Source organism: Bubalus bubalis, chromosome 2 (assembly GCF_019923935.1).
Source record: "Bubalus bubalis isolate 160015118507 breed Murrah chromosome 2, NDDB_SH_1, whole genome shotgun sequence".
Lineage (NCBI taxonomy): Eukaryota > Metazoa > Chordata > Mammalia > Artiodactyla > Bovidae > Bubalus > Bubalus bubalis.
In genome coordinates, this window is record NC_059158.1 from 83,486,343 (window position 1) to 83,751,294 (window position 264,952).

Consider the following 264,952-nt stretch of genomic DNA (forward strand, 5'->3'; position numbering starts at 1 on the left):
CCTTTCCCAATTTAGAACCAATCCATTATTTCATATCCAGTTCTAACTGTTGCTTCTTGACTTGCATACAGATTTCTCAGGAGACAGGTAAGGTGGTCTGGTATTCCCATCTCTTGAAGAATTTTCCACAGTTTATTGTGATCCACACAGTCAAAGGGTTTGGCATAATCAATAAAGCAGAAGTAAATGTTTTTCTGGAACTCTCTTGCTTTTTGTATGATCCAACGGGTATTGACAATTTGATCTCCGGTTCCTCTGCCTTTTCTAAATCCAGCTTGAACATCTGGAAGTTCACAGTTCATGTACTGTTGAAGCCTGGCTTGGAGAATTTGAGCATTACTTTGCTGGTGTGTGAGATGAGAGCAATTGTGCAGTCATTTGAACATTCTTTGGCATTGCCTTTCTTTGGGATTGGAATGAAAACTGACTTTTTCCAGTCCTGTGGCCACTGCTGAGTTTTCCAGATTTGCTGGCATATTGAATGCGGCACTTTAACAGGACAACGTTTAAACTTAACTTATACTGCAAGAGTGGGGTATGTCTAGTAAAAACTGTTTTTTTGTTTGTTTAGTTGCTAGGTCATGTCCTACTTCTGTGACCCCATGGACTGTAGCTCACCTGCCTCCTCTGTCCATGGAATTTTCCAGGCTAGAATGCTGGAGTGAGTTGCCATTTCCTTCTCCAGGGGATCTTCCTGACACAGAGATCAAATCCATGTCTCCTGCATTGGCAGACAGCTTCTTTACCACTGAGCCACCAGGGAAACCTTTGAGTAGAAATTAGACAGCTATAAATTTATCAGAGGGCACCAAATTCTGATAAATTTATCAGAATTACACAATAAAATTCAGTTACATATTTAATTTAAAAATAAGCTGGGAGAGAATAATTCTTTCATTTCCACTTTGCCTCATCAATGCTTCCATAATTTAAATAACTTTTATAAAGGCAGTCATGGATATTTGATGAAAATACATTTGAATGAGTGCGAGACAGAAACAAAAAAGATTATGAAGGATCTGTTTCTTTATTTGTCTACCATGGGTCATGGCCTTCTCTTGGATGTCAAATGCTCTGAGTCAATATAGTATTTATACAGAAAATCAATAGCATCTTCTAATAAGAGGCTATTATACTGCTATGTTATTCACATTACATTTGTGAAAAAGATTCTCTAATATTGTGAAGTGCTTTTTACAGTGATGATTATGAGTTTTCTCATCCATAAAAAGAAGGTAATAATATTAACCACACTATGTTTTTAAGACTCTTAAATAATGTCTTTGAGATCCCATGGACTGTAGCCTACAGGCTCCTCCGTGCATGGAATTCTCCAGACAAGAATATTGGAGTGGGTAAGCCATTCCCTTCTCCAGGGGATCTTCCTGACCCAGGGATGGATCTTTCCAACCCATGGGTGAAATCCAAGTCTCCTGCATTGCAGGCAGATTCTTTACCATCTGAGCCACCAAGGAAGCCCAAATAATGCCTGAGTGATGTGAATGAAGTTGCTCAGTCGTGTCCAAGTCTTTGCAACCCCATGGACTGTAGCCTACCAGGCTTCTCAGTCCATGGAATCTTCCAAGCAAGATTACTGGAGTGGGCTGCCATTTCCTTCTCCAAAATATTCCTTTGAGCCCCTTTTTTTGGGGGGGAGGGTGGGGAGGCAAGAATACTGGAGTGGGTTGCCATTCCCTTCTCCAGGAGATCTTCCCGACCCAGGGATTGAACCCCTTGTAGGTTCTCCCGCCTTGTAGGACCGTCTGAGCCACTTTGTGGCTTAATGTAGTGCCTGGAACCTGGTAAGTCTTAAATATATGCTAATTAGTTGCTATTGTTTTCTTGGCTTCTCTGTAGAAGATACATGATGAGATTGTTTGAAGAAATCCAAAAGACTGATTAAAAAGTGACAGCAAACAAGCCAACTTGGAAGATTTAAATAATCTTTTTAGAGTTCTGTCCTCTCCAGTGCTGGCTGGCACTATCACGTTCATTACGCATTCGTATCATTCCGGGTTGCATCAGAGCTGTGTGTTTCTACAAGCAAGTCTTTCAAGTGCCAAACCCGAGTTCCCTGAAGGTAGCCACAATCCTTGAGCACAGAGATGGTCAAGGAGGACAAATCTGAATTTTTAAATAGAGTCACAGCTGTGACTCACAAAATTAGTTAAACTTAATAGAAATGTCTTAACTGAAAAGTCTCCATTATTTTTTCCAGGTTTCTAAATATGATAAGACAGTGCTAGCCAAGAAGTAAAACTTTTATAAAAATGGGTTTGCTTTCATTCCTTAAAATTTTCACCTTGGGTATCATTGTATGCAACCTGAGTCAGAAACTAATATATACAGGCTACTGCCTGTCTTAGCCTCAAGTTCATGTCAATCTTTAAGGAAGAAAATATTTACAGACTCTACATGACTAGTTTTTAATACCTTGCGGTAAAGAAAATCTGAATTTTTGCCTTTTGAGGGTCATGTTATAGAATAGCTTGCTTAGGTAGCAGTCAATGGCAATCCAAAGATGAGAAGGAAAATGGCAATTGTTAACACTGGCAGAGACATTGAGATGAGGAAACACCCAGAGAGTGTGAGATTTAAAAACATTCTGGAGCACATCAATTTCTATTTTAAGGCATTTTAAAGAGTACTTTCATTTAATTTCAACCAAGACTTACATAGCAATGAAAACTCAGAAATGATGAAATTCTGAATTTTGTCTCACCACTTCTAAACATTAGTGTATACAGGTAAGAAGGGCATCATTTTATTCTCTCTCAAAAAGCCTGCTTTGAAAAGCCAGCAATTTCCCTTTGTTCCTTCTTGCTATGCTAAATTGCTTCAGTTGTGTCTGACGCATTGCAATGCTATGGACTGTAGACTGCCAGGCTCCTCTGTCCATGGGATTTTCAAGGCAAGAATACTGGAGTGGATTGCCATTTTCTTCTCCAGGGGGTCTTCCCAACCTAGGGATCGAACTCTCATCTCTTATGTCTCCTGTATTGGCAGGTGGGTTCTTTATCACTAGTGCCACTTGGGAAGTCCTTGTCCCCTCTTAGTTATGTGTAAAATGTTCAAGACTGTCTCCTGAATATTCGCTCAGTTATATATTCTTAAATTATCATTTATTAAAGGAAGTTGGTCTTTTATGTGATACACACGTCCTACCATTGAATGCAAAGTTTATAGTTTTGACAATGCTCTGTTCTGTTTTCTAAACACTCTTCTAGACTGGGTCCATGTTGTCTCTCCAATTAAGAGTTTATTCCAATCGCCACACATTAGGCTAAGCTGCTTCCACAATGAGGAATACTTTTGCATTTGTATTTCAAATTAACGTCTATCCAGGCCTCCCTCCTTAGCAAAACATTCTACAGATTTCTTCCAACTCTGAACTTCAGGAGCACTTGCTTTCTGAGCCACTTGTTTGCACACAGGAACATATTTGTGTGGGCATCCCAGGTAGCTCAATGGTAAAGAACCTACCTGCCGATGTAGGAGACACAGGTTTGATCCCTGAGTCAGGAAGATCCCCTGGAGTAGGCAATGTCAAGTCACTCCAGTATTCTTGCCTGGAAAATTCTCTGGACAGAAGAGCCTGGCTGGCTACACAGTCCATGGGGTCACAAAGAGTCAGATAAAACCAAGAACTGAGCATGTACACATTCGTATGTTTCTGTACTGCTGTTGTTTCCTGTGTATACCTCTAACTACACCCAGGAAAGGGAGCAAGCTGCTAGAAGGCAGAAAACCTTGTTTTATTATTATTTGTTTTCACTTTGCCAATTCAATAAATGTATGATGGACCTTATGCACATCTAACTCTGAGCTAAGCACTGGGGATATTGACATCCTTAAGAATTTCTATGTGTAGTCAGGAATTTCACAATTACTCAGTATATCCCCCAATTTTTGTCTCAGTAGAGACAAATGAAGGGCAATAAAAGTTTTTGTTGTTGTTGTTGTTTGTTTTTAAATTGCTTACCTCAAAGTTTCCCATATTTTGAGGTGTAGTTTATACTTGGGTTGGAAGGGCAGGGTGGGAGTGGATCAGAAGACTAGGAAACCAGTATCTGTAATGGGTATACTAGTGATTATGCAGCTCAGCCTATATAAAATCCTCTACTATTGTTAAAGACCAAATAACAGAACTGTCACAGAATTATTGAACTCCATAAATTGCCTTATTTGTATACTTCTTTTAACCTCTCCTTTGAGCAGGATTTTATTAATGTAATCAATGCTCAATGATTAGTTAGTTAGTTCAATGTCGGACTCTTTGTGACCCCTTGGACCGCAGCATGCCAGGCCTCCCTGTTCATCATCAACTCCCAGAGCCTACTCAAACTCATGTCCATCAGTCAGTGATGCCATCCAACCACCTCATTCTCTGTTGTCCCCTTCTCCTCCTGCCTTCACTCTTTCCCAGCATCAGGGTCTTTTCCAATGAGTCAGTTCTTCGCATCAGGTGGCCAAAGTACTGGAGTTTCAGCTTCATCATGAGTGCTTCCAATGAATATTCAGGACTGATTTCCTTTAGGATGGACTAGTTGGATCTCCTTGCAGTCCAAGGGACTCTCAAGAGTCTTCTCCAAAGCCACAGTTCAAAAGCATCAATTCTTCAGTGCTCAGCTTTCTTTATAGTCCAACTCTCACATCATACATGACTACTGGAAAACCATAGCTTTGATTAGATGGACTTTTGTTGGCAAAGTAATGTCTCTGCTTTTTAATATGCTGTCTAGGTTGGTCGTAGCTTTTCTTCCAAGGAGCAAGCATCTTTTAATTTCATGGCTGCGGTCACCATCTGCAGTGATTTTGGAGCCCAAGAAAATAAAATCTGTTACTCTTTCCATTGTTTCTCCATTTATTTGCCACGAAGTGATGGAACTGATGCCATGATCTTAGTTTTCTGAATATTGAGTTTTAAGACAGCTTTTTCACTCTTCTCTTTCACTTTTATCAAGAGACGTTTTAGTTCCTCTTCGCTTTCTGCATTAAGGGTGGTTTCATCTGCGTATCTGAGGTTATTGATATTTCTCCCAGCAATCTTGATTCCAGCTTGTGCTTCAATCAGCCCACCATTTCGCATATGTACTCTGCATAAATGTTAAATAAGCAGGGTGACAATATACAGCCTTGACATACTCCTTTCCCAATTTAGAACCAATCCATCATTCCATGTCCAGTTCTAACTGTTGCTTCTTGACTTGCATACAGATTTCTCAGGAGACAGGTAAGGTGATCTGGTACTCCCATCTCTTGAAGAATTTTCCACAGTTTGCTGTGATCTACACAGGCAAAGTGTTTGGCACAGTCAATAAAGCAGAAGTAAATGTTTTTCTGGAACTCTCTTGCTTTTTGTATGATCCAACTGGTGTTGACAATTTGATCTCTGGTTCCTCTGCCTTCTCTAAATCCAGCTTGAACATCTGGAAGTTCACAGTTCATGTACTGTTGAAGCCTGGCTTGGAGAATTTTGAGCATTACTTTGCTGGTGTGTGAGATGAGTGCAATTGTGTGGTCATTTGAACATGCTTTGGCATTGCCTTTCTTTGGGATCAGAATGAAAACTGACCTTTTCCAGTCCTGTGGCCACTGCTGAGTTTTCCAGATTTGTTGGCATATTGAGTGCAGCACTTCCACAGCATCATCTTTCAGGATTTGAAATAGCTCAACTGGAATTCCGTCACCTCCATTAGCTCTGTTAGTAGTGATGCTTCCTAAGGCCCACTTGACTTTGCAGTCCAGGATGCATTCTGGCTCTAGGTGAGTGATCACACCATTGTGGTTATCTAGGTCATGAAGATCTTTTTTGTATACTTCTGTGTATTCCTGCCACCTGTTCTTAATATCTTCTGCTTCTGTTAGGTCCATACCATTTCTGTCCTTTATTGAGCCCATCTTTGCATGAAATGTTCTCTTGGTATCTCTAATTTTCTTGAAGAGATCTCTAGTCTTTCCCATTCCATTGTTTTCCTCTATTGCTTTGCACTGATCACTGAGGAGGCTTTCTTGTCTCTCCTTGTCTTTCTTGTCTCTCACAGAATTCTTTGGAATTCTGTATGGGTATATTTGGAATTCAAATGGGTATATCTTTCCTTTTCTCCTTTGCTGTTAGCTTCTCTTTTCTCAGCTATTTGTAAACCCTCTTCAGACAACCATTTTGCCTTTTTGCTTTATTTTTCTTGGGGATGGTCTTGATCACTGGCTCCTGTATAATGTCACAAACCTACGCCCATAGTTCTTCAGGAACTCTGTCTATCAGATCTAATCCACTGAATCTATTTCTCACTTTCACTGTTTAATCATAAGGGATTTGATTTAGGTCATACCTGAATGGTCTTGTGGTTTTCCTTACTTTCTTCAATTTCAGTCTTGATTTGGCAATAAGAGTTCATGATCTGAGCCACAGTCAGCTCCTGGTCTTGTTTTTGTCGACTGTATAGAGTTTCTCCATTTCTGGCTGCAAAGAATATAATCAATCTGATTTTGGTATTGACCATCTGGTAATGTCCATGTGTAGAGTCTTCTCTTGTGTTGTTGGAAGAGGGTGTTTGCTATGACCAGTGTGTTCTCTTGGCAAAACTCTGTTAGACTTTGCCCTGCTTCATTTTGTACTCCAAGGCCAAATTTGCCTGTCACTCCAGGTATTTCTTGACATCCTATTTTTGCATTCCAGTCCCCTATGATGAAAATGAGAACTCTTTTGGGTGTTAGTTTTTCAAGGTCTTATAGGTCTTCATAGAACCATTGAATTTCTGCTTCTTCAGCATTACTGGTTGGGTCATAGACTTGGATTATTGTGATATTGAATGGTTTGCCTTGGAAATGAACAGAGATCATTCTGTCATTTTTGAGGTTGCACCCAAGTATTGCATTTTGAACTCTTTTGTTGACTATGATGGCTACTCCATTTCTTCTAAGGGATTCTTGCCCACAGTAGTAGATATAATGGTCATGTGAATTAAATTCACCCATTCCAGTCCATTTTAGTTTACTGATTCCTAAAATGTCAATGTTCACTCTTGCCATCTCCTTTTTGACCACTTCTAATTTACAGAATCTTGGAGGCCACAAACAAAACCTTGTGAGCACCAGGACCCAGGAGAAGGGAGCATGACCCCACAAGAGACTGGCCCAGACTTGCCTGTGAGTGTCAGGAGTCTCCGGCAGAGGTGTGGGTTGGCAGTGGCCTGTGTAGGGTTGGGGGCATTGAGTGCGGCAGTGGGTGCATGGGACTTATTGAAGGAGGTTGCCATTATTCTCATACCTTCACCATAGTTTGGTCTCAGGTCAAAGAACAGGGAGGGAATAGAGCCCTGCCCATCAACAGAAAATTGGATTAAAGATTAACTGAGCATGGCCGCACCCATCAGAATAAGACCCAGTTTCCCCCACAGTCAGTCTCTCCATTCAGGAAGCTTCCATAAGCCTCTTATCCTTATTCATCAGAGAGTAGACAGAATGAAAACCACAATCACAGAAAACTAATCAAACTGATCATATGGATAACAGCCTTGTCTAACTCAATGAAACTATGAGCCATGTCATGTAGGGCCACCCAAGAAGAGTTCTGACAAAGCATGGTCCACTGGAGAAGGGAATGGCAAACCACTTCAGTAAAGGCAAAAAGATAGGACACTGAAAGATGAACTCCCCAGGTCTGTAGGTGCCCAATATGCTATTGTAGAAGAGTGGAGAAATAACTCCAGAAAGAATGAAGAGGTGGAGCCAAAGCAAAAACAATGCCCAATTGTGGGTGTGACTGGTGATGGAAGTGAGATCCAATGCTGTAAAGAGCAATATTGCATAGGAACCTGGAATGTTAGGTCTGTGAATCAAGGCTGATGATAAATTAAACATTTTAAATTTATATTTAAATATTGTCTATGCCCCTTAAACTGGGAGTTTGAAAATGGAATCTTAATCTCTTGGAGAGTCAAAATGGGGATTTCCTTTAGGAAATCCTTTAGGAATTATGTCAAGATTATGTGGGAATCTTGATATTATTTATTGGTATAAAGTTGAGCGCTGAAGAATTGATGCTTTTGAACTGTGCTGTTGGAGAAGACTCTTGAGAGTCCCTTGGACTGCAAGGAGGTCCAACCAGTCCATCCTAAAGGAGATCAGCCCTGGGTGTTCATTGGAAGGACTGATGCTAAAGCTGAAACTCCAATACTCTTTCCACCTCATGTGAAGAGTTGACTCATTGGAACAGACCCTGATGCTGGGAGGGATTGGGTGCAGGAGGAGAAGGGGTGACAGAGGATGAGATGGCTGGATGGCATCACTGACTCCATGGACATGAGTTTGAGTAAACTTTGTGAGTTGGTGATGGACAGGGAGGCCTAACGTGCTGTGATTCATAGGGTTGCAAAGAGTCGGACATGACTGAGTGACTGAACTGAACTGAAATCATTATTGTGGGCTTCCCAAGTGGTTCAGTGGTAAAGAATCCACCTGCCAATGTAGGAGACACAGATCCAATTCTTGAATTGGGAAGATCCTCTGGAGAAGGAAATGGCAACCCTCAACCCACTCCAGTATTCTTGCCTGGAAAATCTCATGGACAGAGGAGCCTAATGGGCTACAGTCCATGGGGCTGCAATAAACAACAACAAAATCATTATTGTAGGTGTTTATCAAATATTGCTTGTATAATTTGTTTAGGTTTGGATATTAATTTTGTTAATATAGTTTTATTAAATATCTCAATAGCAAATGTAAATAAGTGTAAGTAAATACTAAATATGTAATGCTAAATAGTAAATATATAATACTTAAATGTATAAATAACATGAAATGTACAAATTAAACACAATATATAATGCTAAATAATAATTAACATTAAAATAGTTATCATATTCTCACTATCCAGCTGTTGTTTTAACAGCTTCTCAGTCTCTCCACATTTAGTAACCAAAATCCCCTGAATGTAGTAGATACTTATCATTTCTTATTTAGGAGCTTTAGTAAATTTGAGTTAAGATCACTATAGGGAAATATTGTTCATCTAAATGTGCTCTCTACCTATATGACAAAGAGGAACCCTTTCTTAAGGGATTTCAAAATATCCAGCTGATTTTGAGATAGATTTTAATGTTTAAATCATTTTATTTGTATATTGCACTCTTCTTATAAAATAATACTTTTGGCTAATGCCATCCTGGCATGACTATTTTTTATAAGAGAAATTTTAAGGCCCTTCTATTTTTACTTCATTTTGTTATTTTTACAGTGATTTTAATATTATTAGTTAGAATAATCTTAATGTAATGGTTTTTTCTGTGGTCATGTATGGATGTGAGAGTTGGACTGTGAAGAAGGCTGAGCACCGAAAAATTGATGCTTTTGAACTGTGGTGTTGGAGAAGACTCTTGAGAGTCCCTTGGACTGCAAGGAGATCCAATCAGTCCATTCTGAAGGAGATCAGCCCTGGGATTTCTTTGGAAGGACTGATGCTAAAGCTGAAACTCCAGTACTTTGGCCACCTCATGCGAAGAGCTGACTCATTGGAAAAGACTCTGATGCTGGGAGGGATTGGGGGCAGGAGGAGAAGGGGACGACAGAGGATGAGATGGCTGGATGGCATCACCGACTCGATGGACATGAGTCTGGGTGAACTCCGGGAGTTTGTGATGGACAGGGAGGCCTGGCGTGCTGTGATGCATGGGTTCGCAAAGAGTTGTACACAACTGAGCGACTGAACTGAACTGAGAGCTATATGATACTACATTATTCTTAGTTTTTCATAGCTAAGGTTTCACTATAACTAAAAATTACTTTAATCATTGACTAGACATATTCAGAAACATGCTTAGAGGAATAGCTGCGATTCAGTTCTGTTTAACAGTGAGGACCATATACTCTTGTTTTAGAAAAAAAAAGAAACTCTGATTTTTAAATGTGAGCTCTTTTCAAATTCTAAGAGAATAAATTAATTCAGAATTTGGTTACTAGAGTCAAGAGATTAGAAAGTTTCCATTTTAAATGATTTGGTTATTTTCAATTTTTATAAAATTATGTTTATGACATATTGTTATTGTTTTTCTAAAACATTCTACTATAGAACTTAATTCTTTGGAAGAGTTGTCTGTAAACCTTTAATTGTTCAGATTCTATTCCTTCATCAGTGTATAGTTAACTGTATACCCTTTGAAAAGAATTATGGAATTCCCTGGCAGTCCAGTGGTTAGCAATCCACTGTAGGGGGCAAACGCTTCATGCCTGGTTAGGGGACTAAGATTCTGCATGCATGGCATGGGCAAAAAAAAGAAAGAAATTAAGATACCTCTGTGGGTAAGGTTTCTGGATAAAACACAGGACACCCAGTTAAATCTAAAATTCAAATGGACAACAAATGATTATTTAGTATAATTAAATATTACATTGGACATACTTATGCCAAAAATTACCTATTGTTCATCTGAAATTCAAATTTAACTGGACATCTGGTGAAATCTGACTACCCTATGTCTCAGTTTTCTAATAAATGTAATGAATGGTTTGAGTAGACAATCTCCAAAGACTTCCTCAGATTTAACATTGTGTGATCCCTGTTTATTACAGTTAGACTTTAAAAAATATTTATTCATAATTCAAACCTTGCAACATAGGGTATCATACTAATTTATCACCATCTTATTGATGAACAAACTTACAAAATTACTTTCTAAATTTTCCTTCAGATATGGGATTACAAACACCGACTAATAAATCTATGATAATTATAAAATTACTAGCTTCACTGAATTGACTTGACTTTAAAGTGTGAATGGAAGGATTATATCCAAAACTACCATTCCTGTGTTTCACCAACTTATTCTTAAATTCCTCAACCTCCTCTAACATTCGGGGGAAAGAGAAAAGGTGAGATATTTCAGAATTAATTGGAAGGAAGCTCTTGGGTGTTGAAATAGTAACGATAGCAATAGCTCAGCCTGTTCTATAGCATTAACAGATTGCAAAATTTGTAATATGCATAAGAATCATGCCTGGAGCTATGAGGCAACACTTAATCCAAATCAAAATATATATAGAGAAAAGTAGCTTTACATTTGCCAGGTGTAAAACTATGTTTTAGTGATATTCCAAATAAAAGGTCACTGATTATCATAAATAGTTCCTATATATCAGGGAATGAAGAGGTTAAAACTGATACGGTTGTACACAATCTTCATTAGCATCCTCAGAAAGAACATCTTAATCCCATTTTTATGTTTTTATCACCAAAATAACTGTATTTATTTAAAACATTCCCAGATCTCTGTATGAGAATATTTGTTCCTTTCTGAGCAAAGTCATCACTTTATTTAAACAGAAAATCATAAATACCTAGAAAATATATATTATTACCCCTGAAATTTACACAATAGCTCCTGTAACTATGTCATCATATAAAAACATACCAAATAAGAAAACCACTTTGTTCAAGTAGTCTTATTTTCTACCTACTCATCTTGCAATGTCTGATAACACTATACCTTCAACACTGACCTAGAGTTCAGAGATGGGAAAAGATGTTCAACATGCTATTTACCTAATAACATTAATTTGCTGTGGTAGTACTTTTTTAAAGTGCTATACTTGCAGCAAAGTAGCCGTAGTGTCAATAAAAAATTTAAAAATAGAAAATTTAAATAAATAAAATAAATAATATATAAAAAAAAATAAAATAAATAAAAAAATTTAAAAATAGAAACCAGAAGAGGTAATTTTTGTTCCTAGTCATGCCATTTCACTCGTACTGCAGTTTTGGGCAAGTCACTTGCTGCAGTTTCCAGAACTGCTAAGTGGGGATAGCAGTGTCTGTCTCTGCAAATTCTTGAAAGGCTTGACCCAGTCTCGGTAAACAAAAATGTTTCACATGGTGTTATAGTGCAAAGTCTTTTTATTAATCATCCACCTATAAAAATTCAATAGTTCTTGACAGTAAGTTTGATTGCTCAGCACAGAGACAAAAAGAACTTAGAGATCATGGAATATTTATAGACTCATTATAGAGATAAGGAAATTGAAAATTCCCTAGTTGAGTCACTTGATTAAGATCATCAAAAGCACAAAAAGCCAGAAGTCTCAGCTTGGAGCAGGAAGACTTCTGCTTCATAAAGGGAGCCTTAACCAAGACACAGGTGACTCCCATTTGCAACATTCTTTAAGAAAAGGATCTTCATTACCTTCCCTGGATGCTGATTTTATCTTCACTGCTGGTTTTTCTCTACCAGGAACAGTAACTCTCCTCTTGTCACCCTGATAGTGAATAGCCAGGCCAGGGACGTGAACTCAAATCTGCCTGGCTCCAGAGCCTGGGCCACTGTGGTAGTTAGTTAATCACACACATGCTCACTCAGCCTCCCAAGAGAAAAGGCAGAGAAGGGGGTGGCAAGCCCTGCCAGAAGGAAATGTGCTGAGACTTGTTAGATTTTTAGGCCTGGAAAGCCAGAGTCAGTGGCTGCCTGGTTCAAAGTTGTGTATTTTGATACATGGAAACTGACAAGCAGTTAAGAGTTTACCAAGCTCTTTAAGATTTATAAAAGGAGAAGTGTAGTTCCCAGTTATAGTTGCAATTTAATAGGCAATATTAAAATGCTAAACACCGAGATTTTAATTGTATTATATCAAATAGATACTATTTGAATTGATTTTTCATCCTTAGCCTTTTGTTAAAAGAGAGGAAATAATCATTATTTGAATGGCTTTTAAATTTTAAATCACAAGGATATTTTTTAACACCACTGGTACTTTAATGACCTAAAAGGGAATATTCTCTTCCAATGAGTAAGAAAATTTACTGCCAATCAGCAACAGATTACATAATAACCGAAATTCACTTTGACAAAAGGGCATCTTAAAAAGTGAAGGAGAGAGTTGGTTTTAGACAACATGGTGCTGACCTATCTAAATCTGTAGCTTAAAATTTGGATTGGTACTGAAAAGTTGGCCCTCCTGCATGTTCATTGTACTAAATATTTTATACATCCACATGCCCATGCTTGTTTCTCCAGGCCTTATCTTTATCCTAGAAAGTATGCATATTAATTAGAAAGTCTATGCCTAGAAATGTTTCTGATGACATAGACATATAGTGCCATTTATAAGAGACATGTAATTGCAATAAACAGGAGGCATATATTACAGTAACACTTGAAAACATGAATAGTTATATTACCACTTCATTTAAGTATGTCATTTATATCACATTATAAATTTCATGAGCATTCTTTACATATAAAAATAGCTATGATTACCATGGTTATCAAAATCTATATAGTAAAGCTTTTAATTAAATTTAACTGACAAACACTCATGAAGCAATTTCAATGAACAAAATGAATCCTGTAAGTTTTGCAAAGATGGGCTTGATAAAGGACAGCAATGGTATGGACCTAACAAAAGCAGAAGATATTTAGAAGAGGTGACAAGAATACACAGAAGAACTGTACAAAAAAGATCTTCACGACCCAGATATCATGATGGTGTGATCACTCACCTAGAGCCAGACATCCTGGAATGTGAAGTCAAGTGGGCCTTAGAAAGCATCACTACGAACAAAGCTAGTGGAGGTGATGGAATTCCAGTTGAGCTACTTCAAATCCTGAAAAATGATGCTGTGAAAGTGCTGCACTCAATATGCCAGCACATTTGGAAAACTCAGCAGTGGCCACAGGACTGGAAAAGGTCAGTTTTCATTCCAATCCCAAAGAAAGGCAATGCCAAAGAATGCTCAAACTACCGCACAATTGCACTCATCTCACACGCTAGTAAAGTAATGCTCAAAATTCTCCAAGCCAGGCTTCAGCAATATGTCAGCAATGAACTTCCAGATGTTCAAGCTGGTTTTAGAAAAGGCAGAGGATCAGATCAGATCAGATCGGTCACTCAGTCGTGTCCACCCTTATGGCAGAAAGTGAAGAGGAACTCAAAAGCCTCTTGATGAAAGTGAAAGTGGAGAGTGAAAAAGTTGGCTTAAAGCTCAACATTCAGAAAATGAAGATCATGGCATCCGGTCCCATCACTTCATGGGAATAGATGGGGAAACAGTGGAAACAATGTCAGACTTTATTTTTCGGGGCTCGAAAATCACTACAGATGGTGACTGCAGCCATGAAATTAAAATACGCTTACTCCTTGGAAGGAAAGTTATGACCAACCTAGATAGCATATTGAAAAGCAGAGACATTACTTTGCCAACAAAGGTTCGTCTAGTCAAGGCTATGGTTTTTCCTGTGGTCATGTATGGATGTGAGAGTTGGACTGTGAAAAAGGCTGAGCGCTGAAGAATTGATGCTTTTGAAGTGTGGTGTTGGAGAAGACTCTTGAGAGTCCCTTGGACTGCAAGGAGATCCAACCTGTCCATTCTGAAGGAGATCAGCCCTGGGATTTCTTTGGAGGGAATGATGCTAAAGCTGAAACTCCAGTACTTTGGCCACCTCATGCAAAGAGTTGACTCATTGGAAAAGACTCTGGTGCTGGGAGGGATTGGGGGCAAGAGAAGAAGGGGACGACAGAGGATGAGATGGCTGGATGGCATCACTGACTCGATGGACGTGAGTCTGAGTGAACTCCGGGAGTTGGTGATGGACAGGGAGGCCTGGTGTGCTGTGGTTCATGGGGTCGCAGAGTCAGACACGACTGAGCAACTGATATTCCAGAAAAATATCTATTTCTGCTTTATTGACTATGCTAAAGCCTTTGACTGTGTGGATCACAAGAAACTGTGGAAAATTCTGAAAGAGATGGGAATACCAAACCACCTGATCTGCCTCTTGAGAAATTTGTATGCAAGTCAGGAAGCAACAGTTATAACTGGACATGGAAGAACATACTGGTTCCAAATAGGAAAAGGAGTACATCAAGGTTGTATATTGTCACCATGCTTATTTAACTTATATGCAGAGTACATCATGAGAAATGCTGGGCTGCAAGAAGCACAAGCTGGAATCAAGATTGCTGGGAGAAATATCAATCAGTTCAGATATGCAGATGACACCATCCTTATGGCAGAAAGTGAAGAGGAACTCAAAAGCCTCTTGATGAAGGTGAAAGAGGAGAGTGAAAAAGTTGGCTTAAAACTCAACAATCAGAAAACAAAGATCATGGCATCTGGTCCCATCACTTCATGGGAAATAGATGGGGAAACAGTGTCAGACTTTATTTTTTTGTGTTTCAAATTCACTGCAGATGCTGACTGCAGCCATGAAATTAAAAGACGCTTACTCCTTGGAAAGAAAGTTATGACCAACATAGATAGCATATTGAAAAGCAGAGACATTACTTTGCCAACAAAGGTTCGTCTAGTCAAGGCTATGGTTTTTCTTGTGGTCATGTATGGATGTGAGAGTTGGACTGTGAAGAAGGCTGAACGCCGAAGAATTGATGCTTTTGAAGTGTGGTATTGGAGAAGACTCTTGAGAGTCCCTTGGACTGCAAGGAGATCCAACCAATCCATTCTGAAGGAGATCAGCCCTGGGATTTCTTTGGAAGGAATGATGCTAAAGCTGAAACTCCAGTACTTTGGCCACCTCATGCGAAGAGTTGACTCATTGGAAAAGACCCTGATGCTTGGAAGGACTGGGGGCTGGAGGAGAAGGGAACGACAGAGGATGAGATGGCTGGATGGCATCACTGACCTGATGGACGTGAGTCTGAGTGAACTCTGGCAGTCGGTGATGGACAGGGAGGCCTGGTGTTCTGAATTCATGGGGTTGCAAAGAGTCGGACACGACTGAGCGACTGAACTGCTACTGCTGCTGCTGCTAAGTCGCTTCATTCATGTCCGACTCTGTCCGACCCCAGAAACGGCAGCCACCAGGCTCCCCTGTCCCTTGTATTCTCCAGGCAAGAACACTGGAGTGGGTTTCCATTTCCTTCTCCAATGCATGAAAGTGAAAAGTGAAAGTGAAGGCGCTCAGTCCTGTCTGACTCTTTGAGACCCCATGGAGTGCAGCCTACCAGGGTCCTCCGTCCATGGGATTTTCCAGGCAAGAGTACTGGAGTCGGTTACCATTGCCTTCTCTGAGCGATTGAACTGAACTGAGAATTTCTCTCTAGCTAGTATTTTGAAATTACTTCCATGCAGAGAATAAATCTTCTCTAATAGAACAAACTCAACTTTTATCTGTTCCTTTTTAAATAATCCACTAGACCCTTTGAATTGGAAAGACCTTCCCTGACTTGAGGTCCCACTCACCTCTTACAAGTAACCTAGAAGTGGAGTTTTTAAGGATTCCCTTACTCCTTAATAGGGCGTTCCCGGTAGCGCAGCTGGTAAAGAATCTGCCTGCAATGCAGGAGACCTGGGTTGGATTCCTGGGTCAGAAAGATCCACTGGAGAGGGATAGGCTACCTATTCCAATATTCCTGGGCTTCCCTTGTGGCTCAGCTGGTAAAGAATCTGCCCGCAATGGGGGAGACCTGGGTTCGATCTCCGGGTTGGGAAGATCCCCTAGAGAAGGGGATGGCTACCCACTTCAGTATTCTGGCCTGGAGAATTCCATGGAAAGAGTTCCATTCCTTTCATTTCTAAAAAGCAACAGTAAATAATGAAACATTTCAAATAAAGTTTCTGTGAGAAACATAAACACAAATAAAAAACACCTGCCATTTATTCTGGAATGTGAAAACTGACTGCTTGTAATAGCACTTTATTTGAATAAGTCATACTGTCACAGTGACCTTTACTGATATACTATTTCCCAATATAAAGCATCAATCCTGCTGCTTAAAAGATCTTTTTTTGTGTGCAAGACCTGCAGATCCATCAGGTAACAAAATAATGATTTGCTATCTGTATAGTCCATGGGGTTGCAGAGAGTTGGACATGACTGAATGACTTTCATTTTCACTTTACTCCTTAATTCATTCCACAAATACATGCAGAGAACTTCCCATGTTCTGGGCTGTTCTTTCAGGACATAGAATAAGAGATGTCCCCCTAAACACTCTAATTGTGTTCTTCTGTAAATGAATAACTGAAACAAAGTGTCATGGGGCCTGGCCCCACCTTGCAGAATCTAAAGGGGACTAACCATGACTGGATCAAGAGGTCAAAGGAGATTTCCAAATAGAAATTGAGCAGAATGTTGGAAACTTGGACAATTTTGCAGTAGTTCATCACAACGAGAGGAAAGGATGCGGGGAGTAGGAATAATTTCCCACTATTATATATAAAGACTTATAGCAACTTTATTTACTATTTTGCTAATGAACTATGTAACCAGCAGACTATAGGGGGAACAGTTTAGTGCCTACCATATGAGAACACCAAGTCTAGCCTATTAGGGATTCTGAAAATGGTCAACTATATCTAAGATAGGCTAAGTCATACTGGATAACAAATTGCTCCAATATTTTAGAAGCTTAAGCCAAAACAAGTTTATTTCTTGCTTTATGCAGATTCTGTTGTAGGTCCTGGGCTATCCAGGGCAGCTGTGCTCAGGGTAATTAATAGGGCATCCCAGGGTCCTTCAGTCCTGTGCCACTTCCATCTTATTATAACCTTCCGTGATTGCAGCAGCAACGGAAGGGAACCTAGAGAACCAAGCGCTAGCCTGTCAATGAGTCTACCAGGAAATGAAACATTACATGTCTGTTCACATTTACTTACAAGTTACATCACCATACCTAATTTCAGTGGGGTGGAGAGTATAATCCTCCCCTATACCTAAACCCAGAAAGAGGACAGGAAAAATTGGTAAGCACTCAAAATGCCTTCAGCAGTCATGAAATGTTATGGTAATGTTTTATGGTTCAGATTAGATTAATGGAGTTTACTGCTGCTGCTGCTAAGTTGCTTCAGTCGTGTCCAACTCTGTGCGACCCCATAGACGGCAGCCCACTAGGCTCCTCTGTCCCTGGGATTCTCCAAGCAAGAATACTGGAGTGGGTTGCCATTTCCTTCTCCAATGCATGAAAGTGAAAAGTGAAAGTGAAGTCGCTCAGTCATGTCTGAGTTTTAGCAACCCCATGGACTGCAGCCTACCAGGCTCCTCCATCCATGGGCTTTTCCAGGCAAGAATACTGGAGAGGGTTGCCATTGCCTTCTCCGAAGGTTGAAACTAACTAAAGTTTATTCTTCATCTAGCGATTGAAAGTTACATATCTGATTCATAAAACTGTTTAACCTGTGTCATTTAAAGACTAAAATTCAGATGGATTTAAATGGAGTGATTTGATTATTAATATCAAAGAAAATATTGAAAAGCAAATTTTTCTGGTATGGTTCTGATATTGTAATCCACATAAGCTACTTTTTTCTCCTTTTTATACTCAGAGATAAACTGAAAGACATATATCACTCACAGGAGGGAATAAATATTAAATTAATGCCTCTCCATAGAGACAAAAGGCTACTACTAGATATTTAGTATGTTACTTAGTTTCAGCAATCTTTGTATCAATCACTGTAGTTTCAGCTACAATGGGTATATAACTGAGAGTACATTTAGTCAAGCAGTGGTTCTAAGTATCAACCTAATTTTTGCCACCTTCCAAATGTTATTGTGTCAATAGGGTGAAATGGCTACAGATGTACTACACGATGCTAATACCACAGTACAGGCCTCATTTACGACCTTCTTTCACTTAACCTCTCTACTACAGTTGATGGAAATACTTTAAACTGTAAAGTTACTTTCTTAATTAATTCACATTATTTTTCGGAATGCAAACTTTCTTTCGGGCCCATCAGAAATGGCTTGCGCCTTACAAAACCTGGCAGGCACATATAATAGCACACAGAATTTACCAATACTTGTTTGTCAGGTGTAAAGAATCCGGTAAAGAGCATGCACGTGGGAACTAAAACGTATACACAAGTACACGGTTGTGCCTGTGTGAGTCCTTTCTTCCCGTAAAACTTTCAAGAGGTGAATAAAACCTTCATTCGATTGTTAGTTTATAGATCGTTATTAGACATAATATTGTCTGGTCCTCATGTCACAGCTGTTAAAAGCTTAAAAATAAAAAAAAAAGAAGGGAAAAAAATGCCTCTGAAGACAGGACAAGCTTAAACCTGCCACCAATTAGAAAGATCACAGTGTCACAGGTATGCTTTTAACAGGACAGCAACCTCAGAGGTCAAGTTGGGGGGAGGGGAAGAAAGCGCCCTGGACGGAGGTCAGAGCAGGGAGGGCAAGCTGCAGGCCCCAGTCTGAGGGTTTCTCCCGGTACTTCCGCAGCGCCCAGGTCCTCCGCTCCGGTCCTCGCAAGGGGGTACGCTCCCTTCCTCCCCACCTGTCCGGCTGGGCTTCCCGAAGCGATGCCCTAGCGGTGGGAGTGAGAACACGCCGCGCGGGAGCCTCCTTTCGGTTCGGCTCCCCCAGCTGGACCCCGAAAGCCCGGGGGAAGGAAACTACTATTCAGTGCTCTCCCATCCCCGCCCCGTTCCTCTCTCCGGCTCGCTGCCTGTCTCGCTTTGATGCCGCCGAGCCCCATCGCCACTTCTGGGCGGCCGTCAGGCGGAGGCGGCTGCGAGCTCCCGGGCTCCAGGGACGGAGATGGGGCAGGGTGAGTGAGCCGGCCCGGCGAGAGGCTCCGCACCGCCCCGCACCCGCCCACGGGCAGAAGAGGCGCTGTCTGGCCCGCCCGCGCGGGGCAGAGTCTGGGAGAGGCTTGCCGCTCTCCGCTTCCTCCCAGTCCCGTCTGGCAGCCGAACGCGAGAGCGCCGGCCGAGGGAGGGAAGAGTGGGAGAGGAAGCCGCGGGAGAGAACAGGGAGCCACTGTGTCCTTTTGAAAAGAAAGTAGGAACCCTCGGTGGGGAAAAAACAAAGGCGCCCTCCCAACTTTTCTTCGCGGAAAGTTTTCCCAGGGCGTTTTGTTTGTGCGAACTCGGCCGGCGGAGCCCGGGATCGCGCTGCCGGCGTGGCGGCTGTGCCTCTGCGCCTCGCCCCGCTCCTCCTCCTTCCAGCCTGGGCAGCTCCGCTCCCTCCCCGAGAGGCACCAAATGGCTACCCAGTAACCTCGCGGGGCGGGGGCTGCAGCGCCGCCTCCTGCCGCCACCGCTCCGGGCGGCCGCTAGACCCGGCGGCGGCGCTGCCCGCGGGCGGGGAGCCGGGCCCGCAGGTGGAAGCGCACCCTGGAGGCGGGCGGGCGGGTCCCGGGCTGGGGGCGGCTCGGGCGGGCTCTTGTGCGGCCAGCCCCGCTTGGGCCTGGGGTAAACGTGCGTCCCGCCCTGACCCGCCGGCCTCTCCCACTCCAGCAGTGACGCGCCGCCTCGAAGCCAGAGCCCGCGCAGCGCCCCGCAAGGCGATGGACGGCCGAGCCCCGCGCGTGCAAGACGCTCCGGCGGCGCTCCCGCCGGCCACACCCGCAGGGTAAGCTTCGAGCGCCGCGCCGCCGCTCACCCGGGAGGTCGAGAGCTGCCGGGCCTTCACCCGTCACCTGGCTGGCAGCTCGCCGCCCCGTCGGCGGCCGAATTCACGGGACACGCGGCCGACGGGGCTGCTTCCTCCCGGCCTCTTCGGAGGCCGCCCCAGGGTGGGGGCTCGGTAGCTTTTGATTGCTTTCCTACCCGGGCTGCTCTGAGTTGCTAAAGGGCAGCTGAATGCCAAGAATTGGGTAAGGACTCCGGGAGCAAAAACGGTTAACAAAGGGCTCCTTGTTGGGGCTCTGGGAGACCGGCGGACAGTACCTGTGAGTGAGCTCCTGAGAAAGGGAAAAAAGTTTCCTTGGCCGAGGGCTGAGGCTCAGCAGGTGAGCCGTGTCAAGGTGACTGTAAGGAAGAGGTTTTCTGCGAGCGGGTGGAGGGCGACAGGACGGTGTGCCAGCTGTCAGCCCACAATGACAGTTCCGGGACCCGGCCGGGTGCGCGCCTCTGATTGGGGGTATGTATGTGCCTGTGGCCAATTGCCAGTGCCAAAGCCTAGCGCAGAGTCAGACCGCAGACACGGTACATTTCTTTGTACCCTCACATGTTTAGGAGAGATTGGAATGGAAGGGGCTGTCACATGGTGAGTTAATATTCAGTGGAGCACGTCTTCCTGCCAGATATGCTAATAATCACCTTGCTAAGCGTTTGGGTAAACAGTAATGAGAACAGGTAGTTCTGCAAGAGGTGGGGAGAACCTCAGAATAACCTTCGTCTTGGTAAACAGTGAAGGCTTAACATGGGCGCTAGTTGAACTTCTGAAGTGGGAAATCCCTTTGGGAAAGTGTAACATTTTCCTTCAAATGTTCCCCCAATTCAGTTTCTTTTCCGATAGTTAATCGGAACACACCGGTGCTCTCAAGAGACCATGAACATTCAGAAAAGAATAGGGAAGGAAAAGTCTGTTTTATAGCTAATGAATGAGAGTTGTACAGTTTTCTTGATTTGAGAGTAGAAAAATCATTTTTACCCCGGAACATGACACACGTTTCCTTAGAAGCAAGTCACAGCATGTTTATTCATCAGAGACCATTCGAACATTGGCAGTTGTCTAGAGGAAACATGGAAAAGTCTCAAAGCAGCATGACTAATATAAAAGATATTTAGTATAATGCTTACGTAGAGGAAACATGCAGTGTATGAATTAATTCTTTTTCTTCCAATTAGTTATCTTCTCCCCTCTGCAAACAGCTGTATTTCTGTTGACTTCTGTTGCTATTCTTTACCCAGTTTTTTCATTATTTAGATATGATCATATATATTATCACATTAGGATGTATGGGGAAAGAAGTACCTTGGCAGGAAGATATTAATCATAAAAGCATGAACGTCTAAAGGCAGCTGCGGGAAGACTGAAATGTATTCAGGTTACCTCAAAATAAAATAGTATTAAATTGGTGAATTTGGAAGTGGATTAGATTAAGGTACTATTTGGGCTTCCTCCATGGCTCAGTGGTAAAGAATCTGCCTGCAATGTAGGAGACAGGAGTGGAGGGTTGGATCCCTGACTGGGGAAGCTCCCCTGGATGAGGAAATGGCAACTCACTCCAATATTCTTGCCTGGAAAATCCCAGGGACAGAGGAGCTTGGCGGGCTACTGTCCATAGGGTTGCAGAGAGTCTGACATTACTGAGCACACACACAGATACTATTCAAAAAAAAAGAAAGAACCCAGCATATGCATGTACACAAAATAACACTAGTATACTTTTATGGGTGTTCAGAAGTTAAATAATTCTGTGAGTAAAATAGGCGAGGTCAGATGCCTCTGACATAAAGGAAATGAGAAGAGCTTTCTAATGATAAGCATGACTGTAGTAGGACACTTCAGATTTTACTTTTGAGGATTTAAAGGTTAAACTGAAATTCTGTGCTACAAAAAATGTATAAAATTGCTTTATCTAATTTCTCAAATATGAAGAAAATACATTTTAGAAAATTTGTCCTGCCCTCTCCAAATTTAAAAAGAAATAAGTTGAAAAATGCTTCAACATCTAAAATAGCATCCCCTCCCCCATATCATTTTACTCTGTATTATTTGGAGACGTTAACACTATTTGAAAGGTATAAATGTTAACAAAAAAAATTACTTCTCTGCTTTCACTTGTCTATCTTGTCCCTGGGTGTATTCCAAGTGCCTGTTATATAGTATTTGTTGAATATTCATTATTCAATATTACTTTTGTTCTTTTTCTCAAAACCCCAGTACATTAAAAAGGTTTTAATTCTGAGGGGAAAAAAGGAATTATCAAAGAGATGAACAATTCTTTGGGAAGTGGTAGGGCCAATCTATATGTTATAATAAAATGTTAGGTTTGGAAAGTACATTCTTTACTAATCATGATTCATGACTCCAATAACTTATGAGGCCTAGCTTAGTCCTTATTCTTGAATATTGCTGCTCTAAAGAACGCTTCTGTATGTACTTTTCCAAGTTTTAGATCCTTGTAACATGTCATTTTAAAGAAATTTAATGCAACTCCTTATTTTACAAATGAGAATCTGAAGCACAGAGACAGTGATTTTCGAAGGCCTAGAGCAAATTAATGGCAAAACCTGAAGGAAAACCCAGGGTGTTAGTCGCCTAGTTCATTGCATTAATTGCTTTTAATCTTTTTCAGATCACAATATGATAACATTTCAGCTGGATACATTATCTTTAGAGCGACTAGTGCTGGTTATTTTACTTGCCAAAGTAGATAGATATTTTTAACTCTTTGAAATTTAAATGTCAAAAGTTGACCTTGCTTTGAGGGACCTTATTGGTGTTTTGATTCTGAAACAAATTTTCAGGCATGGCATATTTGCATATTTCTTTATTGTCTTGCAGCATTGGAACTATGGAGCTAACTGAAGGCATAGTAAAAAAAAACTAAGAAGAAATGATTTAGCAGCTGCTTCCTTTAGTTTTTATTTGGAGGCTTTGGTTCGAAAGTTTTACTTTTGATTGTCTAAACAAGTCTTGTTAGCTAACATGTATTGACTACTTAGAAGCTGAATGCCTTTAGCAAAGGTTTCAACATAATCACCTGGGTATCTTTAAAATAGGTACACATGCTCTCACACTCCTACCTGTCCTAATTTTAATTGGTCTAGGAGGGGAGGAGGACATGGGGAATTTTAAAATACTGCTAGGTGATTCTAATATGCATCCAGATCTGAGAATCACTGATAAAGCAGGTATCACCAGCTGAGATACAGATGAAGCCATAAATGGAATGGAGGCTGCTGTTAATCATTTTTAGCGAACTCAAGACCCTAGAGTTCAGCTTTCTTTTTACCTTTTGAAAGATTCCATTTAGATGCTCTATAGTATTGTTTAATTTTTATTTTATATTTTTACTTTTTGAGGAAATATATTAACTCCATTTTATGATTTTGGAACTGGGGCTCAGATAACTTAATTAACATATGCAAGGCTATACAATGCTAAGATATGCAAGAGTAATAAAAACAAGGTCTGATCCCCAAAACTATGCTCTTCATCCCTAGGCCTGTTATCCAGAATGTTTGCTACCATGGGTGATACTGAATGGATTATTTAAAGTGGCCTTATGCATACGTTGTCTTGATTCTTTTTAAAATTATGTTTGTAGTATCTTTAAAAAAACAAAATCCTACAAAATTGAATGCATATGAAAAAAACCCAAAGCCTACCATTTAAAAGGAACTTAAATTTTTGGTTTATATCTTTAAAGTCATATTTAACATTTTCATGTGTTTGGGATGATTTATCTCATAATAAATTGGCACCTTTCTTTTTGTCAGATGACAGATATGTCATAGCTGTACTTATTTTTGCTCTTAGGCAGCAATTAAATTTATTATAGCATAGTTTCAAATGTAGGATTTTTGACCAAGTAAGAAAAATAAGTGTTTATTAAGACACTGCTAGACATTTTCTTCAAAGTCTATAATTTTCTCTGAATGTATTAGAGGGTAATTTAATACTGTTATCACTTAAACTAATTATTGAAATGCCAGTTGTATTTATATAATAGATTTCAAGCTTCAGGTTATTGAGACAACTGCTCTAATGCAATTAATTAGTCAAAACGTGTGAGCCCTTATTTTATATAAAATACATTTTTCTGGGCACGGGGAGACTGGCTCCTGATCTAAAGAGTTTTACAAAAAAAACTATTTGTAACTATGCAGGAAAAAAAATAGAGTGTTGTTAGTGTAGAAGTGGTACTTTGATATTAACTTTAAAAGCATATACTTAGGATTTAAAATATAATGTCATGGTTCATTGGTCAGCAAACTTTGTTCAGAAGGTTGAATTCTGTTTGTATTATGTTTTCCTCCTTTTTTTTTTTTTATTGTGGTGTAATATACACAAAATTTACCATCTTAACCATTTTTAAGTGTACAGTTCAGTATTGGGTACATTCATATTGTTGTGCAACTGTTATCAGCGTCTGTCTCCAGAACTCTTTTCATCTTGCATAATAGAAACTCTGTACCCTTTGAACACTAACTCCCTATTTCTCCTCTCCCCACCACTCCTGACATCTGCTCTTCCGCTATCTCCATGATTTTGGACTACTCTGATTACCTCGCATCAGTGGAATCAGTCTTTTGTCTTTTTGTGACTGACTTAGTTCACTTATTATAGTATCCTCAAGATTCATCTATGTTGTATCAAATATCAGAATTTCCTTCCTTTTTGAGACTGAATAGCAATCTACTTTTATGCATTTATTTATCGATGGACACGGGTTGCTCCCCATGTTTTAGCTACTGTGACTATTGCTGTTAGGAACATGAGTATTTAGCTATCTCTTTGGGACCCTGCTTTCAGTTCTTCTGAAGCAGAATTACTAGATCTTATCGTCATCCTGGGCTTCCCAGGTGGCGCTAGTGGTAAAGAACCCTGCTGCCAATGCAGGAGACAAAAGTGACGCAGATTCGATCTCTGGATTGGGAAGATCCCCTGGAGAAGGGCATGGCAACCCACTCCAGTATTCTTGCCTGGAGAATCACATGGACAGAGGAGCCTGGTAGGCTACTGGCTATTGGTTCTCAAAGAGCCAGACACGATTGAAGCGACTTAACACAGCACACACAGCACGGTCATCCTATTTTTAATTTTTTCGAGGACAGCTTTACTGTTTTCCATAGCAGCTATACCATATTGCATTTCCCAGAACAGAGCACAAGGCTTTTGGTTTTTCTTCATCCTTGCCAACACTTATTATTTTATTTTTTTGAAAGCATCCATTCTGTTACGTGTGAGATGGTATCTCGTTGTAGTTTTGATTTGCTTTTCTCTAATGATGTTGAGCATCATATCACATGCTTATTGGCCATTTGTATACCTTCTCTTGAGAAATGTCTATTAAAGCTTTTGCCTATGTTTCATTTGATTTGCTTTTTCTGGCTGTTGAGTTTTAGGAATTCTCGTCATATTTCAGATAGTAATCCCTTATCCTCTACCTGTCTTTGTAAGGCGTTATTGGCACACACCCATACCCACTTATTTGCATATTGTTTATGGCTGCTTTCATATTATAGCTGAGTAGTCCAGGCAGAGATATTATGATCTGTAAGCTAAAAATATTAGCCCCTGTCCATGTACAGAAAAAGTTTGCTGATCCCACGGGCCAACTTATGAAATTGGTAAATGAAGTAGTGGTGATTCCAAATTTATTTACTTGGGAGGGAGGCATGTAAGTATTGAACTTATAAATTAGAACAAAATGATATTTGTTTGCATAAAGCAAGATAATTCTTATAGTAAGCATTTATATTCAATGGTGATCAGTGGTTGTGTTTCCTCCTGCCCCTGCCAAGTGAAAACTTAGGCTTGGCCCGTTGGCAAGCAATGTGGAAATTATAACATTAATGTGATATCAGAATATATTTTAAAGAAAAGTTCTACACTTCTGTGCTGGAGATTCTGTCATGAAAAATGACTGATGTATGATAGTGTTTCTGCAATATGGTATAGCTGCTATGGAAAACAGTAAAGCTGTCCTTGAAAAAATTAAAAATAGGATGACCATGCTGTGTGTGCTGTGTTAAGTCGCTTCAATCGTGTCTGGCTCTTTGAGAACCAATAGCCATAGGTTATGGCTATCATAAACAGTTTCTAAACATAGGTGTTTAGAAACAAACGTGCCTACGAGAAGCTTGACCAAAGGTATACTTAATTCCTATCTAGTTTTTTTCAGCCTATACCTATTTTCAGTTAAGCAAACTGTCTTTATAATAGTGTTTCATATCCTGCAGCTTTTAGTGCTCTAACATTAGAGTGACAGTTATTAGAAGACCTTTTTTTTTTAATGACTTTGCTAAATTTTTTCCCATCTGTTATAGTAAAAACAAACTAAAAGTATGGGAGAAAGAAGTTTCCCATGGCTATTTATAAAGGGCCAAATGTCTTCAGTTTTGATACAAACTTCATATCTGAGGAATGAATCCCTTGGAAAAGATTCTCTAAGACTGACTAGTCTTTAGAAATATGCTAGAGTGAGCTTGTTCCCCCCACCCCATACTTTAAGTTCACACTGCTGCTTATAAATTTAAATAAGTTGAAACTATTTATTGACTCTGGACATTAAAAAAAAAAAAAAAGACTGTAGAAGGGAGTCCCTGGTAGTCTAGTGGTTAGGATTCAAAACTTACACTGCAGAGGCCTGAGTTCAATCCCTGATCCTGTGTGCCACACCATACAGTCAAAATACAAAAAAAAAAATAATTAAGAACAATCTCACTTCAGATGAGCATGTATACTTAGGAGTGGAATTGCTAAGTCAGAAGAGTATGCATGTATATTCATCTTTTATAGACAATCATTTTTCCAAAGTGATTCCACCAATTTATACTTCCCATCAGCAACATGCGAGAGTTCTAGTTGTTCCACAGTTTTGCTAAGAATTAGTAATGGTCAGTCTTTTCCACTTTAGTTTTTCTGTCAAGTATGTAAAAATACTGCATTCTGTAATATCTCAATAAAGCTGGGGGCGGGGAATGGAAAAAAAATGCTGTGGAGTTGAATTGTGGAGTAGTTTGACCAAGAAATGCTTTAAATGGGATGCTCATCTCATCATCACAACAGCAAAGAATGCAGACAGGAGAAACAGTTTAAGCTCAACTCGTAGAAAGCCAAAAACTAAGAATTATTTGCAACTTTTACTGTATTTTAAATAGCTACACGTCTTTACAAAAGTTACAATTTCCAAGTTTCACAGGGAACAAATGAAGATATTTAGGTATCCTATATGGAGCAGTATCGTGATGTGCCTTTTCATGCTGTGTAGCTCAGACTGATAGCTCAGACAGAGTCAGGCTTTCAGGAATTTGGTGGGAGGGAAACACAGTACATTACAGAACTGAGTCATTTTCTTAACCTCTACTCTCTAGAAAAAAAAAAAAGGTAGCCTCATTATGGCTTTCAGGTATGTGGTTGTGACATGGTGAGGATGGATGGAGGTGCTAGGTGAGCAGGGTGAAGAATGATGTCTGAATTCCTGTTCTTTCCTATAGGTACTCATGTACCCTTCCTACTGAATGCCCTCCTCCACTGAAAGCAGAGCTTTAGAGACAATGTAAATAAATAATTACTTTTTGAAAAAGAGTATGGGTTAATTGGACAGGGGTTTTCCTTGGTTGCCTCAGGCTTGGAGAAAATTGCTTTGGATGGAATTAAAAGTGAAAATGCCATCCATATTGGATGGGATTTGATTTTTTTAAAATAGCTCAGTTGGTAAAGAATCTGCCTGCAATGCAGGAGACCCTGGTTAGATTCCTGGCTTGGGAAGATCCGCTGGGGAAGGGATAGGCTACCCACTCCAGTATTCTTGGGCTTCCCTTGTGGCTCAGCTGGTAAAGAATCCACCTGCAATGTGGGAGACCTGGGTTTGATCCCTGGGTTGGAAAGATTCCCCTGGAGAAGGGAAAGGCTACCCACTCCAGTATTCTGGTTTGGAGAATTCCATGGACTGTATAGTCCATGGGGTCACAAAGAGTTGAATACGACTGAGCGAGTTTCACTTTCAAAATGGTTCAGAGTTGAGCCTCTGCAGTGGGATCAGAAAAGAACCTGAGATACAACACTTTGGGTTCAAAATGTGGATCTGCTTTTAAAATAATGATTTTGATTTTCTCATGTAGGGAGTAACTTGATTTAAATAGGGTTGAATACCAAGGGAATCACAGTATGTTTTTTAAACAATAATATCAGTGGAAAAATGCATTGTTTCTCAATGTAATTAATTTGAGAGATTAAAACTACTTTGTATACGTTTTGGTGTATTTTTTAAAATTACACCATTTTACTTTGTAGTGATGCAATTGCTGCTTTTATACTTAACACCAATATTCATTTGTAAGGAAATAGAGTTAAGATGCTCAAATCTGGGTGGGCCATTTATCACCCGTCCTTGACTTTCATCTCTGTAACCTGTACACCTGCTATTACAAGCACATTCACACATGCTATTGTGTCTGGAGAAATGGAAGTGAAGAAGTATTAGAATAACCCCAAGGGGAACAGCCAGAGTTTTAACAGCTGCTATAGTTGTGTATATCAGTTCAGTTGCCCTGGGAAAGCAGGAAATTGAGTTGCTAAATCCGAAAATGGCTACCACTTGGCCTTTCCCACGTCTGATGGATGTGCTGTAGTTTCTAGATCAATTGAGTTCACAGTGGTCAAGATAAATATAAAGCCATTGAATTGCTTTTCTTTGTGCTCACGTGGTCGCACGTTACACACGAAGTGGAAGTGGCCTAGAGAGGAGCAGTCTCCTCCTCCTTTTTGTCAGGTATCCCAGCTCCAGGACAGTCAGGAAATAGACAGGGTCCCTGTCTTATAGGACAACCTCTGTGTTTTGAGGTCTGAGCAGCTCTCGTTATTCTTGGGTGTGCATGGTTCTGTTTGTTACTGGCTGCAGGACTACTGAGTAAAGTGTCCTACCTCCCTCTCTCTCGTTTCTACGTAAGGTGCTCATTCCCAGAAAGCAGTTAGATGCTTTACCTTAAAACAGAATTTTTTTGCTGTGTTTCAAAAGAGCAAAGCTGAAAGTGGCAAAGAATGTTGGCGGGTGGAGAGAAACTACTTTTTACACGTTTGTCTTTTGATACCAGGCTACCAGTCGTCTTTCCTCAGTTTTCTCTTTCTCTAAAACAGGAGAAGTTTGACTGACTCTATTACCAGTGAACGTTCCCCTGCCCGCAGAAGAGTTAGGTGTGACTTCATCTGAAAAAATATATATATTTAATTTAACACTAGATCTCAAAGGGGAAATAATACTGATTTTTTCCCCCCTTACATATAATTAGGACAAATTTTGTATCTAGAACTTATTCCAACCTATAGTTTACTCTAGTTTTTAATACATTTTTGATATACAGTCTGATCTGAAAGGAGCAGTGTCCAAGAGTAGTTCATATAGTCTGTTCATCTGTTGTGATCCTGTATGTATGTGGAAATACATAGGAAATTCACTCTTAGATGATGTTAAGAAAACGTAGTCCTGAAGTTTGAACTGGTAACTTTGTGAAGCCTAGGAATGTGTTTTCAGCTAATTTAGTAGTTGTAAGTGATATAGCCTAGAATGAATGCATTTAGAGGCATTTTTAGAGTTTCCTAATTAAATTTAGGATTATGTATGCGTGTGTGTGTGTGTGTGTGTTGCACACCAAATATTTTGGACTTTTATTTTTGTGTGACTCACAGTTATTTAGGACACTAAGCAGATTATTCAAGCTCAACTTGGTGGCAATTCTGAAAGTTATCTGAAGGTGTTGAATGAATATTTGCTGTAATTTTTGTATTCTCCCAGGTATTAAGCATAACACAAGTTGAAGTTGGCAGTGTAGATATTTGAATGTCCTGGATTTGGGGAATTCACATTTTCCTTATATCACTGTAAAATCTAGGCAAGGTAAAGAGATCAAATTTCTGGAACTCCCCAGAAAATTGTAATGGTTTGGACACAAAAGCATCCCAAGTGCCATTGATGTTAAAGGACCAACCAAAGGACCATCCAGAAATGACGGGCTATACTGAAGGCACATTCACTATAGGAGGGAGTTGTACAGCGGTAGCTGTTTTTATCATCGACATCTTTACCACCTACCAGTCTTCACAGGGGATATCATAAAATTTCCTGTCAAGAAACAATTTTTAAAAATTCTGGCACTTGGCCATTTTGCTTTACTAGGTAAAGGCATTTCAGAATGCTGTGCTGTCAAACCCAGTCAGAGCCTTTGTTCATTGTGATGAGTGCGCATCCTGGCCTGTGATCTGTGTGACTGGGGAGGGTGTGTCTCAGGGCTGAACTTTGCACACTTTATCTCTCTGGCCCCTGGAGTATTTCCTCAGGATGATACTCACCAGTGCAGCCCTGAGTCAGGGACTCTTGTGAAGGGGGATGGAGAATATGCAAGAAAAGGAGAGGAGCCTTGAGGAGTTGAGAATGGAGGCTTTTTTCTTCCTTGAATCCTGGAAACCCAGTTTAAGATTAACACTGCCAACAAGAAACAGTTTTCACTGATGTATGTATTTAAAATTCTAAAACTGGGGACTTCCCTGGAGGTTTAGTGGTGGGACTTCGTGCTTCTACTACAGGGGGTGTGGGTTTGATCCCTGGTTGGGGAGCTAAGATTCTGCATGCCCTGCAGCACAACTAAAAAGGAAAACAAGTCTAAAATTGGCTATGTCAGTGCAGAAACAATGTTCAAAGTATTTATTTTTAAAATAAAGTGGGGAAAATGGTAATATCTGTATGTAATTTGATTTTTTATATTTAAATACATTAAGTGTATTTCAGTTGTATATTGAGCCCTTAAGTGATCTGCTTATGTTTTTACACTTCTGTTTCATGAAAAGTGAAATTTCATGGTTTGTGAAGGGGAGAATTTTCTTGACATTTTTCCTTCTTTGGTTAGCCAAATAGATGCGTGCTGAGTTAGGTGGAAATGTAGAGGTAATTACAATTTTCTTTGGGGAGGTAGGTGAAGAAAGGAACAGGAAAATAGGCAAAATATATTCAGTGATGGAAAAATGAAGAGCAGAACAGTCTCTGATGGCAGAAGAGGAGGCAGTGGTGCAAAATTGCTAGACTACGCAGGCGCTAAACTAGCAGATTGAGGCTTGTAGTCTTGACTCTCTTACATTCAGTTGGTAACTCTGGTACTATTAATTTGTGAAACACTTCTGTGATCTTAGGTTATTAGAAAGCATTTTCTGCCCCAAAATGTATATATAACATCTTCAGAAATACCCTGTATGTTTTGTGGGAGGAGAGATTCCATGAATGTTAATTAATGGCTATGCCAGTGACAGTTATTCTCTACAGTGTTATTTATAGGTCACATCACTTTATTGCTTATTTTTATAATAGGCAATATATTCAATGGCACAGAATTCAAAAGAGAAAAATGATGAAACAGTGAGAGATTCTCCCTATACACCGTTCACCCAGGCTTTCTCCCTAGAGGCAACCGTGTTATGGTTCTTACAAACCCTTGTGGGATACTCTACACCAGTGCTGTCCAATGGGAATATAATATGAGCCACAAATACAATTTTAAATCTAGGAGCTAGATTTAAAAACTCAATTTAAATGATATATTGCATGATGTAGTGGTTAACATGTTTCTAGTTCCACAGAACAGTAAAGTTGTCTTTAATAGAAAAAAATATTTTACATTGTCAGATTTGAAATATAGATAAGCTATGCAAAATTTGAATTTTAGTTTCTTAGTCACATCAGTCACCTCTCTAGTGCTGAAAAGCCCTATGTGGCTGGTGTGTACTCCATTGGACAGAGCATCTCCTTACAGTCAGGAGGAAATGGGTGTGTGTGTGCACATTGTTTCTTACCCTTTTATATTCTATTTTATTACATAAAGGGCTTTATTGTTTTCTCCATAACTGCATGTTATGTCTTTGTAGGGATGACCATAATTTATACAACCAGTCCCTTAATGATGGATACTTGAATTTATTTCTCCCTCTCCTGCCCTTTTACTGTTATTAAGTGATTATTAACTTTTAATAAGCATCCTTTAATCAGGGTACAATTTCCTGTACTAATATCCTTTCCTGGTATGTTTGGTTAAATTAACTAGATTGTGAAACCCTAAAAAGCAGAAACCGTATTCTTTTTTTCTTTTTAATTTTTCATCTTCAGTGAATTTCTACATATGTGAACTTGTAATCACAAACCAGATCAAAATATAGAATATTTCTAGGAGCATAGAGTCCTCTATCTTGCTCTCTCCTCATTACTCTGACTTCCAGCACAATAGATTAGTTTTGCTTATTTGTAAACTTCATATAAATGGAATCAAATAATTCTTTTGTGTCTGGCTTAGCATTATGTCTGTTAGATTCATCTACATACTTTTGTTGGTAGTAATTCTTTTTTTTTCATTGCCGTGTAATATTCCATCATGTAAGTATATATTTTTATTGTTATGTTTATAGACATTTGGACCTTTTACAGTTTTTAGCTCTTATAAGCAAGGCTTCTGTGAACAATTTTGTACCAGTCTTTTCATTGGCATAAGGATTTGCTTTGGCTAAATAACTTGGAGTTAACCTCATCTCTCTCCGCATACATGCATGTGTGTGCATGCACACACACACGATTCTTAATTCCATGTGGTTCTTAACACATACTAGATGATCACTAAATGATTAAAGATACATTACTAACTAGTCATGTACTGTGAGGTTAGTTGAATCTTACTAAAAATATTGAACAATAGTTCCTTATAGATGCTATTATTCTTATATGAGATATAAAACATAGTATTTTACCCAGGCTATACACATTTCTTTTCTCTTGTTCCCCTTTTTTAAACCTTATTTTAAAAACTGAGGTATAGTTGATTTACAATGTTACATAAGTTTCAGGTGTACAGCTTAGTGATTTCAATTTTTAAAGGTTAGAGTACTGGAGTGGGGTGCCATTGCCTTTTCCTATATTCCATTTATAGTTATTATAAAATACTGGCTATATTCTCTGTTAGACAACATATCCCTGTAGCTTATTTATTTTACACTTAGTAAAATACTAAGTGTATTATTTTATTCTTTGTACCTTTTAATTGCCTACCCCTATCTTGTCCCTCCTCTTCATTTTCTGCACTGGTAATTACTGTTTGTTTTCTATATTTGTGAGTCTGTTTCTTTTTTTTTGTTATAGGGACTAGTTTGTTCTATTTTTTAGATTTCACCTGTTAGTGATATCATTCAGTGTTTGTCTTTGTCTGACTTACTTCACTAAGCCTAATAGCCTCAAGTCCATCCATGTTGTTGCAGATAGCAAACTTTCGTTCTTATAAAGTTTATAACTGAGTAATATTCCATTCTGTGTGTGTGTGTGTGTATGCCACATCTTTATCCATTCATCTGTTGATGCACACTTGGGTTGCTTTCATATCTTAGCAACTGTATATAATGCTGCTATAAACATTGGGGTGCATATATCTTTTCAAGTTAATGCTTTCCTTTTCTTTGGATATATACCCAAGAGTGAAATTGATGGATCATATGGTAATCCTGTATTTAGTTTTTTGAGGAACCTCCATACTGTTTTACATAGTGGCTGCACCAGTTTATATTACCACCAACAGGGTACAAGGGTCCCCTTTCTCTACATCCTCACAAACATTTGTTGTTTATGGGCTTTTTGATGCCAGCCATTCTGGCAGGTGATATCTTATTGTGGCTTTGATTTCCATTTCTCTGATTAATGATGTTGAGCATCTTTTCTTATGCCTGTTGGCCATCTGTGTATCATTTTTGGAAAAGTGTCTGTTCAGGTCTCCTGCCCATTTAACTGGTTTTTTTTTTTTTTTTAATGTTGAGTTGTATGAATTCTTTATATATTTTGGATATTAACTTTTTATTGGTTATATCATTGTCAAATATTTTCTCCTCATTCGGTAGGTTGTCTTTTTGTTTTGTAAATGGTTTCCTTTGTGAAACCATGTTCTTAAATATTGTTCTTGTATGTATTGCTGGGTTTAACTTAATGCATGAACATACCTAGATACATAATAAGTTATTGGTTGGATGGGTGTTATTTAAATTATTTGTGTGAACCTGGGCAAGAGATCAGTGTTGGGGATACGGATCAGCAAATTACTTGTCTACTTGTTACTTGTGGTATAAGCTTAGTTACACAAAAACTGAGTAGTTAACATTCATCTTCTTATTTGAAACTGTCCAATGATATTTTTCTTTGAAATATGGTTGATGTACAATGCTAAGTAAGTTACAAGTGTACAATATAGTTAACATTCATTTTTGTAGCCATTAACCAACAAATTGTTGCTAAGACCCTATCAAATAGCCTCACATGTAAAAGTGCTATTGTAAATCTCTCAGTATTCTACTATAAAACTCTATTCTTTGTTTGAGATTCTCTTTTAGCATTAATCCCTGCAGTAGTATTTATGAAAGAAATATACATTTCATTAGTAGTTCAAGTGAAAATTCTGAGTAATGACACTTCCATCACAAACTTCCAGGAAAGAATAACTCTGGCCTTCATGGGTAGTGTTGTTTAACAGGACATAAGTGCTGTATTATTATTTGCAGCTTAAATAGTCCTATTTGAATAATGATAGCAGAGTAACATTTGATTTACAGAATAATTTATAGGTTTGAGAGTAAAACAAGTAGTCATTAATTATATGATTAATTAGTACATAAGAATTCTTCTCATTTGTGTCAACACCCTGAAATCTAAACTGACAAGAGCTTTACTATTTTGATCCAGTTCCTTCTATCAGTAGAAGAAATTAGTATTTTGATGTGAACAGTAATTACAGAAGAGTAAGATTAAAAAAAAAAAAGAGGGTATATTTTCCAGCTCATGAAAGAAGAGGTTGAAAATTTAGACGTGTCATAACGAAAGAAATTATATTGTCAGATAGGCACTTAGGAAAGAAAAATGAGTATGAGTGTTCCTCCTAGTGTTTTTGAGAGTTACACTTCAAAATGGGTCTAAAACTGTGAATATTATAATGGCAAACAAGTTCATTCTTATTTTTTTCTTAAGAATGCTTTCACCAACAAGTTGGCATTTTACACTGTTCCAAAGTAAGATAAAATTCTTAAGCCAGAATTGATCTAAAAAAAAAAAAAACCCTCTAAAGAAGTAATCATTTAATTCATGGGCAGGTGAGAGGTCATTCTGTAAAGCATTCTAAGCAAGTCTGATCCTCTCCATGTAACTCAGCAGCCTACCTTACTGTTGTCTGACACGGCAAATGAGTACATTTAATTTGGCTCTCTGGCGTTTAACAACATTTGGTTTTGGTTTCAAATAAAACTGGTCCAGCCAGAAGTCAGAATAAGCACTTGGCAGGCAGCTATTACAGAGGGCAGTTGGAGGCAGTAGGCCTAGAACCAAATCTCTGCTCTGCCACTCACTGGCTTAGGCACTTTCTCTTTTGTCACAGGTGTTTCCCAGGTGGCTGGGTGGTAAAGAATCCACCTGGCAGTGCAGGAGACTGAGGAGTCATTGCAGTTCCATCCCTGGGTCGGGAAGATCCCCTGGAAGAAGAAATGGCAAGCTACTCTAGTATGCTTGCCTGGAAAATCCCAGGGACAGGAACCTGACGGCTACAATCCATGGCCTCTCAAAGAGTTGCACACAAATGAGAAAGCACACACACTCCTCTCACCTGGCCTTGGCTTCCTCCCTGGGGGAGGAAGTGACAGCCCAGAATGAAAGTACGAAAGTAACACCACACGCCAGGCGTTGTGTTTATGTTTGTTAACTTTTAAATATTATCTACTTTGTTGGTACTCAGCCTTTGTAATGCTGGCATCATTACTACACTAACTGGAAACCACAGAACAAGGAGTCAGGCCCTATTTTTATTTTCCTCTCCCCGGAAGTGGGCAATGGGTTGGTTTTCTTCCTAAGTATACTGTGAAAGTCCCCATGCCAGATGCAGGGAAGTTGTTCTTGGAACACTGAATACAGAATTGGTACTGATCTGGATGAAAATCACATTCCCTTTTAAAGGAGAAAAATGCCCTGAGATTTGGAATATGCTACCAAGGTGATTGCAATTGTTTGTTTCTCTGCTTCACCATTTGGGAAGTGCCTACCTTTTAATATTTCACTTTTCTCCTGTGTAAGATGAGAGTAACCCTAACTGCATTTCTCTGATTTTGTTAGAACTGATATGTAGTGACTGAAAGTTTTCCATTGTAGTATCATACATTAGATCATCAGTATTCAAAAGAGGGAGTTGAGGTATGATACACCATTCTAATCATAAGCTATCATGTTTTGAAGAGAACTTTGTTGTTTTTACACATAAATTATAATAAGATCTTTCACCTCCAGTAAACAAGAAAGTTTAGTCCAGTTCAGTTGCTCAGTCATGTCTGACTCTCTGCGACCCCATGGACTGCAGCATGCTAGGCTTCCCTGTCCTTCACCAACTCCCAGAGCTTGCTCAAACTCATGTCCATTGAGCTGGTGATGCCATCCAACCATCTCATTCTCTGTCATCCCCTCTCCTCCCACCTTCAGTCTTTCCCAGCATCAGAGTCTTTTCCAAGGAGTCAGTACTTTGCATCAGGTGGCCAAAGTATTGGAGTTTCAGCTTCAGCATCAGTTCTTCCAATGAATATTCAGGACTGATTTCCTTTAGGATTGGCTGGTTTGATCTTGCATCTTCTCCAACACCACAGTTCAAAAGCATTAATTCTTCAGTGCTCAGCCTTCTCTGTGGTTCAATTCTCACATCCATACATGACTACTGGAAAAACCATAGTCTTGACAAAATGGACCTTTGTCATTAAAGTAATGTCTCTGCTTTTTAAATATGCTATCTAGGTTGGTCATAATTTTCTTCCAAGGAGCAAGCATCTTTTAATTTCATGGCTTCAGTCACCATCTGCAGTAATTTTGGAGCCCCCCAAAATAAAGTCTGTCACTGTTTCCATTGTTTCCCCATTTATTTGCCATGAAGTAATAGGACCAGATGCCATGATTTTAGTTTTCTGAATGTTGAATTTTAAACCAACTTTTTACTCTCCTCTTTCACTTTCATCAAGAGGCTCTTTAGTTCTTATTTGCTTTCTGCCATAATGGTGATGTTAAGAAAATTTACTTGACTCAAAAGTATAATGAATCATTATATTTTACCACAAATGCTGTAGAATGAAGTGACAATTTAGAAACTAACTTTAGTTATTGATAAGAGGGATCTCCAGGTGCTGACTCCTTCACCCTCAACGATGCTATGACTGTATTATTTAGTACAGAGGAGGCAAGTGGGCAGCATTTGTCTAGATTATGTTGGACATAATCTGGTTGTACTTCTTTAAGTTCTGGTGGCAACATGATGACATAGTCTGAAAATTAACCCAGTATACCCTTGACTAAAAGTCTGTTGTCGAGAAAATAGTTAAACTAGCCTTATTCATTTTCCTGGATTCACTTTTTATGTTGTTGCCGTTGTTCAGTTGCTCAGTCATATCTGACTCTTTGTGACCCCATGGACCGCAGCACGCCAGGCTTTCCTGTCCTTCACCATCTCCCGGATATTATATAGGAATATTTTCTCTGTTCTTGGAGGTGAGTTTTGATGTCAAAGAAGAAAGACTAATTCAAAATTTCTTTGCCTAATTAAGATCCATTTTCCCTTAATTGTTGTTGTTGTTCAGTTGCTAAGTTGTGTCCAACTCTTTGCAACCCCACAGACTGTAGCATGCTAGGCTCCTCTGTCCTCCACTGTCTCCTAGAGTTTGCTCAAATTCATGTCTGTTGAATTGGTGATGCTATCTAACCATCTCATTCTCTGCTGTCCCTTTCTCCTCTGATTGCCTTCAATCTTTCCCAGCAGCAGGGTCTTTTCCAAGGAGTGGACACTTTGAATTAGGTGGCTAAAGTATTGGTGCTTCAGCATTAGTCCTTCCAATGAATATTCAGCGTTGATTTCATTTAGAATTAACTGGTTTGACCTCCTTGCAGACCAAGGGACTCTCAACAGTCTTATCCAGCATTACAATTTGAAAGCATCAATTGATGCTTTCCAAGTAAACTTGATAAATTTAATGAAAAAATTCAGGCAGAATAAATTATACCCATGTACAGACTCTGTACTTGGAAAGTTTCTTGAGCACTAAGGTGTTCCTGGTAAATATACTTTTTAAAAATATGGAGTGTGTTTGCTTTACAATGTTGTTAGTTTCTGTTGCACATTGACGTGAACCAGCTATATGTATACATATATCCCCTCCGTCTTGGATCTCCTTCCCCCTGTGTTTTACAAGATAGTATGTAAAATCACATGGAGCCTTATTAAATGCTTCAAAGATTGAATGAATATTTGTAAATTCCTTCAAATTTCTACTAAGTGAAAGGATCCGGGTCACAGTTTTTTAAGAACAGAGGATGATGGCTTGAGTGACTCGGATCATACAAGCAAAAAGCGTTTACGGAACACTGTTCACCAGGTTTGTGTTAAATCCATGGCATGTACTACTGCATTTAACAGTCAACAACCATTCTATAAAGCCGATGTAGTTGTTATCCAGGTTGTGCAGAAGAGGAAGCTGAGGGTCCTGTCTGGGGTCACATGGCTAGGCAGTGGCCGATCTCAGAGTGGGATGCATTGTTTTGACCACTTTGCATTCTGTTTCCCTCCCTCCTCAACTGCTAGGGGTGGCAAAGCCAATATAATAACTAATAATAGGAGTGACGTAAACTGCGATTAAACTTTTTTTGGTATTTTGCTTTATTTTATTCTGGTTATTAAATGATATGCTTATCACAGAATATTTGAAAGCAATTAGACTATATGTAAAGAAAAATAATCATTATCTAGACCAACTGGAGATAACCACTGTTACATGTTTACATTTTAGCATTCCCCAAGCTACTTTCTGAATAAGACATGGTAACATGTTTTCTGTCAAAACAACTTATATGGTCAAATAATTTTGGGAAAGTGAGAGTGAAAGTGAAAGATGCTCAGTCATGTCCTACTCTTTGCAACCCCAAGAATTCTCTAGGCCAGAATACTGGAATGGGTAGCCTTACCCTTCTGCAGTGGATCTTCCCAACTCAAGAATCGAATTGGGGTCTCCTGCCTTGCAGGCGGATTCTTTACCAACTGAGCTATCAGGGAGGTCCCAATTTTGGGAAAGTCTGGGTTAAACAAAATGAAACTGTTTTCTTCCCTAAAGGTCTTCTTGGAAACTTTACTATGCTAATATGTGCAATGGGCTTCCAAAATGGAAACATGGAAAAGAACATTTTTCAAATTTATAAGAAGAACACTAATTTGTATCTTAAAATGAGTGTTGTCTCAAATAAAATTTAGATAAAATGCATCCTTCTAGGCTCTTAAATAAACATCTAAGTTTTTAACTACAAATACTATTTTTCTTTTCCTTTTCTTCAGGATTGTATTATAGGTTATTCTGGCTATTTAAAACTCATTTAAAGATGCCTTTTGAAATAGTTATATAACAAACCATATGTGGGTCTCTGTGTGTGTTTGCATTTCTTTTAAAAAAAATCTTTCATCTGTGGTTAAACATTTGGACCGTTTCCCATGAAATCATTAATAGGGTCTGAGTTTCAGATTTGGGTAAATGTGATTCCAGAGCTGAAAGACTGCAGAGTCTTTAGCAGTGAGGAAACCAGCCTAGCTAGAAACTGTGAAAACCATTATAAGTTTCAAAGAAATCTGTGTGGGATGGCCCTGTGACTTGCTCTCTGAGAGAGACATGCCAGAGGAAGAACATTCTTAGGGGGAATAGGAGTAGTCAGTTATTAGAATGGGCTGGGAATTTAGGTGTCTCTGTGTATAATTAGTCACTTAGTTTGGAAGAATGCATTTCTTCACATGCAGCCTGTGTGGTCCCCAGGCTAGGCTTGATCTCCCAGAAGCCTGGACACATGGGGAGTTTGGGTTAGTAAATCTTCCCTGGGTCAAGGAGGGTGAGAGGGCTGGGAGTCCCAGGCTCTGTTGAGGGGTGATAAAACTGGGCTTGGCTTTTTAGAAGGCTGGTTTTAAACTTGGATTAACTGGGGAGATTTGAGTTTGAAGTTCTTTAATAGATAACTCATTTTAACAACAACAAGGAAAAGAAATCTCCCTGAAAGAATCAACAGTTCATTTTTTTCCCCCCATTCAACAGTCACTTATTGAAGGTTAATGATGTGTCAGGCATTGGGCTGGGCATTGGCAGCTAATTATATTGAAAATATACAGTACATGGAAATTATATTCATGGAATAGAATTACTTTGGCTGGCATGAAAATGTGATTCAATCTTATTAAAAATACACATCTTTGAACAACCTCCAAGGCACAGTAAACAATACCTTCTCTGTTTTAAAATAAGTAAAGTCCAAATCTCTGAAATGCCAGTTACTCTGTAGTTTCAAATACTTTTTTTTTTTTTTTTTCTTTTTTGCCTTGGTTAACATTATGTCTGGTTCCTCAGATGAACCTTTCCTTGAATATAGAACTTATAAATGTAGATGTGCCCTCTCCCTCCCCACATGAAAATTCTCCTTGAAATTAGTTCTTCTCACTGGACTCTAGGAAGTTGTTAGCATTGACTTTCTTTGAACTGAGTGTCTAAACTGTCTTCCTCAGGCTGAGATTTTTAATGGCAAGACTGGAGAATGCTGCCCTCACTGGGGCAGTGGATTGCAAGGCCCGGTGAGGTGCCAAAGGGAAAATTCCTAAAGGGAATATCCAGCAGCCCAGGAGGCCTGAGGACCGTTGCTATGGCAGCAAGAGGTGGTTGGCTGTGGCCTGTTCCCTCCCCGCCTGGAGCTCCCAGCGGGGTGGTGGGGGTGTTCGGGGGGTACAGCTCAGCAGGCGCAGGGCAGAGCCACCAGTCTGACATCAGGCAACAGTGGAGGTTATTCTTCATCCTGCTGGGCTCCAGCCGTCACCTTTGTAGCCTTAAACTTGTGACTGATCTGTGTGAAGTGACAGTCAAGAAGAACTGGAAATAGTCTTGGCATTTCAGGACAATGTAGTATTGAATTCTGGCTCAGCCACTGAACACTTAGAACATTTTGGACAAATTGTCTCACCTCTTTGCTTCTGTTTTCTTTTGCTTTTTTCCATCTGCAAATGAAGATACCTATTTCATAGGCTCAAGCCTGAGGTTAACTGGAAGTATTTGTTTGTGAAATCATGAAATATTGACAGAATAATAAAGCTCATTGGCTGTGATTTAAATTTAACAATTAAATGTCTATAGTTAAATTATTAGAGATTTTGAACATTAGCCATATGAAAAGTTCACATGATTGGTTTAAGCTGGTGTCTCTTGGTTTCAAGTAAATTAGTATTTGACATTTGGGTAAGGATCATGGTTCCCAGATAAAAATCATGCTGTTTTGTAATTTGTTACTTCGTGGAATGTGGTTCTCTGTAAGCAGGCTTTCTTGTCCTTTACAATCATTGGAAAAGCCTCTACCTGGTAAGATGTGGAGATAGTGAGCACACAATATGTATATTGTCAATATTTGTTCCTTTTTTCCTCTAAAAAAGAAAATAACCAACTAACCAAATATGTTCTTTCACTGGGCTTTATTATTGGCAGTGTTTCCTGATGAAAAGAGCTTATCTTTGAGATTCCAAGGCAGTTCGCTCCTGTATAAGAAGACCAGGTTTTAATTTTTGGACCTTCCCTATCCATGGCTCGGGTTTCCCTCTTTTATCAGGAAGCTGCAGGAGCAGAAAACAGGCTGGCCACCTGGTACCAGGTGTTCACATACTGTAAACTATAAATAACCATTTATAGTTTATGTTAAAAATGATCTGTAAGATAGGAACCGTTTATGCATTGTTACAGATACCTGTCTTGAAGTGATTTGGTTGAACGGGTTATGCATTTCCTTCTAAGATTCTTGATGAGGTTAGTTCTCTTGACAGCACAAATTCTCTTAGGTGTGGAGCACAAGGTGACATCTGCATAAAGCTGTTCTTTCTCATCACGTGTGTTGGTGCCATCTTCATGTCCTGCCAGTTTCGTTTCCACATGATGTGTGTTCAGTCATGTCCAACTCTTTGTGACTCCACGGACTGTAGTCCACCAGGCTCCTCTGTCCGTGGGTTTTTCCAGGTGAGAATACTAGAGTGGGTTGACATTTCCTACTCCAGGGGATCTTCCTGAGCAAGGGACTGAGTGTCTTCCCAACCCAACAATCCAAGTGTCTTGATCTCTTGTGTTGGCAAGTAGATTGTTTACCACTGTGCCATACCCATTCAATTCAAAGGTGTCAATGCCATTTCTGAAGGAAGATAGATGATTACTTTGGTCATAAAGTGAATAGCTACATTGTTTTCTCACTACGGTATCCAAACCAGCTTCCCTCTGGTCATAAACTAGAAAATTGATGAGAACCCTCAAGGTCGTGAAGAAAGAAGGAATGATCATGGAAGAGGGTAGCACATTATAGTGTGTTCACATTTTGAACTGATGTGTTTTGTTAAAAGTGCAAGCATTCTTATTGAAACTGGCTGCTCTTTGAATGGTATGAACACTAGGTGCACATTACTAGTTTGTGATTTCAGAGAAATAGACATACTTAGTTTCATGACAGTAGTTATATATTTTATGGGGCTTCCCAGCTGGCTCAGTGGTAGAGAATCCAATGTGGTTGACAGTTTGGCATCTTTTCTGGTATCACTGAGTCTTCACTGCATTTTTTTAGTTTTCAATTTGATTTAAAAAAAAAAATCCTTTTCGGCCTTGTAAAACCTTGATGGTTTCCAGTCTCATGGGGGAAAATAATTATGATTATTTTAAATGTGTATTTCTTAGATCATTTGTGATGTTTGAGGAACTCTTAAAATGTTTAATTTTTATTCACTTTTCTCTTAAAATTCTACTTCATATGCTTTATCTCATTTATGTTTCTATATTCATCTTTCTCTTATTGATTTTGTGAAAGTCCTTAATATGTATTTTGCTCTTAATATGGAAAAAATATTGACTTTTGATTTCTTGTGTTCTAAATATTTCTGCAGTCTTAATCACTTATCATGCAGGTTTGTTTATGGAAACATATTTAGCATTCTAGTTTTTCATTATTTGAGAGACAATTCCATATGTTTTCCTTTGTCTTACTCAGAAATGCATGTACTTGCTTAGGAATGCATTACTGTATAAGTCTTAAAATTATTCCTTTATCTTAAACTTATGATAGATTAAATGTTTGACAGAAACAAACTGAAGTTAATCCTTTTGTGATATGAAGTAAGGTCTAAATTTTGAAAAATTGCCTCAACATTATCTATTGAACAATTGATCTTTTCCTACCAATTTGAAATGGCACATTTATTATATATATTTTTGCTTCAGTGTTTGTTAATGTGTTGTTTTGTTTTGTGTCTGTGTTCTGTGTTTCTCTTCCACTCTGTTGATTTTTCTGCTTTCCTATGGGTCTAAAATGTTTTATTTAAATGTGTTTAGGGGTCTCTTTAGTATGTTTTAATGATCTGGTAGGGTAAGTCATCATGGTTAGTTTTCTTTGTAGAAATTCTTCTGGCTGCTCTCAGGCATTTCTCTTTCCATGTTAAATTTAGAATTGGAAATGAGAATTGATTAGCAGCTTCAGTTTTTATGCAAATGTTTAGGGAATTGGTATTGCTATTCTATTGAATTTTCTCATTTGGGAACATGTCCCCAGCACTGTTCTCTTCCCTTGATGTCTACCTCTGTTAAGAACAGCAGAACTTACAGATTTTACCATTGGGAAGAAGTATGCCTTCCTAGATGCCCTCTGCCAATAACAAATCACCTTGAGAGCTACTGAATTAACCAAGTATCTACAACTAAGTAAATTAACTTTGTCATTACGGTACACTGCAGTGGTTTTCAAAGTGTAATCAGCAGTGTTAATATCAAGTGGGAACTAGATAGAAAAGCAAATTCTCAGACCTACTTAATCAGAAAGTCTGAGAGTGGGGCCCAACAGTCTTTTACTAAGCCCGCCAGGCGATTCTAACTAAAGGGAAAGATTGAGAACTGGTGTAATGGATGGAGCATAGCGCTGGAGTCATACAATTGACCCTTGAACAACACAGGTTTGAACTTTGGGGCTTCTTAAATGTGGGTATTTTTCACTAAATGCATGCTACAGTAATATGTGATCCTTTCTGGTTGAACCTATGGATAGATGCAGATTCCAGGATACAGAGAGCTGGTATAAAGTTACACTCAGATTTTCAACTTTGTGGAGGGTCAGTCTCCCTGTCCCCATGTTGTTCACGGGTCAACTGTAGTATAAATTCGCACTTTAGCCCTTTACTCCTTGGAAATATTGGGTACTTACATATTTTATATTTATATATCCTCATCTGTAATATGGGCTGTTATGAGAATTACATGTGAGTGTATGTATGTGTGTGTGTATATATATATAAAAGAATTATATCTACACCCATAAGCAAAGGGTATAGACGCTGAGTAGCTATTATTGTTATCAGATTGCCTTCTAGTACACAATATGAGTATTAGATAGTTGTGACATCTTGGGAAATGGAGAGAAAGGTCTGGAAAGCAAGGGGTGTTGCTGGTTTTGATGGGTTCTAGATAATGGGTGATGCCCAGAAAGGCATAAGAATTCCTAGTGTAGGACAGTGAGGGTTAACACTTTCGGTCTTGTTCAGGTTCGATGCCTTTTAAGTGAGAAAACACGATAGCCCTCTATTATTGAAATCCCTGAATTCCATCAGGAATTCATGGAACCCTGGAAAATGCAAAAAAAAAAAAAAAAAATGTTACTCAGTATATGGATGGGTTAGTTTATGCCAGAAATGTCTAGGTATTGGGCATGAAATAGTGATTAGGGTTTAGATATAGCTTGAGTGGTTCACAGTTGAATGGTGGAAATGCCTATTGGATGTGACACTGTCGGTAGCAAGGCTAGGAAGACAGGCACACGTGGATGGCTGTGAGAGCTCTGAGGCTTCCTGGAAGAAGTGACTCTTGAGCTGATCTTGAAAGACAAGTATATCCTCCTCCGGGAGAGGTATGTAGAAAATGCTGTAAAAACTCACCCAGTGACTAGTTCTGGTTGATGGCACCAGGGTTCTTAAAGTGAAGGTGACTTAAAGGATAGGTGGAAGTTGCCAAGCCAGAAAAAGGAGACGGTATTGTAAATGGAGACATACATACACCAGAATGCCCTGAATGTTGGGGACTGTGGAGTAGTCTGATGTGAGTAGAGCTTATGGGCTGGGCGGGGGCAGGTGAGGCTACAGACAAAGCTGAGCCCCGTTACGCAAGTTCCCCTAAGATTATGGTGGACTAAAACACATTTTGCTTTAGTACTTTGCCTTGTTTTTAGGTCTTCATCTTTTTTTTTTTTTTTTTGGTAACCTATACCATTACAATCATATCACCTAAGGAATTTAGGTTATGAGTTCAGAAAAGCATTTCTGTTTAAAGTTCATGTTATGTAGCGCAATTTTATTTTGTGTCCTGTTTGGCCTTTCTCAGTATTAAAGACATGACTTGTGGGTTCAAAAGTTGGTTAGTGAATTCCAACAAAGCCCCTTCCCCCCTTGGGTGGGGTCTAGAATTACTCTTGCTGCTTGAAGCGCCATTGCTAAGCATGCTGGCAACATCCACGTACCCGAGGCTTCCCCACCGAGCCTATGGATGTTTCTTATGCCTCACTGGAGTCATGCCTCGGAACTAGGCCATTTGACTGGGCCCTGAGTCCCTGGCTAGCTAATTTTTTACTCTTGGGGCCTGGATTTCTATGGCCTTTAATTAGCTGTGAGACTGCTATGAATCAGAGAGACCCACCAAGAGCCTTGACCGCATCCCCAACCTGACTTCCACACATACCACAAGTGTCTTGAGACCTGGGCTATTGTGTTTTATCTACCAACTGATAGCCCTTTATTATAGCATAGCTACCTTTTATAACCAATACTGAACCTAAGCCTAGCGACTCTGGGGGGTTAATTTTGACTTTTGGTCTCACAGGCTGGTCAGCCCTTCTCGCCCCCATACCCCTTAGCCCACTGTTTACTTTTATTCTGAGTGGAAGAAATGTATTTGTACATTATAAGAATTAGAAATTGCTGAATCTTGTGGCCTCTTACAATAAAATGTCCTTTTCCTTGATGTTCTTGTTTGAGCCTGGGCTATTTTGATAGCCCCTTTTAGCTCTGAGTTTTTACTTTACAGGATTTAATATAATTATAGGAATGTTTCCAAATCATGACGTATTTCTTATCAAGCTTCCCTTGCTGTCCCCCAAAAGGTCTTTCCTTGCTATACTGTAAAGGCCAGACTCTGTAGCAAACACTGGGAATGCATGGATGCCTGGTCTTAACTTTCCTTTCTAACTTCATCTCCCATCATCTCCCTCTATTCACATGCTTTTCAGACCTGGGGGTATCTCCTGAATACTGGGAAGTTTCAGTCTCCTTGCTTTGGTCAAGTGTTTTTTGTGTGGAATTCTACTGGCCCACCTCACTGCCCAGAGGAATCCACATATTTTTTTCAAGGCTCAATTGCAAATTCCACCTTCTCCTGGAAGTTTTTACAGATCCCCAAGCCAAATATATTTCTTTTTACTTTTTGCTTTCACGGTACTTTGATTCTAACTCTGTCAGAGCATGTATTATTGTGTTTTATTTTTGTTTTGTTTATAAGCTTGTTTCTCACTAAGTTGTAAGTTTCCTAAGGGTAAGATTTATTTATCATTTTATCCACAATAGCAGTGGTTCACATTATTTTGTTCACAGTGGGTTTTCAATTACTGCTTTGTCCATTAGGATTTTGGTGGTCTAAGAAACTACTTTTTGCGAAGAGCAATGTAGTGGAAGGATTTGTGTTTTTCTGATAGTTGCCTATTTATTCTAGCCTGTTCTTTCTCTCTTCTCCTTCTTACATGGCAGAAGAATCTGGGTGAATGCTTGAGATTCTAAAAGGAATAGTTTGGGAAGGAGCACTCCCTAGGGACCTTTAACTAATTAAAGTGATTGCAGTGCTTTCATTGAAAGTTGCTTGAAAATAAGTCATAATCCTTATCATTTATTGGTATGATTAAAACCAACTACTATGGCAACACTTTCACATACACTGGCTCACTTAGTCCTCCCAACAACCCTATGGGACTCATGTTTCATTCCTTTTTATACAGGAGGACACTCTGAAGCTCATAGTTTTCTTAACTGAGATGGAGGAAAGGATAGAACCATGTTTTCATGTCGTCTGATTCCAAAGCCTATATTCTCCATCACAGTGCTGTCCTGCTTTACCTGAACATTTGAATAGTGTATGTTTCTGACCCTGCCTACCTGTTGCAGAGATCAAATCAAGTTCAGCTTCAAGATCAGCTGGCAGTGGAAAAAGTAATTTCAGTGTGTACCCTTCCCCAAACTAGTGCTTATCAGCTTGTAGATGCTTAAGTTGACAACAAGGTAAATTAATTTATCAGAATCAATTATAAAGATGTTAAGTTAAAAATGTAAACATTAATTCAAAGACTTTTATATCATATAGAGTTGGTCAGTGGATAAACACAAAGAATTGATTTTTAGCTCTTCTTCCTTTGCTGTGTGATTAGAGGACTAGTAATCAGATCCTACTGGAGGGTGGTGGAAGATTTCAGAAGATGAGAATTTATACATTTTTCTAGAGTTCAGGGTGATACCTTCAAATGGAGAAGGAAAAGCTGTGAATTGAATTTTTTTTTGCATATATGTCTACCTAGTTTTTCTTTACCTGATGTATGGAAGTTCTGTTTTTTCGTTTGTTTTCTTTTCTTTTTTTCCTCTTTAATCAAATAGGATTTCCAATGAAGGATCATTTGTCCTAAGAACTTTTGAATCAAGTCATCATTGTGGGAAAAATAAATTAGCAAAAGTGATAACTTTTATTTTACTGACCATCAATATTTATGCAGTGAGATAAAAGTGAATGGGAAATTATTAGATTTATTTATTCAATAACTGTTGAGCACTTACTCTATTCAAAACTCTCTAATAGGACAGACCCAGTGATTTCTTCAGAGACCTCATAACTGATGATCAGTAGAGAATACTCTTTAACTTTACACATGACAGCAAGAGTAATGCACAAAAATTGATGAGCATTTATTAAGACCTTATTAGATGCTAAGGACTTCCCACGTGTTGCAGTGGTAAAGAATCTGCCTGACAATGCAGGAGACACGAGATGCAGGTTTGATTCCTGGGTTGGGAAGATCCCCTGGAGAAGGATATGGCAACCCACTCCAATATTCCTGCCTGGAAATCCCATGGACAGAGGAGCCTGGCAGGCTACAGTCCATGGGGTTGCAAAGAGTCCGACACAACTGAGCACACACACTATTAGGTGTTGGATCTTATGATAACTGTGTTAACTATGTTAGAGCATTTGTCTTTCTAACTTGTGTACGAGATACTATTATCTTTGTCCTTATTTATCAGATGAAAAAATAAAACAGAACAAAACCTGAGATAATGAGAGAGAAAGCAACTTCTCCAAGATCATCCTTGGTACTTTACTGCTATGATCCATCCTTTCAAAGTGTATGTGATTTTAGTATGTTTCATGTGAAAGACTTTCTTTAGAAATTACTTTTCCAAAACTTCTTGACAAACAATATTCTGCTGCCTGTTCTGACTTTGTCACATGAACTTGGGTCTGAAGATGTGCCATTTTCTTATTGAGTAACCTTGGGGAAGTTACTCTCAGAGCCCCTGTTCCCTTGCTCATAAAATGGCAATTAAAACATTTTCATGTATTTGTAAAGCACATGGTAGTAGATCCCTAAAAGCAGCTCCCATTTCTTTTCTGTTTTACTTTTCCATAAAATGACTCAATCACAAAACCATATAAAAAAGTAGTACTGAATTTTTTTTAGCTTGACCACTAATAATTTTCTTGTAAACAACATGAGTTCCAGCAGCCTAATAAGTTGTGAAGTTGGAAAGTAAACATTGAATTTAAAATTGGAAGTCTTGTGTTTTGTTTGCTATTTTGTTGTCCATTTCTTATTTTAAGAGGGATGGAAATGCTTTCAGTTGATAATTACCTCATGACTTTTACTACTTCTTCATATTTGAAAGAGCTACCAGTCAGGCAGCTCTGCAGTCAGGCAAAGAGAAATAATCCACACCCTCGATGTTCCATTTGGATGATGAGAGTCAGTTACATAATGGGAATAATGCTGTTTCTCTCTCAAGCTAAATAACCATGTGTGTGTGTGTGTGCGCGTGCGTGTGTAAGCTTGCACGTGTGTGGGCCTACTCTCACACAATCATGCTCAGTCATGTCTGACTCTTTGTGACCCCACGGACTGTAGCCCCCAGGCTTCTCTGTTCATGGAATTTTTGAAGTCAAGAATACCGGAGTGGTTTGCCATTTTCTACTCCAGGGGAATCTTCCTGACCCAGGGATCAAACCCACGTCCCTTGCATCTCCTGCCTTGGCAAGCAGATTCTTTAACACTGTGCCATGTGGGAAGCAACTGTGATTCTAGATAAAATCTTTCCTCATGGGTAAGCTTTTCGAGTGCCCAGTTTGACTTTACAATTTCGTAACATTTGGTTATCCCCATGAGGTCTTTGAAGGTACATGGTTGTTTATCCAGTGGTTAAAGTAAATGCATGACTAGAAAATCTTTGTTGTTGATTAAACAAAGATGTCATATGACAGTGTGGATTTTCTTGTTGGTATTGTGTTAAACTGTGCTGAAAAACTAGATTTAAAGTAGCAACTCACTACAGTGAAGATGTGTAATACTGTATTAATTTAATGTTTCTGCATCATTCTGTTTGATACACCTATATGAATCATAATTAAAAGTATGTCACTTTCTGGAAAAGTTGTTCAAAATAGCTTTTTTAAAATTTGGAACTTTGATTTTTGATCTTAAATATACTGAAAGAAGTTTATTTAAAGGAATCAATGTGAAATTTGGGGTGAGGTGAATAATCAAACCCTAATATATTTGAGTTTACATAAATGAACTTTTGAGAAGGAAATGGCAACCTACTCCAGTATTCTTGCTGGAGAATTCCATGGACAGAGGAGCTTGGTGGTGTGCAGTCCATGGGGTTGCAAAGAGTCAGACACAATTGAGTGACGAACACAGCAACAAATGAACTTTATTGAGTTACACCACATTTATGGACAAAATACAAAAAAGGACTATCTTGTTACACATCATTTTGCAACTGTGTAATTAAAGTTAATAACTTTTTAAAATAAGGTCTATTCTATTTTAAATCAGGGCCCTACTTTTTTTTTTAAACATAAAACCTAGCAAACAGTTATGAAGTGTTTCCTTATTATAAGCCAGGCATTGTACCAAGAGCTTAGCATGTGTTTTATTTTTGTAGCAACTCAGAGATGACTGCTAAGATGCTTGTTGAGCATCTGGAGGAATTCAGGCAGAGAAAGGCGAGACCTTGTCAAGATTAGAGACTTAGAAGTGGTGAGAGCAGCAGGGTGGACCCGTTCACATTCACTTCACCACTAGTCTACCAGGCTTCTCTAGTACTAGAAGAATGGTCCCTATTTGATGAAGGTTTTTTCCTGTGGAAATGAAATTTATCATTAATATTTTATTCTAGAATATCGATAAATACTAGATGTGAACCAAGTAGATTATGAAACTAGAGGACTACAGGGACAACGTATGCCTTACCCACTTCCCTACATTGGTCACAAATGCCTAGCACACAGTAGACCAGTTAATTCATTTTTTAAATGGAATCAGTTAAAATGAATATTTGTAGAATTGTGGTATGAAAAAAATTATACATGTATAATGATTTAAATTTTGTCTGTAAAGCAGGCATTAACCATAAAGGCATTCAGTGTCTTGTCTACTGATCTAGTTTCTTACATAATATAATGAATGTAAGAAATTCTATTGGTTTTCTTCTCTTTTATTTGTGGTGCTGGATGTTGGTGGAAGTAAGTCTCTAAATACCTCTAGTTGTGATGTCTTATGAAAATGCTACCACAGAGGATGATAAATTTATATTAATAGGTATGAGTAGATGTCTAGCATTTGACTTGGAAGATATAAATGAAAACTTTTCCCCCTGCATTTTTGCAGATTGCTGTTCAGATTCTTGATTTATTCTTAGCCTTAACTTGATGGCAGAAACTTGGACTTGCTTTTTGTCTGTGTCATTTTTTAAATTTGTAAATTTCATCCTTAATGTTTGATTTTTTTCTAGAATACCTCTTTTTTTATTTTCCAGAATATCTTTTTAAAATCAGTAGTCATAGAGGCAAGGAAATTGAGAGAGAAACTGGTGCAAATATTTGCATTGGGGTGTGGAACGTCTAACCCAATATAGACACTGGTCACACATGATGGATTTTAGCTCTCTAACAGTCACTGTTTATATATATTTCATTGAATCTAAAATGCTATCGAGTTTTAGGTTCACCTTTATTTTATATACTACTAAAAGAAAAAACTATCAATTAAACTAGTACACTGTTCTTAAGTTTTTCTTTTTTTTATTAAGGCATAATTGTATGGTAAAATTTACTTAGTTTAATGTTTATTGCTGCAAGTTTTGACAAACAAATGCAGTCTTAACATACCATCCCAACACTGTCAAAACTGAGCTATAGAAAAATTCCGTACACAATATATTTCCAATTAGTTTTTATATTTAACAATGTTGAAAGAGATTTTAAATAAATTTGACATATTTAATTATGTTGTTGTTCAGTCACTGAGTCATATCTGACTCTTTGTGACCCCATGGACTGCAGTACGCCTGGCCTCCCTGTCTCTCATGGTCTTCCGGAGCTTGCCCAAGTTCGTGTCCGTTGAGTTGGTGATGCTGTCCAATTATATCATCTGCTGCCACCCCTTCTCCTCCTGCCCTCAGTCTTTTCCAGTATCAGGGTCTTTTCCAGTGAATCGGCTTTTTGCATCTGGTGGCCAAAGTATTGGAGCTTCACCTTCAGCATCGGTGCTTCCAATGAATATGTTAGGGTTGATTTCCTTTAGCGTTGACTGGTTTGATCTCCTTGCTGTCCAAGGGACTCTCAAGAGTCTTCTCCAACACCACAGTTTGAAAGCATCAATTCTTTGGCACTCAGCCTTCTTTATATATGGTCCAACTCTCACATCCATACATGACTACTGGAAAGACCAAAGCTTTGACTCTGCAGATCTTTGTTGGCAAAGTGATGTCTCTGCTTTTTAATGTTGCTTTTCTTCTAAGAAGCAAGCATCTCTAATTTCACTTAAATTCTATTTCTTGGATATAAAAAATTTCAATTTAATTATTTTTTTTTGGTAATCATAAAAAGGAACATATAAATAAAATAAACATTTTTTCCCCCTTAAATTTCTTCATATTCTGAGTCTGATTCTATTTTTGGACTCAGAGTTGTCAGTGACTACTATTTCATTCAATCTCGTCCTCTGCAGTCAAGAGCATGGAGGATGATACGGCACTCCTGGAAATATGCTCTGTTGTTGGCTCTTGGGATTTTTCCTTCAAGTTGATTATATCCATTACATAAATTTTGGCTAACATTTTCTTATTTGACTAACTTCTAGGTTTTGTTTTTCTCTTGAGTGGACTGTCACTGAAAGTTAAGCAACTTCTGTGCAAAGTCAGTAGGAACTTTCTCACATATTGAGGCTTGAAGCCTTTGTGTTATTCTTTCAGTTCAGTTCAGTTGCTCAATCATGTCCAACTCTTTGTGACCCTATGGACTGCTGCACACCGGCCTCCCTGTCCATTGCCAACTCCCGGAGTTTACTCAAACTAACGTCCATTGAGTCAGTGATGCAGTCCAGCCATCTCATCCTCTGTCATCCCCTTCTCCTCCTGCCTTCAATCTTTACCAGCATCAGGGTCTTTTCAAATGAGTCAGTTCTTCCCATCAGGTGGCCAAAGTATTGGAGTTTCAGCTTCAGCATGAGTCCTTCCAATGAATATTCAGGACTGATCTCCTTTAGGATGGACTGGTTGGATCTCCCTGGAGTCCAAGGGACTCTCAAGCATCTTCTCCAACACTGCAGTTCAAAAGCATCAATTTTTCGGTGCTCAGCTTTCTTTATAGTCCAACTCTCACTTGTTAGATGCATAAAGTCATTGGTCTCATTAGCTGTTTCTTGCTTTCAAGTATCTTTGTCTTTTCCAAGAGCTCTGGTAGTTTCTTTACCTCCTGCTGTTTTATCTGGTTGGCATTATCAAATGAGTAGCTGCAAGAGTGCACATAATTCCTGGACGTTAATGACAACATGGATACCTAGGACCGCACGTGGATATCCTGCATCATGACTGTGACCTGGCCAACAGCGAGTGTCAGATGACATTGAGTGTTAGACACAACTAGGCTTCACACTTGTTAAAAAGTGAGGGAAAAGTGTGGATTAGCATTGACAAAATAGTGTTTTATGCCTACCACTACAGCTTATTATGCATGAGAAAATTGAGGTACACAGTGATTAGTTTCGGGTCATAGAACTCTGGGAGCAAAGCTGAAGCCAGACACTAGGTTTCCGTCTGCTAGTTTTAAGATCTTTTCATAATACCCCTGGGAGAGATGTTTTGATCTAACAGGAGTGATAGCAAGCCTATTGGCTTGGTGGTCGAACAGATGAGTTATTTGTATTCTGGTTCTGGGCTTACAAACCTGTGTCTTGGGAAGTTATCTGCATTCCTTGCCTCTCATTTTTTCTTATCCAAGAAATGAGATGATGATGATGATACTTCTTCCTTCAGAGAATTGTTACAATTAATGAATACTTGCATAAAAATATGACATACTCTTTTTTAGAATTGAAAAAATATTATTTTTTCTCCACACTTTTTTCCTTTGTATGAAATTAAACCTGTTGTCTCAAATGTATGGTAGATAACTCTAGAGGCTTTTAAGTTTCTCTATCATGTTGTGAAATTCTGTGGTCCTGGCGTGTAAGTGTTGGGGCATGACAAAAAAGTCCCACGAGTCTGATCATTGACATGAAACATATACTCGGTAGTTCCTTCCTCAAAGTCATGGGAGCTTCCTGATTCAATAAGTGACTCTAGCACAATACTGTCCAAATGTTTAAAGGATTCTATGTTGTTTTGCTCTTTGTATTTGTTTTGAAAAGTTAAACACAGTTATGTTTTAGAAGTTATAAAACACATTCAGATTTTCACCACCCAGAAATCATTTAACATTTTTTTCATAATATTTTACTATCTTTTTTTCAAAGACAGAAAGCATTATAGATAAAGCTAAAGTCCCCTTTAACCACCATTCCTGTTCTAGTCACCTTCGAGAAGTGACCAATACCACTTAATGTGTGTGTATTTCTGATCTAATTTTTGTACTTAGATAGGAGTAAGCAATATAGTGCTTTTATAATTAATTGGTAAAGCTTTTCATATATTTATTTTTCTTTATTTCTTTTCAAGTAATTTTTGTTTAGGATAGTTTTGGTTTTAAAGCTCCCATTGTCAACCACATTTCTGACATCTGAATTCTATTTAGGGAACTGAATAAAATCCAGCAGTAAGAATTTTGATAATTGGTGATTTGGAGAATAATCAATTTTTAAAATCTGTTCATGGCATAGATAACAATACAAAATTAGCTTCAATTTTGCTATCCAAAAAATCAAATATTTTGATTTTAGGTGTTTTCTTTAACTGCTTTAAAATTTTAGATTCTGTATTTTTCTATAAATATTTCTATGTTGGTACAATCTTCATCAGAATTTTAATTCTACATCATATTCAATTGTATTGTTGTGCCATTATTTAACTCTTGTTTGGCACATGATTTCTTATATAATTACTCATGTTATATAGCTTGAATTTTTAGAAATTAAGCTTTTTTAAAAAAACAAATTTTCCTGTTAAATGTTTGCTCTGGAAATATATATGACATTCTTATATTTTCAGAATACAACCAGTCCCCACCCCTAATTCAATTTTCATATCTCTTAAGAAAAAAGATCTTGAATTGAATACATCTCAAATATCAGCCAATGAAGCTATTCCATAGTCAAGCATCCAAAAATATGTTGATTTTCATTAGAAGTATAGGCAATAGAACTGACTTAAATGGGTTTCTTTTAATGTCCGAGTCCCTGGTGGCTCAGATGGTAAAGTGTCTGCCTACAATGTGGGAGACCTGGGTTCAATCCCTGGGTCAGAAAGATCTCCTGGAGAAGGAAATGGCAACCCACTCCAGTATTCTTGCCTGGAAAATCCCATGGATGGAGGAGCCTGGTAGGCTACAGTCCATGGGGTCACAAAGTCAGACACGACTGAGTGACTTCACTTTCATTTTCAATATTCCATTGTGTATATATATATACCACAAATTATCTATTCATCTATCAGTAGACATCTAGGTTGCTTCCATGTCCTAGCTATTGTAAGTAGTGCTGCTATGAACATTGGGGTTCAGTTCAGTTCAGTTGCTCAGTTGTGTCCGACACTTTGCAACCCCATGGACTGCAGCATGCCAGGGCTCCCTGATTATCACCAACTCCCGGAGTTTACTCAAACTCATGTCCACTGAGTCAGTGATGCCATTCAACCATCTCATCCTCTGTCATCCCCTTCTCCTCCTGCCTTCAATCTTTCCCAGCATCAGGGGCTTTTCAAATGAGTCAGCTCTTCACATCAGGTGGCCAAAGTATTGGAGTTTCAGCTTCAGCATGAGTCCTTCCAATGAATATTCAGGACTGATTTCCTTTAGAATGGACTGGTTTGATCTCTTTGGAGTCCAGGGGACTCTCAAGAGTCTTCTCCAACACCACAGTTCAAAAGCATCAATTCTTCTGCGCTCAGCTTTCTTTATACTCCAACTCTCACATCCATACATGACTACTGGGAAAACCATAGCTTTGACTAGACAGACTTTTGTCGGCAAAGTAATGTCTCTGCTTTTTAATATGCTGTCTAGGTTGGTCATAGCTTTTCTTCCAAGGAGCAAGCTTCTCTGAATTTCATGGCTGCAGTCACTATCTGCAGTGATTTTGGAGCCCCAAAATAAAGTCTGTTACTATTTCCACTGTTTCCCCATCTATTAGCCATGAAATGATGGGACCAGATGCCTTTTAAGCCAATTTTTTCACTCTCTTCTTTCACTTTCATCAAGGGGCTCTTTAGTTATTCTTCACTTTCTGCCATAAGGATGGTGTCATCTGCATATCTGAGGTTATTGATATTTCTCCTGGCAATCTTGATTCCAGCTTGTGCTTCTTCCAGTCCAGCATTTCTCATGATGTACTTTGCATATAAGTTAAATAAGCAGGGTGACAATATACAGCCTTGACATACTCCTTTTCCTATTTGGAACCAGTCTGTTGTTTCATGTCTAGTTCTAACTGTTGCTTCCTGACCTGCATGTAGGTTTCTTAAGAGGCAGGTCAGGTGGTCTGGTATTCCCATCTCTTTCAGAATTTTCCAGTTTGTTGTGATTCACTCAGTCAAAGGCTTTGGCATAGTGAATAAAGCAGAAGCAGATATTTTTTCTGGAACTCTTGCTTTTTCGATGATCCAACAGATGGCAAGAGTGAACACTGGGGTATATGTGTCTTTTCAGTTACGGTTTTCTCAGGGTTTATGCCCAGTCGTAGGATTGCTGGAACATATGGTAGATTTACTCCTAGCTTTTAAAGGGATCTCTATACTGTTCTCCATAGTGGATGTATCAGTTTACATTTCTACCAACAGAGCAAGAAGGTTTCCTTTTCTTCATACCCTCTCTAGCATTATTAATCTGAAGCCTGTTATTCAGACTGAAGTAAGTCCAAAAGGGAAAAAAAAATTTTGTCTATTAATGCATATATATGGAGTCTGGGAAAATGGTACTGATGTATCCACTTGCAGAGCAGGAATAGCGATGTAGACATAGAGAACAGACTTTGGACACAGCAGGGGAAGGAGAGGGTAGGACATATTGACAGAGCAGCATTGAAATAGACACATTATTATATGTAAAATAGACAGATAGCTAATAGGAAGTTGCTGTCTAACTCATGGAGCTTAACCCAGTGCTCCATGATGACCTAGAGGGGTGGAATGGGCTGGGGGGTTGGGGAGAGGTTCGAGAGAGAGGGGACATATGTATACTTATGGCTGGTTCACATTGTTGTGTGGAAGAAACCAACACAATATTGTAAAGCACTTATCCTCCAATTAAAAATAAATTAAAAAAGTTAAACTGGCAACACCCCCCCCAAAAGAAATACAGGTAATCAATCTTATGATTGGATGGTATGTCCTCTCTGTTATAAATTCATCAGTACATTACTGGGTAGGTTGATAATAAGTGACAGATCTCTGAAAGAGTTGCAAGTTTGTTTTGTCTCTATAGTCTTTAAAGCCCCAAGTATGAAATTTATTGATAAACTCCTTAGTAGCTAACTTAGAGACTAAATGTTATCTTGTCATTTCTTAATATTCCGAGAATTGACTATTTATTTTTGAAAGAACAATTCTATAATTTGGAGGTATTTTACATTTACTTTGGGCAACTAATCCTGTACAATTTTAGACCACAAAAATATTTTTATGTTAATCTTCTGATAATATAGGTGAAGACTAGGAATCCCTAGCATGACTTTTTAGAAACAAGAATTTTGTTGTCTAGGGAAATTTTATTATATAATGTAGAAATAATTCATCATCAAATTTGTTATGTAATAAGGAATATTTATTTCCTTTGTATGTGAATATGTATATTACATAGTTTATATGAATGTTATTAAACATACCTACCAGAGTATTAAAATATATAAACTGCATATATTTCTCAGCTTTGTGGTTTCTACAGAAATGTGGTAATAGATTGCTGAAGATTAATTGTTTTTTTGAAACTCACCATATAAATTTTATTCAGATCCAATGAATTGGATTGAATTGGATCATTCTATCTGATTGAAAGATCTTATTTATTTGGATCATTTATTATGATCCAAATAAACTTATTCTCTAAGTTAACAAAACACTGTTAGACAAAATGGGAATGTGAGCTACTTAACGTATTATGTTTTGAGGATGATAGTCCAGTGGTTAAAGAATCCTAAGTATGGTCTAGTGCTGTTCTCAAAGGAAGAAGGTACATTGAGAGGAGTGAATGTTGTAGGAAGTACCACATTGTTTAGTTATAAAAAGAAACATTGTTCTTTCTTTTTAAGACTGTGAGTGGGGGAGCAAAGCAGCTATTTCTGGTTGAAACAGTTTCACTTAGTGATAGCCTCTCTCAAAGACAGGGATATAGGAAACACTATAAAAATACTGCAGACTTTTCTCTGTATACTTAACACAAATTAAAAAAATAATGAGTAGCATTTTATTGTTTAAATGTAGTTGTACTTTTAAAATCCTTATAATTAAAGTACATAAATACTTTAAAGTATTTTACTAATCTCTGTGCTATGTGCTTAGGCGCTCAGTCATGTCCGACCCTTTGTGACCCCAGGGACTGTAGCCCTCCAGGCTCCTCTGTCCATAGGGATTCTCCAGGCAAGAATACTGGAGTTGCCATGCCCTCCTCCAGGGGATCTTCCCAACCCAAGGATCAAACCCATGTCTTCTGCATTGCAGGAAGGAATGTTAGTTAAACTTACTCTGGGCCTTGGGAAACTAAACTGAGAGCAAGAAAGTAAGTAAATATTATGAGATTGGAATAGCTAAAGCTTTTTTCACAGAGGTCAAGCATTTTTCTCAAAGGGTACTGACAGACTCTTGACTGAAACCTTATCAGGTCTTCTTTAACATTTATTCCTAACAGGTGATACTATTACATTTCAAAAGCAAAGGCAGATGCTAGAAGGAGTGATTTAGAATCGTGGAGATAGACTACTGCAAGTGACACGCTAACAGCAAGTGGTGGTGACTGAAAGAAAGAGGCAGAAAAGGCTGTTAGAACTAGATTCAATGACTTGGTGGACCTTACCATGAGGGCCTGTATATACTAGTGAAGCCCCCAAAGTGGTATGTAATCCAGCACGCGTAGAGCGCTGAAAATCGTGTTCACCCACTTAAAAGAGACCATAGGGCAGCAAACGAAGGTAAAATGTACTTTTTATATTTAAGAAGGTTAAAAATTAATTATAGACTGGGCCAGAAGAAAACCTAGTTTATTTCCATAAATATGAGTTGTACAGAGACATTATTTGACCCAAAGATATTATTTAAAGCTCAAACAAAGACTATTTATGGAAATAATCATCAAATTCTTCTAAGCTCTTAGGGTAACAAATGGGCATCCCAGATGGCTCAGTGGTAGAGTTCACCTGCCAATGCAGGAGATGTGAATTTGATTCCTGGGTGGGGAAGATCCCCCTGGAGGAGGATATTGCAACCCACCCTAGTATTCTTGCCTGGAGAATTCCATGGACAGAGGAGCCTGCTGGGCTACAGTCCATGGGGTCACGAAGACTTGGACACAACTGAACTGACTGAGTATGCATGCATGCATGCAAAATAAAATAAGAATATTTAATAAAATAATAATAGAATAAATGTGTATGTCACTAAGTAGAATTATTATAGGAATTCACAAATGGCTTAGTAGTATAAAGCTGTATCTCACACTAATAAATCAAGGGAAAATCATGTTCAGGGTTGCATAGTTTATAAGTGACAGCCCTAGGTGTTAAACTTAGTTTTGTGATGCAAAAGCTAGCCAGTCATTATCCTTTCCTGGGAAGTGATTTCTTATTCTTACAAATTGAAGTACTTATCCTAGGTTGTTGGAGGTTATCTACCTTGCTGTGTCTCCCAGTTTTATCTTTTCTCTAATACTAAAATAACTCCAAGGCAAGAGGCCACACACTCTTCTAAGCCAGTCAAGGTCCTTGACTTCGTACTTGGCCTTTCATCCTATGAATGTTGACTGAGTGCCTGCTCAGGACCAGCCACTGTGTTAGTATCTGGGGAGACAAAGGTCAATAACAGAGGGTTCCCGACTGGAAAAATTCCTGGTCTATCAATACTTCTGAATGCTGTAACAAACTGTTTTGTGGAGGATATAATTTTTTTCCTTTTAATGCTCATTTTTATTCTTTGTTAGAAAATATAATTTCATGGATTTGATATATTGTTAATTAAAATCAAAGAAGTTAAACTGAGTAAAATATACAAATAAAACATTAATATTACTCTAATGTGGTGAAAACCTTGAAAGGAAATAGATTGGGAAAGATTATATGGTATAACTGGGCAGCTCAGACAGAACAATGTCTTTATGGAACTGAAGTGCATGTCCTTATAACTTTTACTTTATAGTTGTATATAGTTATATATATACAGTTATACATAGTTATGTCCTCTAAAGAGATAAAGCATTGTCTAGTCCTTCTGTCACTGAATAGCTCTTCTCAAAAGATGATGGAAAATTAAGAACTTAGAAACCTAGAAATGGAGGGATATCGATTAAGCAATATGTGTATTAAGCTAATAAAAAACATTGTATTTAATAATGAAATATTAGCTCTGTCACTGAAACCAGGAATGAGTCATCATTACTGTATAACTTTTCCCCTGAAAGTTCTACAGAGTGCTGTTAGATCAAATATGGCAATGAGAGGTAAACAAATTTCAAAGGAGTGTACTTTTTCCCCTCCCCTTTTTCTTTATTCCTGCCCCTTTTTGGTAAGTAAGCTACCTAAGATAATCAAGGGGCAAAACATTTAAAGACAATGAAAAGTTTTAGAGAGTTGTCTGGACGTGAAAGTTAATATGCATATATCTGTTAAAACGGTTAAAATTCAAAACACTCACAACACCAAATACTGACAAAGATATTGAATGATAGGAACTCTCATTCATTGCTGGTGGGAATGCAAAATCATACAGCCACTTTGGTAGACAAGTGAGCAGTTTCTCACAAAACTAAACATACTCCTAACCATACAATTCAGTTATCATACTCCTTGGTATGTATGTGTTTCAAAATGAGCTGAAACCTTATATCCACACAAAAACCTTACATGATTGGTCATATCAGGTTTATTCATAAAGGCCAAAACTTGGAAGCAAACAAGATTTCTGTAAATAGGTGAATGGATTAACTGTAGTACGCTGCTGCTGCTGCTAAGTTGCTTCAGTCGTGTCTGACTCTGTGCAACCCCATAGATGGCAGCCCACTAGGCTCCCTCGTCCCTGGGATTCTCCAGGCAAGAACACTGGAGTGGGTTGCCATTTCCTTCTCCAGTGCATGAAAGTGAAAAGTGAAAGTGAAGTCGCTCAATCGTGTCCGACTCTTAGTGACCCCATGGACTGCAGCCCACCAGACTCCTCCATCCAGAAAAGCACAACATGAGATTTGCAAGTTAAGTTTCATGTGGGGCAAAATGAGGACTACAGCCCAGAAGACAGCATTTCAGATAGCTCTGAGAAACTGCTCCAAAGAGGCAGGGTGGAAGCTTAGTGTCTGTGTGATTTTGGTGAAGGGGGGATACATACAATCCAGCACATATTTTTTAGCAAGTTTCTGCTAGTCATGAGGAGCAGTCATCACCATGAAAGATTTTAGTGCTTTTCTAGATGTGAGGAGATACAAGAATTGGGCTCATAAAATTGGCTCTTGAGAGTATCTCACTGTCTGAAGACCTGTTCTGCCAGTTTTTCCCAGAGCGCTGCTGCTGCTGCTAAGTCGCCTCAGTCGTGTCCTACTCTGTGCGACCCCATAGAAGGCAGCCCACCAGGCTCCCCCATCCCTGCGATTCTCCAGGCAAGAACACTGGAGTGGGTTGCCATTTCCTTCTCCAGTGCATGAAAGTGAAACGTGAAAGTGAAGTTGCTCAGTCGTGTCCAACTCTTAGCGACCCCATGGACTGCAGCCTACCAGGCTCCTCCGTCCATGGGATTTTCCAGGCAAGAGTACTGGAGTGGGGGTGCCATCCCCTTTTCCGTTCCCAGAGCACAGAGTGCCTCGATTCTGCTCTCCACTCTGAGTTCCTTTCGGGACCCAGGGGTGTAGTGGGGAGGGGTTTGAAAATCAGTAGGTGCAAAAGCACATGGCTTAATCCTTGTAGAGGTAGATGGCAAGTGCCCGTGGCAAGTGCCAATTTGTAGAATTTGTAATTGACACCCATACAATGAAACTTTATTCATGGATGAAAATAAATGAGTTATCAAGCCATGAACAGACAGGTAGGAAACTTAAATGTATATTGCTAAGTGAAAAAAGCCAGTCCGAAATTATATACTGTGTTATTCCAACTACAAGACATTCTGAAAAAGGCAAAACAATGAAAACAGTAAAAAAGAAATCAACTGCTTGACATTTGGGACTGGGGAAGGGGGTGTGAATGAGTGGAGTCTGGGATATTTAGGGCAGTGAAGCTATTCTTTATGATACAGTAATGATGGACACATCACTACATTGTTTGAAACCCGCAGAACTATACAACATAAGTGGTGAATCCTAATGTAAACTATTGACTTTAATAATAATGTTTCAGTGTTGGTTCATCAGTTGTAACACATGAACCACACTAGTACAAGATATAAATAATAGGGGAATGTGGGAGAGGAGAGGGGCACAGGGTATATGAGAACTCTTTGTACTGTCTCATCAACTGTTCTAGAAGCCTAAAATGTTCTTTTAAAAAGTCTGTTAAAAATGTCATATGGAAAAATCTGCATCTTTGCCCCTTAGCCATTTTAGGGCATCATCATCTGCTTCCAAATCAGTGGAATCTCCAGGGAAAGGGTGAGTAGGGGATGACTCACTGGTGTGAGAAAGTATTAGAACTTCATTGATATGTAATTTTAAAAGAAACCAAAGTTAATTTTTAATTGATTTTTAAAACATGGTTAGGCACTGAGGACATGACTCAGTCTGTGGGTCAGAGACTGTATGTGTGGTGCTGAAGTTGCGCTGTGGGAAGAGACCGTGGGCTTTCTGTGCTGGGGGCAACCTTGGCCAGCCTCATGTGGCTCTTTTAACATATTGCAATTTAAGTATGGGGTTTTGGAGAGTGGGTTATTTTCTGAGTTCTTCAAAGAGGAAGGCACATATGGACAAATAGATGGACTCTCTCTTTCCCAAACCCCTATCCCACACCTTGATCTTTTCAGGAAAGGACTCTTTTGTGTATGGAAGTGGCACCTTGTTTTAGATGCTGTATTTTTTTGTGTTTGGTGTTTCTTAAAGTTCTTGGCAGAAACTTGTAGCAGTAGGAACTTAATTCAATTCTTTGAGGTCCCTTGAATGGTGGAGTGGATTTTCTGCAGCCTCAGTCAGAAATCTGTCTGCTAATAAAACTAAATGTACGTGGAGGTCAGGATCCCAGTAGTAGGTAGGGTGGGGGCGGTGTTTGGGGATGGCTTGCCACATGATTACTTTTCAGTATTGGTGATCATAATACTTGTCTCCTGATCCTTTGGACATTAACCCTCCCTCCTCCTTTGATTTCAGTTCAGTTCAGTTTCTCAGTCACATCCGACTCTTTGCGACTCCATGGACTGCAGCACACCAAGCCTCCCTGTCCATCACCAACTCCCAGAGTTTACTCAGCCTCATGTCCATTGAGTCAGTGATGCCATCCAACCATCTCATCCTCTGTCATCCAATTCTCCTCCTGTCTTCAATCTTTCCCAGCATCAGGGTCTTTTCAAATGAGTCAGCTCTTCCCATCAGGTGGCCAAAGTATTGGAGTTTCAGCTTCAACATCAGTCCTTCCAATGAATATTCAGGACTGATCTCCTTTAGGATGGACTGGTTGGATCTCCTTGCAGTCCAAGGGACTCTCAAGAGTCTTCTCCAACACCACAGTTCAAAAGCATCAATTCTTCGGTGCTCAGCTTTCTTTATAGTCCAAACCTCACATCTATACATGACTATTGGAAAAACCATAGCCTTGACTAGATGGACCTTTGTTGGAAAAGTAATGTCCCTGCTTTTTAATATGCTGTCTAAGTTGGTCATAACTTTCCTTCCAAGGAGCAAGAGTCTTAATTTCATGGCTGCAGTCACCATCTGCAGTGATTTTGGAGCCCCCCCCACTGCCCCCCGCCAAATAGTCTGCCACTGTTTCCACTGTTTCCCCATCTATTTCCCATGAAGTGATGGGACTGGATGCCATGATCTTAGTTTTCTGAATGTTGAGCTTTAAGCCAGCTTTTCACTCTCCTCTTTCACTTTCATCAAGAGGCTTTTTAGTTCCTCTTTACTTTCTCCCATAAGGGTGGTGTCATCTGCATATCTGAGGTTACTGATATTTCTCCCGGCAGTCTTGATTCCAGCTTGTGCTTCATCCAGCCCAGTGTTTCTCATGATGTACTCTGCATATAAGTTAAAAAGCAGGGTGACAATATACAGCCTTGATGTACTCCTTTTCCTATTTGGAACCAGTGTGTGTTCCATGTCCAGTTCTAACTGTTGCTTCTTGACCTGCATACAGATTTCTCAAGAGGCAGGTCAGGTGGTCTGGTATCCCTTCTCTTTCAGGATTTTCCACAGTTTATTGCCATCCACACAATCAAAGGCTTTGGCATAGTGAATAAAGCAGAAGTACATGATTTTCTGGAACTCTCTTGCTTTTTCGATGATCCAGTGGATGTTGGCAATTTGATCTCTGGTTCCTCTGCCTTTTCTAAAACCAGCTTGAACATCAGGAAGTTCACTGTTCATGTACTGTTGAAACCTGGGTTGGAGAATTTTGAGCACTACTTGACTAGTATGTGAGGTGAGTGCAATTTTGCGGTCATTTGAGCATTCTTTGGCATTGCCTTTCTTTGGGATTGGAATGAAAACTGACCTTTTCCAGTCCTGTGGCCACTGCTGAGTTTTCCAAATTTGCTGGCATATTGAGTGCAGCACTTTCACAGCATCATCTTTCAGGATTTGAAAGAGCTCAACTGGAATTCCATCACCTCCACTAGCTTTGTTCATAGTGATGCTTCCCAAGTTCCACTTGACTTCACATTCCAGGATGTCTGACTCTAGGTGTATGATCAAGCCATCATGATTATCTGCATCGTGAAGATCTTTTTTGTACAGTTCTTCTGTGTATACTTGCCACCTTGTTAATATCTTCTGCTTCTGTTAGGTCCATACAATTTCTGTCCTTTATTGAGTCCATCTTTGCATGAAATGTTCCCTTGGTATCTCTAATTTTCTTGAAGAGATCTCTAGTCTTTCCCATTCTGTTGTTTTCCTCTATTTCTTTGCACTGACCACTGAGGAAGGCTTTCTTATCTCTCCTTGCTATTCTTTGGAACTCTGCATTCAAATAGGTATATCTTTCCTTTTCTCCTTTGCTTTTTGCTTGTCTTCTTTTCACAGCTATTTGTAAGGCCTCCTCAGACAGCCATTTTGCTTTTTTGCATTTCTTTTATTTTTTCCTTTGATTTAAGATAAGGTTTGTCATAGGGAGGAGCTTCCCTGGTGGCTCAACTGTAGAGAATCTGCTTGCAGTGTGGGAGACACAGGTTCCATCCCTGGGTCAGGAAGATCCCCTGGGCAAGGAAATGGCAACCCACTCCAGTTTTCTTGCCTGGAGAAGCCCATGGACTGAGGATCCTGGTGGGCTACAGTCTGTGGAATCACCAAGAGTTGGACAGAATAGCGTCATAGTCCCCATGGGAACACCTCCCTACCCCCCGTTATAATGCAAGTTTTAATCCTTGATTGAAGTGACAATTTCTGTTCTTCAGAAAGGGAAAGATCATTTAGCACTGCTATGCTATCTGATTATTCTTTTGGTTTTGGACAGCATCTGTCATGTCTTCACTTAATCATTTCACTCTTTCCCTCTCTCCTTCCCTCCCTTTCCTTCCTGACTCCCTTATTTTAAGTTTGATATTTAAGTGTCATTCCCAACTTGATAGTAAAAGTAATTGGATGTTTCTTAGAGAATGGTACAGGCTTTTAAAAATAGTTGTATGTCAAAATATAGGTAATTAAAAGAATGAAACCTGTTAGCATTGAAATAAAACTATCTCAGAATTTCAATTTGTTTCACATTTTCTGTGGCCTACATCCCTGAACATCCACATGCTCTAACTTCCTCTGTTCCACCATCCAGTGGACCTTACTTGGAAAGTAAGTCAGTGTATTCGGGTGAATGGTGCCGAGGAAGCTGAGCATATACCCTCCCCTTGACTTCAGTAAGCCCCATCCCTTGCTTTTTCTTGCTGTGCTGGGCCAAGTGAATCAGTCTTTCCACATTTACATCACTCCTGTCTTCAGGTTTATTACTGGTGGGTGCTGCCGCATGTTTGCCTGTGTGAATTGTTAAAACTTAGCTTTCCATGTATTGGTACATGCTTGGTCTGGGTGCCTAATATTGGATATTCCTTTTTATTAGGTGATAAGTTACAGAATTATGGTGATTGTTTCCGATGTGCCAGGTACTGTGCCAAATGCTGTGAAGTCTATAAAAATGCAACTCTTTTACTTTCTTAAAGATTCTTAACTTTGATTTCCCCACAGATATGCTTTTCTTTTTTGTTATTTGCTAGCATCCATTTGTGAATGCTCATCTCCTGTTACTCAGGTGCTAACTCTGTATTTCCAGGTTCTAAGCTAAAATGAACTTCCACACTTACTTCAAGTATAATTACAAAGAATCAGGAAAAAACATTATGTTCTTTTTATTTTTACTTTTGAATGCTCAGACAAAGCATGATTCAGATGACTAGCAGAGTCTGTGGGAATTGATACTCTATTCCTTGGTGGCTCAGACAATGAAGAGTCTGCCTGCAGACTCAGACACAGTTTCGTGCAGGAAACCTGGGATCAATCCCTGGTTCAGGAAGATCCCCTGGGTAAGGGAATGGCTACCCACTCCAGAATTCTTGCTTGGAGAATTCCATGGACAGAGAAGCCTGGCAGGCTACAGTCCATGGGGTCGCAAAGAGTCGGACATGACTGAGCAATTAACACTTTCACTTTCACTAACCTCCCTTCAGTCTCTAGAGCCCATTGTTTTGCTAGAAATATATTGCATGCTCACAGATAATGGAAATAAATGTGTTATTTACTTGTTCAATTGCCTTCTCCTGACATGGATATTTTTACTTTAAAATGGAGTGGAGGAAGGAACGTGAAAAATTATGTCACAGTATGGATATAAATAAAGGCCATTCTATTAAACTTTATTTAACTTGTGTAGACATCACATTTATTGGGTGTCAAAGTTCTAGGAATTTTGACCCATGCACGGATTCATGAAAACACCACAGTCAGCACACAGAGCGATTCTTTCTAGAAAAACTCTTCTTTGTAGTTAGACCTTCCCCTGTCACTGACACCTGGTGACTGCTGATCTAGTCTGTCTCTAGGCTGGCTCTTTAAGAATGTCACACAAATGGAATCATAGCCTTTTGAGACTTTCTTCTTTCAGCATACTGCCTTTGAGATTCATCCAGTTTTTATATGTATCACTAGTTCTTTTCTATTGCTTAGTGTAGTATTACATAATATGGATATTCTATGGTGTGCTTTTTCATTCATCCATTGAATGCCATTTGGGTTGTTTCCAGTTATGAGTCATTTTAAATAGAACATTCATGTACAGGTTTTTTTGTAAACACTAGGTTTTCATTTGTCTCTCATCCAGGAGAGTGATTGCTGGGTCATACGATAAGTGTGTATTTAACTTCATGAGACATTTCCAAACCATTTTCCAGAGTGGCTGTAGCATTTTGCATTCCACCAACAATGCCTGAGACTTTTGTTTGTTCTGCATCCTCATCAGCACTTGTTATTGTCCGTATCTATTTTAGTCATTCTAATAGGTGTATAGTGATCTCATTTTGCTCATAATCTATATATCCCTAGTGGTGGTAGATGTTGAAGAACTTTTGTGTGCTTATTTGCCTTTTGCTGATCCTCTTTAGTGAAATGTCTATTTAAGTTGATTTTTTAAAAATTGGCTTGTTTTCTTATTGTTGAATATTCAGTTATTAATGTATTCTATATATAAGTTCTTTGTCTAATGTAAGTTGTGAATATTTTCTCCCAAACTGTAGTTTGTCCTTTCATTCTCTTAATGGTGTATTTTATAATTTCTTATTTCAATAAAGTCCAATTTGTCAGTATTTTTTCTTTTATGGATTGTTCCTTGGTGTCTTATCTAAAAACTTGTTTCCTAACTCCAGATCATGAAGATATTCTCCTGTATATATTTTGTGTGTGTAAGTCTTACAGATTCTCTTTTCTAATTAAAGCTATTTTTTATTTTGAGCTAAATTTTGCTAAAGGTATAAGGTTTTAGCATACATATGTCCAATTACTCAAAAATCATTTGTTGAAAGAGACTATCCGCTGTCTATTTAATTTTAACCTACGTCAAAAATGCTTTCTTCATGTTTGTGTGGCTTTCTTTCTAGACTTTCTGTTGTGTTTTGTCAGCCTGTGTGTCTGTCCATTTATCAGTGCTGCACTGTTTTTATTAATGTAGCTTTAGAGTAAGATTGAAATCAAAGAGCTCTCTCTTCTTTTTCAAAATTGTTTCTATTTTTACTGTTTTGTCTTACTGTGTATTTTATAATTAGCTTGTATATAGATACAAAAATTCTGCTAGAATTTTGACTGGAAGTGTGTTAAATATATGGATCAATTTGGGAGGAACTGACCTTTTTACTGTGTTTAGTCTTCTCATCCATGAACATTGTATGCCTCTTCATTTATTTAAGTCTTTTTTTATTTCTTTTATCAGTGTAATGTGGGTTTCAGAAAATAAATTCTGTGTGCATTTTGATGAAGATATTATACCCAAGTAGTTCATCTTTGTGGTATTAAAATTTTTTTCTTGGCTACTATGTAGAATTTTTTTTTTTTTTTATGAAAGGAAAATGTAAAAGGTATTTTCCTTCTAATTTCTGTGCATTAAGAGACCATTTTCCTGCTCCTGGACCCTGAACTACAGGGCTGGGTCTCTCTTTGCATCTGTTGTCTGCTTCTGAGTTTGGGGCTGTCTTAAATCCTGGCTGGGGTATACTGAAGGAGAGGTTAATTCACTGCCAGTTCAGTGGTACTTTGAATTCTGGTCATCTTCAGTCTGCTTATACCAGTTTACTCTGAGTCTTCAAAATTGTTTTTTCATACATCCTGTCCAAGATTTATAGTTGTACTCTGAGAGAGAGGGTAATGTGTGCTTACCTGATCTTTCCTGCAACTGGAAGAACTATCTCTTTTGCAGTGATTGTAGCTATCTTTTTAATCACATATCTAATTTTGTTTGTTATTAGGGAATCCACCGATGTGTTGAGATCTTGTAACATTTCTTCCTCATTTACTCCCTGTAGAAAAATTATGGTACTCTTTTCTTAACTCTGAATATCCAATGCCTATTTGTAGTCTTAAAGTATTTTTTGAAGTATTTTTAGTTTGAGTAATTGAAGTTGAACATGTGATGCCAAAGTGACATATTTATGACAATTTCCCTTAAAGGACAGTCATGAAAGATTATATTTGAGTTATTTAAGACTGATTAGGCTGGTAGCCTTGGCAAACTTTAGAGGGAATTAAAGAATTAATATTTAAAAAAACAAATCTGTGTTTATGAAACAAATCATGGAAACAAAGGAGGGGTCAGTTCTTTCACAGGGAAACAAAATACTCAGTGACTTTTTCAAAAGTGAGCAGAGTCCTCCATATTCCCTCCTGCTTTTCTTGGAAGAAAAGTGTACCTTAGTTCAAAAAATATAACTGAAATATCTTAAAGACTAGCTGACAAAATACTCAGTTATGCTCATTTTGATGAAGGATAAGCATCTGAAGGGAGGAATGGGTAGATGGTCTTGATGAAATAAAAGCGCATAGACTCTGGGATCAGAAATATCCCATACAGGATTTATATGGACATTTTATCTTTCAGGTGAGCTCATGAAGGTATTAGACTGATAAGAAGTTGCACAATAAAAAGTAATAGGCCAAGTAGTGATTATATGAGTTTCTTACTTCATGTTCCTGAGAACACTGACCATGTTATTTAGCATCTGTAGTCATCTAGGTCTCCTAAGGATGCAGAAAGCACACACTAAGTTAAATGGGTAATTTATTATAACACAAATGATTATTTATATTTAATATAATATCAAGAATTATTAACTAAGGTAGATGAGTAACTATAACATGTAAGGAAACACTGCCTAGTGTCCCTAGGGCAGGAGGAGAGTAACCAAGGATGAATAGACTCTCAAAGGGTTCAGACCTCCTTGAAGATGTGGATCAGGCCCAGAGAGCAGAGAAGCTTGCTGGGTTAGCCAGTCTAGAGATGCTCTGCAGTTTCTGGATGAGCAGTAGACCACCTTCCACAGTGTAGGCATAGAGCAGACGTGAGCTTGCCGTGGGAGTCTTAAGTGCTGGAAGTAAAAGGTGGCAGAAGTCCTTCCCAGTGTGTGAGATAATGGGAACCGGGGTGATGGGGCTGGTGAAGTTGAAGGGATGTAGAGGAGTCACTGCTCAGTATGACCTTCTGGGTCACAAGTAACTGTGTATGGGCCATGAAGGGCCTTGCCTAGGAAGTGAAGACACCAGTACTACAGGCAGAAGCCCTTCAGAGCATTTGGTATGTGAGGGCTCTCAGAAAGGTTATTTCTAGGAAGCAACAGCAAGATCATGGGGAATAGTGATGTATGCCCTGAGTGAGGCAAGGTCTACCAGATGTCCTTACCCAGCAGCGACAACTAGTAGACTCGGGTTAGGAATTCCAGGAAGCCCCTTATTTTTTAGTGTCCTAGTGCCCTTTCTATGAAAGCTTAACATCATATCTACTTTAAAGGAGGAGTGCTTAGAGGAATTTCATTGTTTATCTCAGGGCCTTCTTTGGAGCATTTGGGACCAAGAGGCAGTAAGTTGATAACTCACATATCATCTGTTCTAGGGGTTATACCAGCATATCAAATCTAGAGATTATGCAAAATGTGAACTTCGTACTCATTTTGCCTTGCATACAATTTCTTGTCTTCTGTAGGAACTATTTATAAAACTTATGAGAACTGAAATCTTAACAATGGTATATGAAAGACTTGCTGAACTTTGATCATAACATCCTTTAAATCTGCTGTAAGCTGTTTAGTTTTGCATCATCTGGTCTCAAGTTAATCATGGTGGTCTTGGAGAGGGTATTTTAGGTTGTAGTATAAGTGGAGAAGCTGCAGGTCCATCCCTCCCTCTCTGTTACCCCTTATCATCCCCCTCTTCTAGCTTGCCTAACAGATTTCAGCCAGCAGGGAGCCAACATTGCTTAGCTTGGTAATACCTGCACATGAAAGGACTTTCAGTTACATCAATACTTTACCTGTGACTGATGACATCACCTAAATTCCTAGAAGTAATGCTCTATTTTCCTTCTAGTCTTGTAAATAGCACTGAGTTTTAGAACCTTAATGTGTAGTACTAGATGTGAAAGGATTTCAATTAACTTTTTTCCATCAGACGGTTTTATTAACTAAACACCTTTCCTTCTTTTTGTAAGGCCAGCAACTTTACCTGTCATCACACAGATACCTGTCTCCTATAAAATTTTAGAAGATTGGTTGCCTGGGCAGAAGCCCAACCTTTTTCTTTTCTTTTTTTTTTTTTAAAGGTTTTTATTTAATTATAATTTTGTTAATGCTACTTTATTAAAAATATCCATTCTAGAAAGTAGAAGATATTAATAAGCAAAAGTAAGGTAAAGAGACATTCTCTTATCTAGAGATTATCTCCATTTACCCTTCAATATGCAGAATTTAAGATCTGTTTATGTCCACACACATTTGTTTTTATGCAAATAAAATGCTGTTTATGCTGGTTTATCAGTTGCTTTTTTTTTTCTGTTAATACTTTTAACTTTCCCATGTCAATACATTTTCATTTTCCATAATACCCAGTCCATTCTCACAATGGTTCAGTCACCTCTAAATCATTTATAGGTACTTTGTTCTAACTAGGACCTACTCTGGGACTTTGCCGTGCATCTGGTTATGTCCTGTAAACTTCTCCACTCATGACACTGACTTTTGAAAGAAGCAGGTCATTTGTCCAACAAAATATTGCACTTTCTGGATTTTTCTGTTGCTTCCTTGTGGTGGTGTAAGCTTGTTCTTAAATCCTGTATGGAAAAGTTAGATCTAGCCAATGTAGGTTGAAGTTAAATGGTTTTTGACTAAAATATATTTGTCATATGAAATCATAGCATGTCACATTAGGAAGCACAAGCTCAGGCTCACAATCCTAGAGAGAGTTAATTTAACTGGGAGATGATAATTGGGCAGTCTACCCACTCCAGATACAAGAAGGGTTTAGAAGATATTTGCATGGTAAATTTAATAAAATATAATCAATGGAAATGATTAGTAATAATGCCATGAAAAAAAATTAAGTGGCATTTAATTCATTTTAATTTGTTAGGCCCTAAGGGAATTGCATATTTTTATCAGAAGTAAAAAGTGTCATTTCCCTTTTGTAATGTCTTCTCTGTTGCCCTCTTTCTCTGTGTATATGTGTATAATGTGCATAATCCTCTTCTGTTGAAAACTTTTCGTGTATTTCAAAGTACTGTGTCACTTTTTAAAAAACAAAGTTCTCATTTTAGTATGTTATTATAAAGGAGTAACTTTAAAAGAAGCATCTAAGGTAGTTTCCCTTTCAGAATAAACATATTTGATTACTTGATATGTGGAAGCAACTTTCCCCTAGGGATGAAGATGAGAAGAGTCCTAGAAGGAAGTGGGCTTAGTGAAGACTGGTAACTGTGATAAGTATTCCTCACAATTCACTGTTGTTTGTATTGGCTCTTGCTGTTGGCATTGGCTTAGGAGGCTTAAAAATTCATATTCTTGGCTTTTCTAAACAATACCGGGTCTTCATTACTAGTCCTTATTGGGTGGGGAAGGGATTTGTGAGTTTACCAATGTCTTTCACTTTTATGTATAAATGGTATTGACTTAAGAAGAAAACACTCCAGCAACCCAAGGCAGGGAGGGTGGAGAAGGGGGGTGGAGTGAAAGGGGATGTCTTTGAACAATCATACTCTGCTTAGGGAGTTTAAATTCCCTTGTGATTCCTGAGGAGTTTAAGTACCTGCGCTGTGTATGTAACTGATCTCCACTTAGTCCTACTCTTTCTCTTCCCTTCATCTCTGACTGCATTGTTCAAGAGTGTGCACTGACTGAACAGTGGAATTTGCCATTTAGTATGAAATTTGCTGAGTCATCACCATACCTAAACTAAAGGGTCACTGAATGTCAGAATTCTAAGTATGGCATTGTACAATTTTTAAGGATGTCTGCATTTCCCTGATTTTTGTCTCTCCTGCCTACCTCACCTCATGCCCTCAAATCACCTGAAATGAATTTGCATACTTCTGAAAATTCTTACCAGGACTGTCCCCAGGTATAAGATACCTCTCAAATTCAAAGATATTCTCTCTACCCTTCACATGTAGCCTGTAGACAAGTGTACTTTTCTTTCTTTCTTTTTAATTTTAGTGAATCTTCTTTCTTTTTTATTTTTTTAAATTATGAAAGTATGATAACACATTTACAGGAGACTTGGAAAATATAGAACAAAGTTGTATATAGTTCCACTATATATTATAATTATTTTTTAAGTAGATAAAGATTTTTAGTTGAAGTTTCGATATAAAACTCTCAATACTTAATGAAATGAATAGACAGAAAAGTAGAAGGATGTAGTAGACCTGAGAGGTACTATGAACCAATTTAACATAATTAGGATTTATATAGTTTTCACACAACCAGTAGGATTCAAATTGTATTCAAGTTCCCATAGACTATAAACCAGGAGACACTGGAACATATCCAGGGACATAAAACAATGTGCAAAATTTTCATAGTCTAAAGGTATTGAAATCATACAGAGTCTGTTTCTTATCACTATAGAATTATGTTAGAAATCAATATCAATAGATATTTGAAAATAACCACATATTTTCAAGTGCAAGAAAGATTTTACCAAGAGAGATTTTGACTTAGCCATTGAAAGCCTCAATATAACTAAAAGACTGAAAAGACACAGAGGGTGATGGCAGAGAAGAAAGCATTTAAATGAGAAATTAATCTCAAAATGAGAAATTAATCTCAAAGCAACTTAAAGAAAACCCACATAGTTAGAAATTAAATGTCCACTTTTAAATGATGGGTATATCTTAGAAACCATAACAAGGAAAATTAGAAAATATTTGTAATGGAATAAAAATGAAAAGAGAATTTATCAGAATTTGTTGCATGTAGCTGATACTATGTTGTAAATAAAAAAAAATTTTTTAAGACAAAAATTAACATGTGATACAGTATTACTAACTAAAGTACAGATTTGGTTCAGATCTCACAGCACTTTATGTTAGTGTCCATTATTTGTTTTCATATCCTATTCAAGATTCCATATTGTATTTAGTTGCATTGAGCAACTTCAGTTGCAGTTTTCTTTTATCTGACATCTATGGAATTATTACTTAGGTATGCATAATTTAAGCCTTATAATGACATTAAGAATAGGTACTATAGGTGCTATGATAATCAGGATACACATGAGAAGGTTGTGTGTGGTTCTACTTCAGTTTTGAGGGACTTTTTCCTTTCAAAGAGATTGGCACATTAAAAAGGCAGACAACTCTTTTGCTTGATAGAGAGAGTCCTGCTGTTACTTTATTCAAATTTATTCTTTGTGTTCTAGGTATGTGTGACCTAGTGCTTGTAAATCGAATACCATGTAATTTGGGGAGGTCCTAACTATGGTTGAGTAATTAAATAATATTATTATATATAAATAACATATAGAAGCTGTTTTAACTATCTTGCAAACCTTTCATAACATGAATTTTAACACACACACACACACACACACACACTCACGCGCGCGCGCGCGCACACACACACACACACTCTTTGCCTTCCAATGCAGTCAGGAGTGAGGGTTGGATCCCTAGTTTGGGAGCTAAACTCCCACTTGCCTCCTGGCCAAAAAACCAAAACGTAAAACAGAAGCAGTGTTGTAAAAAATACAATAAAAACTTTGAAAATGGTCTGCATCCAAAAAAAAAAAGAAAAATCTTAAAAGAAAGACTCAAGAATGGGAGGAATTGAGAGAGTAGCACTGAATTATATGCATTACCATATGTAAAATAGATAGCTAATGGAAAATTGCTGTGTAACACAGGGAGCGCAACTGGGTGCTCTGTGACAACCTAGAAGGGTGCGATGGGGTGGGAGATAGGAGGGAGGTTCAAGAGGGACAGGATGTATGTCCCTCACCTATGTCCCAGACCTATGGCTGATTCATGTTGATGTATGGTAGAAACCACCACAACACTGTAAAGCAATTATCTTCCAATTAAAAATAAAAAACCCAAGCACACAAATCTTTAATTTGTAATTGAAAATTGCTTTTATAATAAATGAGCCTCAAGATTTTCATACTTTGCAATGCTTTGGAAAGGAAAATACTTCTGGTCTTACTGGTTTTTATGATAAGCAATATGATACTAATCTCAGCCTGCTATCCTGCTTATAAAATAGGCACTGATGCTTGCTTTTGAGTTGCTGAATGTTTCCTCATACAAATGTCTGTCTTATTCTGTGAAATACCAGGATTCCTTTTTTCTTTTTATTCCTCATCACATGTAGATCCATTAATATTGGAAGAGATTTTTTCACATAGAACTTAACATGAAAGCTGTAAAAACAAAAATCTGTCAAAGTACAAGACACTTCCTAGTCAATCACTAATGATTTGAGCTATAAGGATCTGATGCAAGAAGATGAATTAGCATAAAATATTAACATAAAAGTCTCTCATTTGTTTTTCTCTAGCGTTTTCCAGCAAAATGAAATATATGGCAAAATTACATACATGTGAAAATTCTTGAAATTAAGTCTTGTTAGCTAAAGTAGATCACATTTGTAAAAGGTTCAGTTTTGGTGGTTCTGGAGATCTAAGATGGTTTAAGTCCCTTCTTTCTTACTTTAATATTTTGAGGAAAAAGCCAAAACCTTTCCTGAAAAGGATTTATAAACCACTATTATGTAGGAGGGTTTTGTTCCAGCTGTAAAAAGAGTTCCATTTATTTCTACAATTTAAGTAGTGTGCAAGTCACCTTAGAAAGGGATAAACTGGGTATTTCAAGAGATTTCAATCATATTCTACTTAGAGGTACATCTGGCTTATTAGGGTAAACAAATATTTCTGCTTCTTGGTGGGGGTTTCTAGGAGCATATTATCTCTGGATTGTTTTTATAATTAAGGGGCAGAAGATAAATCGGTGATTCTTTTTACCCCAGGCTGAGTAGTGACACCTAATAGGAAATTCCATGGAGTTGTGTGGTGGGAATGCCCATGGGTGGGAACCGCGGGATGAGCTTCCCCTGGAATGTCTGCCCTGGGGAGAGGTCCTGGAGGAGGAGGCCATGGAAGGGGTTAACCCTGGGGTGGAGCAGCAAGGGGTCACTTAATCTGTCCAACTTTGCAGGCAGGAGTTTTTAAAGGGCTGGATCTTCACAGAGAAAGAGTACATGCTTAAAAGTGTTCTCTCCATATGAGCATTAGTTGAAAACTGGAGGCTTCAAAAATTTAAATGTTACTAGAAGTCTTATTGAGCCCTAAGAACATTTAAGTGACTTGAAATGGGAATTTCCACCCCCCTCATGACATAGTGCTTGTTAAGATACTTGACATATGTAATTTTAATACATAGTGTTTAGTTTTGTTTCTGTGTGGTTGTTGTTCACTCACTAAGTCGTGTCTGACTTTTTGCAATTCATGGACTTCAGCATGCCACACTTCACTGTCTTTCACTATCTCCCAGAGTTTGCTCAAATTCATGTCCATTGAATCAGTGATGCCATCCAACCATCTCATCCTCTGTTGCCCCCTTCTCCTGCCCTCAATCTTCCCCAGCATCATGGTTTTTTTGCCCAGTGAGTCAGCTCTTTGCATCAGGTGGCCAAAGTATTGGAGCTTCAGCTTCAATATCAGTCCTTCCAATGAGTACTCAGGGTTGATTTCCCTTAGGTTGACTGGTTTGATCTCCTTGCTGTCCAAGGGACTCCAAGAGTCTTCTCCAACACCACAGTTCAAAAGCATCAATTCTTTGGTGCTCGGCCTTCTTTATGGTCCAACTCTCACATCCATACATGACTACTAGAAAAACCATAGCTTTGACTAGACAGACCTTTGTTGGCAAAGTGATGTCTATGCTTTTTAGAATGCTGTCTAGTTTTGTCATAGCTTTCCTTCCAAGAAGCAAGTGTCTTCTAATTGCATGGCTGCATTTACCATCTGCAGTGATTTTGGAGCCCAGGAAGAGAAAATCTGTCACTGCTTCCACTTTTCCCCCATCTATTTGCCATGAAGTGATAGGACCATATGCTGTGATCTTAGCTTTTTCAATGTTGAGTTTTAAGCCAGCTTTTTCACTGTCCTCTTTCATCCTCATCAAGAAGCTCTTTAGTTCCTCTTTACTTTTTTTTGCCATTAGAGTGGTATCATCTGAAAAGAAGGAAAGGTAGTTGTTTTAAATAGAAAAGAAAAGGGAATGGTACTTTTGGAGTAGAAGGACCTGAGCTAGGCCTTCAGGTGTGGAAATACCATTTATCTGGTCTGATGGGTACTGTGCCTCTCCTATAGTCAGGAAGGTGGAGAAGCTGCCTTGGGAGTGTATCTGTGATCTAGGAGTCATAGTGACATCACTGTAAACAGCTCAGAAACCACTCTGGGCATGTTACCTTCATCCCAGGAAAAAAAAAAGTCCCATGCTTTGCTTTTTTTATATCCAGGAGATTAGTTACTGGACACTGGATTGCTGCAGCGGTGTCTCACAGCCTTGCTTAGCTCACTTTCTTTTTCCTAATCTCATGCTTGTATATCTTATTAGTAGACCACTAGTTGCAGGGGAGCCTGGAAAAAGAAATGTGACTGGTTTGGGCCTGTATTATATAGGAAGGCACACAGGAAGAAAGTTGGCATGGAGACTTTTTCCTCCAAGAAAACTGGCATGGAGCACCCATCCACTATATTCATCATACCATTAATCCCATTAAAAAAGAAGCATGGCAGTGGAGAAGATCTTGTTTTTTTTTTTTTCTATGATCACATTTCCTGATCTTCCTCACCTCCAACCCTCCTTAAAATATCACCTGCAGCCTTTCTGGTCCTGTGTCCTGTGGAAGATTTTCCAACCTTTCCTGTCCAGTGTTTTCAGCAGGTACATATATATAATTGACAACATTTTTTCCTAATAATAACTTAGTTTCTAAGAAACTGTCATCATGATATGTTACTGACTACTAGATGTAATCTGTTTTCAGTTATTATGTTTGTCCATTTTTTTCTTCCCATTTTATTAAGATTTAATTGACATACAGCTCTGTATAAGTTTAAGGTGTGCAGTGTAATGATTTGACTTACATATATCATGAGATGATTACGAACAAGTTTACTGAGCATCCATCATCTCATTTAGATACAAAATAAAAGAAAAAATATTCTTTTGTTCTGATGAGAACTCTTGGGATTTGTTCTCTTAACAACTTTCACACATAACATAGAATAGTCTTATAGTGATCATATAGTACATTACATCCTTAGTACTTTTTTCTCTTATAACTGAAAACTTGTACCTTTTGACCACCTTCATCCAATTCTGCCCCCCTCCCACCCCTACTTCTGATAACCACAAAGGTTTTCTTTTAACCATGCCATTAGGGGACTTTTTAGGGGATAAATACTTTAAAAATAAATATTTGATTATACTTTTTGTAGTTATACTTTTTTTTTTTTTTAATTTGGGAGGTTGGATATTATAGCAAATGGAGCAAGGGATTCTAGAGCTAAACTCTAGTTCTTAATCCCAAAGTACCTGAAAAAAGTTAGCAATATAACTCTAGGAGAGTGTCCTAAATCTCAGGGAGAGTGTTCTGCAGTATTCTATTTTCAAAGGCAAGCTGCAGAGAATTAAGTGTGTACATATAATATAAACATATATTTATATGTATCTTATTTCTGAATGGAAAGTAATTGAGATATGAATTTTCCTGGAGATTTCTGATGGGTGTTATCTTTTGGAGAGTACTTTATAAGGCAACCATTCCAGTTACATAGAAGTATGGAAAGAAGGAAGTTATTTTAAAGCTAGAATTGTGTCTTTTGGCAGTTGTTTTTAGGTCAGGTGCCTAAAACTGTCAAAAGCTGAATTGGTTACTAGAGGGAAGTAGAGTGACCTCCAAAACTTTCCCTTAATGACCAATGTGTGTTATATAAGCCATGTTTTATTTTCTGAAGTTCCTTGTGTAGACTTTCCATTTTTTTTCTTTGCTTATCTTCTTAAAACTTTTTACGCTTAGTGAGCAAATACAAAATACCAGTTTATAAGCTAAAAGAAAAAATTGACTGAAGAATCTTTGGTTCATGTTTAATTATAGAAAATGTATATTCATATTTTTATCTTGACATTTGTATTTTTATCACCTTCATCTGTTTCTTCTCAATGTATTTGAGTATAAGAAAAAAACCTGATAGGCTAAAAAAAGACAGCTCACTGTTTTGGAATTATTCAGTTCAGTTGCTCAGTCGTGTCTGACTCTGTGACCCCATGGACTGCTGCTCACCAGGCCTCTCTGTCCATCATCAACTCCTGGAGTCCACCCAAACTCATGTCCATTGAGTCGGTGATGCCATCCAACCATCTCATCCTCTGTCGTCCCCTTCTCCTCCTGCCCTCAATCTTTCCCAGCATCAGGGTCTTTTCAAATGAGTCAGCTCTTCGCATCAGATGGCCAAAGTATTGGAGTTTCAGCTTTAGCATCAGTCCTTCCAATGAACACCCAGGACTGGTCTCCCTTAGGATGAACTGGTTGGATCTCCTTGCAGTCCAAGGGACTCTCAAGAGTCTTTTCCAACATCACAGTTCAAAAGCATCAATTCTGTGGCACTCAGCTTAATTCGCCCAATATGTATGAAACATTCATCAACTTAAGGGCAGCAAAGTAAGTAGTAATCTTAGTTGAGAATTATCCAGTTGCACTCAATTATTACTTATTTTGGAATATGTCCTATGAAAGGCATAATTGCAGAGAGAATATATGCAATTACAATCTATATTCTGATGTGAGAAATAGACTTGCTGATTATAGGTTTTCAGGTAGGTATTACATTTAAGTAGTAATTAATCTTCTAACCTATTCTGAAATCTGCATAGAAATAATACAATGCTAAAAATAGTGAGACTTGAGAATTAATGGATTGGCTAAGTGTTCAGTATACCCTCTGAACTTCTCAAGAGCAAACACAACTTCACACCTCTGTCTACTTGTCCACGTTATTCATGCCTTTCAAGAACATTGCATTTCCTTTGGAAGATAGTCATTCTCCTGAGCACAGAGGTAATACTAGTAGTAGCTTTTCCCTGAATCCTGTTTTTGCTTCATATTATTCTATATTTTTATCAGAGGGGATATAAAAAAATCAAGAATCCTTACTACCTTAGAGATTGATAGCAATGCTCATTACCTGGTAGATGGATACTGTTTGTCCAAACACTTGACCGTATAAACCATGTTTTCTTTTCTGGAGTTCCTTGTGTAGTCTTTCCGTCTTTTTTCTTTTCTTCTTAAAAGTTTTTATGCTTAGTAAAATATCAGATACCAGTTTACAAGTTAACAGAAAAATAGCTGCCCATCCCCTACCAGTTTTTTTCTCAGTCCCTTTAAACTGTCTTCATTCTCTCCATTAAGATGGAGTATTTGACTCATCTAGTACCCTGGATGTTTTATGTTTTTATTTTAAAGATTAAAAAATCCCCTATTTTGTAGTCCTGCCAACTGTCTCGCTTGTTATGAACTGGAATTAGCATACCTCTGAAATTAGTTCAGACATTTCACTCACTCTATAGATTCTAATCCTCCTCTCTTTCTTATTGCTGCTGCTGTGTCACTTCAGTCGTGTCCGACTCTGTGCGACCCCATGGATGGCAGCCCACCAGGCTCCCACATCCCTGGGATTCTCCAGGCAAGAACACTGGAGTGGGGTGCCATTGCCTTCTCTGCTCTTTCTTACTAAACCTGTTCTATTTGCTCTTTACACCTCTTACACATTTTTATATCTTGTTAGTTACCTGACTTCTTATGCATTTATTCTTCTGTCTAAATTCCTGGATCAGTCATTTAAACTCCCTTCAATAGCCAGCTCACTTTCAAGTTTTCTCTTCTCCCTGGACAAACATGCCACCAATCATAAAAATGAATTAGCCCAAACTATAATATCTCCCATTTCAGTCCTCTAGATAATGGGTGCTACTAGGGTGAAGTACGACAGACCTAGACAGTGTGTTGAAAAGTAGAGACGTTACTCTGCTGACAAAGGTCTATATAGTTAAGGCTATGGTCTTCTCAGTGGTTGTATACAGTTATGACAGCTGGACTGTAAAGAAGGCAGAATGACAAAGAATTGATGAGAAGACTGCTGAAAGTCCCTTGGACAGCAAGGAGATCAAACCAGTCCATCTTAAGGGAAAGCAACCTGGAATACTTGTTGGAAGGACTGATGCTGAAGCTGATGCTCCAGTATTTTGGTCATCTGATGCAAACAACTGACTCATTGGAAAAGTCCCTGATGCTGGGAAAGATTGAGGGCAGAAGGAGAAGAGGGAGTCAGAGGATGAGATGGCTGGATGGCATCACTGATGCAATGGACATGAACTCGGGCAAACTTCAAGAGATGGTGAGGGACAGGGAGGCCTGGCGTGCTGCAGTCAGTGGGGTCACAAAGAGTTGGACATGACTGGGTGACTGAACAGTAACAACAGGTAGGGTGAGAAAGTGGGCCTGGATAACTTGGTGGCAGATTCTTTGCATATATCTCATAATTTCCCTAACCTCTATAAAAGTTATTATCATTTTCTAGATTAAAAAAAGATACAAAGTTGATTTGAGTTCGGCTCTTCTGATGCATTATAATAGTGCAATAGATGCAGCGATTCAAACATCACATCCGCACTGCAATCGTTCTTGGGGAAGAAAGTCTCTCTTCCCTGATTGTCAAAGAGGACTCCTGGGCTTCACTCTGGACTGTTTTTAAGCTGTGGTCTCCATAGCAATTCCTATGGTCAGAGTGATGCCAGCCTCAAGTTAGTTTGGGCTTGAATTACTGCCAATCACAATAGTAAGGTTGTGAGATTTTGCCAGTTGTTTTAGGCCAGTACCCATTCGTGTGGCTAACTCATGGAAATCAGTTCTGTCTAGTCACCAAAACTGCTTAACTGTACAGGAAGTATGAAATAGAGATTGAGGAAGCAACTGACAAGAGTCTGCTATGGTGGCTGATATTTTTATTCAAAATGAAGAAAGGACTTCTTACATTTTCAAATTCTAATAGTTTATATTTCAGTTTTGTTACAGACAATATAAGACTAAATCATGAAAGAAGACAGTCTGAAATCAATAATAGAACAATTTCGTGGGCTTTTTGTAGCCTCAGCTAGGACTAGGGGAAGTATTACTATAGTAATTCCAAGTTGGGATTTTATGAGCCATAAGCTTCAAGATCTAGGATGCAAAGTAGTTAAGATTGTAGGTGAGAGTTAGCTCAGGTGATTTCACCAGGTAGTCTGTGGTGGATGGCAAGTGGATGAGGCTATAGTGTTTATTTGAGAGGTCAAGTTCACAGAGCAGGGGGATGCAGGAGTGGAAAAGGTGTAAGCAGGATGAGGTATTAAAGTATAGTACTTCTGAGGTGGCAATCTTTCAGGCAGTGGCAAGACCCTGTGATGATGGGGTACCGGTGTGGCGATGGGTATAGGTGTCAGGAGGCCAGTGCTCTAGATGCATTCTCTTCCTGGAGAATAAGCCTTAGATGTTATTTTTCCTTTCTTGGGCCCAAACTCATTGAAAACCCCTCAACAAGCAGATAGCATACTTAAATGATGACTGGCATATCTGTACCAGGGTTTTTCTTGCTGCCGTTGCAAATCTGAGCAATTGCACTGTCTCACTTTTGGAGCTCCTGCGTGCTCAGTTGTGTCTGACTCTGCAACCCCGTAGACTGTAGCCACCTGGATCCTCTTTCCATAAATTCTCCAGGCAAGAATACTGGAGTGAGTTGCCATTTCTACTCTAGGGGATCTTCCCCACCTGTGGATTGAACCTGCATCTCTTATGTCTCCTGTATTGGCAGGCAGATTCTTTACCATGGAGTCACCAGGAGCACCCCCATACTACACTTGATCTTAGCCAAAAGGCCTTTCACACGTGAAAATGTTTGGGGTAACTTCCCTTCTGGAAGTTGTGTCTCTCTTTCTGTTTCACCATAAAAAATATTGCCTTTTTTTTTTTCTGTAAAAAAAACCCAAAACAAACAGAAACACAAACACACAAAAAACCCAACTCTAAACCTCTGAGTACTTCAATTCATTCATGAGGTTCTCTGGAAGTTTTCTCGTGAATAAATTAAAATACTTTTATGTCCATTTGTCTTTTTGTCCATCATTACAAATCATTTATAGATCCTTCTGGTACCATTGAAATTGAAAAATGAAAAATTTCCTGCCCTATAAATTCCTGTAAATAAATCTGTAATATAGGAAGGAAAACAAATAAATGAGTAATAAATATCATATAAAGTTTTTTACCCTGATTACCTGTGAATGGCCCACTCTCAGTGCTTAGTGGACACAGGACAGGGGGCTAGAATGTTCTGGAAGGAGAAAGGACTAAAGATTACAAAGAATTAACATCATAACTGGCTTTTTAGGGGTTTTCCTGGCTTCCAGTGATTAAGACTCCTTGCTTTCATTGTAGGGGGCATGGATTCATCCTTGGGCTGGGAATTAAGATACTGCATTGCACACAGTATGGCCAAAAAAAAAAGAGGAGAGGGAACTGGCTTTTTAGAGAGAACCAGTGCTTTGGACAACAGATGTGCACACATCACCAAAGGGGTTCATGGGAGTGGCCGTGCAAAATAATTATATGTGTGAATTGAACATCTTCTATATGCTTTAGTAGTGTGTAAGGAACTTGGGGGACTAAAAAAATGTATCTATGAATATTGAACAAATGGAACTCAAACTTTAGTTAGAGATACAAAATGCTGGGGCTTCCCAGGTGGTGCAGAGGTAAAGAATCTGCCTGCCATACAGGAGACACAGGAGATTCAGGTTTATCTCTGGGTTGGGAAAATCCCATGTAGTAGGAATGGCAACCCGTTCCAGGATTCTTGCCTGGAAAATTCCATGGACAGAGTAGCTTGGTGGGCTACAGTCCATGGAGTCACAAATAGTTGGACAGGGCTGAGTGTATGTGGTTGTGTGTGCCCGTGCATGTGTGTGCATATGCGTGCACACAGACACACACACACACACAGTGCAGACATGAAAATAGAACAATAAGACAATTTAGGATTGTAAGTGTTCCTAATGTTTATGGTGTGGCTGCTGCATCATGGTCTGTGGGGATAGCAATCCCTTCTTCTCTGCTTAGTCGCTGAGTCATGTCCGACTCTGTGACACTGTCTGTGGGATTTTTCAGGCAAGAATACTAGATTGGGTTGCCATTTCCTGTTTCAAGGGATCTTCCCAACTCATAGCTCAGTTGGTAAAGAATCCACCTGCAATGCAGGAGACCCTGGTTGGATTCCTGGGTCAGGAAGATCTGCTAGAGAAGGGATAGCTACCCACTCCAGTATTCTTGGGCTTCCCTTGTGGCTCAGCTGGTAAAGAATCTGCCCGCAATGAGGGAGACCTGGGTTCGATCCCTGGGTTGGGAAGATCCCCTGGAGACGAGAAATGTTACCTACTCCAGTATTCTAGCCTAGAGAATTCCATGGACTGTATAGTCCATAGGGTTGCAAAGAGTCAGACACAACTGAGCGACTTCCACTTCCACTTTCCCAACTCAGGAATCAAACCCACATCTCCTGTGTCTCCTAAATTGCAGACCGATTCTTTACCTACTGAACCACCAGGAAAACCTGTTTTTAGTCTATAAAGTCTATTTGAGAATATAAAACATACATAGAGGAAAGCTTAGCATTTTAGACAATCCATAAAATTAATATGAATGCATTAGAGATAAGCACTGTGAACACTATGGAGTGAGAAAAAGAAATCATCACTAGTTAAGGAGAGAAAAGAACCCTGAGGTTGTAATGGTCTCCTTGGACCTGCTACTTCTCTTCTTTGTGGCCTGGTTTGGGTTAAGGATGAGTTCAAACCATCAGACACTACTGATAGGAGTGGATATTGTCACACTCTTTCTACAGACGCCGAGTGAAGTGAAGTCGCTCAGTCACGATATCCACTCCTATCAGTAGTGTCTGATGGTTTGAACTCATCCTTAACCTCTTGCTTACAAGATTAGAATGTGCAATGCCATTATCTCTAAATCTGGGATGTGTGTGGAATGTCTGGAATGGAGGAGGAGATTTTAGTGTTTGGTTCTGGCCGGTCCAGCCAGGACTTGTGTTTCTGACACTGTCTGATTGAGTGGATGGCCTGTCAGGGCCACAGACCACAGTCCAAGAGGTATGCACTCTGCCTTTCTGACAGATCTGTGAAATTTTGGCATTTATGGTTGGATTATAGCTGTAGAGTCCAAAAATACATGGTCATCATGATCGCATACTAATCTTACCTGTGTATAATAGGTGAAAAAAAATGTTGGAAAGTAGACAATCTACTGAACTATGGATAACATTTTTAAACCTAGCCATTTTACTTTACTCGTAACTTTCTTTGGGAAGTTATAGTGTTCTAGGAGATATACTGTTTTAATGTGTGCACTATAGTAGCATTTAATACATGTACAGTGTTGTGCAACCATGACTATCCAGATCTAAAACATTTCATCATCATCCCCAAAAGGAAACCCATGCCCATTCAGCAGTCACTCCACATCCTGTCTCCCCAGCTCCTGGCAACCACTTTTCTGTTTGGTCTCTGATGTATATACTTTGATGTCATAGGTTGCAAAATAACGGAAGTACTTTGGTTTGATTTTTATTGCTCAGTTTATACAGTGGTATAATAGTACTTCTCTATTCAACTTGTTAGACTCATTTTCTGATCAGGTGAATTTTTTTTTTAATACATTCACCAACATATAGAGTTTATTTAGGGATGAGCAGCTGTACATTAGAAATTTTCTTTAATATTAATATATTGGTGATTTTATTAACAGACTAAACTCACAAAATTGTTATAGAAATAATTAGGTTAGGTATTTTCTTATTGTAAAACATCAGAGTAAAAAGCAATGCAAAGTAACCAGGAATTAACATATCATCTAAATGAAAATACATCCTAAATTACAAGGATAAAAATTCCATTTTTTCCTACTAGATAATCTACTCTGAGGCTAAAGACAAAATACTATTACAAAATAATGTGTGACTTTGTTCAGGTTTAAAAAGTAAGTGCATTGATGATAAACGATGTTATAATTTATTTAGAAAAGCATTTGTACTTTTTCCTTAAAAAACAGTAGTGATATTTGAATACTAATTATAGTCTTGATTAGTGGTCTTGATATCTGTTGAAAAATATGTTTTATTGATTTCCTCTGTGCATGTAGCTCCCTTATGCCTTTTAAAAAGAATGTTTTGAGGGCAGAGTGCTTATAGATAAGCTCTTTCACAGTGAGGCCCTTTGGAACAAAACCGTGTGGGCAGATTTAATAAGGAGCACATTTGGAATGAAATTTGACTTTAAGTTTAGTGAGGTCTGGAGTCAGACTATGTGTTAGTCACTCAGTTGTGTCTGACTCTTTGTAATCCCATGGACTGTAGCCCTCCAGGCTCCTCTGTCCATGGAATTCTCCAGGCAAGAGTACTGAAGTGGATAGCCATTCCCTTCTCCATTGGCTCTTCCTGACCCAGGGATCAAACCTGGGTCTCCTACATTGCAGGCAGATTTTTTTTTTTACCATCTGAGCCACCAGAGAAGTCCCAAGAATTCTTATTCACATCTTTGGATATAATATATTATGAGGTTAGGCGAAGTTGTATATGGGTTGTGACTACTAAGTAGAAAAGCCGATATTACATTGTCTAGTTCCTATGATTTTTAGAAGATATTTAGTTATTGATTATGGTGTATTTTCCATGGATTCTAACCTATGCCTACCTACCTTTTTTTCCATGGACAGAGGAGCTCTCCAAAGAGTATATGAAAATGCCTACTTTACAATTTTAACAACACTGGAGTCAGACTTCTGAGGTTCAAATCTTGCCCCTCAGTTGAACTATTTCATTGACAAGACTCAAAATTTTTCTTATCCTTAAGTATTACTATCTTGCAGACAAGTAGAGTGCCTGTTTGTGGGCTGTTATGAGGAAGAGTGAAAGAGGGCCTGAGAAGCTAAGTGTTCAGTAGGTGGGGGCCCCATGACAATGACAAAGCATTCTTTATCTGAATATTAAAATGTTAGCTCAACACTTGTACAGCTCATTAGGAGCAATTTTATTGTCAACAACCTATGACAAAACTGTTCCAACCCCTCTCCATAAGTATCCACATACCATTTGTCCTTTGGATATTGGCCATTATTGTGATGTTTTTGTCATATAGATGCATCCATGCATGCTAAGTTGCTTCAGTCATGTCCAACTCATTGCAACCCTATGGACTGAAGCCCACCAGGCTCATCTATCCTTGGAATTCTCCAGGCAAGAATACTGGAGTGTGCTGCCATGCCCTCCTCCAGGGGATCTTCCAGACCCGGGGATGGAACCCTGATAGAAGGCACCTAAAAATGAAGACTTTTGATAAAAAGTCTGATAACTTAATGCAAAGAAGGTAAATGGCTGTTTTCTCTGCATTATTCATGGTGATCTTCATATAAGGTATCAAATCTTATTTTCATGCTTTTGATTTTAAAGTCAGGAAAATTATTTTTACAAAGAAAATACAATAGTATGAAGTTCAGAATATTACAGAGGAAAACACATTACTCACCGCTGGTGAAATTCTGGAGGGATGTGTGTGTGCATTTAAAATTCACCCAAGATGAGAGAAACACCTAGGGGAAAACATGCACATCACAGGCAAGGTATTCTTAAAGGGTGTCTGTTCTAGAGTTTGACCAAGTGGAAGAGCAAAGTATTGACTGGGAATTATATTTATCCCTTGCCCAGAGACCTCACAAGGTAACCACGTGTCTCCATGAAAACAGCATCTCCACTGTGTCTCTGCTTACCCTGCCTTTGAGTTTCCACTTAGCCCAGCAGAGACACTGGCGGCAGCACCCAGGGCAAACAGTGTTTGGTTTCTAAATAAGGCACAAAGCTGAAAATATGTAAAAATGGAGTGGATACTAAATCAATAAGAGTCCTGCATCTTCTGTCCATACTTTGTGGTGATGATGTCTCTGTCTTTGTAGAGCTCATAACCCAAAATCTTGAGAGCCAAGGAAAATAATGTTTAACTCTCCAACTTATTTACCTCTTCAACTAATGTTTAATTATTAACTAGTTTCCAAGAGGAAGCCACATGAAAAAAGCCGGTTTTTTCATGAGGAAAAACCCTCATGAAAAAAATCTCAAAACTTTTTCATGTGACTCACGCAGAATCCCTTTAAAAAAATAGACACACACACACACACACACGTACACACATACATATATAGTTTAAATTGACCGATAACTTGCAAATTAAAAAACATTTTAATTGATTTACCTTTTTAAAAATGGTATTGAATATCATTTTACTTTCTGAATTATTTACTGTGAAGGTCTGCTTATATTCTCTTTAGGGCATTGTATATTCAGTCACTAAATCATGTCTGACTCTTTGTAACCCTGTAGACTGCAGCACGCTAGGTTTCCCTGTCCTTTACTATCTCCTGGAGTTTGCTCAGATTCATGTCCATTGAGTTGGTGATGCTATCTAACCATCTCATCCTCTGCTGCCCCCTTCTCCTTTTGCCTTCAATCTTTCCCAGCATCAGGTATGACCTAAATCAAATCCCTTCTGATTATGGAGGCGATGAATAGATTCAAGGGATTAGATCTGAAGAACTATGGACAGAGATTTGTAACATTGTGTAGGAGGCAGTGATCAAAACCATCCCAAAGAAAAAGAAATGCAAGAAGGCAAAGTGGTTGTCTGAGGAGGCTTTAAAAATGCTGAGCAAAGAACAGTACTGCATTTGAAACTCTTGTGGCTTTGAGGCATTGGAAATCTCAAAGTATTAGTTATTTCAGGGCTGTAGGCACTGTGCTGAGGACTTTATATTAACTTACTAAATTTTCACAGTAAACCCCTGAGTATGCATTATTCCACCTGATTTCACAGATAAGCATCTAAGATAGACTGAGGGTAAGTAACTGGCCCTGGATCACGCAGCCACTCAATGCTGGGAATCAGCCCAGGTGATCAGCTCTATCTTGCTAGATTGCCCCATATTTAGCAAAGGTAGCAATTTGAATTTTAAGACAGGGAAGTGATGCCATAATTGTATATCTAAATCACAAAAGGAATAAAAGTAATCACATCATAATTTTCCATTTTAAAATATAAAAGTGCATGAGGCTTCAACAGGCCTCACCTCAGGCTCAGTGCAACAGGAGAACTCTGCAGATGGAGGCCTGACCCACATTTCCCGCTTTGACATCTCTTACTTTGCTTTTAATTTTGCATCTAAGCTAGTGGACCTCTATCCCCTAAGCTCTTCTTTTCTCTCCCTAGACTTAATTACTGGGATGGTGGCTGGTGGAGTTCCTAGTCTGTGCCTTCTCTCTTGCTGGAGCAAAAGGGACTTGTTGGTTAGGTGCTCAAGGGGACCCCCTGCTCTGAGGACCCAGCCCTGACTGGGCCTGAGGGTCTGTGGGAGGCTGGGAGATGTCCTGCAGTGAAAAGATGGCATGGTATCTCTTGTCAGAATTTAGATTCTGAGGGAAGCTGAGTTTGTCGAGGACAGCCAGACCAACAAAACATATGAAGGAAAAATAACAGTGAGATGTGCTTTGAAGACAATTAAAATAGGGTGATGCGATAGCAACTGGCTTGTTACTGTCGATGAGATACAAAGTCTTCATGAGAAACTGAGATCTCAGGGATGAGGAAGGTTCAAGGAAAAAAGCCTCCTGGGTGTTGGGAACAGCAAAGGCAAAGCTGCTAAGGCTGGGAGAACTCGTGGATGACAGACCTTCAAGAAAGCCAGGGCTGTTGGAGCACAGGAGGGGGATGGAGTGAGGAGTGTGTGTGTGTGCAGGGGAGGCTAAGGAAAACTGTGAGAGCCTGAGAGGCCAGTTTTGTTGGGCTTCATTTACCAGGATGAGGCATTTGGGATTCATTCTTAGAGCTGTAGAAAGGCTTCAGAGGATTGAAAATGGAATAAATTGAAAGAGTTTGTTTTAAAATGATCACCATGGAAGTTTCGGGAAGAGATTGGATTGCTGCATGAGCAAAGAGGCAGGAAGACCTGGATTGCAGGTGGGAGTGGGTGGTGGGTTGACTGGGATAGTTGTGGTGGAAATTAAGTCTATGGTTTCAGCATCTATTCTGGGTTAAATGCGGGCAGAGAGGGAAAGAAAGGGCTTACATTTAATTATTAGATTTTTGGCTTTAACGGGGCTGTTTATTGAGATAGGAAAGACTAGGGAAGGAGAGACAAAGATTTCACTTCCAGCATTGTCAAATCTAGGATGCCTAATTAGATAGCAAACAGGAGGTGTAAAGAAAATGGGCAGAAACACCCAGGTAGGGTGACCAGGCAATTGGCTGTGCAGCCAGGACCGCCTTCAAGAGTGAAAGGAGAGTGGGGTGGGATTTGAATTTAAAGTACTAAAGCTGGGACAACAGAGGCCAGATGGGACTGTCTTGGCAAAGTGGAATGTATGATATGTGGGAATCCACTTCCAGGCAAATATTTCAGGATTGACAATATCAGATGTTTAGAATACTACAAAGATGTCAAGTGAGATAAGAACAGAGAAGAAGTCACTTCAGTATCCATCGAAATATACAGATGATATATCACTGATGATGATAAAAACCATAGGACAGCCTTATCTTAGTGGGGTTAGGGATACTGGTAGGGGTTAGTGGTAGCCAGATGGGTATACACTTCTGAGTGAACATGAAGTAGGGAAGTAGGGATGGAAGCCATAGATACTCTTTTAAAGAGATTTTGCTGTGGAGAGGTTGGTGAAAAATATCTGGAGTGCTATAAGAGACCATTGCTGCTGCTCCTCAGGCAACAGCAACTGTAACCCACCAGGCTCTTGTGTCCACGAGATTTTCCTGACAAGAATACTGGAGTGGGTTGCCATGCCCTCCTCTGGGGGATTTTCCTGATCCAGGGATCGAACCTGCGTCTCCTTCATCTCCTGCCTCGGCAGGCGGATTCTTTACCACTGAGCCACCAGAGAAGCCCAAGAGGCCATTGATTCTCCTCTCCTCAAAACTGGAAAGCAAGCCCCAGAACTTCCCAGTGGAGGTTCTCAGTTTTATTTTAGACTATGATTTCATTAGTTTCAATATTGCACTTGTTAAGAAATAACCACCTCTATTAGTGAAAATAATGGTACATGCAATTTTGGATCAACATTTCTGTTGTTTTTATTTGAATAATGTGTATTTGATTTTGAAGTTCCTAGAAAAATCTAAATTGTTGCAAAGATGAGCTTTAATTTATAAAAGGACCAACTACAAAATATACCTTTTCAGATTACAGTGCGTTCACATCAGGGCTCGTGTCTTTCTGGAGTAGTGGAGTGAGCCTGTGCAACTCAAGTATCAGCTTCCATTGGCTGTATCAGTGTTTCCTTGGTAGGAAATGGTGCTTGTCTTGAACCAACTGGAGCATCTGCAGGGAATTTTCCTGTTTCTTTTTTCTTTTTACAAATTTTAAAAGCCTGATCTTTTCTCTGAATCTGATTTTTATATACCCAACTTTCTTCAAACTGTCCGCAAATAATTTTTTCTTTAATATTATATAGATGTGTTTCTTAACTAACATCTAATAATTATTTAGTAAGATGTTGCTTAAAATCTTTTTAAAATTACATATGTTGAGAATCTGCAAGCAGTTGTAACTTTATAAAGGAGACACATGTTGAAATTTTCGATTTTAAAACTACTTGGTAAGGAATTATTTTTAAAACTACTGTGTAAAATACATTCTTTTCAGAAAAAGACCTGTGAAAACATTACATGATCATTCCTGGAATGATGTTGTAAGACCGGTGAATTCCTTCTTTTATGTACTTGCCAGAAGTAAGGACTACCTGGCACTTAACACACGATAAACAGAAGAGTCAGTAACAGAACAGGACAGTCTGTGTAACATTCTCTAAGTAGCCAATAGAACAGTACTGTTTCATAGAGACTTTCGGAAAGAATTGTAAGTATATATGATTTGTAAAACTTTTAATTTCACATTTTCTGATCACCTGCTTTTAAAAATGGTCTGATATTGTCCTATGAACTATTATTACTCTTAAACATTTTTTAACATGTGTGAGAACTCATTTAGTCAAAATTTTTATAGAAAGGGCTGAATTATACTTACGGGTTTTTGAATTGGTATTTTGGAGAGTAAATCACTTAATTTATTTTCCTTGACACATAAATATATGGCAATGATGTAACTTACATCATTGTAAGTTACAATGTTGGAGTAACAAGTAACTCCAACAAGTTACTTGTTGAGGAGGAGAAAAAAAATTTAATGTTTAATTCACTAAACTCCATGTATATATAAAATTAATTACTGCTGTTCATTTCTGCTCTTGAAACTTGCAAGCTTGAAGATGCAGTAAAGTTTCTTCTATCATGAACATTTCAATAAGTCGACTGAGCGACTTTCACTTTCACTTTGGGCTTCCCTTGTGGCTCAGCTGATAAAGGATCTGCCTTCGATCCCTGGGTTGGGAAGATCCCCTGGAGAAGGGGAAGGCTACCCACTCCAGTATTCTGGCCTGGAGAATTCCATGGACTGTATAGTCTATGGGGGTTGCAAAAGGACATGACTGAGGGACTTTCCTTTCAATAAGAATGTATGGTAATTACACTTATCTAGAGTTTTCACTTTTACGAAGTACTAATCACTATCTTTTTAAATACAAGAACCTTATAAACATTCTTCGGATGTTTTCTTCATTCAGTATCAGTAAATAGGAAAGCTGAAATTCAGAGATGTGAAGTTATCTAACAAGAGAAATTCAAACTAGAACGTAGTATTTTGATCTCTGGATTTGTGCTCTTCACTTATACCTTCCTGGTATGGGGCTTGTCTGTGTTAACAACCCTTTAGGTAGTGAGTAAAAATAGCATGTAGTCAAATTTACCTGAATTAAAAAAAAAAAAAACGCCAATGGTTAACACAATACTTTTAGAGCAGACCCTGAATGTAATATTAACTCTGTCAGCATATGATGTAAGAAAGTTGCTAGTGGAAATTCTAACTTGGCTGGTACTTGATTACTTATAACTTTACTTACTTAACTAATCAAAGAATACAACCTGACTCATCACTTTGCTTAGAGTACTGTACTTCTTTTGTAAAAATGTGGAAATATGATTTGTACAACTTTTAAAATAATTTCACATTTTCTAATCATCTGCTTTTTAAAATGGTCTAGTATTTTCCTTTGAAAATATTTTTTCTTTTTAAAGATTACACTAACCTCATCGCTAAAATAGATGCCTGTCATTATGTAATCTTAGATGAAATGTGAAAATGAGTCTTTTTGTATATGCTGAAATTTGGGGGTAGATATCTGTGGAGGTTTGATGACTTAAATAATAAAATGAAGAAAAATATGAGCTACTGTTGTCTTGTAGGGGAAAGTATCTTTTTCCAGCTTTGAAAGAAAGAAAGTGAATTCGCTCAGTCATGTCCGACTCTTTGTGACCCCATGGACTGTATCTTACCAGGCTCCTCCATCCATGGGATTTTCCAGGCAAGAGTACTGGAGTGGGTTGCCATTTCCATCTCCAGGGTATCTTCCCGACTCAGGGATTGAACCCAGGTCTCCCACATGGCAGGCAGACACTTTACTATCTGAGCCACCAGGGAAGAGTTTATTTATTGAGATGTAATTGACTTATAACATGTATGAATGACTGTAAGTTATACAACATGTTGGTTTGATACACTTATATACTGAAAATTATTATCGCCATAGCTTTAACACCTCTATCACATCATAATTACTTTTTTTTTTTTTAACGGTGAGAACATTTAAGGTCTATTCTTGCAAGTCCTTTCATGTATATAATAAGAGTATTGTTATTGGCTATAGTTGCCATACTGCACATTAATGATTTCTAGAACTTATGCAGCTTGTAACTGGAAGTTTGTACTCTTTGACCAACATTTCCTGTTTTCTCCACTCCTTGCTGCTGCTGCGTCACTTCAGTCGTGTCCGACTCTGTGCGACCCCATAGACAGCAGCCCACCAGGCTCCCCTGTCCCTGGGATTCTCCAGGCAAGACCACTGGAGTGGGTTGCCTTTCCTTCTCCAATGCATGAAAGTGAAACGTGAAAGTGAAGACACTCAGTTGTGTCTGACTCTTAGCTACCCCATGGACCGCAGGCTACCAGGCTCCTCTGTCCATGGGATTTTCCAGGCAAGAGTACTGGGGTGGGGTGCCATTGCCTTCTCAGTTCTCCCTTAGCCACTGTTAGAACCATTTAATGTCTGTTTCTCCAAGTTCAGCTGTATAGATTCCATATGTAAGTGATATCATAAGTATTTGTCTTCTCTGTCTGATTTATTTCACTCAGCATAATGGCCTGAAGGTCCATTCACAAAGTCACAAATGACAGAATTTCCCTTTTTCTCCTAGATGAATTGTATTTCATTATATATATGGAATATTATGATATATTATATATTCACCACATCTTTATCCGTTCATCCATTGATAGATACTTTGTTTTCATGTCTTAACCATAGTAAATAATGTTGAAATAGATATGAGTACAGATATCTCTTTGATATCCTCTTTTTATTTCCTTTGAATATATACCCAGAAGTGAGATTGCTAGACCATATGGTAGTTCTATTTTTAAGGTTTTGAGGAAGATCCACATTGTTTTCCATAGTGGCTGCACCAATCTAACCTTTCCATCACAGTGCACAGAAGTCTTACTTATAGGTGTTTAGTAGTTAAAGAAGTCTTAGAAATGATAAGACTATAGAAACCGTAGGGAGTAGAGAAAAAGCAACAATTATCTGTCCCTAGGAAAGATTTTATGTGTTTCAGATTATGAATCAACATGCTATTATAAAATAGATCTTAAATCTGAAAAATAATTTGTTTGATAGAATCAAAGTGGTTATATTTTTCACAATGGCTATATTTCTAAATACCTTGTAGAACTCTGACTTGCACAATTCAAATTTAGTTTTTCTCATAGAAATAAGTACATGAGATTTATATTTTTCTAATTTTACTCACAAAGAAACATGATCATACCTAAGGGTCACATAAGTCAAAACTATAGAAAATGCACAATATTTTATTTTAAAGATCAAAAAGATATGTTATTATCTCCTTCTGGTTAATTGCTGCTAGGCACACACTGAGGATTAAAAACTAAACAAATCCATTTATCCATGTAAGCCATGAGGTCAGATAGTTGAGACTATAAATAGGCAGATTTAATGATGCCATTAATAAGGAAGTAGAGAGAGTACATCTAGGGTGTCTTGTTTACTCCCACTAGGCATATGCTCTTTAGAAAGCAAATTACTGAACCAGATGGAATAAGGGAAAAGCTAAGGTGAGTAATAGAATTATTTAACCCAAAGTCATTATACTTTCAGTATTAAGGATATAATTATATTCCATGTTCATGTTTGAAATGATTATGTGTTAATCTTTAGAATTAACTTTGGGTGAGTGTTTTCTGCAGAACCATGGAGTTGTATAGTTATGACTTTAAATGGAATGTGAGGATGCGTTCTTCTCACTCATTAACTGTCAAAACAAAGACGAGAGTTATTTGTACAAAGACAGATTGCGGTGGTTAGTCTATAAACCATATATATGGAGATATACAACTAGAAACACATGTTTTTTGAACCCTACTGTTTCAACCTTCCCACAATGCTGTCCCTTGTAATGACTTGCGTTCCCCTCTTTGCTTTTTATTAAACTTCAGCCTTTAGGCAATTCTGATATTAAATAAACTCTCAAGTCATATGGAAAATCCACTGATGGTTCTGTTTGTCAGAGTAATTTGTTTGTTAATCGTTTTCATTAACATATTTATAAAATATGTACCTACCCAATTTTTTTCCTCAAAGAGAAACTCTTTGGAAAACAACGTAAAACTGTTGTATAAACAAACAAAAATGATGAAGTATTAAACTGATAACTGGTTACATTTGATTGAGGGCTTTTTGTTTTTTTGTTTGAGAATTACTTTCATGGAATCACTAAAGATAGTTTTCCAGTTTTCACAGTGAATTGGAAAAAAGGTTGTTGGTCAAAGTTAATTGTCATTTTTTGAAATGCAGATACATTATATCTCATCTAATTCATGAAAACATGCAATAGTTTATCATGCAATAGTTTATCAAAGAGAAATAGAAAAAAGGTTAGTTTTGCTTGTGAGATAAAATATAACATTCTTTATCTTTTCTAGTGGTTATTTTTTTTTAACATTTTTAGTTTTCCTAAATGTAAAAATAACATGGGACTGGTGCTTAAGAAATTTGGGGGACAAAAAGAATGTAATGGTCTTTTTGTGAGATCGTTGCAATAAATACATCCAATACGTTTTTATTTTAGGGTCAAAAAGTGAATGTGTTGTTATTATTCTAGCTGCTTTATCTTGGCATTTATCATAACAGGACCACACCTATTATACCAGAATTCTTCTGCTAAAAAAAAGTTGTTTTAATGGCTTTGATATTCTAAGAGCTATTTTTGAACAAAATCTTTGCTAAGACTGTGCTGTATTGACCACGAGTACTTGGCATGTTATATATGCCTTTGTTTCTAGTTCCACCTATTTCCTCAGGGAAAGTTTATATAAATGAGACTACTGTATATTTCTTTGTCATTTCCTTCTGTTGTTTCTCAGGAGGAAGAACTGCAATGGATTTTATTGTATTTCTATGGTAAATTAGCTACCTTTTTGTGGAAATGAAATATATGGTAGTTGGGAAGGCCTGGAATAGTATTTTGGGTTGCTTAAACTATGCAGATGACACAAAACTTACCTTTTAGCGTGTGAGTAATTTCCTATTTGAAAGGATTGTGGTTTTATAGAGCACAAAGGCACGGTTCTGATGAAGTTAGTCTTTAGCATATACATGTCTCATGGTTTTCTTTTACTGAGTCAGTGCTTCTTTCAGTGAAAATAAATTGTATTTATTGGATAGATTCACACAGTGTTTTTTTCTTTCCAATCTGTCACTCTAAGTAGAATTTTAAGACTTCCAATAGTTGTTTGACCAGTGCTGGATGTACATAGTAGGAGATTCAGCAACAGAATGGCATCAGAGAAAGGAAACAAGCTTGGAAATGAACTGTTGTCATTCAGTCTCTAAGTCACATCCAGCTCTTTGCGACCCCGTGGACTGCAGCACACCAGACTGTCCTTCACTATTTCTTGGAGTTTGCCTAGATTCATGTCCATTGAATTGGTGATGCTGTCTAATATCTTATCCTCTGCCACCCTCTTCTCCTTTTGCCTTCCATCTTTCCCAATATCAGGGTCTTTTCCACTGAGTCAGCTCTTTGCATCAGGTGGCCAAAGTATTGGCGCTTCAGCTGCAGCATCAGTCCTTCCAATGGATATTCAGGGTTGATTTCCTTTAGGATTGACTGGTTGGATCTCCTTGCAGTCCAAGGGACTCTCAAGAGTCTTCTCCAGCACCACAATGAACAGTATGAAAAGGCAATAAGATAACGTAGGTGCTGAATAATTTACCTGTTGCATGGGAGTGTATGTGGGGAGACCTAGTGTTTCTTTGTCTCCTGGTTTAGAGTCTTTCTCCTGTATCATTACCTTTAACTTATGATTACTACATTAAAAGTGCTCATTTTAATTAATTATGATTTGATTTTTTTCACAAACTGAAATATAGAGTACATTCTTATTTGCTGATGATTATGGGAAACTACGTATAAAATAATTTCTTGGGAAGAGTTGCCTGACAATGTAAGAAAATATTAACAAAGATAAATGACTTTCTGTTAGATGGAAGGAGGAAAACAAACAGTTTTAATAGGATCTAGATGTTAGAATCCTAAGTGTTGATTGGTTATTTTTATACATTGCTTAAAGACAATCAGAGTTTTGTAGGACTGAGGATAATTTATTCCTTTTATAAGTTTTTCTGTGAATCAGGGTCAAATGGTCAAAGGAAATTGTCATTTCATACCAAATACATCAAATGTCCTATCCCAGTATGCTTCTAAGAAATTTGGATATTTTTTAGAAAATTAGGAAGATGGTTAAGTACCTGATGCACATGTGTATGTTATTTATCTGAAAGAGAGAATCCATTCATTGAACAAGATTTTATTAAGCACCTTCTTTGTGCCCAAAGTTTCCTAGATCCTTCAGGATATAGCACTAAAAAGAGAATAAAGTGCCTCGACTCAGTGAGCTCTCATTCACTAATAACTAATCAGAAATGTGACCGTATACAACAAGCCATTTGATCATTATCATCACTGTATGAAAAGGATATGGTATGTAAACGGAGGTCTTTTGTTTAGTATGCCACTATGTGCTTACAACAAAGAAATACCTTAAAGATAATTAAGGAGATAGGAAGGACAACTCTTTCACAGAGGTCTTTATCTCTTTGTCAGTATTCTTTGTCAATAAATATTATTTGGTTTTAATTTCATTGTGATTTTTAGTTATGATGGCATAAATACAGTTTTTAATAAATTTTTACTTCCTTTGGTGAAGTTGTTTACTTGAGGACTGAAAGTAGTCATTAAAACATTTAATAAATAGAAATGGATTGTTTCTGGGGGAGGGAAAAGTTTGGGAACTTGGGATTAACAGATACACTCTGCTGTGTATAAAACTGATGGACTGCAGGGGCCTGCTGTGTGACATAGGAAGTATTTTCAGTGTCTTGTGATGAATGGGAATCTGTAAAGAATGCGCGTGCACAGTGTGTGGGGCTGAGTCACTTGTTGTACACCTGAAGTATTGTGGGTCAACTATACTTCAATGCGGGGAGTGGGGGCAGGGAAGAGAACTGGATTGTTTCATGTCTTTCTTCCTTGGATAAAAGGGATTATTTCTACATAAGTTTAAAATGATGGTTTCTGGAGAGTTATACTTATGTATTTATATCCTACTACAGCTTAGATTGTTATTCTATTAAGAGAAAAAATAGTATCATTTCTGACATAGATGGAGAAACAGTGGAAACAGTGGCTGACCAATTTTGGGGGGCTCCAAAATCACTGCAGATGGTGACTGCAGCCATGAAATTAAAAGACGCTTGCTCCTTGGAAGAAAAGTTATGACCAAGCTAGACAGCATATTAAAAAGGAGAGACATTACTTTGCCAACAAAGGTCCATCTAGTCAAGGCTATGGCTTTTCCAGTAGTCATGTATGGATGTGAGAGTTGGACTGTGAAGAAAGCTGAGTGCCAAAGAGTTGATGCTTTTGAACTGTGGTGTTGGAGAAGACTCTTGAGAGTCCCTTGGACTGCAAGGAGATCCAACCAGTACATCCTAAAGGACTAGAAGGACTGATGTTGAAGCTGAAGCTCCAATACTTTGGCCATCTGATATGAAGAGCTGACTCATTGGAAAAGACCCTGATTCTGATGAAAGATTGAAGATGGGAGGAGAAGGGGACATCAGAGGATGAGATGGTTGGATGGTATCATTGACTCAATGGACATGAGTTTGAGTAAACTCTGGGAGTTGGTGATGAACAGGGAGGCCTTGCGTGCTGCAGTCCATGGATTGCAAAGAGTCGGACATGACTGAGTGACCGAACTGAACTGACATGTGTGAACTGATCCATAGTGTTCTCATTTTTCACTATCTTTCTTACAAAATTAAGTGGTAAATGAAGAGACATCTGGTGTGGTTTTTGCTTGGACTTCAAGTGTTTGGATGAACTAACAAATTGAGTTTTGGGCCACAAAATTAAAGGTTTGTCTGTGTGTGGGTGAGAGTTTTCCAGCAATCTTATGTCTAGTAATACTGTTGAAGCTCTTAAATTTCAGACAACTCATTCATTGGGTCAAATAAACTTTCCATTCCCTTAGTGAAACATGCTGAGTGGCTGTCCTTGGCACAATGAACTCCCAAAGTCAGTAAGCTATTAATACATTGCCCACACATGCCCCTTGTTGTATTTCATCAAAAATTTGTTTTGACTATTTCCTAACCTGTTAAGGCCTGTTTTTATAATTACTTATTATAATAATGTAATTAACCTAAATATGACAGACATATGATTTGAATTCAGTAAGAGTTGTCTGATAAAAGCCAAGTTAAATACTGAAGAAAGAGTCTTTGGTGAGCCAGCTACCCCACCCCTCCAAAAAATGTACTGTTGAATTACATGTAATAAGGCAACTGAAGGAATGAAACAAAATGCTAAAATCAAGGAATTTGCGTTCGAATTGCTTGCAGGTGTCTTGAAATCCTTGACAAAGTTAAAAAAAATTGCAAGTGGGAGGCAAGCCTTTATGTGCTGCTTATATAAGGACAAGCTGAAAATTCAGTAAGTGGGTACAGTTGCAAATATAAACATTTCACTCTGCAAGATCAAGAATTAATTTATCGTGTATTTTAAGTTACAATGCTCAAGGTTTCCTTGAACTTTTGATTTCTCACTTTAAATGGCTTTTTAAAATAACCTACTTAAAAAAAATAAAAATAAAATAAAATAAAATAACCTACTGATTAGAAATTTTAAAGGGTTTTTGTTATATTTGCATTGCTTTTTGATCCTTTTACTAAATCCCTATTCTCAAACTTTTGTTTTCTGTAAGAGAACATTGATATCTATTCTATTTATATATTTAGAAATGCAATAGATTTTTTCTCCCAATGAAAACTTTAAATATATGAGAAAAATACTAAAAACATTTCCATAGTTTTATGTATGAGTATAAAAGTACAGTTTTGAACTACACTTTGTTATATAAGCAATACCTAGTGGAGAGTCTTATGTTTTCTGTGTTTAGGTAGTGAAGCCAGTATATAAGTTAAATGTAGTTATACTGAGTTTTCATTATACCAACTACCTCTTCCTTTGTTAGATATGTCAGTTTATTCAATGATTATTACTTTGTATCTTGTCTAAAAACAAATAAGTTTAATTATATTATTCATTATAGTTAATGGAAGAGCAGAATCTTATGGTCCTTGTTGTTGTTTAGTTGCTAAGTCATGTCTGACACTTTTGCAACCTCGTGGACTATATAGCCCACCAGGCTCCTCTATCCATGGGGTTTTCCAGGCAAGAATACTGGAGTGGGTTGCCATTTCCTTCTCCAGGGGATCTTCCTGACTCAGGGATTGAACTCCTGTTGCTTGCATTACAGGCGGATGCTTGTATACCCCTGAGCCACCCAGAAAGCCCTATGGTCTGAGCTGTTTTAATTATAGTTGAAATGTTTCTTGGATAATCAGTTTGTGTCTGAGGCTGTGTTTTGTATAGTCTACATGTGGCTTATAATTCTTGAATACTTATTTGTCTTTTGTAACTATGTGTTAATTTTAAGTGCCAGTGACTTCAAATAACGTTGAGGAATCTTGGCTTTAAACTATTTCCTTATGCCTGTGGGAGTTGGGAGGAATTATTACACTGAGTATGGACTGAGCATGCTTGTAGTTATACTGAGTACTAGGAATACTAGGAAGAGACTGAATTAGTTTGTAAAGTCTTCATATGAACGACATACTGTACCAAGAATGGATGTGTACAGATTTGCCTATAAATGTTCATAGTAGCATTATTTACAATAGTAAATAGAAAAAAGTACAAGCAATTCAGTATCCATCAATTGGTAGAAAAATAAATAAAACGTTATATATTCGTATAAAGGAATCCTATCGGGTAATAAAGAGTAAAAAAGTACAGATAACATGCTACAACATGGATGAACCTCAAAAGGTTGTGGTCATTGAAAGAAGCCAAACTCAAAAGGACACATATTGTATGATCTCATTTGTATGAAATGTCCAAAAAGGCAAGTGTACTGAGACAGAAAGTTGCTTAGTGATTGCTTAGGGCTTGAGATGTGTTAAAGTTAAGGCAAAGATATTAGGAAGAAAAATGATGATCCTTGCTTACTTGAAGCACTTACGAGGACTATTTGAGTAGAAGAAGCAATAAAGACTTTAAACATACTTTCTGCGGTATTATTATACCCAACAAAATTAACAATTCCTTTTGCATATCATCTAACACCCAGTTTTTATTTAAATTTCTCTAATGTTCAGTTTGTCCAAATTGGATTCAGTTTCACACATTACTTTGGTGTTTATGTCATTTAACTCTCTCATACTATATCAGTTCTTACCACCTCATCTTTCCCCCCACATTGTCAATTTGTTAGAGAAACTGGGTTGTAGACTATCCACATTCTAGATTTTGATAATTAATATGTTGATAATTATTAAACAGCTGAACTATTTGAGCATAATCAGAAAATGACTCATGTTTCATCCTTTTGAATTGTTTTGAATTAGTTTTCCACAGAGCTGAGAGCAAGGGAGCTAGCATTTTAGAGTTTATAGCAACTGTTTGAGATAGAGATTAACAGTCTTTCAGAAATTAGCAGCTTTAGGTGTTCTAAGACTTGATTTATTCTGTTATATTGCTACATTTTTTCTGGTAATAAGATGGATGGAAGACAGTGTGAAACTGCCAGTCATTCTCCCTTAGGAAAGTGAAAGGAACCAGTGGGTCCTTGGCACAAAGACTCCCGAATAGAAATGCAAAAACCACTGGTCTGAGTTTGAAAATTGGGCTGCTTAGTGAGGGGATAATTGATGGAAGTCTTGGTAGACTTCTTGGGTTTTAATTCTTAATTTGTTGTATATGAAGTAATGCCTGCTGCTGCTGCTACTGCTAAGTCGCTTCAGTCATGTCCGACTCTGTGCAACCCCATAGACAGCAGCCCACCAGGCTCCCCCGTCCCTGGGATTCTCCAGGCAAGAACACTGGAGTCGGTTGCCACTTCGTTCTCCAATGCAGGAAAGTGAAAAGTGAAAGTGAAGTCGCTCAGTTGTGTCCGACCCTTAGCGACCCCATGGACTGCAGCCTACCAGGGTCCTCCGTCCATGGGATTTTCCAGGCAAGAGTACTGGAGTGGGGTGCCATTGCCTTCTCCAGAAGTAATGTCTAGGTTGATCTTTTTAATGCTTTATTTTTCAAAAAAATAAGCTTTTAGATCAAATGCGTTCATGCTTATGTATGTGTGTGTAATTTGCCAACTATAGTGGTTTTACATAGGAGCACAGGTAAGGACCTTTAATAGACATTTAAAAATGTGACCTGTGTTTCTTATTGAGAATGTTTCCCTTACATGCCTTTGTTTTAATAACATTTTTTTTTAATGCCAGCATTTTCCCTTCTGTATTGATATAACAGATTCGGGTTATGAATATTGATATTTGCATTTTAAAAAATAGATCAGGTATTGGTTTTATTTGTATGTCTTTCATTTAGTCTATAAATGAGAGCCTCTTGGCTCAGTAAGATAGTCTGTGAATGAGGTTCTGTGTAGGTAAGACTTCTTTAGTAATTAGCCATTAAATACAACAATATGTATTGATGGAAATCATCATTTTTATTTCTAATACCTTTTCCTTTATTTTAGTCCAGTGGGTCTCAAACTGTAATGTGCTGGACCACTAGTATATAGTATTAGGACCCCATATTCAGATTCTATTTTAAAAAGTATAATGTGGGCCCACTCAAGCAGATCTGTATTAAAATCAAGTTCCATAGATAACTCTAATGCTCATTGAATTTTGAGAATCTCTACCTTAGATATAATTTTATTGTAAATGAAATAGTGTATAGTTTTATTTTTAAATAGTTTGATTTGGAGGAAATTGCAAAAATAATGCTGAGGTTTTCCTTTGCCTTCTCCCAAGCTTCCCCTGATAATAATATCTTACATAACCACAGTATGTTATCAAAACCAGGGAAGTGACTTTGGTACAATACTCAAATTGAGACCTTATTTAGATTTGTATCACCTCTTACATGCATTCTTTACTTTAAAAAATTTGTCTTGATTTATAATTCTATGAAACTTTCATACATGTGTAAATGTGTGCAGCATTCCACAGCAGAATATAGAACTGTTGCATCACCACAAAGGCACTCCCTTATATTACTCTTAATGGTTACACCCTGCCTCCAACCCTGGCAGCGAGCGATCTGTCTTCTATGACCATAATTTTGTTACTTTAAGACTCATATAAATAGAACATATAGTACTTAACCTTTTGAGACTGGTTTTTCCCCCCTCAGCATAATGCCCTTGAGATCATCCAAGATGATGTATATCAAGGCTTGCTTTTTATTGCTAAGTAAGAGAAGGCAATGGCACCCCACTCCAGTACTCTTGCCTGGAAAATCCCATGGATGGAGGAGCCTGGTAGGCTGCAGTCCATAGGGTCGCTAAGAGTCAAACACGACTGAGCGACTTCACTTTCACTTTCCACTTTCATGCATTGGAGAAGGAAATGGCAACCCACTCCAGTATTCTTGCCTGGAGAATCCCAGGGATGGGGGAGCCTAGTGGGCTGCCGTCTATGGGGTCACACAGAGTCAGACACGACTGAAGTGATTTAGCAGCAGCAGCAGTATTCCATTGTGTGGATGCATCACAGTTTATTCATTCTCACGTTGGAGGACATTTGGGTTGTTGCCTGTTTGGGTTTGTTATGAAGAGAGCTGCAATAAACATTCATGTACAGGTTTTATGCAAACATAAATTTTCATTTCCCTCATGTCAATACCCAGGAGGAGATTGCTGGGTCAATGGTATGCATACGTGTAGTTTCATATTATGCTGCCAAACTCTTTCCCAAAGTGGCCATACCACTTTGCATTCACTTTGTTCAAGACATCTATGAGAGATCTAGTTTCTCTGCATTTTTGTCTGTATTTGATATTATCAGTAGTTTTGATTTAGGTGGGTAGTGGTATCTCATCATAGCTTTAATTTGCATTTCCCTAAATGAATAATAGTGTCAGACATCTTTTCATGTGCCTCTTTGCCATTCTTACCTCCTCTCTGGTGAAGTGTTCAAATCTTTTCCTATTTAATGATTGGATTCTTTGTTTTTTAGCTATTGCATTTTGAAAACTATATATTCTGAATATGACTTTTTGTTGGGCATGTGTCTTAGAAATAATTTCTCCTGGTCTGTGGCTTGTCTTTTCATCCTGTTAACTTGGTCTTTCACAGAGCAAAAGGCTTTAGTTTTTGATGAAGTTCAGTTTACTGATATTTTAAAGTATCTTCTGGATTGCATCTTTGTTGTCATGTCTGAGATCGTTTGGCCTAAGCCTTGGTCCCAAGGATTTTCTCCTATGTTTTGACCTGAACATTTTATAATTTTATATTTTACATTTAGATCAATTTTAGGTTAACTTTGTAAATTCTGAGACACTGTTTCTAAGTAGTTTTTCTAGCCAGTGTTTGACAAAGCTTATAGCTAGGAAACTTAACTTGGAAAATTCATTCCTAGGATTTTTCTTTATCAATAGGCAGTGAATGTTATGCCTTTGAAAATGGTTTATGACAACAGACACCATTCCCAAACATAGATTTAAAACTTTAACAGAGACTAAGGACTAAGTGCTGTTTAATATTTACCAAAAAGTACATATTTGAGAGTAGGTTATTGAGGTTATGATTCAAAAGCATCTTATGCTTTCATTTTAGGGTTGGTTAGTCTACCAGTGTGCTTGCTTGGCTGACATATACATTCCTACTGTTTAATATGCATGTGTGCATATATTTTAATAATTATAATATCCACATTTAATGTTCTTCAGTTCCTTACCTAGCTTGATTAAAATTAAGAAAACATTTCAACTAAGAACTCTTTTTTTTTTTTAAGACTTAATACTTTTAGGGTAGTTTTAGGTTTACAGCAAAGCTAAGCAGAAGATACAGATTTTCCATATAACCTTGCCCCTACACATGCATTCTCCCCAGAATGGTACCCTTGTCACAACTGATGAACCTACACTGATACATTACAATCACCTAAGTCCATAGTTTACATTAGTAATCACTTTTGATATGCATTCTACAGATTTTTGTAAAGAAATGATTTTGGGTAGTGCTGGGTCTTTGCTGCTGCACGTGGCCTTTCTCTAGTTGCAGTGAGGAGGGGCCACTCTTCCTTGCAGTGCAAGGGCTTCTCATTGCGGTGGCTTCTCTTGTTTGGCTCACAGGCTCTAGGATTATGGGCTTAAGTAGTTGTGGTACATGGGCTTAACTGCCCCATGGCATGTGGAATCTTCCTGGACCAGGGATTGAACCTATGTCCTCTGCATTGGCAGGTAGATTCTTATCCACTGTACCACCAGAAAAGTTCAATTCTGCAGGTTTTGACAAAAACATAATGACATGTATTCATCTTTATAGTATCATATAGGGTATTTTCACTACTCTAAAAATCTTTTGCATTCCACCTATTCATCTCTCACCAAAACACCTGGCAACCACTGGTGTTTTTCACTTTTTCATATTTTTGCCTTTTCTAGAATGTAATATAGTTGGAAGTATACAATATACAGCCCTCTCAGACTGGCTCCTTGTATTTAGTAATATACATTTAAGGCTCCTCCATGTTTTTTTCATGACTTAATAGTTCATTATTTCTTTTTTAGTGAAAAAAAGTGGAAATGATAGGGTAATATTTTATTGTCTTATGTACCATAATTTATCCATTGACCTACTGAAGGACATCTAGGTTGCAAACTAAGAACATTTTAACTTCCTTATAGGGGTAAAAAAATTTTTTTTTTACTATTTTGTTATTTCAGAGAAGCTAGTACATAAAACAATCCAATTGTGGATCATTTTTCTGTCTTAAATTTAATAAGTAACCTCTTTTGAAAAAGTGGAAATACTAATATATAAGGCTTTTTATACTTAATTATTATGTGGCAAAGAAAAAAGAAGCCCAAGATATTTTGTGTAGTCTTCTCTACCCACCATTTTTGAATTTTTAAGTTGTATTGTCGATCACATTTTTTATTTACCTTTTCAGACTAATTTTCATAAACTGCATCAACTTTTCCATGTACATTGCCTGCAAGGCAACAATATGAAGTTCAAAGGAAGCTTTCAATAAAGGATGCTAAGCCCAGTTGCTACTGATATTTATTACAGAGCAAAAGCCTAATGCACAGAGTGAATGGGGTAGCCAGTGAGCAATGGGTCATGGTTTTGGAGTTACAATTTATTTTGAAAAAAATTACCTACTAATCTCTATATGGTTTAAGAATTTAATAAGATACTAATTTTTTTTCAAAAAGGAATAGCACTTGTTAAGGGATTATCTATGTAAAACATTTGCACAGTTCCTAGAACTAGATAAGCTTCAGTTAAGTTAGTTTTGTAGGGCCCATTTAGGATATCTTTGAAATTGCTTGCTTGGACTCACTTCATTTTTAAGCTGCTAGTGTCAGAGGACCTCATGCGGTATTTCTTTAATCTACCCAGATTCTTTCTATAGCACTGAAGGACACAGTGGGTGACCAATTAATGTCGATGACTGTCTTTTGACTCACTGTTTACATTGCTTTCAAGTCTGTTTTTTCAACTTTGCTCATTTGTTTTGATGAATTTTGTATCTCCTCCATTGATATGTTCTTTGCTAGTGAAGGCTTTCCTCATTTCTCCTCTTGTTGATGTTTGACTTTCTTAACTGCATAAAACAAACATCCCACATAAGATATTTAGAAAACCCTGAGACAAGCTGAAGTTGCAACAACATTTATGGGACAGATATGAGAAATTTAATATTTAATTTTTAATGTATAGATACATTTGCCTACTTTAATCTTTGTATGAAGGTTCCACATTCCACATTCACATATATATGAAAATGTATCTGTTTATATTTTATGTTTTTCTGTGTATAAATTGTAACTTAGTGAAAAATATCAAGGGAAATTTATGTTTTCTTTCCTTTCATAAGGAATTTCCTTCTTAGAGAAAAAGAAGCAAAAATATAACGAAGATTTTAATTTGGAAAAGTTATTACTAAACTTCAGGCATACTTTTAAAATTTGTTACCTTCACTGAGACCTTGATTTACACAAACTTGATTGACCTAAATAGCAAACTTCAGGGGGTGTTTCAGACTCTGCAAAGTCGTTAGGAATGTAAATCATTAACTTTAAATGAATACTTACTATCTGTCAGGCATTATGCTAGACCTGTAGTTATCAATTGGCTGCCCTTGAGAATCCTTTGGGGAGATTTAAAAAATCCTGCTAACCAGTTAAATTGGAATTTCTGGGCATGGAACCCGGGCATTGGCATTTTAGAAAACTCCTCAGGTGAGTTCATTCTGTTGTCAAATTTGAGCACCACTGGGTGAAGACTGGGCTGAGATGAGTGGGTATAGGAATTGGCCCCTTTCTGAGTGGTCAGAGAATACCTATATGACAAGGAAATTTGTCATATTATTTGACCTGAAAGAGCTGAAGGCACAGGCAGTTTGAAGTTCTGTAGTTAAAACTATTTGGGGCAGAGGGAGTAGCTCTACAAATCCTCAGATGTGAAGGAAAGGAAAGAAGGCCAGGGTGAGCTACACAGTGAGCTGTAACGGAGTAATAGGAGTGGCTTCCCAGGGCTTTCCACTGTGTCTCAGGCCGTAAAGAATCTGCTTGCAATGCCGGAGACCCAGGTTCGATCCCTGGGTTGGGAAGCTCCTCTGGAGAAGGGAATGGCAACCCACTCCAATATTCTTGCTTGGAGAATTACATGGACAGAGAAGCTTGGCAGACTACTGTCCACAGGATCCCAAAGAGTTGGAAATGACCGAGCAACCATCACACACACAATCAGAAGGGAGCTCAGATGTTGGCATGGGGTGGCTCAGTGATTTCTTAGACATTCACTTACATCAGGAGTTCTGGGAGAGTTGTCAAAGGTGCATTGCAGGGCTCTACCCTCAGTGTTTCTGATTATTTAGGTTTAGGGTAGGGCCTGAGAGTTTGCCATTCTCACAAGATCCCAGCTGCCACTCTAAAATCACGCTTTGAGAACCAGCAGGCTGGCTCATCTAGGGCTAGTAAATCAGGACAAGATTTGGTTTTATTCTCAATGCTCTGGGAGCCCAGTGAAGGGTCACAGATGTGATGTAATCTGATTTACATATTTAGCAGATCCCCCTTGACTACAGAGAATAATAGATTTTAAGGGACAAGAGGAGAAGATTTTAAGGAACAAGAGGAAAAGGGGAGAGATCAGTGAGGAGGCTATTGGAGCAGTCCAAGCAAGAGATGATAGCTTAATTGCTAGGGTGTAGCAGAGAAGCTGGTGAAAAGTATACAGATTCAGGTTATGTTTTAGAGTTGAAAGCCCACAAGACTTGATAATGGATTGAAAATAGAATAGAGAAGAATCAAAATATGCCCAGAATTTTTGCTTGAGTTTTCAAGGTGGTTAGCGTGGAGCCTTTTCCATGGATGGGACATCCTGGGGACGGGTTGGATGAGAATTGGGGGAAGAGACGAGAATCAAGAGTTTTGATTCTGAGATACCTTTAGGACTATCCAGTGGAGAAGACCATGAAATTTGGGGGCATGTAAGTCAGAACTCAGTAAACATGTCAGGGTTGGAGATGTGAATTTGAGGGTTATCCATTTGTAAATGATGTGTAAAGCCATGGAGTTTATGAAATTACTTGGGGGTGAGGATTGTAGAAAGAGAAGACAAAGGGGCAGACAAGAAACCCTGGGGTGGCCCAATACTTAGAAGTCAGACAAGGAGACTTCTAAGGGCATTGAGGCTGAGGAGTGGCAGTAAAGAAGAAAACAGGAGATTGTGTTGTTACACAAAGAGATAAAGGGAAGAGAATTCCAAGCAGAGGCGGGTTGGGCAGCTGTGAAATGGGTCCTGATTGGAATTCAGGAGCTTACTCAAATGTGACTGAGATGAATTGTATAATTGTCTGTTAGATTTGAACACACAAAAGTGATTGGTGACCTTGACCAGAGAAATGTCTGTTAAGAGTCATAAAATGCCTTGGGTCTCCCCATGTTGCCTTTCATCACTGCTTATCTTTTAAAGCCACTTTGATATAATCACTTTGATTAGCTATAAGGCTCATCAAGAAAAGGCACTTAATTGCATTCCCTCAAGCACATGGCACAGTGTTATGTTCACCATTGGAACAGATTTTTGTTTAAAATAATCTTCCCTTGTTTTATTAAACCCAGGGAGACACACTAAGAAATTATTTTGAAGAACTGGTCTCTATCATTGAAATGCCTAAGTTAGGAACAATCAAATTATTGCCAGATGCTTTGAAGGATGCCTCGTCAACACTTAACTACAATGCTTCTAACGCTTGATTAGTACAGCCCTCTGTATTGAGAGAGTGAAAGTCGCTCAGTCGTGTCTGACTCTTTGCAACTCCATGGACTCCAGTCCATGAAATTCTCCAGGTCAGAATACTGGAGTAGGTAGCCTTTCCCTTCTCCAGAGGATCTTCCCAACCCAGTGATTGACCCCAGGTCTCCCACATTGTGGGCAGATTCTTTACCAGCTGAGCCACAAGGGAAGACCAAGAATACTGGGGTGGGTAGCCTATCCCTTCTCCAGTGAATCTTCCCGACCCAAGAATCGAACTGGGGTCTCCTGCATTGCAGGCAGATTCTTTACCAACTGAGCCATTAGGGAAGCCCAATACTGAGAGAGGGTGGCTATTAAATTTCTTTTTGGTCATTAGAATTTAATACTTAAAAAACCTACTGTTAAGACATTTTATTCTTACATTTTTTTTTTTTAATATCAAAGCTGTATTTCCATGTAGTATTTCTCTGAATCTATAAGGATACAATATAAATATAGCAATCAATTGAGATCCCACTGGACTTGAGTAGCTTATTAAGAATGCAAATAGATCTCATATTGGGTTGGCCAAAAAGTTTGTTCAGTCTTTTCCATAATATCTTATGGAAAAACATAAATACATTTTTGGCCAACCCGATACAACTGAAAGCTTTTTTTCTTTCAAGCTAAGTAGAGGTGTTTGAGTAGACACTTGTTTTGCTGATCTTCTCATTTATTCCTTTTCATTTGTCTTAAAGATACTAATATTGACAGAGATGGAGAGATGATTGCAATGGAAACATGATTTTGAAGTACTGTTTAGATCAAATGATAAAAAAAATCGATCAGTAGTAGTAACAGGATACCACTTAAATTCTGTGTTAAAGTTAAATTTGGGTATTTTAAAGACATATTATTTCATATTGTGGGATTGTACCTTAATTTTCATTGTGAAAATTGAATGTGATATTCAGATAATTTTAATGAGTAAAACAATGCTTAAGCAATAATTTTACTGTGGCTTGTTATTTTTAGGGCTCGAGTAATGGATTTTTGGCTTGACATAGACAATATTTCTATCTTAAATATCTTTTCAGTATTGGAGAAGGAAATAGCAACCCACTCCGGTATTCTTGCCTGGAGAATCCCGTGGACAGAGGAGCCTGGTGGGCTGCCATCTATGGGGTCACACAGAGTCAGACACGACTGAAGCGACTTGGCAGCAGCAGCAGCAGCAGCTACCACCCTTGTATAAAATTGGCTGTTGTTACTGTTGAAAGTAGTGGCCTCTGAGGAGCAGAAACGGAGTCAAACTAGGCCACTGGTGAAGAGGAGCTTCAGTGGAAATCCCCTAGAGGAGAAAACTGGTTCAAACATTATTCTTATTTAAAAAGAGGTGTAGGGACTTCAATGGCAGTTATGGTACTATAATTTTAATATATTAATAAAAACTAGCATTCATAAGCCATAAATGATAGTTGTTATTGCACGTTGATATGTTACTCTCTTTACCAGAATTTCCTATGCTTAGATTATGCTAAAAAACTTTGATTATTTTTACTGTACTTTGGCTTTGGGTGACATTTAACCTAATTTTGCTATCACTTCAAAGCATCTCAACTAAAACATTTAAAACATTGGGAAGTATGTGAGTAACTGAAAGGCATTTAAAAAATTTTTGCTGGTGAATAAAAGGTCAAGTAAGTTAAAAGTCTTAAAGCTACTTAGGATTCAGGCCCAATCCAGGCCTCTGTGTGGTATTCCTTTCACTAGACTATAGGATATAGTGAGCAAACTTTAGATAGACACATTCCTGAGTTTAATGCAAATGGATCACAGTTGGGAACTAACGCATAGACGAACCTACAGACTCTATCTCCTAAATACTACTTTTCTTTCACAAACTGAGTCACTTTTCTTTTTTATTTGAAGTATACCTTAATACTTGCCTTCTCATCCTCACAGAGGATTTTAGCTTGCTCTCATTGCTCTGAATTTTCAAGGTTACCTGTTATATATATATTTTTTTCCTTTGTATTTGTTGTTTGAAAAGTGAAGTCGCTCAGTCGTGTCCAACTCTTTGTGACCCTATGGACTGTAGCCTATCAATCTTCTCTGTCCATGGGATTTTCCAGGCAAGAGTACCGGAGTGAGTTGCTTTTTCCTTCTCCAGGGGATCTTCCTGACCCAGGGATCGAACCCAGGTCTCCTGCATTGCAGGCAGACGCTTTACCTTCTGAGTCACCAGGGAAGCCTAATTACCTACATATTGCATCTTCCCTGTTGAATTTCTGATTCATTGTGGAAGGATCTTGGTTTGATTCTCAATATGCTTGCCAATTTTCAGGGCTAAAGGTGACAAATGCTTTATTATAATCATAGGGAACACTGAAGTGATCTTAATAGGTGTTCCATGTAAAAAATATTCCAACAAAATGCTTTGTTCTGCTTTTTCTTTTAGGTTGGCTTACCTTTAGTAATTTAAGGTGGATTTTCATCATAGACTCAAAGCTTAGGAAATGAGACAGTCACATATATACAGAACATTAAAACTGTTAGAATTCATTGCAGTGTGCAATAGACAGGGAAAATGTCACAAGGAATTGTGATTCAATCTGGACCTCAAAGGATAGATAATATGTGTCAATGCAGGGAAAACAGGGAGGGCATTCAAACAGAGACCAGAAGGAGGAGCACTTGGAGATGGGAAGGTACCCTCAAAGATGAAAGCAGGAGATAGGGAGGTGACTGGTAGAAGGCGGTGCCAATTAGACCTTCTATGGTACCATGTCTCTTGAAAGCCAGGTTCATTGTGTGCAAGGTTGTTCTTGATGCTCTACCTCTGTGCCTATAGAGAGTTGGACTTGTCATCTGACCTTTCTCATGAAACTCCTCTAAAGCCCTAAACTTCTCAGTTATCCTTTGCTAATAAAACTACTGCATAATTTTCAATATTCATCTTCTTAAAAATAAAACATAATTAGTTTCTAAAATCCAACACAGCTAATTCTGACTGTGTCGAATTAAAAAAGTGGTACGACTTTTTTCCTTCTCAATTACATGCTTGGTACCTCATCTTACGGGAAGTATTCACAGAATTCATTCATTTAGCAATATGAGTGCCTGCTATGTAGCAGACATTGCTCTAGAGATTTCACATATTAGCAATTATGTGTGACAATAGACAGTGGAGACAAGAACCTGTACTCAGGGGGTTAATTACTAATGGAAGGAGACATGATAAGCAAGAATGTTAGTTGCTGATAAGCCCTCAGACAAAAGTAAAGCAGAGAAATAGAGGTGTTATCTTAAGGTCAGGACAGACCCCTTAGAGAGGCCTGAGTAAGAACCGTCCTAAATGTGTTCAAGGAAAAGGCAAGAGTCATAGGCCTGGAGTGCCGTGAGCCTGGGAAGAATGTGGGAGAGGAATTTGGAGAGGCTAGGGTAAGGGCGGACAGATTATAAAACTCTACATCTTATTTCAGGTGAGGTCAGAAGCCATCGAAGGGTGGGAAAGGAAGTTCTGTGACCAGACTTAACATTTTAAGAGGATCACTCCAGCTGCTATGTTGAGAATAGAGTGTAAAGTGACAAGGCTGGGAATGGGAGGACCAAGAGCAGCTTGAACGGAGGTATTTAGTAGTCAAGGTTGTTGATGGATTCTGGGTCTATTTATAATATAGAGCTGGCAGAATTTGTCAATGAATTGGATTGTATGTGTATGAAAGAGGAGATTTGGGGCCCAAGCAACTGAAAGAATTATGATTTACTGAGATGGAAGTCTTGGAGAGTAAATCGTTTGGTTTGGAGAAGCTGCGGAGAGGAATTGGAAGGTAAATTAAGTTGGAGATTCCAGTCAGTCATCTGAGTCCAGATGTCAAGTAGGCATTGGATTTACAAATCTGGAGTTGAAGGGAAAGATCCAAGCTGAATATTTGGCATTTAAGATTTTCTTCATATAGATTTTTCAAAATCCTTGTTGTATTTACTATAATAATTTTTAAAATTTATTTTTGTTGCTACTGTAAAAGAAGTTTTCTCTTTCATTATACTCTGACTGGGTTTTGCTTATGTTTACATAGGCTATTGATGTTGGCATGCTCACTTCGTGCCAAGCCACCTTGCTGAATTCTCTTATTTATAAAAACTTTTTCATTGATTCACTGATTTCTCCTCTCCTTTGGCTTCTCTATGGAATTTTACCAAACTCTTCATGTTTGAGAAGTACCACTTTCTTTCATGGTTCGATTTGCTTTTCCCTGCTAAAATATCAATTATTTCTTGTCTTTTCCTGTGAGTTTCTATTCATTCCCCAAACTCAACTCATGTTTCCCATCTGTCAAACATTTCTGGATTGCTACACAGGTTTCTCTTCCTATAAGCTTCAGCTGTATCATCTGCATACCTGTACTAGAAGAGTCATCAAACTTTACTCTAATTTTGCAGGTATCTATCAGTCCTTTTTGGGGTAGGAGAACTGGTCTGGCTGTCGCAGTCTTTACATCCCCAGTGTTTAGCTGAATCTGCTACATGATTGTCAGTTACAGGATAAATGTTTGTTGAATAGATGAGCAGTCAAATTTAATAGATTAAAAAGCATTTGGAAATTGGATAAAGTTATTCTTCATAGAAATTTTATAAACTTGTTATATTTACTGAAATACTTCCAAAAAATTCATTTTTATCACTATTGTAGAAGAAATATTTTCTAAAGTGTAATATAACTTTGCAAGTATACTCCTAAAAATTAAAGTTCTATTATTTTAGAAAATTAATGTAGGAACCTTGTTTCTGTTTTTACATGATGCTGAGCATACAACGGTGCTTAGATTTGTGAGACATTAAGTTTTGAAAATACTGAATGACTGGATGTTACATATTTACTTACAGAGAAGCCCTTTTATCTTTATGGTTTTTATTTTTCCCTAGGAATGGAAAGAGGGAGAAATTAAAATTTGTATTTTTCTGAATAGAAAGCAGAAGTATTTTTTCTTTCAGAATCAGCCTGGGGATGGGAAAGAATAGGTGAAGGAAATTAAGAGATTTGTTGTTTAGTTGCTAAGTCATGTCTGACTCTTTTGAGACCACATGGATGGTAGCCCTCCAGGCTCCACTGTTCATAGGATTCCCTACTCAGGAATACTGGAGTGGGTTGCCATTTCCTTCTCCAGGGAGTAGTCCCTGACTCAGGGATTGATCCCACTTCTGCTTGGCAGGTGGATTCTTTACCACTGAGCCACCAGGGATGTCCATAATTAAGAAGTACAAATCTCCAATTTTAAATAAGCCACAGGGATATAAGATATATTAATAGCACAAAAAATATTATCAGTAATATTGTAATAACTTTGTATGGGGACAGATGGTTACTAGGCTTAGGATCATTTCATAACATATGCAAATGTCAAATCACTATGTAGTACCCCTGATACAACGTAATGTTATATGTCGACTATAATTCAATAAAGGAAAAAGGAACATTTTCAAAAGCTCTAATTTGCAGTACTTAGAAAATATGTGTATGTACTTACTGATAGTTACATGATGTTTATTTCCATGTCTCATTTTTTTCAACCCCTTGAATCATTGAATTGGTCTTATGCAGAATGTCTACTACTATTTCTGTTATAAATCAGTTAAGGGGTTGTCCTGGTAAGTGACACTGAAACATATTTATTAGAATATTTGTAACATTTTTTTATTTTTAGGGCTTCCCTGGTGGCTCAATTGGTAAAGACTTCACCTGCAGTGCTAGAGACCCAAGTTCCATCCCTGGGTCAGGAAGACCCCCTGGAGAAGGAAATGGCAACCCACTCCAGTATTCTTGCTTGGAAAATTCCATATAATTTAACAAATAACCAATTGCAGTTCACTGTTCATTAGTAAGTCCAGTGGGAAATACAGCATACTTCTTTCTTACAAGGAGTAATAATTGTAGGCAGAGAGATGAAATTTTCCAGGGGGGGGAAATGGAAAAAAAAAAAGTTACATTTGTGTACTTTGTTGTATGTGCCATGTAGGATATGTGCCACCTCATATTGATGGAGGGGGTGGGAGGATGGCGGTTGCAGCTAGATTTAGTAGCATAGGTAGAGTTTAATCTGGATAAAGATGCAGAATACACTACATTAGAAAAAAGCAGAATGAAATACATGAAAGCAAGAGCTACTAGGAGGTATGGGAATGAGATATTAGGACAGTAAGAATTTTATAATTTGTTCCATCAAACAAAATGCAATACTTTTGCCTGCTGTAGTGAACACACACTAATTGAATTTAATGAAGGCCAATATCACATTTCTTTGTTATCCTGTTTGTTTGTATTGTCAAGTAATGCAAGCATATTGTTGAAAACAAATATACTGATTTTTAAAAAGTCAAAATTTTTTTAAAATTTAATTCTACCATCTCTAGTAAGCTAACAGTTGTAATATTTTAGTGCATTTTTCCTGGATGTGAAAAAGCATACACACATTTTGTGTTTTTATTAAATGAGATCGCATTAGCAAGTTATTTTTAAAACATGTATACTTTATTCTTTGTGTTTTGTTTTTGTTTTAGGAGAAAACCAAAAGCCAAGGCACCGCTTCCTCCAGCTGAGACCAAATGCCTTGATGCCTCTTCAGTTGATGATTCTGTAGAATCTTCTGCTTTTATCATGGATCAGAAAGAGAACATGACAGATAAAGACATTGAACTCTTGGTGGTTCTACCTGGAGATATTATCAAATCTACTACTGTTAATGGCAGGTACAGTGGAGTGAATGAAACATCAGGATTTCCTTTCTTCTGTAATTGAAACCCTCTGTTTGGACTTCTTTTTTCTTTGCCAGATACGTTATTCAGCACTCAGTTTAGTTATCTTTAAAAAAAGAAGTAGATGATAAGAGGTATTAAAATTTTCCTGACAGTGCTTTGAATATCAAATGTATGGATTCCACAACCCTGGTGAAGTAACTCTTGAAATTTGGAACTATTTTACATTTTGTTAGTCATTTACTAAGTTTTTTTTTTTAATGGTCTTTTCCAGAAGAATAGTCATCAGTTTTATTGATTTTCTAAGTCAAACTTACAAAGGAAGCCAGAGATCCATAAGAAAACTCCTTCCCTTCGCTTCCAAATTATTCTTTCTTTTTTAAGTTGCTTCTCCAAATTTGACTTGCAGAAGCTGTGTTAGCTACTCTTAAAAGGTACTCTCTTATTTATCCAAACAGATAAATCTGTCTTTAAAACTAGCAGGATTTTTTACATCATTGAATGATTTAATGAATTTATTAAAATGTAGATAAATTTAATAGAAACAGAAAATTAAACTTTAACCCAGGAGGAAGGGAATATGTGATTTAGCAGACTGATATTTTTAATACCTGAATAAAAACTGGAAAAATGGAATGCAGCCAAGTGTAATTTTCCATTTCATTTTGAAAAGGAAAGTTACATGAGTTGTATCCTTGGTCTTGTTCCACCTTTCACCTTTACCTGTTTGTTATCAGGGGTGTTGTTTTAGAAACTGAAGCTATTTTGACCTTTAGTTGCATGTGTATGTATATATATTTGTTTGTAGAATGAAAGAATAAGTAAGTAATCGATTGGGTATTGCATTTTTATAATGTGGTTTTATCTAGAAGAAATTCATTCATGATACCTTACTTTGGAGATTTATCCTTATGTACAACTTTATGAATTATTGAAAGTACGTGAAGATAGAAAAGTTCAGCATTAGCAGACAATACATAGTATTGCATATTAAATTCTTATTAAATTCAAGGAAGTTGCACTTTGCCATTTGTTTTGTATTGAAAACAGTTTTGGAGATGACACATTGAATCATGTGTTAGAGGTTGGGAACCCTGTGACTGACCTTGGTGGGCTTCCACCTCTTCTGGGTGAAGGAGGCATCTTGTGAGTTAGAGACAATGGTCATTGTATCATCTTTAACCCTTGAGATCACACCATTACCCTGGTTTGAAAATAATGATGATAATGGATGTGGCTCGGGTAATGTAAAGGCAATTCCTCTTATGTTCCCTGGATTCAAGGTAATTTTTTTAAGTCAGTTATTTTTCCTAGTTCTTCACTAATGCTGACGGATAACAGTGTTTTCATCAATACTCAGAATTTCTTCTTGAATGTACCACTCACCTGTTTATATTGCCATCTTCCCTACTATTAGCCCTCTGGGTTCTTTAGATTTTTTTTTTTTTTTTTTAACCTCAATGATTTTAGTATTAGAATCACAGGTTTCCTTTCTATCCTGTAACCCACTGTAATTACTTCAGATTTTCCCACCTGCTACACCAAGCTAACTTCCTTCTGTTTCCTTAACTCTGGAAAACTGTGTCCATAGTCTACTTCCCCTGTCCAGCTGGACAGTGGTATCTTATTACTGTTTCAAAAGTGAGATCTTTGGGTTTCCGCTTTGACACAGTTTTTTTGAATCTAGCTTATCCACTTTTTAAATTGGAGTTGTTCTTCATCCTCCTTAAGTCTAATTGATGACTTCTCTTCCGATTGCTGCATGTTTTTTTCATATTTGACTTGAATTCTTCATCGGTCATTTCTACTACATTTGTACTTACAAGGACCCTAGATTTTCTGCACCCTTTTGACCTTCTAGCCTGTTTGCCTTCCAGGTTCCTAAACTGGAGTAATTTTCCATCAGTCAGCTTTTTGTTTCTGGGCTGCCAACTATTGTTGAATTGCTTCAGTTTTCTTATCTATAAAAATGTTTTATAACTGAATTGTTTTTGGGATTAAATGAAATACTATCAGTGCCTGGCACATAGTGGCCTCCTCCATTTTCTATTGAGGACTGTTTTCCTTAACCTTGGGCTGTCTCCATTCATTCTCCACCCTCAGGGTAATCTGACTAAAACACCCCTCTGTTCGTGGCACTCCCTATGATAAAAGACTGCGGGAATGGCAATTCAGCACCAAAGTGAGGAAGTCCAAGCTACCAAGCCTGGACATGAGGTGCCTTGCCTAACTTCTTCTCTGAAGTTAGGCAGGCTTTCCTTCACTACTCCCCTCTGAATAGCTTCAGCTTTAGCCACACGACTCTTTTTTTCTACAGATACTCTGCTTTTTCCACTCTCACATTTTTTTTTGAAAGCCTTTCCATCTTGAGTACCATACCAGCCACATTTATCCAGTTAATATAGTTCAAGTGACACTTTTTATATAAAGGCTCCCTGATCTCCCAAGAAAGAACTGTTTACCTCTAACTTCCAAACTCTTCTGACACTGGATACCATTGATAGTTATCATACATTATCTCAGGCTGTAATTTGTATGTGTGTCTTATCTTCTTAAACAAACCAAAACATCCATGCAAGCCTCATGACTTTTCTTCGTAGTCTTTATCATAGTTTCTTTTTTCTTTCTTTCTTTTTTTTCACAGTTTCTTGCAGTATAGTAGACATTTAGTAAATTCAGATGTTGTCTCCTTAAATCTTACGTGCTGATGGAGTAGCAACTTAAATGATGTGTCTTGAATAGGCATTTGGATGGGCCTCAGTAGCTTTCCCAGAATCTCTTAAATATTTTCTCAGATAGACAGCAAGGCAAGAATGCCCCAAATTCTGATTGCTTTTTAAATTTTGTTTGGGGCTGAAAAACTTTTCTGAGAGTAGAATTTGTTTTATATCAGTATTTTTATGGGGGAGTTTGATTTTAGAATTTGTTCCTAATAGTTTTATCACTCAGGAATGACTCGTTGAAAACACTATGACTAATTTTTTTTATATTAATTCTTTATGATTAAAAGTGATTGTGGAATTCTGAATATTTCAGGAGTATGATTCTGGATATCTAGGAGTGATTCCAAATATTTTAGAGGGCAGATCAGGCTATCTTGAGTGTGATTTGGGATATTTTGAAGGTTGCAGCAATTGCTGGCTCATTGTTTAAAAAAAAAAACACAATGTTTAACAATAACAAGAAAAACAAAAATGTAATTCTAGAAAAAAATTCTATTTTTGAAAAATGTTAGCTACCTAATATACAGAGCCATGGTATAGATAAATTAAATTTCTTCCTGGCTTTGTTACCATAAGTGGAATAAGACAATTTTCAACAAAATGATACAGGGATTTAATGGAAGAGTATACTATGGAAGAGTATTTTAATTCAGTTAAGTAGTTTAATTAAGGGCATAAAGTTTTCTTAGCAATTAATAAATCAAAGCTCCTATGTCACTATGAAGGAGCTCTCTAATATCTTTAATATTTTGAGGCCATTTTTCTTAATTTGTCTAAGTATTCTTTGTATTGTATATTTCAATGGTGTTGCTTATATATATTTCCTTTGAAGACTAATGTCAATATGAGCCTGAAATAAATATTTAGAAACTTATGCTTCATTTAACTTTTCAGGAAAATTGTGCTTCTCAAAATGTATGCTTGGGGAGGTTCTTCAGAAAGTTCCCCTCTGTTCTCATACAGCGCATGCAGAGGTATGCTCAAAGGCCCATTTTTGAGGATGTAACAGACAACATTATCTTAGAATACACTTGTTTGTACATTGATTTTTCACCGAAGAGCTTATTCATATTAGGGAACACAATAAAGTTGGAGATGGTAATAGACTTATGCTCAAGGGCAGACTAAAAACTTGTTATCCTGAATCAGGTTAGGAGCTATCTGTGCAGGCTTACCAGTCTTTTGGCATCAGAGCTTAGTGATACTGCCTCTTTAGTGACCAAAAGTCACCCAGTATCTGTCATCCTGCCTTTGTGATCCTTGGCTTACATCGAAGATAGCTGAGTGGCAGCATGAAAACTTTGGGCATTTCTGTTTGTCCTGTTATTACAGATGATTGGATTGAAGGAAGGAAGTACAGGTGTATGTGTGTATATATATATATGCATGCATACACACGTATATATATCTCTGTCTGTGTGTGTGTGCAGGTCAAGTAAACAGTCTTTTTCACCAGGCAAAGCAGCTCTGGGCCTTGCTAAAAGTGAGCATTAAAGAATATTGTTGTTAGAGGCAAGCTGTGTAGGGGCTAAGCTCCTCAGAAAATGCCACGCTATACGATAGCACATGTGGTGGTATCTACTATTGCTTGGGAAAAGTTAATTTTTAATGAAAATGAGCTTATAGGTTAAACTCGGATGGAAATATGCAGGTATGTTTGTACGTCTTTATAGTCAGGTGTCATTCTCATTGAATAAATATTTTTCCCTTTTTCTCTGGGGACATTTTAAAAGCAATTTTAATTTGGAAATTTAATAAAAGACTGATATTAACTCTCTTTGTTGGCCTACAGGGAGAGCACTCTATGTCTTAGCCTATTCTCTCTCCTATAATTTGTGTTGTTTTATGTCCTGAATACCATAAATAGGGATTTGTTTTGATATGAGCAAATCTTAGAATATCAGGGATGAAAACACAAATAAAGAAAGCATGGAACTTGAAGTTAGAAGTCTCAGGCTCTACAGTTTATTCCATAACTTGCTATGTGACCTCAAGCAAGTCACCTCATATGTCTGACCCTTGTGAGCAGAGTTTTGACTGGTACCCGCTGGGTCAGAGAACTAACTCAGGAGTGTTTTACGTGAACTGCAGTGCCACCTACTGGAAGAAAGTAGACTATAAAAAATAACATTTCACTGGATTAATGTGGGTCAGTTTTGCTTACCTCCCACATCTAAACCAGTAATACAGCAAGTGGTATGGATCTCAGAAGAACTTCAGAATTTCAGAATCATTCTTATATTTACTTAAAAATGTCAAATGACAGATGTGTAGTAAATACATTATATGATAGGGTGATAGATTTCAAAAACACACTGCTGAAAATCTGTTGCATGGCACAACCACATTGAGCTCCATTTGTTGTTCATGGCTTCTGGTCCCATCACTTCATGGCAGATAGATGGGGAAACAATGGAAGCAGTAAGAGGCTATTTTTTGGGCTCCAAAATCACTGCAAATGGTGACTGCAGCCATGAAATTAAAAGACGCTTGCTCCTTGGAAGAAAAGTTATGACCAACCTAGACAGCATATTAAAAAGCAGTGACATAACCAACAAAGGTCTGTCTAGTCAAAGCTATGGTTTTTCCAGTGGTCATGTATGGATGTGAGAATTGGACTATAAAGAAACCTGAGCGCCAAAGAGTTGATGCTTTTGAACTGTGGTGTTGGAGAAGACTCTTGAGAGTCCCTTGGACTGCAAGGAGATCTAACCAGTCCATCCTAAAGGAAATCAGTCCTGAATATTCATTGGGAGGACTGATTCTGAAGCTGAAACCCTAATACTTAGGCCACCTGATGCGAAGAACTGACTGATTGGTAAAGACCCTGATGCTGGGAAAGATTGAAGGCAGGAGGAGTAGGGGACGACAGGGGATGAGATGGTTGGATGGCATCACCAACTCGATGAACTTGAGTTTGAATAGGCTCTGGGAGTTGGTGAGGGACAGGGAAGCCTGGCGTGCAGCATTGACTCGTGTCCATTGAGTCAGTGATGCCATCCACAATTGTCTCATCCTCTATCACCCCCTTTTCCTCTTGCCCTTGATCTTTCCCAGCATCAGGGTCATTTACATTGAGCTCCATAAGAGAGCTCTAAATTTTGATTTAGATACTTATTCAACTACAGCTGCTAAATAAAAGTTGTAGTTTTAACTGTTAAATTGTTTAAGTGTAACAGCCCTCACGACTGAGGCAACTTAGCAGCAGCAGCAGCAGGATTTGGAAATTCACCTAGGTAGTTGTTGGAGCTGATCTGAAAGCTCTTTGGTGAATCCTGACTTTCATTTTACATACTTAAGTGGATCTTTAAAATCTCAAAGCAGAAGTCTTCTTTTATCTTGCAGGTAATAAAACTAGGACAAGATTACCCTTCATATGTACCATGAATGCAGGAAGGGTCATTGGAGGATTCCAGGGAGTTATTTAGCGATGCCATCAATCTTTGAAGTAAAACCGCAGTAGATAGCGGTTGCAAGCCATCTGCTCTGAGTCTTGCATGTGATCCTGAGGCTAAAGTGTAGCTGGATTAGGAGTCAGGACGTTTCCACTCTGACTGCAGCCAATTCTATTTATGCTGTTTGTAATCTGTTTATGTCACTTTTCTAACCACAGTTTCTTCATTCGTAAAGTGGAAGTAGCTTTTGCGGTGGTTGTGAACTCAAAGGAGATACTAGATATGAAATTAATACAAAGAATTGTTATTTCAAAATGGAGTGGGAAATCTCATAAGGATTTCTTCTGGTTCAAAGAAGAGTGTTTTTTTTAAGTTTTTTTTTTTTTTAATTCCCTCTCAAGAAAGTCATTTTTTTTACAAGATTAAAAAAAAATCTATAAATAATAGTGCAAAGCAGACTTTGTTCAATAATAAGCCAAAATTCAAAGTAATATGGTGATATAGAGGAGGAAAAGACAGTTTCTTGTTTGAATGAGGAAGTGGTGATCAAATTCAGCCAATCCTATTCAACATTCAGTTATTTGGCTTGGGTTTCAGGTGGACTGCTGGCACGTGCTCCCACCTTAGCAAATAGGAAAACAAGTGTCCTTACTATGGTGATCACGTGCTTAGACCTTTCAGCCAACGGCTGTTAGGTACATCAGCTTAGGATAATTACCATCAAACTAAAATTGTTGTTTTTGGTAGAAGTAACTTGGCATTCGGGTGGATAATTCTAAACTATCCTCAAGAGAGGATTTTGTTTTCTAGGGGAGCACTTTGTGACTAGTTAATCCTCAAAGCAGTCCCACTGTGTGCAGGGCCTGCTTAAAGTTAGTATCCTGCTTTTATTGTGTTACAGCTCCTTTAAGGTAGAACCAGATGGTCAGTAATTCCCACCCTCAGAATTGGCTAGGTCAGGGTCATCTATTCTGCACTTTTAGGGCCAAATGCTGAGCCTTTAATTAAATACTTCAAGCAGTCAAACTGATCTGAGGCTGATTTTGGAGGAAGTCTTCAGTTCAGTTCAGTTAATGCTTACACCCCACTTCTATGTTAAGTGTACTGTCTTTAGATGCAACAAGGCTACTAGTCAAGTTTGTTAATTAAAAAACAAAAATCAAAACCGCTTTCTTACCTCTGTGTTTTTTTTTTTTTAAGCATGTGAGTCTCCTTTTGACAGTTTCACCTTTTCATGCATCGGACACTGAATAGCCATCTCAAATGCATATTGTCTGCTGTATGTTTGAGCTCATAGATATTTAAGCAGAATTACCTAAGAGATAAGTAATCATTGGCTCCTATAAATTCCTCATTCAGTGACGCTGACCTGTGTTGTATTATGTCCTGGAAAGAAAGTCTGCTAAGAGGTGGACCTACTAGAGAGGAGTTCACATCTAGGTATAGTTAGTTCAGTTGTTCAGTCATGTCCGACTCTTTGCAACCTCATGAACCACAGCACACCAGGCCTCCCTGTCCATCACCAACTCCTGGAGTTCACTCAAATTCATGTCCATCGAGTCAGTGATGCCATCCACCTATCTCATCCTCTGTCGTCCCCTTCTGCTTCAGCCCCCAATCCCTCCCAGCATCAGGGTCTTTTCCAATGAGTCAACTCTTCACATCAGGTGGCCAAAGTATTGGAGTTTCAGCTTCAGCATCAGTCCTTCCAAAGAACACCCAGGACTGGTGTGTTCCAATGAACATCTTTAGGATGGACTGGTTGGATCTCCTTGTAGTCCAAGGGACTCTCAAGAGTCTTTTACAACACCACAGTTCAAAAGCATCAATTCCTTGGCACTCAGCTTTCTTCACAGTCCAACTCTCACATCCATACATGACCACAGGAAAAACCATAGCCTTGACTAGACGGATCTTTGTTGGCAAAGTAGTATCTCTGCTTTTGAATATGCTATCTAGATTGGTCATAACTTTCCTTCCAAGGAGTAAGCATCTTTTAATTTCATGGCTGCAATCACCATCTGCAGTGATTTTGGAGCCCCAAAAATAAAGTCTGATACTGTTTCCACTGTATCCCCATCTATTTCCCATTAAGTGATGGGACCAGATGCCATGATCTTAGCTTTCTGAATGTTGAGCTTTAAGCCAACTTTTCCACTCTCCCCTTTCACTTTCATCAAAAGGGTTTTTAGTTCCTCTTCACTTTCTGCCATAAGGGTGGTGTCATCTGCATATGTGAGGCTATTGATATTTCTCCTGGCAATCTTGATTCCAGTTTATGCTTCTTCCAGCCCAGCGTTTCTCATGATGTACTCTGCATAGAAGTTAAATAAGCAGGGTGACAATATACAGCCTTGACGTACTCCTTTTGCTATTTGGAACCAGTCTGTTGTTCCATGTCCAGTTCTAACTGTTGCTTCCTGACCTGCATACATATTTCTCAAGAGGCAGATCAGGTGGTCTGGTATTCCCATCTCTTTCAGAATTTTCCACAGTTTATTGTGATCCACACAGTCAAAGACTTTGACATAGTCAATAAAGCAGAAATAGATGTTTTTCTGGAACTCGCTTGCTTTTTCCATGATCCAGCGGATGTTGGCAATTTGATCTCTGGTTCCTCTGCCTTTTCTAAATCCAGCTTGAACATCTGGAAGTTCACGGTTCACGTATTGCTGAAGCTTGGCCCAGAGAATTTTGAGCATTACTTTACCAGCATGTGAGATGAGTGCAATTATGCAGTAGTTTGAGCATTCTTTGGCATTGCCTTTCTTTGAAGTTGAAATGAAAACTGACCTTTTCCAGTCCTGTGGCCACTGCCGAGTTTTCCAAATTTGCTGGCATACTGAGTGCAGCACTTTCACAGTATCATCTTTCAGGATTTGAAATAGCTCAACTGGAATTTCATCACCTCTACTAGCTTTGTTCGTAGTGATGCTTTCTAAGGCCCACTTGACTTCACATTCCAGTATGTCTGGCTCTAACTGAGTGATCACATCATTATGATCAGATCAGATCAGATCACTCAGTCGTGTCTGACTCTTTGTGACCCCATGAATCGCAGCACACCAGGCCTCCCTGTCCATCACAAACTCCCGGGGTTCACTCAGACACACGGCCATCGAGTCAGTGATGCCATCCAGCCATCTCATCCTCTGTCGTCCCCTTTTCCTCTTGCCCCCAATCCCTCCCAGCATCAGAGTCTTTTCCAATGAGTCAACTCTTCGCATGAGGTGGCCAAAGTACTGGAGTTTCAGCTTTAGCATCATTCCTTCCAAAGAACACCCAGGGCTGATCTCCTTCAGAATGGACTGGTTGGATCTCCTTGCAGTCCAAGGGACTCTCAAGAGTCTTCTCCAACACCACAGTTCAAAAGCATCAATTCTTCAGCACTCAGCCTTCTTCACAGTCCAACTCCTCACATCCATACATGACCACAGGAAAAAACATAGCCTTGACTAGGCGGACCTTTGTTGGCAAAGTAATGTCTCTGCTTTTGAATATGCTATCTAGATTGGTCATAACTTTCCTTCCAAGGAGTAAGCGTCTTTTAATTTCATGGCTGCAATCATCATCTGCAGTGATTTTGGAGCCCAGAAAAATAAAGTCTGACACTGTTTCCACTGTATCCCCATCTATTTCCCATGAAGTGATGGGACCAGATGCCATGATCTTCGTTTTCTGAATGTTGAGCTATAAGCCAACTTTTTCACTCTCCACTTTCACTTTCATCAAGAGGCTTTTGAGTTCCTCTTCACTTTCTGCCATAAGGGTGGTGTCATCTGCATATCTGAGGTTATTGATATTTCTCCCAGCAATCTTGAGTCCGCTTGTGTTTCTTCCAGCCCAGCGTTTCTCATGATGTACTCTGCATAGAAGTTAAATAAGCAGGATGACAATATACAGCCTTGACGTACTCCTTTTGCTATGTGGAACCAGTCTGTTGTTCCATGTCCAGTTCTAACTGTTGCTTCCTGACCTGCATACATATTTCTCAAGAGGCAGATCGGGTGGTCTGGTATTCCCATCTCTTTCAGAATTTTCCACAGTTTATTGTGATCCACACAGTCAAAGACTTTGACATAGTCAATAAAGCAGAAATAGATGTTTTTCTGGAACTCTCTTGCTTTTTCCATGATCCAGCAGATGTTGGCAATTTGATCTCTGGTTCCTCTGCCTTTTCTAAAACCAGCTTGAACATCAGGAAGTTCACGGTTCGCATATTGCTGAAGCCTGGCTTGGAGAATTTTGAGCATTACTTTACCAGCGTGTGAGATGAGTGCAATTATGCAGTAGTTTGAGCATTCTTTGGCATTGCCTTTCTTTGGGATTGCAATGAAAACTGACCTTTTCCAGTCTTGTGGCCACTGCTGAATTTGCAGGCAGTATCAAATCCCTGTGTATTTTTGTCTGTTACAGACTTACTGATCTTTTGATTTTATTATCTGCCCACAAATATCTTCTAGAGAGAATTGGCCTCTGGAATTAAGTAAAAGTTGAAGCTGTAATTATAGAATGAGAGAATAAGGTCATAAAGAAGATCTGTAACTTTTAGTTGCTTTTCCAAGAGTTGTTTATTAGAAAATATTTAGGCAGTGAATTCAAAGGTTCTAGTTACCATGCAACTTTTTTTGCTGTGAAATCTGGTATAGTGTGCAAATTATTAGGTGACCACTTTGACTAAAGGAATAAAATTTGCATATCACAGATAAAAATACAATAATTCATTAAGGCATATCAGAAGAGTTAGAGTGTCAAATTGTTCTTTAAAAAGTTTTTAAAGTATCCTTTTCCCTAATAGATAAAAAATGGTAGCATAAAAATAAGAGATTAATAAAAAAAACAAAACTTTATACTAATCACTGTTTTTGTTTTGTTAATGTTCAGTGTTTCTGGCAGAGATTCTCGACGGACTGTACATTTAACAAGTAAAAGATGTGAAGTGTAAAGTTTAGAGTTTTTAACATGTATTAACTGGCACATTTATATATAGAGAGAGAAAGGAAAATATAATCTGAACATAATACCATTTATTCATAGACTACAGTGGACATGTCTCCATTGAGTTGGCACTGAAAATTCTCTCCTCTTCCAGCTTATATGTAGAAGGATTTATAATTTATTGTAATTTATAATTATTTTGTATAAACATTTTGTATTTATAATTATATTGTATTTATTTAGACATTACCTAATCCTTTTTAACTTTATTTACTATCAGGGAAATAAGTACCATTTTCCAATCTAGAATTGGTATTTAGCATCAAATTGCTATCATAGAGTACTGTTACCAAAAAATAAACTTCAACAATACTATTATGCTAGTCTTTCTCTGTATAAAATTGAGTGTGTACTATCCAAAGCCAAAATCTGGGCAATTATAGAAAATTTATGTATGAACATACTAGGTAGCTCAAGAGAAGGAGATAAAACTCCTAAATATTACTGTACAAGCCTTTAATAAAGACATAGGAAACATATTTGGGGGACTGAAACATATTACAGAGAACTTTCTTATTTTTTTACTGAGGGACTTATTTTTTATTTATTCATTTTTCTTGGCATATATATAATGGGTACAACTAGTATGTGGGAGAGAGAAAAGTAAGTGCACCATTATGAAAAATGCCTCTTTATCCCATAACAAGTGGAATGGCCTAAGAATGGGCAACAACTGCAGAAGCTGAGGGTGAGGTAGGGAGCTGAACCCAGGGGATGGTTTGAAAATCTGTATAAAGTATTTGACCTCAGGACCACGGAATGTCAGACAACTAATTCTTCCCCAGCAGGATACTTCCTCTCTGGAAACGTTGAACCAGAGAGGCTACAGACCTGGGAATTCCACCTAGGAGACTTGAGGGTAGGTGCTTATGGGAACAGATGTACTAAATTAAAAATAGCATACTGAACAGTGAGGTTTTTTAGTCTCATTTCCCTGTCAAGTTTCTAAAAGACTGATAGCTGTTCATAATCTAGGCAAGAAATTGGAGAATTATTTTTTATTGATATTTATACTTACCTTTGGGGTGGGGGGAAGCTGGTCACCTGATTACCCTCAAGTGAAGCCCATCAACCTGTAAACCTCAGTTCACAAAAATAAGACTTTTAGACAGTATTTTATTGCCTCAGTCTTGAGTATGAGCTAACAGCTTAGGACCTCCAGACATTTGCAGAAAGCACATAACATAAAAGATTTTTTTGGTATGCTTTCCTCAAATGCTGACAATTAAGAAAGAGTTTGAGACCACACAATTCTGTTTATTTCTCTTGGTATATGTATAATGGGTACAACTTGTTTGTTGGAGAGAGAAGGGAGATGAAGTGAATGAAAAAAGCCTGTGTTAGCAGTTGGAATCTGTAGAAAGGGAAGCAAAAAATTAAATGTCTCTGAATCTCATGTCGAATTAGCAATTCCGTATAGAAATAGGTTCTGTATTACTATTAGTGTTCAACACTTAATCACTGTTTGAAATTTTATCATACATTTACTTGGTTATTTTTTCACTGTCTAGCACAAGAGTTCCTAAACTTTTTCTGTCAAGAGCCAGTTAGTAAAAAAGTATTAGGTTTGGGGGGCCCTACAGTCTCAGTCACATCTACTCAAATCTGTCATTATAACACAAAAATAGCCCTAGATATTATATAAACAAATAAGCTTCGCTGTGTGCCAATAAGCTTTTATTTACAAAAACAAGACTGTGGACCCACTTTGACCTGCAGACTGTAGCTTGCTGACATTTAGTCTAGTCCATCGGGCAGTGTTTTGGGTATATGAGAGAAGGTATGCCATAAAGTTGTACCCTGTTGCCAATGCCTAGGGATATTAAATGCTGTTTGAATGAATTGAAGAAGTCTGTATGACACTTTTCGTTAGGATTTTGTGGCCTTCCTCATGTAGATTCTATGCTTTCTAAAGACCAAAAGTGACAATACTGTATTCTTATCAGAACCAATTTATAAGCTAAAGATTGGTCATATTCCAAATGACATTGTAAAGGAGCATCTGCTAAGTTAAGTGACTGCTTTTGGGTAAAGAAGATCTTTTTCTTCTCCTGAAATCTATGATATGAAGACAATTTGGCAGATAAAATATACAGAATTTTTATTTTTATTTATTTTTTTAAATTTTATTTTATTTTTAAACTTTACATAATTGTATTAGTTTTGCCAAATATCTTAAACCAACACAAAGATCCAAGTTTTCTTCAATACTACTTAGAATTTTTAAACTATTATAATTTTGTCTGCTTAAATATAATATCTTGTACAGTATTCTGTAGGCTTGTTTTATCTGCTGAAGATAAGAAAAAGGAAAGTTAGTCACACAGTTGTGTCCAACTCTTTGTGATCCCATGGACTGTAGCCCAGCAGGTCCTCTGTCCATGAAATTCTCCCGGCAAGAGTACTGGAGTAGGTTGCCATTCCCCAGAGGCCCCATAAAAAATGCTTGAAACAATAAATTGAACAGGTAATGAAACTGTTCCATGATCAGCACTATTCTTGTTTTACAGTAAACCTATGATGGACTTGTTGATTTTCCTCTGTGCACAATATCACTTAAATCCATCAAGTCACACAATTGATCTGCTCTCAGCTGAAAAGAACCCCATTAAATTTAAGCCAAACACACCAATAGGAATGTTGGAGGTGGAGCAAGTAATTTTAAAGCCAAAAATTCTGGATAAGAAGAAACCTACACCTTTAATACCAGAGGTAAGATTTTCATAGTAGATTTTGACATAATACTAAGTTAATTTTTAAAATCATTCTTTGCAGCTCAGTGTAAATGAAATAAAATTTGCCTTTCCTGGTCTAATTTGGTGTAAGTATGGCTATCGTGTTTTCCTGGACCTTTTTTGCTTAGGATTCACTTGGTTGTTTATCCTTGGATTAACTAGGATTTGGGGAATACTTTAGATTTTAGATGTGCTAAAGTGATCTTTTTGACAGTATCAGAATCTGACAGTTATGAAAGATCTATATTTTGAGCTACTCTTTTAAGAAGTATTTTACATTTTTTTTAAAAGGCTTTAGAATTCTTTAATACAAATTCCTCTAAGAATTTAAAATAATTTTTTTTTACTTCTCTGTACGTGGCAAGTGGTGGTTGTAACTTTTTAACTTATAAATTATTGTTAATTTGAGCTGCATGATGGCTCAGTTTTCTGTAATGTATGAATTTTAAGCAAAAATGTTTTACCATAGTGATAATATCATTCATCAGTTCTCCTTTATAAAATTGTTCTGTTTCTGTAAGCAAACAGGGGGTAGAAGTAATGGGTTTCTAGAAATACTCTTTCATTAGGAACAACATAAACCACTTTTAACCTTAAAAAATATATAAAGGTTTATTTTTAAAATTAGTTCATTTACACATGACTTGAGTACATACATTCTCATATTTTCTTCATATTCTTATGAGAAGTTTTTTTTTTTTTAACAAAAACGGTAACTTTTTTGGACAATACTAAAAATCCTTTGCTTTCTACAACATTTGATTGAATATTAAATATTAGGATATTGGGCTATTTTCCATAAAGATATGTATACTATTTATCTAGATGGAAATTGTATTATTTATGCTGTAGCATTTGACTACATGTGGTATTTTAGGAATATATGTTAAACTTTAAAGATCTGCAATCTGTAAGTTTCATTTAACGTGGTCATGTTTCTAAATTCCATTTACATACAAAATTTAATTCAATTGCATTAAAATATGGAGGTGCTTAAAATCTTCTTGGTAACTTTGAGTTAGCAGTATTAAATATCTAAATGAGGACTATTATACTATTCTTTACTAATATATTAAAATTAACCAAAGTAGTAATAATAGTAGTGACAACAATAGTTACTTACAATTGCTAATGTTTATGTGTTGATAATTTACAATATGCCAGTGTGTTAAGCTCTTCATATGGATTAACTCACTTATCTCAAATACAAGCTCAAAAATGTTAGTGTCTTAATTAAAATATCCCTTTTTTTCCCATTGAGACAACTGACAAACCATTAGAAAGATAAATATTTCTCAACTAAAAAAAATAGAATAAAACATTTATAATTCCATCATGTATGCTAATTTTAAAGTAAATATTTTAAGGAATAAAGCAAAAATACCCGTAGGACTAGATAAGAGGCTTTTATGTTTTGTTTTGGATTTAAGTCTACTTAATACTGTATAAGAGTTATGAATTTAATCTAGATTACTTAATAAGCAACCTTTTTCAAAGAATCTGGTTTGGATTTAGGAAGTAACATTAATCAAAATGAAAATTTTACCACAAAGTAGAAAATACTGTATATTGTATTTGTTGCAACACATAATTTTCCATAGATTATCTCATTGTTCTAGACATCACTGTAGAAAGATGGGCAGTAAACTATGGTAATTTCATATTATGCAATGTGAGGGTGCTAGAGATATAGGAATAGAACCTGGGGCTTAGGTTAAAGTCTGAAGTATGAGACAGAAATTTATGACATTCTAGTGCTACAAATCCAGTGTTCTTGCCTGGAGAATCCCAGGGACGGGGAGCCTGGTGGGCTGCCGTCTATGGGGTCACACACAGCTGGACACGACTGAAGTGACTTAGCAGCAGCCCCGGTGCTACAAAGACTATTGTAGAAAATGCCTCCAATCTTCTCCAGATCTCAGGATGGAAACTCAGGCCACTTCCACCAGAAACACCATAAGTTAAAAATAAGGTCACAGGACTTGTATATCATCATGTTATTCACTTTAATTCTTAATGTTACCTATATTATTGAACTTGGCTATAGAAGGATTCTTACACAATAAAATGAAGGTTCTTATTATCTTGAAAAAAAAAAACAAAAACCCAGTAAATTATGGTGTAACTCTGGCTTTAATCTGTGTTTCAGAAAACTGTGAGAGTAGTGATCAATTTTAAGAAAACGCAGAAGACAATAGTGAGAGTTAGCCCACATGCACCACTTCAAGAACTTATCACCATTATATGCAGCAAATGTGAGTTTGATCCATTACACACACAGTTATTGAAGGACTATCAGTCTCAGGAGCCCCTTGACTTGACAAAATCTCTTAATGAACTGGGACTGAGGGAATTATATGCCATCGATGTCAGCAAAGGTAAGTAAGACTTTTCATGTTGTTCATTTGACAGGATGTGCATATGTGTGCCTGTTTTGTGTTTATGTATAAGTATTCTCAAATTCATAAAGAATCCTGTAGTAAAGTCAGTACATGTCATTGGAAATAAAAAGAGAAAACTAAATGTAATAAAATTTAACTTGAGTTCAGTTATTACAATTGGAATAAAAATTTGTCTTTCTTAGCTGTCATTTACATTTTACACTTTTCTGTCTACCTTTGAATATTTAGGGCATCCCTGGTAGCTCAGCTGGTAAAGAATCCGCCTGCAATGCAGGAGACCCTGGTTTGATTCCTGGGTCAGGAAGATCCCCTGGAGAAGGGATAGGCCACCCCACTCCCTTATTCATGGGCTTCCCTGGTGGTTCAGACGGTAAAAAAAATCCAGCTGTACTGCGGGAGACTCACCATGGTTTTGTTTGAGTCTTAATTTTCTTTCAAATTTGGGAATATATTGACAAATATTTTTCTAAGTTCAGCACCCAAAATCAATTAGCTTATAAAATGAGTCAGTCTAGTTAACAAAAGTCTTCAAAATAGGAATAACTTGGAGTATAAATCTATAGATATAATGTATTAAAACTTGGAGATTTTAGATAATGTTGGTTTCTATGATATCTAATAGATAAATGCAAGTTTCTTTATTCAACACAAATCTGTTTTATTAGGAGTAATAAAAGCTTTGTGAAGAATGATTACTTACACCATCTCTGTGTAGAGAACTTCAACTTGAGATTGTGGCTTTAAATAACTCATAGACAAATGTTTCAACTCAGTGATGTTTTATACTTGAACAGACATTAGCTTTACAGTCAATTTACCCCTCTTTTACTCCCTCCTTCTGTAGCCACTTCTGTTACTGCCTTCAACAAGTCATCTTTACAAGGTAAGATATATGAATCTGTAGAATGATTATAATATGAAATCTCTATTTCTATTGGGTAAATTATAAAAACTGCTAATGGAACTTTTCTGGTGGCTTAGATGGTAAAGAATCTGGAGGACCTGGGTTCGATCCCTGTATTGGGAAGATCTCCTGGAGAAGGGAATGGCTATCCATGCCAGTACTCTTGCCTGGAGAAGGGAATGGCTATCCATGCCAGTACTCTTGCCTGGATAATTCCACGGACAGAGTAGCCTAGCGGACTATAGTCCACGGGATTGCAAAGAGTTGGACATGACTGAGTGACTAACTAACCAAGCTGATAATATTACCTATCTTCTTAACACTATTAATATGTACATTTTGTAAGAGATTTTAATTTAGAAAATCTTTGGGTTTTATTTCTGAAAAATAGTTTATAAGCTTCCACCTTGATTTCTGAATTTAATACAATAATTACATTTCAATAACTATTTGAAAATTAACATCACATTAAGAATGAGAAAAACATATCCTTCACTCTCAGACAAGAAAAAGTGATTTTGCTAGGGCCTTTATTGGGTACATACACTGAAAGCTTGGTGGTTCCAAGAAGGGTCCCAAATTATTTCTTTGGAAATAGTTATTCAGACTATTAAGGGTATATTCATTATAGGAAATGTTTGCAAATTTAAATTGCTTGTGAATATTTTGTAATAATATGGAAAGTGCTTATGCTAAAATCAGCTGTTAAAGCTCTTTAATGTTTAGTATATTTTAAAAAAACTTTTACATGAAATTTCTGAAAATGAATATATAAAAATTTTAAGTGTGGATACCTTTGGGTGGTAGGGCTATGAGTGACATTTTTCATCCTTCTTTTCTTTATATTATAGAATTTTATAATGGAAATATATTACTTTCATAGCAGAAAACTTTATTAAAAATTATCCAATAATAATAAAGTCTGGAAATCTTTTCCCCATTAAAAAAGAATAGGTTCAGATAATTGATTATTGTAATAATTACCCCCTACTAAAAAAACTTAATAACCTATATACATTAAGTGTTATTAAATTACTGAAATCTTCTTTCTTCACTATTTAGAATTTTTTCATAACACAATGAACCTCTCGATTCCAAGAATTAAGTCCACATAAGTAATAGTGTACTTATTTATTTCTAGTGGCTATCATGAAGATTAGACTAATCAAAGAAGTTGAAAATTCTTATGATTGTAAAGTGTATGCTGCTAAGTCATTTCAGTCGTGTCCGACTCTGTGTGACCCCATAGATGGCAGCCCACCAGGCTCCCCCGTCCCTGGGATTCTCCAGGCAAGAACACGGGAGTGGGTTGCCATTTCCTTCTCCAATGCATGAAAGTGAAAAGTGAAAGTGAAGTCGCTCAATCGTGTCCAACTCTTTGCGACCCCACGGACTGCAGCCTACCAGGCTCCTCCATCCATAGGATTTTCCAGGCAAGAGTACTGGAGTGGGGTGCCATTGCCTTCTCCATGTAAAGTGTATACTGGCTAATAATCAGAAGATAGGCATGTTAATCCTGATATTGCCTTAGCTACTAAGCTCATCTGGCAAGCTGATCAGGCAAATGACTTTATTTGTCTGGATCTCACCTCCCACTTTTATGATAATCAAGAGAAAAAAATGTTCTCTTGATTCTTTCCAGCAACAGCATTCTGTTACTTGTACATGGCTTTCACTCCTAACTTTGCCACTCTCTACATAACCTAACCCAAAGCACATTCCATAATCTTGTTGGCCTCGTTTTGAAGCTGTTGAATGCACTGATTTCTAATATCCCCTCCAGCCGAAAAAGTATGTGGTTTATGCAGAGTATTAAATGTTGTGAATATAATCTTAAGAGATTGTAACAGGAAAATGTAAAAAGCTCCTTCTACAGTGTCAGAATCTACAAGGTCAATCCAAATGTTGTAAATGCTCCTGCCTCCTTATTTTGTCTGATAAGATCAGAAGGCTTAGAACTTTGTGTGCAATTATTTACAGCCTCTCTTTGAGAAACAGGAAACTACAGTATTTAAGTTGCTTTTCTAAATAAGCTCAAGTCCTTGTTTGTCCTGCTGTTTAACTCTGACTTGTAGTGATCCCTGAAATTGAGTTTTAAGTGAAGACTTAGGAATTAGCCACTGTTGAGGATGCCTGGAAATTACTTTGCCTAAAATAACTACATGAGTACTCTGGTTACCGCCATGTGAACTTGCTATTCACTGTTCCAATGAAATTTAATTGTATATCTACATTCAGCTAGTGGAGGAGTCTACCTTAAAATGAAATAGTAGCATTTCTTAAAAAAAGAAGTCAGAGGTATTGCACATCATCTTTAAATGGGTACTGGATTCAATTCTAGTGTTTAATGTCTATTTGTTTTGGTGCAAGTTATTCAAAGTCTCTAGTCATCGTCACCCAGGCCTTTCAATTCTTTACAGTCCCCAACTTATAACAAGGGCTCAGAATAGCTCAGGTAGCTTGTGACACCTACCTCCCAGGATTGTTCTAAAGAATGAATTAGGCATGTGAAAAAATTTGTGACCATAAAATGCTGTCCACATTCCTATTATTGTTAGTTGCTAGCATTGTCAGTAAATTCATTGTACAGAATACATAGTGCTTATTTAATATTTGAAGCATCAGATTTATTAAGTTTTAATTTGTGAAATATAGTTCTCCTTTAATGTCTTATTGAGGCATATTGCATTAATATATTTATTGGTGTTAACTATCTTTGCTTTCCTGGAATAACTCCTACTTTGTAATAAACTATTTAATTTTTGAAACTTTTTCTTTAAATAAAAAGACTAGAAAAGACTATGTATTTAAGACTATCATTGAGCTCTAAGTTCTGCTAAGGATATATCCCACACATTTCAACGTATAGTACTTTGTCTCCAATGTCACAGAGATTATATTGTGATTTGCCATAAAACTCGTGTGTGTTTCACAGGAGAGATGTTTTTAAAATGTATAAATGCCCACTGCTGTCTCTCTTTTTAAAATCTGCAACTTATTTGTTGAAGAAACCAGGTCATTTGTCTTACGGTGTTTTCCACATTTAGAATTTGGCTGATTGCATCCTGTGGTGCCACTTAACATGTTCCTTTATCCTCTATTTCCTGTAAATTGATTGTTAAATCTAGAGACTTGATCAGATTTGGGGGAGGTATTTTTGGTAAGAATATTTCATGGGTTGTTATTGTGTATTTCCATTAACAGACATGTAATAACAAGCTACCTTGTTAGCCATCAATAATCATTGCCGGTATCTTTTTAAATTGAAGTATAGTTGACATATCACTCTACAGCAAAGTGATTCAGTTATACACATATATAATTCTTTTTAACATTCTTTTCCACTATGGTTTATCACAAGACGGTGAAGATAGTTCTCTGTGCTATCCAGTAGAACCTTGTCGCTTAGCTATCCTAGTTTGCACCCCAGCTGCCACTCCATTCCTTCCCCACCCCTGCCTTCTCCTTGGCAACTGTACGTCTGTCCTCTGTATCTCTTGGTCTGTTTCATAGATAGATTCATTTGTGTCATATTTTAGATTCCATGTATAAATGATAGCATATGGTATTTGTATTTCTCTTTCTGTCTTAGTATGAAAATCTCTAGGTCCATCCATGTTCCTGCCAATGGCATTGTTTCATTGTTTTGTGGGGATGAGTAGTATTCCACTGCATGTGTATACCATGTCTTCTTTATCTACTCATCTGTCGATGGACATGTAGGTTATTTCCATGTCTTATGTATTGTTGGCAGTGCTGTTGTGAACATCACTGCACATGGCTTAGTTAATTGAGTTATAAAACATTATAATCTGTAACAAATATTCCTATAATTGGTAGTTGAGATATTTCTAAAAAAAGCCACTGTTCCTATGTCAGCTATTTCTCTCTCTCAATAGAATTCATTCAGAAAACGCAGGATAAAATGTGATTCCCTTACTTTTTAAAATAATGGCCAATGAGAATCGTTACTTTTTAAGTATTGTTATGAATTTATGGAATTAAACATGTGTGCTGTTTCACTTTATTGAGTTATTCTTACGATGTCCAAATTGTTCTGACTGCGGCCCAGAGACACTGTGTCAGATTGGTTCCTGAGATGGTTCCTTTTAATGGGAAATGGGATTTAGAAACAATCTGGGCCAGGGTGACTTGGGGGTACTGGATTTGTTGATTGTAGGCCCTTTCAGTTGACATTAGAAAATACTGTTTAGAAAATGAAATGTTACCTATGCAACCTCGAGGTTTGACATTTGCCATTCTGATTAAAATATGGTTTAATTTCGGCACTATTGACATTTGGGGCTGGATAATTCTTTGTTGTTCACTTTAGAGTATTATTGTTGTCTTGTGCTTTAGAGTATTATTTAGCAGCATCACTAGCCTGTATCCAGTAGATCCCAACAGCACATTCTCTTCACCCTAACTCAGTCGTGACAACCAAAATTGTCCCTACAGTTACTGCTGCTAAGTTGCTTCAGTCGTGTCCGACTCTGTGCGACCCCAGAGACGACAGTCCACCAGGCTCCTCCGTCCCTGGGGTTTTCCAGGGAAGAAAAATCGTCCCTAGACATTGTTAAATGTCTTCGGGTGAATGTGTGTGTGTGTGTTTGTATGTGCAAAACCACCCTCAGTTGAGAACCCCTGGATTACAGAAATAAAAATTTTAAAACATTTAACAGAGTGCTAAGTAATTTGATGGACAGGGAGGCCTGGCGTGCTGCGATTCATGGGGTTGCAAAAAGTCAGACACGAATGAGCGACTGAACTGAACTGAAGTAATTATAATGAATCATGCTTTGGAGAATTAAATACTTTATGATAGTTTAGCTGAGACAAAAAAGTATAATTCAAAATCAACAAAGATACAAACTGTATGATAACAACATCCTTTTTACAACATCCTTTTAAAAGTAAAAAGTGTCCTTTTTACTTCTAAAATGTTGGTAGTTGTGTATAAAACACACTCTGAGTCACTACGAAATGGGTTTATGTCCTATAGCTCTGTCATTTCCTGACCTTTGCCCCAAGTATGTATCTTAGTTTCTTTAAGCTTCAGTTTTCCCTACTGTGGAACAGGAACAATAATACTAAATGTGCTTGCTGCTTTGAGAGTCAATTAAAATATGAGGTGCCTAGCAGAGTGCCTGGTTCATAGTAGACCACAGCTAGTAGCTTTTATCATTAAATAGTTATCAAGGAAAAGTAATCGAGAGAAACCTCAGAGGTGAACATATAACCCTGTGAACAAAACTAAGGTGCTTTTTTTCTGTTTTAGAGTCCTGCCAAATATCACAAAACCTAGACCTTATGAAAGATAAAGAAAGTAAAGGGTTTTTCAGCTTATTTCAACGCAGTAAGAAAAAGCGGGAGCAAGTACGTATTTTCTTATGTAGTATTTTATAAGACTCTTCTAATCTGTTTTTAATTGTGTGTGCTTTTTACCATGGAATTACCTGTAGATTTTGCCTTTTCATTCTGTGTTAGACTGTCAGCGCCCCTGCAACTCCTCTAGTAAGCAAGCACCGGCCAACTTTTACAAAGAGCAATACCATTTCCAAACAGTATATTTCAAACACCCTGCCGTCAGATGCCCCCAAGAAGAGGCGTGCTCCACTGCCTCCAATGCCAGGGTCTCAGAGTTCCCCCCAGGACCCCGCGCACATCCAGGAGAGGCCAGCTTCTTGTATGGTGAAATCCCCGAGTGTGGATGAAACAGAGGAGGTATGTACATTTGTTTGGTTTGTATTTTTAAGATGGAGAAGGGGACCATCCATTTTTCCTCTTTACTAACTTGTCCTTTTCCACATAGGCTGCTAATAGTAACATTTACTCATATGTAATTAGATGAATAACTAGTTACTAACAGCATTGGTACCATGAAGAGAGTCCCTATGTACAGTTCTGAAATGCAGTAAAGAATAAAATATGTCTATTTTAAGTAGCTTTTATATACAAGCAAATACATCATCTGTAAACCTTAAAGTCCTGGTTCATTAAGGCCCAGCCGGAAGTTTTTGTTTGATGCATGTATTAGGAAAGGAAATATTTATTTTTGAACACAGCTTTTTTTCTTTTTGTTAACAGCAACACAATCTATGTTACTTTCATGGATTTCTAACTACATATAGTCAGGTCTTGACCTGACTCTCAGATTCTCAGGGGGGTCTGCCTGATACATATATACTCTATTATAAAAAGTCTTTATATATAAAATACTACAGTTACTATCATATACTTAGATGTTCAAGGCACTGTTCTAGGTGTACCTTTTTCCCAAACATTCTCACTGTTACTTCTGTTTAATCCCAAATTTTCCTGGAACATGCTATTTTGTAGAAATCCACTTGCAAACAACTTTTCATGTCTGTACATTCTTTGCTTTATTCAGGTGAGTTATATTTGAAGTTTTAAGTAACTGTGATTGAACATGAGACCATATATTTTGTTGCTTGGAGTTGACAATTGTTTTAAGTAACTTTGAGAGCAAATTTATTTTGAGGTGTTTGAGAAACTCAGTTTTCTTGTGTCTAGTTGAAGGATTTTGTTTTCGCCTTAGAAAGTTAGTAAATTCAATGCTCAAGAAATTAACCCTTCTCAACTAATAAACTTTTTTGTATTTTCTTAATCTTAGAGATATTTTAACTATAGTTTTAAATTGTAATTTATAAACTGTCATATGTGTCTTTAGAAAGTAGCAACTGGATTAGATAGAAATGAACTTAAAAAAATGCTGAAACTCAGTAGTTACTTGGAAAGTCATTTATTAAGCTGTCTTATTATTTCTATAAGGCTCTCTCGTCAAATGGCTGTGGTATAAAATCTCATCTTACGCATCAGGAGGATAGTTATATTTTTTCAAATTATAGAATCATTTACTACAGAGTTTTCCAGGGCAAATGCTTGGTGGTTGGGTTCAGTCTTTAAAAATGTGTGGGGGTGTATTAGTCAGGCAAGAGGAGCCCTGTGGAAGGATGCAAGGAATGTAAGGACTGTTGGTGAGTCTGAGCATGCGCAAGAAACTGAGATTGAAGCTGAGTGAGAGAAGCAGGGACCCCACGTCAGGGTCAAAGACTTCATTTTGTGACCATAACTAGTTTGTTCTTCTTCACAGCAAGTCATTTAAAAGGTAGCACTTTCAGGATCATTTTATATTTTTAATTACCATAAAACTGTACTGTAAGAGTATAAATTATTACACTCTTGAGTGGTTACCAAAGTCTGTCTTTTCCTTTCTACAGAAATACATCTTAGCCCCTGCTCACAAACCTTTCCAGATGACTTCATCCAATCTATTACAGTAAACCTCTTTTGTGTTTGGAGCCTGAAGAGGTCTGCATTGTCTTTCTAAAAGTCAGCTTCTTAAAATTCTAGGCTGTACTACCAGTGACCTCACCAAAAACCATTTCTTTTGATTCTCACCCTCTGTTCTGTGACCAGTTGATGCCCCCATGTTCAAGGCTATTTTTTTTTTTTTTTTTAGTTTGTTGCCTTTGGAAATTTAGACATTTTTATATAATTTTCTAATTATTTTTTCCTTTGATCTGGACATCTGGTTAGTTCTTTGATGTATTGTTTAGCAGGATCTGGAATTATTTATTTTTCCCTAGAGAAGCTGAAAAATCATTTTAAAATATTTATTCATTACAAAAATTTCTTAACAGTGAAGCTGTGGTTCTCTGTGTGAGTATGTGTATGAGTGTGTGGACATGCACACATGCATGTTCATAAGTTCATGCCTTCCAAGGCATCTTACCACATATTTCCTTAACTTCTTCGCCATATTCAGTGCGATAGATCTCCCTTTGGTCTTATTTTTTCTCTCTTCCATGGCCCTAATTCTCTTCTTATAGCTCAGCTCTCTTCTTTTTTTTTTTTTTGCCACAAGTTCTTCACCCATTTTCTAAATTTGGAGGTACCTGAATCCATGATCTTAGTCTGTGTCTACTCTTTCAGAGAAAACATCTATTCTTTGTTGAGTTTTCAGCTGTAGTGTTTGGAATAATGTCCCCCTCAAAAGAAGTCCAAGCTGAAGATCTAGAGATGAGAAAGTCCTGGACTTAAGTTGGGCCCAATCCAGTGACTGGTGTTGTTACAACAGCAAGAGGGGAATGTTGTTTAGTTTTTCAGTCATGTCCAACTCTTTGCGGCCCCCTGGACTGTAGCCTACCAGATACCTCTGTCCATAGGATTTTCCAGGCAAGAATACTGGAGTGGGATTCTGTTTCCTTCTCCAGGGGATTGTTCCAACCCAGAATGGAACCCACATCTCCAGCTTTGGCAGGCACATTCTTTACCACTGAGCCACCAGGGAAGACTCAGGCACAAAGACACAAAGGAGAGGTCATGTGATGACAGATGGAGGTTGCAGTGGCGCTGCCACAAGCCAGAGAATACCAGGAGCCTAGAGAGGCAAGGAAGGGCTCCTCCCCACTGACTTCTGAGGGATATGGTCCTGCTGACACCTTGATCTCAGACTGCTAGCTTCCAGAACTGCAGCAGAATAAATTTTTGTTGGTTGAAGCTGCCCAGTCATGGTCATTTGTTCCGGCAGTCTAGGAAACGAATACATCAGCTTTGTATTCCAGTCTCAATATCGTTCCACTTGAAGTTTGAACTCATGGTTGCTTATTGACTCCTCACTGCCTGGTTGGTGTTTAGTTGCTAAATCATGTCCAGCTCTTTGAGACCCCATGAATTGCAGCATACCAGGCTTCCCTGTCCTTCACTATCTCCTGAATTTACTCAAACTCATGTCTGTTGAGTCAATAATGCCATCCAACCATCTCATCTGTCACCCCTTTCTCCTTTTGCCCTCAATCTTTCCCAGCATCAGGGCCTTTTCCAAGGAGTCAGCTGTTTGTATCAGGTGTCCAAAGTATTGAGCTTCAACATCAGTCCTTCCAATGAATATTCAGGGTTGATTTCCTTTAGGATTGACTGGTTTGATCTTGCTGTCCACGGGACTCTCAAGAGTCCTCTCCAGCACTACAGTTCTAAAGCATCAATTCTTCAGCATTCAGCCTTCTTTATGGTCCAACTCTCACATCCATACATGACTACTGGAAAAACCATAGGTTTGACTATACAGACCTTTGTCAGCAAAGTGATGTCTCTGCTTTTGAACATGCTGTCTAGGTTGGCCATAGCTTTCCTTCCAAGCAGCAAGCTTCTGTTAATTTCATGACTGCAGTCACTGCAGTGATTTTGGAGCCCAAGAAAAGAAAATCTGTCACTGTTTCCAGTTTTTCCCCATTTATTTGCCATGAAATGATGAGACAGGATGCTATGATCTTCATTTTTTTAGTGTTGAGATTTAAGCCAGCTTTTTCACTCTCCTCTGTCACCTTCATCAAGAGGCTCTTTAGTTCCTCTTCACTTTCTGCCATTAAAGTGGTATCATCTGCATATCTGAGACGATTGATATTTCTCCAGGCAGTATTGATTCCAGCTTGTGCCTCATCCAGCCCAGTATTTCACATGATGTATTTTGCATGTAAGTTAAATAAGCAGCATGACAATATACAGCCTGTATATACTCCTTTCCCAGCTTTGAACCAGTCTGTTGTTTCATGTCCAGTTCTAACTGTTGCTTCTTGTCCTTTATTCAGGTTTCTCAGGTGACAGGTAAGGTGGTCTGATATTCCTGTCTCTTTAAGAATTTTCCAGTTTGTTGTGATCTGCACCATCAAAATGGCTTTAGTGCAGTCAATGAAGCAGATGTTTTTTGGAATTCCCTTGCTTTTTCTGTGATCCAGCAGATGTTGGCAATTTGATCTCTGGTTCCTAAATCCAGCTTGTACATCTGGAAGTTCTCAGTTCATGTACTGCTGAAGCCTAGCTTGAAGGATTTTGAGTGTACTCTTGCTAGCATGTGAAGTGAATGCAGTTGTGCAGTAATTTGAACATTCTTTGGGATTAGAATGAAAACTGACCTTTTCCAGTCCTGTGGCCACTAATGCATTTTCCAAATTTGCTGACATATTGCATGCAGCACTTTAGCAGCAGCATCTTTTAGGATTAAGAGCTCAACTGGAATTCCATCACCTCTACTAGCTTTGTTTGTAGTCATGCTCCCTAAGGCCCACTTGACTTCACACTCCAGGATTCTGACTCTAGGTGAGTGACCACACCGTTGTGGTTATCTGGGTCATTAAAACCTTTTTTGCACAGTTCTTTTGAGTATTCTTGCTACTCTTCTTAATCTCTTCTGCTTCCACTAGATCCTTGCTGTTTCTGTCCTTTATTGTGCCTAACTTTGTATGAAATGTTTCCTTGGTATCCCCAGTTTTCTTGAAGAGATCTCTAGTCTTTCCCATTCTATTGTTTTCCTCTATTCCTTTGCATTGTTTGCTTATGAAGGCATTCTTATCTCTTCTTGCTATTCTCTAGAACTCTGCATTCAGCTGGGTATCTCTTTTTCTTTCTCCTTTGCTTTTTATTTCTCTTCTTTTCTCAGCTATTTGTAAGGCCTCCTTAGACAACCATTTTGCCTCCTTGCATTTCTTTTTCTTGGGGATGGTTTTGGTCATCACCTTCTATACAATGTTAGGTTCCTCCATCCATAATTCTTCAGGCACTTTGTCTACCAGATCGAGTTCCTTGAAACTGTTCGTCATCTCCACTTATAAGAGATTTGATTTAGGTCATACCTGAGTGGCCTAGTGGTTTTCCCTACTCTATTCAGTTTGAGCCTGAATTTTGCAATAAGGAGCTGATGATCTGAGCCACAGTCTGCTCCTGGTCTTGTTTTTGCTGACTGTTTAGAGCTTCTTCATCTTTGGCTGCAAAGAATATAATCAGTCTGATTTGGGCATTGATCATCTGGAGATCAATGTATGTAAAATCAATCTCACTTGTTCCCCTAGTTTGAAAAGCTCAAGATGATCTCTGATGTTCTTTCTTTTTCTTTCCACATCCACTTAGTGACTAACCATTCAATTTCTCCTCACTGTGTCTCCTTGTCCCTTTCTTCTATTCCCTCTGCTAAAGCCATGCCTCAGGGAAGTCCAGGGGCAGGAATGTAAGGAGAAGGTCAGTACTTAGCTTGTCTTGCCCCTTCTCATCTTCACAATATGAAGGATGTGGCAAGCTGCCACATTTATGTTTTATAATAGTCACTTGTCAGTTCAGAAACTTTGGATAGATGGCTGTTATTTTCCAGGCATTTAAGGCCCTCTACACAGTTTGGTGGGTGTGAAAGGCTCGACACACATCTTCCCTCCTCTCTCCCCATTCTCTCTTTCTTTCTAGTTATTTTGAGGTATAATTGACAAATAAAATTGTAAACTATTTAAATACATTGTGGCAATTTGAAATACACTGTGAAAGAATTCCCACTATCTATTTAATTAACATGTCCATCACTTCACATATTATCGTTTTTTTATATATGAACATTTAAGTTCTGTCTTAGCAAATTTCCATTATATAATACAGTGTTGTCAACTGTAGTCGCTATGTTTCAGTTAGATCCTCAGATCTTATTCATCTTTTAGTTGAAAGTTTGTCCTCTTTTATCAATTTCTCTCTATTCCCCCATTCCCCCAGCCCCAGGTAACCTCTTCTACTCTGAGTTTGATTTTTAGATTCCACATGTAAATGAAACCATGCAATATTTGGCAGTCTTTGGCTTATTTTGTTTACTGTAATGCCCTGAAGGTCCATCTATGTTGTTACAAATGGCAGGATTTCCTTCTTTCTCATGGTTGAATAATATTCCCGTGTGTGTGCATATGTATGTGTATGTATTATATATATGTGTGTATTATATATACATATACACATATTTAACACATATTTAACATATCACATCTTCTTTGTCCATTTATCCATACATGGACACTTAGGGTGTTTCTATGTCTTGGCTATTGTGACATGGGAGTGTAGGTATCGCTTTAATATCCTATTTTTGTTTCCTTTGAATACATATCCAGAAGTGCAATTGCTGGATCGTATGGTAGTTTCTATTTTTAATTATTTTACTAACCTCCAAACTGTTTTCCATAGCGACTGCACCAATTTATGTTCCTACCAAGAGTGCACAAGGATTCTCTTTTCTTAACATTCTTGTCAGCACACATATCTTATAGTCTTGATAATAGCCATTCTAACAGGTATGACATGGTATCTTACTGTAATTTTGATTTGCACTTCCCTGATGATTAATGATGTTAAATACCATTTCTAATACTGATTGACCATCTGTAAATCTTTGTAAAAATATTCAGTTCCTCTGCCCATTTTTAAAATTGCATTTGTTAGGCTATCAGGTTGTATGAGTTCTTTATATATTTTGGATATTAGCCCCTTACCAGATACATGATTTGCAAATATTCCCTTTCTGCAGGTTGCCTTTTCATTTTGTTGGTGGTTTCTGTTGCTGTAGAAAAGCACAAGTTTTTTGGGTTTTTTAATGTTAATTCCTCATCATTTTCAGGATGCTTCTAACTCTAATCAGAAGATTTGACATCTCTTGTGCAAAAACCATGTTTCCTATGCTTTTAGAATAGAATAATTCCCCCAGCTTCATCTTTATTCCTCCTCGCTCATTCAAATTATACCTTTCCTTTACCTGCTTCGTGGAGAATTTTTTTAAAGATTCCAACATGGGATAATCTTACTTTCTCTGAATTTGTCTCTCTTGTGTTTTTATGTTTCATTTTAATTTATGTATAAGTTTAGGTAGTATATTCCTATGATATATATTTCTAAAGATGAAAAAGAAAATATAGTGAAAATTCTCCATTCCAACCTTGCTGCCAGCCAAATTCTTGTGCCTAAAGGCAACCAATAACAGTCTTGTGTATTCTTCCAGCCTGACTATATGTATATATATTCAAGTCAGTATTCAACCTACATGTTTTTAATTTCTCAGCCAGTCATATGCTACATGTATTATGTTATACCTCACTTTTTGGTACTGAATAATATATTTTGGATATCCTTATCAATACATAAAGGGCTTCCCTTTTTAAGATTGCATAATATTCTATTGATGGATATAACATGTTATGGGATAGACACCCCATCCTCTAAAGATGAACATTATTTTATTGTTTAAAGCTTATAACATTGTTAAATTCTCTCTTTTTAAATTCCCAACCAGAGGATGGGATTTGTGTTCCCCAGAGAAATTCTGTAACACAGTAGGTGTTCAAGAGAATTGATAAGTAAACTTTTAACCACAGTTTCACACAATCAGGTATGGGATATACAATGAAAATGTCAAATAAAATTCTAGTATTTCATGGGTTCAGTTCAGTTCAGTCGCTCAGTCGTGTCCGACTCTTTGCGACCCCATGAATCGCAGCACGCCAGGCCTCCCTGTCCATCACCAACTCCCAGAGTTCACTCAGACTCACGTCCATCGAGTCAGTGATGCTATCCAGCCATCTCATCCTCTGTCGTCCCCTTCTCCTCCTGCCACCAATCCCTCCCAGCATCAGAGTCTTTTCCAATGAGTCAACTCTTTGCATGAGGTGGCCAAAGTACTGGAGTTACAGCTTTAGCATCATTCCTTCCAAAGAAATCCCAGGGCTGATCTCCTTCAGAATGGACTGGTTGGATCTCCTTGCAGTCCAAGGGACTCTCAAGAGTCTTCTCCAACACCACACTTCAAAAGCAGCAGTTCTTCGGCGTTCAGCTTTCTTAACAGTCCAACACTCACATCCATACATGACCACAGGAAAAACCATAGCCTTGACTAGACGGACCTTTGTTGGCAAAGTAATGTCTCTGCTTTTGAATATGCTATCTAGGTTGGTCATAACTTTCCTTTCAAGGAGTGAGCACCTTTTAATTTCACGGCTGCAGTCACCATCTGCAGTGATTTTGGAGCCCAGAAAAATAAAGTCTGACACTGTTTCCCCATCTATTTCCTACGAAGTGATGGGACCGGATGCCATGATCTTCGTTTTCTGAATGTTGAGCTTTAAGCCAACTTTTTCACTCTCCTCTTTCACTTTCATCAAGAGGCTTTTTAGTTCCTCTTCACTTTCTGCCATAAGGGTGGTGTCATCTGCATATCTGAGGTGATTGATATTTCTCCCGGCAATCTTGATTCCAGCTTGTGCTTCTTCCAGTCCAGCATTTCTCATGATGTACTGTGCATAGAAGTTAAATAAGCAGGGTGACAATATACAGCCTTGACGTACTCCTTTTCCTATTTGGAACCAGTCTGTTGTTCCATGTCCAGTTCTAACTGTTGCTTCCTGACCTGCATACAGATTTTTCAAGAGGCAGATCAGGTGGTCTGGTATTCCCATCTCTTGAAGAATTTTCCAGTTTATTGTGATCCACACAGTCAAAGGCTTTGGCATAGTCAATAAAGCAGAAATGGATGTTTTTATGGAACTCTCTTGCTTTTTCCATGATCCAGCGGATGTTGGCAATTTGATCTCTGGTTCCTCTGCCTTTTCTAAAACCAGCTTGAACATCAGGAAGTTCACGGTTCACATATTGCTGAAGCCTGGCTTGGAGAATTTTGAGCATTATTTTACTAGCATGTGAGATGAGTGCAATTGTGTGGTAGTTTGAGCATTCTTTGGCATTGCCTTTCTTTGGGATTGGAATGAAAACTGACCTTTTCCAGTCCTGTGGCCACTGCTGAGTTTTCCAAATTTGCTGGCATATTGAGTGCAGCACTTTCACAGCATCATCTTTCAGGATTTGAAAGAGCTCCACTGGAATTCCATCACCTCCACTAGCTTTGTTCATAGTGATGCTTTCTAAGGCCCACTGGACTTCACATTCCAGGATGTCTGGCTCTAGGTCAGTGATTACACCATCGTGATTATCTGGGTTGTGAAGATCTTTTTTGTACAGTTCTTCTGTGTATTCTTGCCATTTCATGGGTAGATCTGGTAAATTTTAAGAAGTACTTGGATAACTTACACATTGCTTACATTTACTTTTTAATAGTAATTGGCTCAAATGATTCTTGGCCATATTTTTCCTAAGCTTTTACAAAGAAGCCAGAATTTTGGCAGGGTTGTGTTAAAAGCTTAAGGACCAACAACTAAAATGTAGTGTGCATTACCTAATGCATATAAATGAAATTCACTCTTGAATTGAAATTTTTTTTATAGCATCAGATGAAAATATTCAGGAAATTTAGCAAAGCATATAGTCATAATCACTGTAGACATTTTATATGTTTTAACAATTTAGTTTTGAATTTGAAATTTTAAAAAGGCACTATTTTTACTGCCTAAAAGCCTAAAAGTAATACCAAACTGGGAAAAATTACTGGAAAAAAATAAACAACACAATAATTTCCAAGTTGGTGAAAATTTTGGATACATCTTTGTCCTATGATTTTTATTGTTTAGGTGGTAAAATAAACCACAAGGGTGCGCTGTTTAACAGAACTATAGCATTCTGATTTTTCCAGTTTTTCCCCCCAAAGCATCCTTTGAATAAAGCAGAAAGAAAATACTGTACTGGAAATAGTTACATTATATTAGAAATAGCAAATGCTTATCTCTTGTGGGTGAACTACCAGGAAACTGAGCTAGAGAGAGAAATAACAGTAATGTGTGAGAAAATGATTTATAGTTAGCACAGTTTTATTCATTTTGAGTTTTTATTTTAATGTTCTTTAGTAATCACTGATAATTCTATTTGCCTTAGGCTTAGAGATAAGTCAGTCTGTAGCTTGGAAAAAATGTTGCTAACCACATCTATTTTATACTTTTTGGCAGTCTGTATTTAATAGTTTGCCTCATTCCTCTAAGGCATTTCTCAGCACTGGCAAATTAAGGTATTTGGATAGTGATTTTGGAGCATCAACTGAAAATATTCACATAAAAGGCTGTTGATTTTCTGAGCTAATTTTGGCAACCAGTCGTGCAGTTTCCAAAGAGAACTCAATGATGATCCTAGTTAGTAAAATAATTTGTCCTAACCTTTTGGGGGAACATTTCTGCATCTCTAATTCTATCCATCTACAGCATATATTTAAAAAGACTGCATAGTTTACTGTCACTTCTACAGTGTCATTTTCCTTGTAAAGGTGAAATACCTTGTTTTCTATGGAAATGTTCATTTGGAAGAGAAAACGATCCAATTAGAAATTTTCTGGCAGTTTTCCTTGGTTCTTTTAAAGCATTTTTTGAATATGATTCTGCCTGAAGATGTGAAATGCCATTTGTGCAACAACATATGTAAGAGCTGGCCCATGCTGTCATTTCATGGACTAGATCACATGTATCACTGCACAAAATGCATATACTTTTTTAAATAAGGTTGTCCTTGACTTCATACATGACAGAAGTCAGAAATGCAGTGGTATTGACTTAAAAGTGACTTAGAGTTGTGGTATTGAAACTAAGTTCAGAAATCCAGTTTCTGACCCATGTCTGCTGACCAAGTATCTGTGAAGAGCACATTTAATGAAATCAGTGGCCAAAGGACGTCCTAGTATTATTGACAAGTTAACCTTTTATGCTTATTTTACATTTGAAGAAGTGGAAGGAGAGTTGGACAGAAACTGTAGTAATCTTTACCCATTGAATCCAAAGAATCTTTCGGAGAATTCTTCATACATTTGGTGTGACTTTGCTCCTTGGATGTGTGTGTATACAACAGAAAACTGCTTTTCCCTGCTACTAGCATGACATCTCATTTTCTTTAGGATATTGACTTTTGGCTGGAAACACAACCAGGAATGCTTTTGACTGGGCATTTCACTTGGTCTCATTTTGCTCTCTGCTGCAGACAAACACTCAAATGTTGAGAAACTGAAATTCTTTGCCATATAGTCTTATGCAAGTGAAATATAATACCTAGAGTGTTAGTTTTTTAACAGCTGATTTGTTTTTTTTTAAATACTTGACATTTTTCATCTCTTACCCAATTTCGTCTTTTAATATTTATCATGCTTTACAAATAGATGAGAGATTGTCATACATTTAGGAAATGTGCAAGCATATATTTGGACTTGCTTCACTTAATGAGTTTAATCTAGTCATTTTATGCAGAGTCATTAAGGTTGTTGTAATAGAGCATATATTTATAATTTTTTAGAAATATACCCCTTTTTAATTTTTTTCTCCATGTTATCTCATAACATTTGATTTTCACCTCCACTTTCCACTTATGATATAGAAAGTGGACCACACATATAATTCTCCAATTGCCTAGGAACAGTGGTTGCCATGGCATTTTCAGCTTGATATACAGTATACAGCTGTCTGTACTTCCAAAAATATGACTTGTTTCATTCAGTAGAGAAATGTACCAGCACAATAAAATACTTAATATGCTTCCTCTTTTAAGGTTTCCCCAGATACAAGACATACTTTGCATTGTACTTTTCATCAATTCTTGAAAGGGTCATAATCACACAAGGGCAGAAATTATGACTAATGTTTATATAACATTTGCTAATATTTCAGACAAGGCTCACTTTATTCATTTAATGTTCATGACATTCCTCTGAGCAATTACTTTTTAAGTTTCTGCCAGCTTTACCTCTGACCTAAATGCAAAGAACTAAGCACATTATAAAATTGCTAAATTTTAAAGAACAGTACTATTCAAAGAACAATAGGTCATTTGTGGAATTAGTGGGGCTTTCACTTCCTTATCTAGTTTGTCTCTCTAAAGTACATATTCTGAGTACATATTAATAAATATCATTGAGGGACTACCCTGGTGGTCCAGCGGTTACGACTCTGCCTTCCAATGCAGGGGGCACAGGTTCAATCTTTGATCAAGGAACTAAGGTCTCACATGCTGCAGGGTACAGCCAAAACTTTTTTTTTTAAAGTATCATAGAAAATAATCAGTGTTAGGGGTCTTCCTTTACAAGTTCTTGTAGGACAAAGCTTTCTTAGCCTTTCTACCACTGTGATATTTGGGACCACATGGTTCTAAAGACATGCCTTTCTCTGGTAACCAGCATATTAACAGAGGTCAGGGTGGAGAGAAGCTGGCCCCATTCCTGGAGCTTCAGTAATAAAAAGGTGGGGTCACTTGGATAATGCCAGCCATACAGTTTGAACTCTCTTCTGGGATGAACTGAGTTGGTCCTAGTCTGTTCCCTTGATTGCTCCTTTATTCTGGTAGAGACCCTAATTCAGTTACCTGTAGAGTATTCTCCGCTGTGCCTCTAGACATCCCTCTGTTTTGATCACTATGACCACAGAGAACCATAGTTACCACTGTCCTCTTTTTAACTTGATCCTGATCTCTGCTTTCTCCTGGTTCATCTTGTCTTTTTTCATTCAAGATATACTACTTAGGCCCATATCTTCAGGCATTAAAAAATGTTATAAGTAAGGGATTACCACTAATAAGACTTGATTACATACTTTCTCAAAGTACTGGAGGATTGATAAAATGGAAGCAGATTGCCTGAGGGAGAGAAAAGTAAAACCCTTGAAAGAACAGGTGTAACACAGGTTGTAAAATTTGTGTTTTAGTTTTATTCTGATATGTGTGGAGAGGGCTGGAAAGAATTATTTTGTGGCAGAAGAAACCCTAGCCTGGCTTGAGAGAGACTCTTGAATCTGCCAGAGGTCTCTTATATTCTTCGTTTGGGGGTCATTTTTCTCATTGTCTTCTTCATCATCTTCTACCTTGAAGGACAAGACATTGAATTTTGTGGCTTGGGTTTCTCCTCTGTAGAATAAGGTTTTGTAACTAAATTTCCAAAAGTCTTTTTCAACTCTAGCATTATAAAATTGTTTTTTGTTTAAGTTGTTGTCATTTAAAATCGGGCTTTAACAAATGAAAGCGCTCTGTTGTAGGGGTCTTGGGTTTGGTCAGTGTTACACTAGACAGTGATATCTAGTCTTGGTATTACTCATCCAAAGACTTTTGAACCCTGAAGAAGGAAAGCAAAATAAATTATGGGCTAAGTGAGATCTTTCTACTTGAACTCTTGATTGTAACACAAAAAGCCAACACATGTGTTTTGGGCATCCCTTAAAAGAGGCTGAAGGTAATAAAATTTGAGGAAGGTATGTTCAGATTAATGAGTCTGTTAACCAGACAACACAGATGTTATTATCATTGACAAACAGTGAGTTTGCCACTGTTATGCCAGAAACTTGGAAAACTTAGCAGTGCCACAGGACTGGAAAAGGTCAATTTTCATTCCAATCCCAAAGAAAGGCAATGCAAAAGAATGCTCAAACTACTGCACAATTGCACTCATCTCACACGCTAGCAAAGTAATGCTCAAAATTCTCCAAGTGAGGCTTCAACAGTACATGAACTGAGAACTTCGAGATCTTCAAGCTGGATTTAGAAAAGGCAGAGGAACGAGAGATCAAATTGCCAACATCCGCTGGATCATTGAAAAAGCAAGAGAGCTCCAGAAAAACATGTACTTCTGTTTTATTGACTATGCCAAAGCCTTTGACTGTGTGGATCACAACAAACTGTGGAAAACTCTTCAAGAGATGGGAATACCAGACGACCTGACCTGCCTCTTAAGAAATCTGTATGCAGGTCAGGAAGCAACAGTTAGAACTGGACATGGAATAACAGACTGGTTCCAAATAGGGAAAGGAGAACGTCAAGGCTATATATTGTCACCCTGCTTATTTAACTTATATGTGGAGTATATCATGAGAAATGCTGGGCTAGAGGAAGCACAAGCTGGAATCAAGACTGCTGGGAGAAAAATCAGTAACCTCAGATATGCAGATGATACCACCCTTATGGCAGAAAGTGAAGAGGAACTAAAAAGCCTCTTGATGAAAGTGAAAGAAGAGAGAGAAAAAGTTGGCTTAAAGCTCAACATTCAGAAAACGAAGATCATGGCATCTGGTTGCATCACTTCACTTCCCATCACTTCATGGCAAATAGATGGGGAAACAGTGGAAACAGTGACAGACTTTATCTTTTTGGGCTCCAAAATCACTTTGGAGATGGTGATTGCAACCATGAAATTAAAAGACGCTTGCTCTTTGGAAGAAAAGCTATGACCAACCTAGACAGCATATTAAAAAGCAGAGACATTGCTTTGCCAACAAAGGTCCATCTAATCAAAGCTATGGTTTTTCCAATAGTCATGTATGGATATGAGAGTTGGACTCTAAAGAAAGCTGAGCACCAAACAACTGATGCTTTTGAACTGTGGTGTTGGAGAAGACTCTTGAGAGTCCCTTGGACTGCAAGGAGATCAAACCAACCCATCCTAAAGGAAATTAGTCCTGAATATTCATTGGAAGGACTTATGCTGAAGCTGAAACTCCAATACTTCGGCCAGCTGATGTGAAGAACTGACTCATTTGAAAAGACCCTGATGCTGGGAAAGATTGAAGGTGGGAGGAGAAGGGGATGACAGAGGATGAGATGGTTGAATGGCATCACTGACTCAATGGTCATGAATTTGAGTAAACTCTGGGAGTTGGCAATGGACAGGGAGGCCTGTCATGCTGCAGTCCATGGGGTCACAAAGAGTCGGACAAGACTGAGCAACTGAACTGAACAGTGACTTTAAAACTAGATGATTCTAAGACAAATGGTTTGGTAGGCTTGGCCACTCAGAATCCTCTGAAGAGATTTAACTTGTTAGTAACTCTAAAAGTCACAAGTGAAAGGTGGTGGTAGTCATTTAGACATCTGTAAGTGGATCCTGCTCTAATCTCATTGCTACCTCTTGTAGAATTCATTTCAGGGGATTGATAGAAACAGCATTAAAATTAGCAGAATAGATGCCTGCTTATATAGTGTGGATTTGAGAGCTCCAGGCCCTGAGACTGCTTCCCTATTTCTCCTTTCCCTAATTATAGTTGTCTGATACCTGGAATATCACCCCTATTGCTTATACTCCTTCACTGATATGACTTTTTAAAATCTAAGGTGACTAAAGCAAGCTTAGACTTTCAGTGCTATCAATGAAGAATCTTAAAACAGGATTACAGAGAGAATTAAAAAATAGAGTATGTAAGTTCTAAATGTTTAGGAGTCTTGACAAAGTGCTGCCCAAGGGGGAAAAGGGTATAGAAAAAGCAGGATTCAAGACAGCAAAGTAAACTTGCTCTAGACCCACCAAACAATAGCATACTGTGTGAAAAACCATCATAGACAAAGAAACTGGCATGTATGCCTTCATCCAGCACAAGTCAAAACTGGTGTGCATTTGTCTGTGTGAGTGTATGCAGGTATAAGGTAAAGGTTGGACAACAAAATTTCTAGGAGGTAACCTGTATTTACTGATATTTACAGTGATGTTTCTTTTTTTTTTTTCCTCGTCAACATATGCACTGTTTGAATCTCATGGGAGATTGTGCTAACTTGATGATCAAATCAATAATAAAACCAATTTCTTTGTAATAAAAAAAACCTACCTTCAGAGCTTTGCCTATTTTGAAATTCAATAGAACATCTTATACTTCTATATTACATTCACTCTGGTATAATAGTTATGTTTAAAGTTTAAGAAAATTGATTTGTCGTTTAAGTTGTAAAAGTATTTTAGAATTCTATCAAGAGTTAAGAGTTAGGAATTCCCTGGTGGTCCAGGGGTTAGGACTCCATGTTTTCACTGCAGAGTTCAGTTGTTGGTCAGCGAACTAAGATCCTGAAAGTTGTGGTTTTGGCTTAAAAAAAAAAAAAAGTTAAAGCATGACCTTCAGTTAAATGGAAATTTAGTCATTAGGATAGAAATGATTAATCCATAGTAAATTAGGAAAAGCTAATGTCAATTATAAGGTATTATTTTACAGCATTTATTGAGAGTGTCCAAATTGGAGAAGGATAATGGGAATCTGTGCCTAAAGAAGAAAAGAAAATTATATGAGTTTTAAGACAATTTTAAGAGATTGCTTAAGTTCTCTCTAACCCAACCCCACCTTACATGGAAAATCGTATTATAAACAAACTAAAATCCAAAAGCTTCTAATAGAAACACTTAACAATGTCATTGAAGTTGAATCACTGTATTTCCATCCTTTGATTTAGTCTTTTTATTTTCCTAATTGTATTCTCTTTTAACCAGAATATATTGATTTCAATGATCCACATCAGGTAATTCAACTGTGATTAATAAGTAATTTAATAACTACTACAGTTCTAGTACTAAGTAAATCTATTGAATGCCATTCAATTCTATTTTCTTCAGCTAAATTTACTTTTATTTTGAACCAGTGAATTCTGATCTGGATGTAAATTATGAGGGATTAACTATCTGGCATGGTTTTCAGCTTGACCTTGTCACTTTCATTAGTGAATTCTGTTTATGCAGTAATTTTTTTTTCACAGGCAATAAAATTCAGTGATGTACGTTACTATTAGAGGTGTAGTTTTTGCTGAAGGCAGTCAGACTTACTGACTCTAACTAAAATAAATAATTGGAGATTTCTAATCATTAACCAAAGCATTTTTTCCCATAGTAAGAAGAAACCTCTGTTTTCTTGTTTTGTAAATCCTCTGGACTTAAATATAATATGATCTCAACTCCTTTTGGAGAAGGAAATGGCAACCAACTCCAGTACTCTTGCCTGGAAAATCCCATGGACGGAGGAGCCTAGTGGGCTACAGTCCATGGGGTCACGAAAAGTCGGACATGACCGAGCAACTTCACTTTCACTTTTCACTTTCATGCATTGGAGAAGGAAATGGCAACCCACTCCAGTGCTCTTGCCTGGAGAATCCCAGGGACGGGGGAGCCTAGTGGGCTGCCATCTATGGGGTCGCACAGAGTCGGACACGACTGAAGCAACTTAGCAGCAGCAGCAGCAACTCCTTTTAAAAATTTCCATTATAATTTGAACAAAGGAAATGTACCTTGGCTAGTTGGTAAAAACTAAAGACAGTTCTAAGCAGTTCTTTTATTTTAAATGTTTGCACTAAATGTATGAAATATTTCAGATTTATATACTTTAATACACCACCCCCCCACTAAGATTTAACAAACTGGTATTAAACATTTAGCTTTCATTAAACTCCTTTAACGTCTGATGAAGGTATGATGAAGCTGCCTGAAGTGACTTAAGGTGGAGTTTTACACACAGTGGAATTGTTTTGTAAAGTGGACTAAGCACAAGCTCCTGCAGTTGTTTGAGGTTGACTATACCTGAGACTGACTCTAGTAAGACTCCCACCACCACCAGCACTAAAGAAAGGACCAGTCTTAAATACCTCCTTTTACCTATACTTTTTGCTCTAACCCCTAATTATAACTGTCATTTGCTTATTTACACTTTCACGTGCTTGAAAATAGGCAAATTACGTGTCATAACATGAGCTACTATTTGTGGAGCAGGTTCCCTGTACCAGGTGCAGCACTCTGCCTGACACAGGTCATTTCACAGGAGCATCCAGCCCCAGTGAAGCAGGTACTGTTACTTGTCCCACTTTGTGGAGGAGGAAGCAGAAGGTTGCAGGGACCGTAAATGCTATGCTGTCCTGGTGCAAGCCCTGGCACTGACTCCAAAGCCCCTGTGTTTGGTAACCATTACATTGCCTCTCTTCCAGCTTGCAAACCCTCTGTAAACTTCTCTCCAATTAGACAGATTCACACTTAGCATCCTGGGTAGCTCAACCCTGATGAATGAAAGAGTAGAACCACTGGGAGTCGATTAAGGAGCATATTCCTGAAGTGCACAAAATGGGGCTGAAGAATACATAATGCCCTTCCTCACCCTTTTTTATTTCTTTACTATTTTATATAGGCACTCATGATGTGTTTACTTAAATAACTGCATTGGTTTAGTATGTCTACTTTTTAGAACATACTAAACATATGTAAACATATGTCTACTTTTTAGACATACTACTTGTGTACTGGATACTTGTGTACTGGATCTGTTATTCTACAAGTATCCCAAGGTACATGCCAGTTTTCTTGGCTACAATCTATTTAGAAATACCTAGATCTTCTTCCTTAAATGCGCTTTCTTTTTCTGCAGGTTTTTACCCAAGAGAAATGTTTTCATATAGGATCCAGGGGTTCCTTCAGTTTAATCTTAATAGCGATATTTTAATTAACATGGAATAAGTCCAAGTTTGATTTTCTCTTGGCTGCTGCTTAGCTGATTAAAATTCTTTTCTAACAGCCTCTAAACACACACACACATATTTAAAAACTCTTGTGGCGCTCTCTTATAGGACAACAAAAAATGTATATTAAGCTATTCTTTGAATGCTAATATCATTCATATCTCAGAATGAAAGTAATATTCCCATCACTAATTGAGGCTTATTTTTTAAACTCATCATTCTTAGTCCTTAAAAAATCCTGCCTGGTCCATCTTACAGCATCCGTTAAGTTTACATTTTTGTCATCAATTTAATAAGCTCTTATCATTAATTATAGCATGGAATCAAGTGATATAGTTAACATAAGTTGACCTGGTCACACGCAGTGATGATCATGTTCTCTTCAAAGGTCTTTGTTCTTAAGTCTGTATGACCCATGTGCTAGTCTAGAAACACAAGTCCATTTGCTTTCATTACACACCCGTACAATAGAGGAAGGGGATAAATCTTACAGAATAAGGTTATAAAACGTATGCTCCCTGCAAGACATTCATGGCTTTGCCCTTCTAACATGCATTCCCTCAACTGTCTTCACAAATGCTACTAAAAATAGTTTAACATTTGTGATGCTGAAATATGTATATTTTGACAAATTTTAAATTATTTATCCATAGAAATATAAATATCCTGTACAAAAAAAAAGTTAGCTTATTTTAAGACCTCTAGGATGATAAATGAAATACATGACTTTATTTTTACTCTGTCTTTGAGTTATTCAGTCCATATAAATTTGTGAATCTCTGTATATACATTTCTCCCTTTTTTTAATTTCTGTGCTATCTGCTTTATTATATTATAATCACATTTTAAGAGCTCTAACTCTTAAACAGATATAGTTGTCTGAGAAATTCATGTTGTGACTGCCTTTGTCAGGTCAGAGAAAAGACCAATAAATGACTGGGAAAACCAATAAAGTGGCTGGGAACTTGACCTGGAGGGGAACACAAGTTGTTTTCAGATGACATGAAAGCAGTCAGTCCAGAGATGGGAAACATGGCGTCAGCGTAGAATTAGGAGGACCAGATGAAGCCATGGCTTCATGCACTCACCAGTTACTTCCTGATCACCTACTGTGTTTCTTTTGATAAACTAGGTCTGTGATAGGAATGAGGCATACTTGAATAGGGCTTTACAGAAGTAATCTCATCAAGATATAAAATGACATTTTTACTGCTTTTGATATTTTAGATCAGTGTTTCAAAAAGTGAAGTGCCGCATTGTTTTAGGAGAATTTTTGGCCTTCTTCCTAACCATCCCTAAATTTGTTACTTTTATAGGATGGCAAGTGAACATTTCCAAACACAGACACATCATCATAAGAAGGTTTTTATTTAAACTTTATGTTCTACTCAAAATGATATTTAAATACTGCTGATTTATCACTACATTCCTTTCTCATCTCTTATCATCAAGGGCCTTTCTCCTAATTATTTAAAGGTCCAAGCAGCATATGGGTGAGGACCCACCCATATGCCCATCCAGGTGAGGTGCGTCAGGGGGTGACCCTCTAATTTAATCAGAATTGGCTTTAGTGACTCAGAATCAAAATCTGGGTTTGGGTGGCAGGCTCTAACTCATTTCATGCTGGATTTTGGAGACGTCTGAAGGGTTCTTTGGAGAAGGCAAAAGCACCCCACTCCAGTACTCTTGCCTGGAAAATCCCATGGATGGAGGAGCCTGGTGGGCTGCAGTCCATGGGGTCGCTAAGAGTCGGACACGATTGAGCGACTTCACTTTCACTTTTCACTTGCATGCATTGGAGAAGGAAATGGCAACCCACTCCAGTGTTCTTGCCTGGAGAATCCCAGGGACAGGGGAGCCTGGTGGGCTGCCATCTATGGGGTCTCGCAGAATCGGACACGACCGAAGTGACTTAGCAGCAGCAAGGGGTTCTGTAGAAGGGACCAGAGTAATGAGAGGAGAGGAGATTGATGGTTGCAGCTATTTATCAACTGGTACAGAAGTCTAATGTTTCAGTTACTGATAAGGTCAGCCTGGTGCCACCGTCTGACCCCTTGTTAAAATGACTTAACCATAGTGAGAGGTGTGTTCCGCCAAGTGCCTGCCACTGTGGACCAGAGCCTGCTTCTGTCCCTGTGAGATGATCTGCCTTCCACTTTGGTACCTAACAGACAACAGCTGACTCAAAATTTTCTCTGGGAGGGCAGGCTTTCTTCCTTCTCTGATGGAAATATGACAATATTTCAAAAGAGTAATTGGCTGAACTTCTTGTGGTGTGTAGCAAAACATAATGACTAATAAACATCTTACGAACTAGACTGCTTTCCTTAGCTGTACTTACATTGTCTCATAAGATTGGAATGGCCCAAGCTTTACATACTCTCCAAATTTATCAAGAGCCTCTATTTGCAAATGAAGAAGGCAATTTTTGGTTCATTTCTCTCATTCATTCAACAAATATTTATCGAGAATCTTCTATGAACCAGACATTGTTCTGGAGATACAGCAGTGAGCAAAATAGGAGGAAAAAACATCCGGACCCTAAGAGTCAAACCTGGTGGAAGCAACAATAAACAAGGTAAACAGGCCAATCCTGTAGTCTGTTAGAGAAAGATTAAACATTGACAGTAAATATCCCAGGCGGCACTAGTGGTAAAGAACCCACCTGCCAATGCAGAGTACACAAGAGATGTGGGTTCAATCCCTGAGTCGGGAAGACCCCCTGCAATAGGAAATGGCAACCCACCACAGTTTTCTTGCCTGGAGAATCCCATGGACAGAGGAGCCTGGCAGGCTATGGTCCATAGGGTTGCAAAGAGTCAGACAAGACTGAATTGGCTTAGCACAAGCACACAAGCACATAAATCAAGCTAGGAAGAGAGATTGTGTGTGGGTGGGTAGGTGGGGGGAGGGAGTCAAGGAGGAGCTCACTGAGAAGTGACATTTGAGAAATGACCTGAAGAAAATGAAAGGGTAAGATGTTAAGTTACAAAAAGAGCATTCCAGGGATAGGGAACAGCAAGGGCAACCATCCTGAGGTGAGAACACTCCTTCTGGCACATTCAAGAAGCAACGCGAAGGCCAGTGTGGCTCACTCCGCTCCACACTTGGAGGAGGTCAGAAAGATCTAGGTGCTGGGTCACTGATAACCTTAGAAGTCATTACAAGGACTTTGGCTTTTCTGTATCACTTGGGAAATTATTAGGGGGTTTTGAACAAAGTGCTTTCACCTGATTTTTTTAAGATTTATTTATGGCTGTGCTCAGTCTTCAGTTGCTGCATATGGGCCTTTTCCAGTTGGGCTGAGTGTGGGCTACTCTTGCCTGTAGTGTGTGGGCTTCTCATTCCAGTGGTTTCTCTTGTTTCAGAGCATGGGCTCTAGGCATGTGGGCTTTGGTAGTTGTGGCACATGGGTTCAGTAGTTGCAGCTCACGGGCTCTAGAGCACTGGTTCAGTAGTTGTGGCCCACAGGCTTAGTTGTTACCTGGCATGTGGGATCTTCCCAGATCAGGGATTGAACTGGTGTCTCCTGCTTTGACCAGGCAGATTCTTTACCACTGAGCCTCCAGGGAAGCCCCTTGATTTTTGTCTTAACAGGCACCTTTGCTGCTATGTTGTGGAAGGACTGTAGGGAAGGTGTGGAAGAAGCAATCCAGGTAGAAGGTTCTTAGTGGTGACTCAGGCTCTGTGGTAGCAGTCGAACCTGATGAGCCAACAGGATGGACTTGATGTGCAGTGTGAGAGACAGGGGATAAGGAAGCATGACTCCACAAGTTCTGGCCTAAACAAATGGAAGAATGACTTGCTTTTTATTGAAACAGGGAAGACTGTGAGAACAGGATTATTTTTAATGGGGGAGATGAAAGGAGGGATTATCAGGATCTTAGTTTTAGACATGCTGAGTTTGAAATGGGCTTTGATACTAAATGAAGATCAGACAGAGGTCCAGGAATGGGGACATAGTTGGGAATCACCAACATATAAATAATACAAATATTTATTTATATAAATAAATATAGAAAATATGTATACAAGGTCCAAGATCTGTAAATAATATAAATAATACAGAAAACCTAGAGATAGTGGAGATTACTAAGAGTGAGCATAGATATTAAAGAGAATATGTCCAAGGACTAGATGAAAAGGAACACACACAGAAATAGAAAGTTAGATGTATGCAGAATAAGGATATAGTATTCTGGATGTAAGAAAAAAGAGACTTTAGAGGATGGTCAGCTATGTAATGCTGCTAATATGTCCAATAAGTGAGCTCATGTGAAGAGTTGACTCATTGGAAAAGACCCTGATGCTGGGAGGGATTGGGGGCAGCAGGAGAAGGGGACGACAGAGGATGAGATGGCTGGATGGCATCACTGACTCGATGGACGTTGAGTTTGGGTGAACTCCAGGAGTTGGTGATGGACAGGGAGGCCTGGTGTGCTGTGATTCATGGGGTCACAAAGAGTCGGACACGACTGAGCGACTGAACTGAAGAAGTAACCTCTGATTTAGTCAGGGAGGAGGTCATTGATGACTTTCATAGTATAAAGTAAAAACTCCGTTTTCTACCAATGTAGGGAAAGCCCAGTTCTTTCCTACTATGTGTTTCTTCCCTGAGTCTTCTCTGCTACTCACACAAAATATTTCACTTCTGCTCACCAGATGTGTGGCAGGAACCAGGGCCCAAGACCAATATTAGAACAAGAGATGATTCTAGTGTTCCTGTCAGTTAGGAAGGTTCAAGGGTTTTAGGAGCTCTGTGCCAGCAACAGGGACAGAGACCTTAATGTATTTCTATTATCTCACAGACAGGAATAGTTTTAATGGATCAAAGACTGAGAGAAGTCTGATTGGAGGGGTTCAAGTGGCAGATGAGAAATGGGAGAAAAAAATTATGAATAACTCTTTTAAGCAGGTTTGTTGTAAAGGGCAAGAGCAAGATGACATGGCGATGGGCCAGGAGGCACTGGCCAGCCTGCTGACAGTCACATGCTGTGAGTGTGAGCGTCAGCTGGGTATAGAGTCAAGGACCTCAGATGACCTTGCTTTTGGTAAACATATAGATTTTTGAAATGTTTGTCATTGATGTATTGTGCTAAAAAGAGAAAGATCAAGCCAGTCTCAATGTACAAATATTCTTCCCTTTTTCACTTCTGACTTTACTCCAGTAGTTTCCTCTAGATTTTTCTTTGGAAGCTAGTTTTTATGAGTCATGTACATTTTAATTAGTTGTTTATATGCCTGCCTCCCATTCTAGCCTGACTTTCTTGAGAAGAACCATGTTTTATTTTTCTTTACATATCCATTTCTGGCACATGGCAGATACTCTGTAAATGCTTCCTGACTGGTAAGCTCCATGTTGGCATGTGATGTGTTTGAATGGAAAGGTCAGTGTCTTCCTAAAGCTTGCTGTTCATTTTTGAATGGAGATTCCATTTGGTTGTTTTGTTTTCTATAGAGTTCCTATGGAGCAGGCAGGGTGAGGACGGGTTCTCTGCAGCTCAGCAGCACATCTGCTGGGAATTCATCTTTGAAAAGGACAAAGCGAAAAGCACCTTCCCCGCCCTCGAAAACAGTCCTGCTGCAAAGTGATGAGAACAGTCATGTGACTGGTAATGTTAATTTTCCCATTAACATTACATTTGTGCTGTATTTTCTTTAGACAACAGAGATGATATGTTATAAATCATGTCTTTTTATTAAATAATAATAGTTCTTAAACTTAACTTTTAATTAATTGATTTTAATAGTAATACTTAGATTGTCCCTGATTATTCTCACCACCTTTGAAAAATCTGCAACCTAACAAAGTGTAAAGCTGTATAGCTCCATGATCCTAAAATGAGCATATTATAATTTATGAGTCTATTAAGAAGATACTATCTTTCCAGGACTGACTACATGTAGGATTGGGAATCTAACCAGATTTAGCTGTATCAGAGCTAGACAAGTAAAGTGTTTTCTAACGAGGTTAGGGCTATCTCTTTCTGAATTATATAAACGTCACTAAGTTAGGCTAGTAAGGAATTGTTTCACTGGTGAACGTGACCTGCCTGCTTATAGGTTATGTCTCTTCTGTCCTCTAGCCACGCAGTCAGTACCTGCAGTTCCTACCGACAGTGGTGTAGAAGTGAGCTCTTCGGAGGGCCTGTCCAGCCCAGGTAGGACACCTCTGTTCCTCATCTTGTAACCACTGAGAAAGAACTTCCAGTAGAGTTGGGGAATGAAGTTAGAAGCTACTTGTAATGCTCTGTACAGGAAGGAGATACAGATACTTTGACTCCATTTCCCACCAGGGAGGGGCTTCCCTGGTAGCTCAGTTGATAAGAGTCTGCCCTCAGTGCGCAAGATATGGGTTCAATCTCTGGTCAGGAAGATCAGAGAAGGAAATGGCAACTCATTCCAGTATTCTTGCCTGGAAAATTCCATGGACAGAGGAGTGGCTATAGTCCATGGGGTCACAAAGAGTCGGATACGACTGAGTGGCTAACACCCACATTATACAGTATGAAATGAAAAATATTCCCCTCCTGAGCTCAGAGCATGAAATACAGCAATCAGAATTTTAATTCTGTGATGGTGATAAATATAATTTCTTCCAAAATGCCTTTCGGCCTCTGTTTGCTTAATTCTGTTTTCTAAGTGCCATCACCGCAGATTTTACTTCTTTGGCAGAAGCCTCCCTTGGCCCTGGGAATGAACAGTGCGCTGTGCCCCAGCTGCCCGCCGAAGCTCCTGTCTCGGGGTGCCCTGGAACGCCTGAGGCTGCTGCCACATCTCTGCCCTGTAAGTTACCTGGCCTTTCCTCAGTGGCTAAAAATGAAAGCAAAAATAATTCATGTAACAACCACAATAGTGTTGGATACAGTGAGCATTTTTCTGAATAAATGACTTTTTTTTTAAAGTTCACAAGAATAGCTTTAATCTAATACAATTCTGTTTTAGCAAAGGGTAGTGTTTGTCAAACAATTTTGCCCTTTTGACTCTTTCCAGGAAAAATATACAAGATGTCCCTAAAGGCTTAGTGAAATTTTAAGCTTTAATAACATAAGATGCTACAAACTAAGTTTATTTGAATTTCTTTTACACAATTGAATTTTGTGAATTTTAAATTTTATTTTTGTTTCAATTTTGTAACCTTTAGAAGGATTGAAAAAATTATAAATATATTCAAATTATAGAAAGCTAAGTAAATGTAAAAGAAATTTCAATAATTACACTTTCAAATGATATTTTTGTAAATTTTTTTTTTTAAACACACTTTGGGAGTTGTTGTATCTTTAAACTACACTAAAGGTTTGGATATTCTGTTCTTTGAAAGTGAATTGTCTTCCCTTAGAATGTATGAAGCTGAAATATGATAGTTGCGATATAACATCTGTGAAAAGTATTCATTGTTCACAGCCCCTGCCTCATTTTGTTATAATCGTTGTTATTGTTGTAGTTCTAAAATTTGGTCATTTGCCCATAGTATCAGTAAACAAACTTGATTTAATATTTTTTAAAGCTTGGGAAAATCTGTACTAATCAAATAACAAAGTGTGAAAGTGCTCTTGGATGATTAGAATTTTTTTTAAAAGAATCACAGCCTTTTCTAAGACTTTTAATGACAGGAATGAATTTATTTAAGAAAGCCTACATAATGCTTGGGCTTCCCAAGTAGTACAACGGTGAATCTGCCTGCCAATGTAGGAGATGCAGAGTTCAATCCCTGGGTTGGGAAGATCCCCTGGAGTAGCAAATGGCAACTCACTCCAGTATTCTTGCCTGGTGAATTCTATGGACAGAGGAGCCTGGTGGGCTACAGTTCATGGGCTCACAAAAAGTCAGACACAACTGAGCATGCACACATATAATGCTTGTAACTCCTAAGTATAAGTGGCTCAGATGGTAAAGTGTCTGCCTACAGTGCAGGAGACCTGGGTTCCATCCCTGGGTCGGGAAGATCCCCTGGAGAAGGAAATGGCAACCCACTCCAGTATTCTTGCCTGGAAAATCCCATGGACTGAGGAGCCTGGTAGGCTACAGTCCATGGGGTAGCAAAGAGTTGGACATGACTGAGCAACTTCACTTCATAAAACCCCAGAAAAATAATTTGAAAAGACTTGAAACATGTGACTCATTCTTCATACTTTAGGATCAGTTTCTCAGTGAGGACCTCATGCTTAAAATTGTGTATCTATATAAAATACTTGTGATTGTGAAGAGAGAAATAGGGAGAAAGATCAATAATTTGCTAAATGTTACCTTGGTTAATTTCAAAAGAGCTTAGCATATATCAAGGAGCCATCTATAAAACACACTTGCATCTAAACCATAATGGCCATTAAGTTTTCCTGGATACATTTTTAAAATTATGTAAATACGCTCTTAATATATAGATGTCATATCTATATAGTTACTTTAAAGGCATAATATTGTACATTGGCATCAAAATAACTATTTCATGTCACAATAAAGACTTGTATGTATAAGTATGGGCACATATTTATATATATAAGTTTACTTAGAGTCAAATTATTTTTTCTTAGTAATGTACTTTTCGATTTATAACAAAAATGTTGTTAAAATTCCCCATATTTATTAAAAATCACAAATGGCATACTACTCTGTCTATATGCTTAAAGACAAATACATTTTAAGTATTTCAAATATTCTTCAAATATATTAAACTTTTTGTTAAATTTTGTAGATGTGGAGATCACTACAATTCAATGCTATACTACTTTTTTTCCCTCCCTCAACTGGGGCAAAATTAAACTTTGTTCAGCTGCTATTGTGTGGGTGGAGGAACTGAATTATATTCAAATAAGCAGAGATCCAAAACTTCATTCTTTGGTTTAAATATACTTTCAGAACTCGTGTGGACACTAACCACTTAGGATGGCTCCTTGTCTTTTACCCTGTTGGCCATTTGTTGGTAGAAATAATAATAAAACCATTTTATTCAACAAAATATTAACCACAGCCATTGAAAAGAATCATACACACACACACACACACATATTGATATGGGACAACCTTTAAGATACAGTTGAGTGGAGAAACAAAAGTTGAAAACATCAGATACATGATGGTTCCATTTATATTAAATAATCCAACAAGAAAAAGAGAAGGAAATGTATGTGTATCTGCTTAAAAGGTATATGCTCATTATACTTTGATAATATAGAGAAAAGACTTAATGGAAGTTGCCTCTGAGAATCAAACTCAAAAGGAATTAAAATCAATTTTCATAGCATAATGCTTATTCTATTATCTTAAAAATTATATTAAGCATCTAAGTAAGTGGCTTTTAACTTTGGTTACACACTAGAATCACCCAAAGAATCTTAAAAATTCTTGGTCCTGTCCTTCAGAGATTCCAATTTAACAGATGTACAGTAGAGGTGAGCATCAGTATTTTTAAAGAATGCTCAGACAATTCTCAATCACAGTACTGATAACTACTGAGTCACACTTTATAATTACACTTGTAGACTATCTAAAAATTTGTGTTCTTTTTGTTTACATTTAATGCTATTGGATCAAGGTAAAAGTCATTTAAATTGAAAGACACGTTCTTAAATGAAATATATAACTTGAAGTTTATAAGCTTAAGTAACCATTTTTTCTACCACAAAGAAAACCTAGAGCGATAGCATATTTTTAGAAATGCATGTCTGAGATAATCTGATTATACATTAACATAATTATTCACCATTAGACAAGTATTTTACTATTAGCTTTGAATCAGAATTTAAAAGAGTCCAGCTAATTATTATTTTAAAAATTCCTTCATTGCCAGAATTGCATTGGATAAATGAGACAAATTAATATTTAGGATTATATCTTCATTTCTTTGTAGCTGGAATAAGCTCTGATTATAGCCTTGAAGAGATAGATGAAAAGGAAGAACTGAGTGAAATGCCTAAAGATGAGGCTGAAAATACTTCTCTGAAGTCACAAGACATTCCTACTGTATCTACTGATATAATAAATACACTGAAAAATGATCCTGACTCAGCCCCTGGCAGTGCTACTGGAGAGTCCTCACAAAACTCCAAAGAAGAAAAACAAGGAACTAGAAACACAGATGAACAGTAAGTAGTCCGTACGCCAGAAGTGGTGGTGGTGCTTTGTTTAACTGATAGTAGTCTTCTGAAATACAGAAATGATATTTTAAACACAAGTGAAGTCATTTCTTTATACTTTATCCCTTTTACCATCATTAAAAAAACTTTATTCATAGAGTATCTATTTACATGTGATTGGTTTTAAATAAAATCAAACCCAGTGGTTTTGGTGTCCCTGTGCCAGATAAACCACAACGTGTAGTTATTTTGTATGAATATGATTAGCATTTTTGTTTCTGTGGTGTTTGTTTTGCCTGTTACCTATTTGGCCAAAATGAAATATTTAATCTCAATTTGCACCAAATACTCCTAAAGAACTTTTACTGACTGGTTTATAAAACAATTCTGTATATTAGAATATGATGTTAAGCCACTAATCATTTTTACAGTCAATTTTGTGAAGCAGAGAATGCACTTTCCCCTTGGTTCTAGAAATAGAAAGTCATAATAAAGTACACTTACATTCTGTTAGAAATACCACACTATGAATAAAGATGAAATCAAGAACGTAAAATAAACCATTTTATCAAAGTTTTACTATAATTTGCATGAGATTGTCTCCAAATTAAACTCCTCTATCATTAAAAAAAAAAAACAAAAAAAAACCCAGTGAAGTTAATTCACATTCTGACTTGTCACAAGGTGACCTTGCCAGATGTAAGGGAAATGTCTATGAAAGTAAATTTCATTTAGCTCCTTTTTCTTTAAAAGATAATAATTGATAATAAGAAAAAGATACTCTCTTGGGGAAACTGTCCATCCTACCAAGCTTCTAATATCTTGCTTTGTTACAGGGCCACATATGAAAGCTAATGTTTCATAGCACCATTTCCTCTTAGCTTTATTTTTTCTTTTATATTAAATTTCCAGTATTTGGCAGAAAAAGATGATTGTTCCAGTCTGTCTTTGGAAATTATTGCCTGTTTTATTGTTGTGTGAGTGTGTGTTTGAATAGTATCATATATAATATACAATATCATTTTTACAGAAGGCCACACATTATGGTATGTAATTCAAGCGACAAAGAGACGGTAGTTGACAGTGTAAGAAACCTGAAGTCACTGGACCCAAACCAAGAGAAAGGTGAGTTCCATAAGCACTACTAACACTTTCATAGCACATACTGTATGCCAAGGACCTTTCTTAAACACTTTATATTAGCTCATTTAATCTTGTATACTAACTCATTAATGGGTATTGCTACTTTAGTCCCATTTTACAGATGATTGATCCACAAAGATATTACATAACTCACCTGAGGTCCCACAGTAAATGGCAGACCTCAGATTTGAACTCAGGCAGTATGTGTTCAATATGTATTGATTCCAAAATTTGCTTCTCACTACCATGTCTTATGATGTTGTTAAATCTTAGAGGTTATCTAACTTAGCTCTGAATCTTACCGATGTATACTCTCTGCATACTTATGATCTACTTCTTTTTCCTTCTACTGACTCCCTAACTCAAGCCTGTTTTAGTTCATAGTCAAGTTGATATACCTTGGGTAAAACTTGTCTGCTTGATATTTCGGGCTCAAGCCATCTAATCATGTAATAAAGTTTACCAGTATTTCCTACTCCTCCCCCCCATACCTCCAAATCAAGATAGTTTATTCTTTCTCATGGCATATATATTTCACTCAGTTCTATCATTAGAACTATGGTTATTTTATTATTATCTTTGTCTGGAGAATAATCTTCACCCATTCAACTATTATCCAAATCCTGCCACTTCACTTATTCTGTTGCTTGACTGCTGGAAGCCATGTAGTTCTGTGTCTCGACTACTTGACTAGATTGGACAGTCTTCGATCAGAGAAATTATATCTGATACTTTGTTTGAATTTCTTATGTAACCTAGCAGAATACTGAGATAACAGTTAAAATATATAGTTAGGATTGAATTTCAGAAAAAAGAAACTATACAAATCAGAATTGCAGTGAATACACAATGGTATTTTAAGGGGATATGAAGGAAATGGCTTATTCTCAAGTCCAATCTATTATGTTAGTACATAAAACTAGGTTAAGATCCATAGAAAATATAGAGAGAGATATATGCTGTTGCTGCTAAGTCACGTCAGTTGTGTCCAACTCTGTGCGATCCCATAGACGGCAGCCCACGAGGCTCCCGTACCTGGGATTCTCCAGGCAGGAACACTGGAGTGGGTTGCCATTTCCTTCTCCAATGCATGAAAGTGAAAAGTGAAAGTGAAGTCGCTCAGTCGTGTCCGACTCTTCGCGACCCCATGGGCTGTAGCCTATCAGGCTCCTCTGTCCATGGGATTTCCCAGGCAAGAGTACTGGAGAGGGTTGCCATTGCCTTCTCCAGAGATACATAGATACGTATATAAATTCAATAGGTATTGGATTATCCCAATGTCACAAACAAGATAGACAGATGTATATAGATATGACACTTTATACATGTGGTATGTGTTGGTTAATTTGAATATGAATGTCTTTGATTCATTGTCCTTATGGTCAATAACCTCCTGAGATACAAGTGTACAACTTATATACTTGTATATAATTTCCCCATTTTTTCTTCTTGATGCAGCTTTTTAACAACATATATTATGATGGCAATAGCATTTCTATTGAGAAGATGTGATTTAAAAGCTGCTTACTGTTTAAAATCATAGTAAAATTAAATCATTTTTGCAAAGATCTGGGTATCATATTAGTATTAGGGTCCCAAGCACATTTCTGTAATATACTTATTTTGATTTGCACTTGATTTACAATGACCACTGTCAACTCTGGGTGGTTTTTAAAATAATTTGTTATCCTTAGAACTAATTTTATTCTGCTTTTCTCCTTTTTTCTTTAAACCTAAACTGTGCACTTATCTAAATGATCCTTTCATCAGGTGGTTGATGTTCGTGTCAGTTTTGAGTAGGGGAAAGTATAGTATAGTACAAAATATACCTTCTCCCTCTACTGGCCATTTCTGAAAAATAGCCTGCCTATTCACTGACATTTTGTTTGCATTATCAGCAGGTATGTAGCAGGAAAAGCTAATGAATTCAGTAGTGTTTGTAGGCCTGGCAATCACTGAAATTTTTGCAATTTTGGTGAGAAATTCAGTAGATAATGGTAAAGTAATTATAACCCACAGAAAATGTGAAGAAGTTCTAAAACCAATAAATTAGGATTTATTATAGGGAATTTCATTTTAAAAATATATTTTTATAATGATTTACCTTTTTTTAGAAAGTATTTCCATTCTGTAACTGGGATATATCTATATTCAGTGGAAAAGGAGAAATAAGCAAGAGAAAAGGAAATACATTTAGGCTCCTTTTTTTCTTTTCATTTTTCACAAAGGATCCATTTTATAGTTTAGACAGCGAACTTTATCTTACAAGTGAAAGTGAGTGATTATAAAACTATAGAGAAATACTTGACATTCGTTCACAATTTGATTTCCAAGGCCCACACTTCACTTGTGCTGTGCAAACTGTCATATCGAAAGGAGAGGCCACCAAGGATTTTGAGGCTAGCTGGTTATTCAGAAGAAATGATTCTTCATGGTACTTGACTAGAGGACGACAGTATATACGAATCACCTGGCTCAGTCATAAGCCTCTGTTTCCTTCCAGAAGCCTCATTCCAACTCTTTGCCATCATGTTGTTGGCTGGCAATTGTTGCTTTGTTAACCTAGACACTGGCAAAAGACTTTTGTTTTCAGGAAAAGTAGTGTTGGGAGAGGAAGGTTTGTTTTCTCTACCTGGATTCTAACATGAGAAAAATAAAGTTATCTTTTCTCACAGAGAAAAAAATAAAAACCCACATGGTTGTTTTTAATGTAGTTGAAACCACCCCATATTGTGACTGAAAACAAAATCCTCTAAAATTATTTAGCAAGGACACCTAATTAGTCAGACAATAACTTACGTTGTTTTTATTTCAGCTCTTAAAGGTAAGGTTTTGTGGTCTGTCGTAAGTAAAACTGATAACATTAAAAGGGAATAAGTATACTAGGGATTATAGAAAAGACAGAATCAAAATGGAAAAAAACAGAACAAAAACATTTTTTAAAATCTGTCAGTATCTTTTTGTCATTCTTAACAAAGACTGAAATATCATCTTAAAATCATAGCTATCTTCTATGAGTACTTGTTTTGGGCAATATGGTATCCTAATAAGCATGTTACTGTTACATTAGTGATATATAATACATAGTTTTGTTTTTGACATCTGAGGCTCAAACGGGGTGAGTAAAATGATGTGGTCCATACAGATTGTAATTAGTCAAGCTGGATTCCTGACTCAGGTCTCTATGATCCCAAAGTCCATGCCACTTTCTCTGTATGCCATTACCTGTATAATTACTGTATAATTGGTGTGCTGAATATTTATCTGTAGAATTCAAACCGACCTGTTCACTTTGGGGGAGGGTGGGTACTGAAAACTTGCACTTTTCTGTTTTTTTCCTATACTTTATATTTTTTTCTCTCAGCAGATCAACATGAAATAATTGTCATTCCAACAAACACAGAAAATAATATGAAAAATGGAGTGAGGAGAACAGAAATCAATGTAGCAGGTGTTGCCAAAAATAACGTGGACATAGAAGTTGAGAGACTATCAAATTATCAGGCATATAAAACTGATACTGCTGGACGTTACAAAGAAAATCATCTTGCTGTTTCATCAGCACCAGATCAAAACCTGATTCAACCCAGTGCAGAAAAGACAAAAATGCAAGATGCAGCAATTCAGACAATCCCTTCCTGTGGCAGTTTTGATGGGGATCAGCAAGATCATAATTTGTCTGATGTCAAAGTTGATGAAAGTGTGCAAACTTCAAGTAACAACAAATCAACTCAACACTTATCTTTAAGCCCACAAGACTCTATAGATATCTCAGGAGAATTCAGGAGTAAGGGCCCCCTTGTTGTACATACAGAAGAGCAACTCGCCATAAAAGATCCAACTTGTGCACATGGTAATGACAATCTTTTGCCTCCTGTAGATGGAACTGATAAAAATCCAACAGCTTCTTATGTAAAGAATTATCCATTTTACAGACAAGATTATAATCCCAAGCCAAAACCTTCAAATGAAATTACAAGAGAGTACATACCCAAAATTGGGATGACTACTTATAAAATAGTGCCTCCCCGCTCCCTGGAAATATCAAAAGATCGGGAATCGGAAACCATAGGGTATAAAAATGATCAGGAGATACATACTTTAGGGAAAAAGGACACTTATGAGAATGTGAAAGAAACTACAATCCAAACAGAAGATCTGGTCATTTCTGAAAGCCCAAAGGAGTCACAAGCAGACCTGAAATCAAAGCCTACCCTGAAAACAGAGCATCAGATGCAAAGTGACGAGAGCTTTACCCGCAGCAGAATGGTGAATCCTCTGAAACCTCCCAGAATGACGAGTGACACTGGCACAGCTCCTTTTGCGCCAAAATTGGAAGATATAAACAATATTTTGGAGTCAAAATTTAAATCGCGGGTTTCTAATCCCCACTCCAAACCAAGTGCTTTTTTCTTGCAGATGCAAAAAAGAGTTTCGGATCACTATGTGTCATCTGCAGCCGCCAAGAGTGTTCAAGCTGCCTCTAATCCTACTCCAAAGGAATTAAAGAAAGAGGTGGAAAGAGATAAAATACCTCCTCTAGAGCCAGCTCTTTCTCCCTTAAGTAAAACTATTCAATCTCTTCCGCAGCCACACGTTCAAAACACTGATGATGACAGCAATCAGAAGCCTACTGAAACCTCTTCTCCTGTGGCCTTTCCGCCGCCGCCTCCACCTCCCCCTCCTGCCGTGGCCTCGCCCCTTTCCCCTCCCCCCGTGGCCTCGCCCCTTTCCCCTCCCCCCATGCCCTTCCCCCTTCCCCCTCCCCCCGTGGCCTCGCCTCTTTCCCCTCCCCCCGTGGCCTCCCCCCTTACCCCTCCCCCCGTGGCCTCGCCCCTTCCCTCTCCTCCCGTGGCCTCCCCTGTTCCCCCTCCTCCTGTGGCCTCCAAACCTGTTCCTCTGCCCAAGAGTCAGTTAGCAACACTGAATCTGAAAACCCTGAAAACTTTTGGTGCCCCACGACCATACTCCAGCTCTGCTCCTTCGCCGTTTGCCCTCGCTGTGGTGAAACGGTCACAGTCCTTCAGCAAAAGCCCTACAGAGTCATGCAGTGAGGAGGTCAAGGGTGCCTCTGCCAGAACTCCAACTGATGCAGAGAAAGGGAAGATTCCTTCTGTAAATACATTTGGGAACATGCCACAACTAGGTGTGAGTGATAAGGTAAATATAACCTTTTATAAAATAGGGGATTCTTATACAACATGACTTAAATGGGTTTAACAAGCTGTGTTACTTAATTCATAATCTGCAATCAAGATGCTGTAGGGGAAAAAAACGAGTAGTAATACATAGAATCTGATTATTTACTCTCAGTCATTATAATTCATATAATTTAATCAGATATTACTATAAGGTCATTATATAATCACCTCAGTAGCAAATATTTAAAGTTTCTTTGCTCATACATTTGTATACTGTACTATAGTTCTGACTAGTTTTCTGTGTTTTGCTTATCTCAGTTTGTTGAAAACTTTCCTGGATGTTCTGGTTTACTTTATTTTCTTCTCCAATTCTCCATAATAGCAAAATAAATTGTTTTAATTATATAAAAACATAAGCAGCATCAAAGACTAGATAAAATAAACAACATATCTCAGCTCTGCACTGTCATATACACTCAACCTGAGCTTACCAAATATTGTTATATATAATTTAAATTAAAATCAGAGTTTAAATATGTAATTTTCTTTTTTTAATATAAATTTATTTTAATTGGAGGCAAATTACTTTACAATATTGTATTGGTTTTTCCATACATCAACATGAATCCGCCAAGGGTGTACATGTGTTCCCCATCCTGAATCCCCCTCCCACCTCCCTCCCCATACCATCCCTCTGGGTCATCCCAGTGCACCAGCCCCAAGCATCCTGTATCCTGCATCGAACCTGGACTCGTGATTCATTTCAATATGATATTATACATGTTTCAATGCCATTCTCGCAAATCATCCCACCTTCTCCCACAGAGTCCAAAAGACTGTTCTGTTCTATACATCTTTCTTTTGCTGTCTCACATACAGGGTTATCGTTACTGTCTTTCTAAATTCCATATATATGCATTAGTATACTGTATTGCTGTTTTTCTTTCTGGCTTACTTCACTCTGTATAATAGGCTCCAGTTTCATCCACCTCATTAGAACTGATTCAAATGTATTCTTTTTAATGGCTGAGTAATATTCGATTGTGTATATGTACCACAGCTTTCTTATCCATTCGTCTGCTGATAGACATCTAGGTTGCTTCCATGTCCTGGCTATTATAAACAGTGCTGCGATGAACATTGGGGTACACATGTCTCTTTCCCTTCTGGTTTCCTCAGTGTGTATGCCCAGCAGTGGGATTGCTGGATCATAAGGCAGTTCTATTTCCAGTTTTTTCAGGAATCTCCACACTGTTCTCCATAGTGGCTGTACTAGTTTGCATTCCCACCAACAGTGTAAGAGGGTTCCCTTTTCTCCACACCCTCTTCAGCATGTATTGCTTGTAGACTTTTGGATAGCAACCATTCTGACTGGCGTGAAATAGTACCTCATTGTGGTTTTGATTTGCATTTCTCTGATAATGAGTGATGTTGAGCATCTTTTCATGTGTTTGTTAGCCATCTGTATGTCTTCTTTGTAGAAATGTCTGTTGGCCCATTTTTTGATTGGGTCATTTATTTTTCTGGAATTGAGCTGCAGGAGTTGCTTGTATATTTTTGAGATTAATACTTTGTCAGTTGTTTCATTTGTTATTATTTTCTCCCATTCTGAAGGCTGTCTTTTCACCTTGCTTATAGTTTCCTTTGTTGTGCAGAAGCTTTTAATTTTAATTAGGTCCCATTTGTTTATTTTTGCTTTTATTTCCAATATTCTGGGAGGTGGGTCATAGAGGATCCTGCTGTAATTTATGTCGAAGAGTGTTTTGCCTATGTTCTCCTCTAGGAGTTTTATAGTTTCTGGTCTTACCTTTAGATCTTTAATCCATTTTGAGTTTATTTTTGTGTATAGTGTTATAAAGTGTTCTAGTTTCATTCTTTTACAAGTGGTTGACCAGTTTTTCTAGCATCACTTGTTAAAGAGATTGTCTTTTCTCCATTGTATATTCTTGCTTCTTTTGTCAAAGATAAGGTGTTCATAGGTGCATAGATTTATCTCTGGGCTTTCTATTTTGTTCCATTGATCTATATTCCTGTCTTTGTGCCAGTACCATACTGTCTTGATGACTGTGGTTTTGTAGTAGAGCCTGAAGTCAGGCAGGTTGATTACTCCAGTTCCATTCTTCTTTCTCAAGACTGCTTTGGCTATTCGAGGTTTTTTGTATTTCCATACAAATTGTGAAATTATTTGTTCTAGCTCTGTGAAAAATACTGTTTCCCATTTTGTTAATTCAGTGTCAACTTTCCAGTTATATGTTCACCAAAATATCAATTAACCACCATCTAACCTTCAGTTCAGTTCAGTTGCTCAGTCGTGTCCGACTCTTTGCGACCCCATGAACTGCAGCACGCCAGGCCTCCCTGTCCATCACCAACTCCCAGAGTTCACTCAAACTCAACGTCCATCGAGTCGGTGATGCCATCCAGCCATCTCATCCTCTGTTGTCCCCTTTTCCTCCTGCCCCCAATCCCTCCCAGCATCAGAGTCTTTTTCAATGAGTCAGCTCTTCACATGAGGTGGCCAAAGTACTGGAGTTTCAGCTTTAGCATCATTCCTTCCAAAGAACACCCAGGACTGATCTCCTTTAGAATGGACTGGTTGGATCTCCTTGCAGTCCAAGGGACTCTCAAGAGTCTTTTCCAACACCACAGTTCAAAAGCATCAATTCTTCCGCGCTCAGCTTTCTTCACAGTCCAACTCTCACATCCATACATGACCACTGGAAAAACCATAGCCTTGACCAGACGGACCTTTGTTGGCAAAGTAATCTCTCTACTTTTTAATATGCTATCTAGGTTGGTCATAAGTTTCCTTCCAAGGGGTAAGCGTCTTAATTTCATGGCTGCAGTCACCATCTGCAGTGATTTTGGAGCCTAAAAAAAATAAAGTCTGACACTGTTTCCACTGTTTCCCCATCTATTTCCCATGAAGTGATGGGACCGGATGCCATGATCTTTGTTTTCTGAATGTTGAGCTTTAAGCCAACTTTTTCACTCTCCTCTTTCACTTTCATCAAGGGGCTTTTTAGTTCCTCTTCACTTTCTGCCCTAAGGGTGGTGTCATCTGCATATCTGACTTTAGTGATGTACAAAAAGGAGAATTTGTTGACTTCATGTTGGATCAACTAAATGATATAATTTGCTAGATTCAAGTAGTATAGTTAGAGGATGCAATTCACAGTATGAATTATGATAATCCCCATGCAATTAAAAAAATACATTGTGTACTTTTTATGATAGTGTTTAAAGAATACTTTCATATTTGTATGACAGTTCCAGAAGTATCTTATGCTATTTTTTCAAACACTCCCAGAGTAAGAGAACATGTTGCCAAGTAAAGATTTTTCCATAATTTAAAGCAATATTTACCTTGAAAAATATTCCTTTATAGTTTGCATTTTTGTTTATTACTTTGATATCATATCAGAAAGAGATATATGATCTAGAGATTAATTCTTGGGAGCAAAGCCTGTGTTTTTTTCTTAGAATGGAATACCACTTCTAAACAACAGAAGCTTGATTTAGATAATACAGTTTTTGAGCTATTGCCTGAGTTCTGTTTAACTCATTTTTTATAAAGATATTTATTTGGCAGTTTGAAAAAGACATTTTTAAGATTGTTTGAATATAGTTGCCAATGAAATCAGTTACTAAATATTCCTTTCTAAGAAGTTTAATTAAAATTTTGATTCTTAAATTTCTAATATTTATTTTCAGTCTCATGGGAAAAATAAAACATGGGCATCACTTCGTCCTAGTGACTTCTAGAAAGACAAAATAAGCTGTTACATAGTCATTAATACTCCTTTATTAGAAGATGCATTAGGTTCAACCAGTATGAAATTGCCAATATTTGTCCATTTGTACCATCAAAAATAATTTTATAATACTAATATATTGGAACTATGAAAATGGGTTTGTTTTTGTTTTTTTAAGTCTGGATTTTTATTATTACTTTGTCTGTTCTAACTGACTCTATTGGAGAAATCAGCATTATTTCATTTACTCAAGGACAGTAAAATTACCACTGCACTGTGAAACAAAGAGACATATCACTTTTCTTCCTTAGCCTCCTGAGTTCAAAATGAGGGAAAGTAAGGCCCTTATCTTCCAGCTGAGCCTGACATCAGAGATAACTCAGAGGATGAGGAAATAGTTTAAAGCACCAGTGTAGCAAATGGGGGTTCTTAAAGAGCTATTGATGATGAAAGTGTTTTGAACACTGGCCCATTCTTCACCTGGTATTCATATAACTTTCACATTTATTTTTATAGGAAAATAATTCTGCACATAATGAACAGAATCCTCAAATACCATCTCCAACTGACTGCCCGTCGTTCACCCTTAAGAGACAAAGTTCTTCGACATTCCAAAGCTCTGACCCAGAACAGATCCGACAGAGTTTGCTGACTGCAATTCGTTCTGGAGAGGCTGCTGCCAAATTGAAAAGGGTAAGTTTTCTTTATCAGATGGGTGACATTGGGTTTATTTTCAACACTGTCAAACTAATACTTAGGGGAAATTGTTTTCTGGCTTTTAAATCTGAATAGGGAAGATGCCAGAAGTTCCCCTTTTATAAGTCAGGGGTCATTTTTGAAGTATAAGCTCTGGACTCTCTCAGTGTTACACATCCTTAAAACTATGTCAGGTCTGTTTTCCAAAACATGAGCCAGGTGCAGAAAGCAAGTTTTACTCATTATTATATAACTATATATAGAAAGTGCCCCGGACTCTTATTTTAAGAAACTGTGTTAGCACAGCAAGAAAGAGTCTTTTAGAGAGAAAGTCCCTCCTTTTTTCCAGAAAAGCTGCGTTATTGTAAGAGCCTGCGTTTTCAGTCCTGGCTCCTATAGTAATCAGTTACTACCATACTAATTGGCTGGTTAAGGGGGGAGGCGTTTTATAGGCTAAACTAAAAAAATGCAGGGAATTTAGATGAGACCTAATGCAGAAATTCAAGTTTTAATAATGCACTGCCAGAGTCTAGCTTCTACTGATATGTGAGAGAGCAAGGTGACGCACTCTGTTCTTGGGTAAACCCCAGAAAGCATCACAGGGAGTTATTACAGATAAGTTTCCTCTCTGTCACCCTTATCCTCTGAAACAGGATGTAGTGAAGCCTTAAGCCTGGCATCATGACTTGGACTTCCCAGAGGCTGCAGTCTCCCCTAAATGTCTTTCTTGTTCGCCTTAGTCATCTTGGTTGCAAGTTCCTCAACACCAAGACAAGAAAAGTACTCATTATTTCACTGACTCCCTAGGCATTTCATTTTGTGAATTGCTTTTCTAATCATTTTAGAAGCTATTTAGAGAAAAGTAAGAGACTTGTTGAGCAAATCACTGGACTCAACAAAAATGAAATTTGCGAAGGAACAGGAATGCTGCAAAGATAGAAAAAGGGGAAGGCATTTCGTGAGGGTCAGTCAGCTTCCTAGTGGGTTTCAGTGGAGCCCTGAGTGACGGCCATTTGCCCAGAGGACTTAGCATTCCCATCTGGGAACACGTGGTGACAAGGCAAAATATTGTGTGCTGTTAGGAGTGGAGGAAACACAAAGGAATAATTCAGGGGGGTAGGTCTGAATTTCGTAGATTATTTGTAGAATTTGAGTTTAGTCCCAGGCAGCAAACAACAGCAGCGAAAAAGGAATATTGAAATTGGTATTTCACAGGTCATGACATTTATACTTTTGGGGGGAAATATGTTCCTGTAAATAAATTGCACATTCTCATTCATGAAAATCATTCTATTTCTAATTCTGTTTCTAATCTTATAAATTAAGGATAGAGTTTCAAACTTCTCAATTCAGTAAATTTGATAAGCATTTTTTAAAAACAGAAAAATACCAAACACTGTACTAGATACTGAGGATACAAAATTCAGTCAAATGAAGCCTCTGCCTTCTGGGTGTTCAGAGCCAGGGATTGAGAACAGCGGTTCCTCACGCTCACGGCAGAATAGAAAATAAGTGCAGTATCTTTGTATTAAGTCAGTGGATGTATTATTAATAATCAGTTTCAATGAACTAATTGCAGAAAGTAGTGCATTAAGTTGGAAATGCCTTTTAGGCCAACAGAATCATACAGGCAGGCAGCAGTATACTTGGTGTGTTATGGGCCCTGATTTGGCAGTCTCTTCACAGATAAAGCTCTCATTGCTTCCAGAACGAGCTGGATGTGAATCAATACAGAAAGCAGGCCCTAAATGATGATCCTATAATTGTATCCTATTTATTACTCATTACTTAAGGTTCTATTGAATCTAAATTTTCTCTCTCTCAGTAGGAGGTTATTGATAGCTCTGACTCTCTATAGTGCCAGCTCCTAAATTCTGTTTAATGAAAATCCCTTACATAATCCTTTTTCTTCCTCTAAAAGACATGGGGTCTAGTGGAGTTTATCATATCTATATGCCATGATTAACATCTTCACTTCTAGTTATATATGCTAAAAATGTGTTTCAATGTGTCAAGACTCAAGAATATTATTTGTAATAGCTCCAAATACATATAACCTTAATATCCAAAAATGGTAGAATAAATAGTGGTATATTTAAAGCATGGACTATCAAATGGCAATAAATTAGATAAGATATACTAAAGACAACAGTGTAGATAGAGACATAAATAAACGGTATGTGTAAAGTTGACAGCATGCAAAACTAAATTATATAGTGATACATGTATAGGTGGTAATTATTCCTAAAAGTTGGGAAATAATTACAAAAGTCACAATAGGGTTACTTCCAGAGGGGAAGAAAAAGGGTTGTTAAAGGTTTATTGGAGCAAGACTGGAACATAATTTAAGAGGGAACCAAAAAAATTAGTAATCAGGATGAATATATCTTAATGCAATATTTTTAAATATAAAAATTAATGCAAAAATCCATGATAAAGTCAAAATTTTAAATAAAGACAGGATCAGGAGGGAGCTGGAGGTATTCTTTCTCTTGACCTGGGTGGTGGGCTACCTATATGTCTGTTTTCATTGCACTGTTCAATGCACGTCTCTGTACGTGTATTATATTTCAAAAAATTGCAGAAGGTGGTAGAAACAGACACAAGGCTCTGGTTTCTTACGCTTTTTTCCTTTCTTACGCTAATTTCTTTCTTGTGCTTAAGGCCCATATTCCTGTGCTGTTCTGAACATGTCTCTTGGTTTGTTTTAAATTCGAACATTTCTTTTATAGAACACCAGTTATAGTGCCAAACAAAATCTCCAGTGATTCTGACAGTGGGTTTAGACTGTTCATCACAAAGTTGGCTCTGTGTTTGCCTGTATTTTGGCACCCAAATGTTCACTTTAACTCCAGGTACCAACCTGCCTTATGGCTCTTGTTCATACTTGAGCAATTAACCTTCATTATATACTTGGTTCACATTAGAACAAGTATCTAGTTGATAGCTCTAATGTAAATGTAGTCATGAATTTTCATGCTTCTGAAGGCTTTTTCCTGTACCTTACCCCCATCTCAACCTGCATATAATCATGGTGATTTGTCTTGTCTTCATATAAAGCATTACTACATCCACAGTATTTTATAAAATGCGTTTGATGTTAGGACATACATATGTGTTTTGTGCTTAGTTGCTCAGTCGTGTTGGATTCTTTGTGACCCTATGAACTGTAGCCTGCCAGACTCCTCTGTCCATGGGATTTCCCAGGCAAGAATACAAGAATGGGTTGCCATTTCCTACTCCCAGAAGCTGTACAGTGCAGCCAAAAAAAAAAAAAAGACTACACAGAATTTGTGTGAAAGAACCATAGCTTATTTGCTCCTTATTGGTAGACATTTAACTGGATTCTAGTTTTTTACCCTATAAATGATGTTACAATGAGCATCTTTATTTGTAGATATTTAGGCAATGGCACCCCACTCCAGTACTCTTGCCTGGAAAATCCCATGGATGAAGGAGCTTGGTGGGCTGCAGTCCATGGGTCGCTAAGAGTCAGACACGACTGAGCGACTTCCCTTTCACTTTTCACTTTCATGCATTGGAGAAGGAAATGGCAACCCACTCTGGTGTTCTTGCCTGGAGAATCCCAGGGACTGGGGAGCCTGGTGGGCTGCCGTCTATGGGGTTGCACAGAGTCAGACACGACTGAAGCGACTTAGCAGCAGCAGAACCATCTGTATCTTTTTTAAATGCTTAAACCAAATTTTCTTTTACTTTACAAAGAATGTGAGAACTGCAGTTTTGGCAAGAATTACAAAAATACCCCTCACACACAGACTTTTCAGACCAAGACAGCATAGCAAAAAGCCATCACCTGTCTGTTGGCTGCACTTGGAAAGCAATCCCACATGAGTACTGAAAAGGATGCAGACAAGTGTTCTTCCTCTGGTGGCAACTTTTTTCCCTTAGCTGTTTTGTTTCAGGTGGAGGGTTGTCAACCATTCTACTCTGTCCTGGGTTCCTAAGATAGTCAAGAAAATTGATTAGTTTGGATTACTTATCTTTGTTTAGTATAAGGCAAGAAATGAAGCACCAGGAAACCAAAGCCAACTAAATTTGCCAATTTTATTTTCCTTTCCACTAACTTACTCTGTTGCTAGGCAGAATCTGGCCTTTTGTACTTCAGTTCTCTGCTTGGGAGAAGAGGATAATGTTTGGTTAGGAAGCTAAGCTAGTCAAATTATAATCAAGAGATAAATCATTTTTCTTAAAATATTGTTATATTTTACATGTAATATTTTAAAATACTATACCTGCTTACTATGTAGAACCCAGGTAATTTTCTTCTACATTCTTATAAATAATGTTGGAATTTCAAGCTATTTAGGAAATTTTGTTTTAGTGTTTTTTATTTACTTACAGCTTGTAAACAGGAAACTTTGCCATAGAATTTTGGAACTTAGGAATGTATTTGCAGTTTTGGCAGAACAGTCACAGGTTTGACATTTTTAGCCCTTCAAATGAAGGCATTTTAAAAACCAAAGCTATTTTTTCTTATAAATAAGGGGTACCTGGGAGAGAGTAACTTCAGGTTAATATCATCAATATGAAAATTATAGAATTCATTGCTCTGTGGGATTCACTATGTTTTTCTACATTCTCCAATGTACTTTGAGGGAACCAGAATTAATCTAGCTAAAAATGCGCTTTAACAGCTTGGCCTGCAGTCTGTTTATGCTCTTGTCCTTTGAGTTGATTTGGTAATTTTGTAAAGACTAAGATGTGTTAATGGATTATTTAACTTGTTTGTTGTGGAAATAACTAATTTTTAATTTCATGGTAGAATGAACATTTATTCTTGATTATTTGAAATTTATTGAATGACATGAAATGTTAGTATTTACAATTAAGCAGAAATTAAAATGTTGGTAATTGATGAAAATTCAAAATTAGACAGCTGTCCACTTTTACATTGATGGCTGCAAAGTGTGTTTCTTTCTCTTAGGTTACAGTTCAATCAAATACAATATATGTGAATGGGAAGTCAAGGCTCAGCCGTTCTACGTCCCTTGATGCCCCGGGTAACCATTAAATGTTGCCCTGCCATGCCGCACTTCACCGCCTCTGCTGCACAGAACAACTTCAGACTGATGGAGAATGTTAGCAAATGTATATTGAGATATACACTAATATATTATCTATTAAAGCATAAGAATTTGTGCTGTGACTTTTAATGCCAAAAGAAGAATTACCAGAATTTATAATTTATAATAATAAGTTTGGCTTTTTTTGCCTTAAGAACTGAATGTGCTGCTTCAGAACTTTAAGACAAGGTGTTGATAACTCATTTTTTCAAATGACAAATGGTCACTTTTTGTTGATTTCACTTATTTTCCACTTATTAACACATTATCTACAATGGTGACTTAGACAAAAGGATAAATGAGGATTCATAGACTTATGTGACACCTAAATAGCTAGGCAAACATAGATCTGACATTTGCTGCCTCAATGTTACAGTTTAATTGGAAATGTTTTTAAGTTATATTAAAGCCTGTTTGTGCTGAAAGTTTGATCTAGAAAACTAATGATGTCAATAAGTATATTCAGTTTAACAGTTAATTTCAATGATGAATCACTTAGTGTGCAGGTCTTATCTTGCACATTCTTTATGTAATTACAAAATCAGTGTCAAGTTTATCAAAAAGCTCATAGTATTTTAATATTTTATTAACATGGACATTTAAGTTTTTTAATCTTTAGAGCTTAAGTTGCTCAAGGAGAATTTTAAATATTTTCTGTATATAATTATAACATTATTGTCACACAGATTTTGCACATTTTATGTGCCAGAAGCCTTAAAAATCTTCCTGTGAAAATGTTGATATATTGTGACAGTTATTTCAAATTCGATATGTAGAGAAGAATAGGGGTTAGTTTATGTCCATATTGGAAAACTTTAAAAGATTACTTGGAGGTTTCAGAAATCCTGGTTTTAATTAAAGTGATAAAGTCATTATGTAGTTCAGAAGCTAATATTCTAAATAATATATATTTACATTAAAGTTAAAGTTGTTGAGCAGAACAATGCCTAACTTGTTGGCTAGTAACGATTCTGGGGTCTGGAGCTTGTTGATGTTCTGTTCCTACCTGAAGAATTTAATTGCTTGCTTATTCTAAATGCCTTGTCAAACAAACTGATGTTACGTTAGTTACTGGGATATCTGCCTCTTTGGAAAATATGTTGATTTTTCCCCTGTTTAATAAAAGCAAGTTATATATTTGGGATGCTTTTTTAAGTGCAGTGTGTGTCAATCAGGTATTTCTACATTGCACCTGATTTCATCTCCATCACTCAGTAAACGTTATCCTGAGACCCTGCATTCATCAGGGCTCTCTCGTATACATAAGCCCGCATGTTCAAACTCCAAAACCACCACCACCACCAGTGTATGTAAGCCCACGCATTCTAGCTTCAAAATGCATAACATGCTTGGCAGAGTTTCTGACACAGGGAAAGTACACATTAAGTTAAATACTGCTGCTATTACCTTGAATCAGACTTGAAAAGACCTACATAGATAGAAACCTGTTACATCATTATAAACCAATAGGGAAAGGAGTGACTTTTTTGAAAAAGTGTATTTGATTATCCTCTTGGATATATTGGAGTTAAAGTTTTGAGATTAATATTTTAAAACTCAAATGAATATATTCAACATATTTTAGACCTCAGAATAGGAAAATTATTTAAATAAGACAAAGGCACAGTCATAAAAGATACACATTTACAAATATTAAAATATGTACATTAGACTTACCTGGTGGGTCAGACGATAGAGCGTCTGCCTACAATGCGGGAGACCAGGGTTCGATCCCTGGGTCGGGAAGATCCCCTGGAGAAGGAAATGGCAACCCACTCCAGTTCTCTTGCCTGGAAAATCACATGGATGGAGGAGCTTAAAAGTGAAAAAATAACCCACAAAGTGTTTATTGTATATAAGGATTAATTTATAAAAATGTAAAAATCCCTAAGATTCATGAAACTACTAGCGAATAGAAATATGCACACACTGAAAACAAAGGTATTTCTTATAAGAGTAAATCTGAAAGGCTAATAAACATATGGAAAAAATACTCTGCACTAATAATCAAGGAGACACAAGTTACAAACCCAAAGAAGTGTACCACATCACACCCAAAATGTAAGTTTCAAAATAGCAAATGTTGTCAAGGACAATGAAGTAATGAAGACTTTTTTTTTTAACTGTTGGTGGCAAAGTAAACTGGCACAACCATCATATGTGCACTATTTAATAAAATTTAAGATCTCTTACCATGTTACCTTAAGGAAGTACTTATGTGTGTGCTCGTGTACATGCCAAGTTGTTCAGTCGTGTCCGATTCTTTGCAACCCTATGGACTGTAGCCCACCAGGCTCCTCTGTCCATGGGATTCTCCAGGCAAGAATATTGGAGTGGGTTGCCATGCCCTCCTCCAGGGGATCTTCCCAACCCAGGGATGGAACCTGCGTCTCTTATGTCTCCTGCATTGACACACAGATTCTTTAACACTAGCTCCACCTAAGAAGCGCTGTGTGTGTGCTTGAGACATAAAAATGTTCATGGCAGCCTTATATATAAGCAGCAGAAATGAATTCTAACTGGCACTCAACACTGATAGTATATTCATACAATAAATTTCTATACAACAGTGGAAATGAAGAGTTATGCATATCAACATGGATACATCTCAAAAATAATGAAGAAAAGTTGTGGAACAATGCTTGTTTTATGATGCCAGTTACATAAAATAAAAAAATGCAAAGTGATACTATGTATTATGGCTATAAATACAGAAAAAATAGAATACACATGTTTGCTAGTGGGAATCAAGAAATGAAGACTGGATTGGGGAAATGTATAGGAACCATCAATTGTGTTTGTAGTCATTTCTTTTTAAAGATCACACAGGACTTAGGGGGATATATATGAACCATGAAAACACATACATTCTGAAAAAAGTTCCCTTATCCACACTATTTTTGAGAAAAGCATGTGCTACATTCTCTCCCCAATTGAGAAAGGATGTGAAAACTAGTGAAACTAGTGAAAACTATCCATATCCTTAAGTGACAACAAAATGAAGACACAGGAGTGAGTCAGAACTTTCAATTTTCATATTTAATTTTTGGCATCTAGGCATTTTGCTTTTTCCCTCCATCAGGTTATTTCCTTATAATGCATATTTTTAGAAGCAACTTTAAATTTATTTTCATCTTGAATTTGGGGCATCTAAATATTTTCCTTTTCGTTTTCCGCCAGTTTATTTCTTTACAATGCATATTTTTAGTTATGCAGATTCTATGTAAATTATAGGGTATGAACTGAGATACCCTCTTTGCTGTCTCCAGCATCCCACTCCCCTCTTCAATGATAACCAACATTAATGTTTTGATATGAATTCCTATATGTAGATATATTTATATCCAATACATAGGTTTGTTTTGGGCTTTTGTATTTTTACAGGGTTTGTTTTTGTTACTGTTGTTTTTAAGATTTAATACTATTTAGCATCTTCTCTTTGTACCAGCAGTGTCTGGAAGAGCTTCTCCATTTGCCCATACAGATCTACCCTGTCATGTTTCAGTTTGCTGTTCTATTATTTGTTTCTTGCTGTGGTACACAGTTCTGTCCGAGAGTCAAGATACTTGGGTTCAAATCATATGTCTGCCATTTATGAATCATGGGGATTATTTTATCTGTGCCTCTTTACCTTTGAAAAATTGAATTAATAAACTTACCTCATGGTGATGGTTGTAAAGTGAAGTGAAAGTTGCTCAGTCATGTCCAACTCTTTGCCACCCCATGGACTTATAGAGTCCATGGAATTCTCCAGCCCAGAATACTGGAGTGGGTAGCCTTTCCCTTCTCCAGGGGATCTTCCCAACCCAGGGACTGAACCCAGGTCTCCAGCATTGTAGGCAGATTCTTTACCAGCTGAGCAACAAGAGAAGTCCAAGAATACTGGAATGGGTAGCCTATCCCTTCTCCAGAGGAGCTAAAACTACCTATATTAAATACTACTACTAGTGAACAGGTATTATTTATCTAATAATCTATTTCCCATCCTGCTGAAGAGTGACCTTCCCTCTCATTTTAAGATCAGATCTGGCTTTGGCCTGAGACACCAGAATCCACACTCTTGCTAGTTGGTCCAATGAGACCAGCCATTCTCCTGAGACCTAATGTTGTGTGTCCTTGAAATTTTGATATTTGGCAAAACTAATACAATTATGTAAAGTTTAAAAATAAAATAAAAAAAAAAAGAATTGCAGTTGATACAATTATTTGTCTAGTGCCAGTTCATTTCTTACCCACTACGAGTAGAGACAAAAATACACAAGAGTTAAGAAACTCATCATTTTTTACTATTCATTGACTGTCGTAAATGTCTTCAGAGAAAAGGGAACTTGCAATTAGGGGTCACAATGAAGATTTCCATGGATAAAATATTTTTCTTAGATGATATTTTATGTAAAAATAGCTAATTTATGTGGTGTTTGAGTTTACACAAAACTTTTATATTATTTGATCCACACATGGAATAAAAAAAGTACATAAGAAATCGCTACTTTACAAAGGTCACACAACCAGACAAGTGACCGAATCCCATATCTCATTTCCAGTCTGCTCTTTCCTGTGGCCAAACTGTGCAAATGATGGAGAATCTGGGGCTAGATTTCAAAGGACACTTGATTAGGTACCTACTTGTTCCAGACCTTCAGTTGGTCTTGCGTTTCTCTTAAATGTTACCACATTCCTGCAAGTTTTCTTCCTTAACACCTCAGACTCTTCATATGGATAGATATATTTTGTTTATGGCAAGAAAAAATGCCACCATGTGCTCTCTCAAAAGAATTTTCTGACAGGTATTTCAAGAGAAATTGTGAAACATTCTGACAATTTGTATAGAACTGTTGGCATTTCTGCTTCCACAAACTGGAGAAAATTCATTTGGATGCCTCACAAATTACTCATCTTGAAGCAAAAGTGCTAGAATTCCGAACTTATAGTTTTCAAGTCAAGGAATTTCTTTACCTCCCAACTGATCCTTATGTTCCTACCCACTCCTTGTGGTAGATGGCCCCGATTCTTTACCGCACCTGCATCTACACCTTTTGCCACATGACTTTGCACTTCCTTTCACTAAGGAGACACGGCCCATTTCCCCACCCAGAGAAATAGGTTTCATGACCAATAGAATGAGATGAAAATGACACAGCACCAGCTCTGAGACCAGATATCCAAGTGTGCATGTTTTTGCTTGCTCTCCCTGTGCCTGAAATGCTGCTGTGAGAGACATCTCCGGGTTGGCTGAATGGTCCTTAAATAAAGGACGAGCGATGCAGAGAGCAGTGCTCCCAACTGAGGTCAGTCTACAGCATTTAACAGTCAGAGCTCTACACATGAGCAAGTTCAATCAAGATTAGCAGGGCCACAGAGCTGCCCCTGGTATGTGAGCAATCAATATTTACCAACTCGCGATGCCCTCAAAGTTCCATGGTTGATTGTTATACAGCATTAATGTGGCAATAGATTCAATACATCCTTTTAAACAAATATACATATGACTGCAACCCAAAATATAAATTCATTCAATTGGTTCCGATTCGCATGCCCTATTTCCCCCAGAGTTCCACAGACTATTTACTAAATCCATCAGAAATATACCTCTGAATCTCTCTTTAGCTCCCAGCTAGCTCAAAAAACCATTCTAACTTAAAAATTCCTGTATTACTGATAGTACAGCAATATTTTCTTTCCCTTTCTCACCTCTCAATTTATCTTCAGAACTGGGAGAATGAGAGATCCAATATCAAAGAGATCCACAACCCCCTTAGAAACTCTTTGGACTTGTTTTTTATACAGTTGCCAAATAAAATAAAGATTTCCCAGCTAAATATGAATGTCAATGATAAACAATGAATTATTTTTAAGTCTAGGTATGTCCCATGCAATCTTTGGGAGATACACTAAAAAATTAATCACCGATCTGAAATTTAAATTTAACTGGACATCCTATATTTGTCTTTGCCAAATCTGGCAACCCTACTATTTCATGAAAGTCTAGAAGGAGGATATGAAGCATCCCACATGTGGGGAAAGGAGAGAGCAGGCCCAGCTGACTCAGGAAACTGGAAAGTGACCTTGTGGAAGGGTGACTCAACCTTCCACAACTTTACCTCATATGGTAAATAGGAAAAGTTTCATTGAATAGTTCACAGTGAAGAAACCCTGTGGATGACTTCTGTTGGTGGACTTTAGATACCTTCTAAGTCATCAGGAAATAATGTACTCGCAAAATTCTGCTAGAGACTAGCCAAGATGGCAGAGTAGAAAGACAGTGAGCTCACCTCTTCTCACAAGTCCACCAAAATCATAACTATTTGCAAACAATGATCAAGGAAAAATACCAGAGCCTACCATGAAAGACCCTCTACGATTAAAGACATAAGAAGGCAATGAGACAGTTAGGAGGAGCAGACTCATGATACAATCCAGTTCCACACCCCTGGGTGTGTAACCCACAAGCTGGAGAATAATTATATTGCAAAGATCCTTCTACAGGAATGAGAGTTGAGCCCCAAGTCAGTCTCTCCAGCCTTGGCCTCCTGCATTAGGAAGACAAGTTCTCATTGCATTTGGCTCTAAAGGCCAGCAGGGCTTAATTTCGGGAGCCCCACAGGACTAGGGGCAAGAGAGACTTCACTCATAAAGGGTGCTGACAAAATTTCATGTGCACTGGAACCCAGAGCAAAAGCAGTAATTTGATAGGAGCCTGGGCTTTCCTGGTGGCTCAGATGGTAAAGAATCAGTCTGCAACGTGGGAGACTCAGGTTTGATTCCTGCGTCGGGAAGATCCCCTAGAGAAGGGAATGGCAACCCACTCCAGTATTTTTGCCTAGAGAATTACATGGACAGAGGAGTTTGGTAGGCTGCAGTCCATGCGGTGGCAGTCAGACACAACTGATCGATTAACACTTTCACTTTCTTTAGCGCCAGATCTACAAGTGGGTCTCGGAGAGTGTCCTAGGGAGGTGGAGGGTGGCTATGGCTAACCTTGGGGACATTCAACTTGGGAATTGGGACACGCTGCTGGGAGCCATGTTGGGACCCTCCTAGTTTATCAGTGCCAAGATCCGACCCCACCCAACAGCCTCTAGGCCTGTAGCCTAGGACACCTCAAATCAAACAACTAAGTGGGCAGGGAAACACCTTGTCTATCAGCAGGCAGTCTGGCTAAAGACTTCTTGAGCTCAGGCTACCTCTACACATCCCTCTAATATGACCCTGCCCATCAGAGGACTAAAACCCAACTCAGCCCCACAGTGGAGAGGCACCAGTGCTGCCTCCAGGAAGCATGCACTAGTGTGTAGACCAGCCTCACCCAGAGGGCAGACATCAGACATAAGAAAACCATAATCTTGCAGCCTACAGACTCAGCCGGCCTAGAGAAAGCCAGCCCTTTCCCTGGGACCCCAGCCCGACCCACTAGCAGGCCAACACAAGCTTCAGGACACCCAGGACCCCATACCCAAAGGTGTCAGGAACAGTCCCTCCTCCCACCAGTGATCTGACCCCAGCTCCAGGACCCCTGGAGACTATAGGACCTGGTTGTGCCAGCTGTAGGCCAGCACTAACCCCATGATCTGGCTTCACTCTCCAGTGAACAGGCAACAGCCCTTGAGTCTTTTGAACCCTGATTTCACACACTATTGAGCCAGCACTAGCCTAGGATTCCCCAGGGTTCTGCAGCAAGCTGCTCCATGACTCGGCCCCACTAACCGGCAGCATCTGCACAAAGCAGTACATGGCGATCAACTGGGCTATGGGCCAGTCCAGCTTACCAGACCACTAACATAATCAGCCTGTCACAAAAGAAGAACCCACACAGCCCTCTGAGAGGAAACCCCTAGAACACATAGCTTAGGTGATGAGAGGGGAGTGGGCTGCTAGAACACACAGAACGTCTCCCACAGGAGGCCACTTCTCCAAGGCTGAGAAACGTAACTGACACGTACATAAAAATACAAATAGCAATGCAGGCAAAATAGGGCTGCAGAGGAACATGGTTTAGACAAAGGAACCAGATAACACTCCAGAAGAACTAAGTGAAGTGGAGATAGGCAGTCTACCTGAAAAAGAGTTCAGAGTAATGATAATAGAGATGATCAAAGATCTTGGGAGAAGAATGGATCCACAGAGCAAAAAGTTAGATGTTTTTAAACAAAGAGAAAAAGTAAAAAAACAACTAGGTGGGTGAAAAGATACAGTAATTGCAATGAAAAAATACACTAGAAGGAATCAACAGTAGACTAAATGATACAGAGGAACCTATCAGTGAGCTGAAAAACCGAGTAGTGGGAATCACTGCCTTTGAACAGAAGAAAGAAAAGAAAATGAAGACAAGTGAGCACAGCTTAAAAGACCTCTGGGGAAACATCAAGTGCACTAATATTTGCCTTTTAGAAGTCCCAGAAATATGAGAGAGAAAGCAACATAGAGAACATATGTGAAGACATAATAGCTAAAAACTTCCCAGACCTAGGAAAGAAACAGTCACTAGTCTAGAAAGTTCAGAAACTAGAACATTCTCTAACACTATCCATAAAAATAAACTCAAAATGGATTAAAGACCTAAATGTAAGACTGAATACTATAAAACTATTAGAGGAAAACATAAGCAGAACACTCTTTGACATAAACTGCAGCAATGTCCACCTTCTAGAGTAATAAAAACAAAAATTAATAAATAGGACCTAATGAAACTTAAAGGCTTTTTCAGAGCAAAGGAAATCATTAAAAAAAAAGACAATACATGAAATGAGAGAGAAAATATTTGCAAGTGGAACAACTGACAAGGGATTAATCTCCAAAATATACAAATAATACATGCATTTCTATATCAAATAAACAAAAAACCCAATCAAAAAATTGGCAGAAGATCTAAATAGACATTTCTCCAAAGAAGACAGACAGATGACCAAAAAACACATGAAAAGATGCTTGACATCACTATTAGAGAAATGTAAATCAAAACTACAATGAGGTAACACCTCACACTGGTCAGAATGTTCCTCTCCAGAAAGTCTACAAAGAGTAAATGATGGAGAGGGTGTGGAGAAAAGGAAACCCTCCTATACTGGTGGAGGGAATGAAATTGGTAGCTATTATAAAAAATAAACGGTCCAACAATCCCTACTGCTGGGCATAAATGCAGAGATATCTATAATTTGAAAAGATACATGCAGCCCGATGTTCATTATAGCACTATTAATAATAGTAAAGAGACAGAAACAAAGTAAGAGCCAGTGACAGAGGACTAAAGATGTGGTCTATATACAATGGAGTATTACTCAGCTGTAAAAAAAAGAATGAAAAACGCCATTTGCAGCAACATGGATGGATCCAGTGATGATTATACTAAGTGAAGTAAGTCACATAAAGACAAGTATCTTATGATACCACTTACATGTAGAGTCTAAAAATGACACAAATGATTTTATGCACAGAATAGAAACAGACTCACAGACTTGGAAAACAAACATGTTTACCAAAGGGGAAAGGTGGAGGGAAGGAAAAATTAGGAGTCTGGGATTAACATATGTATACTACCATATTTAAAATCAACAAGGACCTACTATAAATTATATAATATATATATAAAATATATATAATTTATATACTACCATATATAAAATCAGTAAGGACCTACTGTACAGGGTAGTGAACCCTACTCAATATTCTATAATAACTTATAAGGGAAAAAATCTGAAAAAGAATGGTTATTTGTACATGTATAACTAAATCACTTTGCTGTACAACTGAAACAAAACATTGTAAATCAACTATAATACAAAATAAAAATTAAATTTTAAAAAGGGAGAACCCTCATATATGGTTAGTGGGAATGCAAATTTGTTCAGCCACTGTGGAAAACAGTATGGAGATTTCTCAAAAAATCACAAAGAGAACTACCACACTAACCACAATTTCATACCATGGTATGTATCTGAAAAAAACAAAGACACTAGTTTGAAAAGATACAACCACCTCAGTGTTCACGTTGGGCTTCCGTGGTGGCTCAGTGGTAAAGAATCTGCCTGCCAATGCAGGAGATGCAGGTTCGATCCCTGGATGGAGAATGTCCCCTAAAAAAGGAAATAGCAACCCACTACAGTATTCTTGCCTGGGAAACCTCGTGGACAGAGGAGCCAGCTACAGTGCATGGGGTCATGAAAAAGTTAGACATGATCTAGTAAGAACAATAATGTTCATGTTTACATTTAGAGCATTATTTACAACTGCCAAGACATGGAAGCAACCTGTATCCATCAACAGATGATGAATAAAGAAGATGGGATGTGTGTGTGTGTGTGTGTGTGTATACACCCACACATATATATAATGATATATAATGGAATATTACTCAGCCATAAAAAATAAAATTTTGCCATCTGCAGCAACATGGATGGACTTGAGGACATTATGCTAAGTGGAATAAGTCAAACAGAGGGGGAAAAATGGTGTATAATATCACTTCTATGCGGAATTTTTAAAAAGTATAGCAAACTAGTGAATATAACAAAGAAACAGACTCACAGATATAGAGATGAACTAATCATTACCAGGAAGGTGAAAGAACTGTGGAGCTGCCATGTAGGGAAAAAAGATTATTGTGGTAATACATGAAATTATGTGTTTGAAACTTTTGAAAACTGTTTTGAAAAATTGTTTCAAAGCATTATAGAATTTAAAAATCTTTCATTCAATAATATAAAATAAAAAAGATTCTGCTATGGTTCTCATTAATCTCAGCATCATTATTATGATTATTATAATGACTATGAAACCTAGACAGGAGATATGTGGATTATAATTACACAAGGTTTTTTAAACTTTCCTTCATGTTTTAAAATTATTTAAAATAAAGTTGGAAAACAAATTATTGAGATACTCCTATTATAGAGGTCAGCTGCACTAACATATGTGGAGAGGGAAAGATTAAATGGTGGTCATTTGTTTCCCTTCCACCAATCAAGAATTTTAGGCAAGTCAGGGGAGATGTGGTGATGCAAGTATTAATTTGGCAAAAGCAACTACCTATTAGCAAATTTTACTGAACAGTTTTATTGTTAAGTCTTAGCTAAAAAAGATACACTTCAAGATTTGATTAAATATAGCATTATCTGTGAGAGGAAGGACAGAAATAAGGAAAATAAAATTTAAGAGGGAGTGTTATGAGGATGGCAGAGGGTTAGGACATGGAGCTCATGTCCTCCCACAAATATATAAAAAATATAGCTACATGTGGCACCTGATATATGAGCACCCAAATACATAAAACAAAAACTAACAGACCTAAAGGGAATTGACAGAAATACAGTAGTAGTAGGAGACTGTTACACTCCACTCACATCAATGGATAGATTTTCCAAAAAGAAAATCCATAAAGCAACAGAGATCCTAAGGGATAGATTTAAGGGATATTTTGAGGAAATAGAGAATTACCATAAGATTCAGCAATCCCACTCTCAGGCATATATCCAAGAAAAACTATAATTGAAAAAGATACGTGCACTCCTATGTGCATAACTGCACTATGCAATAGCCAAGACATGGAAACAACTTAAGTGTTCACAGACAGATGAATGGATAAAGAAGATGTGGTACATATACACAATAGAATTCTACTCGGTGATAAAATGAATGAAATAATGCCATTTGCAGCAACATGATATAACTGGAGATAATCATACTAAGTGAAGTCAGAAAGAGAATGGCAAATACCACATGATATCACTTAATGTGGAATCTAAAATATGATACAAATGAATCTATCTACAAAATAGAAACAGACTCACAGACTCCGAGGACAAAAGAGAAACTGCAATAAGATGGTAGGAGGGGGGCAATCACATTAAAATCAAATCCTATACCCACTGGGTGGGTGACCACATCTGGAGAACAATACTACCAAAGAAGTTCTCACATTGTTGGGAAAGTTCCAGGCACCACAACAGACTTCCCAAACTGGGGATCAGGCTAAGGGGTTGGGAATATCCAGGGAATCTGATTTTGAAGCCAGCAGATTTGATTACAGAACATCCACAGGGACTAGGATAAACGGAGACTCTTGGTACAAACAAAACCTTGTGTGCACCAGGAACCATGGGAAAGGAGCAGTGACCACACAAGAGACTGAACCAGACCTGCCTGCAAGTGTTTGAGGGTCTCCTGCAGAGATGTGGTTGGTAGTGGCCTTCTGAAGGGATATGGGCACTGGCAGCAGCAGTACTAGGAGGCCCATGTTGGCCTAAGTCCTTTTGGGGTTAGCCTTTAGCCCTACCATAGAGCCTATAGACTCCAGGACTGGGCCACCTCAGGCCAAACAACTAACAGGAAGGGAGCACAGCCCCACCCATGAGCAGAAAACTTGATCAAATATTTACTGAGCATGGCCAGCCCACCAGAGTAAGACTCAGTTTTCCCCACAGCTTGTCCCTCCCATCAGGAAGCTTGCACAAGCCTCTTATCCTCTTTCATCAGAGGGCAGAGAGAAGAACTATAATCACAAAGCCTCCAAAACAAAAACTACATCAGGGAAAGCTAACCAAGATGGTCACATAAATCAAAGCCTTGTGTAACTCATTGAAGCGATGAGTCATGCCTTGCAGTGCCATACAAGATGGATGGGTCATAGTGGAGAGTTCTGACAAAATGTTGTCCACTAGAGAAGGGAATGGTAAACCACTTCAGAATTATTGCCTCAAGAAGCCTATGAACAGTTATGAAAAGGCAAAAAGGATGATACCAGAAGACGAGCCCCCAGGTCAGTAGATGTCCAATAGGCTATTGGGGAAGAGTGGAGAAATAGCTATAGAAAGAATGAAAAGGCTGGGCCAAAGTAGAAATAACACTCAGTTGCAGATGTGTCTGGTGGTGAAAATAAAATCTGACAGTGTAAAGGACAATATTGCATAGGTACCTGGAATGTTAGGTCCGTGAATCAAGGTAAATCAGACATGGTCAAGTAGGAAATGGCAAGAGTGAACATCAGCATTTTAGGAATCGGTGAACTAAAATGGAGGGGAATGGGTAAATTTAATTCAGATGATCCTTATATCTACTACTGTGGGCAAGAATCCCTTAGAAGAAATGGAGTAGCCCTCATAGTCAACAAGAGTCCAAAATGCAGTACTTGGGTGCAATCTCAAAAAGGACAGAATGATCTCGGTTTGCTTCCAAGGCAAACAGTTCAACATCATGGTAATCCACGCTTGTGGCTCAGTCACAAATGCTGAAGTAGCCAAAGTTGAACAGTTCTATAAAGATCTACAAGACCTTCTAGAACTAACACACACAAAGAAGATGTTCTTTCATCATAGGAGACTGGAACGCAAAAGTAAGAAGTCAAGAGATACCTGGAGTAACAAGGAAGTTTGGCCTTGGAGTACAAAATGAAGGGCAAAGGCAAACAGAGTTTTGGCAAGAGAACACCTGGCCATAGCAAATACTCTCTTCCAACAACATAAGAGACGAAACTACACATGGACATCACCAGGTAGTCGATAACAAATTCAGACTGATTATATATTTTTGTACTCAAAGATGAAGTTCTATACAGTCAGCAAAAACAAGACTTGGATCTGACTGTGGCTCAGACCATGAGCTCCTTATTGCAAAATTCAGGCTTAAACTGAAGAAAAGAGGGAAAACCACTTGGCCATTTATATATGACCTAAATCAAATCCCTTATGATTATACAGTAGAGGTGATGAATAGATTCAAGGGATGAGATCTGGTAGAGAGAGTGCCTGAACAACCATGGACTGAGGTTCTTAACACTGTACAGAAGACAGTGACCAAAACCATGCCCAAGAAGAAGAGATGCAAGGAGGCAAAATGGTTGTCTGAGGAGGCCTTACAAATAGCTGAGAAAAGAAGAGAAGCGAAAGGCAAAGGAGAAAGAAAAAGATATACTTATCTGAGTTTCAGAGAACATCAAGGAAAGATAAGAAAGCCTTTTTAAGTTAACAATGAAAAATAGAGAAAACAATAGAACAGACTACAGATCTCTTCAAAAAAAAATTTAGAGATACCAAGGAAACATTTCATGCAAAGATGGACACAACAAAGGACAGAAATGGTATGGATCTAACAGAAGCAGAAGATATTAAGAAGAGGTGGAAAGAATACACAAACTGTTCAAAAATTCTTAGTGACCAGGATAACCAAGATTGTGTGATCACTCACCGAGAGTTAGATATCCTGGAGTGCGAAGTGAAGTGGGCCTTTAGAAGCATCACTATAAACAAAGCCAGTGGAGTGATGTAATACCAGCTGAGCTATTTCAAATCCTAAAAGATGATGCTACTAAAGTGCCGCACTGAATATGGCAGCAAATTTGGAAAACTCAGCAGGGGCCACAGGACTGGAAAAGGTCAGTTTTCATTCCAATCCCAAAGAAGGGGAAAGCCAAAGAATGTTCAAAGTACTGCACAATCATATCATTTCACATGGTAGCAAGGTAATGCTCAAAATATTCAAGCTATGCTTCAGCAGTACATGAATAGAGAACTTCCAGATGCACAAGGTGGATTTAGAAAAGGCAGAGGAATCAGAGAGCAAATGCTAACATCCGTTGGATCACAGAAAAAGCAAGGGAATTCCAGAAAAACATCTACTTCTACTTCATTGACTACGCTAAAGCCTTTCACTGTGTGAATCATAACAAACTGTGGAAAATTCTTAAAGAGATGGGAATACCAGACCACCTTACCTACCTCCCAAGAAACCTGTATGCAGGTCAGCAAGCAACAGTTAGAACTGCACGTGGAACAATAAACTGATTCAAAATTGGGAAAGGAGTACATCAGGGTGGTATATTGCCACCCTGTTTATTTAAGTTCTCTACAAAGTACACCATGTGAAATATTGGGATGAATGAAGCTCGAGTTGGAACCAAGCCTGCTGGGAAAAATATCAATAAACTCAGATAAGCGGATGACACCACCCTAATGGTAGAAAGAGAAGAGGAACTAAAGAACCTTTTGATGAAGGTGACAGAGAAGAGTGAAAAAGCTGGCCTAAAACTCAATATTCAAAACACTAAGATTATGGCATCCGGTCCCATCACTTCATGGCAAAAAGATGGGAAAAAATGCAAACAGTCATGGACTTTATTTTCTTGGGATCCAAAATCACTGCAGATAGTGATTAAAAGATGCTTGCTCCTTGGAAGAAAAACTATGAAAACCTAGGCAGCATACTAAAAAGCAGAGACATCACTTTGCTGACAAAGGTTTGTATAGTCAAAGCTACGGTTTTTCCAGTAGTCATATACGGATGTGAGAGTTGGACCATAAAGAACTTTGAGTGCTGAAGAACTGATGCTTTCAAACTGTGGTGCTGGAGAAGATTCTTGAGAGTCCCTTAGACTGCAAGGAGATCAAGCCAGTCAATCCTAAAGGAAATCAACCCTGAATATACATTGGAAAGCCTCATGCTGATGCTGAAGCTCCAATACTTTGGCCACCTAACGCAAAGAGCCAACTCCTTCTAAAAGACACTGATGCTGGGAAAGATTGAGGGCAGGAGGAGAAGGAAGCAACAGAGGATGAGATGGTTGGATGGAATCACTGATCAATGAACATGAGTCTGAGCATACTCTGGGAGACAGGGAAGGACAGGGAAGCCTGGTGTGCTGTGGGCCATGGGTCACAAACAGTCTGAAACAAGTGAGCGACTGAACAACAACTAGTATCCCAGGGCCCTACAGCCAAACTATAGGACCTGGCTCTGCAAGCCAGCACTTTAGCACTAACCCCATGATCTGGCTTCACTCTCCAGTGAGCAGGCAACAGCTCTTGAGTCTTTTGAACTCTGATTTCACACACTATTGAGCCAGCACTAGCCTAGGATTCCCCAGGGTTCTGCAGCAAGCTGCTCCATGACTCAGCCCCACTAACCAGCAGCATCTGCACAAAGCAGTACATGGCGATCAACTGGGCTATGGGCCAGTCCAGCTTACCAGACCACTAACATAATCAGCCTGTCACAAAAGAAGAACCCACACAGCCCTCTGAGAGGAAACCCCTAGAACACATAGCTTAGGTGATGAGAGGGGAGTGGGCTGCTAGAACACACAGAACGTCTCCCACAGGAGGCCACTTCTCCAAGGCTGAGAAACGTAACCGACACGTACATAAAAATACAAATAGCAATGCAGGCAAAATAGGGCTGCAGAGGAACATGGTTTAGACAAAGGAACCAGATAACACTCCAGAAGAACTAAGTGAAGTGGAGATAGGCAGTCTACCTGAAAAAGAGTTTAGAGTAATGATAATAGAGATGATCAAAGATCTTGGGAGAAGAATGGATCCACAGAGCAAGAAGTTAGATGTTTTTAAACAAAGAGTTAGAAATAACTAAGAAACAACCTTCAGTGTCCTATCTTTTTGCCTTTTCATACTGTTCATGGGGTTCTCAAGGCAAGAATACAGAAGTGGTTTGCCATTTCCTTCTCCAGTGGACCAGATTTTGTCAGCAAAAACAACACCCAGTTGTGGATGTGACTGGTAATGGAAGCAAGGTCTGATGCTATAAAGAGCAATATTGCATAGGAACCTGAAATGTTAGGTCCATGCTGCTGCTGCTGTTGCTCCTAAGTCACTTCAGTCGTGTCCGACTCTGTGCGACCCCAGAGACCAGGCTCCCTCGTCCCTGGGATTCTCCAGGCAAGAACACTGGAGTGGGTTGCCATTTCCTTCTCCAATGCATGAAAATGAAAAGTGAAAGTGAAGTTGCTCAGTCGTGTCCAACTCCTAGCGACCCCATGGACTGCAGCCTTCCAGGCCTCTCTGTCCAGGGGATTTTCCAGGCAAGAGTACTGGAGTGTGTTGCCACTGCTTTCTCTGGTTAGGTCCATGAATCAAGCCAAATAGGGAGTGGTCAAACAGGAGATGGCAAGAGTGAACATCGACATTTTAGGAATTAGTGAACTAAAATGGACTGGAATGGATGAATTTAACTCAGATGTTATATCTACTACTGTGGGCAAGAATCCCTTAGAAGAAATGAAGTAGCCATCATAGTCAACAAAAGAGTCTGAAATGCAATACTTGGATGAAGTCTCAAAAATGATAGAATGACCTCTTTTCATTTCCAAGGCAAACCATTCAATATCACGGTAATCCAAGTCAATGCCCCGACCAGTAATGCTGAAGAAGCTGAAGTTGAATGGTTCTATGAAGACCTACAATACCTTCTAGAACTAACACCTGAAAAAGATGTACTTTTCATTATAGGGGGCTGGAATGCAAAAGTAGCAAGCCAAGAAACACCTGGAGTAACAGGCATATTTGGCCTTGGAATACGGAATGAAGCAGGGCAAAGGCTAATAGAATTTTGCCAAGAGAACTTACTGGTCATAGCAAACACCCTCTTCCAGCAACACAAGAGAAGACTCTACACATGGACATCACCAGATGGTCAACACCAAAATCAGATTGATTATATTCTTTGCAGCCAAAGATGGAGAAGATCTATACAGTTAGCAAAAACAAGACCGGGAGCTGACTGCGGCTCAGATCATGAACTTCTTATTGACAAATTCAGACTTAAATTGAAGAAAGTAAGGAAAACCACTAGACCATGCAGGTATGACTTAAATCAAATCCTTAATGATTATACAGTGGAACTGAGAAATAGATTTAAGGGACTAGATCCATAAATAGAGTGCCTGATGAACTACGGACTGAGGTTCGTGACACTGTATAGAACACAGGGAGCAAGACCATTCCCAAGAAAAAGAAATGTAAAAAAGCAAAAAGGCTGTCTGAAGAGGCCTTACAAATAGCTGTAAAAAGAAGAGAAGCAAAAAACAAAGGAAAAAAGGAAACATATACCCATCTGAATGCAGAGTTCCAAAGAATAGCAAGGAGAGATAAGAAAGCCTTCCTCAGTGATCAGTGCAAAGAAATAGAGGAAACAATAGAATGGGAAAGACTAGAGATCTCTTCAAGAAAATTAGAGATACCAAGGGAATATTTCATGCAAAGATGGGCTCAGTAAAGGACAGGAATGGCATGGACCTAACAGAAGCAGAAGATATTAAGAAGAGGTGGCAAGAATGCACAGAAGAACTGTACAAAAAGATCTTCATGACCCAGATAATAACGATGGTGTGATCACTCACCTAGAGCCAGGCATCCTGGAATGTGAAGTCAAGTGGGCCTTAGGAAGCATCACTATGAACAAAGCTGGTGGAGGTGATGGAATTCCAGTTGAGCTATTTCAAATCCTAAAAGATGATGCTGTGAAACTGCTGCACTCAATATGCCAGCAAATTTGGAAAACTCAGCAGGGGCCATGGTACTGGAAAAGGTCAGTTTTCATTCCAATCCCAAAGAAAGGCAATGCCAAAGAATGCTCAAACTACCGCACAATTGCACTCATCTCACACACTAGTAAAGTAATCGTCAAAATTCTCCAAGCCAGGCTTCAATAATATGCAAACTGTGAACCTCCTGATGTTCAAGCTGGTCTTAGAAAAGGCAGAGGAACCAGAGATCAAATTGGCAACATCCACTGGATCATCAAAAAAGCAAGGGAGTTCCAGAAAATCATCTACATCTGCTTTATTGACTGTGATAAAGCCTTTGACTGTGTGGATCACAATAAACTGTAGAAAATTCTGAAAGAGATGGGAATACCAGACCACCTGACCTGCCTCTTGAGACATCTGTACGCAGGTCAGGAAGCAACAGTTAGAACTGGACATGAGACAACAGACTGATTCCAAATAGGAAAAGGAGTACGTCAAGGTTGTATATTTTCACCCTGCTTATTTAACTTCTATGCAGAGTACATCATGAGAAACACCGGGCTGGATGAAGCACAAGCTGGAATCAAGACTTCCAGGAGAAATATCAGTAATCTCAGATATCCAGATGACACCACCCTTGTGGCAGAAAGCAAAGAGGAACTAAAGAGCCTCTTGATGAAAGTAAAAGAAGAGAATGAAAAAGTTGGCTTAAAGCTCAACATTCAAAAAACAAAGATCATGGCATCCAGTCCTATCACTTCATAGCAAGTAGATGGGGAAACAGTGGAAACAGTGGCAGACTTTATTTTTGGGGGCTCCAAAATCACTGCAGATGGTGACTGCAGCCATGAAATTAAAAGACACTCCTTGGAAGAAAAGTTATGACCAACCTAGACAGCATATTAAAAAGCAGACACATTACTTTGCCAACAAAGTCTGTCTAGTCAAGGCTATGGTTTTCCAGTAGTCATGTATGGATGTGAGAGTTAGAGTATAAAGAAAGTTGAGCGCCGAAGAATTGATGTTTTTGAACTGTGGTATTGGAGAAGACTCTTGAGAGTCCCTTGGACTGCAAGGAGATCAGACTAGTCATCCTAAAGCAGATCAGTCCTGAATATTCATTGGAAGGACTAATGTTGAAGCTGAAACTCCAATACTTTGGCCACCTGATGTGAAGAGCTGACTCATTTGAAAAGACCCTGATGTGCGAAAGATTGAAGGCAGGAGGAGAAGGGGACAACAGAAGATGAGATGGTTGGATGGCATCACCAACTCAGTGGACATGGGTTTGAGTAAACTCCGAGAGTTGGTGATGGACAGGGAGGCCTGGCGTGCTGTGATTCATGGGGTCGCAAAGAGTCGGACACGACGGAGTGACTGAACTGAACTGAAGAAACAACTAGGCAGATGAAATGGGCCTCCTCGGTGGCTCAGATGTTAGAGAATCTGCCTGCAATGCAGGAGACTCAGGTTCAATTCCTGGGTCAGGAAGATCCTATGGTGAAGGAAATGGCAGTCCACTTCAGTATTCTTGCCTGGAAAAATCCATGGACAGAGGAACCTGGCAGGCTACAGTCCATGGGATCACAAAAAGACAGACACGACTGAACAACTAACACATAGGCAGATGAAAAGACACAGTAATTTCAATGAAAAGTACACTAGAAGGAATCAACAGTAGACCAAATGATACGGAGGAACCTATCAGTGAGCTGATAAACTGAGTAGTGGGAATCACTGCCTTTGAAGAAAGAAAAGAAAATGAAAACAAGTGAGCACAGCTTAAAAGACCCTTGGAAAAACATCAAGTGCACTAATATTTGCATTTTAGAAGTCCCAGAAAGATAAGAGAGAGAAAGGACATAGAGAACATATCTGAAGACATAATGGCTGAAAACTCTCCTAACCCGGGAAAGAAAGTTATCCAAGTCTAGAAAGTACAGAAACTAGAACATTTTCTAACACTATACATAAAAATAAACTCAAAATGGATTAAAGACCTAAATGTAAGATCTAATAATATAAAACTATTAGAGGAAAACATAAGCAGAACACTCTGACATAAACTGAAGCAATATCCACCTCCTGGAGTAATAAAAATAAACAAATCGTACTTAATTAAACTTAAAAGCATTCAAAGAAAAGGAAATCATAAACAAAAAGACAAACCACAGAATGAAGGAAAATATTTGCAAGTGGAGCAACTGACAAGGGATTAATCTCCAAAATATAAAAACAATTCATATATCTCAATATCAAAAAACAAAACCCAATCAAAATTCAGCAGAAGATCTAAACAGGCATTTTTCCACAGAAGACATACAGATGGCAAAAAAACACATGAAAAGATGCTCAACAACACTAATCATTAGAGAACTGTAAATCAAAACTACAATGAATTATCATCTCACACTAGTTAATGTTCATTTTCAAAAAGTCTACAAACAGTAAATGCAGGAGAAGGTGTGGAGAAAAGGAAACCTCCTACACGGGTAGAGGGAATGTAACTGGCAGCCACTACAGAAAATAAAACTATCATATGACCCAGCAATCACTACTACTGGGCATATATGCAGAGAAATCCTAATTCAAAAAGGACATATGCACACCAATATCCATTGTAGTACTATTTATAATAGTCAAGACGTAGAGACAAGTTAATTGTCCATTGACAGAGGCGTAGTTAAAGATGTGGTATATATACAATGGAGCATTACTCAGCTGTAAAAAGAATGAAATTATGCCATTGTAGCAACATGAATGGATCAGAGATTATCATACTAAGTGAAGTAAGAGACAGAGAAAAGACAAGTATCATATAATATCACTTATATGTAGAATCTAAAAAAAAAATGACACAAATGAACTTATTTATAAACTCGAAACGGACACCCAGAATTTGAAAACAAATTTATGGTTACCAAAGTGGAAAGGTGGGAGGAGGAGGAATAAATTAGGTGTCTGGGATTAACATATACACACACACACACACACACACACAACCATATATAAAACATAATCAACAAGCACCTGATGCATAATGTAGGAAATACTCAATATTTTGTAATAAACTATATGGTAAAAGTCTGAAAAAAAGATGGATATTTGCACATGGATTTTTCCAGTAGTCATGTATGGATGTGAGAGTTGGACTGTGAAGAAGGCTGAGTGCCAAAGAATCGATGCTTTTGAACTGTGGTGTTGGAGAAGACTCTTGAGAGTCCCTTGGACTGCAAGGAGATCCAACCAGTCCATTCTGAAGGAGATCAGCCCTGGGATTTCTTTGGAAGGAATGATGCTAAAGCTGAAACTCCAGTACTTTGGCCACCTCATGCGAAGAGTTGACTCATTGGAAAAGACTCTGATGCTGGGAGGGATTGGGGGCAGGAGGAGAAGGGGACGACAGAGGATGAGATGGCTGGATGGCATCACTGACTCGATGGACGTGATTCTGGGTGAACTCCGGGAGTTGGTGATGGACAGGGAGGCCTGGCGTGCTGCGATTCATGGGGTCGCAAAGAGTCAGACACGACTGAGCGACTGAACTGAACTGAACTGAATCAATTTGCTATACACCTGAAACTAACAAATCAACCATATTCTAATACAAAATAAGAATTAAATGTTTAAAAAGGATAATCCTCATACACTGTTAGTGGTAATATAATTTGTGTAGCCACTATGGAGAACAGTATGGAGGTTTCTCACAAAACCACAAATAGAACTACTATACTACCCAACAATTTCACTCCATGGTATGTATCCTAAAAAAAAAAAAAAAAAAAAAGACACTAGTTTGAAAAGATACAAGCACCTCAATGTTCACATTGGTGAACACCTCACCTTCACACCTCAATGTTCACATCAACATTCCCTGGTGGCTCAGTGGTAAAGAATCTGCCTGCCAATGCAAGAGACACAGGTTCGACCCCTGGTTTGGGAAGATCCCCTGGAGAAGGAAATGGCAAGCCACTCCAGTATTCTTGCCTGGGAAATCCCATGGACAGAGGAGTCTGGAGAGCTACAGACCATGGGGTGGCAAAGAGTTGGACATGACTTAGAAGCAGCAACAATAACAATGTTCATGGTTATATTCACAGCATTATTTACAACTGCCAAGACATGTGAAACAACCTGTATCCAGCAACAGATGATGAATAAAGGAGATGTGGAATGCCACATAAAATCAAATAATAAAATTTTGCCATCTGCAGCAACATGGATGCATGGATGGACTTGGAGGGCATTATGCTAAATGAAATGTCAAATGGAAAAATAAAAGTGGTGTAAAATATCACTTACACGTGGAATATAAAAATACCAATTAGCAAATTAGTGAATATAACAAAAAAGAAACAGACTCAGATACATAGATATATAGAACAAACTAGTCATTACTAGGAGGGAGTAAGAAGGGTGGAAAGACCACAATATAGTGGGAAAAAAAGGGATATTCTGAGAGTATATGAAATTGTGTGTGTGAAACTTTGGAAAACTGTTTTGGAAAACTGTTTAAAAGCATTATAGAATTTAAAGACACTTTCATTCAATAAAAAATAAAATAAGAAAGATATTCTGCTAATGTCCTCATTAACCTCAGCATCATTCATATGATAATCATTATAATGACTGATAAATCTAATAGGGGGTTCTCTGGATTATAATTACACATGATTATTCAAATTTTCCTACATGTTTGAAATTATTCATAATATAAAGTTGGGGAACAAATTATTGAGATACTCCTGTAATAGTGAACAGCTGCACTATGCACAAGTTGAGAAGGAGAGTTTAATTTGTGGTCATTTGTTTCCCTTCCACCAATGAAGAATTTTAGGCAAGTCAGAGGAGATGTTGTGATGCAAGCATTAACGTGGCAAAAGCAACTAGCTACTAGCAAAGTTTATTGAACAGTTTTATTGTTAAGTCTTAACTAAAAAAGATACACTTCAAGATTTGATTAAATATAGCATTATATGTGAGAGGGAGGACAGAAATAAGGAAAATAAAATTTAAGAGGGAGTATGATGAAGATGGCAGAGGGGTAGGACATGGAGCTCATCTCTTCCCACAAGTACATCAAAAATATAGCTACATGTGGCACCGGATGTATGAGCACCCAAATACATAAAAACTAACAGACCTAAAGGGAGAAGTTGACAGAAATACAATAGTAATAGGAGACTTTTACACTTCACTCACATCAATGGACAGATTTTCTAGACAGAAAATCCATAAAGCAACAGATATCGTAAATGATACGACAGGTCAGTTTGACTTACCTGATACTTTCAAAATAAATAGAGAATTACCATAGTATCCAGTAATCCCACTCATGGGTGTATATACTTTTCAATTATACAAAAGTATAATTGAAAAAGATATACGTACCCCTATGTTCATAACCAGACTATTCACAATAGCCCCAAACATTAAAACAACATGAGTGTCCACTGGCAGATGAATGGATAAGGAAGATGTACATACATACAATGGAACATCACTCGGCCTTAAGATGAATGATGTCATTTGCAGCAACATGGTATAACTAGAGATTATCATACTAAGTGAAGTTAAGTCAGAAAGAGAAAGACAAATACCATATGATATCACTTAATGTGGAATCAAAAATATGACACAAATGAATCTATCTACAAAATAGAAACAGACTCAACTCACAGACTCCAAGGACAAAGGAGAAGCTGCAACACATGATAGAGGTGCAATCACATTAAAATCCAATCCCATACGCACTGTGAGGGGGACCCACAAACTGAAGAACAGTAACAGCAGAGACGTTTCTTGCACTGTTGCAAAGGCTCTAGGCCCCCACGTCAGATTTCTTGACCTGAGGATCCAGCAAAGGAACTGGGAATACCCAGAGAATCCAACTTTAAAGGTCAGTGGATGTGATTACAGAACATCCACAGGGACTGGGGTAAACAGATACTCTTGGGAGGCACAAACAAAACCTTGTGTGCACCAGGAACCATGGGAAAGGAGCAGTGACCACACAAGAGACTGAACCAGACCTGCCTGCAAGTGTTTGAGGGTCTCCTGCAGAGATGTGGTTGGTAGTGGCCTCCTGAAGGGATACGGGCACTGGCAGCAGCAGTACTAGGAGGCCCATGTTGGCATAAGTCCTTTTGGGGTTAGCCTTTAGCCCTACCATAGAGCCTGCAGACTCCAGGACTGGGCCACCTCAGGCCAAACGACAAACAGGGAGGGAGCACAGCCCCACCCATCAGCAGAAAACTTGATTAAAGATTTACTGAGCATGGTCCTGCCCACCAGAGCAAGAGTTTTTCCCCACAGCTTGTCCCTCCCATCAGGAAACATTCACAGCCCTCTTAGCCTCATCCATCAGAGGGCAAAGAGAAGAAGTAAGAACTATAATTGCACAGCCTCCAAAATGAAAACTACAATCAGAGAAAGCACCCCAAAATGATCACATGGATCACAGCCTTGTGTAACTCATTGAAGCTATATGCCATGCTGGGCCATCCAAGACAGACAATCATGGTGTAGAGTTCTGACAAACGCGGTCCATTGGAGAAGGGAATGGTAAACCACTTCAGAATTCTTGCCTCAAGAACCCTGTGAATATGAAAAGGCAAAACCTTGCTCTGTTTTTGCAAGCTGACCTTTAGAGACTTTAGTCAATGGGCTCCCTGGCATTCTGGTTGAGTTGGGTTGAGCTAATGAGAGACTCTGCCAAACACTGAAGGGACGGGTTGAGAGTGAGGTCAGGGTTGTTAGTGAGATCAGCTCCCTCTCTGCCAGGCTGTTGATTGGTAGAGTTCTACGAAAAGCCAGAGCTCTGTTGGGTAATCCCCCCTACAGCTGCAGCTGCCCTCTTCAGGTTCCAGTAATTCCTCCCTCTCCCTTCCTCTTCAGGGATGGGATGGCCATGGCTCCCTGCCCTTGCTAGAGCTAGCATGCTTCATCATCCCATAATAGTTCCTTTATTTAACTTTCCTCAATTACACAATTTGACCTTGTTCCTGCCAGGACCCTTATTGGTACAACCTAAAACTCAACAATTTCACTCTTAGGCACACACCCAAGAGAAACCAAAGCAGGAATGCTTTCCAGGAGACATGTTCAAGAATGTCGGCAATACACTTGGCACACTTTGGTAATAGCAAAACAGAAAACAAGGAGGGTGGGATCAAAGCTAATTGTGATATATTTGCAACCTAATATTACACAAAAGTGAAAACTAACCAACCAAAAGACATGCAACAACACAGACGAGTCTTGGTAACCAAATGTTGAGGAAAACAGTTTGAAGCAAGCCATAGAAGGCAAACTAGAGCATGATAAGCTTTTATAAAACTGAAGGTTATTTAAATACGCTAAAACATTTTAAGAATGAAGCATGACAAACACCAAATTTAGGACTGTGGTTAGCTCTGAGAGAGAGGAAAAGGGTAAGATTAGGGTAGACAAGGAGGACACAGGTAGGTTATTAGTATTACCATCTTGTTATGAATTAGATGGCAAGTTCAGGGGTGAAAATAAATTGGTTTAATAAAAACAAACCTATACTTTATTAATGTTAAAACATGAAAGCAGGTTTAGCAAGTCTAGATCCAGGTGAAGAGTTTCAAATTTATCCTCTAATCTTCTAAAGTTTTTGAGCAGAAAAGTGGTGTCCCTACACATTTATGTTAATCTGCAGGACGTAGACAACAGTAGAAATTCAGAAGTTAGCGATGGCCTTCGGGTCCTGGAATCACAGCAGGAGCATCAGAAGGAACAAGAAGCGGGGCTAAGTGTTGCTAGTTTTCTTGGTGGAAACACAGAAGGCCAAAACAAAGGAAGACTGAAGAGGCTAAGAGTTAATTTCCCAGGATAGGTTTTTCGTCACAGAATTTTTGAAGCCAGAATTTTCAATATCATCTTTTAAGGCAATGTGAAGAATTTTAAATTTCTGATGCTGTCTCTATAAGTGGCTAAATTTATGCTAAATAAACTGAATGGCTTAATTTCTTGGGCTCTTCCCAGTCCTACTGAATGGGAATTGAATTCAAGGGTAACATGACACCATAAATCGCCAGTGAGTTTTAGCTTCGTGTGCTAGATCAGTTATGTCTAGCTAGCTGATGTTATTATCCAAATTTGGGTGGTTTTTTTTTTTTTTTTTTTTGCATTTTTGTTTCTAAGTGAGAAGAGTACCATTAAAAGATATAAAGGGACTTCCCAGCTGAGAAACTGAAAAAAACCCTATTTCAAATAAGTTGTCATTGCTTGAATGTCAATCGTCCTTAAATTCTGAACATACTTTCATAACCAAGATTGCTCTTAAATATTTAAATGGTATCCTGTTTGCTACATTCAACAAAAACTAATATATCTTATTAGTGAATTAAATCCTGTGCATTGAGTTGTTAATCCCAGTACTCTATTTATACAACTTTTTTCAACTTTATTTCCTATTTTTATCTCGTCCTTCAACTGCAGTAATAGTTCAGGGTTGCCTATTTTTAGTGCACTCAAGTACCACAGGGCAGAAATGCTTTAACACTTCACTATATAACCGCGGCAGTCCTGGGCTGCACCTTCCCTTGTAGCAGGCGGCCTCTGCTTAAGTCATCTGTGTATTCCAACTTAAAGGGTGAGTCTAAATTTTCCTATTTGCCCAAAGAATACCCGTGTTGTGGCAAGAAGAAAAAAGAGCAATAAAGTATTTTGATGATCCTGTATTTGACAGGGGACCTCAAAAATCTTGTCTAAAAATAAGACATTTAATATAAGTGTCAAAGGTCAAGTAAATCATTTTTAGTAAACCTAGGACTTTGATTGTGTCCAGGATTGATTTGGGGAATCCTTGGATAAGAATTGTTTTATTCTTTAAGAAAAAAAAAAAATCAAAAAAAAAAAAGCCTGATTTCTTGCTGAATCTGACCATTTTCTTTTTTAAACCCTTATGAGCAGTCTTTGGAACAAGCTGACCTTCATTTAAATATGAGTTTACAATCTGCCTCAAATGTCTGGGTAGGGCCAAAATGCCAAGCATACTTAGGGGTATCTGGTTAATATTAGTGCAGATTATCCAAATCAGCTCCCTCCTAGAAGGCTGAGACTTGAATGAGAAGATGTGACTGTAGTCGTGATGTGGAGCTTTTGAGCGAGACGAGAACGGTTGGGTGATGGGGTTGTGCGTTTCCTCCTTGGCACTCAGGCTGTCCATGCCATCTGCTGCTGAATGGAAGAGACAACTGGGCTCCTCCTCAACAAACCTTGGCTCATGCTCTCTTCATTTTCTCTCAGAAGAACTTGTCTTTATTAGGACAAAGGTCTCTGGAGCATCGCAGAGATTTATGCCTTAAGAAATGTAGTGAACCATTGGGAATTAGGATTGCTGTCTTGAAATTGTGTGCGTGTGTGCACGCTAGTCTCTCAGTTGTGCCTGACTCTGTGACCCCATGGACTGTAGCTCCCCAGGCCCCTCTGTCCATGGGATTCTCTAGGCAACAATACTGTAGTGGGTAGCTATTCCCTTCTCCAGGGAATCTTCCTGACCCAGGGATCGAACCCAGGTTTCTTGCATTGCAGGCAGATTTTTTACTGTCTGAGCCACCCTTTTGAAACTTTAAATGGTCATAAAGCAATGAGAAGTGGGAAAATAAATTATTTTGAGGATGCCTGCCCAACACAATGGTCCTGATGTGAAATTCCATTTGCTACTCACTTGAAAGTGTATGATTAATCCTAAAAATATCAAAGATTTTGAGACTCGGTCACCATAGAGGGTGTGGAGCAGCAAAATGAAGTGTGGTTCTCTTGGTTGCAAACAAGACAATGACACGTGAACATTTGGAGAGATGTTATTTCCACGTGATATTATTCATGTTGTACTTCCCTTAGCGCTTAACAATTGTATCTTAAAGTTATTTATCCAGTTGTTTACTATTTTTCAATTACTAACTTGTTCTCCATGAGGGAAAAAAATCATACCTAGTTTATCTTCCATCCATAGTCCATAACACATAATAACAGCAGCAGTTAACATTTTGCCCTAATCATATGCTCTTTTAAATGCTTTGACATTAATCCTTTAATCTAACAGTAGATATTCTTACCTCCAATTTTACAAACAAGGACACTAAGGAACAAATTACCAAAAGACCACATCTAGTAGGCAGAAAACCAGAACATAAACCAGGTACTCTGACTTCAGAGTCCCCATTCTCCTATATTACCCGTCATATTCTGCAAGCGATAAGTATTGGTTAAAGCATGAATGAGCAATTCAGTAAATAGCTTTTAAAATCTTGGCTAAGTGAGAAACGGATCATTTGAATTTTTCTTCTTTTCTCTCATTAGAAATATTGATCTGCCTCTCTACAAATGTAAGAAAATAATGATAGCCAATTGTATTGAGAGCTTAATAATGACAACCACCTAACTTCAATCTTGATACAACTATTGTAGAATTCCCTCAAATTCTAAAGAGACAGAAAATTTGGGTAATTGAGGTTAAATTTACTCAAAGCTGTCTTGATTTCCACTAAAACATATTCTGCCAGAAATATATACAAATACATTAGGAAGCACAGAAACCTTTCATAGTATTTGTAAAAGTGGTTTCCAAAAAGAATTTCTATAAATGAGTTTATTGATTTTTAAAATCCTCATCCCTAACTCTCTAAAATATTATAGCTCTAATCAAGTCACCACCTCTTCCAGGGCCTTTGATTATTCCCTCTATAGAGAAGGACTCCAAATGGTCACTTTTTCCAGACTCCAATTCACTGTGTATTTTACACTTGGCTTAATTACTACTTGTCTCCATTTTAAAAGATTTTCCAGGGGAATGGATGAATTTCATTGTTTCAAAAAATTCTTCAAGTATAAGAAATAACTCAGTCGGTAAAGAATTCGCCTGCAATGTAGGAGACTCAGCTTTGACCCCTGGATCAGGAAGATTCCCCTGAAGAAGGATATGGCAACCCACTCTAGTATTTTTGCCTGGGAAATCCGGACAGAAGAGCCTGGCAGGCTACTGTCCGTTGGGTTGCAAGAGCTGGATACAACTTAGCAACTAAATCACCACCAATGAATACATCTGAGAGTTTCAAAATTCTACTTCATGATAAGTACAGTAACATTTGACTGAAGAGAGATCTTACTGCTTTTGTTAAAATCAGTTTCATTCAGGAGTATGTAGGGCCTCAGACCCTGGAGAAGGAAATGGCAACCCACCCCAGTATTCTTGCCTGGAGAATCCCATGGAAAGAGCTTGGCAGACTACAGTCCATGGGGTTGCATACAGCTGGACGCGACTGAGCAACTAAATAGCAAACAGGGCCTCAGAAGGAAAGGAGGCTTGCATTCTGGACTGGGACACCAGAGAGCTGAAGTCTAGGCCTGTAATGCTACTAACTTACTAGGAGACCTTACCCAGGCCATTTAATTTCTCAGAACCTCAATTCCTTCATTAGTAAAGCTAAGATTCTATGACATGACCCTTACCACTTCCAGAGAACATACACTTTTTAAATAAATTACAGAACTACTATGAATTTAATAGTAACATTCTAAAGGAGTCATTTTTAAGGGGAAATAAAACACCATTCTTTCTTGAAATCTAGAGTCCATCTAAGTGATACTGTTTCTCTATGAAGAAACAGAATGAGCTATGGTGAGGTGACTTTTGCAAATGATCTCATTCAGGAGGTACCGAGGGGACAGAGACTTGTCATTGCCAAGTAAGTCACATTTAAATTCCCTCAAGCCTTGAGAAATAATGTAAGGGAAAGTGCAAAAATAGCACAGTCATTCCTCTGGACCAAGTCGACTCCGAGGCCTCCTGAGAGTGCCACAGTTGCGTATTCATCTATATGCAAAGAGAAATAAGAATCCTCTATATTTGGCATATGGTGCTCCTCTATACACCAGTGTGCTTGTCTATCAGTGTATTTCATGCTGAGCCTTTCGGTAAGGAAGGAGCCACCATGCACACTGCCTCACACACAGCTACATATATTGAAGATGCTTTATTTTTCCCTTGCAATATGGAAAATTGCAAGAGCACACAGCCACACTGAACCAACCAGAATGAAACTAGAGGCAGCTGTATCTGATTGAAACTGCAGAAAGAATTGAGATTGACAGAGTTGCAGGGCTAGAAGGTTAATGAGTCCATAGTCCTGCCTCCAGGCAGAACTGTCCTGAACCATTCCAGGCAAATGACAGCTCAGCCTCTCAGAAAAAACAAAAAACTTCATAAGACACTTCGGTAACATATTCCATTGTCTAAAATGTCCTTATCCTCATAAAGTTCTGAAAGCAATATAAGTCCACACTCCTGTTTAAGCTCTCTGTTGACAGATATATAGAATAATAAAATTGACAGAAACATCGATGATGAGAGCCTTCGAGATGGGTCACAGAACTGGTTATATCTTCTCAAAGACCTCAGAGAAGGGAATAATTAGCACATTTGTGGACACTGGTTCTAGTTATAGTAACATTATGGTTCCAACTATTTATTTTCTATAAATCAGATCTAGGATTTATCATACATCAATAAATGAAATTTTGCTTTGTAATTCATACCAAGAATCACAAGTTTAGCAAAAACCATCTAAACTGAAGTATGTAATCGAGAAATAAGCTCTTACATAAAAAGGCAAAGGAAGTACAGACTGGTAGGCAAATAGACCCATATTTATTTACTAATGTTGTTACAGTATTCCAATTTATGGATCTGCTCTTATATATAATGCTTCTTATAGATTACTGCCTCTTATGTCTCTGGGCACTAGGAATGATGAAAGTGTTGGTGGCACTATATAAAGATTAGTGTAGGCCACTGGCAGATCAGGGTTCAAATTTCAAGTCTGCTGCCTGTCCTCTGGGTGACTGAGCAAGCTGCTGAACCTGATCCTTACTGCCCCTACCTGTAAGAGGAACTAATAATACCTATTTCACACTGGTCTTGGATGATAAAATGGGAAAATGCTGGTAAAAGCACACAGGACCTAACAGGCAGTAGAGTAAGTGTTAGTTGACACTAACCATTAATCTGATGTGCCACACACTGCCTTTCTTGCCTCTTCTCCATTCGTTAAGAGTTCTGGGAGAGAAGTGAAGGAGTGTAGGGCACACCTGACTCCTCTGAGTGTCACCAGGCTGTGTTTCTGCTTTCATTTGGCCTCTCTTCTGTTGCTGATCCCCATGCAAATTCATCAGGGGATTTCCCTTAGAGACACTAGGGGTAACAGCAAGAAGACCTTACGATGCCAAGCTCAAGGCGATGCTGGATGTTAACTTGATTTTAATAAAATCTGTGTATGTGATGTTTGTGCTAAGAACAAGTAGATGGAATTCAGATTCTAAAACACTATATTCATTTTTAGAAAGCGGTAATAGAACTGCTTTGTGCAAAAGATAAAAAGACTGATTCAAAGATAGACTTCCTTTTTGGTTCACAGGAGTGAGCAATAAGAGGAACTATTATTCATTATGAAACAGAAATGCTAATATATACAGAATCTGAAATATATTTAAATATGCAAAGTCTCATATTATCAGAGAAATATGCTCTTACTACATAAAACAGATAGAAGTACCCACTCCAGTGTTCTTGCCTGGAGAATCCCAGGGATGGGGAAGCCTGGTGGGCTGCGACCTATGGGGTCGCACAGAGTCAGACACGACTGAAGCGACTTAGCAGCAGAGGCATTTTAAATCATCACTCCAACTTTATGATCCAGAAACCACTGATATTTGAGTACATTTTCTCTTTTTCTGCACATATTCTGACAGGCAGGACTGCTTTTAAGTTCTGCCACTTCCTAGTTAGCTGGTGTTGGGCATACTTATGTAGTTTAAGCTTCTGTCACTGCACCTGAAAATTGGTATCAACTTCATAGTTATTGTGATGACTCATAAAATAAAGCATATGAAGCACTTTAGCACTGTGCATGGTACATAATAAGCATTCACTCATGACAGCTATTGTAATTATTCTCTTTGTTATATATTACTTTAAATGAAAAAATGACAGTTGGAGAGGAAATGAAGATCACTAGTAAGCTACTCTGTCTTGAGCTTGGAGCCAACACAGTACAGAAAGATCTCTCATGTAACAACATCAGAGACAATTTATTCCATGTTTCATTACGTGCTTCTAGACACTAGGATATCATTAATATAACAGATTCGCAATCCTGTACCAGTCCTGAGACAAGTGGTATCACTATTTTCACTTTACAAATGAGCAAAATGAGTCAAAGACAGGTTAAGTAATATGCAAAATCTCATAGCTAAGTGACAAAGCTAGGGTTTGAACGCAATCCATTTAGTTCCAGAGTCCATTCTTATAAACTGCTAGGTGGCAAGCCCTGTACTTGCCCAGCCTTAAGACTAAAGAAAAAGCCCAGAGTAAGCGACAGAGACATCAGTGGTTTAAGGGATAGAGGGATCTTATCCAAGGTTGTACACCCTCCTGTGCACAGACGGTGGGAGGGACATGACAGCAGTCTTCACTACTCAGGGAAGAGGAGGCTACCGTTAGCAGGGGGGACTGATGTCAGGTTGGCTCAGTTACCAGAGAGACCGGCACCTGGGCCAAGGGGCAAGCACACAGGCTGTTAATTAGGCCCTATAATTAAGAGAAGTAGATAGTCATGTGAGAGAAGCAGGGCCTGGTTAAGCAGAAAGCAAGAGAACAGCCATCTTGAGCAGCCTGACTATACACTCATCCCTACACACGTGTGTCCACCCATCTTCCCGGATACCCCTGGAGTAGGTATGTAGAGGTACATGGAAACCATATACCACACATACAGAATCGACAAGCTGTAGCTAACGAGTATCGAGGGGCCAAGAGATGGACAATTTGGGGGTCACATGCTTATCAAGTCAATTTTTCATGGAAGTCCAGAAGAGGACGACACAGTCATCTCGCTTTAGCAGCTCAGCAATCATACTTGTTTTGCAGTGAAGCCACATGTTCATGAACAGATTCCCTCTGCTCAGACTAAGGATGAAATGCAAGATGTTTAACAGGCACAATATAGGGGAGATCATGACCACTAAGCAAAATACAAGCAGAACAGCCTTCTGAGACAATGTCAGCCCTGCCTGTGGTTTTCATCCTGGTCTGCAGGGCCATCTCGCCTGTCCACTCACAGTGCTGACTGTTGGTGCTGAATACTGGAGAAGCGATGTGACAGACCCCATGGTAACATAAGGGTTCCTTTCTCCAGTAGAGAGCCTAGAGTAGTTGCTTTACTAAGTGAGGCCCGGCAGGAGACAGGGGAGATCTGTAGGCAGCAAACTGAAGCCACCAAACACCTGCCAGTCCCAGGGCCATTTTACAATGTGTTCCTCTGGGGCTAGATCTTGTGGCAAGGGCAGAAGCAAGTTAAGTGTCCTGATAAATAACCAGCAGTCATCCTTTGGTGGTCAGTAGTCGAACTCAGATGGCCTGGACCAGCTGCTTGTGGGTTAACACGGCATGAGAACCGTGATGGGACCACACATGGGGAGAGAGGGTTTCCGTCTCAGTAATGAAGTAGCCTGGCAGAAGTGGGGTTGTAAGGAAGGTGGAAATACCAGTGTAGGCCAATTTTATTGGCCCATTCCTGAATTCATGATCAAGAAAAGTGGATCCCTTGGTTCTTATCAATGTTTACAGTAGCGGGGGGGGGGGGGGGGGGGGGGGGGAGTCTATCATGCATAGCTATTCTAGATCCCAAATAATGTTTTTTGGGTTGCTAGATAACTAGGATAGGCCTCCTGTAATGCTTCCACCTTATATGGTAGGCTACATTTAGCTGTTGTTTCATCACGCTGCATTGTCACTCTGCACTTTTGCATAGCTGGGACCTGAAGCCCAAGAATGCTCTAATTATTTTGCTATTGTCACAGTTCCCTAACAAACCCTTCCAAGTAAGCAGCCATTCCAATTTACAAGCCTGTCCCTGAGTTAATATCCCTAAAGCCTGTGCCTGTAATTGCTTAGGGGTGGTGCGTTAGGGGTATGCTCAACATAGTTGACAAAGAATCTACCAGTAATGCAGAACACCATAGTTTGATCCCTGGGTCAGGAAGATCTCCTGGAGCAGGAAATGGCAACTCCAGTATTCTTGCCTGGCAAATCCCACGGACAGAGGAGCCTGGCAGGCTACAGTCCATGGGGTCACAAGAGTTGGACATGACTTAGTGACTAAACCACCACCGCCACCCAACTATAAAACAGCCAGGTATATGAGAACCCAGGTCCTGCATTTTGTCAGTATTCATCAGCCATTCCTGTGCACAAGCGTGGGGCTGCTACTTTTCAACTGGCAAGAGACTGTGAGTTTAACAGGATTTCATCGACATAATGGAATAAAAAGACACCTTTCATGGTAAACAGTGTCCACAGGGCTCCACATGCTGGGGGTGGGGGGCTACCTTGCAACTTTCATTCCCTGTCCTTATTTCCCAACATCTTGACATTTACGGGAGTTTTCTCAGCCACCCGGCTGGCTCACCAATTGTTAGGCTGCAAGTGTTGTTCAGTTCAGTTGCTCAGTTGTGTCTGACTCTTTGCGACCCATGGACTGCAGCACGCCAGGCTTCCCTGTCCTTCACCAACTCCCGGAGTTTACTCAAACTCATGTCCATTGAGTTGGTGATGGCACCCAACCATCTCATCTTCTGTGGTCCCCTTCTCCTCCCACCTTCAATCTTTCCCAGCATCAAAGTCTTTTCAAATAAGTCAGTTCTTCGCATCAGGTGGCCAAAGTATTGGAATTTCAGCTTCAGCATCAGTCCTTCCAATGAATATTCAGGACTGATTTCCTTTAGAATGGACTGGTTGGATCTCCTTGCAGTCCAAGGGACACTCAAGAATCTCCTCCAACACCACAGTTCAAAAGCATCAATTCTTCAGTGCTCAGCTTTCTTTATGGTCCAACTCTCACATCCATACATGACTACTGGAAAAACCATAGCTTTGACTAAAACGGACCTTTATTGTACTTGCCCAGTTATAAGACTGAAGAAACAGTCTGTAGTTATGACAGAACCACCAATGGCTTAAGGGACAGGAGATCCTACTTGTCTGAAGTGAAGTCCCAGAGCAGCATCCCACTGTGTGCTGTGTGAGGCAGCCAGCGAGCAGGAAACACCAGCAACTTTTGCTACCTGGGGGTGGGGGTGGGGGGCAGGAAGCCTCCATTTATAGGAGAATTGATGTCAGGTTGGCTGTTACCAGGGAGACCAGCAGCTGAGGCAAGGGGCAAGCACACAGGCAGTTAATTAGGTTCCATGATTAAGAGGATTGGATATTCATGTGAGAGAAGCAGAGCCTGGTTGAGCAGCGTACAGAGAATAAGAGAACAGCTGTCTTGAATGGCCTGACCATACATAAACGGATATAGAAGAGTTTAATATTGAGCAGATATTTTTGTTAATGTTGCAATTTAAGTCAAACGTTCTAAAAAGACCTTAAATTTTTTACAATTTAATTGCAATTAATTAGAAAAGGACCAGATAGATAACTACCAGGAAAAGAATTAGATAGATGCCCTATTCTTTAAGAAAGAATGTTTTGCAATGTTCCCAAGTGACTTATTACACCCGTCCAGAGAAGTTACAGGGCCTCAGAGCTGATCCGTCTCTTCTGAAACTTTGTAGGTAGCTAGAAATGGTTAGGCAGCAAGCAGTGTTCTTGGAAAAATAGATTTGTATTACCCTTGGAAACAGACTGTGTTGCAAGAAAGTTTTTGGCATGAAAGGAGACTGAGTATACACAGTTGTCTCTCAGATGGTGTGGGTTTGGAAACATAAGTGGACAAGCCAAACCCTTTAAGTCTTCCTTTTCCTTTGAATTGAATTCCAGAATGTGTTTTTCATGTTACTATGTAGCATTTGTGTTTATCCTTATTTATTCCTGCATAATATTTCTTTGAGTGGATGTAACAACAGCTATTGAATGAAAACAAGAACCCTCAGTCATTCCAAACTGACTAAGTTAAAAGTCCCATTCTTTTCATGTTCATCTACTTATCCCTTTCAGATAGTGAGGAAAAAAAATCCCAAAGCATGTGTGTGGTCAAATGATAAAGCAAAATTGCTGTCAACTTTTGGAGAAGACGGATATGTTCAGATACTGCTGATGAAAGTATAAATTGGTATATTCCTTTTAGAAAACAATTTGGCAACATTTACAAAGTGCACTATAAATGTTCATAATATTTGGCACAGTTCCTCCTATTCCTGGGAATTTATCCTAAGGCAATAATTAAAAAGGGGAAAAAAAATAAATGGAGAGAGAATTCAAATATAGTGTCAATTATAAATAAAACCTAAGGAGCATACTGATTGTTCAACAATAGAGAAACAGATAAGTAAACAACATGGAATATTTCATTCCCTCAAATAATGATAAACTGCATAATAACATAGAAAAACAACATGTTAAAAATCAGAGTACTAAATGATCTGTTTACTTTGATTATACCATGGGATGTGAATAAACTAGAAGGTTAACACTGAATAATGGAAGCAATGGTGTTAAAATAGGAATAAGGATTCGGTGATTTTTTTTTTCTTCTTAAATTTCTCAAACTGTTGCTTGAGATATGCAAGAGAATTAACAAATAAGATAAATAAATGATGGAGAGTTTTCTTTGCCATTAGAAGAATAGATAGAGCTTTCGCTTCCCACCCCCAGTGATAGAAACCAACCAAACACACCAAAACTGGAAAGAAAGAAAGAAAGAAACAAACATTTAAAAAACTCCTTGCCATTTGCCTCCAAGGAAAGCTATTATGTTTAGAGCTTACACTTCTGAAATAGCCACTCTGGTGAGAAAAGAGACAGAACAATCTTCCGGAGTAGGGTCTTCAAATTGTAGTCAACTTTGAGATATCTTACTCTCGGACTTCCTGGTGGTTCAGTGGTTAAGTATCTGCCTGCCAGTGCAGGGGACATGGGTTCAATCTCTGGTCTAAGAAGATCCCACAGGCCCTGGGGCAACTAACCCCATACTCCACAACTACTGTGCCCATGCTAAAGGTCTGTGTTCCACAAGAGAAGCCACCTCGATGAGAAGCCTGAGCTCTGCAACTAGAGTAGCTCCCACTCAGGGCAACTAAAGAAAGCCAGTGAACAGCGACAAAGACCCAGCAGAGCCGAAAATAAATAAATAAATGGATACATAAATAAATAAAAAGAGATCATACCCTTCTTGCCTCCCTCTTTCCTTCCCTCCCTTTCTTCCTTTTCTTCCTTCAACTACAGCAGATGTTTATATTGCTCCTTTCTTCTTTCCTCTTACAAATTTCTTTTCAATATGGCTTTAAGGCTCCCTTTTCAATACTTTTTACTAAATTTTTTTTCTTTACCTTCCATCTTGATATAATTATTTTATCCTTTATTTCTATATGTTATTTACAGTTAATTCATTAATGTACTTTTATTCTCACCCTATTTTTTGTGTGTGTGTGTGTGTGCTTTGTGTGTGTGTGTGTGTGTGTGTGCTTACAGATATCCTGGCTGACAGGCTATAATTTCATTTTCAGTAGTGGACATAAATAAAGGTTAATTCAACTCTAGCCCTTAAACAGTACTTCATGGTTAAGTGGTTATGGCTAAGTTTATGGTTATGGTTAACTTTCTCAGAAGAACTAAACGACAATAGCTTCGTGTCATTAAGAACATCTTCTAATTATTCCTGTCTTCTATTCAAATTCTGTTACAAACAGAGTAAATGCTTTAAATTTCTTTATATTAGGTTGGTGCAAAAGTAATTGCTGTTTTGCACTGCTGAACTTTGCTGTTTGACATTGCTGAACTTTGCTGTCTGACATGGCAATACATTCTTAAACAACTGCGGTTATGTTATACATCATTTTAATGCACATTTCTCACTTTATGTTTTTCTCCTAATGATATTACTTGCTGTGTATATTTATCTTAGACAACAGAACTCATGTTAGACAAAAAACAAATCTGAGTGATTTTTTTTTTATTCGAGTTCAAAATGGGTTGTAAAGCAGCAGAGACAACTTGCAACATCAACAACACATATGGCTCAGGAACTGCTAATGAATGTACAGTGCAGCGGTGGGTCAAGAAGTTTTGCCAAGGAGATAAGAGCCTTGAAGATGAGGAGTGCAGTGGCCAGCCATTGGAAGTTGACAGTGACCAACTGAGAGGATCATCAGAGCCAATCCTCTTACAGCTACACGAGAAGTTGCCGAAGAACTCAATGTCGACCATTCTTCAGTCATTTGGCATTTGAAGCAAATTGGAAAGGTGAAAAAGCTCAATAAATGGGTGCCTCATGAGCTGCCCCCACCCCAAATATCGTTGTTTTGAAGTGTTGTCTTCTCATATTTTACACAACAACAATGAACCATTTCTCTATTGGATTGTTATATGTGAGGAAGAGTGGATTTTACTCAGACAACCTGAGATGATCAGCTCAGTTGCTGGATCGAGAAGAAGCTCCAAAGCACGTCCCAAAGCCAAAGTGCACCCAAAAAAAGGTCAATGGTCACGGTTTGGTGGTCTGCTGCCGGCCCGATTCACTATAGCTTTCTGATCCTGGCAAAACCATTATATCTGAGAAGTATGCTCAGCAAATTGTTGAGATGTACCAGAAACTGCAACGCTTGTAGCCGGCATTGGTCAACAGAATGGGCCCAATTCTTCTCTGCAACAATGCCTGACCACACACCCCACAACCAACGCTACAAAAGTTGAATGAATTGGGCTACGAAGTTTTGCCTCATCTGCCATATTCACCTGACCTCTTGCCAACCAACTAACACTTCTTCAAGCATCTCAACAACTTTTTGCAGGGAAAATGCCTCCACAACCAGCAGGAGGCAGAAAATACTTTCCAAGAGTTCTTCAAATCCCGAAGCACAGATTTTTACGCTACAAGAATAAACAAACTTATTTCTTGTTGGCAAAAATGTGTTGATTGTAATGGTTCCTATTTTGATTATTAAGGATGTGCTTGAGCCTAGTTATAATGATTTAAAATTCATGGTCTGAAACCACAATTACTTTTGTATCAACCTAATATTTACACAGTGAAAATAAATGCTTTGTGGGAAAATTAAGTGTACTTTCCCACTTGTTTTTAAAATAGCTTTTGTCACTTAGTGTATAGTTTGTCATACAGTTGAATAGTATTTCTGGTCTTCATTGGTGTTGGAGTAAATTAGCCAGGTATCTGTGGCTTAAGTCTGTTTGCAGTATTGTATTTTCATTCTGTGTTGCTAATGATTTATTTTCTGAGTTATTCATATTGAAACATTTTCAGTCTAAGTGGATCAACTGCCCTAAAATACTTTTCAACTTACTAAATATAAGTAAAAGTTAGACTTTTCATTTTGTTATGAAGTCTTGATTATAAGCAAAGACTCTAAGTTGACTGTTTTCTTTGACTTAGTTCCTTTAGCATTTGAAAATACCAGACAGTATTACAAAAACTTATGCTTCTCTAAATGAGAATGTAACACTGTTACATTTTCTGTTTCATCGCTTTTATAGATGACACGTAAATCATATTTCTCTGTTTTCATAAGAGTACCTCTGAAGTTTAATCATCATAGGTGAACACTTAAGCAATGTCATCATGAAATAATATTCAAATACCTCACCTTCATTAAACAATCATCTGCCTACAATGCAGGAGACCCAAGCTTGATCCCTGGGTCGGGAAGATCCCCTGCAGAAGGAAGTGGCAACCCACTCCAGTACTCTTGCCTGGAAAATCCCATGGACAGAGAAGCCTGGTAGGCTACAATCCATGGCGTCACAAAAAGATGGACACAACTGAGTGACTTCACTTTCTTTCTTTCATTAAACATACCAAGAACCTATTATGCATTAGCTCAGTGTGGTGCCTAATGGAGAAGGAAATGGTAACCCACTCCAGGGTTCTTACCTGGAGAATCCCAGGGACAGAGAAGCCTGGTGGGCTGCCATCTATGGAGTCACACAGAGTTGGACACGAATGAAGCAACTTAGCAGCTGCAGCAGCAGTGTGGTGCCTTGGAATACAACAGGAAGGAAAACTCTTGGCACCCTGTGCTTTTCTCTTGCAAAATAGGAAACTGATAACTTCATAAAGCTCCCTTTGGTGTAAACTGTCTAATTCATCTGATTGTTTTTATTTCATGGATCATAAAAGATTACCCATTTTAGTAAATGCAGAGCTTTAAAAAAAATAAGATATTTTAAGTGATACTTGGTTCAATATCTAGAGTTTACCATGGTAGGCTATAACTGGTGAATGTTAGAGTTATCTTTGAATATGACTAAAGATGTGTGTATTTCTATTTTCAAACATTGGATAATACATGTGTATTGTACAAATGAATTTAAATTGTAGGTCGCCCTATGCACTCAGAAAATTGAACAAAAGCAATGAAACAGGATAAATACAGCTTTACAAACAAAAGTTAAAGGATTTTACATAGTCTCAACCTACTCCCTTCGGTGCATACATTAAATATTTCTACTACCACGATATTGAGATGAGAGGATGGCCTTATGTTACATATCGACTCTTTGAAAAATCCAATATTAAAAATTCTAAGCACATGAGAGAAGTATGTGTATTAGTGCCATGTTACACAAGGAGTAATTCTTTTGGTTTTCTTTAAAAGGGATCATTATGATCCCTCCATGAGTATATTTATAACAGTATTTCATGTACAAAATTTTTGTTTCTGCACAGTTTATCAGTAATGAATCTATTGTGTAAAGCATGGTTCACTTGTAATCTTCTTATACTGTACTAACTTTGAGTAGCCTCAAGGTCATTCAGACTGGTTTTCGCTTCTGTGTAAAGACAGCCTCAAGCTATTTAAGGAATATCTGGCTGCTGGAGAGCTTGGAGCCAAATTTGCAGTTCAGCAGCAGCAAGTGTATGCTTTTTAGATATTAACCTCACTCCTGGCTCCATCTAACTTTTCCATTCTTATTTTTTCCTTGTTTAAAAGTTCAAAAAAGATTTCACATGTGAAATAAACTCGCAATCATCTACCCTAAATTGTTCTGGGTGCTTATCTAGATATAAATAAAGATGGGCTAAAGAATTTGTATGATTATTAGGAAACCCAAAGACCAGAATTATGAAATAGCCTTTGTATGCTTTAATTATGTTTTAATTATGTTTGTGCTAGAATATCCAAAATGAATAGCTATAAGAAAGAATCACTTTTTAGCAGATAATAAGTCATGTATCAGGACTTCCCAGATGGCTCAGTGGTAAAGAGTCTGCATGCCAAAGTAAGAGATGCAGGAGACTGGGGTTCAATCCCAGATCTGGGAAGTAGGAAATTGCAACCCACTCCAGCATTCTTGCCTGGAAAATTCCATGGACAGAGCAGCCTGGCAGGCTACAGTCCATGGGGTCTCAAAGAGTCCAACACAACTGTGACTGAGCACACACAAGTCATAAATTGGTAAACATGAAGAGTTCTCACGGGTAAATGACTTATTTAAATAGTTTTACTTGAAGTAATCCTAATAGCACTTATTTGTAAGTTCTAAACAGGTTCTAAACAAACCTGAATAAATGGACTATGACATTTTGAAAACTGCTTCAATCTTTAAAACGGTACATTAAAGTTGATTTACTGAAAATCTCGTGAAAATACCTATGACATCTACATTAAATATGGTGAAAGGATAGTAATCAGTGAAACGTCTGTGATTTCCAAATGAATCAACAGTGGTACATTGCTAATGCAACACTCAATTACATCATGTTTAATTTATGGGAAAATGTTTGGATATGCTTAAAATGTCTGTGGTAAATCATTTTGGGATCTTAATTGAACATTTTTCTGTGATAAATTACTCTGTAAACACTGAAATAATATTCTTATATAACTACCAATTTATTTTGAAAGACTCCAACAACCCTAGATCATTACGTTATTTTCTTTGTATGATCCAAAGCATGTACCCTGCAGGACTTAATTTCCCTTTCTGGTAGCAAATAATCTTAACATTTATGAAATTCTTATTTCCATTCCACAGCCTAGTTATCAGTTCTTAAAACTTAAAATATCTATGTTAGTTTAATGTACTAAATATCATGGTATACTATGGTTTCTTCAATAATGAAAAATGCTTAGAATTATAAATTTGACACTCTTTTCCCCAATAATAAGCTACTTAATTTAATATACTAATGTTCAGCTCAGTTGAGTTCAGTTCAGTCGCTTAGCGGTGACCGACTCTTTGCAACCCCATGAATCGCAGCACGCCAGGCCTCCCTGTCCATCACCAACTCTCAGAGTTCACTCAAACTCATGTCCACTGAGTCGGTGATGCCATCCAGCCATCTCATCCACTGTCGTCCCCTTCTCCTCCTGCCCCCAATCCCTCCCAGCATCAGAGTCTTTTCCAATGAGTCAACTCTTCGCATGAGGTGGCCAAAGTACTGGAGTTTCAGCTTCAGCATCAGTCCTTCCAATGAACACCCAGGACTGATCTCCTTTAGAATAGACTGGTTGGATCTCCTTGCAGTCCAAGGGACTCTCAAGAGTCTTCTCCAACACCACTGTTCAAAAGCATCAATTCTTCGGCACTCAGCTTTCTTCACAGTCCAACTCTGACATCCATACATGACCACTGGAAAAACCATAGCCTTGACTAGATGGACCTTTGTTGGCAAAGTAATGTTTCTGCTTTTGAATATGCTATCTAGGTTGGTCATAAGTTTCTTTCCAAGGAGTAAGTGTCTTTTAATTTCATGGCTGCAGTCACCATCTGCAGTGATTTTGGAGCCCAAAAAAATAAAGTCTGATACTGTTTCCACTGTATCCCCATCTATTTCCCATGAAGTGATGGGACCAGATGCCATGATCTTAGTTTTCTGAATGTTGAGCTTTAAGCCAACTTTTTCACTCTCCTCTTTCCCTTTCATCAAGAGGCTTTTAGTTCCTCTTCACTTTCTGCCATAAGGGTGGTGTCATCTGCATATCTGAGGTTGTTGATATTTCTCCTGGCAATCTTGATTCTAGCTTGTGCTTCTTCCAGCCCCGTGTTTCTCATGATGTACTCTGCATACAAGTTAAATAAGCAGCATGACAATATACAGCCTTGACGTACTCCATTTCCTATTTGGAATCAGTCTGTTGTTTCATGTCCAGTTCTAACTGTTGCTTCCTGACCTGCATATAGGTTTCTCAAGAGGCAGGTCAGATGGTCTGGTATTCCCATCTCTTTCAGAATTTTCCACAGTTTATTGTGATCCACACAGTCAAAGGCTTTAGCATAGTCAATAAAGCAGAAATAGATGTTTTTCTGGAACTCTCCATACTCTATTACTTTATTATTAAGAATATTTAAGAAAAGGGTTCATTTTTATGATGGATACTAGTTGAAATGTCATTATTACAGAAAATATTATTATTATTAATGTATTATTAAAACATTATTAATACAGAAAAATTTTATGTAAAGTTGAGAAATAAGTATTTTTAATCATAAAATACTATGATACTAAAAATTAATAATTTCCCATGTTACTATCATTCACTACCTGATGAAATGTTTAAGTCAAATAAATATTTAAATCAAATAAATCCTATTTTGAAAATTTATATATCTGTCTACTTGAAATACAATAATTCTTCCTAAATTATAATTAATTTAGATAATATAATTTAAAATCGATGCAAATTTATATTATTCCAACAGCAATAAACTTAAACTGGACTGTGGTTTTTCTATCACTTTCCAGAAAAATGAGTTAACAACAAATTTGGAGACTATACCAGTCCAAGTTCTTGGCTGCAAACAATAACACAAACAAAGCAACATGACACAGCAAAAGTAACCGTGGCTTCTTCGACTGAGGCCTTAATTGGATTCTGTGACTCCCTTTGTCCATTATACTTTCCTTTGCCTTTAGTTTGAATATCAGTGGGTCATGACTTTGTACCCAATATGGTGAGGGAGCTGAGCCCCCAGTAACCCTGTTTAAGTCAGCTTGCAGTATACTGACATTTTCTTCCACCCACCACTGTGACAGTAAGTCTATTTTCCCTTAAGGAGAGCAGACAAACATAGCAACACAGCAACAGTCATCTTCTCTCTGCAGCAATTTTAGTGTTTTTTTTTTTTAGTATTTATTTACTTGGCTGCGTCGGGTCTTAGTTGTAGCACATGGGATCTTTCATGGTGGTGCACAGGCTTCTCTCGTTAAAGCACAGGCTCTCTAGTTGCGGCACTCGAGCCTAGCTGCCCCATGGCATGTGGGATCTTAGTTTCCTGACCAGGGATGGAACACGTGTCCCCTGCCCTGGAAGGTGAGTTTCCAACCACTGGACCACCAGGGAAGTCCTTCTCTGTAGGTTTCTGTTTTTTCCCCCAATGGCTCAGTGGTAAAGAATCTGCCTGCAATACAGGAGATACTGGACACATGGGTTCAATCCCTGGGTCGGGAAGATCCCCTGGAGAAGGAAATGGCAACTCACTCCAGTATTCTTGCCTGGGAAATCCCATGGGCAGAGGAGCCTGGCAGGCTACAGCCTATGGGGTCGCAAAGAGTTGGACGTGACTGAGCATACACACACAAACACACATAGGGCATGAAGAACCCCGTCTGATTAGGTGCAGCCTTACTTTTCAATTCAGTGGAATTCCAATCCTCATGTAACTATTCCATCAGAATCTAAAATCAAAAGGATAGAAAGCAAACAATTGGCATGAGAGTCAATAAATATAACCCTGAGAACCTCCATCCCAATTTCAAACCCTAGGGTTTCCGACTTGAATATTTAAGTGGAAAAGGAACTCCATGTGGTAATCATTTATTCAAAGTGTATAACATGTCCTGCAGGACAACACATCAAACCCCCATACTGTTGACTCTCAAGTGTAATTTACCTAAGTGACTAGGAATGGGGTATGCAAAAGGAACAGTGAATCCCTGGAACATTAACTCGTTGACTTCCCGTTTCTTTAAAAAATGACTTCCTTTAATCTGAAATATTTAGTGTGGGGTACCACATCTTTGCATAAGGCAACCAATTAATCTACAGGTAGCATAATGACGGAGAAAAATGATAAGGGAAAGCAAAAATAAATTCAGAATATCTACTACAATTTGGAAAAATTGCTGCTCTCTGCTCCCCATACCATAAAGATGACTGGTATTCTATGTAAACAGTGCAAGTTGCTCAGTTGTGTCCGACTCTGTGGCCCCATGGAATTCTTCAGGTCAGAATACTGGAGTGGGTAGCTGTTCTCTTCTCCAGGGGATCTACACAACCCAGGGATCAAACCCAGGTCTCCCGCATTGTAGGCGGATTCTTTACCAGCTGAGCCACCAGGGAAGTCCAAGAATACTGGGGTGGGTAGCCTATCCCTTCGCCAGGGGATCTTCCCAACCCAGGAATCAAACTAGGATCTCCTGCGTTGCAGGCAGATTCTTTATCAGCTGAGCTGTTTGACATTAAATTGTTCTTTGGTCTCTCTAGGTATAATGCTGTTTAGAAGCCCATGATCAGTTACTGATGCTAGAAAAAGGAGTGTTACCTGTAGCTGGATGGCCACTGATGAGAACTCCATGTTGTTGAAAACCAGGGATAATCTTCATTCCCTCTATGATAAACGTTTGATTCAGGAACCCACTGACATTGCCAAGAAAGGAGATTAACCTGTATTTATGGAGTGGGTCACATATCCACACAACAGGCTTTGTGGTGAACATATAACCTCCCAAGAAAGGTACTCACATTATGAGAGCACAGATTTGTTCAACATATGCTTTCCCCAAACTCCTCCATCATCCTCCAATCCTACTCTTCCCAACTGCCTGGCCGTCTGACTAGTTTCATTAGCCACTGGATTGGCATAGGTTCTTGTTTTGATTATCTTTGGTGTTTATAAAACTAACCTACAATTTAGTGGCTTAGAGCTTCCCTGGTGGCTCAGACAGTAAGAATCTGCCTGCAATGCAGGAGACCAGAGTTCGATCCTTAAGTCGGGAAGATCCCTGGGGGAGGAAATGGCAACCCATTCCAGTATTCTTGCCTGAAGAATTCCATGGATGGAGGAACCTGTGGGTTACAGTCCATGGGTCACAAAGAATTGGACACCACTGAGTGACTAACACTTTCATTTTATTTTTTAGTGGGTTGAAGCAATCACTCTATTAGGATCATGAATTCTGTAGGTAAGGAATTCAGGTGGAACCCTGGGGAAGGGTTTCCCCTGTCCTGTGATGCCTCAGTTAGGATATCCTGAGCTTGGGGATGACTCATTAACTATGGACTGGAGCCATCTGAAGTCTCCTTCGCACATATCTGGTGCCTAGATTGGACTGACTCAAGGATGAAGACTGATGACTGAAGTAATTACATAAGGCCTCTCTTGGCAACCACAGACCATGATGGTCAGAGAGTGGTAGGATTTCATTCCCAGGGACCACAAGAAATAAGTTAATTAGCTGTTTCAGGTCTTCATACTAGAATCAGGCAGATCTACATTCTATCTCTAAAATGACTAGAATTTTCTATTCCTTCACCCTCAACAGAGCCAGATAAAAGCCCTGGATCCTGCCCAATTTCACTGAGGTTCTATGCTGCAACTCACTTACTGGTAACAGTTTCTGTTTAAACTGGGGTCTTGCTTGCATAGCAGAAGCCTACTCTGATTCTACAAAACAGAAAAGGACTTCATTGGAAGAAAAAAAGGTTGGCTCAGACAGTCTATAAGAGGGCTAGAGAATCAAGCTCAGGAAAGGTGCCTGGGTTAGAGACTGGGAAGCAGAGAAGGTAACTAAGCTTCTCTCTCAGGATCAGCCTGGACGGAATATCCCCATTAGCAGGGCTGCCACCGGATCCTGGCTGCTGCGCTAGCATGAAGCCTGGAACCGCTTTGAGTGAGCTGCTCAGCTGCCTCCAGAACAACCCTCATCTACTGCTGATTGTGTCACTTCCTAAAGCTCCAGCATTCCCATATAAAGCTTCCTGCTGACCAAACCTAGGAGACATGTCTGCATCTTAGCTCTCGGGGTGAGCAGAGGGAATGAATGTTCCTTCTGGTTCCCCAAAGGTATTTCCATAATAAGATTCCTACCAGATAAAAAGGGGTCTTAGATTCTGAGCGACAAAAATGAAGGACATACCCATTGAAACATGCTTAATCTGATTATTTAATAATTAAATGAATGGGTGAAATAACAGTAAGATTTAATTAGTTTATGCAACTACTCTAATAAAAAGAACTCGAAGCTGCTAGCCTTAGTGTTGAAGTGTGACTGGGTAAATCATTTAACCTCGTGAGTTCTCTTGTCTTACATATAAAATGAGAGTTTGGCCTCTGATCTCAGATTTTCATTAAGACTAACTTCTTTTAAAAAAATTATTGTCAGTGTAACTTGCAGAGGCTCCATCCACATGTGCCTGGGACTTGGCAGTACCTGCTGCCTCAGTTTTATAATATTAAAGAAACTCTTAGTAAACCAAGTTGGCTAATTTCTTTGAAGTTACAATGGATTGTTTTAATATGTGTATATTAATGAAAGATTATTGAACAAAGCTTGGTTAAACTTAATGGTTATCCATCCAATTTTCCATTGTGTGTGCAGAAATTTGGGAAATTTTTTTCCCCACAGAGTCTCATTTTGTTTTCTCAACTCCAACACAGTCTGGAGATAGCCAATAGATTTGAAAATGGCAAATTCAAGAAATATCCTTTCCCAAAGAGTGTGGGTTCTTGGTACAGAGATCTTTTCATGAGAGACTTGGTTCAAAGGTTCTCCATAAGGAAATCTGGGGACTTTCCATCTAATTTGCCTCATGTCTCATCTGAGTCATTCCTTCAGTGGCCTAGATGTCACCTCTGAGGGATGATCCAACCTGTTCAAGATAACACGGAATCTTTTTCCTCCCCTCTGGGAAAGATCACAAATATGCTTTGAAGCAAAAGATGATGGCCCTCCAGACTGTCTGGCTTCCCCTTTCACGGTAATTCTATTAGGGAGTCTCAACCTTACAGGGAATCCCCCTTGGATCCGTCTTTTGGCAGGCAATGCTGAACCAAGACCAAATCTTCAGAGAAGACTTTACTCACAGTGACTCCCACAGTCCATCCCTCACAACAGAGCAATGTTTTGTAAATTCAGGGAAGTATGTTTGCATTCTGGACAAAAATATACTCGGTCAAAATTCTGCACAGTGTGCTATAACATAGGATGGGTCCAAATTTCCCAACAGGGTTATGACAGGAAAATTAGACAATTGGAATAGGCATTCAGAAATGTCTGCTCATCCAAGCAACATGAAGTTCTCATAATTGGGGACTTTGGGTTTTATTTAGCTGACTTGAGTCATGTCTGTGTAGGGGAAATTCCTAGTGAGGTCCTGGATGTGACCGCTGGGTGTGCTCCAGTCTCCTCAAGCCAACACCAGCTCAAAACAGGACTTCATTCAAGGGAAGCTTACAGTCAGACTGGCTCCCACAATCTTTCTGTGAGACTAGCTCCATGATTACAGGGATGTTCACACAGTGGGAATATGCATTCAGAAACTACGTTCTGACCAGCTATATTAAATCCCCATATTATGGCAGACAATGGCTATTATATTTTATTATATAGATGTAATTAAAGATCACTGGTTAGGTGAAGATTTAATATGAACAGACAATGGGTAGATTTCACAAGTGACAGTGCTGTTTGGAACATTTTCATTTTCTCACTAACATTACAAAAAAAACCAAAAACATGCAGCTGAAAGGGCCAGTAATAATGATCTACTTCATGAGCTGATGGGCTTCCCTGGTGGCTCAAATGGTAAAGAATCTGCCTGCAATGCAGGAGACCAGGGTTCAATCCTTGGGTTGTGAAGATCCCTTGGAGAAGGGGATGGCAACCCACTCCAGTAGTCTTGCCTAGAGAATCCCCATAGATACAGGAGCCTGGTAGGCTACAGTCCATCGGGTCACAAAGAGTCGAACATGACAAAATAACTAACACTTTCACTTTCATGAGCTGATAGAAAAATCAAGGAGATAGTAAATGTTCACACTTATATTATGTTAAAACTCTTCACATAGGGCCTGGCATAAAATGACCATAACAATGAACTAATATTTATGTTAACTTTACAACATGGACATATTATTACATCTAATTTTAGGGAGAAAAACTAAGGTACAAAAAAGTTAGTCACATTGCCTAAGTACATCCTGTTAGTTACAGATGGGTTGAGGTTTGAAGTCAGGTCTTTTTCTACCACAACCCATGGACTTAGCCACACCACTTTGCCTGTGATGGATGCAAACTGAATAGGTATTTATTTTTAAATAAATAAATACATTAAACACTGAAATTATGGAGGACAAAACTCCTTGGATTATGAGTTTTTAAAACCCCTCTTCATTCCTACATAATTTTGTTAATTTATCTTATTAGTGTCTCAAATTCAGTTTAGCAAAAATATTATTCCTAAACTTTAATAAAATCTGTTGGCTAATATTAACATAAACACCTTGCTTTGTGTTAACTTCTTATACATGGAATTGTGCTGACCTTTGATGTATATACTGTATCGTTGTCTTATTTCCAAATTTAATATATGTAAACAAAAACAAAAGCTCTTGCATTTTTAAAAAGATTAAGTGAAGTCGTAGAGCACATTGATGACCTATGTAAATACAAGGGATTTGCTCAAGAGACTGCTTCAGTGGCCTTTACATATCAAGGTCAAGTTCAAGCTAACATGGCAAACTTGTTCCAAAAATACAAGGAAGTTTTAGAGGCCACATTTATTTCCCAAAAGACATTCTTACGTGCTATAAAAATGACAGTCATTTTACGGAGACACCTTTATTCACTTACCACTATTCTCTGTTTCTTTTTAGGATTTCTGAGGATTTTCATTTCCTATTGTATATCCAAACCAACCTCATTCTATCCCTTAGAACTTTGCAGAAAAACATCCAGGAATTAATAAGCAAGCAATAGAATATTTTTAGAGAAGTTTTATAGACTGTTCAACTGTCACATATGCCAAAAAAGGCATTGTTTTTATATAGTCTAGTAAATAACCTGATGATCTGTGTAGGAAATTAGTTGTTTTATTCACTTATATACTTATGCATTACACCATTATATAGGCATCCACTGCTTTGGGGAATGAATACTTATAAATATTTGAGTTTAAAGGCCTTTGTCAAATAAGATGAAATTTAGTTGCAAAATCAGGGGCTGGCAAACTTTTTTGTAAAGGATCAGGTAGTAAGTATTTCAGTCTTTCCTGGCCATATGGTTTCAGCTCTGCCATTGCAATGCAAAAGCAGTCGTACATGAACAGTGTGACTGCATTTCTATAAAACTTTATGGACACTGAATTTTGAATTTAATTTTTATGTATCACAAAATATTATTCTTTGATTTTGTTCAACCATTTAAAAATAAAATTTTTGTTCAACCATTTAAAAATGTGAAAATCATTCTGAGCTAGTGGGTCCTCTGGCTGTAGTTTACTAACCCTGCAAAAAACAGTGAAGTCAGGTGTAGATGAAAATAACAAAAATCTGCCAATGAACTGATTTTTTTAAATGTCAATGATAAAGATGTAGAGACAGTGGCATTTTAATTAGTATATCTGCTTTTGCTTTTAATCTCTGCTGGGAATTTTCTTTTGTTACCTCTTCCAAATTTGCAATGTTTTCCAAATCGTTTTTTCTTTTTTTACTGTCCATCAACCATTTTACCCTTGATCCTGTGTTCTTCAAAATGTGCACTGATTTGCTCTATTGTTATTATTTACAATAATTGATAAAAATTGAGACAATTGATAACAAAGAATATATTGGCTACTTTATCCTTGCTCTGATAAATGGTTGTCATTTTATGTTTTTAGGTTTTCATAAATGTAGTAAGTATTCCTCTGTCTTCTTAATAATATAAAATTCTCTTCTCTCACCTTTCTCTTTATGTTAGACTATCTTTAAAATATGGTGATGTACTATGATTTTGGCTATTCTAATAATGATGTAATCTAAAATGGGGATTAATAGCTATTAATAACATTGGGACTGAACTTTGGCCCTTGTGGAACTGGTAAGAATATGGAAGAGAAGAACCAAGTACAGGCAAGATTAAAAGTTGGGTGAAGACCTGAAATAGAAACACACAGGATAATTGCTTTAATGATAAGGAAGTGAAGATGTGATATTAAAGGGAGTTCAAGGCCTGACCCTACATCCAATTAAAAAAAAAAGGATAGTCACATTACGAGAATAAGTGACAAAAGTCCTAAAAGTTCAAAACCGTCTTTTTAGAAATGGACTAGGCCATTGGTCAAAACTAAAGAATACTAATTAGCTGGCATTTTAATACAGATTATGATTAAGATTAATAAACAACACAGTGTCTGAAAAAATTACTTTTATCATAACATTATCAATATTACAAAAAAAAAAAAAAAAAACACAAAAACCTCAGAGAAGAGAAAAGATCACTGTGTTTGAACTGATGAGCTGAGATACTGGTTTGGCAACTGGTAATATGGGGCCGGAACTAGAGAGGCCAGGGTTCAAGTGTATGTGAATGGCAGGCACCGCATGGTGAAAAGCCCAAGCATAGAAACTGGCATATAAAAATAGGGTAACTAGAGACAAGGTAGAAAGATGAATGGGATCAAAAAGGATATTCACAACCTGGAATCTGAGTCATCTACCAAGCATAGTTCAAAACTTGCAGGGAACAACCTGAATTTTGAGTTCCTGCCAGCAGTGGGAGAGTAGTCACAGATGAGGCTCTTCTGCTGAGAAATTAAAACTGGCAGGAAAAAAAGAGAATGAGCAAGAGCTGTACTATAAACAACATAAGAATGAAGTGACACCATAGTCAGATTACATTATTTATTATAAAATGAAACTAGGTCTTCCAATTATTCATTTAAATTATGTCACTATTCAAATTATGTGTCATCAATTAGAGATTAGCTGATATTTATTTTAGTCATCCTATTGAAAAATGTGGTCATGGAAAATGCATATTTGATTGTTTATTCCCTAAAATCTGGTACTTATGCCTGTTTGGAGGAGTGCATCTGGTCACATAGCTGGCCTCAGACCTTATTGACCCATCACTATGTCTGTCCTAGCCCCCTGAACATCTCTTGAGGCCCCTACTTCTTTCCTCCTGGTTGCCTCAGTTTAGTTCAACTCTTTGGCTTATTTCACCTAGATTACTGAAATGTCTTCTTAAAGTCGCTCTTCACTCTTGAGTCAGAATGATCTTTACAAAACAAAAATTAATCATCCCCCTTCCCATCACCTTTAAAAGCCTAGCATCATTAACACCCAGATGAACAACTTTGCTAAAGGACTTTTAACTCTCTTTGCCTCAGTTTCATTATCTATAAAAGTAGGCATAATAACAGTACCTAGAGCATATACCAGTTATGAAGACAAAATGAGATACATTTAGAACAATGTGGAGCCATAATAAGCACTAGAAGTGCATTACTCGTCACTCTTACTTTTTAGCATGACATCCAGAGTGCTTTGTAGGGCATCCAGCACCCCTCATGATGTTGCCATTACTTTCCTGTCTGGCATTAATCCTTTTCACTATTATCTTTCCCTCCTTCACACCAGCAAGCTCTGCTCTCGCTATACTGAACTACTTGCATCTATTTCGAACTTTCCATTCCTTCACTTGGACTTCCATGGTGGCTTAGCAGTAAAGAATGTGCCTGCAGTGCAGGAGACGCAGGAGATGTGGGTTCATTCCCTGTGTTGGGAGGATCCCCTGGAGGAGGGCATGGCCACTGACTCCAGTATCCTTGCCTGGAGAATCCCATGGACAGAGGAGCCTGGAGGACTAAAGTTCATAGGGTTGCAAAGAGTGGGATAGGACTGAAGCGACTGAGCACACACATTCTTTCTCTTGCATGTGTAGCTGTTATATCTGGCAAGTCCCATTTCACATAATTTGCCTGATTAAATTCTATTCTTTTTTAGGACATGGCTTCATGGCCATCTTTTTTTAAATAATTATATTTATTTTAATTGGAGGCTAATTACTTTACAATATTGTAGTGGTTTTTGCCATACATTGACATGAATCAGCCATGGGTGTACATGTGTTCCCCATCCTGAACCCCGCTCCTACCTCCCTCCCCATCCCATCCCTCTGGGTCATCCCAGTGCACCAGCCCTGAGCACCCTGTCTCATGCATCAAACCTGGACTGGCGATCTATTTCACATCTGATAATATACATGTTTTAACGCTATTCTCTCAAATCAACCCACCCTCACCTTCTCCCACAGAGTCCAAAAGACTGTTCTTTACATCTGTGTCTCTTTTGCTGTCTCGCACATAGGGTCACTGTTACCATCTTTTAAAATTCCATATATATGCGTTAGTATACTGTATTGGTGTTTTTCTTTCTGACTTACTTCACTCTGTATAATAGGCTCCAGTTTCATCCGCCTCTTTGCAAAGACTTTTCTGGTCTCCCATTGCAGGACCAGGTGCTCTTTCTGCCTGGATGCCCTGTAGGACCTGTGTTTTCACCTCCCTTCATGAAACTGCTTGCTTCTTTGGCTCTCTCCCCTATTAATCCATAATAAGACTCTTGGAGGCAGAATTTTCTGAGGCCAGAGCCTACGACAGTGCCTGAAACATAGTGCACATATAATAAATATTTGCTGCCTTCATGAATGAACAGGATGGCATAATACAATTATTATTTCAAAAGTGAAACAAAACAAAGCTTATTGGTGGCAATTATATAAATGTCCTATTTGTTCCCTCCCCAAATATTTAAGCATGCTGGAAATACATAAGTAAATGTATCATCTGGAATATAAATATGTCTTAAATGAAAGTTTGTAACCATTATATATCAAACATTTTATAAATGTACTATAAAAATATACTTAATGTTACAAGCTGGAAATTATTGAACCACATAGAAAAAAAATCAAACTGGCAAACTGAGTGAGTAATTTTGTTTCTATTTATAATTATTTCTTTTTGTTTAATTTCAGGCTTTCCCTTTAACTTTGAAATAAACATGTTCATGGAGCTTAGCTTACTGGACTGTAACCCAGGCCTGACTGCATTGAAGCACACTGGGGGAATACAAATATATTTTTATTCATCACGGCAGATGCTCTTTGAGACTTGAATTGTGAGAACAGAAGTTCAATTAATGTGTTTTTCACTTGTTCTTCTGACAGATAGAGGCCAAATGACACAGTGGAAAGATCCTCAACTAAGTGTCAAGATAAAAACTTGTATTCTAGGGTCCTCTTTGCCACTTAAAATAGCCTTGTGACTATAAGTGCATCATTCAACATCTCTAAGTCTTGGAAATGTAAAAGAAAGACATTTTGTAAGTGGCACAGCATGGGTGGTAGAAAGGCTCTGATATGTACGTGCCTGAGGAGTCCTGGTTTTGCCACTAACACTCGGGTGACCACTGAACCATCTGTTTTCTATTTCTCTTTCACTCATTTACATACTGTAAATGCTCAGCATACACTGACACTTTGTTAGGCATTCAGAAATAAAATATGTGGCTCTTATTTAGAGGAGCTCGGAGTTCAGGGTAAAAGATAGAGATCCAAATCTCTGATAATAACATTTCTATTCACACATCCCAAACATTTGTGTGTGTAAGAATCACTTGCAGATTTCCTTAAAATGCAGATTGTGATTCAGTAAGTCTGGGGAAGAATCTGAGATTCTACATTTTTCACAAGTTCCCAGGCTGTGGAGACTGTGGACCAATGGACCAAAGTTTAGGAGCAAGTTCACTGAGATATAAACAGAGTGATGCTAAAAGAGCACAGAAGGAAGGAAACTAACTCAACATGGAAGGCTCCACAGAGGGAGATGGAGTTGAGGGATAAGCAATAGAAGGTGAAGGTAGGTATTATATGCAATTGAGTGGGCTTCCCCGGTGGCTCAGCAGTAAAGAATCCGCTTGCAATGCAGGAGACCCAGGAGATGCAGGTTCAATCCTGGGTCAGGAAGATCCCCTGGAGGAGGACATAGCAACCCACTCCAGTCTTCTTGCTGGGAAAATCTCATGGACAGAGGACAGTCTCCTGGGCTACAGTCCATAGGGTCACAAAGAGTTGGACAGGACTGAAGTGACTGAGCACGCATGCATATGCGTTTGAGTTGAGGGAGTATTTTATATAGGACACAGGATGTGCAAATGGCCATAGTCCAGGTGAAAAATAAAAGAAAATTGGAGGAGGCAAGTGACAGGGACACCAATTTCCAGGAAGTGCAATAGTCCACAGGAGGGATGATGAGGACCTGCTTTGATGCATTCATCTGATTATTTGTAGCTCCATTTTGCAGAGTGGGTATGGTGGAGGGGGCCTCATGAAGATGGGGATAGTGAGGATGAAAAGGAAATAGATGTCTCCCTATATACTTATGAGGTAAAAAAACAAGACAAGATCCGTGATTGAATGTGATTCAAAGTAAAGGGTGAGGCTGGGACGCTTGCGTCTCAGACGACTGGAAAACAGGGTTAATTTTTAACTCAGAATTCAGCAGAGAGACACGCTTGGATCAGGTGGGGGAAGTGAAAAATGAGCATAAAATGAGTTTTGACATCGAAAATTTAATGACTGAAGGATGGCAGTTCATGTCTATTTAGGTCTAAAGATCTATTGCTGTTCACTTTTGTTAAATCCACTGCCCTTGAATGCTGCATAGTTATTTTTCCTATTTGAAAGAAGTGTTAATTGCTTAGTCATGTCCGACTCTTGGTGACCCCATGGACTGTAGCTCGCCAGGCTCCCCTGTCCATGAAATTCTCTAGGCAAGAATACTTGAGTGGGTAGCCATTCACTTCTCCAGGGTATCTTCCCAAACCAGGGACTGAACCAGGTCTCCTACATTGCATGCAGATTCTTTACCGTTAGGGACAGGGAAGCCCACTCTCTATTTAGCAATCCATAAAACAACTTTAAGAGACAATTAACATTTTACCCTCATCTCATGAGTTCCTTTAGGAATTTTCTTTTCTTAGTTATAAATTCTCTTTGTGTATCCTTAAAATTTGACTATTATGATTTTAAATAGTGTTAATTTTTTTTCTGAATACATCTTTTTATCTTGCCCATGCATGCTTAGTCGCTCAGTCATGTCTGACTCTATGCAATCCCATGGACTGCAGCCCACCAAGCTCCTCTGTCCATGGGATTGCCCAGGCAAGAATACTGGAGTGGGTTGCCATTTCCTTCTCCAGGGGATCTTCCCAATTCAGTGATTGAACCCAGGTCTCCTGCATTGCAGGCGGATTCTACCATCTAAGACATCAGGGAAGCCCTTATCTTGCCCATGGGTGGGTCATATAATACAATTCATTTTCCTGTGTCTCTTCCTCTTAACTATTGCTGCACTGTTTCAGCTGTTTTTGTGAAAAAGTGATTATTGACCTTATTTTTTCCTTTGACACTACCTTCTCATGGGCCCATTTCTCATGGGCTCTACCTGATTATATTTCAGGCTTTTAAAATAAGTCATTCATTCTGAAACAACTTGTCCTGAATAAATTCATTTTGGTAGTTCTATATCTTAAAGTTTATACACTAAAGTTGGACTTTATTACTTAATATTTCTCCAATATATCAAACATCTTGCCCCTTTACTTTTGCTGATATTGTGTTGCTGCACAATCTTGAAAACCCAGTTCTCTCTTTCAAGATCTTTTGAGTTTTCAAGAGAATTAGAGATCTAGACTTTTATTTGAGGTCTAATGATCTTACTGTTGACTCACATATTTAAAACAATGGTATTCATAATTGTTGCAGTTTGATCTGGCCTCTAAAAAGATGTGTTGAAGTCTACACTTTAGTGCCTTTGGATGTGACCTTATTTAACTTGTTATTATTTTACTTGGCTGTGTAGGTTCTGAGTTGCAGCACTCGGGATCTTTGGCACGACATTTGGGATCTTTTCAGTGCGTCGCATAGACTCTCTAGTCGTGGCACCTGGGCTTAATCTTAGTTCCCCAACCAAGGACTGAACTCGTGTCCCTTGCAGTGCAAGGCAAATTCTTTACCACTGGGCCACCAGGGAAGTCCCGGACCTTATTTCAAAATAGGGTCTTTGTAAATGTAATCAAGTAAAGATGAGTTCACCAGTTCAGTTCAGTTCAGTCGCTCAGTCGTGTCTGACTCTTTGTGACCCCATGAATTGCAGCACACCAGGCCTCCCTGTCCATCACCAACTCCCAGATTTCACTCAGACTCACGTCCATCGAGTCGGTGATGTCATCCAGCCATCTCATCCTCTGTCATCCCCTTCTCCTCCCGCCCCCAATCCCTCCCAGCATCAGGGTCTTTTCCAATGAGACAACTCTTCCCATGAGGTGGCCAAAGTTTTGGAGTTTCAGCTTTAGCATCATTCCTTCCAAAGAAATCCCAGGGCTGATCTCCTTCAGAATGGACTCGTTGGATCTCCTTGCAGTCCAAGGGACTCTCAAGAGTCTTCTCCAACACACAGTTCAAAAGCATCAATTCTTTGGCACTCAGCCTTCTTCACAGTCCAACTCTCACATCCATACATGACCACTGGAAAAACCATAGCCTTGACTAGACGGACCTTTGTTAGCAAAGTAATGTCTCTGCTTTTGAATATGCTATCTAGGTTGGTTATAACTTTTCTTCCAAGGAGTAAGCGTCTTTTAATTTCATGGTTGCAATCACCATCTGCAGTTATTTTGGAGCCCCCAAAAATAAAGACTGACACTGTTTCCATTGTTTCCCTATCTATTTCCCATGAAGTGATGGGACCGGATGCCATGATCTTCGTTTTCTGAATGTTGAGCTTTAAGCCAACTTTTTCACTCTCCTCTTTCATTTTCATCAAGAGGCTTTTTAGTTCTTCTTCACTTTCTGCCATAAGGGTGGTGTCATCTGCGTATCTGAGGTTATTGATATCTCTCCCGGCAATCTTGATTCCAGCTTGTGCTTCTTCCAGCCCAGCATTTCTCATGATGTACTCTGCATAGAAGTTAAATAAGCAGGGTGACAATATACAGCCTTGACGTACTCCTTTTCCTATTTGGAACCAGTCTGTTGTTCCATGTCCAGTTGTAACTGTTGCTTCCTGACCTGCATACAAATTTCTCAAGAGGTCACTAGGGTGGAACCTAATTTGACATGACTGGTGTCCTTATAAGAAAAGAAGGGAGAAGAAACGCACAAGGAAAAGGTCATGCGAGGAAGGCAGATGTTGTAATGATGCATCTACACAAAGGATTGCTGGGTGTCACCAGAAGCCAGGAAGGGAGGCATGGGACAGATTTTCCCTCACAGCCCTCAGAAGGAATGGACTGTGTTGACTTCTAGATTCCAGAACTATGAGACAGTAAAATTCTCTTGTTTTAAGCCACATAATTTGTGTTGCTCTGTTACTACAGCCCTAGGAAACCAATACAATTTTAAAGAAAAAATTCACCTGTCAGTTTCATATATGGTTTGCCAGTCTGTAATATTAAGTAATTTTGTTAAATTTGTTTTATTTTTTAGATAAAAACCCTAGGAATTTGTAAAAATAGATATTTTGGGCTATGCTTTTCTGGAATACAGCAAGTGACTTCATACCATTACCTACATCTCCATTTTCATCTGATATTTCAGCTAAATTGTTGTTTTTAAGTAGTTCAGTCATGTCTGATTCTTTGTGACCCCCATGGACTGCAGCACGCCAGGTTTCCCTGTCCTTCACTATCTCCCAGAGTTTGCTCAAACTCATGTCCATTGAGTCGATGATGCCATCCAACCATCTCATCCTCTGCTGCCCTCTTCTCCTCTTGCTCTCAGTCTTTCCCAGCATCAGAGTCTTTTCCAATGAGTCAGTTCTTCACATTAGGTGGCCACAGCTTCAGCATCAGTCCTTCCAGTAAATATTCAGGGTTGATTTCCTTTAGGATTGACTGGTTTGATCAAGGGACTTGCTGACCTATGTACTCTCAAGAGTTTTCTCCAGCACCACAGTTCAAAAGCATCAATTCTCAGTGCTCAGCCTTCTTCATGGTCCAGCTCTGACATCCGTACATGATTACTGGAAAAAATATAGCTTTGGCTATATGAACCTTTGTCAGCAAATAGATGACTAGAAAGTTAAGTTTTTGAATTTATTCCCTCAATAAATATTAATATTAAATACCAGGTACCAGAAACTGAACTAGATACAATGGATACAACTATGAATAACCGTTTTCTTAAGAAATTTATCATTATCACAGTAGTTATCCTACAATAATGGCAATGAGGGAAAAGTAGTACAGATGGCTACGGGAAGACAGAGGAGGCACTTAATATGACCAAGAGATCAGGAAAATCATTCTACTGTGATGTGCATAATTTAATTCTACAGAAGTGACATATCAGCTGAACTGTCTTACAACTAAATATATAACAGAACTGAGATCCCAATCCAAGACCTTTGACCCAAATCTTTCTACAGTACCGCACCACTTTGCTTTTTGCATTTGCAAAATTGAGGATAATACTACTCCTTAAAGCTCTTGTAAAGATTCAATAAAACTTATGAAGCACATTGGCCAGATGCATGGTCCTGACAGACCTTACTAGTGCCCACCAGAATCTGGTTCTTTTACCTGTCCTGCATCTTACTCTATCCTAACTAATACAATGATCCATAATACATGCTCCACAAATTTTCTTCTTTCCTTTGACAATAATTTAGTGGACGAGATGATAGAAATAAGGTTTAAATTAAAAAAAAATTAAAAATTAGGTCATGTATTGCCTGCTTGGATATAATATATTCTTATTCCAGATTCTGAGACAAACCAAAAGCAGCTTAAGATACTTGAGAAAGTCACCGTGTCCTAAGACCAGCTGAAATGAAAAATCTATTTGCTGTCAGGAAAAAAGTCACCTCTCATTAGGGATTATTTCTTTCATTCTTCCAAACCAAATTATTTAGGGTTAAAAATAGCAAAAAGAAGCTTATGAAAAAACATAAATGCTAAAAATCCCAGCTTGAGGTTTCAGCAACTATTCTTAACATACCTTCAGAGAGTTTTGACTGTCATTACTACAAATAGAAGACTTCCAGGAAGGAATTATTCAACAAAAAGAAGTCTTTTATTTTCTCCACAAATTTGGGACATGGAGAGAAAAATGAGAGTAAATATAATTCCAAGTTTTCCGCTCAAACAAATCTAAACGCTTCTGCCTAACATTCAACGTCTTGATGATATGTTCTCATTTGCTAACTAACCGCATTTCCCACTTTTTTTTTTTCTAACATAGACACCATTTTAATCAAGTCTCCTCAAAGTCCACAAATAAGCCATTTCTTTATGCCTTTATCCATTTGCCTGAAATGCCTTCTCGCTTACTTGGAGAATGGGCTCTTGGTCCGCATCCTGTAACTGTATTTTTTACTCAAAAATTCACTGCTTTTTTAAAAAAAATAATTTGCTTTTAATGTTTAAAAAACTGAGATATAATTGAAATATAACATTAGTCTCAGGAATGCAATATATGTTTATTGCAAAATGATCACAACAATAAGTTTAGTTAATATTCATTGATACTTTTTTATTCCTAATAATTTTGTTTCTGGCTTCCCAAGTGGTTCAGTGTAAAAGAATCTGCCTGCCAAGGCAGGAGATGTGAGTTTGATTCCTGGGTTGGGAAGATCCCCTGAAGTAGGAAATGGCAATCCACTCCAGTATTCTTGCCTGGAGAATCTCATGGACACAGGAGCCTGGTGGGGCTACAGTCCATGGGATTGCAAAAGAGTTGGACACGATTTAGTGACTAAACAACAACTTTGTCTCTAATTTGGTCTATAAGTTCTCAAGAACAGGAATGCTTTTTACAACCCACCTCCATCTCCTCAAAGCTCTGGCACAGTCCTGAGCACACCATCAGCAGTAAGCAAATACTTTTGGGTTGACTGCTTTGTGAGTGCCTGTGGGGATGGCTGCATAATAGAGTATGAGGAAGAAGAACAGAACATTGAAGATATTCCAGCAGAAGAACTTGTGACTGAAGTCAAAACCAGTGTCTGGGGGTGTGAGGGGGCTTTAAACATCAGCCTCTGCAGTTTTTTAGAACTGTGTATTGACAATTAGTGAGCACTGGACAGTAGGCAGTAGTATGACTGCCTCACAGAAAATGAAAGCAGGCAATAAAGCATTTCAAAAACTCTCCTGCTTGGGAATAGATCTGGTGGCTAGAGAAATGAGGCCCTGAAAACACTTTTGACATTTTAAATATTAGACGTTGCATTCTCTGCTATCGTCTTCACTTCTGTGAGGCAGATACATGATCAATAGGTATATTGCAAGTGCCATGTCATTTTACCCAGACTGTTATCTATGTTATAGATGCAGCACAAAGATGTTTTATGTAACAACAGGGTGCCAGGTAGTTAATGATGTGATACATACTCATGTTAAGTGTATTAACACCAGTTCAGTTGCTCAGTCATGTCCGACTCTTTGCAACCCCATGAATCGCAGCACGCCAGGCCTCCCTGTCCATCACCAACTCCCGGAGTTCACCCAAACTCTTGTCCCTAGAGTTGGTGATGCCATCCAGCCATCTCATCCTCTGTCATCCCCTTCTCCTCCTGCCCCCAATCCCTCCCAGCATCAGAGTCTTTTCCAATGAGGCAACTCTTCGCATGAGGTGGCCAAAGTATTAGAATTTCAGCTTTAGCATCAGTCCTTCCAAAGAACACCCAGGACTGATGTCCTTTAGAATGGACAGTTGGATCTCCTTGCAATCCAAGGGACTCTCAAGAGTCTTCTCCAACACCACAGTTCAAAAGTATCTATTCTTCAGTGCTCAGCTTTCTTCACAGTCCAACTTTCACATCCATACATGACCACTGGAAAAACCATAGCCTTGACTAGATGGACCTTTGTTGGCAAAGTAATATCTCTGCTTTTGAATATGCTATCTAGGTTGGTCATAAGTTTCCTTCCAAGGAGTAAGCGTCTTTTAATTCATGGCTTCAGTCACCAGTAAATACTAACAAACATTTAAGGTGTTTGGGTAGGTTTTTCTCAGCTGTCTAGCCATACTGCACCACCCTGTATCCTTTTACTAAAAGGATACTAAAGCACTTTTGAGATACAGTACATTAAACTAGGTGTTGAACTACATTTGACATTTCTAAAAGGAAAGATCACATGGTAGACAGAGCTGTGGACTTCAGTAGAAGCAGAGGAAGGAAAGACTGAGGTCGCAGTTGGCTTGAGCTCAGTTTTTTCATCTATCACTTGAATGCCAGGCACTGCTACAGACTTTGAGGAGCTACACATGAACAAGACAGACATCCTCTGTAACCATGGTGCTTGTGTTCCATTTGGTGAGCTAGACAATCGATCAATGAATTAATGATCACGATTCAGACATGATCAGTGCTATAAAGAAAAGAAATCAGGGTGTTCTAACAGAGTAGTGAGGGACAAGGTGGCCAGGAAAGACTGTCTGGGGAGATGACATGTAAGCAGAGCCCAAAATGACAAACGGGAGCAGTGCTGCCCCAACGCAGGGAAAGAGTGACCCAGCAAAGGCCTTTAAGCTGCAGGGAGCTCAACACATTTGTGAGGAATGGTGGGCAGGCCATTGTGATGGGGACCTGATGAAGGACACCGGAATTAAGAGGGTGGGTCAGAGGCGCGGGCCCAGGGGAGGAGCTGGGCTCCAGTTTCACTGAAGACTGGGCCCTCACTGCGCTGATGCCGGGAGCACCCGCACGCCGTTTGCCTGCTGCTCGGCTGTAGTTTCAGGTCCATGTTCGCTCCTCTCTCCTGTGCTTGCTGCTGTTCTGGGACTCCCTTATCTTTCAAACAGAAGGACTTCATGTCTTTGCCGGATCATTTAGAGAAAACATATACCTTGTGTTTTGCATTGGTCCTTCCTTACAAAGAATACTTGGTCCTCACGTGTGGTTATTTTGTAACAAATGGTGTACTAGTTATGGGGCTGAAATCTGAATGTGAGAAGCTGTATTTTTCATCTCTTATGGTGCTGGTGCCAGGGTCAACTTGTCCATGTGCTATGGTCCACAATATTTAAAATATGCAGATATTTCAATTTATTTTAAAAATCAGAAGAAAAAATGAACTTTTAGGTTAGAGAATACAGGTAATATTGATATATTTATTTTCAGCCAATGCAATTATAAAATATAACTTAATATAGTTTTATGAAGGAAAAGGCCCATGAAGGCTGTGTCTAGGGTCCTTCAAAGTCATAATAAAAGCAGCATGTGTTTACATGATAACAGACACTAAGGGGCTGTGTACTCTTCAGTAGAATTATTATTCTCACAGAAAAACATGTTATCGTGTTCACTCCAGTTTAATGATTGAATAGACTCTAGACTATTTGAATGTGTGTGTGTGTGTGTGTGTGCATGCATGGGTGCTAAGTCACTTCAGTCGGGTCCAACTCTTTGTGACTCCATGGACCATAGCCCACCAGGCTCCTCTGTCCATGGGATTCTCCAGGCAAGAATACTGGAGTGGGTTGCCATGCTCTCCTCTAGGCAAATTCCTGACCCAGGGATCGAACCCACATCTCTTGCATCTCCTGCACTGGCAGGCAGGCTCTTCATCACTAGCACTACCTGGAAAGCCTGTGTGTATCCTGGAAGCTATAAATAAATAAATAATTATAATATATATATCTACCACTGTTCTATGATAGTGTATGAAATATAATATATACATAGTTACAAGTATATAAATGGAAGACTTTAAAGTCTAGATTAAAGATGAAGTAATGTTTAAATAATTCTTAAGTTATTAATGATAAAATCTTTGCTGTTAAAGTTATTGATAATTATTTTTAGAGAAAACAATATAACCTCACATGCTGAATTTCTATGAAAGTTTTAACATTTAGTGATCTGAAAGTCAAGTTAAAGGTTCAACTTTTTAAGCTTGGTTTTAATGCCTAACATATCTGAAGAAGATACTTTACAAAAAAATGTTACATTCCAATGAAATGAGTATATCAAGGAAAATACTTAGGAAATCATACTACTACAACTCATTTTTCAAATCCATCTACCAATTACCAGAATATTTTTTGAAATTCAGCAACTTGGCATTTTCTAGATTTTGACACCTAATCAGAAGTTGTTGCATTGTTATACTTTTAGCAATGAGTTCAAGATCCACTTAAATTTTCAGTTAGAAGACTTTAAAACAGATTAAATCACGTTAGTTTATGTTTTAAAATAAGGAATGGATATTTATAGATGTCATATTTACAACTGTTATTAAAATGCAGAAAAATCATATATTTTCAAAAATGCCTTCTCTAATTAATGAGTTGCAAAAACAATTTGTGAACCACTCATTGTTAAGCAACCATTGTTGCTTAATCACTCATTGTTACCTCGATAGGCTGGATGAAAACATGTCGTTTTTCAAAAAATATCTACCAGGTGACATTTTGCTGAGACCCACCTACCAGTGCAGAAAAGTCCAGCAAATGTGAAGCCCTTATTTAATATATAAAATAAAAATGTATAACTCAATTTTTATTTCAACAATCACTTTAAGTACTTCAGTGAAATAACTAGTGAATGACTTTGTAAGACAAAAGTTTTTAGATATTGTCTTTCTCATTACAAACTATTTAATGGTTATAATACTGAAAAAAATAAATTTAAAAATCACTTAATGGGACAAGGAAATTGCAACACATGGCCAAAGGCTGAAAGGGAACCCAAGAGCGATGGAGCAGCGCTGGATGCCACAGGGTGCCCTTGGTGTGCTTACACTCATCGTGCGATCCGTGACCTCCTGACATACACGGCGAGTAAGGTGTCAGTGTAAGTATCTACATTAAAGATTGGTACAACTGAATTTCTTTTCTATTTTTTAGGCAAGAAATGAATATAAATAGGAGACTTGATGTTTTTGCCTTGCACTAAAGTGGATTATTTACCTTTAGAGAACATTCTGTTAAATTCCCATTGGGTGTTTCTCATCTTTAAAATTTTTTTAAATTCTAGCTATCTTCTCCTAATATATTTACTATGACATCAATTCCTTTTTAAAATTTTAGCCAATCAAAATGTTCTTTTACAAATAACCATAACAAATAAAAATAGAGATTACTGACACTTTCTAAACAGTCTGTGCATTTATTAAGATACTTTTTGGGGTTTCTCATATCAGTTGAAATTAATCATAGAGATCAACTGAAGCAAAAACTCCTTTCTGCAATTAAAAAGCAATTTTCCAAAGACTCCATTCATTATTCAAAAAGAACAAATCTACATTAGCAAAAAATATTCAGGCTATGAAATATGCATATTTTTATTAAGAGTGAACACAGGGAATATAGTCAATACTTTATAAAAACTACGTATAATCTATAAAAATACAGAGTCATATGTTGTACCTATGAAACTAGTATAATATTGTAAATCAAGTATACTTTAAAAGCAAAAAAAAGACTAAGCAAACAAGTTTTGACGTTGAGCAATAGTTATTTTTTCACCTTTTTTTTGTGTTCTATAAAAGTATCACATAATCATATAATCAAAATATACTGTGTGTTTATCAACCCCCACCAAAAATCCAAATATAGAATAGCATTTCTGAGGTCAGAGAAACAAATGTTACTTATGTCAAATTTGAATTTTTAAAAAGTAAAATGACAGTATCTAACTTACTAAAGATTGGAAACCAGAGGGCAAAGAGGGATTAGTATTTCAGAGACAAAATATAGAAAAAGAAAAGAGTACAATAATAGCTAAGATAAAGTCATTCAATTAATAGACTTTTCAATTCAAAGTCAATTTATAACATCAGTCGCTAGTAATTCAATTCATATTTGAATCAAGTCTAAAATGCAGCTTCAAGTCATATTCCTGAATGTTTTAAGAATTTACCAAGAATCCTTTATGCATCACTGCCTATTACTTTTGTTCAAAATAGGGTGGGGAATGCTTGGGAAAATAAGCCAGTTTCGAAGTAGCATTGTAAAAAAAAATGTTTTAAAAGTAAATGGCTGCCAAAAAAAAAATTCTATTCAGCTCATCAAATTTGCCTTGGCCTAATCCATATTTACCAACTTACTTCCTCCTAGCTATTTCCATCATTTTCTATCATTAAACTAAGACAGTAGTTCTCAGTCTTGAAACTAGCAGAAATAACCCCCGAGGGAAGTAATAACTACCTACCTCTTTGACCGCGCCTTCTGTGTCTACTTGGAGGCTTCTTCTTCCTCCTTCTATCCCCTAAATGTTCCTGCCTGAGATTTGTTCAAGTTTTTACTTTCTGCTCTTCAGACTCTTGCCTCTGATAATCTCATTTACCCTATGATTTCAGTGTTGCCTTCCTACAGAAGAATCCCAAATAAATGAGTCTAGCAGAAATTTCTCAGGCTATAGTCTCACATTCCAACCTCCTGCTGGTCTTCTTTGCTACACTCCGTGATCAGTTGCATCCAACTCTTTGTGACTCCATGGACTGTAGCCCACCAGGCTCCTCTGTCCATGGGATTTTCCAGGCAAGAATACTGGAATGGGTTGCCATTTCCTTCTCCAGGGGATTTTCCTGGGCCAGGCATCGAACCCCTGTCTCCTGCATTGGCAGGCAGATTCTTTACACTGAGCCACCTGGGAAGTGCTCAGTTCAGTTCAGTTCAGTCGCTCAGTCGTGTCCAACTCTTGGCAACCCCATGAATCGCAGCACGCCAGGCCTCCCTGTCCATCACCATCTCCCGGAGTTCACTCAGACTCACATCCATCAAGTCAGTGAGGCCATCCAGCTATCTCATCCTCTGTCGTCCCCTTCTCCTCCTTCCCCAATCCCTCCCAGCATCAGAGTCTTTTCCAATGAGTCAACTCTTCACATGAGGTGGCCAAAGTATTGGAGTTTCAGCTTTAGCATCATTCCTTCCAAAGAATACCCAGGACTAGCTCCTTTAGAATGGACTGTTGGATCTCCTTGCAGTCCAAGGGACTCTCAAGAGTCCTCTCCAACACCACAGTTCAAAAGAAGCGCTAGTCTTCTACATTTGGATAAAATAATTCCTCTTTTCTGCTAGTACTTCTTCTCCTATCTATGTTGCCTTGAGGCTCAGAGCTCTTTGGATTATATGCTTCCTCCCTTACTGTTCCACCTTTCCTATTATTATTTGCACTACTTTCAGTAACATCTTAACTAGTCTCCTTGCTTCCAACTGAGGAACATGTCAAGTTGAATCATCATTCTAAAGCATGGCTTTAATCATGTTTCATATCATCTTTAAAAATCTTCATTTAGTTCCAATTTATTTAGTTGGCCGCTCAGTCTTGTCCAATTCTTTGTGACCCCATGGGCTATAGAGCCCACCAGGCTTCTCTATGCATGGGATTCTCCAGTCAAGAATATAGGAGTAGGCTGCCATTCCTTCTCCAGGATCTTCCCAACCAAGGATCAAACCTGGGTCCCCTTCATTGGCAAGCGGCTCCTGCATTTCAGACAGATTCTTTACTGCCTGAGGCACCAAGGAAGCCCAATAAAAATTTACTGCTATCTTTTTTAGTCTTTTTGTTGTACTCAATTGTGTCCAACTCTTTGTGACCCCATGGACTGTAGCCTGCCAGGCTCCTCTGTCCATGGGATTTCCCAGGCAAGAAAATTACAGTGTTGTGTTAGTTGCTTAGGTGTGTCCGACTCTTTGTGAACCCATGAACTGTAGCCCATCAGGCTCCTCTGTCCATGGGATTCTCCAAGCAGGAATACTGGAGCGGGTTGCTATTCCCTTCTCTAGGGGATCTCCCTGACCAGGAATCAAACAGGTCTCCTGCATTGTAGGCAGATTCTTTACCAACAGAGCTATCAGGGAAGTCTAAGAATATTTATAAAAATGTTCAAATTCCTCAGTCTGCTATTCAAGAATTTAATTATCCGTCATACTTTTCTTGACTCACTGTCTATCATCCTATAATTTATTTCTTATACACTGAATCTGAATTTTATTACCTAATATTTCCTAAATGTAACATGCAGTTTCTTATGACTTCATCTTGGCTGATACCATGTTGCTGATACCATGAAAGCCTAGTTCAAATTAAACCTTTTCCAAGATGCCTTACCTGATAACTCTAGCTAGCTGAGATCTCCCATTGATTTATTCCTAAGGCCACTGTGATGCAATGGGAAGGGTACGGGCTTTGGAATTCTTTACATCTAGGTTCCAAAGTCATTCTGTTAGTTTTGTGACAATAGGAAAGTCATTTAACTAAGTCTTGGTTTTTAAATATATAAAATGAGAATAATACAGCTTACCAAGAAGTTCAAAATAAATCTTGTGTGGTATAATTGATGTCACCAGGAGAGAGTCCAATTCAGTAGCTAGAAGCTTCTCAATAAACCTGAGAAGGTAAAATTTTTATTTATTAACATATATCAAACACCAATGGAGGACTAGGCACTTTAAATTACAGGGTGATTAGCCAGATAAACACAGTCCCTGCTTTCACGGAGCCAACAATCTGAATTCACCTCAGCCCCGAGTACGTCCTTTACTTTAAAGACTCAGAAATGACCTGGGGAATTGATTAGGTTAATGCATATTATACTTGCTAATAGCACCCTTAACACAGATGTATAAAAGCAGAATAAACAATTTCTTATTTATGCTGAAAGTCTTAACTGTCAAACAAACTGACCCCTCATCATGATCTAACCAGGTATCTGTATGGAATCAGAATGAGAAGGGAAAAAGATTCAGATATTTGACAAACTTGGGTTCTCACAGCCAGGTGGGCCAATCTCTAAAATGGGAAGAGAGACTTCATTTCTTAATACAGGTGTGTATTGGGAGATGGTGGTCTAGTGGTTAGGACTCTCCACATCCACTGCATGGGGGCAAGGCTTGGGTCCCTGATCAGGGAACTAAGATCCCATCCCACAGCAGCCAAAAAAAGAGAAACAACAACAACAAAAACCTCACAAGAGATGATACCTCAAATCCAAGAGAAGCTACAGAATGATACACCTCTCCTACCTTCCTCATTTTCTAAAGAATTTGCAGAAGAGGTTCACGAATATTCTTACGGATCTTAAAGTTAGGGATGGAAATGCCCGCCACAGATCTCTGCAATTAAGGATTATCTTATGATGGGGCTGGAGGCTATGTTGAGAGAAGTGGATAGAACTCTCAACCAAATTCTGAGCAGAACTTATGAATCCTCACAAGGCAAAGAGAAATCACTCAATTAAAAAAATGATGAACTCAACTGAGTATATGATATTAGGCAAAACAGCAGCTCAGAGTCAAAGATGAGATTTAAGCCAAAAGAAAATCATTATGGTAGTCTTATAAAATTATGTGTCTGGTAATATATTGCCTGGGCTTCACTGGTGGCTCAGCAGCCAAGAATCTACCTGCCAATGCAGGAGATGGGTGTTTGATCCCTGGGTCAAGAAGATCCCCTGGAGAAGGAAATGGCAACTCACTCCAGTATTCTTGCCTGGAAAATCTCATGGACAGAGGAGCCTCGCAGGCTGCAAACCATGGGGCTGCAAAAAGTTGGACACCACTTAGCAACTAAACCACCACAATATATTATCTAAAGTTCTCGAAGGCTGATACCAGGCCTGGTTTAGCTTTCTATTAGAATACCATACCCAATAAATAATATGCTTTGCATCAATATTTAAGAAAGGAATAAATGACCCATCTTTATCTACACATCAGGTAAACTGCTTATGAGAGACATCTTTGGTGACTGGAAGACGACACTGAAGTAGGCTTTAGGTGGCATGAGACTTAAGCAGTATGAGGCTGGCACCAGCAGGGAAGTTTAAATCTTATCCCTAACTCCCCCTATTCCTTTGATATTCAAGTGTCCATTAAAAGAGAGACTCCCCAAGACATATTGGCTGGGTGGACGGTAAACTGCCAGGCGCCTCTGTCCATGGGATTCTCCAGGCAAGAATACTGGAGTGGGTAGCCAATTCCAGGGGATCTTCCTGACCCAGGAATCAAACCAGGGTCTCCTTCATTGAAGGCAGATTCTTTACTGTCTGAGTCACCAGGGAAGCCCAATAAAATGGAAAATTAGTCAAAACAGCTTTAACAAAGAACACTTCTCTGAGCTTTGTCCATATGCACTCTACAGGCCTTTTGGCCCCTCACAACACTGTGGAGTGCATAGTAACCATGATAAACTGTTAATCATTATTATTATTTATCTACTCATCACTAGGTTCGTTCCAAAAACTGTATGAGGTGGCCAGAACACACACAGAAAGATAACAATAAAAAGAACAGCAAAAACCAAAATATACAAAAGGAAGTCAAAGTCAATGCTGAACATAAGGAAAGGGAAATAAGCTCCAACCATGGGTAGTATTCATATAGAGAACGCAGACTTTTGGAATCTGTACACTAGCTATAAACGGAGAAGAGTGACACTGACCTTTCTTACAATGCATTTGAACTTTACAGGTAGAGCCAATTTTCTTGGGAAATTTTAAGTTTCTTAAAAAGCATCTTTAGGGAAAGAAGCCTTTCTTTAGGATATACTGTCAGATTTCCTTAGGCCTAAGCCCACAATACTTTGCTGGTTTAAAAACTGCTACCTGAGATTTCAATTTCTCCAGAATGCTCCTTAAGTGAATTTTCATTTTTAATTTATCTTTACACTATCTCAATCTTTTTTGCCCTTTCTTCCTTCCTTCCCTCTCTCCCTTCTACCTTCCTTCCTTCCTTTAACAATCTAATCTTGATGCTCACTTAAGACAGTCATTCAAAGGCTAGTCTTTGGCTTTTCTGGTATTGTTATCTAAACAGGACATACCCAATGTGCTTATAAGTGGCTCAGATGGTAAAGAATCTGCCTGCAATGCAGAAGAGCTGGGTTCAATCCCTGGGTTGGGAAGCTCCCCTGGAGAAGGGCATGGCAACCCACTCCAGTATTCTTGCCTGGAGAATTTCATGGACAGAGGAGCCTGGTGGGCTACAGTCCATGGGGTCACAAAGAGTTGGACGTGACTGAGCGACTAACACACACACACTAATTTGTTTATATTTTAAAAAAAATTAACAAGAAGGAAACCATACCAAACCACTGAGAGTAATAAAACTTGAAATATAAAATGTTTTATACAACTTTCATAGAAAAAGTTGGTGGTAGAATCTCTGTGAGCCATCTGGAGTTCAGGAGTTTGAGAGCATGCATATTTTCGAGCTAATGAAGACAGACACGCACAGGTGCACTGGTAGGTACTAAACGTCATGCTTCTAGGACTGGAGAACAAAGTATGCTTCCTGGAATATTGTAGTGGTTTTCTTTTTCACTTAAAAAATGATATCATATAGAATGTAGCTCATAAAAGTATCAGACTGGTAGTTCTGCAGCCGCATTTTTCTTCCTGCGAAGCAACAGCAACAGAGGCAGGGATATTACAAATGTGCTGAAACATTTTTAGTAATGGGACTTACTTGGGGCATTATAGGAGAATTTTCCACAGTTTATTTTGTGATCCACACAGTCAAAGGCTTTGGCATAGTCAATGAAGCAGAAATAGATGTTTTTCCAGAACTCTCTTGCTTTTTGGACGATCCAGCGGATGTTGGCAATTTGATCTCTGGTTCCTCGGCCTTTTCTAAAACCAGCTTGACCATCTGGAAGTTCATGGTTCACATATTATTCAAGCCTGGCTTGGAGAACTTTGAGCACTACTTTACTAGCGTGTGAGATGAGTGCAATTGTGCGGTAGTTTGAGCATTCTTTGGCATTGCCTTTCTTTGGGATTGGAATGAAAACTGACCTTTTCCAGTCCTGTCGCCACTGCTGAGTTTTCCAAATTTGCTGGCATATTGAGTGCAGCATTTTCACAGCATGCCAAAGCCTTTGACTGTGTGGATCACAATCAACTGTGGAAAATTCTGAAAGAGATGGGAATACCAGACCACCCAACCTGCCTCTTGAGAAACCTACATGTAGGTCAGGAAGCAACAGTTAGAACTGGACATGGAACAACAGACGGGTTCCAAATAGGAAAAGGAGTACGTCAAGGCTGTATATTTTCACCCTGCTTATTTAACTTCTATGCAGAGTACATCATGAGAAATGCTGGGCTGGAGAAAGCATAAGCTGGAATCAAGATTGTTGGGAGAAATATCAATAACCTCAGATATGCAGAAGACACCACCCTTATGGCAGAAAATGAAGAGGAACTAAAAAGCCTCTTGATGAAAGGGAAAGAGGAGAGTGAAAAAGTTGGCTTAAAGCTCAACATTCAGAAAACAAAGATCATGGCATCTGGTCCCATCACTTCATGGGAAATAGATGGGGAAACAGTGGAAACAGTGTCAGACTTTCTTTTTTTGGGGCTCCAAAGTCACTGCAGATGGTGACTGCAGCCATGAAATTAAAAGATGCTTACTCCTTGGAAGGAAAGTTATGAGCAACCCAGATAGCATATTGAAAAGCAGAGACATTACTTTGCCAACAAAGGTCTGTCTAGTCAAGGCTATGGTTTTTCCAGTGGTCATGTATGGATGACCACTGTGAGAAAGCCTGGACTGTGAAGAAAGCTGAGTGCCAAAGAACTGATGCTTTTGAACTGTGGTATTGGAGAAGACTCTTGAGAGTCCTTGGACTGCAAGGAGATCCAACCAGTCCATTCTGAAGAAGATCAGCCCTGGGATTTCTTTGGAAGGAATGATGCTAAAGCTGAAACTCCAATACTTTGGCCACCTCATGCGAAGAGCTGACTCATTGGAAAAGACTCTGATGCTGGGAGGGACTGGGGGCAGGAGGAGAAGGGGACGATGATTCATGGGGTCTCAAAGAGTCAGACACGACTGAGCGACTGAACTGAACTGATAGGAGAAGGCAATGGCAACCCACTCCAGTACTCTTGCCTGGCAAATCCCATGGACGGAGAAGCCTGGTAGGCTGCAGTCCATGGAGTCACTAGGAGTCGGACACGACTGAGCTGCTTCACTTTCACTTTTCACTTTCGTGCATTGGAGAAGGAAATGGCAACCACTCCAGTGTTCTTGCCTGGAGAATCCCAGGGACAAGGGAGCCTGGTGGGCTGCCATCTCTGGGGTCGCACAGAGTCGGATACGACTGAAGTGACTTAGCAGCAGCAGCAGCAGGAACTTATAAGCACGTCAAAATTTTTACATAAATCAGGTTGTTGTTGCATCTGAAAGGCAGTGGTAGGAGATAAATGAATAAATTCACAAGAAGTGCAGGTAGTTTGGCAAGTCAATTATGGCTCCTGGAAATTTCATTTTTAATAAGGCACAAAGATTATTTAAAATGGTTATTCACGGCAGAGGCTTCCCTGGTAGCTCAGCTAGTAAAGAAAGCAATGCAAGAGACCCGAGTTGGATTCCTGGGTCAGGAAGATCCCCTGGAGAAGGGACAGGTTGCCCACTCCAGTATTCTTGGACTTCCCTGTCGGCTCAGATGGTAAAGAATTTGACTGCAGTGCAGGAGACCTGGGTTTGATCCCAGGGTTGAGAAGATCCCTTGGAGGAGAGCATGGCAACCCACTCCAGCATTTTTGCCTGGAGAATCCCTATGGACAGAAGAGCCTGGAGAGCTATAGTCCATAGGGTTGCAAAGAGTTGGACACGACTGAGCCACTAAGCACAGCACACTCATGCGAGAGGGCCACATAACAGAAGATAACGGGATCTCCAATAGATGTGCTCCTGGAAAACAGGTTTCTGCACTGGCTGGTCATGGTACCACTCTTCTATCTTAGAAGAACTTAAATTGTTACTATTATTCTCCTATACTTTCTATTATTCAGGGGTAGACTTTATTTTCTAAAAGTCACATGATAAACGTATGTCTCCTAGATCACAGAGAAGATGCTTAAGCTTTTCCCACAATTATTAACTGCTTTGTTAGCACATCTGGCTATAAGTGGGGGTGAAGGGTGAGGGTGGTCTACAATAGTCCTGTTTTAAAGGAATAAGATATAACATAGGTTAAGATTTGATGATGAAATTTCATTCATCAGTTCTAGAGGATGGATGAAAGGCTGAGTAATTTTTTTTTTTTATAGTCTTCTGAGGGTTATGATAATAGAGCACTATTAAAGTAGAAAAAGGAATCCTGGAAACACCCCTTGATTTGGGATGGGTCACCAAAAGGATGTACTCTAGCAATAATGGCAAATCAGAAGTAGTAAATCTTTAAATGACCTGGAGCTCAGCTTTGAGTCATCACCAGATGAGATAATTTCAGAGTGCTAGTGCTTCCAGAAGCAGGAAAAAGCAATTACAACCCTTTGGGAAGGAAGCTAGTGTCATCCTGGGCCTCCGCTTATTTCTAAAAGTTATTTTGCAAATCAATGTCAGGTAAACAAAAATAAATAACCAAGAGTTTAAAGAGACAAAAAGACGGGAATCAAATGTAATAAGAATAGCAAATAGACACATGAGGGGTTCAAAGACTGGCATTATCAGACACATTTAAGTAACACCTATTACTTTCAAGGAGATAAGCAAGAAGACTGAATTTTAACAGGTATTTAGATACCAAAAATAGGATAATTTCACATGAATTTATGTATGAATGAATGGATTTATTAATATCTTGGACTCAGCTGAGGAAAGATATGTCAGGAAAAAAATACCTAGCAGAAAGTATGAAAAAATAAAAATTTGGTAATACATGAGAAATGTCAATAGGCAAGGAGGGCACAGTGATAAGGTCTAAGATATACATAATTAGAATCCAAGAAAGGAGAGAAAGGGGAAGGAGCACTATTTGAAGAGATAATGGCTAAAAACATTTCTAAGATGACAAAAAATATTATGTAGTAGATTCAAGAGCACTTACAAACTGCAAGAAGAATAAAAAGAAGTTCTCACCTAGGTGCAACATAATAAAACTGCAGAATATTAAAGGAAAGGGAAACCTTAAGAATAAGGGGGGTAAATAGGGTTCAAATTACTTTCAAAATAAATGACAATTAGACGGAGTTGGTTTCGTCAGAGCAATGGAAGAACATATTCAAAGTGTTGAAAGAAAGTAGTGCCAAGTAGGAATTCTCTATGCAGCAAAAAATCCTTCAAATAGGAAGCTGAGCAGAAAAGATCATTTAACAAAATTCTATACTTCTTCATAGTAAAACATTCAAAACTAGGAATAGAAGTTTACTTTTTTAACTTGATAAAAGTCATCTATGAAAACACATAGCTAACAGCATACTTAAGGCTGAAAGACTGAATTGTCCCCCCATGATTAGAATCCAGACAAGGATATCTGTTCTCACCACTTTTATTCAATACTGTACTATAGGCTCTAGTCAGGGCAATTAGACAAAAAGAAAAAAAAAGAATAAAGAAGGCAAAATAAACTAAAAGGTATCCAGATTAGAAATGAAGAACTAAAATTGTCTCTATTTGCAAATGACCTGATCTTGCATATGAAAAATCCTGAGGGGGTGCGAAAAATGCATCCTCAAATCTATTAGAACTAACAATTCAGTTCGGCAAGGTTGCAGGATACAGAATCAATATACAAAAAATCAATTTAATTTATATACACTAAAAATGAATAATCCAAAAATGAATTTAAGAAAATAATTCCATTTGCATTAGCATCAAAAAAGATAAAGTACTTAGTAATAAATTTTTAAAAAATAGTACAACATTTATAATCTGAAAATCACAAAACATTGATGAAAGAAACTAAAGAAGACCTAAATAAAGGAAAAGATATCCCATGTTCATAGATTGGAAGATTTAGTATTTTTAAAAGGACAATATTCTCCTCTTAACTGAACCGAAGCTTAAGTGAAATCCCTATCAAAATCTCAGTTGGCTCCTTTGCAGAAACTGACAAACTGATCTTAAAATTCAAGAGGAAATTAAGGGGATACAGAATAGCTTAAACAAACTTTAAAGAAAGGACAAAGCTGGAGGACTCACAATTCCCAATTTCAAAACTAACTAAAAATTTGCAATAATAAAAAGAGTATAACAGGCATACGAAAAATAGAGCTCAATGGAACAGAATTGGAAGTCAAGAAGTAAATCCTCATATTAGTGGTCAACTGATTTTTCACAATGATGCCAAAATAATGCAATGGAAACAAAAGTCTTTTCAATAAATAATGCTGGGACAATTGAATATATATATGTAAAAAAATGAAGTTGGACTCTCTTTTCACATGATATATAAAAATGTGTTATTGACTTAAATGTTAATAAGAGCTAAAACTCTAAAACTGAGAAGAAAATATAGGAGTATATATTTGTGACATCAGCTGTGTTAGATATGATACCAATAGCATGTGTCAAAAAAATTGGACTTTATCTAAGCTTACATTGTGATTTAAAAAATCATCAGAAGTGAAAAGAAAACCCACAATGGGACAAATGAACCAACTGAAAAAAAAAAGGAAGACAAATGAACCAAGTGAAAAATGGGGAGGGGATCTGAATAGACATATCTCCAAAGAAGATATATAAATGGTCAGTTGGTGCATGAAAAGATGTTCAACACTGTTAGCCATTTGGGCAGTGTAAATCTAAACCATAATGAGATACCACATGGCACCCACTAGAATGTCTATACTCAAAAGACAGAAAATAACCAGTGTTAGTCAAAATGAGGAGAAACTGGAAACTTTGTATACTGCTGGTGTAGACACTTAGGAAAATATTCTGGCAGTTCCTTAAATGATTAAACATAGTTAACAAATAGCTTTGCAATTTCAAAGAGAATTGAAAACATATGACCACAAAAAAACTTGTAGGCAAATGTTCACTGTGGCACTATACGCAATAGCCAAAAAGTGGAAAAAAATCCAAATATCCATCAAGTGATGAATGGATAAACTGTATATATATAAATGCTACAACATGTATGAACCTTGAAAATGTATGCACCTTGAAAATGTACGCTAAGTGAATGAAGCCAGTCATAAAAGACCATATACAACAACTATGTTGGGACTGCTGAATCCTGGCCACTAGACCACCAGGGAGTGTCCAACTATGTTGAGATACAGGTCACATACCACACAATTCACCACTTAAAATGTACAGTTCAATAGCTATTAATATATGCACAGATCTGTACAACCAACATTACAATTAATTCTAGAACATTTTTATCACACCCTGAAGAATCTCACACCCATTAGCAATTATTTTCCATTTTACCCCAAGCCAAGTGGTCCTATGTAACCACTAATCTACTGTCTATCTCTACAGATTTGCTTATTCTGGACATTTCATATAAAAGTGTTTGATATCCTTGCATTGTTTGGAAAGATGGTTAAAATTAAATTATTATTTATTTATGCTGTAATCTCTGATACAATCACTAAAAGAATACTAAAAATGTGCATTATTCTCAAGTTAATAAAGCAGAAAACAGATGGCACATTCAAGCTGGGTAATTTGAAGACAGTTTAATAAAGGAGCTCCTTATTAAGATGTGACTGAGTTTAAACAAGACAAAACAAAATATAACAAAAGGAGCTAGTGGAGAACTCCATTGTGTCAAGATCTATCCAAGTTTTTACTCAGCTTGCAAGCTGACAAATTATCCTGCTATAGTTTCAAGGATCCTGGCAGAAGACACAAAACTCCTGGGTCAGAGACAAAGGACAGTTTGTCACTCAGCAATAGCAGTAGCCAAAGTATCAGCATTTGTGCAGTTTTCTGAGCTTGAAATTCCCATAGGATTACATAAAGAGGTCAGGTAACACTTACACATGCAGTGGATTGCATTGCAAGAGAGGAACCATGCCACCTGACAGGAGAAAAAGGGAATAAACATCCCAATTTCCTATTCTTCCCACGGTTCAATTTCTTACTGGTTTCTTCCATTGAACAAAACCAACCAGAAGTCAGAAAGCAAGGAAGCCCTTTGATGTCATCCATAAACATGACATTCCTTGGGACCCAGGGCAGGGTGGGGAAAGATGGAAAATGAATCAATCAGGTGTGAAAAATGGATAAGCAGAAGGAAAAACATGAAGTAATACAAAATAATTCAAGAGAAGAAAGAAGGGGAAAAGAAACACAGAAATCGTTAGATAAGACAGCACTTATTAGGATAGACATTTAACACAAAATATTCTTCAATTAAAAGCAATGATCATCTACTTGGATAAAAAAAAAAATTGGCTAAGAGACCTAATCATATGTCATAAAAGACACATAAAATGGAGATAAAAAATGCTGACACAAAGTATGGAAAACAGATGTACTATAAAACATCAGCCAAACTGTATGAATATCAAAGGAAAACTTAAAGGCAGAAAAGTTAATAGAGGTAAAGGAGAACAGCTCAAATGTTCAATGTTTCAATTTACCAAAAAGACCTACTAGTTCTAAATTCGTAAAATAATATACTAAAACTAACTTCTAAAAATTTAGCCTTAAAACATATAAAGCAAAATAAAAGAATTTTAAAAATCCACATAGTGGGAGATTTTAATATACATCTCTCAGAATACAGTAGAATAAATAAATAAAAAGTCACTATGAATACAGAGAATTTAAACAACATGGTTGGCACACTGAAATGAAAACACCTTTTCAACCATACGCATACTATTATAAATGTTGACCACATGCTTGGCCAAAAAGCAACTTTCAAAGGACTGAAATCACATAGAGTATTATCCATGACAACAAAGAAATTAAATTATATTAAAAAAAAAAGAACAAAAGAAAAAGACACCTAGAAAAAACTCTATCACAATGTAAAATACATTGAAATGAATAATAATCAAAATATAACTCATTGAAACTTGAAAGATACAGCTATGGTCATACTTGAGAGGAAACATATGTTTTTAAATGTGAATATCAGAAAATATGAAAAGCTAAATATCAATGAGCTATAAGCATCCACATAAAAAATTTAGGGAAAACAAAGGATGGCAAATAAACCCAAAGAAAGTAGAAGGGGGGAAAAAGAAAAGATTAGAATAGAAATAAGACAGCACACAAACAGACAACAAAGTCATTCCTGAAAAGCTTTAAAATTCATAAATTCTGGTGAATATCATCAAAAAGAAAAGAGAGAAAGCACAAATAGCTAATTTAGGACTAAGGAATAGGCCAATACAATACATCCTTTAGGTATTAAACAGTTAAGAAGAAAATATGAATAATTTTCTGCTAAAATATTTCCCTGATGGCTCAAGCAATAAAGGATTCACCTGCAATGAAGCAGAAGCAGGAGACGTGGGTTTGACCCTTGGGTCAGGAAGATCCCCTGGAAGAGGAAATGGCAACCAACTCCAGTATTCTTACCTGGAAAATCCCATGAACAGAGGACCCTGGAGCATGGGGTCACAAAGAATCGGACATGACTGAGCAACTGAACATGCAAAACATTTAAAAATTTAGATGAAAGAGAAAAATTCTTATAAAATGCTGCTTGTCAAAATTGACATTAGAAGAAATAAGATTAGATTAAGAATACTTGAGTAGTCCTGTAATTATTAAGAACAGTTTCTCAAAAAATATCAGTGATGTCTAAGATATAAGACAGAATGGGAGAACAGATTTACAAGACATTAAAAAAATAGCCCATAACTAGAATATAACTAGAATAAGAAAAAGACAGACAACTCATCATAAAACGGGCAGGAGAACTGGAACTTAGCAAAAGAGAAGTCCAAATGGCAGATAATCACGTGAACAAGTGCTCAACCTCATCAGTCATCAAGAAAAGTCAAATTCCACCATGAGTATTTCTGTACATACACCAGAATGTCTGGTACAAATTCAAGGATGTGAAGAACTGGGGAAACATGCATTGCTGGTGTGGTGAAAATTGGTACAGTTAATTTGAGAAACTGTCAGTATCTAACAGGAGACGAGCATAGACACAGCATGACCTCACAATGCCAGTTCTGTATACATGCTCCGCAGAAATGCATGCACATCACCAAGAGAAGGGTGTAAAATGTTCACTGCAACAGTACTGCTGCTGCTGCTGCTAAGTCGCTTCAGTCGTGTCCGACTCAGTGCGACCCCATAGACGGCAGCCCACCAGGCTCCCCCGTCCCTGGGATTCTCCAGGCAAGAACACTGGAGTGGGTTGCCATTTCCTTCTCCAGTGCATGAAAGTGAAAAGTGAAAGTGAAGTCGCTCAGTCGAGTCCGACTCTTAGCAACCCCATGGACTGTAGCCTACCAGGCTCCTCCATCCGAAACAG

At 38.3% G+C, this 264,952-nt stretch overlaps 1 protein-coding gene and 1 long non-coding RNA gene across 12 annotated transcripts; one reads left to right on the forward strand and one right to left on the reverse strand.

Annotated features, from left to right (window-relative positions):
• Nucleotides 1-18,845: 18,845 nt before the first annotated feature.
• COBLL1 (cordon-bleu WH2 repeat protein like 1) lies at nt 18,846-185,678 on the forward strand. 10 transcript variants are annotated; one of them, XM_044934556.1, is made up of 16 exons: nt 18,846-19,045; nt 20,198-20,312; nt 117,332-117,520; nt 131,153-131,354; nt 133,527-133,755; nt 134,624-134,662; nt 139,962-140,059; nt 140,171-140,407; nt 164,103-164,256; nt 164,731-164,805; nt 165,320-165,430; nt 168,492-168,726; nt 169,748-169,842; nt 173,225-175,020; nt 179,273-179,449; nt 184,398-185,678. In XM_044934556.1, the coding sequence occupies exons 2-16, from the start codon at nt 20,248-20,250 to the stop codon at nt 184,482-184,484; spliced, it is 3,789 nt and encodes a 1,262-aa protein (XP_044790491.1). In that variant the 5' UTR covers nt 18,846-19,045; nt 20,198-20,247; the 3' UTR covers nt 184,485-185,678. The 10 variants fall into 10 exon arrangements, with proteins under 10 accessions (XP_044790491.1, XP_044790493.1, XP_044790480.1 ...); XM_044934558.1 differs by lacking the exon at nt 18,846-19,045 and adding an exon at nt 19,088-19,212; XM_044934545.2 differs by lacking the exon at nt 18,846-19,045 and adding an exon at nt 19,228-19,506.
• Nucleotides 168,425-221,153, reverse strand: LOC112582010. Of its 2 annotated transcripts, none has more exons than XR_003106610.2 (4): nt 219,759-221,153; nt 186,214-186,326; nt 183,267-183,413; nt 168,425-168,784 (listed from the first exon to the last, which is right to left on the reverse strand). It is a non-coding gene; the product is annotated as an uncharacterized LOC112582010 (long non-coding RNA). The 2 variants fall into 2 exon arrangements; XR_006547690.1 differs by lacking the exon at nt 219,759-221,153 and adding an exon at nt 219,280-219,352.
• Between the last annotated feature and the right edge of the window lie 43,799 nt (nt 221,154-264,952).

What these genes read in the sequence shown, in the direction of transcription:
- COBLL1 (XM_044934545.2), top strand. An exon ending in CTACACCTTTAATACCAGAG is followed by an intron (nt 131,355 to 133,526) that starts GTAAGATTTTCA and finishes TCTGTGTTTCAG; the next exon opens with AAAACTGTGAGAGTAGTGAT. An exon ending in CTGCTGCCAAATTGAAAAGG is followed by an intron (nt 179,450 to 184,397) that starts GTAAGTTTTCTT and finishes TCTTTCTCTTAG; the next exon opens with GTTACAGTTCAATCAAATAC.